Here is a 252,063-nt window from a genome sequence, read left to right as displayed (position 1 = left end):
ACGCGCATGCATCTTTAATTTCTTGGAAATCGATTTAAGATGTTGCCGGCTGTTGTCAGAAAAAACTTGGTGGCTTATATAGTTATATGTTTTAACCAGGAAGATTTAAACTCCGGCGTATTATGGATGCTTTATCCATCTTTATCCACGTGATAAAATAACTGTCACTTTTTAACACCGCGGGAAAGAAAGTGACGGACACCGTTTTATCACGCTGTCACGTAGACAAGAACGACCATCATATCCGCAGGTACAGCAGAAATAAAGAAGAAACTGCTCTGCGACTACGGCACACCTGACGTGCTATCAAGATCTACTTTGCCTTCCCAGGCCGCCATCAGCGTTGTATGAAAATCCATAGCCGGCGCGTTTTATTAAGACCCCAACAACATGATGTCTCGCAGCCGTTATCACGAACATAAGGACATATAAGCGTCTCAGTTTCAGCTTGTTCAAAAATACTTTTCTGTTTTTGTCACAAGTCGTATTTCTCTACTTTGTGAAATTTGGCGGACGCAATGAGGGGTACGTGATATCTACAGCTTACTGACCGAGCCACTTGCAAGTATTTATTTAGTTTTACAACTAGCCTAGAATAATAATTAGTAAATATTATTATAGTCAAACCATTTTTTCTACAAGTTTCGATCATAATCGATAACATTGATTATTACAAAAAAATAATTAGGTAAATAAAAATGTACCTTACGAGTATTTTGGTAGTATAGGTTGTCCCGTGATAAAATTTTGTTTTAACGTAAGGTTAGGCACGTGGCAAGACATGCCAAACCTTGATTAATTGCTCACTGCTCACGGATATGGTTCGGCTTTTCGATAAAAAAAAACAGTAAGTTCTAGAACCGGGAATTCTCTATTCTCATACAAAATGAGTACTGGGAGTATTTCCTATTCAAGCCACGCCACCCACGCCCCTGAAGTCACGTATAGGTAAGCAATATGTATTAGAGTCCATGCACACTTCGACAATTAAATCTCCAGCCACCAGGTAACTTAGTGATTCACTGGTGACTCAATGTTCCATTTTGTTAGCCAATTAAGTAATGTTTAAGTAACAATCCCTGTATTATATTTAGATGTATAACTATGTAGCACCTGACAATTGACAACATCTCATGTTTTCATCTTCCATATTGTTTGAATTGGTTAACGCGTAAATGAAATTTATGCAACGCATATTTATTATTTTGCAACTGGGGGCGTGGCCAACGTACCAATTGTTAATGCTCCGTAGCGTATTGTAGTCATCTCTCTATGTCACCCTTCCGTACTAGTGCAACAGTGGCAGTTGCGTTTGCACGTTGGCTACGCGCACAGGAACCCAGGGCTCGTAGCCAAAGTGCCAATCGTTACGCTGCTGCAAACTGTCAACGCTTGTTGATATTTACTTACTAGAAAAAGCTCGTATCTCGTAATGTCATGTCGTGTTATATCTGAATTAATTATTGAAAATTTACCGAGCAAAAATTTAATGCTCGTTAAAAAATTTACGAGGTAATAATTAGGTAAGTCTAAAAAAAATAATTTCTTAATCATGATTATACTAAAGTGAATTCTATGTCTGGTTTGATTGGAATAATAAAATATACCACGTGTCCCAAAATTCAACGATAAGCTGGCACCAGAAGTTGGACCTGCTCATGACTATTCGAAGAACTATAATAAACAAAATTGAAAAAAAAATGATAAATTGTAGACATGGTCGTTAAAGATACTCGTACCACTAGGGGTGTCGATTTTCATTTTTTTTGTATATACATATATAATAAATTGAGATATATTTTTTAATATTTTTTCCTCGAGTAGTCATGAGCAGGTCCATCTTCTGGTGCCAGCTTATCGTTGAATTTTGGGACACGTGGTAGAAATGACGATGATATCTAACATAACTTAATTAGGTTCGTTATATAAATTCTGAAAGGTGACTCATAAAAGTGGCCATATGGTAACGTTATATCGTCGCCACGTTGCCTTTTGTTACTTTCTCTGGCTGAGTTAAACAAATTATTACTTATTTAATATGGATTAATCTATCAACCCATCGATCACGTAGTTTAAATGTACCCATGTTATTAAGAGCCTCTTCATAATGTGTCAACTTGTTATTGTTGTTACTATTCGAGTTGAACTTAAGCTAGGATAAGGAAGGATGTAAAAGCGTATGCTATATTTACTTACGAGTACACAAACACGAAGTTTAAAACATTTATTTATTAATATCCTTTTATAATATTACTTGTTTAAAGACAATCGACCGCAACAAAATAATTAGGTACATTCTTTAAAGATACGTATGTGTAAAATAACAATATGTACATACTTACCTAGACGTAAACTAAGATACATTTTTCCTTATGAACTCTTATAATGTGACGCCATGCCAGCGTGACGGGAATAAGTAATGGGCTCATCACACGCCCAGAAAGGACAGTCATCGCAAGCGGCTCGGACTCATCTACTTGCCCAAAGGAAGGTCACTGAACAAGCTTAAGTCACGTACTCACTTATTATACCTAACCCTAACTCTAACATTAGGTACTTACTCGTAACTACATTAATTAACTTAAGATGTTAAGAGTGACATTCCATTTCCAACTGCAGCTGCAATACTGTTCATTTTACTATGGAAACGCGTCGCTGTCATTGTCAATTTCCATAGAAAATGAACAGTATTGCAGCTGCAGTTGGAAATGGAATGTCACTTTAAGACACGACTTAGCGTTCATACACTTCCTGAAAATGTTATACAGCAAAAAATTTTATTCGAAATGAAATATTATTTATTGATTGATATTAAGAACGTTTTACGTGACTTAATTTCATATTCCATCCGATTACGATACATTGTTATAAATTTACACCAATTATTATCGTATTTCTACGATACTGCGATTGACTGACTTCGTATTGTAGGTAGGACTACTCTAGAAAATTTGGTACCTGACTAGTTATGTTCCTTTTTCATTGTCGTTCATTAAGTACCACTTTTCTGTTTCAGCTAATTATTTTCCTCGAGGTTCTTCTTTGGCTGAGAAATATCGAAAATACTGGGTCCTCCCGTGAATTGTCCCAATTGTCGCCTCGTATATGTGGGCGTGAAGGTGTCTCTTGCTCCAGTTTGGCTCTGCTGGCGTCGAGCCATCCAATAATAATATGTTATTGGATCACGAGGACCCCAGTGTCTTGAGGGTTTGAAGGAGGACTTAATTTTCTGAAAATATATATTTCCACTTGAGCGTCTCGTTTTTACAGTTTAATTTATAAATAATAATCTTATATATCTACTAAACATATTTATTCAGGGGAGAGTGGAGCGGACGCATTATTTTAATTTTAGTTTTATATTTTAGCTTAGGTTTTAGTAATAATTAGGCGGTATTAAATTACACTTGAATCATATAAGGCTTTAATTACGATTGAATGCTTTTGATTTTCTGATCTAAAATGTGACTAAACGAGAAATTAAATATATGTAGGTAACTACTTAATTATACAGATTCAGTTTAGGACAACCGAGCTGAGATGAGTCATAAGACTCATAAATAGGTACTATATACCTAATATTTCCGAGGTCCTCAGGCCTATGCCACAAGATAGACAAGGTTTTATCCTCAACAAGACGGAACTTAGTTCAGGCAAAGTACGAGAATTTCGTGATAAGCATTGCCAAGCAGCTTGCAAATAACAGGAAATCAAAACATTAAAACTAATTTGATCGTTTTTCCAAGATTCGTTATCCTCATTGCACTTTGATGACTTACCCCTAATAAATCGAATTGAACTTGTTTAGCGACAGACGCCGCAGCTAATGCAAAGAAAACTGTAGCAGCCACTGATGCTGTAGCCAGGATAGTGATAGCATCCCACGGGGCTTCCGTCCATTGTTCGTCACCGAGGAATATGGTCACCAGCCACCACACGGTGACCGCCAACATGCCAACAGGCGTGGCGAACCAGCCAAACACCCACGGTTTCGCTAATGCCCGCCCTGTTAAAAACTCGACGTCCTCCACCAATAACTTCCAGCCTGTAGTTGAAATGCAATAATGATTATTATCTTAATTTCAGGTTATTTATTTATTTTACATTCTGATATTTCACATGTCTAGGTAGAATTTACAATTAGGCTTCGTGCTCGTGTTCGCTATGATTGTTTAACATTAAACATAGTTCTCGCTTTACAAAATCGGGTCTATGTTACTATGACACGAGTTGTTACTAAGACAAGTCGGATCCACATATAAGTATATGTAGTTAAAATCAGGGGTCTTATTTGTCTTGAGATTGTGACAGAGGGTGATGTCAAATATGAGGTCTTTAGATCCATTTGATAGTTCAACCAATTTGAAATGATCACCTAAATCCACCTACGGTCACTTTTCCGAGCCAAAGGGAAACAACCTATGGGTATTTACGGTAAACACACTAGGTACTATTTTACCTACTGAATGCTTTTTTATTATTTACAGTGGACGTTAACTTCCATTGCATGCCGTTACCGTCCATCAAAAGTTAAAAGCAACAGCATACAATTTTATACAAGTAAAACAAGCCGTCGCAGATGAAACTCACCGTAAATGAATATGAAAGCCAGAAACTCTAAAACAGTTGCTATGCAGATAAGAAGAGGGACCGCAGTATCTTCTAGCACTGACAAAGCGGGTAGCCCTCCGACCAGCACTCCCAGTGCTGCCGCCGCGCCGAAAAACGAGCCCGTGAACGATATCAACCGCCACCCTTGCCCGCCCACTCGCCGGCAGTTGTCGTACAGTGGAAATAATTGTACTAGCTAAAACAAGCAATGGATCAACCACACCGTAGCTAATTATATAATGTCGCACTGTTTATTGACCACATACACATTAGCATTTCACCGCGCGTTTAACTAGCAAAATTAATGTATCTAATAAAAACCGGCTGTTCACTTATGTAATTAGTATCTCTAATAATGCTTATGAATTTAACAACATAATTATATCCATGGGAGTAAATTTATACGTATATAGGTAAGTAAAGGTCAAAATACGAGAAACCCTAGGAATTTTAGATCATGGGAAGTTACAAAACACACACAGTTAGGTATACCTATGTAAGGGGCGGTATTCAAAAAGTAAATACAGTATTATTTATGCCTACTTACCATTGAAATGATTCCCGAAAAGAATAACAAGGCGTATACAAGTATTGGCCAAATGATGTGAAAGCTGTGATACTCCGCTGCTCTGTACATCTGCACGAGCACGGCCAGGGCGGTCTCGTCGCGGTCCTCGCCGCCGCCCGCTACGCTGAACCAGAACACTGCGCCGACCCAGCTACATACCACATTAGCTGCGACCATGAACCACGACGTTCTACGAAAACAAAAATCAGTGCGATTCAATGTTTACTTATAACTTATGCAGGGTACATTCGTAGAATACGAATTTGTATACATACATTTATAATTATTATAATTGAAATGGATCTTCTAAAACGAGTCACACTGTAAGTTAAAGATGGCCTGTGTTGCGGGTACTCAGACAACGATATAATATAAAATACATAAAAAAAACACAAAACGCCTCTATATATGCTCATCACACAAATAAATGCTTTTACCGGGATTCGAACCCGGGACCATCGGCTTCGACCATAAGCAGGCATAAAAATGCCTATTGTCATAAACTCAAAATACACATTGGGTAGGTTATTCCTCACCGCTGAACGTCGGCATTTGAATATATCGCGGTGCCGGACGATATAAGGAAGCCGCCAGCTGTCTGCGATGACAAAACCGCTTGAATAACGGCGCTATGCCATATTTTCGACTCCAAATAATGAAGCCAGTCATGTTGCCTTTGAAACATTGCCAAATTGCTCCTGCTCCCAATACAACTGGCAATCACAACCATTAGTATCAATACTAATGGTCCCAAAGCATATAATATCCGTTTCATCAATTTTATGGGATTGTAAAATCTGTAAATCAAAACAAGTATTGTAAATAGATTTTCTCGGTTTGTCGGTGATAGCATCAGGTATTAAACACTTATTAATTCAGTAACTTTATACATTTAGCGTTTGCGTCAAATCCGCTGAAAAATCGTCACTGAATAAAACAGAGACACTGCGTTAGCTAATACGCTTACTGACGTGGGGGTCTAGCAAAGATGACAATCGACACAATCGTACATCGACAAACGCCAAACGATAAGAAAAATGTATCGGGATAACAAATGCTACGAAAAGTCACGTGACTGTTTCCATTATACCAACGATTGTCATCTTGGCTAGGCCCCGAGATTTAATTTAGTAAACATCCCAACAAGACGAGGGGACGAGTGGTATAAGAGGTACATCACGCAAGAACTACGTGTTAAATAAATTTACTTACTTACATAAAAGGAAAAATAATCCATAAAACTATGGTCAACATAGACAAAGCCAAGTAATATTCAGGCTGCTCCGCTAGCGGCGCCAAAAACGTGGAACTGTAACAGAATAGTTAGTAAGGACTAAGGACACAGATCATATAGCTGTGTCCCTAGTGAAAAAAGGTATAAGTCTCGGGCAGCGCGGTTGTAAATGGGTATAAGTTCCAAGTAACACCTATGCCCTTTTACTCCTAAGCTGCGTGAGACTTGTACCCTTTTTCACTAGGGCCATAGGTAAGGATAACTACCAAATGGTATTCAAATAATACATGCCTACATTAGATAAAGTTTCGATACATTTACGAGTAGGCATGGTAAAAACAATGAGCTTACTTCAAGCATGTTATTTCACTGGATTCGTATTTGTCTTCTTCCTGTAGAGGAAAAAATAAACTGTTAAAATTATTCATGCTAAGTAGGTACCTACTTATTTGATTGTTTTTGTTGGATTGGAACTTACTGATATCACAATATTAGGCTCCGTGCATTCCCATATGGGAATAGATCTATTTGCGGTAAAGAGAAGATAGATCAGTATCGAAAAAGCAACATATATTATTGAGTATAAGCTTGCAATGTATGAAATGAGTAATCTTATGTAGCCAACACCTGAAACAAAAACCACAAATAAATCAAATAAATAGTAACATAAACTTAGATAAATAGTAACATTTTATTTATTTATTTTAAGCTTTATTGCACATCAAAAAAAGGTATAAATGGCGGACTTTATGACTCATGGCATTTTCTACAGCCAACTAACGGGTGAAATTAGAAAAATGTCGAGGTGGGTGCACTGTGCATTGAGAACCGTATAGAAGCTAACAAGTGCTACAGAATACATTTTAATATCGATAGGGATCTTTTTTAACCCTTATGGCCCTCCTCGATGTAACCGCCGCCATGTTATGTGAAAACAGAAATAATGGGTAGCAAGTAACCACTGTAACCTACCTATAGACAGTTACCGCAGAATTTAATAGCAGGTATAGTGCCATGATGCCATCGAACACCATTTACTTAAGCTGTTAAATTTGTGGGCACAATATGTTGTAATTCTTTATGAATCTGTGTAAGAATTTTCTGTTGTCTATGTTTAAAACAGCTCCAATGAATTTCAAAGTAAATGAATATTTGTTTTACTACGTTAAGCTAAGCCACAAAAAATATTTGGATAAAAGGGTGACATATACCTTTAAAGAAAGGCACAGCTCTCCAAACTCCAACTACGTCTTGTTGACTAAGTTGTCCTATAGTCAGCTGCATTAGCGTAGCCGGGAGAGCAAACAATACCATGGCAATGCTGAACGCCAATAAGTAAGACACCCCACCGTATCGGTACGCCTCGCGGGGAACCCTCCACGTACTGTTGAAGCTGACTGCCACTGCCAAAGTGCACAAGTGCGCTCGTATGGCCTCCCAATTCATCCGGCCCTACGAAAGATAACATCAGACAAACTATTCAAAATCGACATCTCATCACCACTAAAACAAAGCTAACTGGAAATTATTCGTTGGTGATAGGAGAGTTGTGAGAAGGAAGGGGGGGGGGCTAAGGTGTTTTATTACATTTTTTTTATGTGAATCAATTACAATTCATCAATACCCTTTTCAGGTTGCCATGTGTTTCTATAAATTAAATGTAACAACTGAGTGCCATACTTCGCAATAAACTATTACTGATTTTATGTTCTACTTACGTGATATAAACATCTTTATTGACAAACAATTACTTTGTCGTTTTGTATGTCATGTATGTATATCTATCACAGCACACATTCATCCAAAATGGGAGCACTAGAATAATATACACTTCAAATTATATATTTACCTTTAAATTTACAAAATTCATTGATTTCAATTTTACTCTACACTCTTTAAAATATTATACAAGACTCATAGTATACTGAAGCAGGTAAAATTGTAAGTGCAGCACAGAGCCGTTCGAGATTGGGCGTATTGAGAGTGTTGGGCAACATTTTGCAGATAAACTAGAGATAAAAAGATAATAATCAGTTACGTTTCTAAAATATATCGATCTTAGAATCGACGCATTGGGGACGTTCAAGTGGAGCTCTATTTGCCGTAGAGATATCGGCCCACCATCCAGTTCTGAGATATAGATGCGGCATATTTGACATAAATATGTGAGACTAAATAAGTGTACACGATCTTATTTGCATAATAATAAGGTCGGGTATCTATTTCATGCATGAGATGCCTTTGCCCAGAAGTGAGACTAATATAGGCTGAAACTACTAACAATTGGGCTTGACTGACCGCAAATACAGTCACAAAAGTATCAAGCATAATAAATAAATCATTTAAAGCATAATGTGCCATCAAATAAAAATATGTCTACAATGTTTTTATGATGATTTAATTGTGCTTTATTTAGTGCATATGACAGCGGCCAGGAAAGACGGATTTTACGTTTGAAAGCTTCGAGCAACACGGAAGGGAGGCGGCATTCGCACTATTTCCCCTCTGCCGAGGTACAAGATTCGCGCGTCAATCTAATCTACCGCGGGTAATAAAACTAGTTGCACTTGGATTTTTCATTAGACCGAGTCCAGACGCGCGCGTGAACACTGCTGCACAAAAATGCCTGTTTGCTCGGTTTTTTGCTATAAAAAGAGGTCGGGGACATCAAATTTACAAAAAGAAAGTGTTACATTCCACATGTAAATTTTTTTTTACATATCATACGTTTAATTACATTTAAATACAATTATTATATTTTAGTCTCAAGTATTTGTTGGATTTATCGATTTTGCTCGCTCAGTACAAATTGCGGATCGGTCGAGCGACAAATCCGACTTCTCATCTCTCAGAATACAATGACATACTTCAACGAAAATGTGTTAGTGTGCGTGTTGTGACACTAGTCACTCGTCCGTACACAAAAAGAGAACGAGGTTTGCAAGATTTGTCTTTGACGTGTGTCATTTTCTATGTATTTGTGTCGTCATTACAGAGGGCCTGCCTCGAACCACGTTTGACGTGTTGCCTCCCTGTCACACTTACGTATGAATTTACAAGTGCCATAGAGAGGCAACACGTCGAACGTGGTTCGCGGTAGGGTCTCTGATTGGATTTTGTATGGAAGTGTGTGAGAAGTGCGACTGTGTGCACCTTCCCCCCGCGAAAAATGGCAGAAAGATTTGTACGGTGAGATATCGCTTGGGCCCCTCCCTTCTGACGTGTCGGAAGCCGGTGTTGCTCGAAGTTTGAAAGCCATAGGTAAATAGCAAAGGTGACATCCGTATAAAGCCAAAATAGTAAGTCTCGCGAGTAACGCGGTATTGTATGAAGGTTGTCTATCTTTTATATTTACTAGTCTCGGCTATAGTATGCGTTCACATGAGTATTATATTCTTTGGTTCACATGCTATAATAATGAATAGTAACTAGACTTTTTGACACTGACTACTCGTACTTCACTGCAAATTAAATAAAAAATTGGTGCGTGATATTTTCAGTATGTCTCGTTAATTGGATTGAAATAAAATAAATATGATGAGTTTCACCGTAAGCTTTAATTTATATTGTAGATAAAATAGGTTTACAACTAATTTATATTCCACAATTTAATTACAGATATAGAGCCTAGGTGCATTGCGTTGCGTTATGATAAGTAAAATAAGACACAGTGTTATTTATAATGTTTACACTCCTTCGTTAGGATTATGTGTTCATGTTTTTAGTGTAAAAGGCTTATAAACGACAATAATTATATTTATCTATATCGTTTTACACAAAATAAATCACCATTTTGGTGTTTCAGTTATACATATATACGGTGCAATTAGTACAGCTAGAAGTAATGTCGTTAAAACATTGCGGATCCCCTTTATAAAAAGTTAATTTACGCTACAACTACATTAGGAGATTACCATAATTATTAAACAAAAAAAGACAAAAAGTGTAACAATATTTAACTAGATACAACTACCGTTTTAATTCAGTCAAAATGTCGCCATTATAAACAGTTATATGCACGTTTAGATCTTCACCGGAAAATATCTGTTAATTGATGAAGAGTTTATGCACTTATACGATTCCCGTCTGCTGACCATTATATGTATAGTATACATAAGTACTTGATTAATTAAACGATACCTCTGCAAGAGACGCTTGAATCATATAAGTGCATGCCAGCTCCTATACTAGTTTCAAACAAGTTATATGTAACATAAATGTTACCTCTCAACAGACTTGCCTAGTGGGTTATATTTTAACAACATTGATTTACACGATGTAAAGTAAAAGTAACATTTAATAGAAATATGCTCGTATTTTACAACTCCAATCTTCAATAATACATATTTAATCATTTATACATCTATAATGTAAAGAATTAAATTAATATTGTAGGGATTACTAACGAAATTAATATAAAAATTAACTATTTTTTTTATTACAATAGCTCCAATGCCCGCGGAGACCCATCCGTGAATTGATTCCAGCAGGCATTCTACAGGACATCAAACTTGTCTTAAAGGGCCTCTGCGATGTTGGTTTGGCCACACACACGCCTCCTAATGGTCCGGGACCCCGTGGTCCCGAGATATGGATAGACATACAAATAATAATAATAAAAAAAACATAACTAATGAAAATGTGATGTTTCAAATATCTAAACCTTAAGATTTTTTTAAATTTTTTATTAATTTATAGCCATGTGTAATAGGTGTGCTGATTCTACTTGTACTTATTTATAAGTGATTGTAGCCTCAGCACATCTGGGTGTAGTGATTACAATGGCATAAGCTACGAGCAAATTATAGAAGTAATCACGTAATGAAGTTTGGACATCGAGTTGCGGAAAATCGCCCGTACTACAACAATAACAACACGTAATGGAGAAAACATGACGATTACTGGGTATCAATGAGACGGAAGTATGTAGTTTACTTAAAATATGAAATTTAAAAGCTAATCAAGAAAAAAGACCTTTCATTAACTGACCACTTTCTAATATATTGGTATTCATTTTAATATTCAATTCCTAGTTGTCTCTATGCATTTAACGTCAATGACAGTAGAAAACGAATTATAAATGCAAATGTAAATAAAATACCGCAAGTTTTCGCTTGAACTTGTAATTTCTACTTATTTTCTTACTTTTCTATTGGTGTTACAAATTAACGACTTTTTGTGGCCCCAAGATGTTCTTGTATCCGTCAATGGTTACCTTAATAACACAAAACTTGTATTTAAACGTTGGAGGGTAGATCTCGTGACCCATATCGGGAACTTATACATTACGTTTTGTAAACGAAACTCAAAATAGTAAGTACTGAGGTGGTTGGGAAGTGTAATGCAGTAGTAGGGTGTGTGTGGTGGCGATGGGTACTAGAAGGCGTGCGCGTGGCGGCAGACGCCGCAGCCGAGCGCGAACTCCTCGCCGGTCGGCGGGTGCTGCACGTGCAGCGGACACTCCTCCGACGAGCCCGGTAGCTGCTCGCCTTTCGGACCTATACACAAAGTCAAATATGCTTTTCACATCACTTATTCGGAAAAGGGCTTTTTCTTCTGATATGATATACATATAGAACACTCATTTATACTTTACAGCTTGACACGATTCTACATTCGTATTTGGCCTTCAACATGCTGCGGATTTTCAGTGGTATTAATTTATTTTACTGGCGGGGAGTACTCATTAACAACAGACGTCGACTGTCATCAAATGTTAAATAGAAACAAGGAAAAAAAAACGGTCAAGATCATGTCGGGTTATGCTCAGTGTAGGGTTCGGGCATGTTACGGGTCAGAAGATTGTTAAGGTTAACTACTGTGGCTGTATATCTTTATACTAAGAATGAAGGGGAGACTTTTTGCGATAACTCAATAACTCAAAAACGGCTAAACTGATCATATTCTCTGTAGTTTACATTTAATAATATCTTTCTTAGCTCTATTTCCACGATTGTTGATATGTTTGGGCCTATGGTTCAAAAGTTGGGTCACAATTTTTGTTCTTTCTGAGCGATTATTTCCGGAAATATCTACTTTACCAAAAAATGGTTTGTTATGTTCAGTGCAAGTTCAGTGCCTGCCGCGCACTGGGATAGTCGTGGCTTTGATTTTTTCCGTACCTGCTGGGCACTGGGGCAATTGATGCTTCGGTATGTTGGTGACTCGTTGGAAATCATCATGGCAGGCGTTGCAGAAGTGCGATGTGCCGAAACAGAAGAAAACTGCCACCTGCAATTACACAACATTGTGGCATGTAGGCTATAGAAACAGTAAAAAATCTATCTTTGGAGGATCGTAAGGATGACAACTATGCAATTTTTTAGGTAACAATTTTGGTAAATTTGAAAGGTCGACCACCACAGTTTGAAGACGATGTCCAAAGAAGCGACTACTCACCCTACCAGATACCTAACCGCAGGCAGGGCAGGACAAGGTACAAGTACTATAAAGCAAGATATCCAACCGCATATAGTATGCTTGTTCGTATTCGTTCACACGAAAGGTGTCCTTTCGAAAAGTTTACTTGTGATGTGCCACTAGCCTTGATATGGTTTTGCCCTAACTCGTAATCTGCTCGTGGTTTATAGTTCTTTATAGCTTTATAAAGTGGGAAAGTGTTGATCAATATGAATGAGAGGTATTGTATACCGAGCAGCAGTAGCGGCACTTGTACTCGAGGAAGTCAGCGCCGTGCTTGGGGCAGGTGCGCGCGCCGGCCACGTCGCTGCACGCGCCGCACACCAGCTCCGCCGGCTCCCACCACCCGCTCGTCTCCGCCTCGCACCGCGCCAACCCTCCAAAGTACGCCTGTACCACGATTCCTTATTAGGCATTTATATTTAAAATGGTACTCCCGAATTGCATTTTAGATTTTGGAGTTTAACATTAATTCTACTAGAAGTCACGAGGTCTTTCGATCCTATTACGAGCAAAAAAAATCTTTAAAATGTAATATTGCTGTTTTTTGTTTGTCAGTTTTGTTACTTAACCACGTAACGTAAACAAATTTGGTATGGATAGAAAATTGGAAAGAGCTCGTGACTCTGAAAATACAGCGCTTTGTTTTGTGGTCACTGGATTATCAAGCGTCATCTTTTGATAGTTACCGAATAATGTACGGAGCTGTACAGAGTCATATACATCAGCTGTCATTCGAAGTAAAAACCAATTTATATTAGACTGAACCCATCTTATACAATCAATGACTCTAATAAAGATCACTAAGCATTACGGTCTTAATAATCGATATAGTTTAATAGAAATTTTGTTTTTTTAACAGAATTTTCCTAGTAGTGCTAGTGCTATCATACATATTGTATTGTTAACTCGTTCGTGTCTTTCCTGTAGACATCGCAAATTTAAAAGAATAAAAGGCTGCAGGCGAAATATTGTTTTTCTGTAGAGACACACTCAAATAACTAACTTTTATTGTATTGTCTATGCGTGGTATTTGTTCAAGGTACTATACCTTGCCACATTTGTGGCAGACGTAGTACGCGTATCGTTCCATAGCGTAGAGGGCGGGGTCTTGGGTGGTGCGCTGGCGGCCGCCGCCCGCGCTGCCGGCCGCCGTCGCCAGCCCTTCATACTCCAGCCGCATCAGCGCCTTGCGCCGCACCTCCTCGCGCAGCCGTCTGATCGGCGCTAGCAGCTCCTCCAGTGTCCAGTGGCACATATCCTCCTATTATATTTTAAAACTTATTTTTACTGTTTAATATAAATATTATAAATTATAATACACATACTATAATCAATACACATACTAAAACGAGCAAAACTAAAACAAGTTAATCACTGAACCAAATTAACGTGAATTTCCTCCAACTAGATGAGGGAAATACGTACTCGTGGAAATGTATGTAAACCTTATTCCATGGACTTTCTAATAATTGTACAATGCGAAGAGAAAAACCGTGACACGTAATTAAGAACAACAACTCTTAGGGTCGGTTGGACGACACCGTCTGTCACCGTTAGTTCCCTAAATTTGATTTTATGGGAAGTCTCATAGTTGGCTGTTGAGCGACGAATTGACGATAGTCAACTGTGGTTGGTGCAACTGACCCTTATATAGCTCACACGATAGAACTGTAAAATGATAATAAAAATAACATGACTTACCTTGCATATGGGGCACATGGAGAAGGAGAATGTGATCCTGGGCCCTATCCATTTATTGGCTAAAACTTTCTTGCAGCAGTGCAGGTGGAACACGTGCCCACATTTTAGCTGTTGACAATGGATACAGTTCATATTGTGATTTATACCAATAAACAGGTGAATAAAGGACTAAGTAATCAAAAATATATCATACATGTATGTAGGTAGTTAACATGGAGCTTCAGCAAGAACATTACATTACCAAACATTGTTTGTCCATAAAATATTTACAAGATAGAATGCAATCGACCAAATACTGCAATGTAACGAAAATTGCATGCAACTGTTCAAATGAAGCCCCAGTGACGTTGTATGTACCTGTATAGCGGGCGCAGCTTGCAGCGGGTCGGTGAAGCAGATCATGCACATGTCGTCGGCGTCCTGGCGCAGCGGCACCGGCGCGCCGGCCGCCGCGCCCGCGCCCGCTCCGCACCCGAACAGGCACGGCAGGCACGCGCGCTCGCCGCGCACGCCGCCGCACGCGTGCCCGCACGCTAGCACGCGCACGCAAGCCTCGCGCCCGTGCTCCTTATATGCAAATTGACACTTTTAACTTTACTCGTTACAAAATTACTGCAAATATGAATAGATCATTGCTTATTATATTGGAATTGCAGCAATTGAACGATATAAGTTATGAAGTCAACCGAGAAGCGCTGGTTACCTGGCACTGGTGATCTGCGCACACGTTGCCGATAGCGAGCAGGCCGGAGTTCCCTTGCGCGCCGCAGAAGCGACACGTCCCGGCCAGCGGAGGCGCGCCGCCCGCAGGCTCGGCGCGCGCGCACGCTTCCACGCCGCGAAACTCGGCCAATGCCTTCAGCGTTCGTCGGTCCACCAGCAACAACAGCCAGAACAACTTCGCGCGCCCGCACCCCTCGTGGATGTCAATACGGATTGCACTCTCTTCCTCTTTACAAATCTTGATAACAAAACATAAGGGTTATGGTGACTACAAAAATGGTACAAATTCAGGTGAATCTTACAGATTCTATTATCAGCAGACAAATATTTCAAGGGTGTTGTGTTAGTAGAATGCAGGTTGTATACCTGTCTGTGATGCGTGCGAGCGGCGCGGTTGAGATGCAGGAATCGGTCGCACTCAGCGCACAGCGGGCCGCAGACGCGGCACTCCACCACTGCGACGGTGGCGCCGTCGTCGTGGTTCGCGCAATACGGCCGCGTCTCCCCCGCCGACTCGCGCCCGCGGGACTCACGCGACTCCCCGCTGCTGAAAAATGAAAGATTAAAAATAATATTACCCCATGTTATATCTCACTAACCAGATACTAATATTTGAATAGATTTTTATCTAACAGCGACAGCGAAGTCGAAGCTACGGCCTAAATTAAGACTTAGAAATATTGTGTCTAAATAATTGTCACTCAAATAACACATAATTGACATATGTTAACACTTGCACCCGATATAATTAACGGCGTCTGGTAATTTAGTTAGATACAAGCATCGTAATTGGAAGAATAAGGCTTGTTCACGTAATAAAGTAGCCATATGCAAATGTAAATTAATCGTTTACTTCAAACGCTACAGATAACAAAAACAGGTAATTATATAAGAAAACATTTAAAAAATTAAATACAATGCATTTTTTTGCGGAATCCTTAAGAACTGGCGAATTTTTTTACTTTCTTTCGAACGCCTGCCATTAGTGTAGTTATTGACGTGTTAGTGAACTGACGAGCGGCTGCGCTCCATATTCTTTTGAAGTCAGCATCACTATCCGCTGCTGCACCTTTCTTGAGCAGGTATCGCTTGATGTTCGCCCAATACCTTTCTATCGGGCGAAGTTCTGGGCAATTTGGCGGGTTCATGTTTTTCGCCACATAAATAACATTCTGATTATCGAGCAAATTTAAGGTTGTTTGAGCGTAATGAGCTGAAGCTAAATCAGGCCAAAATATAGGGGGCCGTTCATGTTTCCTATATAAGGGCAAAATTCGCTTCATAATACACTCCTGTCGGTAGACATCTCCGTTGATTGTGCCAGTAGTAAAAAAGCTCGAACTCTTCAGCCCGCATGAGCAAATAGCTTGCCATACCAGGATTTTGGGGGCGAATTTTTCAAAAGCGATGGACTTATGCTCTTCCGATACATCCTGGCCAGCCACACACGTATAAAATTGAGGCCCCGGTAAAGTTCTCATGTCTTTTTTTACATATGTTTCGTCATCCATTAAAATGCATCGGTCGCGATTTTGATTGAGAAACTTGCTCAAAATTTTGGCACGACATTTTGCTCTTTCGATCTGAGCAGGGGTTTTTTTTGGGATTTTTTGTTTCTTTCTGGTCACAAGATTATTTCTCTTCTTAGCGTTTTGTACATTTCCAACCGATGTCTTTACCTTTTTGGCGATATCTCGAACAGAGGCCGATGGATTATGGCGGAACGAGGAAGCTATTGCGGCATCCAATTTAGGCTTCACGCAGCCTTTTTTTCGACCGCGACCTGGTAGATCATGTAGAATATGAAATTGCCCAAATTTATTGATCACTTTTCGCACACCATCCTTAGATATTTTATATCGTTTTGCTAATTGTCGTATCGAGACACCCTTTTCGCTGCAATAGGCGACAATAATTAATTTACGAATATTTTCATTTATTCTCGGCATTTTGATTCTATTTACTCAATGACATCTATTTTATACTTATTTTTAACTTTATTATATATTTTTTGGAATGTCACGTACCAGCATTGCAAAAAGTTTCTATATTCCTGTGAAGACTTAGTTCTAGGTGGCTACTTTATTACGTGAACAAGCCTTAGAAATAGCACATACAGGTCGAGATGTGACTGGTCGCAGACACAGAGCGCTGCGAGCGCCATCCAGAGCGTGGGCGCCTGCACGCAGCGTGACGGGTGGCGCTCGGGCTCCGTCACTTGCGCCACGGCGCCCGCCAGCGCCGCCAGCGCGCTGCGCGTCTCCGTGCCCCACGCCGCCGACAGCTTGCCCTGTACCAAGCAACGTACATCATTATAACACTACAAGTGTCCAGGGGCCCGTTTATAAAAACCTTATAACACAAGCGGATGTCACTTTTTGACAGCTTTTGTTAGAAAGGGACTTCCACTTGTATTACAAGTTAAAAGCTTTTGATAAACAGGGCACAGGTCTCGCTCGCCGAATGTTTTATAATCTAGTATTTAGAACAATGGCGGGACGTCGGTGTCGGTTCTATTCTTAGAATTAATATGTTTGATGCCCCATCACTAAAACGAAGCAATATACCTTTCTTAACTTAATTTAAGTGTGTCAGATGGCGGACTTAGTCGAGATCCTAAGACTGATTTAACTGCTTAAAAAGTTGCTTTTCAATTCAAAGTAAATTGAAATAAAACCCAACATGTAAAGTCACCTCTCTCTGACCCATCGTAATTAAGCAGGGTTGGGTGGCTCTAACGTATCCCATCACGCCATGAAAGACTTAAACCTTAAATAATATTAGTGCGTTTGAGTTTCTGCTTTATTAATGACTAAATATAGGTACTATGTCTCATTAATCATTGGTGTGTGTACTGAACATTGCAAGGGATAGGTCCAATCAGTAAAAGTATGAACCTCAGCCATATCAGTTAGCAGCTTAGCGACTAGGTGCGCGTGCTTCTTGGTGGTCCCGCCGCGCATGAACCACGGCACCTGCGGCGCGGGCGCCACGCTGCCGCCCAGCGTGGCCGCGCCCGCCGCCCCCGCCGCGCCCTTCACCTTCACCTGCAGCGTGATCGCCTTGCCCAGGTAGCACACCAGGTGCTCTACCAGTGTCACCCTACAACATAATCATTACATATAAATAAAATGTCTACATCTATAAATACACTACGAACGCTCATGTACAGACCTAAAATTAAAAAAATAAATCAGTACAAATTAACTCAATGAAAGCATTCTCAACTGGAACAAACTTGCGTTTATTTTGTTCCATTTGATAAAAAAAAATTTACTCCTATTTCAATTGTGATTCATACTACTCTGACATTTTATTTAGCATTGTGGGCCACTAAAGTACAAAACATCGGCACTACTTTGACAAAGCTACTCAAAGAAACGCAGTAAGTCTGTATGCATCCCATACATAGTTACAACTTGTCATCTTTTGATTGATAGAACAAGATAAGAGTTTTTTTCAAAGCATGTAATACCGATACCTATATTATACACCGTGTTTTTTTTTTATTTCCGTTAATTTCAAGGGTGCATTCCTGAACTTAAATCAAGTATTTTTCTCAAAGACACCGATATTGTAATTAACTCTATTTCGGAGATAATAATTTATTTTTTTCCTATAAGGCCTCTACAAGCGTGTGCACTTGCCTTTAGGGCCGGTTTACATATTGATTAGTGTTTAGAATGAGGTCATACATTTGCTACTAAACTTAAGTACAATCTCGGTCGATCGATGTTCGAAATGACATTGATATGTCACAGATTTCAATTGTTTGGTTGAGTTAAATGTAATGCCCGTGTTACAACAACGCTATATGCTACATTTAATTACTTAAAAAAAATATGTTTTAAAAAAAGCTAAAACATTTTTTTTTGTTAATTAACTATGCCATTTAGTTTTCTTAAACGTTCTTAATCATACCCCGAAGTTAACGGAATTCAATAAAAACACAGTGTATATGAGTGATATAAGTAGCTACACAGAGTATGTCTAGTCTAGTAGATACAGAAACTGAGAATATTAAATACCTTGCTGTTAAATCGTTGCCGTAGTTTACAGCTGCTAACATTTTCTGTGGCGGTATTTCTATAATAATTCTCCTTAATAAAGATATAACCTGAAACAGAGATGTACAGTTTATTATACGTCTCGAGAAAGATATTTATCTTTCTATGGATATTTGCATAGCTAATGTAAGTGCTTACTTGTCTTTGAACTCGTTCGCTGCCGGTGTGAAGAAGCGAAAGCAAGTCGGAAAGCAGCTCCGTTCGTTGAGCGAGATGAGCACGCCCAACGGCACTTCCACTCAAAGCCAAAAGCTGCAATCAAATAACACTGTTAATATTCTTTACTAACATCATTATTGTTGTTATTGATTGAGTCCGTGATTCAAGGCTAGATCCTCAAGCCGTATACACACGTCATACATACATAGATCCCAACAAATAAAGTCACTTAAGTACTTAGGCCAGTAAGCTCTTGAAGTAACTGTAATCAACATCCTCCTAGCACTGCATTTTGCCACGACTCACTTTGAGAACCTAGAGTGCGTTCGGCTCAGTGTTTTCAAGTAACAATTTGAAATTTAGTGCGCCTAAAAGTCCTGCGCTTATGACTGCCTTGTGCAAATAGTCAGACTCAGTCAGCGAAACTTCTCAAGCGCTAAACGTGTGTGAGCAACGTGTTGATGTCTCTTTCTGATGTTATAGCACACGCAATGTCATTCATGCAAAAATAGCGGATTATATGGAGCATTCCATGAAATTGTCTACCGTTTGTCCCGTACAAACGCGAAATTTCTGAAGATTTGCAGGTATAAGAATTTTCTTTTCTATGACAATTGATTAAAAATATGCACTGAAAAAGAATCGCCTGCTTTGAATGCCCAAAAAAAAGTCACAACACAGGAAATAAAATGCGTTTGTGCGGGACAGCCCGTGGAATGCTCCATAAGATATGAAGAGAGACCAGAGAGAGCATCTCGAAGCAGTAGTTGTCCTGGTGGTGGTGTGGGGCGGGCGCGTCGCCCGCGCTCTCCGCCTCGGCGCAAAGCAGCGCCGTCTCCCAGTCGTCGCGCGCGCGGGCCGCCTCGCACCCGATGGCGCACACTATGTGCGACATCACCTGCGTACACACAAGTCATTTATAGTTGATAGTTTCGGAGGTGATTTTTTGGAGTTAAACCTTAACCTGTAGACAATCCGTAGATAATATCATAAACTTTTATGTCTTCCTACTGAAATGTAGGTATACAGAATAATTAGTGTTATAGACGAAGTGTGCCGAGGATGGTAGGTGGGCATGGTTCACCTGACGCTGTAGTGAGGTGAGCTTGTGTCCGGCGAAGAGGATGCCGACGACGTGCTCGCGCAGGTCGCTGTCGTCCGCGAGCGCCTCCTCGGCCGCCGGCGCCTCGCCGCCCGCCTCGCTGCTGCTCTGCTCCCACTCCAGCAGTTTACCAAACACCTGTGCAAAACGGCACCATTGCATTTGCCACCGTTAAAACATTTACAAAATTTTATTGCATGGGATGTTCCCCATTTTCCAACCCTCCCATCTCCGTTCTGACACGGTGGGACTAGACGCGGACTTGCGTTTAACTCGTACGTCGTTACTCTGCCAGTGATTCGCACTAAACGCTATGCTGGAATCCAGCTATAGTTGCGATAAAAAAATCGTGATACCAATTATGACAGTCAAAGTAACTGGTATTTTTGTACCAAACGCCATTTTGTGATAACCAGAGTTATCGCACATGTAAGAAGCCGTTCAGCGCCATCAATATAAGCTGCCAAATTTGAGACATGAATTTACCTTATTCTGAATGAATCTGCTGCAAACGAGTCCCAAATAAATCATGATATGCAGTTGGATTGCGATAGGTATAGTGAACCTGTGAGGTGAGAAGTCGGAAGACGCGCAGCGTGTCGGCCTCTGCGAGCGCGTGCAGGACCGCGGCGGGCGAAGCGGGCGGCGCGGGCGCGGGGGCGGGCGCACCCAGCACGCGCAGCTGCCGCACGCGCACCGCCGCCTCCGGCCCGCGCAGCTCGCAGCGCACACGCACGCCGCCGCTGGACGCGCCTGACAACACGCATACTGCGTTAAAACTTGTAATTTAAAAAGCACGGCAAATATATAATAACGCCGCGCGATTTTAAACACTGTATATTTAAAAAAAAACATAGCCACTTTTGTTAAGTGAGTCTAGTGTTTAGGCTACTTAAATCGATATTACACAAGATAGTCTTATGATTATGTAAAGGAGTTGCTCTTTACTTACGCGGCAACGTATAACAAAGCCATGCAGCCGACTTGGAGTCCACTTCCATATCCTGCATGTGAAACAGTTCGCTGGATCCGCCGCTATACAGGAACGATACTAACAAGGTTTTGTTCTGCAAACAAAAATCCATAAAACTATTAACCAAATGTCAATTTCATTTTATTTAATTATATTTAGATGTAATCGAAGCTAAGCACTAGTGCTTACGTGCCATACCAAACGAAAAAGATTATAATATTCTTCCAAAGACTATATATTACTTCTAAAAATGTAAATATGTATAATGTGTCGTGCTACTCGTGATCATACCACGGTGTCCCTGGTATTGTCAACATGCAGGCATACGATGTAGGGGCGGTCGGGCGGCGCAGGCGCGGGCGCGGGCAGCGCCACCTGCACCCACTTGGCCTTGTTGCGATCCTCATCGCCCGACTCCCAGAAGGTCTCGGTGCTGCCGTCCGTGAGCGCGCCCGCCATGCCCTGCCGCGACGACACGCTCACGTCGCACCAGCCTGTCACGTCGCCGCAACTCCATACAAAGTTATCCTGAAAATATTATAGGGTGCACTATACTGTTATGCTTGTGTTTCATAAAAAAATATACCTTATGCAGTTGCCATAAAGTATATTTTAAGATGGAAAACAACCATTAATAATTTTTAAAAATCAACCTGCTTCTCTTAGCCGAGCCGACATATATTCAACCCACTTTCTCTCTAGAAATTTAAGGTTCTAATATTATACAAATATTTGACGCCAAAATTATTACACTTATTAGTATAGTCCTTTATTCAACTAGGGTCTTCGGTTAGGATTTTACAATGTGAGTATAAAGGTAAAATATAATAAAAACACAAATAGTATAGTCATTACACTTATTACATACATATTACATCGAATAGAGTGAATGGGAGTTTTCAAAAAATTGTGTACCTATCCAATTAGCGTGAGTAGTTAAGAAAAATTAATCGCTTGAGCGATTGAGAATACTTCATACCTTCTGAAGATAGCTGTGAAAGCTCTCGTGTAAAGCGCCGAGGACGCCTTCTTCGTAAACTCCGTCTTCGGAGTGCGACAATATCTTGCTGATCACACTAAACACTTGCGATCTGATTCCGAGCAGCATTAAGAGATCACAAGCAAAACATTTAACAGGTGTGCACATAAACAGGCCACATGATACTTTTATAAAAAAAATCTGCACACTACGTACATATAAAAAAAACTAACATAAAGCTAGTTACATTTTTTTCTTTATATTTTAAAATTAGTTTCGACTTTTTTATTACTAGTTGACGTATTAAATATGTTATTACAACAGGTCAGTTAAACATCAGAGTAGGTATAATATGTAGTAATTTCACCTGTGTAGGAACGCTCTGTCATGCGGCGAGTAGTGCAGCGCCCAGCACCGCACAGCCTGCAGAGAGGCGGCGCTGGCCGGCGGCAGCGCGGGCGCGAGCGCGCTCACCGAGCCCAAGAACCCGTGCAGCGCAGCGCGTGCGCCGCGCGCCGCCCTCCCGCCCGGGCACAGCGCGCACGCCGACGCCGTCGCCGCCGCCGCCGTGCGCGTTACCTCGGCGCCACCGGCCTGATGCAACCAACATTATAACTGATAATTCCATTCAGAGCCTTCGTTAAACCCCGGCCTGCCTCATAGATACCCAGTAAATAAACGAATATGTGTGTAAGACACCATAAAGCCAAATCAACCAAGCATGAATAGTTTAAGCTATAAATCATACATACATATAATATAAAGTATTTGTAAGCCTAATTTATTTAAGCGTGGAACTCACAATTTCAAATTAAATACGATAACTATCAGTTTCAATTATCTATATAAGAATTGATTAGTCGCTTGAAGCGAAAGTACTTACCTCTTTATTATCTTCTAACGCCAGTGGCGGGGGAACGATTCTAGCGTATTTATCGAGAGCAGTACAAAACCACCACATGACGTCGTGTACGCAGGTAGGCTGCGTCGAAGACCTCAGTAGCCAATTTAACGCCTGTAAAATTCGCAGTCCAATACAAATGAATTATACATATATCTGAAGAAAGATAAAAGTCCCAGGTTTTATTTTATGGAAGATACAACCTTGCAAAAAAGAAAAATAAATAATTCGGGATCAAAATTACCTTGAACATGCCGCGAATATTTTGTATGTTTTTTTTTATAACTTTTTTCTAAATATTACATAGAATTATGCAAAATTGAGCAATCAAATTTCGTTAAATTATATTGTAAGTAATTCAGCATTTAATAACCTTTTAACCCATATAAGTATATGAATAATAGTCTATAACTTTTTAATCAGTAAAAATCTTTGTGACACAACTTATGACCTGATTATAAGTTGACCTTGCTGAAATAAAAAAACAAATCAATTGATAATTATGTTTACCTCAAAAGCATATTGTCTAACGGTATTTATTCTAACGGCAGCATCCATTTTCTGCCTGTAGGAGTGCAGGTTGCGGTTGGCGAGCACAAACGACAGCACCGGGCTCCGCATGAGCGCTTCGGGGTCTATCCGAGGCGGTTCAAAAGCCGACACGCCGCAGCCCTCGCCAGTCCATTCGCCGCAACCGACTAACTTTTGGAGGGCAGCGCTCGGTTGGGCCAGGAGAGATGAACCCGCGCCTGGATGGGTTGTAAAAATGATAATCAAGATCATTAGTAAGTATACATATGAATACCAGTATTGCAGTATAAAGCTCGGCTCGGGACCGCTTGGAGCAATCATGAAATGCGCCTGATAATTAGACTCTAATTCTACTAAGTACAACAAAAAAACAAAAACAGAAACAATGTTATTCGTGATCTTTCGCTTTTTTGTTGGACAGTTAGAATTCTGTGCGTGGTACTACTATCTATAGGGTATTATACTGTAATAGAAATAAATTATTATAAGTACACCATGCATGAAATAAAGCACAAGATAACTATTAGAAAAACACAGATAGGATTTATTTTTTAACACAAGTTCTATTTAATAAATCGGATAGAAACATAAAAGTAGTTTGGCCAGTTCTAAAAAAGTAACTGATTGACTAATAGGAAAATATACTTTTCTCCAATATGCTCGGAAATGTTCACCTTACTGTAGCAAAAATAGTACGGGAAGTTCTTCGTTAATGTCAAACTCTAACTAAAAAACATCAAACTATCGCTGTCCTGTTCTAGCGGACGGGAAGTAAAAAAACACTACAGTAATAACTTATTACTGTATTGTTTTTTACTTTTTAATAATAAAAAACGCAAACAGCCAATTATTATTGCCGCGAGCCGCTTCTACACGATCCGATCAGCTATCATTTCACGTGTATGATCGTGCGAATACTGCTTAATAAAATCAAAGATTATTTTTATATTTTTTTTAAATCTCATCCGTGTTCATAAAGCTTACATAGTTTGTCAAAGGACTTTCTCATTTCAAACATAGACAAAGAGAATCATACTATCTTTGTCTTACACTAGTACTAGCACCCAAAAGAAAAGGATGGGTGTAGTTTTCCTGGTTCTTACTGACTGAAAAGTTGGTTTGACAAACTATATTGCGCAATTATATTGAATGAACGAATATTGAATGGTACTGAATGGCAGAATAAGTTTGTGCCTTTAACTTTTAAAAATTAATTAAAGAGGGAAATTGTTTTTGACATTTTGGATGTGAAGGTTTGATTTGAGTGATGCTTGATGCTTAAATAATAATTATTTTAGCTTATTTCCTCGCATGTTTGGAGAAAAGCACTATATATGCCTCGGCAGGAATAGCAATTCGTGGATTCGTCTTCTTTGTCGGACTCCGCTTCGCGTCGTCCGACAAAATCGAAACTCATCCACGAATTGCCCTTTCCCGGCCTCTGCAATAATGTACTATTTCTCAAAAATGGACGGCGAAGTCGACTTTGCCGTCTAAAAAATAGGTCGCGAAGCGCGTAGTTTATGGTCAGTCAAAAATTAAAAAGTTAAAAACATTGCAGTCTCGATTTTGGGACTACAATGTTGCATACAAATTCCATTATTTGTCGAGTTCCAAACTTTTTAAAAGTTGAAATGGCCATATGAAATGAAGGCACAGGCCCATTAAACAGCCAAACAGATGATTAGTACCGCGACTATTTAGCTGTCTCAAATAGGTTGGCGTATTTTCGGCAGAAAAATACACTTCTATTTTTTAGTAAAAAAAATAAAAAGGCGGCAAGGGCTTTTTTCTGTGAAAATATATACGTAAGGAAGTTGCTTTTGTATAATATTTCTGCGATATTTATATTTCTTGCACCATTTTTGAGAAAAGCACTATATATGACTCAGCTGGAAGGCTACTTGCTGGCTTCGGATTCAATTAAACGGACTCCCATGGTCGTCCGTTTAAAACGAATCCTCAGCCTGCAAGTAGCTACTTCCGAGCCCCGACAATAATGTACTAATTCTGTGTCAATGTGCCTTATTCAGCGTACTGAGAAAGCACATCATAGGTTTCAGGTTACCGGAGAGGCTGTCATGGTGCGTGGAGCGCTCGTGGCGGGCGAGCGGTGCGGCGTGCGCCAGGTCGCGGCCGCTGGCCTGCCCCATCGACACGGAGCGGTGCACGCGCGGCCACTGCCCGCCCGCCAGACCCTCGCCGCCGTATGGACCGTTCTGCAATTCCAAACATTACATTAATGAAGTTATGTGCGTGAAGTTTCTAGAACTCTACATAGGTATAATGATTGAGAAGTAGCTATGGTTAATCTCAAGAGACATGCAGTTAGTAAATATATTAGTATAACGAATTCAGTATATAAAATCATTTAAGGTGCCAATAAAAATAAAGGAAAATGAATAAAAAGAATATAATAAACTTTGATCATTCATATCTAATAAAACACTGAAACGGCGCAGTTTGAATGATTCTCTAGGTAAGTAATTCACGAATGTGAAGTCAAAAATGGCGTTGATAATCTTTTGCGAATAAGGGGTTAAGAGATTCTGCGCAGTACAGCCCACGTCTACTCGTGCCAAGATCGTGAGACTTGATGCAGTGAGTAATTAATTTAAGACTTGTACAAATATGTAGTATAAATCAGCTAACCGTTGGGGCGATTGTCGGCGGTGGAGGGCGTCCCAGGGAGTGATACTTGGCGGTGTCTACGGTGGCGTTGGTCTTGGGCGCGGCGCCCAGCGCGGCCAGGCACTGGAACGGGGGCGCCGGCTGCCACATGCTGCTGGGCGGCGTCGGGGGGCTGCGCCCCGCCGACTCGTGCCAGGGCGACGCCGAGAGGGACTCTAAAAACGATTTAATTCATACACACATTACGCAACCGATTTTAGTCCGTAATAAACAAATAATATCAGACTACATTACGTGTGTGACTATGATAATTATGTGTGTGTTGGTCAAAAATCGTTGGTTAAGTCAATAAAACCTAGGTTGTGCCGTATCATCATCATCATCATCATCATTTCAGCCTATATACGTCCCACTGCTGAGCACAGGCCTCCTCTGATGCGCGAGAGGGCTTGGGCTATAGTCCCCACGCTAGCCCAATGCGGATTGGGGACTTCACATACACCTTTGAATTTCTTCGCAGATGTATGCAGGTTTCCTCACGATGTTTTCCTTCACCGAAAAACTATATAGAGCTAAACTAAACGATAAACTATATATACTATAAATGACTATAATCGTGTCGCTTGTGCCGTATAGTACTGGAGTCAGTTATGTAACGCTGCCATACATGACCCAAAAAATTTTTATTAAGCTATGAGCTTCATCACATCTGATATTTGAGTAATTCTAAGCATTTCTAGCCTGAAGCGGGGGGGAGGGTGGGGTACAAAGACGGCCGCCATCCGTCATCTTTAAAAAAAATCTACTCTGATCCTGGTGGGTACTAGGGCAAGTTTGGTATCATTTTCGTATAAACCAAAGACGTAGAATTCATTGCTGATATTTGTTTTTTCAATTTCATAGTAATTTTACAAGAAAAACGTAAAAAGGTGAAAAATTTGGTTGGAGATTTTTGCTACGCGGAGCCGAAACTACAAAAGATAGAAAGTTGAAATTTGCACACTAGATTACATTTATAAAGTGTACAAGAGATAAGAAGCGATTTTGAGAAATTCAACCCCTAAGGGGGTTAAAAAGGGGATGAAAGTTAAATCAGCTGTATGGGGTTCAAGTTTTATTTTAAGCTAGGAATTTGAAACTTCGTAAAACGATATATTATTAAAATACAAGAAAACTAATTTCAGCGTTTTTGAAAATTCATCCCCTAAGGTGGTGAAAAAGGAGTTGAAAGTTTGTATGGATATCAAAAAAATTTTCGAACGCGGGACTTGAATCTTTGTATTTGGGGATATTATTAAAAGACAGGAAAAGTAATTTCAGCGTTTTGTAAAATTCATCCCCTAACAGGGTTAAAAAGGGGTTGAAAGTTTGAATCCATTACAAATCCGAGTAGACACACATTTCTTATTGCCTCCCAGGCTTGAAATGCTTAGAATTACTCAAGGAACATATGTGATGAAGCTCATAGCTTAATAAAAAATTTTTGGGTCAACTTTATAACTGCTTCCGCTATAGAGCAGAAAAAATCTTTCTCGAAATAAATGAAAGAAAATGGCTAAGAATTCGGTCAGGATCCTTATCATACAAAGACAAGAGATTAAACGTTTACAAGTACGTGTGAACATTTACGAGGAGTTTTACAATGACACTAAATACTAAAAATCTTGTTCAAATATCTTTCAAGTGACTCAAATATTTATCAGTTTTGTTTTTCGTTAATAAATACATACCCGAGTTAGTCAAGGGTGCTAAATCGAGCAGAAACATGGCGTTGTCCTTCATGATCTGGTGGTCCACCTCCGGCGCGTCACTGCCTCGCTCGTAGCACACGTCTGACACTGACTTGGTCTTCGACTGCTTCACCGACGAAACTGCTTTCAGCGCTTTGTCACGACATTTCTCGCAGTATATGTACCAAAGTTGGTAAGCTGTAATAACAAATTAAATAATTACCTGTTTTTATACACGGAACAGACGCACAGAGACGCTTTCGACACATTTTCGGTACACTGAACGGATAGATTAAAGGTAGAAATCAATTGTTTAATGAAAATGAGCTACTAACCCTTAATAATGTATCATTAGGAATTCAAGTTGCGTCAATATTGAGTACTGTATACCGCAACCGTAGAGTGCGTACCTTGTGCGAGCTGCCCGCAGAGCGCGGGCGGCGCGTCGTTGGGCGCGGGCGGGTCGGCGCGGCGGTAGACGCCGGCGCGGTCAAAGCCGCGCGCGCTGGCGGCGCGGCAGCCGGGGTGCGCGTGCCGCATGTGCGCGGCCAGCGGCGGCGGCACGCTCACCCCGCCGCACAACTCGCACTTCACTGCAAAAACACATTCGTCATTCGTCTATACAGGGTGATTCAGGAGACGTGAGCAGGACTAACACTGCGCATTTCGTAAATAATAAGCAACTGTTTCGTATCAGTATTAGTGAGGTTAACGTTAATTTTCTAGTCGTGATGAAAAAAAAAGTTATTAATTTATTTACGACATGCATGGACACCCTACAATTAGAATACTAAACTACCGATATTCTGTGTCAAATTGAATGTCATCACGGTCTGGTTACTTTTGAAAACTCGTATCTCACTCAAGTTTGACAGTTTATTATCTTCGTAATCATAATGCTGTCATTACGGTTAAAGAGGTTTTATGTTTATTAATTAGGTCTTGTAGGGTGACCATGATCGTAGAGAATTAAATTTGCCCTCGCCAAAAAGTTAAAAAAGGATAAAGTGTGGTTGTTTCATCTAAATACGACGGTGATCGATCAATTATCAGCTACTGAGTGTGCAGGATTAGTCCTGCTCACGTCTCATGAATCACCCTGTATATAATAAGGTTACAGTGGCTTCAGCGCGAGAGCGCCGCGACAATGTCTGGTATTTTTCCAAGGCCCACTTGCACCATCCCACTAACCCGGGGTTAAGCAGTTAAACCGTTAACCCAGTGTGAAATTGTACTGGTAACCATGGTAACTCCAGGTTTAATCGGTTAACTCCGGATTAGTGAATGGTGCAACTGGCCCTAACTGTATTAATTAAAAATGGATAGGTTAGTCTATGTTACGGGCGAGATACTGGCGCGATGACGTGCTAAGCCTACACTTAGCACGAGAGTGTTTCCTTTAAATACCTACTTAATCAAATTTATTTTTAACTTACCCTACACTAAGGTAGACGTCCGAATGCTCGAGACTGTCAAATTATGACATGTTGTCTATGAGAAGAGAGGCGCTAGCTATTGGGCAATAACAAGTCGAACACTGGGACGTTTACCTTAATATGTGAATGCTATTTGGAATTTACAATATGAACACACATACCTGAATAAGGAGTTTTATAAACAGGCGCCGACTTCCAATCCCTTTTTTTGCGAAGTGAAGTGAACGTTCTTGAAATCAGCTCGTTTTCATTCTTTTCAGCACTTTCTTTCTGATGTCTAAAACAAATAAAACATAGCTAATTATTTAGTTAAGCGTGCAGTCCCGTCTCATGTGCTAATGATACTAAATACCGCCTAAATACGTTACAACATGCATTGAATATACGTAATAAAATTCGGCAACGTATCGCTCAGGGGCCACATCAAATAACTATGTAATTTTGTTTGTATATCAAAACCAAAAGTAAATAAGTGAATGTTTTAATGTGCATGCGTTCAAGTTACTTGTCAGTGGCAGCAGAGAGTTGGTCGGCGTCGTAGAGCGCGTCCCACAACGCGACCAGCGCCCGCAGCGCCGGCGGCAGCACGTTTACTACGGACGGCGAGTTGCTGCTGTCTGTAATGCATTCACTGTTATCACAGCGTACAGCCAGGTAATTAATACTAAAGACGATAGGCTTGTCATCTACAGGAGCATACCACGGGCGGTCCCGAACAAACGCATTTTATTTCCCGTGTTGCGACTTTCTTTTCGGCATTTAAAGCAGGCGATTATTTTTCTGTGCATATTTTTGACCATTTGTTATAGAAAAAAACACTCTCATACCTGCAAATCTTCAGAAAACCTACAGCAACTTACGAAACATTGACATAGTAATGTTACATATACTAACTTGTATCGCCTTGAGCCTGCGAGTCCTCCTCGCGTATCGTGACGTCGACATCGCTCCGCCGAGCTCGGCTAGCGCTCGCCTCCACGCCGGACCGCGTTAGGGTTTCCAGCGTTGCGGGGTTCATTCGCAAATACTGGCCTGTAATATGCGATACATTTTAAATAACTAAACAGAAAATAATTCTAGATCTATTTTCGCCCGAGTGGAAGTTCAAAAAGCCCCTTTAATATTTTTTGACCTCGATTTATAAATCGATATTTATTTATTACTCCTTTAGGAGCCGATTAAAAATCAAGATCTGCTCAGTCGTTTAAGTCGCTAAGCAGCAAGCAAAGCCGCGGGTCAGCCAGCAGCAACTTTGAGAGGTATGTTGGTCTGAAGCCGGCCGTAAAGGTAAATTCTCCGTGCTTGCTCGCCGTACCTTTAGCACTAACTGTAAGGTTCTGTAAAATGTACCAGCGTTAGTGGAGACTTCAACGGAATGCCGTTGAGGGCGAGACACGGAGAGGTCGTGCGGCGCGCGGGTGACGACGCGCGCACCCTGCTTCGGCAGCTGCGGGTGGAACTTCAGGAACGCCGCGCACGCGATCGCGTCGTGCACTATGCCTGGTGAATATATTATGAATATTATATGTCAACATCATTACGATACGACTATACTTATATATCGTCACAGATAAATACATAGCCATGCTAGGATATTCTCTCGAAACACCTCTCTCTGGTCGAAACGCACCCTATTGGTTCCAAGTTCAACGGACTATACAACGGGCCATATATGTACTGTAAAATGTTGTACGATGCACGTGCAAATAAATATTGGAATCAACGTCTGTTGAGCTAGGGAAATACCACCACTCTTATATTTTAGTCACTTCCACAGATGCTATTGTTTCATCGAGTCGAGGATAAGGATGAGCCAGGTACCTTCATGCCACAGCAGTGCAGCGAATATCGCTCGCAGACACTCGGCCTGCGTAGGGCTGAGGGCGTGCTTGCGCGGCGGCGGCGGCGCGGGGGCGGCGCGCGCGGGGAGCGGCGGCGGCGACGAACTCCGCTTGTAGGCCCGCGACCGCGTCGCTATGCGTTCACGGGCTACACTTTTGGGACTTATGTTCTCGTCCTAAGATAAAACATACGTCAAATTATACGCACATAGTGTAATAATGAATAGGAAAAGATACGGGTAATTATCATTTAAGTATATCTCTGCGCCTCGTCTGCAAGCACGTCAATAGGCTGAAATAATCATACCGGCTTGGGCCCGATGTAGAGGTGCAATGTGGCGACGGTGTCGCCGACGCTCTCGGGCGACGTCTGCGTGCCCGTCTGCGCCAGCCGGCCGCCGCCAGCGCGAGTGTCCGGCTCCATTCCTATCTCCGTCTGCAATAATACAATACCGTCTCAGAAAAACGGAATTCGCTATCCATTCCACCCCACCACGTATAACAACCCTATGGTTGTTATACTACATCAAATAAGAAAACTAGTTCCAACTTGTACTTCATTGCAATTATTGCGCAAGAGTAATAAATTGCCATTGGTATACGGTTGTTGTAAGTGGTGATTAACTGGAGGACAAAATAATGTCATGGGAAAGAGTATAAAAAGATATTATAAATGGCAAAAAGCCCCTCCCTTTAATATTGAATGTCAATTTTAAATACATATTTATTTCAAACAGTTCTGCATACATACTATTCGTCGCCATTTCCGTCAATTACATAATCGATCTCTCGATATTATTAAGCTGTTTTATCTTGCCCAAGTATTTCATAATCCGAGGAATGACCATTCAGCAGTGACACAGTTTATTACACTGATTACCTAGGGAAAAGGAATTATAACTTAGTAAAGAACATGATATGACAACAAACGAATAACTCTATTTAAGTGCATTCATGGTGAATCATTGCAGACCTATTTACGGCGCTACCGCTGACTCAGATAGGCCGCCACATGGTGGCAATCTTCGCCGAATAGACCACAGATAACGTTGCAGGCAACATAACTGTAACTCCTAAATATTAGAACCTACCTTTCATACGCTTTGCGCCATGATAGATATCTAAAATTCAGATAAACTCTTAACTTGTCTACCTAACCAAAAACATGTAACGTTTTTACACAACATTCAAATAACATTTAAAGAGAAAACAAACCACGTTAAAGTATAATGTGCTAGTTGTGGTTTTCTGAGATTCGCCAAGTAATTATAAGTGTAGGTATAAAAGCCTAATTGGATGTTTAAAACTCATTACCTAACACAGAAGTTTAGATTGAGAGTAATTTTATCGATTTTGTTTTTACATACTATTACATAGCTTCGCCCCGTATATGCTTGTAGTGTAATGTACATTTATTTATTTGTAAATTTTGTAAGTTGAATTTATCCACTTATTATTCGTGTATATTAACATAAAGCTGATCAGAGGAGGCCATCAAAATGCGACCAAAGGAACATCTTGGCGAAAAAACGCCAAACCATAGCCTAGAGCAGCTTGCACCCCAATAGTAGAACTACCGAAGTGCAGGCAGAAATAATGGTATGGCAACCAACCTCCTGAATTGGGTTGACGTCCCGAATATTGTCGCTGGAGCGCTGTCTCACGGGCGACCACCACTCGTCGCTGTTACCATTGCTGCGCCGCTGCGTTCTTCTACCAACAAATGACGACACTTATTTCAATATTCATTATAAATAGTAGATTAAATCGAAAAAAGTTTATTGATTGTGATCGCATGCAACACTTACCCCCTTATTCATAAACGTTTACTAAAGTTGACAAGTCGATATTAATCGTTTGTGCCTTTCCGACGTATTGGCATGATGGAAAGAGACAAACGATTATTATCGGCTTGTCAACTTTAGTAAACGTTTATGAATAAGGGGGTTAGTGTTTAGCACTATGCAGCGGCATAGTTTACTTACCTTGGCGTTGGGATGGCGATGGATTCGTTTCGATAAATTCTGCCGCGTTTGCTGGGTTCCAGCCCAAATACAAAATGACTAGTACTGCTATCACTCTGCGAATAATAAACATTTACATTTGATTACTATGATCAATATGACAAGAAGTATGAAATAAACTATCAAGGGAAGTCGTACAGTAGTCACAGATGAATTGTATGATGAAAAATTTATTTACTTATGGTAATGATTGTAACAAGCTTCGCAATTAATATATTATGTGATACTCGTAGGTAATAAAATGAAGTAATGTATTTATGTGTCCCTAGGTATTGTTGTATTATAACAGCTATTAGAAAATGTATGCGGTATATAAAACTCAAATCCACTTACATCATTGGCCATATCACATTGGACGGAGAACGGAAACCTCCGCTCATCAATGCTATTAATATCTGCAAATATTAACATAATGAGTATTAGTAAGTAAATATTCGATGACATTTAAAAGTTGACTACCGAGTAGAGTCATAAAAGGGACATGCGAGTGAGCAACAGGTATTACCGTTAAGTCCAATGTCAATGTCGTCCTCGTGCGTCCACGATTGCATGTCGCCCTGAGCGTCGCCGTAGCCGCTCCATATGCCCGTGTACTCCGACTGAAAACAAACAGTTCACGTACACTTACAAGTACCCCGATTTTGTTATGATTCACTTTCATTTCAATCGAGGCAAATGGTTTCTTTGTTTAAATGTACGTTGAGCGAACATCTGATTTGTTTGTTTATATCGGGATCGACATTCTGAGGCTTAATCTCGCTGTAATTAATGTAATTTCCTATATCAGGCTATCAGTAATGCAGTTGCTCGTTGCGTAATGCCAAAATTATAATCTGCAATATAGTAGCCGCCGTGCAGTCAGGATCAAGACTACTCAAAAAAGAGGCTTTGATATATAGTTAACTGGTTTATTAGCCAAGCTCGACGGCTGTGTGTATTCGCTAGATATATATGAATAAATTTGTAGAATTTTAGTTATGATAATAACTTACTTAGACCTACCCAGCAATAAAATTATTACTTGTCTACATTATAAGTGGTACCTAATGAATCATACAAATTAGACAATAAGAATTAAAACGCATTTTCCGTCTATAAATGAACACACTAAAGGTGACGGATCCGTGTGACACCAGAGTTCCGAGAAATACTCGGAATTATTTTTAGAGGCTCATTAATTGTAAATACGCTTATGTGTGTATTTGATTTGATTCGTCTACGGAATCATACGGCTCCCAGTCATTTTGCTGTGTAGAGCAGTGGGCCGATTTTTTAAATTCGATCGCTCGATATCGTCTCTCGAAATTCGGCGGAAAACCGGCAAAATGCTAATTTTTGAAATCCGAGCGATCGAAATTTGGGATCTAGTGGTATTGCCCACTCGATATCAGTTCTAATAGTAGAATTTAAACGCCTAGTAGTGGAGATATCATTTAACGAAATACACGAAATTAGTGGTCGAATTTCAAAAATCGGCCCTCAGAGTTTATAGACGGCTCGATACCTGCGGCGGCGAGGTGGCGTCGACGGGCAGCAGCAGCGCGCGGTCGAGGTGGCGGTGGTGCTGCAGACACCACGCCACGCCGGCGCCGCCGTCCGCGTGCGCGCGCACCGACTCGGCCCCCAGCCGCACCCAGGTGCCGTCCTTGTTCACCACCTGCACCGACATTCTTCATTCACATTTCCTTACACGGATACAATCGTAACGTACGACTAGATAGTACATATACGCAATCTTATCGTACGCCTAGATAATCCATGTGTTTTATCGTATTTTGCCTCTAATCGAACTCATTTCTATTTACTACGTACTACGATTCAAGAAGTCTTCTCGGGACACATGCAACGTCTGGAACGTAATATTTAGAAGGAGAAAAACGACTTGACAAACCTGTTAGGAGTGCCATTCATATTATTTCCTACCATTTTGCATTTCTTAAAAATTACAATTTGGCCTGAGATCTACAATAGTTGTCGTGCAGGAGTTCCATACTGGTCGTCAGAGCAGTTCCAATTCCATTTTACCAAAGCGTACTACTTAAATGTAAATGCTTGGTTTTCAGATGAAAACAAAAATCGCTATAAAGATGCTTATAATAAGACTTCTGGAGTTCCCTCAATTCCTCATGGAAACCATCATCAGACCATGACCTTGATAAAAATGTTTCTTAAAAACATAACTTGCTGATCAATATCGCCAAACGTGAAACACGTGTCGTTAAGCATTTGTTGATAAATGGATCATGGAATGGATCTCATGGATCCCATCATCAGAACTAATTATGATGAAAATGGGAGCAATCTATCAAAATTATATTTATTAAATTAGAATAAGGGTTTAATAAATTACAGAACATAAAATTTAGCCTCAAAACAACTGCACTTCTAAAAGGAGGCAAGAAGTTTTTCCATTCTACAAGTAGGATTCAGAACTAGTGTAGCTTTTGATAAAAGTGAACGCCTGACCGCTAATAAGTCGTTTTTTTGTGATATGGTTAAAATTGAGCGTTGTGAACTCAGCCTGAAGATATGTTTGGAAGGTAAAAGTATGGACCTCTTCGACGCAGGCGACTGTGGTTCCAGGCGGTACGCGGCCCAGCTCCTCGGCCTGCAGGCTGGGGCTGGCGCGCACGCGCAGGCCCGCGCTGTACCGCGCCGCGAAACGACGCAGCCGCGCCGGGGGAGACGCAGCCTCGTCGCCCGCCCCGCGCTCGCCCCGCCCTTCCATGCTGCTCTCCACCACTTCTATGGTCAACTCCTGTTAAAAAATCTCATAAAAATTTGTGCCTGTGATATAGTTTTAACCCTTCATATGTCTAAGCATTGATCAGTGCGCATGAATAAAAAAATCCATTGTTTAATACAATAGTTTCAAATTTGTTAGCACTGATCAGTGCTAAGACATACGAAGGGTTAATTAAAACGGAGACAAAAAGCTACTTACTTAAACTTAGTTAAGGAGCCAAAAATAACGGACGAAAGGTGTAATGTAAGATAAGAGACAAGACCTAGGGTAATTCAGGTGGACTATCCAATAATATTTACACCAGCAGCTTATGTGTAAGGTCCACAGTTAGTGCATGAAGTAACCTGCGGTGCGGGTAGTTCGTCGAGGGTGCACCGTAGCTGGTAGGCCCCGGGCGCGCGCGGCGTCCAGGCGGCGGCGTACGAGCCGTCGGGCTGCGCGCGCACCGGCAGCCGCTCGGCCGGCACGCGCGCGCCGCCCGCCGAGCCCCACGCGCTCCAGCCGCCGCTGCCGTCGCCGCCGCCACCCCACGCTCCACTGGCTACGCGTAGCTCCTCAAAAGAGTAGTTCTGGTATGCCTGGGTGTTGACGTCAAAATATATAAATAAATTATATCTCACAAGCTATATGGATATAAGCATAAGCGTTATGCCGTCATGCTATTATTTTGTTTTCAAAATATAGATTGCAAGGGAGGATGAACCTTCATCATGGTGATGGCATGGAAGCACATGGTGTCGCGCACGGTGGGCAGATAGGGCACGTCAGGCACTCCCCGCCGACCCTCGCCGCCGACTGACGATGCGACCGCTCTACTCTGACGACCCCCCAAATCCTCTAGGCGTTGCACCACAACCTGATTAATCAATTGGGTAGGTAAAGTTTTTTGAAGATAGGCAAATTATATTTTTTCCCGATAGTATTCATTATAGCGATCACGGAAATGCAGCTCTTTTATTTTTATATCATTTTATTGATTAAATATAATTTTTTAAATGATCGATATGACGTTTGTGAGGTGAAATGGCAGATTCCAGTAATTAATTCCTTGGCGCGTAGTAAATGGGACGGGATAGAAAAAAAAACGATGTCAACTGTCAGTGTCACTTAGCTCTCATTCCCGAAAAATAACGGACAAGCCTCATGTTACCTTGCGATTTGCTATTAATGTTATCATTGAGATTTTCGGCGACCTCAACACGACCCACGGACTTCTGATTCCCCACGACATCTGCGCGTATTTGGACAAAGATTGAATTTACTTTCGATAACTTGGCACTGCATAAATTATTGGACAACGTTTTCTTCCCCACCCCTACACGACGGCCCCTACGCTGACCCTTGGACAGAGTTTTGCAAGAAAAATAAGCGAGTTCATACGAGATTGCGAGCAGATTCTACAAATTTGAAATTATTATCATAACAGTGATAGGCACAATGCCGTTGAATTAGAGGAGCAATGGCCGTACAGGAGTACGTATCCGTGAAATACATAGGTACATAAAACTTTCTTCACTTGTGTTTTGATTTTTATTATTAAATTGCCATGAGCTGTTAAGTTCGTAAACAAGAAATCGGTCTAATTTTTTCTAACAATTTCAACCATCTGTTAGTTTTGTGTGGTTATCCTCATGTTATGAATGTTGTTCTTATTTTCAGGTTGATGTAAACATTCATTGGCGGTATTATACTGATGGCTAATTAGAACCATTGAGCCATGACATACTTCCTTGCAGTGTTATTCGGCTAAGCCTCGAGCATCCTGTGAATCTGAAGGATATAATTATTTCCATAAAAAAGAGCAATCGAATTAGGACCAAGATATCCCAAGAATCTAAAGACATTTTATAAAAAATGCAATAAAATGAAAATGGGAGACTCTCTTATTTTAACTATGTTACAAGATCATGACAATGTTATGGTCTATACTTATTAAAATTTTAAAACCAACATGTCTTTATCTTTGACTTGAAAATGTACAAATGATTTGGGTTAAGTTTTATGAAATGCAACTTATGCTAAAAATCTATTATTATTATATGTCAAATTATCGTGAACTCGATGTTGCTTAAGGCGTATCCAGATTAGTCAATTTTTCGCCAATCTGATTAAATTGCCCGATCGAATCGGGACGTACGGGCGCAAACGCCAATTTGGCTCGCCGAATTCAACTGCCGATAATGACCGATAAAATGAGGTGCGGACACAAGAACACCAATTTGTGAGGCTAGTATTTTCGTTATGGGGCATTTTTTCAATTTAAATGGCTCTAATATCACCATAAATCTAAAATTGGAGATTGACGCCAATTTCATTTCTGATCAAATCGACCGATTTGATCAGTCCCGTCTGGATACCGCTTTAGCACCGCGAAAGGGCGCTGCGCGGTGCGCGCGGATTGACGCATGCGCGTACCGTGTGCTTAGTATCTATGGTAATATAATAAAAAAAAATATGCAGATAAAAGGCGGCAAAGTTTATTCGTTGTGCAATACTCAATAAGTTACCGCTTGTTATTTTAATACTCGTAATAAACAAAATGAGTTCAAGTGACGAAAACGACCTGGAATAGACGGCACACCGCCTCATTTGAAAGCAGAAGCAAACTTAATAATGAATAACTAGCTTCCTGCTAAGTCCAGGGACAAATACAACAGGACTTACGACATGCTCATGCTGTGGAAGGACACAAGAAGGACAGCCAAAACGCAAGAAACACCTACTCTGAAAGTGGTTTTTAGCGTATTTCTGTGACCAAGTGAAAACTAAAAAGCCATCTACATTTAATATAAACTAAGAATATGCGTTGTTTTTTTAATTGTATTCGCGTCACTTTACCCCTATTAAATACGCTTTACTAAATTGAATTTGTTTTATTTCCTCACATAATTTGAGAATAGTGCTTACTATGTATACCTCAATGGAAGCAAAAATATAGTATTTTTGCGAGTTGATACACTTGCTACTTGTGTATAGTGGCAAATGTATTAAACCCGCAATCAACACTAATCAATATGTAAACAGGCCCCAACGTGAAGCACATTTACCCTACAGACATACTTATCCATATTGACCATATTTGAACCTCTCAACTCTCTTCAAGGGCACGCCACACAGCGTGATTCTATACAGGGTGATCAATCCAAATGGGTCAGTATGGAGAAGTCAGAAACTATGAGAGATAGCAAAATCTGTTCTTAGGAACCATGGCTTCGATTTTAGATTTAATAATAATGGCATTCAATTTTTTTTTCAAATCTATCTTACATAACCGGGATTCGAACATGGTCAATATTCTTGTTGTTTGTTTGTATGGCAACTTTTAAACGATGCGTGATAGGTGGGGGGTGCTCGACCAAATATCACAGAGGGCCCCGAGACAAAACAAAGTACATAAAAAAAAATCAAAATGGCCGACTTTTTTTTTTAATTTTTTCAAGTTGGTCCGAGCGGGAAAAGTAAAATTTTCAAGAAGGTTAAGCGAGCCCGAAGGGCGATCTTCATGCCGGGAGGCCGAAGGCCGACCCCGGTGGAAGGCCGAATGCCCTGAGCTTCCACCCCTACTCCCAAAACGCGAAGCCGAAGGCCGAACTGCGTGAATTCGGTGCTTCCAAGCGTTCTACCAAGTCAACTGTCTTGATGACCGAAGCCGGCGGGCCGAATGCCCCACGGCGAAGCGTCGAGGCTTGCGAAGGCCGAAGGCCGAGCTCTGCGTAGGGCCGAAGGCCCGAAGCGTCACACGAGAGGGGGAAGTTGGAGCTTAAACACGACCCAACACTTTTCCTATTGGGAGTCGCTTTTTGGGCGTCGGGGTGGAGGCTTCGGGCCTTCGGCCCTCCACCGGGGTCGGCCTTCGGCCTCCCGGCCTGAAGCTCGCCCTTCAGGCTCGCTTAACCTACTTGGAAATTTGTCTTTGCCCGTGTCCGCCGCCATTTTGGATTTTTCCAAAAATATTTTTATGACATTGTAATCTTGGGCCTTCAGGCTCGCCGCATGCCAATTCTCAGCGCGCTCGGACCAACTTGAAAAAATTAAAAAAAAGTCGGCCATTTTGATTTTTTTTAATGTACTTTGTTTTGTCTCGGGGCCCTCTATGATATTTGGTCGAGCACCCCCCACCTATCACGCATCGTTTAAAAGTTTCCATACAAACAAACAACAAGAATATTGACCATGTTCGAATCCCGGTTATGTATGATAGATTTAAAAAAAAATTGAATGCCATTATTATTAAATCCAAAATTGGAGCCATGGTTCCTAAGAACAGATTTCGCTATCTCTTATAGTTTCTGACTTCTCCATACTGACCCATTTAGATTGATCACCCTGTATACTGTTGTAATGTTAATGCTTAAGGATAATAATTTGTGGATTTATAAAATAAAACGAAACGAAATTTACTGGATTTATATTATATTATTTTGGATTTATATTATAAGTTTTCTAAAGTACAGTCGCCATCAGATATATTGGTGCAGCTAGGATGCTCATAAATATCTGAACACGCCTCTATTATCAGGGCGTGCGTGTTCAGATATTGTGAACACCTTGCCGAGCCCATATATAATAGCCAATAACGACCTAGTTATAAGACTATTAATCATTATGTATGTATAATACAACAATCGCGTTTATATAGTCCTCACAAACGTATAAGTTACCATTTTGGCCAATATATCTTCAAAGCTTGGCACCGAATCGCTGTTAAAGACTTTGGTGTGCTCAAATACTCTGAATTTGGAAAGTAACGTCTGTACTGTCTTGTAGACGGTACGACGCACTTTGAGTTCATCTCTGTAATATTCTATTTCCATTCGAACGTTTCCGGGATCGTCTCCATCTATTGTGTTGATACTGAGATCCAAAATGACTCGTGTAGCAGTCCAAGAGTCGTTCGTGGTGAAGGCGTTAATGAAAATGTTCTCCAAGAAGCAGTGCCAAGTAGTCGAAAGCAATCGTTATCATTATCAAAATATCCGTGTTGAGCGTGCTAGGGACGTTAAAAATACTTATTCTAGAAATCACACCGACATCCAATTACAAGAAAACACAAATGTTTCGTCCGACCATTATTTTCCAATAATTTGCAAGTTATTTTCCAAGAATGACACTGACAGTTGACATCGATTTTTTTTCTATCTCGTCCCATTTACTACGGCAAAGGAATTAATTACTCGAATCTGCCATTTCACCTCACAAACGTCATATCGATCATTTAAAAAATTATATTTAATCAATAAAATAATATAAAAATAAAAGAGCTGCATTTTCGTGATCGCTATAATGAATACTATCGGGAAAAAATATAATTTGCCTATCTTCAAAAAACTTTACCTACCCAATTACACACATAAGTAGAACTCTACTTGATCATTAGATTGATAAGTTTTTGTTTTGTATCAAAGAAATTAAATTTGCCAAAACAGATAGCTTATCATTATCATATACCCAATTTTTACATTATACCTATATGTAGTTAGTTCCTTCGCCGCACCACGATTCAAGGATAGTTTGCTAGTAAACTTCGTAATATTCGTATGAACTGTTAACCACTAAATCATAACAATCGCATGTGACTTGGGTGATTTAACAAACAACGACGACGATTCTGGTTTGAACCTACATTGAACATTTGTCACTCAATTGAATAATAAGACTTAAACTTTGACTGACTGAAGGTCTGCTGCTAAATAAATTCCTATAGCGAAACCAACAGCAGCAATAGAATTTTACTATTAAGTATTTAGTACATTTTTATAGTATTTTATTATCTTCTATTCTGCTTATGTTTTACAAGCTTTTCATTTATTACTTAGTCAAATAAAAAATTCTTGACTACAGAAACGAGTAAGTAATCAAATAAAAATATGTACATAAAAGTATGCATAACGAAAAAGTGATAAATTTATTTGATGTGAAACATAAAAAAAAATGTTTGGACGACTTGTTCCTAATTGTATTACAAGTTTTTTACTTTTCCTAAACAAAATATGGTACCGATTATGCCCTTAAACGAATTATTGCTTACATATCAATCTAAAATATATATATATATATACACGTAAGAAATATAGTAGGTATAGATATAGGTTGATACTTATGCTTTTATTAAACTACGAAACTTGTAGTGTAGGAAACAAACCAGACACATGTGAATTTCGTGATAGATTGATTAAGAATCCGTAAGTAACAAGCACGTTAAATTGATTCGCACTGGTGAAGGTAATAAATGTGTGATCTCGATATTGCCAACAATCACTAATTTCGCACTAAAGTCCAATTATTATTGTTCCGTGTAAAATGATTTAGCGAAACATTACGTTCATTAACAAAATACTTAAACGGGTTTTGTTAACTATTCGATATATCATATAAGTACATATACCTAAAAAACAGGAGCTAGTCCCGCTGAAGGTCCGTAGCAAATATGCCAATCGTTTAACACTCCGTAGTGAACGAAACGCAACCGTCACTGTCGCACTAATATGGAACGCTACGAAGCGTTAACGATTGTCATGTTGGCTAAGCACCCAGGACTTGTACCGCGTAAAAGTTACAAACCCATTTCCTTGGGGTTGAATTTCTTTGCGGAGCTCCACAAGTTTCAAGAATATAAGTATGATCTCAACTTCCCCAATAATAGTTTCCAATCTGGTTTAAAAAAACTGAAGATTGTGAAACTGTCTTGCTAAAATGCCTGCATAGAACAAGGAAAATAATAACATAACGTGATATTAAAAAGGTACCTTCACATAAATGTAAGAATGTAATGTTACCAATTACACACCTCGACTTTTAAAGCCGGTGACGCCACACTTTCTCCGTACTGGTCTCGCACAAGTATGGGCAGCGTGATCCGAGCGGCGGGGCGCACCGGGGTCGCGGGTGCCCGCAGCTCGCACTTGGCGGGCTCCACCCGCGGGGTGGGCGCCAGCCAGCGCGCCAGGCGCCCGCCGGCCGTGCTCTCGGCTCCCGCCACGAAGTCAGAAAGGAATTGACGTTCAGTAGAGATGCATCTGTGGTAACAAATAGTAAACAAATACTTTAAAGGGCGTTCCTTCTATCTATAGGTAACATAATTAATATAGTTCTCACTTGGCTAGTATATAAATTAATAAAAATCTTAAATCTTAAGGTTATTGACTTTTAACATTGATAAACTGAAACTACATCGTAGAGAATAAATAAGGCTTTGCTTACAAACATAAGCTTAGCATACACTTAAACAAAAGCTTAAATAGCTATTGAACATTCAATCTTATAAACGTCCTTGAAATGAAGACAATAATCGAGTTGATGGAATAGATAGCAGTATAGACAGTGACCCCGTCTTCTGTTAAGTGCTAATTACGCAGCAGGCAGCAGGAGCAAAGTTTTAAAGTGCATCAGGGCTGCCAGTGTGAACGCAACACACGTCGACCTCTACTTTGTGTTTCAACTTCAACTAATGTGCTGTGAACGCAGTGGCTAGCTTTTTATCGATAAGCCATGATCTAATCTTTTGTATAACCTTCTATGATATTCTGTTACACTATGATGAGTCAGGAACTCCTTACAATAGGACCTTACGATTTATTTTTTTCAGTTTATTATGCTTTAGGGTCAATTCAGTACTAATAATGAATCCAATTAGCCTGGGCAGAACAAACGTTCTTACAAATGATAGGTACCTTTAACAAGGTCCCTATCACAACTTCGTCACTGTTTAATGTTTTACAATAACTACTACATACTAAAACAGTACCTGAGCCACTGTACCCACATATACAGTGGCTCAGCGGACCCAGTTATCAGGGAAAACTTTATTAGATTTAGTCCAATTCCAAAGTAAAGAGTAACAAACTTAAAAAAGTATATGCATTTAGTGCTTGATTGGGGTAGCTTATTTTTTCAAATTGCAAAAATGTCTACTTATATGCATTCGGCCCCCTTATATGCATTCGGCCCCCTTACTTCCCAGCCTCTGTAGTAATGTACTATTAATGCTTTTCAATGTGGTCCGTCGTAACGGCTGGGGTAGTATAATCTGTGCCCGTTCCATCACGCAAAAAATATTTACATTGCTTCATTTTTTTATCATACTAACAAAAAGTGTTTCCTATGTTAAAATGCGTCATCCAAATTAACAAATTAACACTTGTTCGCGATCACGTCGATTCGGCATAGCTTTCATTTAACGTGAGTTAGTGTATAATTAGTAATAGGTAAAATACATGATCGATGTCGATAAATGTGGGGTGTTGTTAACAAGTGGCATCACTAGAGCGGAGAGACAGCCAGCCGGTCGGCGGTGCGGATCACAGTCTGTGCATGTCGGTCGTCAAGCGCGGTCGGTCGCGCTCGCCGCGGCACCATGTCGCGACTATACGCGTTGTTGGTGCTCGTGGCTTTTGACTCACTCGTGTGTGCGGACACTTCACTCGGACTGTGTAACCGGTACAAAACTTTCTGCGAGTGTGTCCCAGCTGCTCACCCGTCATGGACTATTGTTAACTGCACAGTGCCCCGTGATCAGGTATATAGTATATCTCTTATGAATTAGTTATAAAACTAGTGATGAATGTTCCTATCAGTGAGTTTAATACTTATTAAAGAGCTCTTAATAAATTTCTTCCTGAGCACAGTGTGGACCCGTACTGAGGAATAGGAAGCTTTCGTCAATTACTTGGCAAAGCTTAATACTTAATCCCGTAATTTAAATATTACGAGTATCATCCGCTTCCATTAGGTATCTATTGGGAGGATATACATACATGTTTTCTCTTCACTGTACTGTGTTAAAAACCCAACATGTAAAAATAACTTAGCACGTAAACCGGTTGGTGATATTGATATACCATATATTTTGTAAGGAAAACTGTTTTTAAAAGGCAAAGGTATGTCTGAATAAAAGGTGGTACTATTTACAAGTAATCAATTTATAATTTGATGAAATGTATTGTGCAAATATGTACCAAACAAGGACATAAACACCAATCCATTCCAGTGAAGGCCACCAAACTAAACAAAAAAACCGTTGTAAACAATGGTGACTACCTGCCCTGACATGAGAGCAACCGTTTCTACGAGAATATCAACGTATGCATACTTCCATTGTGTAGGTTGACTGACATAATAATAAGATTCACCTAAACTAAATAGTAAATCTCGTAATGATTAGTATTATTATTCGTGTTTTGTCTTCCCTACGTCACAGCGGTCACGTTTTGACAAATTTAAAATAGACTATACTCATGGCATGTGCAGATAAGAGAAAGCAGAATGAATCGCACAACAAGCATCTACTCAACATACACAGCGTCCGATTTAGAATCGCAAACGTGCTATTTGTGGTGAGCCACGGAGACTATACTGTCTGTTTTGTCAATTTTGAAACATCGTTGTAAATACATTTTAGTAACCATTGTGGTCAATTATTATCGATCGACATTAGCTAATGAGGTTTAAATGAGTAAATTTAGTCGGCATTAGAGATAAATATATTATACGCGTGCCGTTCTAAATACCGTTGCACTTGGCACATTTTCCTGGAGTAGATATAGGGCACCGATAGTGCTATCAGTCACCGTGTTAACGTTAAGCCATCACCGACAATGAAACAAAAACAATGGCATTTATTTTATGCCGACTCAATATCTTACCATTCATTAATCAGGCCTATAAATACAATAAATATAATTAATAATTCATAGGTGTTGATTCCAGTAGCAAAGTGGAAAACAGAAATAGGTATACGTGACCTATTTTACCAAATGGCTAATAGCTACTGCCAGACAAAGTAGAATACTAAATTTAATGAAAATAGGTAAATTGTTAGGGACAACGGACAACTAATACTAATAACCTTTCATGATTTTATAAATTAAATTGACTTTTTGATAGCTTAAGCCATTTGTAAGTGTGCATAAGGATAAGAACTATTCAAACTTGACGAGTTGGTCAATACACGTTTCGGCCTTTTTAAAACAATAATCTGAAAGACATACGTATTTTTTTTTAATAGTTTAAATTAAACAGTACGACTGACTGTTTTGGTAATGTAAAGAACCTAAGTGTTACTAACATCTAGGCTCGACATTTTTAGAACCTAGAAGAAGAAGAAGATTTTAGACCCTAGCGACTACCTCAAATTATCCAATCTTACATTATTTGTGCATGTTTAGTATAGGTAGTTGGGTAGGTAATCAATAATCACAGTAAAGTTAAGCACGTTTGTTGGACACTCACTGCAGATAAGTCCCCCGATCACAAAGCCGGAAGTTAATTACTATCGTTATTATTGTCCTGGTCGAGTTACTGTGCGCTAGATATGCCATGGACCACACGGCCTACGTGTGCGACCTATTGAAGGGTAATTCAGTCTTGTACAAATTTCTACAATAATTATATAGGTATAATTAAGTTAGATATCGCTGCGAGTCAAGACAGCATTTAGACGCACCTCGTCGCTCGGACAAAACACCGGGGTGGGCGGGACGGAGTAAGGTTACTTGTTGTTTATACCGAGATCTGAGATGTTCAAAGAAAGAGGCAACTGACTCACATCATAGACGTAATAATAATGAGACCGCGTCTTTATGTACGCTAGTATCAAATTAAACAAAACAAAAGCTAAATTTGATGATTCATTTGACGGGGCTAAATCAAATCACAATTTATAGTTCTTAGAATCGCCATAATTACGAAATCAGACGCTCAAATGACGTAATGCGTTGAAAAATAACAGTATATAGCTTGAATAAAATCCCAATCATAAGAAATGATCAGTCTCGGCGCGTTTCGAGAAAGAACAACATGTAGGAGCCGAGCTGCGCGAGATCAACGAACACTCCATAAAAAAACGTAATGAGAGATCGCTTCCTGCGACGAGCGCACCCTCTACCACGATACTCCTAAAACTCTATCTCACTAGAACCGATGAACACATATCACGAAATTGTGTTTCGAGTTTCTATTGGTTAGGTAAACAAGTACTACGTATATGTATCTCTCTACGATATTTGTAGTTGTTGACTTTGCACCAATTTGTTACACTTACACATTTTTTTATAGTTTTACTGTTTTCATACTAAGACCAACTAAGTTTTGTACTTTAAAGGTATCAGGGTAAGAGGCTAGGACTAGGCCCTAAAGATAACAATGTATTGTTCGTTTACACTAGTTTAAGTAGTTTACTTACAGTATAAGTAATACAAATTTTAACAATTAGATATATTTCTATAGTTTTCGCAGCTACTTGTACATTAAACATAGTACTTTAACGACTTGCCCATATAGTTGAGTCCAGCACCGTGTAAGTAAGCACCGTGTTTACTGCGATACATGGAAAGCTAATATCATGTAACTATTATTTGATGGAAACCCTATTATAGGAAAAGCATATACTTAGAATAATTATTACGGTAATAACGACATAGTTATAGTTATATAGTTTGTGCATTCTATGGTGACTAGGTGTCTGCAACTGCACGTCGTAAATGTGTTTAGTCCAAAACGCTAATTAGTTAGTGGTCAAGTAGGCATTGCATAAATACCTATTAAGCCTATTGCTGGTTTATAGGTCTGTAGGTATATGGTTTATTTTACATATGATAACATAGTCACTGCCAGGCCCTAGAGGGCGTTCGTAACTTTTCCTCAGATGTCAAACATACAACCCACTAGGCGGGTTACTGCTGGTATGGATTTTGGTTTACAGAACGCACGTCATAATAATTTATTTTAATAAGTTTAGGTCGATATAATGTTCTATTACAGTTATTTCCTATAAGTAGCAACAGCAATTATCTCGTTCACATCAGACGAGTCGAGACGAACATTACTGCGGACATAATGGAAGTAGCACACCGGTTCTCGGTAGTTATAGGAATATGTTGTTGAAACAGTCTCGTTTCGTTTGCAGCCTTTATGACAGCGTAATACAGCCTACTACGGTCAGATGTTGAATAGATGTCACGTGTTTTACATACACCGGCCGTGGACAGGCCTCGTTCTTGTGTCTTATTATACAAACTTGTTGCTGATATCGTACTATAGTATAATAATACATTATGTCAATGACGAATCGCGGTGGTATGTAAAGTTGTTTTGTAATAATACATTTGGATATCCTAGGCCTTGATAATTAATACAGATTTTTTTTTTAAAGGTAAATTTTGACTATGGGGACTAACAACCCTGAAGAAGGAAAAAAGACTGTAGGTGACATTATTACCACTCTAATCTATGTATATTTAATTATGTATATCACCGACAAATCCATAAATTAGTTTGACTTGTAGTTTCATAGGCCAAACAAGTTACAAGCGGCACGCAGGGCTACCGTAGGGACCGAGATGGTGATTTACCGCATACGTCAACTCGGTCTCAGTGTCGCCCTGCATAAGACGGATGTCTTACTCTTTCATGGTCCACGCAGAGGGCCGCCCCGTGGTGCAACAATTGAAATCGACGGCGAAATCATGCTGGTTAAGGCCCAAATGCGCTACCTTGGCCTGGTACTGGACGGACGGTGGAGCTTTGGGGCACATTTCACTGCTCTCGCACCTAGGCTGGTGGCTGCTGCTGCCGCGTTAGGGCGATTGCTGCCCAACATTGGGGGGCCGGACAACCGATGCCGGCAGTTGTATTCTGGGGTACTGCGCAGCATGGCCATGTATGGGGCCCCTTTGTGGGTTGACGCACTCACCACGCAGAATAAAGTCCTCTTGAGAAGACCTCAGAGGGCTATTGCAATGAGGGCGGTGCGGGCTTACCGCACAGTTTCGTGGACGGCAGTGACGACATTGGCGGCGGACCCCCCATGGGAACTTCAAGCACAAATCCTAGCTGAAGTATATCGCTTCAAAACCCAACGGATGACGGATGGGCATGTCCCTTGCTGGCAGGAGTTAGAGCGTGTACGTGCCCTGGCACAGGATCACATGCTTCTCCAATGGGACGAAGACCTAGGGGCATCGCCTTACGGCCGGGCAACAACAGAAGCCATTCGTCCCCACTTGGACTATTGGGTAAAGCGGCGCCACGGGGCTCTTACCTTCAGGTTAGTGCAGGTACTCTCTGGCCATGGGTGCTTCGGAGCGTACCTGCACCGGATTGGACGAGAGGAGACTCCAGCGTGTTACGAGTGCGACGCACAAGTAGATTCAGTGCGCCACGTGCTTGAAGAATGCCCCGCCTGGGAACTCAGCCGAGCCGTATTACGCCAAGAAGTGAGAGCTGACCTCTCACTGCCAAGCATTGTATGGGCGATGCTTGACAGCGAGAGGAACTGGAGAGCGGTAGCCTCTTTCTGCGAGGGCATAATTTCGCAGAAGGAGGCTTCGGAACGAGAGCGAGAAAACGATCCGGAAGCTCACCCGCTCCGTCGACGCAGACCAGGAGGTCGGCGCAGACGTTATGCGCACTTGCTACCTCCGCCCTAGTAGACCCATGTGGGGATTGGGGAATCACCCACTATGGTAGTACCATTGAACGGGGGGCACTAAAGTACTTAATGCCCCATAGAGCCTGCAGCCCGCTTGCGGGCTGCCCGCTGGAACGTCGCAGTTGAATGCTCACCGCGATCCTGCGCCGCTCCGTTATAGGCGGAGGTGGCACTCGTTGGGTTTTTAGACGGTAGTAGGTCCACGCCCTTTAGTCCGTCATACCCGTCTTGCTCCCCTCGAGACGGGATGCGTAAAAGCATTTTCCCAACGTTAAAAAAAAAAAAAAAAAAGGCCAAACAAGTTATGCCTTAGCAGACCGAAAAAATAGTTCCGTCTAAGACAATTTATTTTATTAAATTTGTTATTCTGGTTCAGGTATAACTGCTTAAATTATATAATCGTCATTATTTCAGCTAAGTAAAACATACAAAATTCGAAGTAGGTATTTTATTTTACCAAGTAGTGGCTACTGCTGGAGATACTTATGTACAATTAATTTATTAAGTTAATTAAGTATCTGGACTGGATCATGTTTAAGTAGTTAACTATCTGATTTAACATATTAGTGTATATTATAGCTTACATTTACATACGTAATTTACATATGTAAAGGATAATAATAAACGTGTCCGTATAGATTGGATTCAGGTATGGATTGGAAAACAAAGTGCATATGTACAGTATGTACGAGTAGGTATCTTGTAAATATTTTGCAGTTAGCAATGTCTCGAACGCACCCAGCCATTGTTTCAATTGACTTATGCCCTATCAAAGCCAATCGAAATCACTGGGTATTGTGCTGTACATCCGCCTGGTACACCTAGTTTTCAAAATGTTCAACTACTAGGTACGTACGAAATAGATCACGACCCATTGTTTGCTGGTAGCTGTCATTAGTTTCGGTTAAAGAAATGTCTCGTTAAATACTTCCGTATAATTTGCAAAACTATTTGAACGACTTAACTTTGTATACTAATGTGCGCATAACACGTTAAAGTATTTATAATATTATTAGTTGGTAGTTTTCGTTTTGATCAGCCGAATTGAATTAAAGTAAAAGTTAGATGACGTGAAATATCAAATCGTTCTTCGTGATCAGGTGATACTTGTGTATTTTAAAACTAATTCGCCTAAAAGCCATTCGATTCGCCAGCCGCATCTGTATTTCGAAAAGCCGTGATTTTGTTGATAACTGTTTTAGTTCAAGATAATCTGTTTATTCGATCATAAAATCGATTAATGTTCAGTACCCGTACCATGAGTCACTTGTCAAAACTAAACATATACGATATAACGTCTACAAACATAATTTACTTCCTATACATCTCACTCGCACTACATAATATACTAATAGTTATGAACGAGATGCATAGAAAGTAAAGCAACGTTCTCGGATGGATCCACACTAAGTCCACACTAGTTCTCACTAGACTTATATCGACCGCAAATCATTAATAACTGTCACACTTGTTCTCTACTAGTTCCAAATACGATCAGTTTTTTTTTACATTTGTTTCAATATGTGCAGTTATGTTCCAAATTCAGCAATAAACGTTACAGCCTGTGTGTTGCATTCATCAACATCATGCCCTTCCGATACCGTAAAAGGGTAACACAACTCGGCTGGCCTATATTGCCAAAGCGTAAGTGCTCAAACCAGATTCTGAGTCAGTATTCGCCGAGTACCAAAAAGTTGGCAATCTGAAGTTAGTCGGCATTCTGTGAATGAAACTGTTGCATCATACTCACTAAGTTGTTATGTATCGGCATGTACCTTAAAAGTAAGTTATATCTTACATTACACCATGTTTTTGAATAGTTATTCGGATATCAATGATACCGACACATAAACGACGATAAATGAACTTGCATCACGAAAGTTAAATGATTAATTTTATTCTGTAGTTAGGCATTCACTAATATCAATTTTTGCGCTAATGAATGGGATCAAAATTATATAACATTTTACATTTTGAATGTTATGTTAATTTCTACAAAATATCTGCATCCGTATATAAGTAGGTATCCGCTGTGGTTTTGTTATCACTTCCACAAACGTGGTGAACTCAGACGACAACATATCAGCCATGCTGTAAGTACAATACAATACGGTATAAATTGTATAATTCATCAGTGGCAATGTCCTTTCTAGCAATTCACGTAACAAAATGAGCTCGTCTGTAATGTGCAAGGAACTATTGACCTTATATTATCCGATAACGATAACAGGATGTGAAACATCACGTTTCGGGCGAGGCAAGTCGATGCGCCGTCGAAGTAAAGGATGTTTTACGTATTTTTAATAATAGACTAATAATCTTTTATAACAATAGATCATTTTGTTTTCACCTCAGCAGCTCGAACACTTGCTTTGTTGCTTAAAAATTGGGTGGATGAGTGAATGGATCAATGGGTTATTGTATTTCTTACCTAAGTATATGATCTTGCGACTAAGGTGAAAAGTTAATTATATATGCCACACGAGACGCAAGTTTTTTTCGCACTTCGTGTCTTTGTTACCGTCGCTACGTTACGCTATATTATAGAATGTTTCACTTCCTCGAGACTCAAAATAAGCAGTCGCATCAGAAACTAACTTTGCTCTCGTGTTGCACAAATAATTATTGAATTGTGAAATGCTTTATTACAAAGCATTACTTTATTACAAGTCTATAGAACCTTACCTATCTATCTGTTCGTGAGTATGTACTACCTACTATTGTTCGCCTGTGAGTCTAAATTCTGTATTAAATCCACAAGAAACAGATTCCAAGAATGAACGAATACATATGCCGTACGGGAACGGAATTTTCTTTTGTATACTAATACGATTAAACACTTATTTAATAGAAAAAGTGTTTTAAAATATCAAACACACTCACAGTACATGCTAAGAGATATGCCTCCTAGGGGTATATCACCACATACTCATCAATTCAAAAAAATAATTCAACTAAAAATTTGTTATACCTATAGGTAATAACAAGTTGAATTGAAGAGTTTCCGTGTCTTTGGTTCGGTCGTATCCCCTCTAAGCGTGCTTATAGGAGTACCATTAATTCAATCACTTGCCCGTATCCGTTTGTAGCCCTTATTTACGACTAGCTCTCGCTGCGCTGCTATTAAATGTAGATTCCACCAAATACCCATGCTTTAAAATTATTTTGCTTTATTTAATAAGGTTTATTTAATGAAGAATCGTAATCATTTAAGTGTTCATACAGAAAGCTAATGGACTTTATAAACCTCTACATGTACCTACCTACTATATTTTTATTATCAACATCAGAACACAAAGGACCTTTTGTGAAGCAGACAGCGTTGGCTAACACCCTCTACATTCACAGGTTCATGCTAAACATAAACATGGCTATGGTTAGAATAGGCGTATGTAGTAGAATAGGCGTTATTATACATAAAGTTACTCATACTATAACGTGACTAAAGTGTTTTATAAACAAAATCTACATTTTACGATTTCATGACTGCACATTCGACGATGGACGGTGTATTCCCATTTTTCCCCGCCTCAAGTATGGCGGTGATCACGTGGGGCGGGGACAAATGGGAATATACTCGATGGATACTACATTATGTTCATAAGATTATAAACATTTGACGGAAATATTCAACATCCTCTTAACTCCTGACTAGAAGATAGCGCTAGTCGGGATGTAGTCGAGAGAAGGATATAATCATAGTGTCATATCGTTGATAAATTGATTAAATCACTTTAGAAGATCTCAAATGCACTTTATCAAATTCTATATATTTATGTACGACGCCAAAAATTCTGAAGTACGTAGGTAATGAATAACAGCATCTTTTTTTTTTCAGACAATAGATATTTTGGAAGGAGATTTGCCCGAATCCACGACTGACCTCATAGTGACGGGAGCAGAAAGTGTCCTTTTTGGCGCGAACTCCTTGGCAAAACTACAAGATGCGAGGCATATTTACCTATCTGGTAATAGAGTCGTGCTGATGAGGAAGTTCGCAGCCATTAACCTCAACGTTATCAGCGTGTACCTTGAAATTGAGAAGAGCGACATCCTGCGTATAGAGGAAAGCACCTTCAGTAACATCAAAGGTAACTAAAGTGGTTTACGTAACTAATATGCAAAGCGAAATTTATGTGATAATAATTATTTCACTATACAGTCACCATCATAAAATTTAACAATGTAATGTAATGTAATTTAACAATTAATCGAAGTACGTATATAAAAGCAGGTAGGTATAACACACAAAGTATTTATAATAATTTAGGAGCACACTATTCCTCTATAACCTGTCTTCCGTTTGACAAAAATGTGAATTGTTTACCTGGTCCGAAACACTTTGCAAACAATTAAAAATAAATATTAATGTCGGTAAAACTGGCCGAAAATATTGGCACACATCCTAATTTCCATGGTAAAAGTGTGTTACCTACGATATATTTGGCCAATGTGGCCGTCACTATCTATTTGATGCTAACTGTACCTATTTATAACAAAATTTAGTACTTATAGCGATACGTTTGCTAAAGCAAGTTTTGCTCTCGCGACCCCTTATCTGAATAATTGCCCAGCGAAGATATCTGCACATGTGCTATAGCTAAGTTCAAATGATACGCAGAGTTCTAGGGGTAAGGCTGTTTAGTATGCTAGCTACGCTATTGTGATTTGGGTGTGTGATATGGTATCCAAAAGGTTCCAATTGAAAGGTAGCCGCTACCAGGACGTTGGCTCTACAGCTGTGTAACAAGCGTATGCGTGACAGGATTGCACTATTAGACTACGTGTTTCCGTTTCTGATTCCTAATTAACTGCCTATTATTAATACATATATCGCATTTAGGTACTATATAATTTAAGATACACTGATGTAATGTGGCAATGACAAAATATCCGTGGATATATAAAGAAAAAACTCTAAAAGCATATGTTTTCACTTATCAAGCAACCGAAAATGCGATTTGTAACCTTTTCAACGCCAAACGGCGCATCCATTTGCCGTGACTCTGACGCCAAGGGGGTAAAACTTAGTTTTGTAAATAAATAATGCCAACCTAAAAGTAGAATGTTTTTCAGTAGATTTTCATCAAAAAACGATCGACGTCAAATGCCGTCTTTGGCGTCATTGTCATAATTTTGCGTTGACGTCAATTGCCGTCTGTGGCGTTCAAAAGGTTAATACTCCTATTATTTCTCAGGATGGAAAATATTTCTCAAATAAGTACCTAATAATGAGTTATTTTAACTATTTATAACCTACGACTAGTAATTGTGATCACAATAATGTGTTTTCATCCCCAGAAGTAAACACACTAAACCTTAGTTAGATTTAACCTAAGAGCAGCTGACAGGCGAATAACGTGTGAATTCCATTATTCCTCATAACGAGCGTAGTTTAGTCTGCGTAGGTATGCCTCTGGTCTATCTCTGACGATACGAAGAATGCATTACGTTTCACAAAGTGAATATTGTCGCCGATTCGGAGTCGACATGTGCGTTGTGATGGCAGATGCTAAGTTGTGACGCACTCCACATCCCGACAAACAAATAAAGCACAACACGGACTTTCCTTACAAGTTAAAACAATAAGATAACCATTACAATAGTCGATAATAAAGTTATTAAAATTATTATCTAACGTCCGTGGGTACATAAAGCTGTTCTATTGATCTAATTTTAAGAAAAGCCTTAACTAGAGTTAAGTACTTATCTATATATATAAATGCAAGTGTCCTGACTGACTGACTGACTGACTGACTGACTGACTGATTCATCAACGCAGAGCCGAAACTACAAAAGCCAGAAAGTTGAAATTTGCACACCAGATTGCATTTATTAAGTGTACAAGAGATAAGAAGCGATTTTGAGAAATTCAACCCCTAAGGGGGTTAAAAAGGGGATGAAAGTTTGTATGGGGTTAAAGTTTTCTTTTAAGCTAGGAATTTGAAACTTCGTAAAAAGATATATTATTAAAATACAAGAAAACTAATTTCAGCGTTTTAGAAAATTCATCCCCTAAGGTGGTGAAAAAGGGGTTGAAAGTTTGTATGCAAATCAAAAAAAATTTCGAGTGGTTGAGTTGAATCTTTGTATTTAGGGATATTATTAGAAGGCGAGAAAAGTAATTTCAGGGTTTTGTAAAACTCATCCCCTAACAGGGTTAAAAAGGGGTTGAAAATTTTAATCCATTATAAATGCTTTGAAACTTCTTAGAAAGGCATAATAGCCCATTACAAAAAAAGTGGTTGCAACGTTTTTGGAAATTCAACCCCTAAGAGGGTTAATAAGGGGATGAAAGTTCGTCTTCGGGTGCAAATTTTATTTTAAGCTAGGAACTTGAAACTTTGTAAAAAAGTATCAAATTCAAATACAAGAAAACTAATTTCAGCGTTTTAGAAAATTCATCCCCTAAGGTGGTGAAAAAGGGGTTGAAAGTTTGTATGGATATCAAACATTTTTTCGAGTGTAGGACTTGAATCTTTGTATTTAGGGATATTATTAGAAGACAGGAAAAGTGATTTCAGCGATTTGTAAAATTCATCCCCTAACAGGGTTAAAAGGGGTTGAAAGTTTGAATCCATTACAAATGGTTTTGAAACTTCTTAGAAAGGCATAATAGCCGATTATAAAAAAAAAATAATTGCAACGTTTTTGGAATTTCAACCCCTAAGAGGGTTAAAAAGGGGATGAAAATTCGTCTGCGGGTGCTAATTTTATTTTAAGCAAGGAACTTGAAACTTTGTAAAAACGTTTTAAATTAAAAAAACATGGAAACTAATTCAAGCATTTTTGAAAATCATGCCCCAAGGTGGTGAGAAAGGGGTTGCACGTTTGTATGGAGATCAGATATTTTGTGAGTGCGGAACTTGAATCTTTGTATAAGGGCATAGGTACCTATTATGAGAACACAAGAAAAGTAATTTCAGCAACCAACATCAAAATCCACTTGACTTCAAACTTCATACAACTTGCTAAAAAAGAAAAGTAGGTACTTATAATTTCAACATTGCTTGGATATGAAAATTATTGGTACTAAAGATGTAAAATGTTGAAGATAAGATTCCACGCGGACGAAGTCGCGGGCAACAGCTATTAATTCATAAAAATATATTAAATTTCTATTCTCTCGAAAAAAGTGACCATTAGGTAACTGACACTAATACTAATTACTTAATACGTTCGCGTCCTTCCTGTAAGCATAGCAAAGTTAAAGTAAATCTAAAGCTGACTCAAATAAGAAAACCGGGATAGATATGTACCAGAGTCGTTAACTTTTGTGATATAGTGCACAGAAGTGACCTTTTTCTAAAATGTGTATAACCCTAACATAGTTACTACTATAACAAGCAAGTCTGACATGGAGCTCTGTTGGAAATAGTAAATAGGTATGTATGTATGTTATTGCATGGACACATTATAAGTAACTCATTCGTAAGGTCGCCATGCACTTTTGCAGCTGGGTGTACCTATTCGTTTACTAATACAACCCCTTCTACAGCATACTCGTTCACGTACTTACATATAAAAATATTCGGCATGTGTCAATTTTCTAGTTCAAAATGGTATCTAAATATGGCAAGCTAAATGCCTATCGATTGGGCTGAGATGTCATCTAAATTGTTCTCCATGTCATGTTAAATTCATGAATGGCTTCCGGTTTTATTTTACTCTCTGATATTTCTCTCTGCTATCATTGGTGTAGAAAATTAGGACGCAGTCAATAGCCAATGACCTCGGTCAATCGAAGCTCTCAGCCAATGCCGATACGATAGTCTGCTCCGGTGTGCACGAAAACTGTTGTTAAAGCAAAGAATGCAATTGATGGTCGTTAATATAAAACAACTTATATTAAGAACAAATCTTGTATTGTACGAGTAAAATTAAAAAGGTAAAAGCCAAAAATCGCGTACATCGCTTCACGCTATCCAATGAAATTTACACTAGAGCAGGCGTGTCTCACTCCGCAATTTCGTCGCTTTGCTACAGGTAGCTACAAGTACATCCGTTCGAGCCCAATTTTGGGATTTGCCATAATCCGCGCGTGGCGATGTCGCCACCTAGCGGCCATATCTGTCCTGATCGTAACAGACGCCTTTTGTTAGAGAGTCAGTCTTCTGTACCTAGTACTATTATTTATTCTGTGACTAGGGTTAGTCAACGACCCTACATTGATTTTTCCGTACTGAGCAGCCTCTTAAATACAACTCAAAGGGCTCAAAAAAACGTATCGTAAGACAGCTCATTTATTAAAATCGCCTCTGCAGCTTTATGGCTACGGTGGAAAACACGACCTTACCCTACCCTTTACCTATAGTTCGTTTTAGCATTAGAAATAAGGTAAACAATCTTGATGTGTCTTTTAATTGAAAAACACATTTTAATAATAAGTTACGGCAAATATGTAAGAACTATGAACCAAATACGATCATTAAATTGTTCTGTTTTCATAAGTAATAGTTTTTGATTTTTAAAAAGCGTTTTTCAATCAAAAGACATGTCAAGATCTCTTACCTTCTTGCAACTTTTTTCTAATGCTAAAAAAACGAACTATAGGTTGCCTCCCACGCGTCGGTCTCTTTTTCATTTCTTATTATTTGTAATTTTAAATTAATTCTAAGTTAATTAATATATACGATATCTATAAATTATGTATTCTATCAACTTTACCCGCTCGATGTATTTTCTAGGTTTAGATCCAATTTCATTGATGAATTCCATTGTTCTATTGAAGTAATGTAATAGATCTGAGGCATACAGGCTGTTGATAAAATGCGTCTTTTGCGTTACCTAATTGTACTTATGTACAGTATTTCTATAAGTATTAAGTTTCATTCAGACATGAATGCTCCTATTGTTTCTTACCTTTGTCGCCGTTGTTGGCTCCTATAATGTCAATATATGTACAGATAGAGCTATCATTTGTTTTTGAAGCATGAAACATTATGCTACATACAACAAACGCTGACCTCAAACAGAAAATCTAAAGAAATGGCGATTATTGAGGCCAAGCAATCCTGGCGCGGTGCGTTTATTTAGAAAAAAATCATTCTGTTGGGCATCAATACTCGTATTATCATGATAGACTAACTCAACTATTATTATTTAAACTGTACAATGCAAGTTAGTGATTGTTATAGTACTTATAGTTAATTAGAACCCTTGTCTTATATTAGCGGCATAAGCATAAGTATCAAAAATAGAGATTTAGCATCTAGCGCAAACATACAAGTAGTCCAAGTACATATCAGTTGCCAAATCTTCAACGCAGAAAAGTAATACTTCACGTTTCAAGTAGTGATATGCAGCCGTGATCTGAATTTACTTTAATTCCAAATCGGGGACACGTTTGAGCGGCTAGGTAGCCAGCAGCGGCGTCCGTCCGCGGATTGCTGTCTAAAAATATACGTTTCCCCGACTCGGCATTCGTGTTTTACAGGATAATGACTCATAGGGCGAACGGAACCAAATACAAAAGTGAGAATGTGTCAAAGACAATAGAAACAATACATTGACATTTCTCAGCATTTAACCTATCATGTGACATTTATTCATATAAATCTACATTAGTATTTTTTTAACTACATAGATATATAGGTACTCATATCAATATGCTTTAAGAGCAATAAATAAACAAATAAAGTTAAATTCGAGTAGGTACCTACAAATCATGATTGTAGGAATGGAATAACTTTCTATTTTGCTTCGTCGAGACTATCGCGATTATTTCTGTCATCCACTTATACCCCACTTATACTTATAAAAGTATACCCCATAAAGAAACATTGGTCACGGATAATAAGGACTTAATTATATTGATTTTAATATGTAATTTTTCATTGCAGGGCCTCTTTCCGTATCCATCAGAGATTGCGACTACGTTAGAGTGGAAGGAGCAGCATTTTCCTGGCTACTGACCATGAGTATTTCCAACGTTCGACAGCTACAACTAGACTCGAGAGCATTTAAGCTCGACCGCTCAGCGGCCAACGTCGGAGAGCACGGGCCAGGAATGACGGTTAGTATGCTTATTAAACGTAATCAGTACCTATATAAGCGTCTTACTGCGAATGTTACACGCAAAGCGAGTTTAGCGAGTTGGTAGGTAATATTTACAATTATCTCTAGTGTTTATCTAGTACGCTTGAAACTCAAAATGTTACTGAGTCTTACTAAAACTCTTAGTAGGTAAATACACTATTCTATAAACTCCAATTTTCGTAAGGATCTCTTAAAATATGTAAAACGCTAGCATTTGTAGGTACCGATGCATGCAGTTCTAACCCAATAGAAAATGGCTTCTCTTGGGACTATTTTTTGCTGTTTTAATTGCACATCAACAAAGATGTACCTAATCCCTTAATCCAAATTTTCCCCTCTGTATATTAAAAAACTCAATTTCATATAATTGTATTACTTGTGGCTAATATTAGCCACAGCTATGCCCCTTCGTTTGACTTTGTTTTTATAATTGTCATTTATCATTATAATTTAAGAGTTAAATAGGTGTTTCCATAAATATGTTCGCATTTCTTTTCGTTCCTCTTATAATAATTAAAAATCGAAAGTCAAACGAGTCATAATAAAAAAAAAGAAAAAAAGAAGAAGATGCAAATATTTTCCATAATATCGCCATCCAGAGAGGAAAATGGGGACTACATTTGTATCAAGTAGTGGTGAAACTACTTTGCTCTTAGTGTTCATAGATTACATAGGTAGACATACATATATCATAATTTCTTTAAATAAATGATCTAAAAATAACAAAGACTTATACCGATAAGTCTTGGTTATTTTTCCATTAATGTGCAAATATCGCTGATTGCGACATTTACATTACACAATTATTTTTAAACTCTGTCAAATTCGGAGTATGGCTAAGTACATTGTAATAGGCGGAGCGCCGGAGTGGACGGGTTGATTCACCAAACAAGGATATTGAATGGCATAGTTACATTTTTTTTTCGTTAAAAGTAGTTGATAGCATTGTTGTTACATGGACATTATATTTAAATCAGATTTAAATCCACCAAACAATTGAAAATTATGACATATCAATGACATTTTGAATATCGATCGTTCAAGATAGTACTTGCGTTTAGTAGCAAATGTATAAACTCGTACTAAACATGTTACTTAAATTTAAAAATACACCGTGTAAACAGAGGTAGATATATAAGAATATCATTTTTCTGTTTTCCAGATCGAGTTAAAAAACCTGACAATACCAGAATTTCCTGAAGAGGCATTCGGGTCCTCTGCTGCTGGGATTACTATGGAGGGCATTGAAGTTCGTGCGTTGAAGACCAGATCATTTTCGGCAAACACTTATAACACAGTGTTGGCGGTCAATTGCTCATTTGCTCTTATAGAAAGCGATGCCTTTGCCCAAAACTCCCTTATCAACAACCTTCACTTCTACGGGTGCAAAGTACATCAAATAGCAACAAAAGCTCTCCTATCTGCTGTCGCTAGCCTAAATATTTCTCATACAAGGTAAGGCTTTGGGATCATTGTTCTAAAATAGATGCTATAACGGTTGTTCATGTACATAGTTGACCTATTCGCCAAAACATCCTCGATTTTATAAATGTTCAAAAGATGTGTAGAAATGCGGAAAAGAAACACGTGTGTATATGTAGCTTGAATTTTAATTTACGATTCTTACGATATGTTAGTAAATTTTATTTACAATATTTAACGATCTTACTTAAATTTGTCTTAAATGTGTCTCATTTATAACCTAGTCTGCTTATATTTCAGATTTGAAATTATCGACACGGGGGCTATCAACGCTACTATTGTTGCGGTCGTCATTCAGGACAGCAAGTTCAACAAATTCATGGAAAAAGGCTTCGTTATTTCTTCCTGGAACAAAATTCAAATGGAACGCAACAGTTTCGACGAACTACCCACACATGCTGTAGTGGCTACAAGCGCATCTGTAAAAGAACTGGTGTTTTCTGAAAATGAAATAGAGACAGCAAACGCCGAGAGTCTGATGTTTATCGGCCATGCTTACGCTAATTCTGCCCAAAATGTTGTCTATAAAGACAATTACTTCGGTACACCATGCCATTGTAACATAACTCCATGGCTTGTGAAAGTGTTGGATGTGAGCACGGAAGATGCGTTTATTTCGCAGAGTTACTGTACCGTCGATGAATTTTTTGCTCGATGTTTCAACGAGCCGGAACAAAATATGTTATTCAAGAAATTTTTGGATAGCGTTTGTAATAAAGACCCTAGCATTAAATGTGAGCAATATAGGAGTAAAAAAGAAGGAAATGCTGTTGAAATAAAAAATCCCAGATTCCCTCACAAAAGTAACAGTCAAAGTGGTTTGAGTGATAGAGATAAGAAAGTGATCGGCATAGTTATAGTTACCGCTTTGGGATGTGCAATAATTGCAATGTTTGTAAGCTTTATAAGGTGGATGAGGCGAAAAGGGTACTGTGTCACAGTGAAAAACTTTTTGATATCTTCAAACTCGTCATGTGGAACGTTTTGCGATAGATTCTGTGCCTGCGGTATGAACTCTGGACTTGACAACGCGGGTTCTATTTCTCAGTTATCAGTAAACGAATATTCCGAACGCCATCGACTCAACGAACCTCGAGCGCAAGACTTAATTCAGGAGACTACTCTTCCCGACATGTACACAGAACAAGTGGTTCCTGTAGAAGACAAGACCACGCAAACATTACCAGAAGAACTGACAAAGGAGCTTTTAGAAACTTTAAAAGAGAAATTAGAAGATCCTGAAAACTATGTTGAAGCTCGTGAAATGATAGAGCATTTATATGAATTAATCAAAGTGGAAGAGAGTTGCAATACTAACACGCCAACCTCGATGACTGTTGATGAAAACATATACGAACTGCCATTCCAAAATACTACACCAAGGATTGGCAAAAACAAGAAACAGATGATCAGTGTCGGTACAAGGACACCGTCACTAGATAAATTAACACCTCTTTCTCCATACAACAGGCAGACAGCCCTAGCTCACGAGTACTTCGAACCTAAAGATTTTGCGGTTCATTTATATGCCGAAATAGCCAATTGCGACAAGGATAAAAAGTCATTATTGGGTGTCATGCCTGATGTTGTCGGTGAGCAAGCAGTACCTCGCGGACCGTATCTACGAGCTGTTCGCGAAAAAATACATTCAACGACTCCCTCTGCTTCTCCGAGTAAATCCTTAAGCATCTCGGCAAGTAGTCCACAACACTCTTCCACTATAAAATCAAACAAGTCGACAGCATCCAACTCATCTGGAAAGATGATCAATCGACCACTGCCCGAAAAGCCCATAAGTTTAGACCCCGGCGAGGGTACGTCTTTCAAACATGGGTGAGGGTTGGGCGAGGAGCTGTCGATGCCGGTGAACACGGACGCGGCCCGCACAGAGCGCCGCTCTGTTGCGCTGCTGCAGCAGCTCCAATTTGCTCCCGAACATATGGACTTCTACTGGAGTCTAGACCCGTGCGTGACGAGTTAAGCGTGGAACACTTACGACTAAAAGTACGTGCGCGCCAAAGCTTATGCGATTCTTTGCCTGTGATATTAATTTTGTTTAATTGTAATTATTTCAAGGCCATGCAAACAAGTCGTGCCAGACATGGTCGTATGTTTATTTGTATATAATTATATTAAGACTAATCAAATACTTAGATAAGGCTGTCACGAATCTATGTTCTGAAGTTGATTATGCTAGAAGGATTTATTATAGCTACCATTACTGCATGGTGTGGATGCTACCCTGGCTATATTATGACTATGCTAATGTTTATAAGCCAAGGAAATAAGTGTTCAATGTAGCGGCCTTAATAGCGGCTCAGTGGGCTACTACGACTAACCACCATACCATATGTGACGTTTTCAAACAAGAGGTAACCTATTCTCAGTTACTGATAAGACATTACTGCCATAAGTAAAAATAGATATTCCCCTTGTCAATAATCGAAAATGGGTTACCTTTTTAAAGAAAACCCATAAAATACTTCCAATGCTTATAGGTAGATAATGTTAGCCATTGCCGAGTAATAGGGATCACTAAGTCAGCTGTAATAACCCTTTAAAAAGCTGTGAAAATATGTACATTGATACGTGTAGATACGTATTTTAAAATGTCTTAAGGCTCCGTCACACAGGCGCGTTTTGCGGGCGACGCGTGAGCGGGACGCGCCGCTTTTACATACATATAAAACGCTCACGCCCTGCCCGGAAGACGCGCCTGTGTGACGGAACCTTTTTTATTCTGGACCCCTACTCGGGTCTAAAACGAAGTGATAACATTGCTTGTAAATTTTATTTTAATAATATGTCAATTTATAACTCACAGTTAACTAAATATTGCTTACTATTTTAATTGTAGACGTGATACATATACACTGTTGCCATAAACAAAATATTTTATAAATTATTGAATTACGTTTAAGAGGCCTACTTGTTTCGTCCCTAAGGTTAGTGACTTGCTTTGATGTATGTAGACATACACCGAGGTGATTCCATAAGTGGTCCATTATACATGAAGCACCTACAATACCCTATGTAGGCTAAAGTGCATTTCCATGATTGTAACTTAAGTAAATGTAACAAGTAATTCATTATGTGAAAAGATATACTGAAAAGTCGATTAATATAATATCGATAGTCGAATTGTGTACATACGTAAATAAAAACCGTACATTCAGTTTATCAATAGTTTCAGAATTACACACCTTACTCCTTAGTAATAAGGCGAAAAATTTAAAGATATGTTTGGCGTCGACTGTACCTTCAATCATATTATCATGTTGAGGAGTCCCAATAAATTGGATGTAGACGGTCTGTTGTACCATATACAACGAGTATATACCGTCTATAAAATGTATATAATATTATAATTAGACCAAAATATATAAAATACAAATACAGTAGAACCCGCTTAAGACGATTCTGAGGGGACCTAGCAAAAAAAGCGTCTTAAACGGGAAATCGTATTAAACGTGAGTAGTATTATTTCATGTACAAACACCGCAGCGGTGTTAATGGGCGTATGATATCTAAGAGTAGGTAAGTTTATGTTCACACGCGGTTAAATAATCTATTAGGAACACTAACGATAGGCTCAACTAAAATGTCGTGGAGTAGCTAACTGCAAATAAAAATGTAAGAGCGGTAGCTTCTACTCCGTGGTCCGTAACTGTCAAGCAGATGGCATAGCATTCTCACCCCGATAAAGACCCGACAAAAAATGATAGACAAAACAAAAAACCTAAGGTAGGTAATAACACAGTAAAAACGGTGTATTGCATAACAATACGACTGTGCGACGGTTACCTATTTCAATAACACAAACGTCCAGATGGTGCGTAACGGGAATTTTAGATGGCGTAATAAGCGGGACGCGAGTCGTATTAACCGTGAAAAAATGTATGAAAACAGGCCTAAAGTTGCAGGGACCGGCGTAAAATGGCGTATTATGCGGGAAATCGTATTAAACGTGATCGTATTAAGCGGGTTCTACTGTATTACCTATTACTTATTACGACACACGTCATGTATATTCGATGTAATTTGGAAAACGCCAAACACACCTACTTCCCCATTATAATATTTAATCATTAGAATAATGACTGTGAAATTTGTGAAATATATGGAGCTTAAATAATATTATGGATGTTATTATGAAATAAATGTTGAATGTGCAGGTGTGATTATTATTTTATAAAAACCATTAAATTATGTTGATATCTAAAACGTTATATCCTGAACTAAACATGTAGGTAAAACCAACATAATACTTACACATAAAATGCGACATAATTTGACACGTGTGATATCACTATCGACTGCAATATGTGTTGCACGATAGAACTAAAAAAAAGTTTTCTGGAATATGAATATAAATATTTTCGTGTATGATATTTGGACTTAGGTATGTCCAAGAGACTTAGATGACTTTATAAGATGTAATTCCGTCTGTTTTGATAAATGTTGTTATGTACCACGTTATATATCATGTTTTAAACACGTAATGAAATAAATACCGCTGTTATAACTCTTACTGGTATGTACAGTCATCAGCAATAGTATCTTACACAACTAGGGCCGCAAAAATATATGACGCGCTCTTATTGCGCTCCAAATAAGAACGTGTCACATATTTTTGCGGCCCTAGTTGTGTAAGATACTATTGCTGATGACTGTACGACAAGCATTTGGAGAATAAAAAGGTCGCCTGTTGATTCTGTACGGCAAGGTAAGTATTATAGCTATCGGCTCAAACCTAGCTACATATACTCTACTAATAATAACAGCACTCCACTATTGTTTATTGATAACTCGGGCGTAAAGGGGACAAACATGCCCTATCGGCAGTAATGTCGGAATTCAAACGTCGTGCGTCGATTGTATCGAGAATCCTTTCAGCTTTTTTACAACCGGATTTTTTTTTAATCCTTCATATTTCATAACAATCATAACTTTTAGAAACTCACAAATGCATAAGGTACCTATACTAGAAATATCCAATTAGATCTGGTGCGAGCCAGAGTTCGAACCGGCGATCTTCAAAATAATGAAAATAGTACATTACTACAGAGGCCGGGACGAAAGGGGTTGCCGGCCGAAGACATATAGACGGCCGAGCGAAGCGAGGCCGGATAGGTCTGAGCGCGGGCAACCCCATTTCCCGCCGAGGTATATATAGTGTTTTTCTCAAACATGCAATGAAATAAATAAAATATAAAATCCACGAAACCCAAGTTTTATTTATAGAAAAAACTAAAAGTAAACTACACCCAAAATATAACCAACACGTACCTATATCATTATCACGCGTATGTTTTACACGAGTCGTGTATTTTTACTACCCGTATATTTTCATGTATCTTTGATTTTTTCGCCTTGTATCCGTCTCACTGTCGTTTTCGTCACATAAGTTTACATAGTCTTTCATGTTGATATCACGTTTCACATACATCGTTGCTTTATGCATGGAGTAAATAAGTATAATTTTCACAGTGTTGACGAATTTGTAGTTACATTCATTTAAAATATGCCACAAAACTGTTTCTAATAAACTGTAAGCCATTTTTCTTAGTTTCTCAAATAATAAAATTGCCATAAGCAACCATATACATACTTCGTCTTTGACTTGGCGGCAGAGGTAGCAAGTTATTTAAAATCAATTCTGCTTACGCTGCCAATTCCAACACCTACGATTACAATTAATATTAATTTCATTATTTCGTCGGAACTCATATTAAAGTCAAAAAATCAACAACGCACCATAAATCCAATAAAACAGAATGAATATCTTTCAACTTTACCTCCATAACAATTTAAAAAATATAACTACGCGTGTTTGAGTAGACCTTTTTACCGCTAACGTTTAGATGAAATATTTTAAATGTTTTTATTTGTGTAGTTAAATTTATAATTTAAAATTATAGAATGTATTATTTATTAAATTCATGTTGATTTTATACAAATAAAACTGCAAATTATAGCAAACATTGTTTTTTTGTTTTTTTTTATAGGCGTAGTGGCAGAGTGTCATTACGAACCATAAAGCAAATACTGCCTCTAGTTTTTTTTAATGGATGAATGCCACGATGCTGTGTCACAAATATCTGTGAAATGAAAATTAAAAAAGAGGACTTTGCCGGCCTAGGCCTGCAAGATGTGTATGAAATTCCATTAACGACTTTTTGTCCTAGCCGCACCTGAAACGTCATACTTCGCAGCCTATTATAAGGAACATAACATCAATATTTCATTGCATGTTTGAGAAAAGGATATTTATTTTAGTGACCTAGTAGATGTAAAATCATTGGTTGCGAATAAAAACGTCATTGGATTAAATGTCAATATTGTATGATTAAATAAACAATTGCGCAAACCTTGTACAAGTTGCCTCCAGAATCTCGCGAATTAAATTGACAGATCAATGTGCACAAATGATACCACAGTTTGGCCAGTGCTGTTCATATCGATAGTTTCAAAAAAGTTTGAATTAGAGAATATCGCGAGAATTCACCGCTAGCGGCGCTACTGTTGCGCGGTCAGTTAAAATGAATCTTTAAGTAATTTTGGTAAGTTATTTTATAAATGTTGTTTGGTATTTCGAAATTGTGCAATTTTATAGTAATAGAGACAAGGATAAATAAATATGTTATTTTGTTTTATTTGTTAGGAAAACTTATAGCTAGAATCGAAACTAACTTGGTGATAACATAGAAATAGTAATTTTGGCTTAAATACAAAAAAAGGCCGGCCCAGATCAGATGGGGAAATATTTCGTACAATGTGATTAATTTCTCATTTAATTTATGTCACCTACCGGCCACATGTATAAAATTAAATCAACAATTTTAGATTAATGGCGACAACTGAGTTGAAATAAACAACCCCCCCCCCCCCCCCCAAACCTGCATACTAACATAAAAATTTGTCAGATTCGCATCCACACCTCCTGATTTGATCGGTAACATCACTTCACAATCTTACAATGGAACCAACCACTTTTCTCGTCTCATTCATATAAATCGAAATCGGTTGTGACCCCTTTATAATTATGACTTGGGTAGTAAGTGCAATAACGTACCTACTTATCGATATCATTTTATCGACATATACCGTGACTATTTTTTCTTTGCCATTCCTGGTATCATTTTATTTGTCAAACTCATGTCAATTTAGTTCGCGAGTTTCTGGAGGCGGCCTTAGTTATTAGTTATGATTATGACAGAGCACATCATGATACAAACTTGGTGAAGGCTAAATACGTTTACACATTTACATAGGATCAAATATAGCTACAGAATTTGGATTCGCTCACTGAAGTGGCCAACCGCACCGTGGATAGAGCGAAGTCAAAAATACAACGTCCGGTGCACTCATAAACGCAACACAACTATGCACTCGGCGTCGATTGAGAATAAACTAGGACCGTCTGAGGATACGAATAATAAATATTTACGTATTTTAAGATCTGTAACTACGCACTCACCGTGACTGATACTTACCTGGGATGTTTGAAACGGTTTGTGATTTTAACATAAAACGTAGTAGGTACATATTTACTTTACCTGTAACTACTATGACTGAAATATCTGGAAGCTTATCTGATTCGGTCAAATTGTGTTTTTTGAAAAACTAATTATAGCCAGCATTCTATGAATATAGTATGATACCTTTGGGTATGGTGTTTTACGCACACTAGCGTCCCTCCCCCTCCCCCTGACGCAACCGCCCCTTTTAGCTTGAAATATGTCCCGGTTTACGGTTTATTTTTTATTTTTGAGAAAAGTATTAGATTTAGGAAAAAAGTGTCAAGGCAAGAAATGTTCCCTATTAAATTCTTAACAAAAAAGGTTATAGTATTTTTTTGATACGACGCACCATATTGATGTTTTTGCTAGATGAACTTCGACCGTCAAAAAACTTGTTGAAGTTCAATATAACATAGTACGTGACAGTACTGAAAGAAATCTTCACGAAGAATAAGCTTGCAAGCTTATTCTCCGTATTAGTTTTATTTCAGTACTATCACGTACTAACTTATATTATATTGAACTTCAACAAGTTAATACATGAATATGGTGAGTCTTACCAAAAAGTTGTATATAACCTTTTTTGTTTAAAATTTATTAAGGATTATTTCTTACCTTGACACTTTTTTCCTAACTCTAATACTTTTCTCAAAAATAAAAATAAACCGTAAACCGGGACATATTTCAAGCTAAAAGGGGGGGGTTGCGTCAGGGGGAGAGGGAGGGACGCTAGTGTGCGTAAAGCACCATACCCAAAGGTATCATACTACATTCATTGAATGCTGGCTATAATTTGTTTTTCTTGCCCATACATTAGAACATAATTTAACCGAATCAATCGACCTCATACAGTCTCTGAGAAAAACCCCAGATTTGCAAGACCGAACTGATTATTTAAGAGCTCCGACAACAAAGATTTATAGGGAGCTCTAAAAATTAAGAAGTTAAACGTACAAGCTTACGTCCAATTGTCACATTTACCCTAAACGGAACCCGAAAATAATGCCGATATTCGATAACATTTTGTTATCTTAAATCGTAAATAATTTATAGAGCTAAAAACGATAAACCGATTTAATTAGTTTTCATGAAAATATATCGTTATTTTAATGAACAAAGAAGTCACTAAAAGTTATCTACTCCTCAGATAACATTGATAATGATAACCTTTGGCATAACTTCCATTATTATGTCATGACAATAACAAAGGTAAAAAACAGAGGTCAGAGATAAGAATAACTGCATCCTAAGTTGTTTTTAAATAACTTATATTATAACATTTGGTCATCTAATCCATTAAAATCTGCAATAGCAATTGCACTTTGTAAAGATCGGCCAGACAAAAGAGAGTATCAAAGTGTAGCGTGCAATACAAATCATTAGCTACCCCTGATCTGGCAAGTAAAGCTCAGCTACTTTATGGCCAATATTTAATAGGTAGGTACTAGGTACATAATTAGTCTCTATAAGTAACCCTTAGTCTCTTACATGACTATCATGTACTAAGTATGCAATACATATTAACAATATTTTAAAATATTTTAGTTTGTGTGCATGAGCTCATGTCGTTTATGACGGTTTATGAGAGTTAAACATGAGGCCTTTAGCATCGTGATAGATGTTCACGCTATTAAAGGTGTGAGAATTCACTAAGCGCGAATTCACTGGTATAAGTCTAACTATGTATATGTTACACCATAACTAGTTTATAGTTTCTGCAACTATAATTTCTATATAGGATCGGCTAATGTCACGAAACCTTTACGCCGCGAACGGCGCCTTGTGTTAGCATAGTGAAGCGGTAGAGGTAGAGTCGGCGCGTTTGAAGGTCGCGCGCACCGAGCGCGGCGCGAGTCGCTGCCGGCCGCGCCAGTCGCATGCGCGGGAATCGAAACCACTCGACGTATGAATTGTTACCGTCCTTCCTCCGTATCATACATATTTACTACGTATTTACCGGCAAAACAATATTCTTGGCCAATCTAATAGTGCATCAAAGACGCAGTAAGGACACAACGTGAACGACTTGGCAAATCTAATAGTGCATCGTGACTTGCGCGGAAGTTTTATTGGCATATTTGAAGTTTATGTTCCAGGTGTAATATTGAGTTAACTGGGGAATTACATTTAATATGGTAAGTACTTTAAAATATATAAAATAAAATACCTTTAGTCTGAAACATAAAACAATATTTATTTATGAATGTCCGAAAGCTTTTGTTTAGGCTAGTATCAATAAAGTTGAAAGTAAACAATATCTGCAACACCGTATTAGTTCAAGGAATTAGGTGTACCTTTAATATTAGCATCACATTATACGAATTATATTTGATACAATTAGACATTACCTGTTGTGATTACCTGCCTAGATAATATTAATGCTATAAACGCGAAAGTAAATCTGTCTATTAGGTACCATTTCACTGCAAAATTACTGAACGGATTATGATGAAATATTCCATACCTAATACTTGAAGTTTTAAGCCCACAAAGGTTCTCTTTTATTCACCCCCAAAGGTGAGGGAGGTGAAATTGCACAGACAGAATCACACGCGGGCGGAGCCGCAAACTCAGCTAATAATAACAAATGTTGGTCACAGCTATTTAATAATTAACTAAATAAATATAGCATTCAGCATAGCAAGCACCTTTGACAAAGCAAAGTAGGTACTCCAACTAATAGTAGCCAAGTATATATAAACAACGAATTCGTTGAGTCCACTTTTAAGAACCGTCACTTAACCGCCTTTCAGCGTTGTAAATAAAATAATAATGACCAAATGCATGTACCTGTAATGAAGTGCTCTCGTTTTTTACTAATTTAACTATTTTGATTAGAGTACAATTGGCATTGATGGGCTAAATAGAATTGGTGCAGGGTATTTTACTAGTTTAATAATAGATAAGATCATATCATAATAGAAGACATTATATGTATGTTAGTAGACAAGAACATGATATACATACATGGGTAAAAATAAATATACAAATGAACATATACCAGAATAAAGAGAAAATAACTAAATATGCGTTTAAGTATACAATGAAGACTGAATCGGGAAGCCGACAGTTATGAGTTAATTCAATAACACGGCCCGGTACCACCGTCCACACAATTACATGGCCATTCGTAGACGTTATTGCAACGAGATTAGGTCTACTAGTTGTTCTTTATGTTGTTGCTGTCAGTAGTACACATACGTCATACGATCAAGAGCCAAAGTGCTGCTAATGTTCGAGATAACGGAGATTCGTGCATATCGTACAAAGATTTCTGGAAGGAGCAACACGCCATTTAGCCGAATTAATTATACTGCTACTAGTTTTTAGGGTTCCGTACCCAAAGGGTAAAACGGGACCCTATTACTAAGACTTCGCTGTCCGTCCGTCCGTCCGTCCGTCTGTCTGTCACCAGGCTGTATCTCACGAACCGTGATAGCTAGACAGTTGAAATTTTCACAGATGATGTATTTCTGTTGCCGCTATAACAACAAATACTAAAAACAGAATAAAATAAAGATTTAAGTGGGGCTCCCATACAGTAAACGTGATTTTTGACCAAAGTTAAGCAACGTCGGGCGTGGTCAGTACTTGGATGGGTGACCGTTTTCTTTTTGCATTTTTTTCCGTTTTTTTTTTTTTGCTTTATGGTACGGAACCCTTCGTGCGCGAGTCCGACTCGCACTTGCCCGGTTTTTATACTTTTCAAGGCTTTTTATTGTTGGTATAGCTGATGAACTGAGTCAAATGGTGGCAGAAATTAACTGACTGTAAGAAACTATGTTGAAAATAAAGTAGCAAGATTGATTTATTTTGTGGCGAGTTAAAGCTCTTCCTATATTACTCAGTGGTTATGTCATTCGTTACGGTACGTATGTGCTTAGCACATTTATATTGTCTGAGTCAGGTAAACGTGAAATCGTCCGCTAAGTGTCATTGAACGAACTCTTATAAAATAATAATATCTGGGAGATTTCAGCAAGCATAGGAATATGACCATGCTATTAGCATTATACCTGTGTCACTAATGCCTACTGTAAACGTTGTTAAATTGAAACTTACCTACAATCGTCGACTGTCGACTCCTAAACTAAACGATAGACGTCAACCAATAAAATTACGGTCAATGTTAAAATAATTTATTTATATCGATGATTCCACCGTTTAGTGATGAAACTTTAGCATCCACTCAATCAAACTGAGGTAAAAAGGTTATTCACAAGTAAGAAGGTGAAATTGTCTATTAAATTTAATTAGAGTAAGGATTCCTTATTCAACTCGCTCAGTGATGACCCTTTATCTAATTTGAAGTAGCACGTACTCTGATTGCGACAATAGGAACCGGTAATTTGCAACCTACACCAAAGATTAAATGAGTAACAAGAGGTCGACCTGCCACTGGACCCCTGTTTTAATGCAGAAACAAAGTTCAACATTTAACCTCTTGAATTACGGACATTTCAGTTGAGTTCATAAATATGTATACATTTTTTCACCTTACGTGCAATGGATTAAGGAAAAGAAATGTGTACATATTTATGAACTGAACTGTACATTCATCACGTTACATGCGTGTGCTCTGTTATAATACTTATAATTGTAAGTACCTTTAGGACGGGTAGGTATATGACAACTGTAAGTTTCAGATACCATTATTTTCTTCGCCGTTATTGCAATTACACATAGGAGGTAAATAGGTACGAATGGTACAATACATAAAGTACATCACTGAAAGGAGAGTTGGAGCAAAGGAGGGAGATCAGGGAGAGCGTACATGGATCAAGTAAAGGAAAAACTCAACGTCGTGTCGTACCAGGCTGTCAAGGTGAAGGCAGAGTACCGCGTACATAGAAATCGCTCCACCGACAAGAGACTAACGCTTAAAAATATAATGATGATGACATATAACACCGCCCACATCGATAAAGAATCATCCTCCCCACGGGTGTGTTAACAGTTTCCCATGGCAACTTTCCAGTGTTCTAACGTCCTTAGCGAAATTTGGTACATCTGGTATCCATTCCATTGCTCGGGCGGACAAAATTGTCCAGCTTCACTCGCACCGATCGATTGGTGAGTTAAATTGACGTGAACGCCACGCTCAAGAAAATTCAGTTTTTGATCTATCTCGGAGGGTTCAATTATTCTCCGAATCGCATCTCTGCGATTTCGAAGACCCGTATTCTCACAGGAAGCTTTTAAAACTTACTGAAGAATCATTACTTGCTTAAGCGTTCATAATAATATTATGTAATAATGAAGAATTTATTAGAAGGTACAAGAAAAACAAACCTTTCTCTCTTATTATTATTAGTGTTGGATAAAAAAGTAGTAATTGAAGAAAGATTTTCCGAGAAATAGAGGCAACTGGAACTGGAATCTTATGGAATTTCTGGACTTACCTGGAACCGGTCGCCTCAAACTACATTTGTTTACCTTAAAATAAAAACATATCATGGGATGACGTGCGAGTAACTCAAACTCTATGTTTATACTCATACTTATATTTTACTGAAATTACAGGCCTGGTATGTAACTTTGTCTCTAGGATTAGATCATATGTAATACAAATCAATGTAATTATGTATGTATGCATAAATAAGTTGTAAAAGGTGTAGTATCGGACGTATCAATGTAATGAAAACAATGTAGGTAAAAAAAGTACATATTATGTCAAGATCAAAACACAAGAATACCAGTTGAAACCAATCATGGTGGTCAAAGCCGTAATTGAATCCATATAATTCCTTAGGGACTTGTTATTCAGAGAGCAAAAATGAATAAGATTCGTTCCAGTTCACGGCAGTCCGCAAGATTTTACAAAGTTTACAAAGCCTGCCTCAGAACAATGGCTTTATTTTTATGGCCTTTTCTAACATTTATTTCTAATTCTATTGCGAATGGCTGCGGTTGAATTGCTTTGTATTTCACTAGAAAGATTTCCGACATTTTCAACTTCAGTTTTGTAATTGTTTATTTCATTTTCAAACCTGGAAATGCTTTTCTCAAAAATGGACGGCAAAGTCGACTATGCCGTCTAAAAAATAGGTCGCGAAGCGCGGAGTTTATGGTCAGTCAAAATTTAAAAAGTTAAAAACATTGCAGTCTCGATTTTGGGACTGCAATGTTGCATACAAATTCCATTATTTGTCGAGTTCCAAACTTTTTAAAAGTTCAAATGGCCATATCAAATGAAGGCACAGGCCCATTAAACAGCCAAACAGATGATTAGTACCGCGACTATTTAGTTGTCTCAAATAGGTTGGCGTATTTTCGGCAGAAAAATACACTTCTATTTTTTTATTAAAAAAATAAAAAGGCGGCAAGGGCTTTTCTCTGTGAAAATATATACGTAAGAACGTTGCTTTTGTAAAATGTTTCTATGATATTTATGTTTCTTGCACCATGTTTGAGAAAAGCACTATATATGACTCGGCTGGAAGGCTACTTGCTGGCTTCGGATTCAATTAAACGGACTCCCAAGGTCGTCCGTTTAAAACGAATCCTCAGCCTGCAAGTAGCTACTTCCGAGCCTCGACAATAATGTACTATTATCTACCTACGGGTGGTACCAGGATCGCCGGAATACGAACCTAACTAACCTAATTCCAGAATGAATACTGTATTATTTCGGGAACAATTTAGCAATATTTAAGCAGCTTATCTAAGAGTATTAAGAATGAACTCGACGTGCATATGAAGTAAACAAAAATCTATATAAAGTATCGGTACAGCAGCATACTATCTTAGTGCTTATCTCAAATTGCTAACTGTACACCTTGACTAGCCTTTGTGGCTCGATACCTATATGTATAAAAATCAGACCAGCGTGTAGGTGAGTGTGCATATCTGATAACGCCACTGCGATAACGATGCTATACGTGACTCAGTTCGACTTGAATCGCTCATGAAGTCATCTCTTTAATAACAAAAACTAACACATTTCTCGTAGTTTAGACAACGTGATACCTACCTACAAGTAACAAGTAACTATTGCAATAAAAGTGTAAGTTTTTAATATACTAGCTATTGATTATGCCAGATACTTATAATTGTAATATACATGTCGCAGTCGGATCGTATAATCCGCCGTATTACATTACGGCTAGCCGTTTTCAAAAACAGGGGCGTTTTGAAATGCGGCGGTTTAACGATTAGCCGTATTGAATGCGGCTGAATGAGAATCCGCCGGAATGTATTGGGCGCCATACGTTCTTCAACACGGCTAGCCGTAATGTAATACAGCGAGTCATTAGCCGCCGCTTTGACAGTTTTTAGTTCCCATTTTTAACACTCGTGGCGCTGCCTGACAAACGCTGGGGTGTCCATCAAATCTGGAGTTTGTCGGACTGTTTCTTTTCAAAAAAAAATTTCCTTCGCAACTTAACTAGACGGAGCCCCGCTTCGCGGGGCTCCTATTTCTGAGCGGTTTGCCCTTCGGGCATCTGAAGCTACCTAACGAACCTAACCTACCTACCTATTGATTAAGTGAGACGTCCGTGAAAACATTACACTTTGGGGAAAAAAGCGTAGGTAGGTAATTAGGTTAGGTTCGTTAGGTAACTTCAGAGGCCCGAAGGGCAAACCGCCCAGAAATAGGAGCCCCGCTTGCGGGGCTCCGTCTATTTAAGTTGTGAAGGAAATGTTTTGGAAAAGAAACACATGTAGTGCGGTGGGACTGGGACCATGGTAGAAATAAATTAAATTGCAAACATTGTCAAACTCCGGTTACGTAGGCGACCGAAAGAACTGGTCACTCTATAATGTACGATGCGGCTAAACGTGGGCCGCCTTATTGAAGAACGTATCGCAGTGACAATCCGGCTAATCGTCGAACCGCCGCATTTCAAAACGCCCCTGTTTTTGAAAACGGCTAGCCGTAATGTAATACGGCGGATTATACGATCTGACTACGACATACATATTTCGTGGTGATGTATCATCTTAAAAGTAAAACGCAATTCACTAGTCCTTTGTTAGGTATACTTTTACTGTCGAATTTTACGCGTTTATAATGGTCCTACCTAGAGTCTGCGCGGAAAGAGAAGAGTCGTGGAATGTAAGGGAGCCCATGGCCGATACATTCTACGACTCTTCTCTTTCCGCACAGACTCTATCTTAGGCTCGATTTTACCATATTGGGATAAGAAATTAAATGATGAACTTTGTTTGAACTGTAATCGGGATATCTATTTCCACTTTATGATGATAAAATAACAACAGGCGTATTGTGGTTTTCAGGGGATGGATGAGGTGTGAGATGGTGACGTGAAACAAGGAGCATGCGTTGGGCGACGTTGTGGTTAATCCTGGCGGTGCTGGCGGCGCGCAGCCTCGCTCAGGTCGCCACGCCCACCGCCTGCGAAGACGAGTCTTGCCGATGTGATGCCTTCACTAGAGTTATATGCAACTGTACCAGGGACTACGATGTAAGTTGCATATCACTACCTAACCGCTTGGCTTTCTTAAAAATGTTACACTTTTTAAAGGCTTTTTTTGTATACCAGGAGGTAACGTTGCGACCGGACGGAGCCTACAGGGTCCCGTCTACAACGACTGGAATCATCATCGACGGATGTGCCCGCGTTTACTTCCTGCCGGACATGGCTCGTAATCTCATCCAGCTTCGAAACATTGAGCTTCGAAACGTGCGTCATGTGTACATTCACGACAGAGCGTTAGCGTGGTCGCCATTTTCAAGTGAAAGTGATATGAACCCCGGAATCCGGATTTTTATACATAACAGTACCATTAACGAAATATCTTCGCATGCCATACAAGGAAGAGTGAATGATATCATAATTAGTAAGAGTAAAATAAATGTGATCAAGCCGTACGCGTTTTCTAGTCTCACCGGTGTAAAAAGTATTCAATTAATAGATAACTTATACGAAAATATTGAAACTCAAGCTTTCAAAAAATTCAGTACAGTCAATTTTCTACTTCGTGGAGGCTCTATTGGCACCTTACCGAGCAGATTTATGTCGGACGTAGAAGTGATCGATCTTTTTAGAATAGACGGCGTAAGCATAAGATATGTTTATAGTTTAACATTTATTGTAAATTCACCAAAGAAAGTAATTATAGAAAATAATATTATTGATACTTTAGAAGGGGATAGTTTTCATATGAATACCAGGGGACCCATCACTTTTAGAAATAATAGCGTAAGAACCCTCCGTAAGGGCGCTTTTTTTGGATTCACCGCTGACATAGACATCGTTTCAGTTATGGGTCTGCAAGAATTGCTTATTGATAACAATACGTTTACTGAGTTGACGCCGTCTTCGCTGATATACAATCAGACAACCCTGACCATGCGTATCGATGGCCTCAACTTGAATACAACTTGTAGCTGTGAATTACAAAAAGAATGGGGTGCCGTGCTGCGAGAACAAGGAGGCACGCTATTCTGCTGGTATTCCCTGGAAGAACATTTTGCCTCGATACCGACTTACGTAAACAGTCGGTGTGGAACATATAAGCAAATATACTGGATATTTATACTTGTGGGAGTCATTTTAGTTGTACTTCTAGCGGCGATTATTACGTTTTGTATAGTTAAAAAGGAAAATGAGAAAAAGAAGAAAATGCAAATGGTAATGCCAGACGGAAAAACATATCGAGAAACTGAGTTTCATATAGTAGTGGAACGAGCCGAACTTCTCACCACCGACTTGTGAACCGGAGCATGTATTGAGGTCAATTGATCTGCCGCTAGCTCCTCTACTCTAGTGAGTCTAGTGATTAATGATAAATGGACATTTCAACAAAACATTTGCATAGATAACATATTCTGACGACATTTATTTATTTACTTATTTAGCATGTTAACGCTCTACCTCAAAGCGTAAGGTAAACATTGTGCCAATTTAGGAGATATATCAATAGTTATAAGTATTATCCAACGAATTACATAATGTATTTTGATAAGTGGAATGCAATAAAAAGCTACTAGCACATGTGTATTTTTCTTTTTTCACAAAATAAATATGCGAAGAATATAATAATGCGAATATCATTTAGCGCCATTTTATGTCCAGTTTATCTTTTAATTAGTTTTTGTAGCATCATTTTCGAGTAAAATTTGCGATCAAGATATTTCGAAGACGCCACCTGATTTCCACGACAGAGCAACAATGCCGCATTGGCAGCCGTAACATGCGATTCCTGATCACATTGTAGAGTATTATAACATATAAAAACAGTGTCTATAACTGTACATAAATAGGCATTATGTGGCAGTCACGTAAACGACTATTATTATGAGTTTTCCAATAGCTGATCACCGGGGTAAGGCTAAGGTTGTAGTATGTAAATCCTTACCTTAAAAGCGGCTGGCCGTCTAGTACGTGGTGAATAGTGGGGGGCGAGGAGAGCTCCAGCCCGCGCGCCAAGAGCAGCGCTTCGCTTCCGTCCTGCGCCGACTCCGACTCCGCCCCCGTGGGACTCGCGCCCATCATGGCCAGTACTTGGACTTCCACTATTGTTGCTGCAGAATATTACCCTCATTAACATTCATGTACGGACGTGCTTACGATTCCGGATCAAGAATGAAGGCTATTTGCTATTATTAGATACATATTGCGTATATTTAATTTTACGACTCGATTGGGTTCGACTCTGTTCGTAGTGGCTTTCCTTAACAAAGCGGGCAAACGCTGGGATCGGCTACGACCGCAGGGTATGTTTTACACCGACACAAGTTAGTAATTAGGAAAGATTTTGGAAATATTTAAGGAAGGGCATTTTCTCAGCCGCATATTCGTAGCCCACACAGGGGCAGCGGTCTTCGCTACAGTATAGTAGGCAAGTACTCACAGAAGGTCAGCGGCGGTATGTCCAGATCCGGCGCCAGCAGCCGCGAGGCGCAAGACGCGCCCGAGTACACCAGCTCCATCTCCAGTGCGACCAGCCCTTGCCGCTGCGTCGTCAACGGCGCGTCCTCGTAGCCCACGCACGGGCGGCGGTCCTCGCTACAGTATAGTAGGCCGGTACTCACAGAAGGTCAGCGGCGGTATGTCCAGATCCGGCGCCAGCAGCCGCGAGGCGCAAGACGCGCCCGAGTACACCAGCTCCATCTCCAGTGCGACCAGCCCTTACCGCTGCGTCGTCAACGGTGCGTCCTCGTAGCCCACGCACGGGCGGCGGTCCTCGCTACAGTATAGTAGGCCGGTACTCACAGAAGGTCAGCGGCGGTATGTCCAGATCCGGCGCCAGCAGCCGCGAGGCGCAAGACGCGCCCGAGTACACCAGCTCCATCTCCAGTGCGACCAGCCCTTGCCGCTGCGTCGTCAACGGCGCGTCCTCGTAGCCCACGCACGGGCGGCGGTCCTCGCTACAGTATAGTAGGCCGGTACTCACAGAAGGTCAGCGGCGGTATGTCCAGATCCGGCGCCAGCAGCCGCGAGGCGCAAGACGCGCCCGAGTACACCAGCTCCATCTCCAGTGCGACCAGCCCTTGCCGCTGCGTCGTCAACGGCGCGTCCTCGTAGCCCACGCACGGGCGGCGGTCCTCGCTACAGTATAGTAGGCCGGTACTCACAGAAGGTCAGCGGCGGTATGTCCAGATCCGGCGCCAGCAGCCGCGAGGCGCAAGACGCGCCCGAGTACACCAGCTCAATCTCCAGTGCGACCAGCCCTTGCCGCTGCGTCGTCAACGGCGCGTCCTCGTAGCCCACGCACGGGCGGCGGTCCTCGCTACAGTATAGTAGGCCGGTACTCACAGAAGGTGAGCGGCGGTATGTCCAGATCCGGCGCCAGCAGCCGCGAGGCGCAAGACGCGCCCGAGTACACCAGCTCCATCTCCAGTGCGACCAGCCCTTGCCGCTGCGTCGTCAACGGCGCGTCCTCGTAGCCCACGCACAGGCAGCGGAACCCGAAGCGGTTATCCTCGCTACTAGATTAAACAACTCGGATGAATACGTAAAGATGCTAATGTCGAAATTTGTAAAGAGTGACCTTCAGGTTTTATAGTACGAGTATAGAAGCGGAAGTTTCTTGGAGCTTCATTACGATTTACGGCTCTAATAAAAGTCATAAATAATGAATAATCATCCTATATTTTATCTAAATTGAAAAATAAAACAATTCTAATTACTTACTGGTTGGTCTTGTTATATTCGGTGAGATAATCCGACGCTGTCTCCAAAGAGAATATTACTTCGTTTCCGGGCACTAGTAAAGCTTTTTGTGGCCATTCAGAGACACTGCAACAAACACAAAAATGTCACAGCAGGTAAGAAGAAGGGAGTAAGTTGCATCATATCACACTGGACTCACACTGTAGAAGTGAGCACTAATACCGGCTACACACAGAACTATCGTAGAGATTTCAGACTGTGCAGACAAATCAAGAGTTTAATATAACTTGAAACTGCCACCGATGAACGTTAATCTACAACGATTTGTCATATTCACGATCGATAAATTTGCGCAAATCGGTACGCACGGATTAATCGCTACGATATAAATAGCTACGTGTATAGACGGCATAACAAAAGCGAGCGGAGTAGTAAAGTGATGCGAGATTGCGTTCCTTTCGTCAGAATTTCCTTTTAGCGATACGTTAACGAACGCTGCTAAAAATATTTTTCAAACAATATCCTAGTAATAGGGCTTTATGGCAGCTTTTACTTGGTGTAATGATGACAGTGGGGGGACACTTACACGTTGGCAAGCTTCGGCGTGACGCTGACGTAGGTGCAGTTGTAGTGCATGCAGGGCGCGTCGTCCGCGTCGTCGCCGAGCTCCTCCGCCTCGCCCGACTCCGAGGTCAGCTGCACCAGGCGCTGCTAAATCAGATACACTATTAATCTATAATATCTGGGAGACCGAGCTTTGCTCGGAAAACATAAAAACTCAAAATTAAATATTTTCCCAGAGAAATGACCTGGGCAAATCGATTTTTCGCCCCCGAAACCCTCATATAGCATCATCGAAATCGTTAAAGCCGTTTCCGAGATCGCCGAAACATATATATAAATAAATAAATATGTATACAAGAATTGCTCGTTTAAAGGTGTAAGATTTAAATAAGAAGACTGAAATTGAAAAAAAAACCGGGCAAGTGCGAGTCGGACTCGCGCACGAAGGGTTCCGTACCATAATGCAAAAAACCAAAAAAAAGGAAAAAGAAAACGGTCACCCATCCAAGTACTGACCCCTCCCGACGTTGCTTAACTTTGGTCAAAAATCACGTTTGTTGTATGGGAGCCCCATTTAAATCTTTATTTTATTCTGTTTTTAGTATTTGTTGTTATAAGTAGTGGCAACAGAAATACATCATCTGTGAAAATTTCAACTGTCTAGCTATCACGGTTCGTGAGATACAGCCTGGTGACAGACGGACGGACGGACGGACTGACGGACGGACGGACGGACGGACGGACGGACGGACGGACGGACGGACAGCGAAGTCTTAGTAATAGGGTCCCGTTTTACCCTTTGGGTACGGAACCCTAAAAAAAACCCTTGCACTAATGTCAGAATAAAGTGTACTTACAATACTCTTCTTATTTTCTAAACAACATACTATAGATAAATAGTGAAATATCCTACTATTATATCGACGCATTTTAATCGGCGCATCAGTTGAATAGATGACAACTAAGTATATCAATTATGGCTAGCATATAAGGTCGCCTTACACCCACTTGCAAGTGCCTTACAAAGCAATGTCAATGTCAAATATGCTGAATGCGTTTGCCAATGCTGAAGCGATTTATAACCAAGGGTCCATTTAGACGATGCAAGAACTCGCATGCCAGTTTCATTACATTGCGGGTTTTATCGGTCGGTTGAATTGGACATAACCAACAGCCCGCAATGTAACTAACATCGCATGCGAGTTCGCGCGCCGTCTAAATCAGCCCTAAGAGAGAAAAAAGTGCAGTGAGCAAAGCAGTTTCGTCAGTATCAAAATGGAGTGAATGAATGAATGAACGATGCGCTACCTTATATACCTTACGGAACGGTGGGTCCTGGGCGCGCGTCTCGTGCGAGCAGTGGCAGCGGTTCTTGGGCGCGCCCGCCACGGCGTAGATGGTGAGCGTGTCCTCGGGCTGCGCCGTCACGCTGCGAGGGTCCATCTCCAGCACCACCCAGGACACGTTTGGGGGAAATAGCACCCTGTATAAATAAAACATTCAATCTGCTTTCTTGGTGTTCTATATAAATCAGAAACTTGATATGTACACTTTGCACCGATATGACATTTTTCATTGTATGAGTTTTGATTCGGGATACTTATATGACGGTAATGCTAACTAACTTGTAGTTTTGATGTGTTATTAGTGTGTTATTACCAGAGCAAGGGCGAAGTTTTCCATTTCGGCTAGTGCAAAATGCTTGCGTCCGGCTGTTCTCCTTTACAGATTTCAATTACAACCGATTCTCGTGAAAGGTGACCATGTCCGACAGTTAAATATGTACATTGTTTTTGTCAATTGTTTTTAACCGACTTCCAAATCCCAAAGGAGGAGGTTATCAATTCGGTTGTATGTTTTTTTTAACCGACTTCCAAATCCCAAAGGAGGAGGTTATCAATTCGGTTGTATGTTTTTTTTTATTTTATTTTTTTTTATTTTTTTTTTTTTTTTTATGTTTGTTACTCCATATCTCCGTCATTACTGGACCGATTTTGAAAATTCTTTTTTTGTTTGTATGTATATGCATACAGATTGGTCCCGTTTTTGTCAAAATCCAGTTCTGATGATGGGATCCATGAGGAATCGACGGAACTCCTCAAATCTTAAAGGCATACATATAGTGATTTTTGTGTTTTTATCAACAAATCAAGCATATACATTCAAAAACGTGACATTTGATGAAGTGGAACTGCTGATGATGATCAGAACGGAACTCTTCAACGACGCATAGTTCACGGTTGGCGATTTGTCCTCTTCGTTATGTTTGTTAAGCAAGTTAAATTTTTAGACCACATTTTTGTCAAACTCGTGTCTGATGATGGGATCCACGAGGAATCGAGGGAACTCCTCAAATTTTAAAGGCATACGTATAGAGATTTTTGTATTTTCATCAGAAAATCAAGCATTCTCATTAAAAACTGTCGCATTTGATGAAGTGGAACTGCTGATGATGATCAGAACGGAACTCATCAACGACGCATAGTTCACGTTAGGCGATTTGTCCTCTTCGTTATGTTTGTTAAGCAAGTTTAGTTTTTAAGCCACATTTCTGTCAAGCTCGAGTTCTGATGAGGGGATCCATAAGGAATCGAGGGAACTCCTCAAATCTTAAAGGTATACGTATAGAATTTTCTGTATTTTCATCATAAAATCAAGCATTTACATTAAAAACTGTCGCATTTGATGAAGTGGAACTGTTGATGATGATCAGAACAGAACTCTTCAACGACGCATAGTACACGTTTGGTGATTTCGAATTTAGATTTTGGCTTGGACTGGGACCCGGACTCGTATCCGGATCTGGTTCGGATCCGGACCTGGACTCGGACTCGGACCCGGACTCGGCCCCGAACTCGGACCCGGACTCAGACCCGAACTCGGACCCGGACTCGGACCGGGACTCGGACCCGTACCATAAAATGTAGGTATGATGATGCCAAACCCCTTCCGCTCAAACCCCCGTACACCGCACCGCATACGACGTTAAGTGGGTCAGGTTAGGTTTGAACTGCGATCCTCACAGAACCGAACAAAAGTGGGTTAGGTTTGGTTAGAACTGCGAGCCTTACAGAAACGAAATGCTACTAGAAAAGTGGGTTTGATTAGGTTCGAACTGCGATCCTCACAGAACCAAACTGCTATCAGAGAAGTGAGTTAGGTTAGGCTAGAACTACGACCCTTACGAAAGCGAAATGCTACTAGAAAGTACTGGTTTTACCTCCTTTTCTACATAGTGCACCATCTACCATAATCTTTCACCGGGCCCCATAGAAGTCGGTTTTTTTTTCTTAAAAATTATTTTATTTTATTTTATTTATTTTTTATGTTTGTTACTCCATATCTCCGTCATTACTGGACCGATTTTGAAAATTCTTTTTTTGATTGAATGTATATGCATACAGATTGGTCCCGTTTTGTATCAAAACCCAGTTCTGATGATGGGTTCCATGAGGAATCGAGGGAACTCCTCAAATCTTAAAGGCATACATATAGTGATTTTTGGGTTTTTTTCATCAAATCAAGCATATACATTCAAAAAAGCGACATTTGATGAAGTGGAACTGCTGATGATGATCAGAACGGAACTCCTCAACGACGCATAGTTCACGGTTGGCGATTAGTCCTCTTCGTTATGTTTGTTAAGCAAGTTCAGTTTTTAAGCTACATTTTTGTCAAGCTCGAGTTCTGATGATGGGATCCATGAGGAATCGAGAGAACTCCTCAAATCTTAAAAGCATGCGTATAGAGATTTTTGTAATTACATCAAAAAATCAAGCATTTTCATTAAAAACTGTCGCATTTGATGAAGTGGAACTGCTGATGATGATCAGAACAAAACTCTTCAACGACGCATAGTTCACGTTTGGCGATTTTTCCTCTTCGTTATGTTTGTTAAGCAAGTTAAGTTTTTAAGCCACATTTTTGTCAAGCCCGAGTTCTGATGATGGGATCCATAAGGAATCGAGGGAACTCCTCAAATATTAAAGGCATACGCATAGATTTTTTTGTATTTTCATCATAAAATCAAGCATTTACATTAAAAACTGTCGCATTTGATGAAATGGAACTGCTGATGATGACCAGAATAGAACTCTTCAATAACGCATAGTACACATTTGGTGATTACGAATTTAGATTTTGACTTGGACTGGGACCCGGACTCGGACCCAGAACCGGACTCATACCCGGATCCGGTTCGGACCCGGACCCGGACCTGGACTCGGACCCGGGCTCGGACCCGGACTCAGACCCGGACTCGGACCCGGACGTTGACCCGGAAAACCACTATGATACCTTAACTAAATAAACCACTATGATTATACCTACCATAAAATGTGTAAGTATATAAGTATGATGATGCCAATCTTACTAGCCCCTCCCGCTTAAACCCCCGTACACCGCACCGCATGCGCCGTTAAGTGGGTTAGGTTAGGTTTGAACTGCGATCCTCACAGAACCGAACTGCTATCAGAGAAGTGGGTTAGGTTAGGCTAGAACTACGACCCTTACAGAAGCGAAATGCTAGTAGAAAAGTGGGTGGTTTTACCTCCTTTTCTACATAGTAAACCATCTACAATAATCTTTCACCGGCCCCCATAGAAGTCGGTTTTTTTTCTTAAAAATTATTTGGTAAATTTTCAATATGGAGGATCCATTGGGGTTCGTGAGGCCTACAAATCAAAGAGCCACCAAACAAACAGATTTACCTCATATTAGTGACAGTGGCCTGCTTGTATGGGTGGTCGCTTTCTAACCACGTGTAATAATGCGTGGTGGTCGTAATGGGACCCTCCTCCGAAGACGGTACCAGTAGATTCATAGCTGCTACGTGGGGCAGCAGCTTGTGAATCATTTCTAACAATTGAATGACGCTCTGTAACAAAAAAGAATATATTATTAAAAAAACATATCATTAATCTTTTGACTGCCAAAGACGTCAACTGACGCGCACGGTTACATCCCAACATCAACCTTCGTGCATTCCGACAAGGTTCTCAATGAGGCGCCGCGTACGATAGGCGTGGCGTTCAAAGACTTCAAAGGGTTAAAAAGAAAAATAAAGAAATTATACACACTAAACCCCTTGTTTATAAGACTTTAAAAGCCTCAATTAGTTAATTTATCCCTTTCTTACCAGAGGGGCCAGTTGCACCAACCACATTTAGCGGACTGATCAACGTCACGCAGCAGTTACCTATGAAACTTCCCATATAATAAAATTTAGCGAACGCTTTAACGTTGACAGACGGTTTGGTGCAACCGACCTTAAGACAAACGATTACCAGCTAACTGAAGCTTGTAACGCGTTTATCAATAAGACCATGTAGCCATTACCCACCTTGGAGTCGTCCAGCCCCTCGAGGTGCGCCAACGTGTAGGGTATAAGCGTGTTGACGGCGGGCGAGTGTTGCAGCACGGCCGCGTTCCGGCGCAGGTCCTCGGCCGTCAGCTCGTTGCGCAGCGTGCTGAACAGCTCCGCGCCGCGGTCCATCACCACACCCGCCACGCGCAGGGTGATGGCGCGTAACGCCGATATCAGCGTGTCCGCGTTTTCCGAACTGTTCGCTACGGACTTTGACGTACTGAAAATAAACCATTACAGACAGTTTATTTCTGAACGTCATATCAGGCGTGGCTCACTCCGCGATTTCGTCGCTTTGCTACAGGTAAAAGTACATCCGTTCGACCCCAATTTTGGGGTTTGCCATAAGCCGCGCGTGTCGCTGTCGCCACCTAGCGGCCATATCTGTGCAGACGCGTTTTGTTAGAGAGTAAGTCTTCTGTACCTAGTACTATTATTTATTCTGTGGTCATATTTAGTTTTACTGTCCAAGGAGAGAAAGCGTACACACAATTTTTTACGTTACCATGGAATGTGCATATCTATAAAGGAAGCAAACGTAACGTTGAATATGCGCGGTGGTGCATGATGGGGCGTTCGTATCTTGACGTCACCATTTAACTTATGTTCATCGTCACCTTTCTTTCTTAATCATAAAATCAAATGGCAATTAATGTGAGAAATGTAGACTCTGTAGACACTAACTTTTTACAAACTTGGTAGTAAGTAATCATAAATAATATCACTACACCTTATAAAATAAAGTCCACATGTCTGCTTATGTGTGTTTATGTTCGCGATAAACTCGAAAACTACTGAACGGATTTTCATGCAGTTTTCATCTATTAATAGAGTGATTCTTGAGGAAGGTTTAGGTGTATAATTTGTTAAGGTTTTGTTTTGTGTAACCTGTGCGTAGCCGCGGCGGGTTGCTAGATTACCTTTCAGCTTCATACTTGGCCTAAAACATGATCTGACTCTAGTTTATGTCACGATTACGTAGACACGCGCGCTTTAAGCGTGCGGATTACAGAATACGCCTAACATACTTTGATGAGTAACGTATTCTTATGCGGCAATTAAGCCTTATAATAGAATGGATGGATAGACAATTACCTGTAATAGATAAGGCAAGGGATTTGTCCCCTGGCTAACGTCGTCCCATTGAAGCTCAGTGAGCAGGAGGCGAACCGGAAGGTGGTGCCGTCGGGGCCCTTGACCGAGGGCAAGCCGCAGTCACCGTTGGCTGTTCGCCCGCCGTGATTACAGAGTCTGACGGCATAGCGTAGATCCTCCTGCAATTATTGTACTTGTTAGCATGGGATTTATTTCTTGGTGAAATTGTTTTATGGACTATGGACAAAACTGACTAGCTAATCTGTCGTTACAATTTTATAACAGTACTCGTAATTGAGATTATAGTTGTTAGGTATTCATTAGGAGTGTTTGAGTCTTAGGGCTCATTTAGACGATGCGAGAACTCGCAGGCGAGGTTCATTACATTGCGGTTTTTAATCGGTCGGTCGATTTGGACGTAACCAACCGTCCGCAAAGTAACTCAATTCGCATGCGAGTTCGCGCGCCGTGTAAATCAGCCCTTTATTTATGGATCTCGGTTTGCACGATATGCGCGGCTGCTTTAGCCTCGCACGAAACCTCTTCAAGCAAAAGCTGCACCTTAGCGTGCGCCAACTTGGAAAATGCTGGGACGCGCCTCGCTCGGCGGACATCCGTTGTACAGTCACTGCCTTGTGAGCGAGGTCGCCATCAGATGTATCGGAGCGGCCAAGGTGTTCACAATATCTGAACACGCACTCTAACGCCTTGACAATAGAGGCGTGTTCAGATGATTGTGAGCACCTTGGCCGCGCCGATATATCTGATGGCGACTGTACACTCGCACCAACCTTGAGAGGCACGGGCCGGTCGAACTTGAGCTGCACCATGTCGTGCTGGCAGTCGGAGGCGGAGAAGGCCCCGTGCGCCACCTCCACGCTCACCCAGCAGTGCGCCGGGTTCGAGTCTTCGCCTGACGCCCGCAACTGCTGTAAATACGCCGCTAATAAACGTATGTCGGGGATTTCTGTTTTGGATTATTGTCTCTTCATAAAGAAAATATTAGAATGAATTTAATTAAGGATAAGCCATACCGCTGCGCAACAGATATTGAAGCACCGGTGTTGCAATACCACGTGTCCTTCAGGTCATTAGTCGGTTTTTTATCTGATTAAATTTCGGATGCTCAAAAAACTCCATACTTACAATATTTTTTTAGACTCGTACTCATATAAAACAATGGGAAGACTGACGTATCAAGTAAAGACTAGAATGACGCTGAAGCATAGCTACCCGAACATCGTGCAACAGCTCAATGGAGTACTCGTAGTTGCCGACGCCGCCGAAGACGCCGACGCCGACGAGCATGACGCCGGGCCGGTCCACGGTGAAGCAGATGGCGTCGGGGCTGCCGTTGCCCGTGTTCCACGCGCGCGACTGGTTCACGCGCATAAAGCGCGACGGGGTGGTCAGGTGCTTCACTGCATTCGTGTCTAGGTCCTCCTGAACCACAAAAGGGTATAAAGTCAGACCGAGAAGAGTCTGCAGCGATTTTGATAGCCCACGCAGTGCAAGTGTCATTACAAACGTCAAACTTAAATAAAATTATGACGTGTAAATAACACTTACACTGCGTGGGCTATCAAAATCGCTGCAGACTTTTCTTGGTGTAACTCTATTTCATTTGTGTTCTTATTTTAGGGTCATAATAGTTATTTGTAACGCGCCGGTTGTGACTGAACTTATCTATACAGTATATCATGTCGTGACAAATGAGTAAGGGTTACATTTCAGGTCAAACCTATCAACTATCAGGAGCGGGACTTTATCTCGTTAAAAGGTTTACGAATGGTCAGATAACTGAGTCGACGTGCTTAATTAATTATAAATATCTGCTGGTTAAAAAATCGAATACATTATCTGCAAAACACTATCTACTGTATAACTTTAAAGTGCACGATTTTCTTTGTTAGCAAGATTACACAATGTAATTCCCGCTCATTCTGTTTGATCTTCTCGTGCATTGGCGTGTTTTTTTCTGCTGCTTGATAGGGTTCGCCAATATATCCAGCAGGCGGGGCACTATTGTACGACCAGACCTGCTAGCATGAGTTGCGTCTGAATAACTACTTTTCACTGGTAACTTACCCTAATATTGGTGGCACTATGAGACAGCTCCGCGATGATTCTGGCGGCGAACTTGCAGCAGAAATCAGCCAATCGCTCGTTCTGCTTGATCTCGCCGTGGTCGTGCGGCTGGCCGCACTGGCGCGTCATCATCTGCTGCTTGATGGGGATCGTCACTATGTCCAGCAGGCGGGGCACTACGTCGAGGAGGTGCCATTCCGTGTGGTTAGTCTTGGCCTCGGTGGCGTCTGCTTGCTAAACAGGAATATTTAATAATTCAAATATTTAAAACTATATCTAACAATACGAAAAACACTTACGTCACGGCAAATATGCAACAATTATGAATCATATACGATTATTTACATTGTTTTGGTTTCATAAATAATAGTTACAGATTTTTAAAAAGAGTTTTTTAATTAAATGACACGTCAAGATAGCGTAGTCTTTTTCTAATGCTAAAAAAACTAATAAAGAAGAAAGGATTTTTTTCTATAATTGAAAGTTAAGGAAACAAACTAAATTAAATACTTACTTTGTTTGCGTGACTGTTATTTGCCCTAGGTGGGACGGGAGGCGGTTTCTGCGCATGAGACGATCGAGGGACCGTCGCTGACTTGGAGGGGACTTCCTTTACCACCTGTGCACCAAAGATTATTTATTAGAAATGAATGATACCTATTTCCGCATACTGTTTACTTTATAACACAAGTATTACAGTCCCAGACATTATCAATAATAAAGACATGAATGCTATTGTAATTTTTCGTACCATTCCTATCTTTGCCATAGTGTCTAGATTGCATAAGAACATTGTCAACGTTTATTCATCTTTAATCGTATGGCAGTTATATACATTGAGGGCAATCAGAGTGAGGTTGCCAAGCCAAGCAACCAGGTCAGGTGTCACGGTGTTCAGGTTCACAGTAGGCCCAGGACATGAGTGGAGTGGGCAGCGCTGGAAGATATATTCGGTGGTCTGCTCTTCCTCTCTGCATTCGCAAAGTGGAGTGATTTTCAACATTTATATAAATATTAACCATAATTAATTAACATTCAGTTTAGGTCAAAACATGGGGGAGATCTGAGATCAGACCCAGCATTCAATCCTAGTAACTAACCTTGGTCTCTGGCCGGCGGGGTTCATTCAGGCTGACGCAGCTCTGCGTCACGGGCACTATGTATTGCAGCACGTCACGCAAACTCCGAGAGCCACATAACGCCGCGCAAGTCGCCGTCAATTCTCGAATTTGGGCAGGGGGGACCACTCCTTCCTACAATGATACATTCAATAGATTGGAAGAAAGGTGCTTTGGGATATTTACGAGTACTATTAATTTCGATAATCGATATTTCAACGCAAAACGAGCCCATATTCGAAATTAAACCAAATAATCATATATGTATATAAATATAGGCTTACCTTCACATAAAATAAAAGTGAACAAAGATGATTCCATTTCAAACTAGGCGTCGGGAAGAAAGCATGGAAGCACGCAGTGATTGTCTCGTGGCACTCTTGTAGTATAGAATTAGTCATCTCTAGGGCAAATTGTACAAAGCATATTCTATGCGTCTTGTTCTTGCCAGGCTTGCGCGGCAGCATGGCACAGGTCGGGGTTTTATCGGTCATTATTGCTTGTATTAAATTTCTCACATCAGCGATCGCGTCAAAATATGACATGTACTCGTGTGAATTTCTCTTCTTATTGTTTTGTGGATAAATTTCATTTACGTAAGACCTAACTAATCTTAAACATGCGCGAATTATGTAGACTAGTCTCTTTTGATGTTTCATAACCGTTAGTTTTTGATAATTGATGGGTATTTGACCATTAGTTTCTAGAACAATTTCTTTAAAAGTATTCCAGCTCCACTGTAAAAGGGTTATAAGCGAACGGAAGCACGACACTGTAACTTTTCTTGATATGTTTTTGGTTAGAACTATGACTGGGTCTCCGGAGTCGACGTGCCTGACGGGCATGGAGTGGTCGAGGCTCACGGTGTTGTACAGCAGGCAGGGGATCTGGCCTGCGTTCACGTCAGTCCCGTTGTTAGACTTCTTAGATGTTTTAAAATGGAATCCGATCTCGTCGTTGATGACCATGGCTTGGCCGGACGAGCCGCAGTCGGAGGAAGGACCATTAATACACGCCCACGCAACGTACCACCTATTAGCCTGTAAAACAACAGAAAAAGTTTGAGCGTTCGTAACAGACACACATAGGATGCAAAGGATGAAACTACCCGGAAACACCTAAAAAAGGGTTGTGCAAGTATATCAATGACTAGACTAGGTACCACGATCGGCACGGGCGCGTCGAAGAGCACAGGGAAGCGGTCCCTCGGCGCGCACTCGTAGACGACCTCCTCGCTCTCGGCCGCCAGCTCGCCGTCGCCCTCCTGGTCGCCGCCCTCGGGCCCGATGTCGAACAGCTTGATCCGCGCCGTGTAGTCGCCCCGACCACCGAACAGGCCGAAACCGCCTGCAAGTAAATAACAACAGAAATAGAAGTCCGTCTATGTTTTATAGAGCAGACAAGAGCGAGGCCAGCCCATTTCAACGTGCTAGATAAGGAGTAAATAATATTGACATACGTACCTAAAAGAACGTCAGTATCACACATAAACCGTATCGCTTCGACTGAATGGCCCGAGTAGCCCCAGCCGCCGCCGTGGCTTTCGAAACGATTAACCGTTAAAAAGTCATCCTTCGCAGGGGCCACGGGAGAAGACTCGCTATCTCTTTTACATTCCACTATGCACGGTCTAAAAACAAGTAATTGTATTGTTACCTTTTACATTTTCAAGTACATATTACAAATTATTTAAGCACATGGTAACTCGGGTAGTTAAAAAAATCGCCTAACGCAAAGGTGTTGTTCGCCACTAATCTATTTTGAAGCTATGGACACAGCGAAAATAACGATAAATAATTGTTGTAAAACAAAATGAGTAAATTAATACAATACTTACTTAGAATCATGTGCATATGTTAAAGAATCCAAACAGCCCAACAGATGCAAAGCCGCGTGTATTCTGGTAACGGAGCAGGAGAGCGCGGAAGGGATCGCCAACTCCTGGTTCAGCACAGACATGTTCGACAACGCCACATTGTCCACCGGCCGGTCGTCGTTATTGCAAATCACTTCAAAGTTTTCCAAATTCTTAAAGTCTTCCAATCTTTTCATGCTGCCATGGTTGGGGTATTCAATATCCCCATCATTAGGATAAAGTTCAGAGTCATTGTTACAGCACCTTTGGAGTTTGTGGGAATCGAATGCCAATATGTTGTAGCACTTCATAACCCTCATTTGCGGTTGGTAACACCAGAGAACGTCGTACAGCGGATCCAGACAGGCCAGGGTGTTCACAAAGTCGACTTGCTCCGAGCCCGTCCACGCGTTGCACGAGCCGTCATTCTTGTTTATGGTTATACATTTGAATGTGTGCTCGGGTCTATTCGGCAGAATAACTAAAAAGTGCAATATCATTTAGTGATCATTTTCAAGGGCGTCACATTACTTATTAACGCGGTATTGACGAACTACATGAAAAATGAGCATTCTATTATGACGTTAAGTGTATGAAGTCGGGCAATAATAGGGCCATAACGCAGTTTATGCTATGTTCCTATGGATACATAGCTTATAGAGTCTGCGCGGAAAGAGAAGAGTCGTGGCAGAAACGGGAACTAACATTTTAAATTTTATATGGCAATCCAACCTTTGACAACTGTCTTGTAAAAAGTAAACAAACTTCTGTCATTGTATATTTTTATTAACAAAAAGCGCAAGTTTTATGTATAAAATATTTTCAAAACACGATGAAACCGTACATAAAACCACAAGAAAAATTATATTTATCATTGTTCGGTTTTGTCAGCGGAAAGAAAACGGCTAAAAGCCGACTATCGACTTACAAAAAGTCGCGGAACGTGTTTCCGCTATTCGCGGGTATTGATGTTGTATTTAATATTAAATAATTACCTATTTAATAAGCCCCCTAAGTAACTTGTCTCCGGTAAATAATCGGTAAGTATATTCATTCAAAATATATTAATTTTCATAAATATGCAGGTCATTCATGATCTTTAAAATAACTGACAAATAGTCTTGATACTTGCCATTTTATGCATATGTAATTTTTTTTTCAGGATTGTGTAAAAGTACCTACGGTATCTCGAATAAAGGACCGCTAAGTAGGTGATAGGCAAGAATTCGTAATCTACGTGCCGGATTCAAGCACATCCAGTTCCTTACATCAGTCCCTGGTTCTTCTGAAGCTAGCTCAAACATAAGTGACATTGAATATTTTAATTAAGACGTCGATTACAAAGAATAAAACCTTTTCATAAAAATATTTCTTTATTTGTAAGTTCGTTTACTAGGTTCTGTTAGTTACGAAATTATAAGTATTTCATATTTAGCAGACTTTTCGGCGAAGTAAAATATCGTGAGATGAGAGAACCGGACATATCCCAATAAGGCCTACCTACTTATGCACTATTTTTATTCATATTCATATTTATTATTAATAATGTACACATACATTACAAGTCAAGTTTACAATGGGTGAAATATATCCCAGATAGTAAAATTACAGTTCTAATGCCCAATTTCTACCCGATCTACCCGGTTTTGTATTAAAATAACTGTTGGACTGCACAGATTAGGTAGTACATAACTACATAAATGAGACTCTATCTTGTTTGGTACTAAAATTACAGTTGTATTGGGCAGATTCTTAACTAGTTTTAGCAGTTTTGTCAATCGCACTGTCACTTTTTAGTATCTGAAACATAAAAAAAAGTGTGTTTTAAAAAGAAAACTAGTGCCTGCGCTAAATCAGAGGATTGATTTGACGAGCCGACACCACCACCAGGCTCCGTTTAGTAAGCCATGGTAAAAAACCGGAACAAAAGGGGTACAAGTATCATGACCTTTAGTGTCGTACTATAATCACGTGACCAGTGTTGTCAGCATAGCAAAAACCATAAAATAGCACTGGCGCGCCCTCAAATCCCACGACTCTTCTCTTTCCGCACAGACTCTACTGTGTTATGGCTGGCCATTGGCCCTATTACACATTGAAGTCTAATCTAATATGTCGAATGAAATACGACAAGAGTTGCGATTTCACATTGATAAGAGTGATTCCGTAAACGACGTATTCTCACCTATGGTATTACTATTGGCTGTTATTGTTGAGCTGAAGAGCGTATCAGTTTTGATGAGAGCCTGCGACACTTGCACGAATGTCTGATCACCCGAAGCGCTGAGCCACACGGCCTTGCAAGAGTGCCTCGGTCCCAAGCGAGGGACGCGCCCGGGAGTGGCGTACCACACTGGGCACCGGTCCGTGCGCGCTGGCTCGTCGATGCGGGGTCGTCCGAGTGCGCCTTTCTGTTGGAACATATACAAAATCAGCATTGTTGAAGAATAATCAATACCTCCACCCCGTAAAATCTTTAGTTGATTCCATGAAGGTTCTCTTGACATCATACGGCAAAACTGCGAGCATGACAGCATGGTATACGGGTTCGTGGCATTTAAAGGGAAGTTCTTGAATCCAAACAATGTACAACTTAAAACGGCGCCGAGAACGCTCGCACAATACAAGGACCTCACTGTTTCGAACGGAACTTTTAGCAGTAGTTGTGATACCTGGTAGCTGCCGAAGGTGTAGAGCTCGCCGTCCCGGGTGAGCACGACGGTGTGGTTGCTGCCGGCCGCGACGGCGCTGGCGCGCGGCGCACGCACGCGCACCACGCGGTGGTGCGCCGACACGTCGCCCGCGCCCAGCTGCCCGTACTGGTTCGAGCCGAACGTTAGCACTTCGCCTGTTCGTCAGATTGCATTCAATGGCATATTTACATTATCATGAAACCACTCAACTATAATCCAATAGTGCGGTCCACAAGGCTCTTACGTACTTTCGTATCAATACCAACCAACCAAATGTCCATTTAAGATCAGCCTGATTTTTTTCCCCATTTATGAAAAATTTCCCCTTAGAGCTGTCATTAAACTAATATTTAGTCACACCTAAACAAAGACAATCGTGTCAGTCTTTTACCATAGTCGGGAAACTATATAGTTGGGTTTTACTGTAGCAAAAAGGAATTCTAACTTACTAATGTCAAGTGACTAGTGTAAACAAGTAAATAAAATAAAAAAATAAAATAAATAAAAATACAGCAAGCAAGGAAGATCGAGAAGAAATCTTATAATATAGGTACATGTAAAAAGAAAAATAAGTAATAAGATGAGAGAGTTACATGACTTCTGGCCTCGTAAGCTAAAGTAATTGAAGCCATAATTCTTGTTGTGAACCGCTTGCAACCTAGTTTTGTTCAGTACCAAAAATGAATGATATGTGATTGAAGAGTTATCGAATTTAAGCTGTTGTGAGACATACCAACTTTGAATAATTTTACGCGAGTACGCGATACACGGCCGTCGTGAACGCTGCTCGCGCTGTTAGTGCTTGAGAAAGGAGAACTAGGCTCTCCGAAACATGTCGCGCGAGTGACTAAAAACAAGTGAGTCTAAGCCGTAAAATTATTCAATGAAGAGTTATTTTGCCGCTCTACAAAATGATTACCATGTTCTGTGAGCAGCACGGAGTGGTGCAGGCCCGTGGCGACGGCGACGACGCGGTGGCCGCCCGGCACGGTGACGCGCGCCGGCGGCAGGCAGCTCACCTTCAGGCTGCCGTCGCGCTCCGCCTCCGACGCCGTGCTGTGCCCCTCGTACTGACCGTACCGCCCATTGTCTTTCTCTACAACCATATACACTATATCAATTCTATAAATTTATTACGTTGATCAATAAGAATTTAAAAATGTCAGTAAAACGAGAAATAAATGGAACTTATGCTCGACCCCATTTTCCAAATTTTCCTGCTTTACTATCGTTTTCTCGGACTTCTCGCAGGTGGCAAATCGTGGCTCGCGAGCTGAATTCGGCTCTTCAAGTCAACCAAAACATTCAACTTATTAACATAAGTTCAGTTCACTTAGGCCCACTTGTACCATCCCACTAACCCAACGTTAAGCGGTTAAACCGTTAACCCAGTGTCAAATGGTACTGGCAACTCTAGGTTTAATCGGTTAACTCTGGGTTAGTGGAATGGTGCAAGAGGCCCTTATTAACATAAGTGAAGTGAATGCACAAGATGTGAGACTGACCGCTTCTGGTGTCGGAGCGGGAGGCGTCCTCGTCGTCGTCGCCCGCCGGCCGCTCGGCGCACACGCTCTTGTACGCGTCCGCGCAGCGCCGACACACGCCGCACGAACTACAACCGCTGTCACCTTCACCGCACCCACATTTCCTTCGAACATCGAGTACACAATACATTCACATAATTTTTAGTCAGAAAAAATATTTAATAGCTTCTTAGGATGATTTTAGTGTCACGCGGACCGTGCGGATCACTCCGCATCGGACCAGTATGTACCTATTAAGTTCAGGGAGAGTTATAGAGGAAAGCTGACGGGTCTGCCCGGACGACCGTCCGCGCGGACAGCTTTCTCATACAACTTGGCGGTGCGGAGCGATCCGCACGGACGGTCCGCGTGATACTAAAACCAGCCTTATGATTGTGATGGTGTTACTAATTTCAGCAATTATAACCTGTATCAGCTGATCCAAAAGTAAAATTGTTGCTTTGTGTAACATGCGTGAAAATACTACGCAATGCAATTTAATCATAATCCCAAATCCCAGTCCCGGATGCTTTATCAGGGCAGCAATGACAAGCTTCAATTCTCAATATAAAATCTCAATGTATTTTTATTTCGCTAAGTGTGAACCTACCGAGTTATTCTTAAATTGTTAATCTGCCTACCGTAGTAACCGTAGCTATAGTACGAATATTCAGTAGTCAATGACTCACTCGCCAGGCACTCTGTTTGGAAGCCGAGCGCAATGGCACGCGCTCGAGAAGCCCGTGCATTCTCTGCAGAGGGGACACACTCTGCAGTAGTCCGTCGCGAACGTGTGCGTCGCGCACAACGGCGGCTCTTTACTCTGCCGTCGCATCGAGAACGTCTCTGGTGAATTAAAAAAAAACTATAGTACACAAGACAACTAACGTTATCACGTAATATTTAGCATAGAGAAATATAGTGAGAAATAGAGTGCTCTTTCCATACATCAGTTTTGGTACAAAAACTACTATTATTTTCGCAGTCAGTAGCGGAATTATCAGTACAGCTACAGTCGCCATCAGATATATTGGAGCGGCCAGGGTGCTCACAAATATCTGAACACGCCTCTGTTGTCAAGGCGTTAGAGTGCGTGTTCAGCTATTGTGAACACCTTGGCCGCTCCGATATATCTGATGGCGACTGTACTTGATACTGAAATTCTCTAGTGTCGCTACTCACGAAAGTTGTATTGAACAAAGATTTACAACTAATATTAAAAGCAAGAAGGAGTCGAAAATAGAGTTCCGGTTAATCCGGTCATAATATTAGCTGAAATTTTTTGTGCATTAGACTTTTCGGTCGTATTACAACAATAAATGTTGTACCAAGTAGCAGTACTAATAATTCCGCTACTCGATGCTGGATGTCGACTGCAAAAATAATAGTCGTTTTGGTACTAAAACTGATGTATGGAATGAGCTTTCTATGTATTTTTTTCTCTATGGTCATATAGTAATGATCAAATGTACTCACTTTCCTTAGTGAAACCAAATTCGCGTCCGCACTGGCCTTTGTTGTTGATACCAAACGTGTAAACTTGGCCGAAGGTAGTCAACGCTACAGCATGAGCTTTTCCTAGGGCGACCTACAAAAGCAAATAGTTATTTTCTATATATCACTAATAAACTAACACAACATAGGGTAAATCGTCAATAACTACCCACTGGTTAATAACGCCACCTTAAACTAAAATGAATTCTGTTAATAGGTGATAGTATTCATTTTTAGTATACGGTGGCCAGTTATTAAACAGGAGCCAGTTATTGACGAATTACCCTAATTTAACAATCAAAGCACACTAACTAATTGCAAAAATAAGAAATAAACATTATATTATTACGAGATCAAATTGCCAGAGAGTACACTTAACCCATTCCATTAGACAAATTTTGACAGTATTTATAGGATTGACAGGAAAAACCTATTCTGGTGCCATTTATCAAATACGACGACCGGCCAACCCCATTGAAAAAGCAAGCATTCACAAATAGTTAAGTATGCTTGTAGTTGTTTAAAACAACTAGCTGGCTGTCCATAAATTATGTCATCGATTTTTGACGATTTTTGACCCCCCTCTCCCCCCCTTATAATCATCCAAAAATCATGCTTCAAATGACCCCATTTCCTCCCACTTCATGCTACCGTCATCCGATGTCCAGACCCCCGCCCCTGCCCTAATTTTAAATGACACAATTTATGAATAGCCCCAATTTGTATAATTAGGAAATGATTCGCACATGTTTTGCAATGATTTACCTGGACGACCCTCTCGTTTTTCATTCCGGTGACGAGCCCTGTAGAGTCGCACTGCTGCGTGTCTTTGCCGAACATCAGTAGCAATCCTTGCCGAGTGACGAGCGCCGTCGACCCGTAGTTACACGCGGCGTACACTATGAAGTGACCTTCGGCCTGACGAGAAAAAGGAACATTTGTTAATATTAATTTACAGTACATATGGCCCTACTTTCCCGCACTAGTGCGAAAAAGAGCACTTTCCGTGCGTATGTCAAAAGTTTAAAGGGCCATATACCGTACCGTAAAACGTTATACGATACACGTGCGAATAGGTAATTCGGAATAAAGTTTAAATGATGTCAAGCTTCGATTAAATGGTTAGAATATATAGGTAGATTTAGGGTCGGTTGCACCAAACCGACTGTCACCGTTAAAGCGTTCGCTAAATTTTATGGTATGGGAAGTTTCATACTACACTCTTGATTGACGTGAATCAGTCCGTTCAATGTGGTTGGTGCAACTGGCCCTAAATCTAAGGTAAGACTCGACGACAAAGGTCCTTGAAGACCGAGTGAAGCTCCAAAGAGGATCCAGTGGCCAAACCTTGATAATTTTCTTAGGCCTCGTGGGTTTGGGCGTTCGGCGGTGTTTGCTAGCGTCGCCGTCCTCGCCGCGCCGCGCCACGCCCGTGAAAAGGGCAGTGCCATTGTCCAGAACGAGAATCGCGTGCACACCTTCGTGACCAACGGCAACCTAAAAGATACGATTTCTTTCATTAGCTTAGGCTGATTTAGACGAGTTTCATTACATTGCGGGTTTTGATCGGTCGGTTGAATTGAACGTAACCAACAGTCCGCAATGTAAATAGAATCGCATGTGAGTACACGCGCCGTCGAAATCAGCCCTAAGAGGGAGATCTCACGAAATTGTAGTTTTTATTTTGAATTTGTACAAGTTTTAATGAAGAGCAACTGCAATGCATAAATTCCTATGGAAACTAGACTATATTTCCGAGGGCAGACTGCAAGAAAAACCTGAGAAGGTTAAAATTGGCTACATAGAAAAAAAATCACGAAAACGTGTCTAATGTTAATTCATTCGCCGGACCGGTTCGGTCCGCCCACTGACAATGAAGCGAGTAGCGATTGACTCTCGTGCAAATAACTTATGCATAGATACAGATGCCAAGTAAATAAAAACCGGTCAAGTGCGAATCGGACACGCGTTCCAAGCGTTCCGTACATAAGTCCGACTCCCGCTTGACTGCACATTTCTAATAGGTTTTCCTGTAACCTACATAGGTAAAGTACTATCTTGTGTATTTTTTTTTCAAAATTTAAGGCCCAATAGTTTTAAAGAAGTCGAGTGATCCTATAAGGGAACCGTCTTTTGAGATACGGAACCCTAAAAGAGAGTACATTAATAGCTGTTCTCAATGACGGCGGGTAATTTTCCTAAGGGAAGAATCGCCCATCGTTAGTCATCGCCGCCAGTTTGAAATTTCCAAAGGTAAATTTCCGGCAAAAGTGTAATTAGTAATTGCCTTGTTTTATTGAATCATCTTTATTGAAGTATTGAACAAACCTGAACCACTTTACATTTCTTCACGTTAGGAGCGTCGTTCCTAGAGAACAAGGTCTCTTTCATTAACGTCCACCGTCCTATGTGCGGAGAGGCGGCTTTGTATCCCAAACTAGTGCTTTTGCCGGTGTAATATACCTGAAATTAATAATTGATTACAAACTTTTATATAACATGTTTAGTTTCTACTTATTTAAATTGTTACGTACGCAGTGACTCCTCAAAGTCCAATATCCTGTGGGTCCAGGTTCTTAGGCTGCGTTTCGACCAGAGATGTGCCCCGGATGCGTAGCGAGGGATGTGTTAAGTTAAGAACCAATGGAATCGCTTCATTTGTTTTCCTCGCTCAGCGTGCAGTGATTCTATTGGTTCTTATTAACAAAAACATCCTACGCTACGCATCCTCGTACATCTCTGGTCAAACGCAGCCGTAGAAACTCACCTTTCCCGAATTAGTAATCAGCAGCCCAAAGTCCTGTCCCGAGCATATTCCTACAAGAGGATCGTCATCATCGTCATCTAGTTGCATGGCGACGGGCGCGTCCAACTCCAGCGGCCTCCGCGACAGTCCATCTTCGAACGGAGCCCGGCCCAGGGCCAGCGTGCGACGCCGCAGCAGGGGCACGTTAAGCTCCTTGCGTGACGTCAGCACGACTGGCGCCGCGCCTTCTTCTCGGTCCGTTGGGGTGTTTACGTCGTACATTCTAATTGTTAGATTATCCTGTTGGTAAAAAATATAATTAGAATCTTTACAATAAAATTTAATATTGATCTAAAGGTAACAACCACTTACGAAATTTGTTAGTATAATCAATCCTAGTTGATTGCCGTCAGTAAAGACAGCCGATTTAGGTTCGACGGGAGCGGGTTGGCCGGGCTCTAATCTTATCACATTATTAACTTCAAAGGTATCTTTATCAATTTCAAAAACTTCAGTCTTTTTCCTTCCGATTCTTACATAGAGCTTATTCTGTAATAATAAATATTGATGTTAATCCTGTATGCAGAGCGCAAGGTCAATATCATGAACATTGAAGTGTACTTACTTTACAGTAACCTAGCCAGCCGTGTCTATCACTAGCGAAGAAATCTGGTTTGTACAAATACACATGTTGCCTTATGGAACTGCCATAGCCCGAGCCAATCTTTAGGAGTCCTTTGGAAGTAAAGACGTAAAGAAAACATCCGTCGGAAACGAGAGCGCGAACGACTAGCTCCCCTGATCCCGCTGTCAACTGAGGAGGGATGTCTACTGGGAAACTGGTGACTAGAGATTGGTGGGGAACACCATAGTTTAACCACTGGTTACGGGACGGAGGACCTAAGATTACAGAATGGACGCTGCGCTGAAGTGTTATCAAATTTGCTGGCACCTGCAAGTATAAATAGATGCTGTAGTGTTCAGGGAAGAAAAAAATATGAAATTACATTTTTGTACTTCACACCACACATAAGATAAGAGATCATGACATAAGAGAAAGTACAAAAGTGACAGACCAAAAAAAGAACCCCCACTCAACGTAATGCCACTGCAAGCCGCAGCGCTGACTTTCAGTGGGGACCTAACTTATAACTAACTATGGTTTTAGGTTTTCCATTTTTGAGTTACCTGTAGATATTGTTCCGAAAGTAAAGGAGATGACATTATAAGAGAAGCTACTGCATTCAATATTAATTCTGCTTCACCTCTAGCTACTGACAAGGCTATGAGACAGGAACTACTTAGGGCTGTCAGATTTGTTGGGGTATCTGTGCGTCCTAGAGGACCAGTATCACTCGAAACTTCGACTAGCATAGCATGTAAATTTGATATTATCTGTAACAAAATAAATGACAAATAAAATATTGAAACTGTCCACATATTATATTATAAAATAAAATCAGATTCAATGTTGTACCTCGGTAGGTTCTTGCGCCAGCTCTTCAGGTGCATGGCCTTGCAGAACATCAAGTAATGCCCGCAAGGCATGCTCACAAAAGTGCGCATCTGTAAATCGAGCCTGTGATATCAATGAAAACACTGTGCGCAAGCCGATACCTGTGATCTGTAACAATATTTGTAAAATGCATGTGGCATCAAGTAAACAACGGGAAAATAAACATTAATTTTCAATATAAGTTCATTGGATTTACTTTTTCTTTAATTAATAAACCTTTACAGAAATAAAACCGGCCAAGAACATGTCAGGCAATGCTCAGTTACAAAATGGCAGTGGGAATTAAAAGGATGCTATTTGGTAATAGTCATAACAAGCTAAAGGAAGTACCATTGCAACACTTAACTGTCCTTTTAGTAAGAACAGGTGAGTTTTTTTTGCAAAATATGAAGACCACTCCACTGATTATATTTGAAATAGTTTGCATGGAAAGTTATTTCATGTAATGCCTATAAAAGCAATATCAGCAGCCCTAGCAAAGTAACCTTTTCTTTCTAACTGTATGGGAAGGAAATGAGCATGTTATCTCATGTTATTTTTTAGAAAGACTGCATTTAAAAACCAACCTTTGGTAACTTGGCCATTGGAAGTTGGGATGAAAGGTCATCATTGTCACTGTCATCAGAAAAATCTGATACCAAACCATGAAGACTCTTCCAGCGAGTAAGCACCGACCTACGGACAGTTGCATATACTGCAAACTGAGAAGGGTTTCCCAACAGTGCAGGCGCAAAACAGACAGCAAGCGCATTCGCTGCCTTCAGTCTTTTTAACTTTTCTTTTTTTCCAAACTTTTTTTGGCCTTTCTTTTCTGGTTTCCTGTAAATAATAGAACAGTTTGTACAGCCATTAATGGGCGTTTTCAGAAATAAATATTGAAAAGCCGATTTTCACAGATCCTGGTGTTTTTGGGTTTTTTCAACTCAGAATCACTAACATATTCAATTCTGATGATAAAATAAAATGTCCCAATAATTTGTATGAAAATTGTACATTCCACTACGTCATCTTAAATACATCTTTACTAACCTAGTGCCACTCCAGCATAGTGTCCGGAAGTATTTTTTATAGTTTTCAGGTATCATACATGTGAGCTCTGGCACTTGGATCCGAGCAGCCATTGTGACTTATGTTGCCTATTTTGGCCACTACATGCTTCTGCTAAAGTATTGATGGCAGGAACTGAAAATACACCATTACATTAAATAAAACAGGTACTAAAACAGGCATTGCTCAAACTTGGCTATACTGTTTTCTATTAGCTAAATTTTTCTCTTAATGCCAGAATTTCATATACAAAATTACTTTTTCACATTACTTTATACTATTACAGGCTCTGAATGTTAAAGGCATTATAGATACTGTGGGAATATAATATTTTTTATGCAATTTGTCTCAGTTTATTAATATTTAGCATGCCACTTTGCTACAAACAGAAAAAGGAGGTCTTTAAACCATGATAGTTCCGTTAAAAAAAATAAAGTGATGTTAATTAATCAAATAATAAGAAACACAATGAGGCACCGACTACGTTTAATAAATCGCCGCAGCATTATGAAATAAACATATGAATTTTCTTTTATATGATTGAAAATACAGCAGTCGCAATCGCAAACGCAAAGCCTATATATTAAAAAGTGTAAACCTACGCCAAATCGCTTAAAGAAACATATTTTATAAAGTATTGTATTGGTCTTTCGACACGGCAATTTAACCTGCAGATATATAAAATGTGAATATAAATAAACTCGGTATCAGTCTCTAATATACCCAATTTAATTATTAAAGAATAATTGGTACCTGGTATTGCTTTAGCCGCATTATTTTTGTTTCATTATAGTTATCTTAGTATTTCAAACTCGGTGAGCTAAGTAAAGTTTGTAATAATGTCAAAAAATCAATAAACACACGGCGCTAGTGTAGAGAGACACATAAAAAAACCGGTAAATCTGGCAACTGACACTTTGGCCGGTTTTTTTTTATTTTATACCCCATTATACTAATTAGTATACGTTGGGAGGTGGGATTGAAAAATAAAATACTGGATTTCTGCTTATCACTATGCCTTTCTTATGGATGTCAAACGTGGATTTTCAAATCGTACACAAAAAATAAGATTTAGCCTAAGCGCGCACCACGATTTTAATTTTTGCGACACGATTTTAGAATCGCGCTGTAATTTATCGCAGAAAATTTACTACGCGCACTGCGATGAAAAGTCGACGATTTGTTCATTCTCGACATGGATTTCGTACCAGTCGCTTGTCGTGAAACAATATGCAATCGCTGTATGACTTTGAGTATTTATACCACAAAGGCGATCGCCTTCTATTTCTACAATTAAACGGTCAACATCTAGCGTGATCTAGCGTCTCATCTTGTAACTCCATTGGAGAAGCAGGTTCCGATATGTTGACGCTTGGAGAGCGAAATGCCGGCTGAGGTCCGGGGTGCAATTTTATTATCGCAGTGCGCGCGGGGCCATACAACTCCGTATGCTGCCATTCACTTTGCGACAATCGCGTCGCGAGCAGTCGCGGAAAAATGTGACAAATCACAATTTTAAAATCGCTGCGATTTTTTTGTCGCATATGCGCGCACTGCCATATAAACACATACGTTACATTTCTGCGACTAAATTATCGCGCGACAAAAAATCGTGGTGCGCGCTTGGCCTAACACATGTCAAAGAAGCATGGAGCGGAGTATTCTAAATTTAAAACTAACGGATAAGAGGAAAAACATCGAGATAAGCAGTGTTCGGCGAACTTGGTGCCGCACGGGGGTAGTGACCTCAATCATTATGCTAATACGGATTAGCTGTGGGAATACCGGGATTCGTGTTGTATTACTTCGTTCTACAACATTTCTAATTTTAATAACTTAATGAAATAAAATTATATTACATAGAACAGGGGTTAAGGTTTTATAATACCTAGGTAAACACTAAGCAAATAAACTTTAAATCATGTGAACTTAATGGTCCGAGGAATATAAATCAACATATTTTCTACTAGAACTAATAAAGGGACACTGTTTGCCGCCTCTTTCGTCCTAGTTTAGTTTAGACGTAAACAATAGAAAATCCAACTGTGACTTCGACAAGCCAGGTAGTCGGGTAAATGGTTGTTTATTACTTTAGATAAGTATATTTTAAACAATACTATATTTAACACAGGTGCAAAAAATAAGAAGTATGACTTTTAATTTATACGGAAAATTGAAACAATACTCGGTTAAAGTGTATCAATGTTTTTAAATAATAATGGTACAATTTATGCATTTATCAGGTGTTTAAACGTCTATTTATAAATAAATAACGCTTAATATTCTACTACTCAAATTACTTTTTCGACCAAAATCGCGGCGTTTGTGTCATGTCCATATTAAGATTTCTAGTAGGAATCCCGCAGCGTTGCACCAAGTTTGCCGAACACTGGAGATAAGACAAAAAAGAGGTAATTGATGCTCTGACATACTGCAAAAAATGTAAATGGTAATGGGCTGGTCATGCAATAAGTAAGAATGAATGACAACAAGTGGACAAAGACAATGACAATGAAGGAAAAGAAAAGGCAAGGAAAACCACTGGAAAGGTGGTCAATGAAATTATTAAATTAGCAGTTGTCACAATGGATGGAAAAAGGCAAAATAAGAGATAAATGGAAGGAGTTGGAGGAGACCCATACTCGAGAGAGGTCCTTAGTATCTTAGACATAATTTGTATTTATATCAAATTAACAGTTAAATTTTCTTAAGTTACTCAAATTATATTTCAATCAAATTAAGTTAAAATAAATGACATAAATGTAAAGTTTAAGAATTTAAATTATTTATGAAATAACGTTAAAATGTAAATAATGCATTCATTCCTATCCATTAATTGGGAATAAGGCAAAGCTCTGCTTAGGGGTCATCCATTAATTACGTCACACGTTTAGGGGTTGGGAGGGGGTCAAGAAAATGTGACATGTTGTGACATGGGGGAGGTGGGAGTCACAAACATTGTGACGCCATTTTAACGTAAAATTCTTCACTATTCATCAGTAACTGAAAATTAATTTATATTTTTTTATTCGCTGTACATTTAAATAATGAGGTTTTGAAAGTAGGCAATTTTCGTTCTTAATTGGTTTTGTGTTATAAAATTACTAATATTTCTTTTACCAAAAATATTTTTTTATTATTTAAAAAATAATGCCGAGTTAGTATTGCCGATTTCGTTGAAAACAAAATTGCCTAAAATGTGACGTCACACTAGGTGGAGAGGGGTTTGCAAAATGTAACCAAGTGTGACAAGGATGGGGGGAGGGGTCAAAAAAACCTAGAAATTCGTGTGACGTAATTAATGGATGATCCCTTAGGTGGCACCACTAGCACATACAGTACACAAACCTCATTGACATCATCAATGACACATCATGCGTCACTAGGCCAATCACATGGCCTATCGTGAAACACAACTGTAAAATCTTCGCTGGTCTCAGGTGTTGTAAAGGTGGTGAAATAATAAGTGGACTGTCGTTTAACGCTGGTTTACTCCCAAAATTACAAAAATACAAAAAGTGGCAAAGTGGATTGTCGTTGGGATTCAAGATGACAAAGTAAGTATTTTAAAGCTCTATAACAGTTTACTGTCTAACTGTCAAAGCTTTGAATACAAAAATTGCCATTGTTAAATTTGACACATAGAGACATTGACATGATAAAACAAGTTACTCTGTTAAATGTTTGAATATATTGACATGATTGAATTTATATATATATTTAATTGAATATTTTAATTGAAAAATATGCAATTTGAATTAAATTAATTATAAGAACATTGTGAAGTTGATTTTTATTACCGACATTAAAATTGTGCTTAAGAACAAGGATCAAAAATAATTAATCAATTTTTGAACGTTTCTGAACAACAACAGTAGAAAGTTCGGTTTCTGCCTCTCAACCACTCTTGCTTATTCCATCGAGCGGCAGATTAAGAAATTTCGCTTTTCGCGTTTCGTGGTAAAGTCGGACCAAGAAAAGTCTGCAGCGGATGCCTAGATGAAATAAAAATTTGTTTAAGGCATATGCCTAGGCCTAGTAACTTATACATGCTGGCATGTATAAGTTACTCTTTGGTTTACTAAAGAAATTGATGTTGCACGCGGCAGAACATTGCAGGAATACTCCGTATTCTCTTTTTATTGTGTAACGATATTATGGAAAAAATTGCTTTTTTATAATTTTTATTATATTTATGGTGGGATTGGTGGGCAACAAATAGACTCGACCAAGCCCTAGAGGGCCTATCGCGAAATCCGAAATTCGCAAATTGCGGGGATTTTTTTCTTTTACTTCAATGAAGACGTAATTAGAGTGACGGAGAAATGTGTCCGCAGTCTGTGAACTTGGATTTTTTAGCAAACTTTTGTATGGACTGACATGGCTATTTGTTCGTTACACATATATCATGTAGAAATAGCAATACATTTGACGTCCCCTTCCCATACCTCTTCCCAACAAAAATCGGCAGACTGTTTTTGTAGAGAAAAAGACAGCCAAGGCTTGGCCGAGGCGTCTCCAGTTACTAAATGCTCTAAGGACGATAATATTTCGCGCTTACATTTCTAAATTTGCTCATTTTTCTACTGTCGGAAGCAAAAAATATAATACTCACGTCGGAAATGGCTTGATCGAGACCGACTTGTATGAATCCGCACTTAATTGCACTTAATGCAAATCAATGTGTATATCAGGCTTAAGAGAGCAGCGTCCTCTAGTAGTAATAGACTGTAAACCTGAACTTGAAATCGGTTTTTTGCGGTAAATTCACCGGTTTTACATCCCTATCGCCGCGCCATTGTGGTGGTGGTTGGTGTTCATTCAGTTTGTCATTATGCCCTGCTTGTGTGTTTTTTAATAATTTTAAGGGTATTCATGAATATTTTTACTTCAAATGTTTTAGTGGAAAATAATAACAGTGACAATAATGCGTGCCGAACCTTTTATACCAGACTAATATACATCTTCGAGTCACCACGGTAAGTTGAAATTAATGGCTGAGGTTATTTGTTGTGACATAGAGGTAGTTATAACGTATATTATGTCTCATAATTTGTCATCAACGACGATAAAATTAACTTAAATTATAAAGATTATACCTATGTACTGCGAGTAGTATTTTCAATAGGCTTCAAATTCCATTATATTAATTGAATACGGTCCTGCCATAAACATCGTTTATTGCTTATACAAAATAGCCATAGCAATGTCGTTTTTTAGCGTTGATCGTGTATGACAAAGAAACTTGAGATTTTGAATATTATAAGTTGTGCCTAGAATATTTGAATTATCTTCTTTACATACATATATTTGGCTTACAACCATGATATAAATTATAGGGTACCTATATACTTCAGGTCCTTAAAAATCAACCCAGTATTGCATTCTAAATAATACATTCTAATTATAAAACCATCTAATCATAAAAGTAATAATAACAAAATTAATAATTTTCTTAAAATTATAACAGTCTAGATTTATGTGGACCTGTAACATTAAGACAAGGTATACTACTTATAACAAACTGTAATTAGTTCAAATCGAAAATCAATAATAATGGATATTTTATCCTAGTTGATTTGCTCTGCTAATTGATAAGTAGTGTGGTAGTAATTAGCCTAAAGTACTACCATAAATAAAATATTTCAATAAAATTAATTAAAGTCATACTTGTTTCCCAAGATTTCACATCTTTTCATTTTAGTTGCCATCATGGAAGCTTAAAAAATGTATGAATAAAGTTTAATATGTGGTGTTTATGTTATATAGCATTCTCTTTAAAAACAATACAGATTATAAGTGAAGATATAAGTATATGAAGGACTGAGACTAGAAATAATTTACATGCAATTTATGTTGCATTTCTAACTATTAAGGTAAACTGCATTCACAGGTTTGATCAGATACCACAATGTGATGAAAATAGCATGCAAGTTCTTGCATGTCTAAACCTCACACTATAACATAATTTATTTTGGTAGCATTAGCTCATTAAATTTGATCATTTGAGATTTTTCGAAAGAGTATGCCTTAATAGGGTCATAATAAGGCCTGTTTCCGTCCAAAATTTAAATTGTAAGCTCAGTGGAATGAAACTGCAGATGGTGCATTCCACAGGCTGTCCCATACAAATGCATTTTATTTCATGTAGTTTGCGACTTCTTTTCAGCGTTGAAATCAGGCTTTTTTCTGTGCATATTCTTGACCATTAGTCATAGAAAAGGAAACTTATACCTGCAAATCTTCAGAAAATTCATGTTTGTAGGAGACTAACGGTAGACAATGTCATAGAAAGCTCCAGATGTATATCATATCACAAAATATTGAATCAATTATTTTGCGAAGTCCATTATTTTTAGAGATGCAACAAATATTCGGCAACTATTCGGTATTCGGCATATTCGGCCACTTAGTCGAATATCCGGTATTCGGCCGAATGTTGCTTACTATTCGGCCGAATACCGAATATCTGTTGCACCTACCTAAAAAGAAAATAGACACAAAAAATAACCAAAAACTAGGTAGGTAAGTATATTTAATATTTAAAATGTATTCTTGGAAAGTAGTGAAATACGAAGGCACGTTTTTGAGCATTTGTTGATTACAAAATATTTTATTTTTATCATGGGTCTGATTGATTGACTCTACCTACATTCATTAATTCTGTTCTACATAAGAATATATCTTAGCAAACGTTGTGTTTTGTTGGCGAACAGTTTTCATAATAATTGTGAATCAAAATGTTCGCATGTCATGCCGAATATTCGGCCGAGAGAGGGGCTGAATATTCGGTATTCGGCCAAATTCACTATTCGGGGCATCCCTAATTATTTTTATGTTAAATATGATTTGTTATCTCAACTATAAATGAATTTTATTAATAAATAATATTTGATTAACATTCTTACACAAATTGACTAATTCAAGTACCAGTGTAACTATACAGGTATAAACAATAATATTGTTCTGATTCTGCAAGGCAATCAGTGAGGGGCAGAAATGGAGGCAGGTGCTCGTGCGCTCGACGTGCTGCCGCTCCTGCACGAGCGCGTGGCGGCGCTGTCCGGCGGGCGCGACCGCCGCGGGGGGCCCATCATATGGTTCCCGGCCAATCCGCGCCGCGACCGTATCGCGCCTGATGACTACCGCCGACTTTTGCATTACTTGATCAGCATACCTAGGTATCTTTTATTTTATTTATAACTAGATTAGTCACGCGTCGACGCCAGCAGTATGCCGTCTGTGTTATTGTTATTTCTCTTCTCTCATGGGTATATTTGAAAACTAAAGCTAAAAATTGGTCTGCTTTGTCCAAGATATCACGTAACTTCGATACGACCTTTGTAATCTTATGAACCATGATAATAAATATGACTTTAAATACAGGTCGTTATCCAACCTATAGCCAAAAAATGCTTTATAATCAGATTACAATATCACACAAAATACACAAGTTTTCCAGACCAGATGTTGATATTTTCTATGGGACAAAAATTTGTTTCGCCATTTCCGCGTTGCCGACATAGTAAAATATGGATCAGTATGAATTCTAATGTGCCGCAAGAAAGTTTTCACTTTTGAAATAGAAAATCTTCAGAACATTACGTAATTTTTTAGAAACTTTCTACAACCTCTTCTCGTCGCGAAATATCGCTATGGGTTGTGATTATAACAAAGCTATAACAACGCTACATAGTTAAAACTTAAAACTCATCTAAAAATCGTTTTCTGTGTATCACACATCTTTTTAATAAACCTGCAGCCATGATACCGATTTAACTTTGAATTGAGTATTCAAAACCTGTTTTGACTGGGCTTAAAATACATATGTATCAGCTTTTTCATACTGTCAATAGACTTAATTGTTTTAATGCTCACAGATGAATCCATACACATAGCCCCTATAAACGAAGTAGGTACTTTCAATAACAAGCTGATGTCTAATTGGTCATATCCTCAGCTACTGGCGTTGAACAATGGCTTGTTGCATTCTGAGACTGCTTTGCTCGTAATTCGATACTTCATTGTTAAAGGCTTTCCTGTAGAAAATGTTCGTTGCATCATGTGGAACAGCTTTAATAACTGACTTCTCTTTATACAAGGACTTGTCGAACGAAACGTATTACGAGATTAACGTATTTGTAATCAGATAAATTCTTAGATAAATTAATTAGTAGGAAAAGTAACAAAGCTCCTGTGATAAATTAGACTGCCTTTTAAAAATTATAAAATAAATGTTACAGTATCGTGAAACAAGAACTCCTTCATTGTGTAATCTATATATATAAATGCAATTAGTAATATGATATATGACTGTATTTAAAGAAAATTACTCCACACTATGCACGAAATAAAGCACCAGATTACTATTAGGTAAACATATACAGCAATTATTTTTAAACTTTAAAAAGTCTCTTTAATAAATCGGAAAACCCAGTGTTTGGTAACCATGGTAACTCCAGGTTTAACCGGTTAAACCCGGGTTAGTGAATGGGAACTCGCAAGTTATTCTTGTTAATATAAACCGTCATAACATAAACCTTGGTATGACCAAATATATAACAGTAAATGTTATTGTATGTGTATTTTTTTAGTGATGCAGTGCGGTCACATGGCTTCACGATCCTTATTGATATGAGAGGTTCTGCGTGGGCTGCAATCAAACCCATTCTAAAAGTTCTCCAAGAGCACTTCTCATCATCCGTCCATCAAGCACTAGTAGTTAAACCTGATAATTTTTGGCAAAAACAACGTACTACCATAGGAGCTCACAAGTATAAATTTGAGGTAAAGTGTCAGAATTTGTTAGTGTTTATAAATTTTTTAAATGTGATTTAATGTGTATTTAATATATGTTTTTATCTGTTTACAGGCAGCTGTTATTAGTTTAGAAGCACTTCCTAAAGTCGTAGATAGCTCACAATTAACACCTGATTTAGATGGTACACTTCAATACGACCACGCGCAGTGGATAGATCTGAGATTAGTAAGTGTAAACTTGATTATCTGTTCCAGGTGCATCTCAAATGAAAATTGAATGCATAATATGCAAACATATACCGTAAATTAATTATTTATGTGAAAATCCAACTTTCAACATCATATAAAGCTTAGTTAAGTAGTATATGTATTTAGTTGTAACATGCTTAATTTTGCTAAACTCTATTTGTAGGCATTAGAAGAGCTGATGTGGCAGGCGGGCGAGCTCCTGGACCGACTTGACGACTTGCAGGAGGATGTCGCTAGGGCAGACTTTGCGGATGACGTCACGGGCGCTCGCCGGGCCATAGACGCACATGCAGACATTAATAAACGGTTGGCCAAGGTTCCTGTGGACGAACTCGAAGCACAAGGTCAGTAATTCAGTGACAGACTAGATGGACAAATGATTTGTTTTTACAGCATTTATTTATGATAAGGATTTAAATATGCCCTGCCATGCATGATTCCTAAAGTAAAACACTGAAAACTGAAGCATAATGTTTGGTTGCGATCAGGGGCGTAGCTAGAGGATATGGCGCCCGGGGCAGACACCAAATTTGCGCCCCCCCCCCCCCCCCAAACGAAATGAACTACAAGTTGCCTCCAGAAACTCGCGAACTAAATTGACAGGTCAATGTGCACAAATGATACCACAGTTTGGCCAGTGTTGTTCATATCGATATTTTCAAAAAAGTTTGAATTAGAGAATGTCGGTATTTCCAAAATTGTGCAATTTTATAGTACCTAATAGAGACAAGGATATTGAATAAACATATTGTAATTAAATAAATATTTTATTATATTTATTTTGTTTTATTTGTTAGGAAAACTTACAGCTAGAGTAACAATTAAGTTGTAGGTGATAACATAGAAAAGGCCGGCCCAGACGGGGAAATATTTCGTATAATGTGATTAATTTCTCATTTAATTCGAGTGGTGTGGACGCAAAAATTAAATCGCCTCGGTATCCCTATGGCTTCGATTGTGAAGACCAGTTCCTAAACTGGACGTTTAAGTTGACAATTAGGTCAAGATTTATAGATGGTCAAGCAAATCTTGTCAGTAGACAAAGTCGCGAAATTCAAATTTACTTCGAGACGATATCCCTTCGCGCCTTCATTTTTCAAATTTGCCGCCTTTTTCTACTGATCTGCTTGACCAAGTATAAATAATTATGGATCAATCTCATCTACCGGCCACATGTATAAAATTAAATCACCAATTTTAGATTTATGGCGACAACCGAGCTCTTGAAATAAATAACGGCAAGTTGTTGCACAATAACATGACACTGAAATTTGTCAGTTTCTCATCCGCACCTCCTGATTTGATTGGTAACGACACAATCTTACAATCGAATTAACCACTTTTCTCGTCACATTCATATTAATCGAAATCGTTTGTGACCCCTTTATAATTATGACATGGGTAGGTAGTAAGTGCAATATTTTACTTATCGATATCATTTTATCGACATATACCCGTGACTATTTTTTCTTTGCTATTCCTGGTATCATTTTATTTGTCAAACTCATGTCAATTTAGTTCGCGAGTTTATGGAGGCGACCTTAGCGAAACGAAAGGGTTATTTTTTTGCTTATTAAAGTTTACTTTTAATTTAGACAGATACAGTGTACCTATGTTTATTAGTACGTCGGTGGCTAACAAGCTTACGACCCACCTGATGGTAAGCGGTCACCGCATCCTATGGACTTTACACTCCAGGGGTGTTACATGCGCGTTGCCGACCATTTTAAAACTTATAAACTTCTTTTTTGGAGATCTCCTTAGACTTAAAGGTTCAAAATCGCTTGTGAATTTGGGATCGTAGACTATTCATAGGTACAGCGCGCCTTTGGACTGATTTGAAGGGTCCAAGGTGGCATCCAGGTGCTCCTGTCCAGAGGTGACATCAGTACCAGTGGCGGATTTCCCATAAGGCACAGTAGGCCCGGGCCTAGGGCGGAGAAATATTAGGGGCGGCAAATTGTGACCATAAATTCGCTGATGATAACAAAAAATAACTCAAAATTAGGCCAGGCAACGAATTCTCAAAAAAAGGTACCTATAGAGGGAAATGCTTGAAACACAATTTTTGACTTTGTACCTAACTTTATTTGGACTATCTAGGAGGTGAACATATCAAAAGTCCCCGGCCGTAGACCTTGAGCAGGGGGAAGAGAGAGGTTCGAAGGTCACATTTTTCAGTTTTTCGCTTATATCTCGGAAACTATGCGTTCTAACGAACGACATGATCATTATACAAAATGAATGTTGGTTAAATTTGCTACAAGCTATTTTTATGATATCTGGAGGGCCCTCCACACTTGTGCGTGAATCGCGGCGCGAAGCCGCGAACACGAGTGTGGCGTCGATTTCGCATATTGTTGACCTTCGCGCCTTGTTCCCCATTTATGGGGTTCCGTACCCCAAAAGGAAAAAAAGGAACCCTTATATATACTCGTGCGTCTGGCTGTCCGTCTGTCACAGCCTAATATTTTCTCCGAAACTGCTGGACCAATTAAGCTCAAATTTGGCACACATACGTAAGTTTGTGACCCAAAGATGAATGTGTAACGTAAATAAATGAATTTTAAAATGGATGTCATTTTTGGGGGGTAAATGAGAAAATTTAAAAATAAAGTTTTTGAAGCTATATTGTGTTACATATCAAATCAAAGAGCTCATTGTAAGAATCTCAAATATATTTTTTTATAATTTTAGGATAAATAGTTTAGCAGTTATTCAAGAAAATAGGCAAAAAAAATGTTTTTCTTGTTTCTTTTTTAGATTTTTTGAATGTTTTGTAGGTACATAAAAAGTCAATGTTATTGGTAAAACTGTCATTTAAAATGAAAAAGTATTTGCTTATTTTTTTCCTATGCTCATGTCACAAGGACGTATAGTTTCTGAGATATAATAAGCGAAAATGTGACCTTCAAACCAAACCCCCGCTCAAGGGGACTTTTCATATGTTCACCTTCTAACGAGTCCAAAAAATTTACTAATTTTATTGTAAGTAAAAAATGTGTCCAAAGCATTTCCCTCTATAATATATATTTTCGTTGCCTGATCTAAATGTAGTCAATATGATGGGTGCTGATGCTGAGAAAGGGGCGGCTACCAGGCTTGGGGCCTAGGGCGGCAAAGACTGCAAATCCGCCACTGATCAGTACTCAATATATGGGATCAGTCTACCCCAGAGTAAAGTATCGCCTCCCTTTATTGAGCACACCGAATTTTTTGGATACGAGCGCAGCCTCCCCAGCAAGGTGGCTACGAAATTATTGGACGTCACTGATGGAGATGTCAACACCGATCGAGGCTCCCAATACTCCCTGACATGGGAAGGGTTGTGCCTTGAAAAATGAGGTTTTCTTAGCGGTAAACGCGCAAAGTTGAGTCTTGGTGGGATTGAATTGAACTAAATTGTCCCTATACCACACCGAAACTCTGGATAGAATGCTCTCGATACCTGACACAGGTTTTTCACGACATTCTAGTATCACAGACCGAGTGATGTTGGCACGGCATGTGTTATACAGGTTGGTCCAAACCTTGACGTTCAAAATTTTTTTTTACATTGCTCATGCTGTGGGCTATTAGAAGGTATGTATGTTAGCCGACTTTTCGTAGTTTTCGAGTTATGATTTTTATTACTTTTAACTTTTGTTAAGAAATTCCGGGGTGAAGCAATTCATTTATTTAAAAAACTATTGAACTTTTTTAAATGTTTCTTTTTGTAACATAATCCTTGACAAACGGCGCTTTTCAAGGACTTTTGGTTATTTTAGAAACTGCACATAATTTGTCAGAGACGCCGGTCAAAGGAACTGAGGTGAAAAGCTTCCAAATTAGTAATTCATTAAAAAATCCTCTTTTGTTATTTCTACCATTATTTAATGGGGTCACTTCCCCATCGCTATTTCATGTTATCAGTGCAAATACCACGAACAATTATTAGAAGGCATAAAAGCAAAGCAAAGCTTCACCCCGGAATTTCTTAACAAAAGTTAAAAGTCTCGAAAACTACGAAAAATCGGCTAACATACTCGTATATGGGGTATATTCTGATAACCCACGACGAGGATTCTAAAAAAAATTTTTGGGCGTCAAGGTTTGGACCAGCCTGTATACAGGGTGGCTAAAAAATAGCTGCGTTTCCGTTGCCAGGGAGGTTTTGGGATTATACTGAGCAAGTTTTACTATGAGTCCAACGGTACCCCTAACCAAAGTCGCGTAAAAAAAAATTTGGCTGTTTCCTACATTTTGGCTGGTCCATTTTCTATGGGAGGGTAACTTTTTTTCGCTATTTCGGGGTTGGTCCCGTAGTAAAAGTTGCTCAGTATAATCCCAAAACCTCCCTGGCAACGGGAATGTAGTTATTTTTTAGCTATCCCTGTATAGTACTGTCGTCCGCAATTATCAATGAATGTCGTCGATAGGCAACATGTCACAGATATGCAGCAGCAGTAGCTATTGGAGCAGCCGGCCTAGCCAAGGTTACAATCGCTATCGGTTCGACAGCGAAAAGCATTATGTCTCTCTATCACTCTTCCTTATTATTAGTGTGACAGTTACAGTTGCGTTTCGATCGCTACAGAGCGTAAGCGATTGGCTACGCGGCCAGGTTCCGTCTACTACGGCTCATATGCGCCTGCCGGACAAAGGGCTAGCGATCCATTTGCATAGGTAGTCTCTTGGACAGTCCATAACATGGTAACTTCGACAGGAGACCCCTAACGGAAAATATGCGCTAACATGGGACACAACTCTGAAGCACTCGGCCCGCTCGCCTTATAAAACGAAAGCATAGCAACTCCCGCCGAATATCCCTCTGCTTGATAGAAGTTTCTGGCATAGAGTATTCGTACTGCGGGATGGTGGGTAGTAGGGCGCTACCGCCGTCTTTCAAAGTCGTGTTCGAGGCAAAAAGAGTACCTAAAAGATCGGCTTTCTCTTTTGCGCTGTGGGCCAGAATACCATCCGCATTTCACACTTCACAGTGGTGGTAAATACGACTGACAAAAGTTTCCCTGCTGCCTTTTGGCAAGGCGGAGAGGTAGTCTTTTGCCCATTTTGGCGCCCCCCCCTTGGACGGCGCCCGGGGCACGTGCCCCCTCCAACCCCCCCCTAGTTACGCCACTGGTTGCGATAGAGATAGGTATTACTTATGATTTAGTTTTGAATACTATTCTAGGTAAACAGTTATTAATTATTCATAACACGAGATTGGTACTGGATTAGCTAAATGTTAAACATTACAATTGATTAAAATTTAATGTTCTTGCTTGTATATAGGTTGGCTTTAAATAGTCAATTTTTTTTCTGGTGTATCTGGAAATGGAAACACTACAGCAGAACTACAAACAAGGGTCTGCCTGCGTAATCAATTGTATGTAACGGTCGATTGCCTCAAAAACGAGTTGATTAAGTAGGCGAATAAATCGTGGTTGTTTATATAACTTGGGTTTCAGTTCGCGTACCATCGTCGGTCATTGTATTTCATTTCATAACTTCAGTAAGACATCGTATTTATCAGTGTAGTGTCGCGTGATGGCACCGAAAACATGTGTTTTGACTGTCTGTGGTTTTTAGAGGATGACGGTAGCAATGACGGTAAAACAATAATATAGTAGATTTTTCTTTGTGAAAGTGCAAGACAATTAATTGTGGATTTCAAGATGGCAAGTAATATTAATAAAATTGTATGTGTGATCGGATGGATAAAAGGCATTCACATAATTATACAAAAACTTGTGCCTAAAAGAAATGTGTTAATCCTCGCGATATTTTGAGAGGATTTCGGAGTACTTTGGGATGAAAAGGGGAAAGTTCCAAGAAAAAGAGACGTGGAGTTATCTCCAACCCATGGAAATCCATGTTTATCAGCATACTTGTAATTTTATATTTTACTGTAAGTTGGCTCTATAATTGAACAGGCGAACGAGTTCTGCAACGCCTGGAGGCAGCCGACGCGGCGTGCTCCGAGGCAAGCGGCAGCGGCGGCGAGGCGGCCGCCTTCCACTGCGGCTCCCCCGGCGCCGTGCGCGCGCAGCTCACTGCCGTGCGCTCCGCACACGCGCACGCGCACAAGCTGTGGCAGCATAAGAAAATGCAGCTCGATCAGTGCTTCCAATTGAGATTATTTGAACAAGATTGCGAAAAGATGCTCGAATGGATAGTCAACCACAGAACCGCTTTTCTCGCTACGTATGTTGAAATCGGTCGGTCATGCGCGGCCGCGAAAAGACTTCAAGAAGAACATGCCAGGTATTTAAAATCTTGCGCATCTGCTTTAATTGTACATGAAATCATAAAAAAAGTGTCTTAGATAAATAGAGCCAGTGAAAAAAGCGTGTGATTGATATTGATCGTGATTTGTTTAGATTCGCTGCGGCTTGCACGGGCGGCGGGCGGCCGAGCGTGGCGCGCGTCACGACGGCGGCGCGGCGGCTCGCGGACAAGCGCCATTACGCCGAGGCCCAAATCACGGGGCTGGCGCATCGTCTGGAGCGCGCCTACAAACAACTTTCAGCGGGTAACATCTAGATTCATTACTTGTATAAAAAGAAAATTATACCATCGAGGTATGAGGTTTAATGAAACAAGACGATCAGGAATTCACTGACGTTAAATGCACTAATAGTGTATCTACCCTTAATACATAACACACTAATAGAAATATAAATAGAAAATATTTATTTGGCGTAAAATAACATACATTTGGTAGGTACAACATAAAGATTATAAAAGAAACATACACCAAATAGGATACCGCTCAGCATATGCAGTGTCTGTAAGATACTGCGCTGGTTTTCAGGGCACCCAAAATTAAAAACTAAAACTTAAAACTAATAAACAGGAACAGAACACGTGTAAGAAAGAAAGAGAGCGAGAGAGAGAGAGAGTGATCACAGATATTTCTTATAGTTCACGAATATGCAAGTATATATCTCTTTTGGAATTTATGTCTGCTTAGTTAATAACTTTGTTGGGTTGCGAGTAAATACTTTTTTAGGTTTTGCTTAAAAGAGGTAACGGATTTGCAGTTTCTGATTGGTGGCGGTAAATCGTTCCAACACTTCGTTGCAGCATATCGGAAGCTGCCACGAAAAGCGGACGTACTATGTTGTGTAACGTTAAGTTTGAGAGCACCTCGTACATGACCTTTCGAAAACTTTAGTTTTTCAAATAGATAAGACGGCTGTTTATCGCAAATAACTCCAAAAAGCAATGAAGCTAAGTGCAAGGTACGTCTGGCAGTCATATTTAACAGATTATTACGGTTCAAAAATGGTGTGATGTGAGAACGACTAGGGACAGAGAAGCAAAAACGGGCACAAGCATTCTGAATGCGTTGAATTAATACCGAAGTCCGCGCCAGCATACACGCCCCAAAGACGGCATCAGCGTAACTCAATTTGGACAGAATAAGCGTGTCACAAAGGTTTATGCGTAAATCGACGTTAATAAAATCACGGGCGCGATATAATACTTTAAGCCTATAAAAACTGTTGCTGACGAGTTCTAGAGCATGTTTTTCAAATCGCATCTTACTATCCATAAGCAGACCTAGATTTCTAGCTATAGAAACGCACTCTAAAACATCGCCCGCGACTGAGACCTGCGGAGGCGCTAGGTTACGCAGCAGTTTATCAGATCCAAACAACATCAGCTTTGATTTACTAGAATTAAGAACAAGATTGTTTGCTTTACACCACTGCGCGATTTGATCCAAGTCCAATTTCAATTTACTCACTGCTGAGGACATTTCGTTGGGCTTAAATGGTATATAAATTTGTAAATCATCGGCATATTGATGATAGTTGCAATACTTTATATTGGTAATAATATCAGCGCTATACAAGATAAAAAGCAATGGGCCTAAAATTGATCCTTGTGGAACTCCACGTATAACGGGCAGCGGACTGGAGATCGATATTGAACCATTTTCATCTCGAAGTTCAACAGATTGTGTGCGTCCAGTGAGATAACTCGCAAACCAGTTCAGAGAACGTATATCGAATCCATAAAATGCCATTTTGGAAAGTAAGAGCGTAGTATTAATGGTATCAAATGCCCTAGAAAAATCTAACAGCACTAGCATGACATTTTTACCGCTGTCTCGATCCGCTAAGATGTTATCTACTACGTCTAGTAAAGCAGTGGTGGTACTACGAGACTTTCTGAACCCTGACTGTTTCTTCGGCAGAATTTCATTCGCCTCTAGATACTCTGTTAACTGAAAACTAACCGATTTTTCTACTATTTTTGATAAAAAGGGTAATATGCTAATTGGACGGAGATCTTTAAAACTTGCTGGATTGGATGTTTTTGGGATAGGTTTAATAATGGCTGATTTCCATGTGTCAGGAAAGACGCCTGTTTCTATGGAATTATTAACTATACTAGTAATTAGCGACAGCGTATGAGGCAAAGTTAATAGCACCATATTCATGGTTATACCATCAATGCCTTGAGCATTAGAAGAAATTGACTTTATTATATTGAACACTATAGTCTCCGTTACTGGTTTGAGAGAAAAAACCGAAGCACCAAATCTGTCAAACTCATATTTTGTTAGAAGGGAGATATCCACACGGTCTTCACCAGGAAGAGTCAGAAAGTGTTCATTAATTTTTTCTGGATTAAATAAATGTGTTGGTAACTCGGTATCTTTTGGTTTAAAGTTAGCGATGTCCTTTTTTATATTTTTCCATAGATCTTTTGGGTTTTTAAGGTTACTATTAATATGGTGGTTGAAGTATGCCTTTTTTTCATTGTAAATTGCTGAATTTACAATGTGCTTTAAATCTTTATAATATTGTATGTGGGAGTCTGTCTTGGTCAATTTGCAGCGAGCACTAGGTTATGATGCTACTGTTTCCAAATGTTTTGCGTACCTACAGTACTAATTTCTTCAATGTTTTGTTAGACTTAGATTGTTTTATTTAACATCACAAATATAGTATCTCTATTAATTATTCACAAATAGCTAAGAATAATACGGATTGTTTAACAATTATACATCTCTTTTAGTCGCCGTCACGTTTCTTTATATAGTCAAGCAAGATTGTATTTGTACAGGTCTGGAAGAGCGATCAGCAGTGTTGTCACTGTCGGTGGTGTTCCACCACAAGGCGGAGGCGTACGCGTCGGCGGTCGGCGGGTGGGGCGCGCAGTGCGCGGTGGCGCTGCAGCTGGCCACAGGGCAGGCGGGCGGCGCGCCCTGCGCCGACCCGCGAGCGCTCGAACAGCACGCCCAGCGGCATAGGCAGCTGTATGAGCACATGTGCCAGGCTTATACTGAGGTATTCTAGTACATACTCCTAAATACAGCTTTGACACATTCACTGCTAAGAACTTGCTGTACAGGTGAGGGGACCGCGTTGAATTAGAAATGGGGCGCTTGGTATTGAAAGTGTTAAAGTGGTCTTCATATTGTGCAAGCATAGCGATCTCTCGCTCACACCGGGGTGTCGTGCAAATCGCATTAGTGCGATAACCGCTTATAGGCCGGTAGTGCCAGTAGCATAATAGGGAGGCTTATATCTACTCGTAACTTTGTGTTTATTTTGGACTATATTCTTGTACTTATTTAAATATGATGTATGATCTAATTCTAACATATTAACAATTATTTTTATTTCCTACAGGTTCATTCAACAAGCAAGAAACTACTCTATCAGTTGGATCACTTAGTTCAAGTGTGCCATCAAACAGATCCCGCTGATATGGTAAACATACTTTTTGTTATGCTATAGATATATTAAGCCAGGATACTGTGATAACAATAAATACTTCTTATACATAAATGTATAGCTAGTCTAGACAGTTGTCAGTTTTTGAAGTGTCTCAGTTTAGTTCTATAGCCAATTTTTTCCTTTAATTAATTAAAAATGTTTTCTAGTTATTAATTAAGTTGTGTTTAACACAGAGCGACGGTACCGTGAGCACTGCGGGAAGTAGTAGCGGCGACCCGGCTGCCGACTACAGTTCGGGCGCCAACCACGTCCTAGCAGTCATACACCAGATCCTGGGCCACCACAGAGCCCTTGAAGCTAGATACCACCAGGCCAGGCTCAAGCTCCACCAGAGATTAGCTCTCTTGCTATACAAGGAAGACTGCCGACAAGTATTAGATTGGCTAGCGAATCATGGCGAAGTATTCTTACAGAAGAACACGGGTATAGGAAGGAATCTCCACAAAGCTAGAGTATATCAAAAATCACACGAACATTTCGAAAATGTTGCACAAGTAAGTAATCATTGCTTGAGTACTCTTACTATTAAAAATAAGATATAGATAAACTCATTAGACTTTCAATCTGCGGACTATCGAACTTTATCATTTATCAATCTTCGAGTGGTCACTTATTTTTAAAGTTATAATAATGCCGCTGTAATAAAGGAGATCAACTGAATTAACATGTAATCTGTACATGCAGAACACGTACACGAACGCGGACAAGCTCCTGGCAGCGGCGGAGGAGCTGGCGCGGTCCGGCGAGTGCGACCCCGAGGAGGTGCTGGGCGTGGCGCGCGAGCTGGAGGCGCACGTGGCCGCGTTCGCGGCGCGCGTCGACCGCCGCCGCCGCCGGCTCGACCTCGCCGTGCTGCTCTACACACACGAGAAGGAGGCATGTACACTGACCTGCTAATGCATGGACCCATTTGGAACTAATTTATTCATAAAGTGGCTAAACAATTTTGAGTCCGGAGCGGCTGAGGTGCTCAAAAATATCTGAACACGTACTCGAACACCTTGACAATAGAGACGTGTTCAGATATTTGTGAGCGCCTTGGTCGGTCCGATACATCTGATGGTGACTGTACACACACACACACAGCACGCCTTCGAGCAACACGGAAGGGAGGCGGCATTCGCACTATTTCCCCTCTGCCGAGGTACAAGATTAGCGCGTCAATCTAATCTAGCGCGGGTAATAAAACTAGTTGCACTTGGATTTTTCACTAGACCGAGTCCAGACGCGCGCGTGAACACTGCTGCACAAAAATGCCTGTTTGCTCGGTTTTTTTGTTATAAAAAGAGGTCGGGGACATCAAATTTACAAAAAGAAAGTGTTACATTTCACATGTAATATTTTTTTTTACATATCATACGTTTAATAATTACATTTAAATACAATTATTATATTTTAGTCTCGAGTAATTGTTGGATTTATCGATTTTGCTCGCTCAGTACAAATTGCGGATCGGTCGAGCGACAAATCCGACTTCTCATCTCTCAGAATACAATGACATACTTCAACGAAAATGTGTTAGTGTGCGTGTTGTGACACTAGTCACTCGTCCGTACACAAAAAGAGATCGAGGTTTGCAAGATTTGTCTTTGACGTGTGTCATTTTCTATGTATTTGTGTCGTCATTACAGATTGGATTTTGTATGTAAGTGTGTGAGAAGTGCGGCTGTGTGCACCTTTCCCCCCGCGAAAAATGGCAGAAAGATTTGTACGGTGAGATATCGCTTGGGCCCCTCCCTTCCGACGTGTCGGAAGCCGGTGTTGCTCGAAGCAGCACGCTGTGTCGTCCCGGAGAGAGGGTACTATGGTGTAAAAAAAAGCTTTGGGCATTGAACTGACTTAATCCGGCACTGATGGTACGTTGTTTTGTATTTATGTCTTTATGTCTTTATGTTAAACGCTGATTTTAATACAGCTCGTCCAATGGCTGGAGACGGTCCGAAGCGGCGGCGGCATGTGCGCGGCGGACGATAGCCCTGAGGCGGCGCGGCGCGCGCTCGAGCAGTGCGCGCAGCACCGCGCCGCCAGCCTCGACGCCTGCGCCGCCACCATCGCGCAGGGCGAGGCGTTGCTGCAGGATCTCAGGTAACATTTGTGCAAAATGTTGGAGACGGTCCGCAGTAGCTGCGGCATGTGCACGGTGGATGCCAGCCCTGACGTGGTGCGCACTTGAGCCGCCACCATCGCACAGGGCCAGGCGTTGCTACAGGATCTCAGGTAACAATCAATTAACCTCTGGAGTCCCAAGGATGAAATTTTGCCAGCCAAAACTAGACCTTGAGGATTTCAATTACGTTTGACATTTCGGACGCGATATCGCTTCCGTGGGACTCAGGGGGTTAATATTATATTCATGTGAATAGCTGCTCCCTGCGACTTAATATGCGTGGCATTGGGTGTCATTCTGAATCCCTAACAACGTTTGTCCTAAAGTCACTTGCCCTAACTGGTTTGTCCTAATGGGCGCATGCCCTAAAAGTCAATTGTCATAACGATTATTTTCCATAATGTAAGGTTCTGAAAAATGGTTAGATTTTATAATTTGCTGCTACAAAAGTAGGTTAGGCTAGGTTAGGTTAGAACTGCGACCCTGCCAAAAAAGAAAATATGCTTAATAACATTAAGATAAGTAATCAATAATAGGGAAAACAAAATTAGGGTTTTTAGTGTTAGGACAACTGATAATTATGACAAACAATATTAGGGAATGCATAGATAGGAGAAAAGACTTTAGATTTTGAAGATTTAGATTTAGAATAGATTTATTCGTAAGCACAAACAATCGGAACAGTACATTTTTTTTTTTTTTTTTATTATGAATGTGTTACTCATAGTATAAAAGAAAAACTTTAGGGATTCAGATATAGATCCGTGGCATTTTATTTCTACTGTTCAATTTCTACAGGTGCGTTGTTACTTAAATATTTTCGAAAGTTTTAAATCTCTCATTGAAAATATGATCATCTTCCATACTCATTTCTACTTCTTAAAACTAACTCTGCACGGCATTTATAATAACAAAGTGAGGCAATTTCGTCATTAATGTCAAATTTCTATGAAAATATGACGTTTATAATGACACACCACAATCTGTTATGTTCAATTCGGAGCAATGTCGGAGCTTATACGGACTCTAAAACGCCATTGACATTTATATATATTCTACTACGAGTATGAATAACTCCTTGATTTGGAGTAAAGGACGCAGGACAAGCAAAGCATTGTAAAGTTAAGTGCATACATATCTATAGAAAGAATCTCATCGTCATTGGGCCTCATCATTATCCGATCGACGAAGCCGCCTCGTAAAATGCCGAACTATGGAACTACATATTCTTAATACTACAAAATTTTTGTTCACCCTTTTTATACACGTTAATTCACTGGTCCGTATGCTAGAACAGAGAACGTTGAATGATGCGCCCCGTCTTTCGGTGTTTTAATGGACTTCAGGCTTCATTTCTCATTTTTCTATATTATAGAAAAGGTACGGAAAAAGAGATCCAGTCCGTTGAAATTGTATGCTTTTAATGAACCACAGAGTTATTGTTTGCAGCCAACGCCACCCGCCCGCATTCGTGCACCTTTTGTTTCGCAGTGGGAAAATAACTATGTTTCCCGATCTCATTCTGTTCTCGCCGTAACTAGCGCTGCGCAATTATTCGAAACCTATTTAAGATGCCCATACAGACTTATCGTGAATTACCTCTGGTAAAAAGCTTAGTAATTCGTTGGTAATAAACATGCATTCCGTGTCATAATTTGTAATTTAGATGAGCTTGTTTTCAATGCGTTTAGTGTGCATGATTAGTCCGCTTTAAATACATTCCTCTGTTATAAAACTTCATTTCCATGTCTGCAAAGTATTTAATGCAGCAGTTTCGAGTGAGATATAACAGAGTTAGTGCCGTCGGGCTATTGCCGCGTGTCCTACTTTCTCGGAGATACTGTAGACGGGGTAGTGCATGGACAGTGCGATTTTCCGCAGAAAACTATCACAATAGATCACTTCTCCGCAACGTTGCGCGTATTGTGCTAACAATCTCGCGTAGGAAAGCGGGGACTGCTGATAAGTTGTCTTACATTCGAGTGTCCTATTTAGTTCTGTTGTCAGCTTTCATACCGCATACCTACAATTTGTATTAATGTTACAAAAGAAGTCGAAGTTCTATATTCGTTTCGTGTATATGAAAAGGGTACTTATTGCAGATCGGGTGGTTGGCATACAACTTTTAATTTTTAAAGAGAATATAATGTTGTGGGAGATAAAGTAGCGCCCGTCGCTTTGACTAAGCCTTGAACCCATTCAACAAATGCTCGTGTCTCGTATCTGTTTAGTTGGATTTTAGTGTTGGCGGAGCCATATTAAACTGCATTTTCTTATATTCTGTTTTTAAAAAAAAAATTGTTAAATGTATTGTATGTGTTTTTTCCTAATATGTATCTGTTACGATGCTTAGCTCATTAAAATTTGAGAGAGAGAGAATAAAACATATTTGAAAGTTCAAGAGCTCCGGATTGCATAAATCCCTTTCATTCAAATAATGATTGATGAAATTGACGACCGGTCTGGCCTAGTGGGTAGTGACCCTGCCTGCGAAGCCGATGGTCCTGGGTTCGAATCCCAGCAAGGGCATTTATTTGTATGATGATACAGATATTTGTTCCTTAGTCATGGGTGTTTTCTATGTATTTAAGTATTTGTATATTATATATATCATTGTCTGAGTACCCACAACACAAGCCTTCTTGAGCTTACTGTGGGACTTAGTCAAACTGTGTAAGAATATCCTATAATATTTATTTATTTTATGATTGGAAAGGTATTAGTGACTTACTGAAATAAAATAAACCGTCGTGGCCCTTGTGACTCATGAGAGTGCATTTTTCCTTGAGTATTGCAGTTTCGTCTAAGCCTCAATTAATGTAAAAACGATTCCTTAAAAGGTCGGAGAACTCGTCAGGTTTCCGCCGCGTACTCGCTGTCGCAGTCTCTTGCTCAACGCGAGAAAAACTTGCCCTCGCGCTGGTCGAACTCGGCTCGGACCGCGAGCCGGGCGGCCTAGCAAAATTAGCAATATTTATGTGTGTATTAACGTTTAAGTGTAAATCTAACTGGGTCCTATTAGGATGGAATAGTTGAACAATGACAACTATTAACATTAAATACGTAAAAACCCTCATAAAGCAATTTTGACATTGACAGTCAGCTTGCTCAAAATGGTTTTATATTCCTGCAACTATTCACATTGTAGTCTTGTACTCCACCTTCACCACGGGGCTTCTAAATTATCCTAAAAGAATATTTTTAGCGAAGCAGGCTTTGTCACTCGAATTCGACTCACCCTTTAACTCAACTTAGACTACTTAGCCCTTCTTGTTATTAACAACCCTACGGGCTAGATTATTTTTGTACTAGTTCCATTTTTATGAAACGACGTCGATCTATAAGCGTCCTGTAATTAACCCGTTTGAACTTGTTCTCCGTAACAGGAAAAGAAGTCGACAAGTGAGCTCCTGCGAGAGCATCGTCTTGTTTGTGTATGGTCAGAATGTTTGGCTTTGGCTTGCACAAATTACTTGTATGTATGTATATATTTTATGTACTAGTAGTACTATTTATGTACAATATTCGGATTTAGATGAACTTTGGTAAGTGTGGAGATAATCCCACCAAAAACATAAATGTAAAAAAGGAGAGCCAAGTTCAATACAAAAATTATGCTTGGCTGTGGGGCTCGCCGCAAAAAGAATGGAGATCTAAATGAGTGCCACTGCCAAGTTCTATACAAAATCCAAATATGTATTTATAGGAACAAAATAACATTATAAACAAGTATTAAACTCTGTTTCTTTGCTTTATTGGATACCTACCTATAACAATTGCTGTTATTTAAAAAAATGTGAGATCTTAAAGTAGGTTAGATTTGACTTGGCCAGTTTTCATTATATCAATCATTTTATACATATTGTAATTCTGATAAAACCTGGCCAAGCCAAATCTAACCTACTTTAAGATCTCACATTTTTTTAAATAACAGCAATTGTTATAGGTATCCAATAAAGCAAAGAAATAGAGTTTAATACTTGTTTATAATGTTATTTTGTTCCTATAAATACATATTTGGATTTTGTATAGAACTTGGCAGTGGCACTCATTTAGATCTCCATTCTTTTTGCGGCGAGCCCCACAGCCAAGCATAATTTTTGTATTGAACTTGGCTCTCCTTTTTTACATTTATGTTTTTGGTGGGATATCAATACTTTTTGTAAAGAAAACTAGGCAGGTACTGAGATTTAATGTTTTTTCTTGTGTTTCCGCTGTATGGTTTTTACTTCTGTTCTTTGTATAATTATGTGGTGCCGCGCGCCGCCGACGACACACCGTTGGCCGGTTGTTTAGAGCGTATTACAAGTTTTTTGTATGAGGACACCACTTATTTTTTGACTAAACTTTATTTTAATAAAGCAAATATAATAATACATATATTGGGGTAGTTTCAAATATCTGCTTGTAACGGTTCCAACGCTACAATAAAAAAATATTTTTTTGTATGGGGACCCCCTATTTTTAAACTTTATTTTATTTTTAGATTTTTTCCTACGGTTACACACAATAACCGAGCTGGATTCCAAATTTCATCCTTCTAGGTCATCTGGAAGTAGGTTAGGTTTAGGTACTTATATGTCAGTCCCAATAAAAAGTGCTTTTTTTGTATGGGGACCCCCCCTATTTTTTAACTTTATTTTATTTTTAGATTTTTTCCTACGGTTACACACAATAACCAAGCTGGATTCCAAATTTCATCCTTCTAGGTCATCTGGAAGTAGGTTAGGTTTAGGTACTATAAGTCATAAGTCAGTCTTAAATTTTACGACTTTTTGACCTTCATACCTTTATAACCGTTTGAGCTAGCTTCATGAAATTTGGGCTTCTAGATATCCTTATGGATATAATTAAACACACGTAGTTTTATGTGTTTACGTCAAAGATGTTTTGAGTTATAGAAGGGTCAAAAGTGGCACCAAGTGGTTCGTGTAATATTACACTCGGCGCTGGCTATAGCCAGTTCCTTTGCTTGAACTTGGCTTGACACGCTGCCGCGTGTCTAGATTTGAGACCCGAAAAAGGACATATGATTTAAGAGGATTTTATCTAACATCATCATCATCATCCCAATCAGAAGAAGTCGCGGACAGATGCTAGTCTGTTCTATTATAAACCGTTTCCTGGTGGCAGTTCAGGTATAGATATGGTATTATGATCCATATTAATCGTGGTGTTATTAACTTTAGTGAATCATTTTAACTGCAATTGACTATTCCTAACCCCAACTACACTGCCACGAAAATGCTACAACTTCTGTGTATCTCTGCTGCAGGTGTTTTAATTCATCCAATGGCTTGTTTCCATTAATTAAACAAATAAACATGTTGTAAGTACAATTATGTATGTATTGCCTACTATTTATTATTATCTACTGTAAATGTGACTTTACAAAGTTAAAACGCTCCTAAATTATTGTTTTTTACAAGCTTTTTTTTTACTTTCACCTGACCGTTGTCTGCCTGTCTGTCTGTAATCAAATCTTGCAAGTTAAATTTGATCCACTTCCCGGTTTCCGATTGAGCTGAAATTTTGCATACATAGGTACCTACGTAAATCGAGTGACAATGCAATATTATGGTGTCATCGAGCTGATCTGATGATGGAGACCGGAGGTGGCCATAGGAACTCTGTGATAAAACAATGAAACCTAATTGTGTTTGGGGTTTTTAGAATTGTCTCGACCAGTATTAGTTGTCTGTCGTAAGAAAAGTACAGTCAGCGATAAAGGCTTGTACCAAAAATGAAATTTTGCCAAAAACTTATTTCACATTATTATATAGTTTTCCTTGCACGCATAAGATAGTGTTTCAGTTGAGTAGGTCCGAGCGTCGCGTTCCTGCCTCCCGAGTCGCTCTCAGTCCGCGCGCGGCGAACACCGCGGTGAGACGCGCATTCCGCGAACGCGAACCGGTCCAAGTGGCCGACTTATCATTCGTGATTTGGCGCCAAACCTAAATCGATCAAGTTAAGCTACACAATATAATACCTTAGTTGTTTTCGTGGGGTTTCACATGTAGTAGAAGTGCATTGCTGTCTACAATTTTATACACGAATGTGCTTTATATTACAACGATATAATGATTAAAAATAACAACATTGCACGGTGTATTTTTTATTGGCAGGATATGATATAACTTGTGTACTGTTACTCGTAGAATAAGGTGGATTATTATTTTTTTACGATCATATGTCCCGTTACATTTTACATCAATGTCATAAAAGTTTTACGTCTTCGGAAACTATATTTATATGTATTTTTAATATTGCGATAATTTTGCTACAACATTTATATTTTTAGTGCACATTATTTATAACGCACATTATTACCGTCTTTTTATGTAATAGGTATTTATTTTGAAATCAATCATTCGAGATGTAGCATAACATAACACAAACAGACATTTTTCGCTTTATTTACTTAAGAAAACTTCAAAACTTTTAAAATCAAGCAATCGAGATGTGGCATAACGTAACACAAATAGACATTTTTCGGTTTATTTTATTGAGAACAACAAAGGCACCAGCACAATTATTTATACATATTGAATGTATAAATAATTGTGCGGTTGAGTGGAGGAAGCGAGGGGAGGCCTTTGCCCAGCAGTGGGACACTTGACCAGGCTAACAAAATAAAATTATGCTTGGTGACTTTCGAGGTCATAATAATACTCTTTTAGGAGTCAACTAAAATAAAATTCAAATATTTTAACATTAACTATTGATAATATTTATTTTAACTCTTGTCACTTGTCAGCATTAACGGTGTTATCGTGAAATTTAACAGCAGGTGTTGCTAAAGGATAATTTTGTTCTTACATTCATCCTGTGCGCACGACGTCCACTTGCAACGTGACGTCAACACTTTCCTGGTATGTTGCTGTACTGTACCCAGAAAGAATTCCGGTGCTATATTTTTTCTGCTTGATTCAATTCAAAATAAATACATTCAATAAACGGTATTGTATTTTCATGTGAATCTAAAGCCGAGACGCTGTTTTTCTGCTTTTAAGTTGTTTTTATACGCGAAAGTGCCGCGACGCTGATCATACATTAATGCTCAATTGTTTTGCGTGGAGAACTGAGCAGGTTTGAAGAAAGGAAGTAAAAATATAAATTCATTCCTTAAACCAAATATGTAGGAATAAAAAGAATACCATAAGGGGAAAGGAGAAACTAGACTATTAAATTAAACTAAAATAAATAAGTTAATGATAAATGTGCATAGCTTCAGCCGGCTTGACAGCTTTGGTTTTTATATCTAAATAAATATGATAGCTCGTGATTTGAGGTCGGGAAGCTGCCAACAATGTCTGATGGGTCCGGTGAACGATTTAAATTGTCTCACAATCGGCGCTTCCGTTGTGCCCCGGCGACGGAGGACGCGAACAGAGCCCGGGTTCCGTTCTCGCCCCCACTCGGGTTGTTACAATCATAAGTATCCTCTTGGCCAACTCGATTGATATGCACTTGAGACAGTATATTCCCTTGTTCGTTACATTCTACACACATAGCATGGACTAAAAAGGGAGATATATTTCTACATTTATAGCATGTCTTTTTCTACTTAAGTGTAGTTTGTCCGTTATGATTTTTTATTTATTTATTTATAAATATAAATGGGATAAATTTATGAAGACATCAGTGTCTTCCATTAATTAACCTTTTGTTCAAATATTAGTGATGATTAGGCTAATATTTACGAAATAACAAACGAATTTTCGCGCACATTGTACATATCAGTACCTATGTGCCCTAGTCCAGTCCCTACCAAGTTAACGTGGACTTTATGCCCCAGCGTACTGAACACATATTTATTGCCATAGCAGGCAGTAAACGGACGATATTACCCTAGTGAACAAAAATGTGGATTTTATTGAAATTCACCTTATACTACCGCGTAAGGCTCCATGTAAATGCAGAGCATGCTTTATTTAATTGATGATTACCAATGCGGAACTATTGTCTCGTTCGTAATTATCGTATTTACCGGTTCTTAGCATGGAGAAAGCAAGCTTGATAATGTCTATTGTCATTGCTGGGGAAATCGGAGATGCAATATTTTCATTTTATCTGTATAATAGTTAAACTGATGATGTATTATTTTTTATTACGACCCGTCTGATTATTATATTGTGTGCATGTTTTGTATGTTGTGCGCTTGCAATTGCGAAGGTTAATATGTATGAAACCAGTAAAAAATATGAAAAGATAATAAAAAAAAAACGAATTAATAAATAAATATTATAAGGACATTCTTACACAAATTGACGAAGTCCCACGGTAAGCTCAAGAAGGCTTGTGTTGTGGCGATATAATTATATAATATACAAATTATTAAATACATACAAAACATCCATGACTCAGGAACAAATATCTGTGCTCATCACACAAATGAATGCCCTCACTGGGATTCTAACCCAGGACGATCGGCTTTATTAGGGTCCCTAAGTACCCACTAGGCCAGACCGGTCGTCATGTCAGTTTACTCTTCCTAATTCTGAATTATCAGTATAATACGATTTATTCACACTCAGCTTTTAAAATAATGACACAAACATATTGACACGACTTTAATGTCTTGACACTCTTGTCGCCTTGGCATTGGGTGCTTAATTATAATATTTTGAGTACTCTGTATAAGTACTGGGTATATTTTCAGGGCAAAACTGTCGTGTCAAAACTGTTCGGCAAAATGTTGCTTAAATACTACATTTACAACATGCTTCTGTCTGCCCCTATGTACTTCAGAAGAAATGATCGCATCGGCACATGCTGCGGTTGACAGTGAAATGGCTCATTTAGACGGTGCGAGAAGTCGCATGCGAGTTTCATTACATTGCGGTTTTTGATCGGTCGGTGGAATTGGACGTAACCAACAGTCCGCAATGTAACTAAAATCACATGCGAGTTCGCGCGCCGTCTAAATTAGCCCTAGTGTCGTGTACAACATATCTATTAAGGTTTTAATTAAATAAGATAGGGTGTAATGTAAATAATGCATTCGTTGTTTCGTAGAAAGTGGACAGTTCATCTGAGCTCGCAACGCTTCCACGCGTTGTACGTGAGCGGCGAGCGTCGTGCCTAATGTCAACGAATACCGTTCTCTTCGCACACTCACGTGTATTGTATAGTATAACGATAACTATCAGTCTCGTCTCCGACACTAATTAAACTACCTTGTCCGAAGGGCATAAAGTCCTGCTAACTTGCTTTTGGTAAAGTTAACCGGGACTTGTTCGTGACTGTGTGAGATGCCTGATCTCTAGTTAAAGTTATGACTTCTATTCTGTGCATGTCCGATTTAATCCTAGCTTCCCGACCAGCAAAAGGCACATGTTAATTGTGGTATACAGCACTAGTGTGCATAAGTATAATATCAGTTTATTATACTAGAGTAACTTGAGTAAATAATTTGTAAAAATAAATTATAGACAGTCGTGGTTTCTCGTGGGCGACACTACACTCTACGAGGAAGACCGTCTTATAAAAAAGTTTCATATTTTCTGAATGAGATGGGTATAAATCGATGTAGAGCATTGATTGAAATCTGTATTGCACACATACAATTACTGCATTTATTAACAGTGTTGGTTAGTCTTGTGATGGGGGTTGGTTAGTCTTGTCTTGGCATCTAGGGTTAAAAGCTAAAAAGGGCTAAACATAACATTCATCTCTAGAATTTAGCTTCGTGGTATTTTAGTACAACGTATTTTTGAAGTGAAAACTTCGTTAGCGGCGCTGAGCATTCTTTGAGGTGGAGAAAAAAAGATAAACTCGATTCAGCGTAAAGCGTAACGTAACGCTGACGTCACGTGTGCCGGACAATGTTATTCACCAAAGAACTTAGGTATAACGTATCATAATCAGGTCAATTATTTAAAACTGGACTTTTATATTAAGCAATAAAGCTCCATCTTGTACGGGCTGAAATACGAGGATCTTACAGTTACATTCTAACTTTATATCACTCAAATATAATTCAATAAAGCTACATCTTGATGAAATCGCTAATAAAATTGAACTCTAGTACTGGTGAATAAAACTCAAAATATCATGACCAAATATATTTAGATGCGAGGTCTGCAAGGTAACTTTACAATTTCTAATCGAATTTTAAACATTTAACGCTACAAATTTAAGCTCACTGGCCAGCAATTTCGGAACTAAAGTTTTTCAATAGAAAGGAGGATGGGTCAATTATATATAGTGCTGCAGACATTTTGGACTAGTCATTGAGTTTTCACTTCTGTCGGCACTCCCGGAGTGCAACCCGTTGTTTTTTTTATTACTAATTACTTTTTATAATTTCTGGTTTCTGAGTACTTATTAGCAAATCAAGCTGTCATTCCTCTTAAAATTGCTTTGGTCGTCTACTTAATCAGTTAGAGTATCAATCTCTTTTTTAGAGCACCGTACATAACTTTTCTCAAACATGCAATGAAATATTGACGTTATGTTCCTTATAATAGGCTGCGAAGTATGACGTTTCAGGTGCGGCTAAGACAAAAGGTCGTTAATGGAATTTCATACACATCTTGCAGGCCTAGGCCGGCAAAGTCCTCTTTTTTAATTTTCATTTCACAGATATTTGTGACACAGCATCGTGGCATTCATCCATTAAAAAAAACTAGAGGCAGTTATTGCTTTATGGTTCGTAATGACACTCTGCCACTACGCCTATAAAAAAAAAACAAAAAACAATGTTTGCTATAATTTGCAGTTTTATTTGTATAAAATCAACATGAACTTAATAAATAATACATTCTATAATTTTAAATTATAAATTTAACTACACAAATAAAAATATTTAAAATATTTCATCTAAACGTTAGCGGTAAAAAGGTCTACTCAAACACGCGTAGTGATTTTTTTAAATTGTTATGGAGGTAAAGTTGAAAAATATTCATTCTGTTTTATTGGATTTATGGTGCGTTGTTGATTTTTTGACTTTAATATGAGTTCCGACGAAATAATGAAATTAATATTAATTGTAATCGTATGTGTTGGAATTGGCAGCGTAAGCAGAATTGATTTTAAATAACTTGCTGCCTCTGCCGCCAAGTCAAAGACGAAGTATGTATATGGTTGCTTATGGCAATTTTATTATTTGAGAAACTAAGAAAAATGGCTTACAGTTTATTAGAAACAGTTTTGTGGCATATTTTAAATGAATGTAACTACAAATTCGTCAACACTGTGGAAATTATACTTATTTACTCCATGCATAAAGCAACGATGTATGTGAAACATGATATCAACATGAAAGACTATGTAAACCTTTGTGACGAAAACGACAGTCAGACGGATACAAGGCGAAAAAATCAAAGATACATGAAAATATACGGGTAGTAAAAATACACGACTCGTGTAAAACATACGCGTGATAATGATATAGGTACGTGTTGGTTATATTTTGGGTGTAGGATACTTTAAGTTTTTCCTATAAATAAAACTTGGGTTTCGTGGATTTTTTATTTTATTTATTTCATTGCATGTTTGAGAAAAGCACTATACATACCTCGGCGGGAAATGGGGTTGCCCGCGCTCAGACCTATCCGGCCTCGCTTCGCTCGGCCGTCTATATGTCTTCGGCCGGCAACCCCTTTTGTCCCGGCCTCTGTAGTAATGTACTATTGTTCACGGTGCTCTCATGCGATCACTTCGGTCTTGTTTAAACAGGAATTCATCTTTAGTAGGTATGCAACTGGAAAGTAGAATTTTGTGAGTATAAATATAATAGTACATTACTACAGAGGCCGGGACGAAAGGGGTTGCCGGCCGAAGACATATAGACGGCCGAGCGAAGCGAGGCCGGATAGGTCTGAGCGCGGGCAACCCCTATTTCCCGCCGAGGTATGTATAGTGCTTTTCTCAAACATGCAATGAAATAAATAAAATAAAAAATCCACGAAAACCAAGTTTTATTTATAGAAAAAACTAAAAGTAAACTACACCCAAAATATAATCAACACGTACCTATATCATTATCACGCATATGTTTTACACGAGTCGTGTATTTTTACTACCCGTATATTTTCATGTATCTTTGATTGTTTCGCCTTGTATCCGTCTGACTGTCGTTTTCGTCACATAAGTTTACATAGTCTTTCATGTTCATATCATGTTTCACATACATCGTTGCTTTATGCATGGAGTAAATAAGTATAATTTCCACAGTGTTGACGAATTTGTAGTTACATTCATTTAAAATATGCCACAAAACTGTTTCTAATAAACTGTAAGCCATTTTTCTTAGTTTCTCAAATAATAAAACTGCCATAAGCAACCATATACATACTTCGTCTTTGACTTGGCGGCAGATGCAGCAAGTTATTTAAAATCAATTCTGCTTACGCTGCCAATTCCAACACCTACGATTACAATTAATATTAATTTCATTATTTCGTCGGAACTCATATTAAAGTCAAAAAATCAACAACGCACCATAAATCCAATAAAACAGAATGAATATTTTTCAACTTTACCTCCATAACAATTTAAAAAATATAACTACGCGTGTTTGAGTAGACCTTTTTACCGCTAACGTTTAGATGAAATATTTTAAATGTTTTTTTTTTGTGTAGCTAAATTTATAATTTAAAATTATAAAATTATAGAATGTATTTATTAAGTTCATGTTGATTTAATAAAACTGCAAATTATAGCAAACATTGTTTTTTGTTTTTTTTTATGGGCGTAGTGGCAGAGTGTCATTACGAACCATAAAGCTAATACTTATGTAAGCCTCTAGTTTTTTTTAATGGATGAATGCCACGATGCTGTGTCACAAATATCTGTGAAATGAAAATTAAAAAAGAGGACTTTGCCGGCCTAGGCCTGCAAGATGTGTATGAAATTCCATTAACGACCTTTTGTCCTAGCCGCACCTGAAACGTCATACTTCGCAGCCTATTATAAGGAACATAACATAAATATTTCATTGCATGTTTGAGAAAAAACCTTTGTTATATTCCTGGTGTCTAAAACTATATAATAAGAAACCGGGCAAGTGCGAGTCGGACTCGCGCACCAAGGGTTCCGTATCATAATGCAAAAAAAAACGGAAAAAATGCAAAAAAAAACGGTCACCCATCCAAGTACTGACCCCGCCCGACGTTGCTTAACTTTGGTCAAAAATCACGTTTGTTGTATGGGAGCCCCACTTAAATCTTTATTTTATACTGTTTTTAATATTTGTTGTCATAGCGGCAACAGAAATACATCATCTGTGAAAATTTCAACTATCACGGTTCGTGAGATACAGCCTGGTGACAGACAGACGGACGGACGGACAGCGAAGTCTTAGTAATAGGGTCCCGTTTTACCCTTTGGGTACGGAACCCTAAAAACCATTGCAAAATGTTATCCAGTTTAACAAAATTTGCACTTAGTTCAATAATATACATATTGTTTGTTCCTTGTTCCTTAGATCCTCATGCTATTTTATTTCAAGTTACAAGTGTCTTTATTTGTAATGAATTTGGCACCGTGCCATTTTTAATTAATATCTGATGCCCTTGCGCGGCATTGACGTAACGGATAATGCATCTGGCATGCTAAACTACCTTCATACCGAATGTGTTTATAAAAAAGACAGGGATGGTAGTCCCGGCTGAATACAATGGAGACGCGTATATTGTGCGTCTACATAATATTTATAATATAAGCGTTCCTTTTAACAATTGCCCTTTGTAAATTGACTTTTGTTATGTGAACAATTTGTCTGCATAATAAATATCGTCAGACCGAACTGCAATAGTAGCATGAGGATGGGAATTTCTCATCTTATCTTTCTGTTAATTAGGTATTCACAATGAATAGTTACTAGTGATGTGTTATTTAAACACGATAATCAAAGTGCTTTGCTATGTTCACTGCACTGTTATGACAAAGAAAAAGAAAGAAGCCAATAACGTCTATAAAAGGCGCCACTGGTAAAATTTTTAAAGCTTCTGGGCTGCCCATATCCATAAAATCGGATATAAAATTGCCGGCGATGGATGAGCTTTAACTGCCAATAAAACTACCACTGAGCCCTAATTGTTAGACATGGACGGCTAGGCTATAGCGTTTAAGGGTTTCTGTTGGAGCCGTGAGCAGAATTTTATGTGTCGGTAATAAAGTTAACAGTTTAGTCTCTATCGCGTGTGTTGTTTTCTTATAATTATTGCCGGTTTATAATGGTCGTAACTTCATTTGCGAGAAATATCTAACTATGAAGTTACTAACTATAGTATTTGGATTTAGTAATAGTAAAACTTGTAAAGTTTAAAGTTTCTCAAGTTGTGTTCTGTCATGTTACGTAACAATAAGTAGTATATCCTCCGAAAACTGTTAAAAAAAAATTGTGACGCTGTTCCAATTAAAAAATGGTTTAGTTACATCGAATAATTCGATCAATTCGATTTATAATCGAAGGAATTATGTATTATAGATTATTGCGAGAGTGGATGGTTAAAACCGTTTTGTTCCGACTGGACGCTGACGTGCAAGGAATGCGCCTCGCTCCGGCGACAGTAGAAAACGACGCGTATTATGGAATGTTCGCATTTCCATCGGCGCTTCATGTACACGTTACATTAATTAGCCGATCACGATGCGCCGCAATCATATTCAATCTACATATTTACAAGTTTTACTGTTCTGATAGCGAGAAAGTTGATCTTTTTTCAAGCTTTTATTTAACTTGCCCTGTTAGTATGTATGTATGTATGTTATTTGGTTAGTGTGGGTCAAATATTGGAAGCTAAATTTTACCGACCCCTCCAACTTTCGATTGAGCTGAAAATATGGACACCTAAATATGTAAATTGGATGACAATGAGATGGTGTTGATCTGATGATGGAGACAGGTGGTGGCCATGGGTGACTAATGACAGTAAATAAAAAAAAGGTGGTATCACTGTAATAATCAAGTGATGATCATTTTATAGTCTCTTATTAAAGAATGAGATCTACTTGATGTAAACACAAATGAGCAGTGAGGGAAAATCAAAAAGTACAGGAACTAGTGCAATCGTTTTGTCCGCCAAAGAAAACCAGGCGCATATTACGACCCGGTGTAACCCTGGTTAAAATCTGCGCGCTAGCTCCATTTTATTATAGGGCATCTTAGTTTTATCCAAGTATTTTTTATTAACCAAATTGCGTTAGGTGCTTTGAAAGCGTATTAATTAATACAATTTTTTCCCGAGAATGAGAAAGATCAACCTCGGCTCAAGTTCCATAAGGTCCAATACAAGAGAGGCAGACACTCGTATTTTACTTGCTTACGCTCTACTTTTCGATTATTTAAGGCATAAGGTCTCCATTTAAAATCCAATACGTAGTTCTTCTTCTTCTCACTTCAACGAAACATTTGAAAGACAACATAATGGATAAAGACTGATGCCAAATTAATGCTTTATGCCCCACGGAAAAATATAAAATCGTCTAATCCAGTCTAATCCGTCCTTATGTTTCTGTTGTTCGGAAACTAAAATTAGCCACGTCAAATAAGCCGAATTTAAAAAATTTAATTGAGAATAAGCAAGCTAAATGACCTGCTGATAAAATATAAAAAAAACCGGCCAAGAGCATGTCGGGTCATGCTCAGTGTAGGGTTCCGTAGTTACCCGTCCGTCAAAATAAGACTATTTGCAAAAACTCAAAAACTGCTTAATCGATTAGGTTCGCTATATTTTTCTCTGAAAGTCTTTACTAAGCTTTACTTTCACGATTTTTTTCATATTTTTTGGACCCATGGTTCAATGTTAGGGGAACTAAAGTGGAAAACACAACTTTTTTTCTTTCAGATCGATTATTTCCGAAAATATTAAGCAGATCAAAAAATGGTTCTCGAAGACCCGTATTCGTTTTAAAAGACCTATCCAACGACACCCCACACTATAGGGTGGAAGCGAAAAAAAATTTCATCCCCTTTTTAATGTACGGCAGCCACCCTAAAAAAATTTTTTTTCTAATTTATATTTTACAACTGTGTCAGCGTAACTGATTTATATATTCGTGTCAAATTTAAACATGAAAACTAGAAAAAAAATTTTTTATGGTGGTTGCCCTACATTAAAGTGGGGATGAAATTTTTTTTCGCTTCCACCCTATAGTGTGGGGTGTCGTTGGATAGGTCTTTTAAAACGAATAAGGGTCTTCAAGAACCATTTTTTGATCAACTTAATATCTTCGGAAATAATCGATCTGAAAGAAAAAAAGTTGTGATTTACCCCTTAGTTCCCCTAACTTTTGAACCATGGGTCCAAAAAATATAAAAAAATCGTGAAAACATAACTTAGTAAATATTTTCAAGGAAAAATATAGCGAACCTAATCGGTACAGCTGTTTTTGAGTTATGGCAAATAGTCTATTTTGACAGACGGGTAACTACAGAACCCTACACTGAGCATGGCCCGACATGCATATGGCCTTATTTTTTATATTTTATCAGCAGGTTGCTTAGCTTGCTTACTCTAAGCTAATTTTTTTATTTGTGATGAACAATTACAAAAAAACGACGTTTTCTTAAACCGTCTATTTTTTATTACTTATTTAACTTTAACAGCCTGTAGCCCCTAAAGTATTGATCGCAGAGTAAAAATAAACATAACCAAATTTGTAGTAAATTTTATGTTAAAACTTTTGTCTTAAGTAATTATAATGCTATTCGGACAGATATTCGAGATATGAGCAAAAATATGAAAAAAAGTACCTTCAACCCTCCTCTACACCCCCAGCACACCCCCTACCCTCGAGGACTTTTAGTATGTTTATCTGGACACCACAAGGTATACCTGTACCAATTTTCAAAACTACACGAATTATTTCCGCAGATTTTTCTAATTTGCTTAGGCTAAATGATATAAATGCCAATGTTAGTATTGTTAGTACCTACATATTATTAGGAAGGCAATGCGTTGTTTATTACCGATACGTTAAAATGTCATTTTGGACGGATGTCCACATCCGACGTAATGGAATACGAGTCGACATACCATGTAACATTACTGGAAAGTAAATAAATCGGAATGTGGTGTTTATTTTATAACTTACAAAAGTCTAGCAATGTAAACAATTAAACAAGGCACGGTATTGACGGAACGACGGCGTAAATACAATGAAGAGAGGAAATTGGCGTAAGAGATTTACTATCCAACCGTAACATAACAGTGCGCGCCGTGCAATTGTAGGTCACTGTCGTGTGAAGTCAGTATCCCGAGATACTGCATTTACTTACTTAATTTATGCAATAAATTAGGTTTGGGTGGATAAGTGACGAACTTCAGTAGTTTACAATAAATTGCCGGTGAAATGGACATTTTTGTGTAAAATGCTCAAATATCACCGGCGGTCTCATAGACACAAGTCGCCGGTACGGTGTTTACGATGGAGGTGAGTTTATAGAGAACTGTGTTTACTATCATAACATTCTTTAGTATGTACATATATGACGAAAATTTGACAGTACTACTAAAGTACTAATAAATGTGGACGATATTACTGTAAGGTACCGCAAGAAGTTTTCGATCTAGCCACCGGCGGCCTTACTGCTCTAGCATGGTCTAGCACTATACCTTCAATAGCAACATATATACTAAAAAAAAAAAAAAAAATAGCCACAACCGAATACAGAACCTCCTCCTTCTATGAAATGGAAGTCGGTTAAAAAAATAGGATTCTTTGACTTATTCATCTGGAAATAACGGTAGGCTATACTCGTCTTTCATATATTGCTTGTTTGTGGCTATGGCTGCGCTTGGTCATTTCAATATTCTTACTAGACTGATCAGGTGGACAAATAAACTTATAAAGTCAGAAATAAAATTAGGCGTTTTCGGCTGTAACTAAATTCTGACCTATAGGCCTTGACAAGTTTGTTAACATAAAAATGTTTCTCCACTTCGACTCGCAATTTTATTACTAGTTAATCCAGATGAAGGAATTAATAAAGATATGATGTCAGGTCTTCGGGCGACTCGGACGCGGCGAGTACCACCGCTGTGGAGACGACGCTAGAGCGACTGCGCGGCACGCGGGGCGCGCTCGAGGAGCTCTGGTCAGACCGCGAGCGGCGGCTTGAGCTGACGCTGCAGCTCCGCCACTTCGAGCGGGACGCGCTAGAGGTTTGTACCTACATGAACTAGAGCAGCGGTCGGCAACCTTTTAGCAGCCAAGGGCCACATTGTAGTTAACGGAGGTGACGCGGGCCGTACTTTGTTAATATTTATGACTTTATGAGACATTGTCGTTTGTCACTATTACATACAAAATAGCCAAGGCGGCACTCGGGCCGCAAGTGACAGTTTCACGAGCCGCATGCGGCCCGCGGGCCGCAGGTTGCCGACCGCTGAACTAGAGGATCGAGGTTGACAGGCGACTTGAGCGTTACAAATGCTACCAGCGGCTGCGGGGCAACAGGGCGCGCTCTCAGTCTGGTCCGACCTCAAGCGGCGGCATTGAGCTCACGATGTCGCTACATCGTGAGCTTCATGCATGTGCAGTAAACGGTAAAAATATGGGTGTACAAATCATTTCAAAAATATGTCCCATAACTCTTATGTCAGTGAATTAAGAACTATGGGACATATTTTTGAGTAAGTCTACACCCATATTTTACCGTTGACTGTGCATCGCTATGCATCATATTATAATCTATATATGAATAGTACAGAACAAGAAGAAATACGAATAAATATGTACGAAATATCATTTGATATTTACCAGTCGCTTTTCGGTGAAGGAAAACATCGTGAGGAAACCGGACTAATCCCAATAAGGCCTAGTTTACCCTCTGGGTTGAAAGGTCAGAGGCTCTCATGAGCCGTGGCGAAATGCCGAAATAACGCGAGGAAGAAGAAGAACAAGAAGAAATACATTTCTTTTAACGCCATAACATAGTACTTGAAATAAAGAAAGGCATGCAGACATAAAAGACATTTTGACGCTAAAATAGGATCCCCACTCAGCATAATGCCGCCGCGAACAGTAGCGCTGGTTTTCTGTGGGGACCTGACTTAATCTAAAGTTGATGGCGACACGTACGCCAACGACACACAAATAAATTTATATTCATATAAAAAAAACACAAACATTATTATTAATACAGCAAGAAAACAGAAAATTTGAGAGGACAGGATTAGTATTGATGTTTGGTGTGGCCACACCAATTCCAAAATACTTGTGTTTGAAAGCACAACAGTTGCACAAAGTATAGCGTTAATCGATGGCGTTTTCCAGGTGTCTTCCCGGCTGGAACTGTGGGGCGACGAGTTGCAGCGCACGGAGCCCCCGCGGGACCCGCAGCAGGCCGAGCAGGCGCTGGCGGCGCACAACGAGAGCGTCGCGAGGATGCAACACGCCACCTTCCAGGTAATCTATATTATCAACGTCAATCTTATCGGTAACATCTCCTTCATTATATCCATACGTAAAGTACACTTTATTGCACTTGACTGTAGGTATGATCTCCGCCCGAATTCACTCGATACTCACGCTACTCTTTTGATATTTCTAGTAATATAGTAATAAAATTTCAGAAGTTGCTGATTAGCAAAGATGCAATTTGACACTATTTGTAATGTTCACAATTGTGTCCTTATTCAGACATTACTGTGTATGGACACTATTGCGCCGAATTAATGATACTTTCTACTAATACTGAGGACAATTGTTACCGTTTTAAAATTTAATTTTCTGAATAATCTACCATAATCTATTCTAATAGCTGATATTATGCTCGGAGAGGAAAAGAAACTTACAGTAACGGCAAATAATCTTATCATATTTTCTCAGATACATTCGCATTTTGCTACTTAATTGCTATAGGTGTTCTAATCCATAATAAGGTGTTTCCTTTTTTAAATCGATACTTACATTCGCCTAATTACAGCGATTCCTGTAATTTTCGCGGAACTATCTTGCTTTCCATAACTTGAAACTGTTTCCTGTCCTTTGACGGATACCGACGTGTTATTTCATTGACTTGGATCATGATGTTTCATTAAAGTATCTTTCTAGAGTAATTGGCCGTATTAAAAGTTTTTATTATCTTCATTACCTTTACATTGCGTTTAAAGAAATTTTATTCTTTTTCTATAGGTTGTGTACAGTGATAGATGGCATCACTGTTCTTATACTTGTATAATTCATAATTATGTATGGATATAAATAAACTTAAACTTAAACTTGAAAAGGACAATATTTGTATTATATATAAATTAACAATATTTTTAATCGTAAATCGGTTCTGCAAAAACGGCTCTAACGATGTTGATGACTTTTAACGATGATGATGAAATTTAGAGTGGCTTACGAATAGTAAACTTTTATTCCTGGATACTTACATTTTCTTTAAATATCTTAAACATGGATTGAGAACTGGATCTTGACTGAAGTGAATAAGAATTTGTAATTTTATCATTCACTCATATGTACGGTCTTCTATGTTCTTGGAACTAAACTTTAATTGCTGGCTTAAAACTATACCACTACCTTATTCCCCTGTTACCCGCTCGGTTATCATACAATATAAAATATATATATATATATATATATATTTTCTCAAACATGCAATGAAATATTGATGTTATGTTCCTTATAATAGGCTGCGAAGTATGACGTTTCAGGTTCGGCTAGGACAAGAGGTATTTAATGGAATTTCATACAAATCTTGCAGGCCTAGGCCGGCAAAGTCCTCTTTTTTAATTTCCATTTCACAGATATTTGTGACACAGCATCGTGGCATTCAGCCATTACAAAAAAACTAGAGGCAGTATTTGCTTTATGGTTCGTAATGACACTCTGCCACTACGCCTATAAAAAAAAAAACAAAAAACAATGTTTGCTACAATTTGCAGTTTTATTTGTATAAAATCAACATGAACTTAATAAATAATACATTATTAACCAAATTCTGTAATTTTAAATTATAAATTTAACTACACAAATAAATACATTTAAAATATTTCATCTAAACGTTAGCGGTAAAAAGGTCTACTCAAACACGCGTAGTTATTTTTTTAAATTGTTATGGAGGCAAAGTTGAAAAATTTTCATTCTGTATTTCTGTTTTATTGGATTTATGGTGCGTTATTGATTTTTTTACTTTAATATGAGTCCCGACAAAATAATGAAATTAATTTTAATTGTAATCGTAGGAGTTGGAATTGGCAGCGTAACCAGAATTGATTTTAAATAACTTGCTGCCTCTGCCGCCAAGTCAAAGACGAAGTATCTATATGGTTGCTTATGGCAATTTTATTATTTTAGAATCTAAGAAAAATAGCTTATAGTTTATTAGAAACAGTTTTGTGCCATATTTTAAAGAAATGAAAGTAACTACAAAATCGTGAACACTGTGGAAATTATACTTATTTTCTCCATGCATAAAGCAACGATGTATGTGAAACATGATATCAACATGAAAGACTATGTAAACTTATGTGACGAAAACGACAGTCAGACAGATACAAGGCGAAAAAATCAAAGATACATGAAAATATACGGGTAGTAAAAATACACGACTCGTGTAAAACATACGCGTGATAAAGATATAGGTACGTGTTTAGTTATATTTTGGGTGTAGTTTACTTTTAGTTTTTTCTATAAATAAAACTTGGGTTTCGTGGATTTTTTATTTTATTTATTTCATTGCATGTTTGAGAAAAGCACTATACATACCTCGGCGGGAAATGGGGTTGCCCGCGCTCAGACCTATCCGGCCTCGCTTCGCTCGGCCGTCTATATGTCTTCGGCCGGCAACCCCTTTTGTCCCGGCCTCTGTAGTAATGTACTAATATAGTCCTCCTCATCGTTTTCGATGACGGCGACCCTAAATAAATATCATAGACGTTGTCTGGCGTGAGCTCTTATGTGGCTGGCCAGGCAGGCTGGAATATAAAATATAGTTAATGTTTTAAGTAACATTCCAACTCCTTATAAATCCAACTATACATATGCGTGTGTTTATTAGGTGGTACAGCAAGGGCAGGAGTTGGCGGGCGGCATCGCGGAGGCGGCGGACGCGATGGCGGCGAGCGGCGCGGAAGGCTCGGAGCCGGCTCCGCTGGACGCGCAGGCGCGCGTGCAGCTGCTGCTGGAGTTCCTGCATGACCGCCAGCTCGACCTGGAGGAGCTCGCCGAGGAGCGCCGCGCGCGCTTCGAGCAGTGCGTCCAGCTGGGTCAGTCTTCCCTACCCTTTTCTTACTACCACTATTTTTTTATAAAACACGGTGCGGCACACAAAAGCCGGTCTTAATGCTACTATCACGCCATCGCAGAGCTGTAATGACATTAAACTATTTTGACGATGCCTCACAAAGATTCCGTTTGATTATTCTTTTAAAATAATGTTGAAGAGTAAGGTATGTGGAGATTGCATCTCATATAGTTTTTTTTTTTACTATAAAGTATTCCATACATTTGTTTGTTTCCAAAAATGACTGTTGCATACTATTTTCTATGAGCGGAAATTCATAGTTTAAAAAGAAACTATAGTGTCGGCTAAAGTGGCCACCTTTCTTACCAAAAAAAATATGTATGTGTTCCGATATATTTGGCCACTTTGGCTAGAAAAAGATTAAAGAATAATAGAAAATTTATATGAATGTAAACTGAAGAGGTATATTTCTCTTCGTGAAATTTTTAGAGGGTGGCAGATACTTTTGGGGCGTTGTTCTATTAGTAGGTATTATAAAATATGAATCATCTGAAAAATATTAGTCTCAGTGAAGGACAATCGTTAGTTCATCAATAAATGTAACATTATATGTCTACAATTTACTAGAATAGAACATACAAGGAAAATTCTTCCTAGCTACATTTCATTTGTAATGTTTTGTTTCATTTAAACGTTGTTGTTGCATAATAGCGGTAGTTTGTTTGTATACAGTTTATATCAATTAGTAATCACAACATCCCATCACACAGGTCAGTTCCAAAAAGATGCCACGCAGGTGGTGAGTTGGATCCGCAACGGGGAGGCGATGCTGGCGGCCTCGTTCTCGATCCCCGGCACGCTGGCGGAGGCCGAGCAGCTCAAGCGCGAGCACGACCAGTTCCAAGTGGCCGTGGAGAAGACGCACGCGAGCGCGGTGCAAGTTAAATACAGGGCTGACGCTTTGCGCGCCGCCAACCATTATGACCCACATACTATCAGGTAATATTATCTCACTTGTTTACTGTGCACCTTATTACATTAGAAACAGGTGCCGTTAAAATATGCTTTTGTTTAACTTAAAATTATAGTTTGTCAAAGGACTGTCGCATTTCAATCATAGACAGAGAGAATCATACTACATACCTTTGTCTTACACTAGTACTAGCACCCAAAAGGAAAGGATGAGTATAATTTTCCTGGTTTTTACTGACTGACAAATTGGTTTGACCAATTATACACACTCACTAGAAGCGGTTGCGACGCGGTACAGCGGCTTTATCGTTGCTGGAATTCCTATAAATTTGTTGGCATAAAGAACTGGGCGGAAATCGTGCTGTCTACATTCTTTGCCATAACAATTGAGACATTACAATGCTAGGCCAAAACATCGGATATGATTAATATTATGATAATATGTCCTTGTTATAGAGAGATTTCCGAAGAAGTAACTGAGCGGTGGCAGCGCCTGGTCACGTGTGCGGAGGAAAGACACAAGCTTGTTACGGCGTCGCTCAATTTCTACAAAACCGCTGAACAAGTGTGCTCGGTACTGGACTCGCTGGAACGAGAGTACCGCAGGGATGAAGACTGGTGCGGGTCGGCCGCCGCTCCGTCCACCGACGAGCTCACGCAGTCGCAGGCTGTCGACAAGGCGGCACAGGTTAGAACTAACGTTAGAAATCCGGGGAAAATTTTAAGCAACTTAAAAAGCTTTGTAGCACCCAAAATATAATAGTAAACACTATTGTTACGTACCTACTTTAACAATATTATACGTGAAAACGTTTATCCTAATACAATTTGAGCACTATGTAGACACTAATCTAGCAATTTTTAAAACTATTATATATCAACATTATTAAGATCTGTCTGAGTATTTACGATACTCCGAGTATTTGCAGGATAGTGTTATTGTGAACTTTTTATTTCAAGTTTTTGCTTAGAAGTTACGTATGTTAGAAATGGTCGAAATGTATATGCAGATATAAAATATAAACCCTTGATCATGATACTAATATTTATTGCATGTACTGTGATTATAACTCCACTAGTGTTTTGGAGTTCTAGCTTTAATTACAACTGTGTAATTTTGCATGTAGGTGGCAGCCCTAATAGTGAAGCACGGCGAGCAGAAGGAGGCGTTCCTAAAGGCGTGCACGCTGGCGCGGCGCACCGCCGAGACGTTCCTCAAGTACGCGGCGCGCTCCGCGCAGGTGCACGGCCAGACCGCCGCCGCCAGCAAGGCGCACCACGAGCAGACCAGGGCTATTCTCGACACGCTACTCTCGCAGGAGAACAAGGTACGACGTCTGTGCCAGATATTATTAGCGTTACTGTACTATACTTGTAGGCGGCAGCTTTATTAGTGAAGCACGGCGAGCAGAAGGAGGCGCCCCTGATGGCGTGCACGCTGGCGCGGCGCACCGCCGAGACGTTTCTCAAGGTTTGTAAACTTGTAAGTGGCAGCATTAGGGGCATTCCATGAAATCGTCTACCGTTTGTCCCGTACAAACGCGAATTTTCTGAAGATTTGCAGGTATAAGAGTTTCTTTTTTATCCCTAAACTTGGCAGTGTGCATTCTTATGCACGTTACACTTTTTTAAAATCTACGCAAAAAGTAAACAGCTTCATATTATTTTTAGACGCATATTTTTTCACTTGATACTATACTTAAGGCCGTTCCCGTACCCAAATGAAATCTACAATCGAGGCTCCCCTCACGCCACCCGTCCCGCCCCTAGATACAATGACGATACAACAGCGCCACGCAAGAAGTAGCGACTTGAAATGAACTAACAGGACACTGATTTGTAAAACGTATTACTTAATACTGAAAAAGCATGCTGCATCTCATAGATGGCGTTAAAAGTTAAAATGGAAAAATAAATGAAACATAGTGTAAATTAAATATTCATTTTAATGAAGTCAACTCTTATTTCAATAATATTTAATTATAAGGGTAAATACAGTTTATATTTAAACAAATTAATGACTGCAAGTTTTCTATAATATCATTATTTATTAGGTATACTGTGCAGGTATATCATCGATATTTATTAAAAAAAACCGGGCAGGTGCGAGTCGGACTCGCGCACGAAGGGTTCCGTACCATAATGCAAAAAAAAAAAACAAAAAAAAAAGCAAAAAAACGGTCACCCATCCAAGTACTGACCACTCCCGACATTGCTTAACTTTGGTCAAAAATCACGTTTGTTGTATGGGAGCCCCATTTAAATCTTTATTTTATTCTGTTTTTAGTATTTGTTGTTATAGCGGCAACAGAAATACATCATCTGTGAAAATTTCAACTGTCTAGCTATCACGGTTCGTGAGATACAGCCTGGTGACAGACGGACGGACGGACGGACAGCGAAGTCTTAGTAATAGGGTCCCGTTTTACCCTTTGGGTACGGAACCCTAAAAAGTTAGGGCATACCGATACAAGTGCGAAAAATAGGTAATTCGCACATGTATCGTACAACGTTTTACAGTACATAATATGGCCCTTTAAATTTTCGACATAGTTACGTAATGTGCTAATTATCGCACTAATGCGGTAAAGCAGCACCATATTGTAATAGTAAGGTGTATTCGGGTAATACCGAATGTCGGATAATTCCGAAATTCAGATGAAAATCACCCTTAATTCCATCATAATAAAAGTCTCTTTTCGGAACTATCCGACAGTTTTCGACATTCGGAATTACCCGAGTAAACCTTACCTACATTACGTTTACAAGTGCGGCAAATAGGAAATTCGAAACGAGTGGCGTTTTGAATCGACACGAGTTGCGAATTACCTATTCGCATATGTATCGTACAACGTTTTACAGTACCTACATACATATGGCCCCTTGAATTTTCGACATAGTCACGTAATTGCTAATTATCGCACTAGTGCTGTAAAATAGCACCATATGACTGTAAATCAAATTTATTCATTTTACAGAGTTCCATAGGTTCGTCGAATCACTCAAGAGGAACTTTTTTCTCGGGAACGTGTAGAGGTCTCAAATTGAAATTATATCAAATAGGTACTCGGATCTACTCTATTGTCAAATATATTAGCTTTTTTTCTCGTATATCGCAAAAATCCGAATTAATATCAAAATACCGGTATTAATATTGAAATCCCGGGATTGACATGCAATATCGGAAATCAATCCCGGGATTGAGAATGATCCGATATTGCATGCCCTAACCAAGTTTCAACCTATCAACGAATAATAAATCCCGGGATCCGGATATTTCGATATTGGTCCTTCTCAATACCGAAAATGGAATCTTGAGCTTTGCAAGGGTTTCAAGGCACGAGGGTTAAACAAACCACTTCACAACTTGAGATCAATTTTACCTACTCACATGCAATTTTGCACATTTATTCATAAATTAACGTTTAAAAACCGGCATTTTTGTGACTGACTGACTAATAGATCAAAAACCTAACCCACTTCCAGCTGACCTAGAAACTTGAAATTTGACACCAAGGTAGACTATTAGGAGTTTATAAAGGGAACAATCTAAAAACTGAAAATTATTGATAATTTGATGAAGAAAAACACATATATCGATAATAGGCTAGATGACTAATTTTCATTTATGGTATCAATCGATCAGGTATGTCTTTAGGATCAAAAGTCTATATGGTATCCATTGCATTAAAGGAATACAAAAGTTAGAAATGATAGTCAAAGTCCGACAGTCGTACTTCACTCGCGAAACGCCCCGAACAAAACGTCAAGGTCACAGAGAGTCCATCTTGAAGTATGAACAAAACAAGAAAATTGCGATTTTGTCTGTGAAATATTGCGTTTATGTATATAGTTTCCATACAATTTTTTATTGGATAAAATGTGAGGAATCGAATGGTATCCTTATTTTTGTAGTTTTTGGAAGTTGAAAAGAACTTTAATGTTGAAACTTTCAGGCGTTGTACTTTTGTATTATTTCCATATATTTTTTTAATATCCACAATATTGTGATAAATTGCTCATTTGCTATGTATTTTACTAGATTTTGTTGTAAAATTCAACATGTGTCATCATCCCTATTAATTTAGACTTATGGATCAAAAACCTAACCTTCTTGATATTTGGCAGGTAGACCATTAGGAGTATACTCGTATAGAGGAAAAAATCTGTAAACTGAAAATTATTGATAATTTGATGTAAAAAATCATATATTCATAATTATTCGATTAATTAAGTACCTAAGACTTACCAAAAACCTAACCCACTTTTAGATAACCTAGAAACTTGATATTTGGCATGAAGGTAGACTAAAAGGCGTATAAAAAAAGAAAATATTGAAAACTGAAATTTTTTGACAGTTGACCGCGCGTTAGCGAGGGTCTCGTTTTCAGCACAACTGCTTTTATGATTAACACTAGTAATTTCTTACTTTTTGTACAAAAGTAATGATTTCCCAACAAAAACATAAATGTGAAATGAGAGCCAAGTTCAATTATGCCCATGTTTTACTTCTCCAACCAACTGCATTTCTTGAATACCGCATCCTAAGGGTCCATGATTGCAAATCGATTGTAATTTTGTAAAAAAATTACTAATTGCAACAATTCTTCGACCGACGGTTTTGTCAGGAAGCTCTTCTTCCAAATCGAACGATATTTGTAACTGAAAATAAAATATATTGTAAGTGTTAGCATTTACAATTTGTCACATCATGTACAGTCGACGTCAAAGATTTATAATAAGGTGAAAAATGTATACATATATCATAATCACCTACCTCATGGGTATCTTCTTCCTCTAATAGACTAGGAACCCGATAAGTGTCATCCACCTGTGCAATGCGTGGGTTCAAAATGTTTGAGCTGGTCGCCTCACTGTCAAAACCAAAATTAAATAAATGTATGATGTTTTTTAATACAGTTGCTCAAAAAGTGCTACTTTACGTAGCTGTTTAGCGTGCGGAAAGTTGGTTATCTCGAACTAGTGCTTTTAACTTTTCCAATTTTTTTAAATTTATACTTGTTCCAATTCACGACTACTTATTGATGAGTGTTAATATTAGTTTCCTTTAAACGTCGTAATCAGCATAAAAACCTACCGTTAATGTAAGAATACGAAAAATATTACATATTTCATATTTAATTACTTACCTCTTCATCATTATAACACGTTTATTTTTTAATATTCAATATTGAAAATTCCGTTCTTAATAAGTTGACTGAATGGAACGGAATAGCTGCCAAACGCCCATAGATATAATATACTTAAAGACGACGTCTAACCGAGCTGTCACTGTTACCACTTTTGTTTAGTGTACGATTAACAATGTTTTTCTTATTTTTTCGCAACTGTATTAAAAAACGTCGTTCGATACACGTGCAGAAATGTCATTCTTCACTCGTCCCGAGTCTTGCCACTCGCCTGCGGCTCGTGGCAAGATATCTCGGTACTCGTGAAGTAATGACATACCTTCCGCACTAGCATCGAAATGTACTATTACAGCACATATGGACTTTACCGCACTAGTGCGATAATGCACACACACATTACGTATGTATGTCAAATATTTAAAGGGCTATATGTACTGTAAAACGTTGTACGATACATGTGAGAATAGGTAATACGCAACTATAATTTTCGGTGGAAGTTTGCATGGTAATATTGGTAATGTACATCATATTTTTTTTTTGTTTTATCATTCTCTTATTTTAGAAGTTAAGGGGGGGGGGACACATTTTACCACTTTGGAGATGTCTCTCGCGCAATAAAAAATCGGTCAACACGCTCAAGAAAAGTAAATCATTTACTATTGTGTAGGGTAGTATAATATAAAATAACTATCAGTTCATTAAAAAAAAACGTAAAAGAATAACGAAAGTACGGACAATCGGTAAATCCCGGGATTTTAATTTCCGGGACTTACTCATGCAACCCTATTACATTTTATCAGTGTACATTTTTAGGGTTCCGTACCCAAAGGGTAAAAACGGGACCCTAATACTAAGACTTCGCTGTCCGTCCGTCCGTCTGTCATCAGGCTGTATCTCATGAACCGTGGTAGCTAGACAGTTGAAATTTTCACAGATGATTGAATTTCAATCGCCGCTATAACAACAAATACTAAAAACAGAATAAAATAAATAGTTATACAACAAACGTGATTTTTGCCGTTCTTTGCGTAATGGTACGGAACCCTGCGTGTGCGAGTCCAACTTGCACTTGGCCGGTTTTTTTAAAATTAAGTACCTCTTGGGGAATATCAAATAACTGATGAGGGCAATGTATCTCGTACGATATTATTGATTGGCGACATTTTATTTAGTTTTCGGCGAACATTTGCTAAGTAGGTAGTACTAATAGCCATCTAGGAAAATAAGTACAAAATATGTCCAAATAATTGAGACTATCAATTCAAAGCATAAAAAGATATAAGCATCTGCACTGATAGGAAAACAGTAGGTATCCAACTAAGGTCTTTTCGTACGCCGCCGCTGTGAGTAGGTAGGTATTTATCGCAACGCACGAAGTTACGCGCGACACAGGTACCTACATATGTGACGTTATCTATGAAAAGGGACCTTATTGTCGATGGCGCTTCCGCCATTATTAACGATGCTCTGATATAAATACCACGCCGCGCGACGCAGTGCGTCGTAAGCGCCATAGACAATAAGGTCCCTTTTCATAGATAATGCCACAATTAGAATTCATAGATAATGCCACAATTAGAATTAGAACTTACTCGTTATTTTGACTGACTTTCAACTTTGATGAAATCGGAGATTCCATTTCCATATTTTGCAGTCTGTAAATAAAGATAAATTGTAGTATATAGTGAATTGTGTTACGTAGGTAGGGCTAAAAAGCACAAGTCAAATAATTATACTCACTCGATGTAGTCTAAAGATATAGTATCATCTTCGGCTGTGAAATTATCCAATTTTCTTCTTTTCCTAGAAAGACAAAAAAGCAAAAAGTTTAGACGCATGACAAATCACGAGCTGAGGTTCAAACCCTCGATAGGTGGATGGATTGCTAGAACGCTTTATGCGTGTAATTGTGTGCGTTACATGTATTACTGTGTGCTCGTATTTATAGGAAGGCCCACTACACCGCAACCGCGTAACTACGACTCACGGACACGCACACATAGACGGCAATGTTTTCTGCTTTGCCGTGGCGCTAGTGCCGCGTGGTTTAAACGTCGCGAATCGCAATATCCTTTTAAGCTATTTAGATGATGAATTGATGACAATGTTTAACCGGTAGATGGAGCGATTATTAAATTTTAGAATGTTTTAAGTTATATGGATTACTAATTAGTACGATCGAGTATATATTAAATTAAGTAATAATTACTTATTTCACTGTGTAATAAATATACATTTTTACTTACGTTAGTTCCATTGTTTGTTGGAATCTTCCGAGTTGTCTTTTTCGAGATGTCTTCTTTTTAATGAGTTGCTTGTTACCCATTATAGGTTTTGGTGCACACGGTATACACACAACACACACTAGCCACAACTAGCTAGCTAGCTAGGTGCTAGGACACACAACACAGAACAGTTTTTATAACTAAATCTTATATTTGTTTTGGGGACACGTAGTACAGGTCCGTCTGGCACGAGCGCTCAGCCATCACTGTCTCATTTCGAAAGACGGACGGAGATAGAGCATGCAGGCCGAAGTCAATATTTTGTTACGATAGAATTAGTTGATGTTTATTTATTTTAAAAATATTGCCTCTAATTATCGTTTTTCTAAAGCTGTCAAATTATTGTTATAGTTATGATTGATTTTTCTCCTTTTTTTGTTTCATAGTGTCACATAGTAAAGAAACAAGTAAAGTTGGAGTATAAATTCGAATTGGAGGTTACTTTGGGAATAAATTGTATCGAGCGAAGTGTTATGAATCGTGTATCGAAAGCTGTGTTATGAAAGATAATATAATCAAGAATTATATATATTTTTCCCACGTCTACAAATATCAACGTTTCTTAGAAAAATAGGATAACAATTGGGGTATTTTTACATTTCTGGCTCAGGGAACGGCCTTAATTGGTAAAAAAATGTTTTATGTCGCTGGCATATCTGATTTTGAGTGTAGCACGCAAAATATCAGGCCGCGGAGCTGCGTCTACGCATCGTATGGGAAAAGTGGTACTTTTTAGTGATTTCCTTTTAGATTTGGGTCTATTTATGATTGTTACATAAAAAGTGAATATATATTCTATACCATAACGTATTTTTATTAGTCATTGCATTGTTGTTATAGATAGCATGAACTCGTTCTATTGTATGTATCTACAAATGCACACCGCCAGCTTCTCTACTAACAACATGCTTGTTTAAATGTATCTTTAAAGATACATTGCCAGGTTAAGGTTCCAGAATGTTCATTGTCTTTCTAAGAAATTATTGGTATTTTAGGACAAATTACGACATTCAATTATTAAAAGTATTTAACTATATCCTTCAAGTGTCATAAATATTACAGATAAAGCTACAGCAACAAAATAGAGCTCGCTATCGGGTTCCTCTTATTCCTCAACTCGGAGTCAGATCAGAAATAGACAGCAGCAGTTGCCTCCATCTTTACCATCTTATCTAGAGAACCTAGACTTGTCATCAGACAGCGATCATGAAACAACAGATAACGACCTCATCCCAGCGACCACTGCTAGCCATGACCAGCATGCCACCACCACCATCGCCAAATCAGGTAACATTGCTAGTACATGCAGAATGAGTCTCCAACTACAAGACAAACAGCAAGCCTCTCTGAACAAGCAAATTCGAATGCTCCGACATCATCCCATAATCCTATACCATCGCTATTTTCAGGTTTATTAATCTTACATCCTACTCTTCAGCTTCAATGCTTGCAGTAGCTACTCGATAAAAAAAAAACTATAATTGTGACTAAAAAGAAGCCAGTCCAATCAAACCCTCTCACACTATATTGGAAATGTAGCGATTTACGGGAATTGGGCTAGTCAAAATTGAGTAGAAGTTTTCGAAAGGCCAGTAGTCACAGATAATGTGTAAAAAAATAAGCCAAATAATATGTAGGTAGCTGTTGCAGAGAAGGAGCACTGAAGCTGCAAAGTAGGATGATAAACCTGAAAATGGCGATGATATATGATTATGGGATGGTGTTGTGGTAGGTTCAGAGTTCAGACAGGCTTACTGATCGTCTCGTAGTTGGAGACTCACTCTGAAGATGTACTAGCAATGTTACCTGATTTGGCGATGGTGATGATGGCATGCTGGACATGGATAGCAGTGGTCGCTGGGCTGGGGTCGCTATCTGTTGTTCCATGATCGCTGTCTGATAACAGATGTAGGTGCTCTTGAGAAGATGGAGGCAACTACTAATCTATTTCTGACCTGACCCCGGGTTGAAGAACAAGAGCAATCAGATTGCGAGCTCTTTTTTGTTGTTGTAGCCTTATCTGTAATATCTGTGGCACTTGAATAATATAGTTAATAGATAGAATATCGTAATTTATCCTAAAATCCTAATAATTTCTTAGTAAGACAGTAAATATTCTGCAACCTCAACCTGGCAATGAATCTTTAAAGATACATAACTCACCTCACAGTGAACCTGGCAGTGTTTATCCTAGGATACATACCTAATTTAATGTTAATTTGTGAATCCTTGGCAGTGTGCATTTAAAGATACGTTGTATAAATAAAAAACTAAAATACTAAGATTTTTTTTATTATTTTTGTACCCTTAAGTCAACCCTTATTATCCCTTTTTTCAAGAAAAAAACACAAAATTCTAGCAAAAAAAATCCTGCCAAGTTTAGGGTTATGACAAATAGTCAAAAATATGCACAGACAAATAATCGATTGCTTTAAATGCCAAAAAAAAAGTCGCAACACAGGAAATAAAATGCGTTTGTACGGGACAGCCCGTGGAATGCTCCATTAATATTGAAGCACAGCGAGCAAAAAAATTCGTTCTTGTTTACATTGATGTCATAAAATTGTTATCAATGTTATAATTATGCAATAATAACATTTTCACAAATAAGAAATTTGTTCTAACAAAACAGTTCATCTATATATTGGCCGTAAATTGCGGTTTTTGAACGCATCATATGAAGTGTGCGGAGATGGAGGGAGTAATAACAACACGAAGCTGGAGTAGTTCCTGAATGTTTGTTGGAAAAACTTCTTATTTTTTATACTAGTGAACCTTTAATATCTAGGTGACATTTATAATAATAGGTAGGTAATTTAGCAAAATTATAGATTAAATACTCTATATCAGTTTTATAACCTTGTAAGTTGATACTTAGTTAAAAATCAACTATTGTACATTTGTTGTACAACTTTTATTGTATATTTTCATGTATACTTGTATACCTATAGCAAATAAATTATTTGACTTTGACTATAAATACTAAAAGGTGTTTCTGCTACTTAACAAGGTTGCTCCGCCACACACCACACATAGGATTTATGATATGTATGTGTGTAGTTAGACTACTATAACAGATGATATGTCATATGTCCACAATCCTATTGGACTATCGAAAGCCTGTTGAACGACAGTTGGGACGGATTATTTACAGAAACCAAATAAAAACATAAACATTGTTACTGAAATTGTCAATTACGTTGTTGTGACGGGTTACGTTGTTGTAAAGAAAATATAAATATCATTCCAAGAATGAAAATATTTATATCTAAATGTGACCGCTGTACAAGGTTTCCACTGGCAGTCGATGTTAGCTATTGTCATTGTCAGTGTCATCGGCGGGTCCTCACAGAGACAATAAAGCTTTTGTTCGGAGTTTGTGATGGTATCAGGCAGGCCGTTACAGTGCTCGCACATGTGTGGAACGTCGGAACTAACTTCATATTTATTCTGGAGCTCCGTGCGATGTGATGCTCAGGACTTATCTAATGTTGCTCGTTCAACCGGTAATAAACACTGATCAATTTAGCTTTCAGTTTGAAAATGCGTTTGTATTAAATAAAATGTGACGTTGATCCAGGTATTAGAACACTGGACGGTCCGGAAGAAGCGGCTCGAGCAATGCCAGCAATTTGCGCTGTTCGAGCGGTCAGCGCGCGCGGCGGTGGAATGGATCCGGGAGACGCAGGAGCGGTGCGGCGCGGCGGCGGCGGCGGCGGCGGCCGGAGTGGCGCGGGAGTCGCGCGAGCGGGTGCGCCTGCTGGCGCAGCTCGCTGACGGCCTCGTCGAGAAGGGCCACCCGCACGCCGTACAGATCAAAGAGTGGGTGGCCGCAGTCGATGCCAGGTATCCTATTTTCTTCATATCACTCAAATTCGTGAATTTAGTATTGCAATTACTCTCAGCATGTACATAAATTGATCGCACAGATTAGTATTCTTCTAAGTATATAAAAAAATGTTATAGTCGAAAAGTAATACGACTCTCATGCTACTCTATATTCTAACTAAAATACCAATTTGAAGTAATTACTATGTGCCATGCTCAGAAATATACCTAGTACGGAACTAATTCTAACACAATTTTTATATTGGTCGTAAGTGTCGTAACGTAAATAATATGAAGTTAAATCCTATTATGTTTAAAGGTTACGTAGCAGACTTTTTTTTTTGTTAGCCTGGCTAAGTGTCCCACTGCTGGGCAAAAGCCTCCCCTCGCTTTCTCCACTCAACCCTGTCTTTTGAAGTTTCCCGCCAATCCGGACAAAATACGTCCAAGTCGTCCCGCCATCTCCTTTTTGGTCTGCCTGCACTCCGACTAGCACCATCTATGGTGTTCCGTGGGTCCCACTCCGTAACCATTTTGGCCCACCTTTCAGGGTGCATGCGGCAGACATGTCCAGCCCAGTCCCACTTAAGCTTAGCGGTCTTGACACCTACATCTACAACTCTAGTTCTGGAGCGCAGTTCCGTGTTTCTGATTCTATCAGTCCTGCGAACACCCAGTATACTGCGCTCCATCGCTCGCTGGCAAACCTTGAGTTTGGACTTCAAAGCCTCAGTCAATGACCATGTCTGAGCACCATAGGTTAGGATAGGCAGGATACACATGTCGATGAGTTTGCGCTTGAGACACAGGGGAAGGTCACCCTTCAATAGCGCCTTCATGGACCAGAAGCTCTTCCAGGCGTTATCGATACGTCTATTGACTTCTATGGTTTGCCTGTTTTCGAAGGAAGCTACGTAGCAGACTATGCGGACAAAAATTTAGAATGACATAACTCTTTCCAGATATGCAGAATTTAGTGGAAGTATGGAGGGCGGCGAAAGCGAAGCGGAGAGCGACTCCGGCGTGGCGGCGTCGCTGGCGTCCTCGCAGTCGGCGGAGAGCGATGCGCGCGCCGCGCCGCCGCCCGCCAGCGCCGCCGACGACAAGCGCCGGAGCGCCCGCCGGAAAGAGTACGTGCACCTCCTACTACTCATGAGTCATGACATACAACATGGGGGCTATTCATAAATTACGTCATTTCAAATTAGGGGGGGGGGTCTGGACATCGGATGATAGTAGTACGTAGTTGTAGATGGTGGACGTAGGAGGAAACGGGGTCATTTGAAGAATGATTTTTGGATGATTTTAGGTGGGAGGGGGGTCAAAATCGATGACGTAATTTATGGACAGCACCATGCGACATATGCTAACGGGATGTTCGAGGATCATTTATTGTGTATTGTTAGCTACTTATACTGCGAACTGCACATATGAATTAGACATAGTTTATCCTTTACGCAATTGTCAATGGTTTCATCCGATTGACTTTACTGTATGAATACGATTGCTGGATTTTATTAATATTTGACATTCCTTAACGGTATTGTATGGGTCTATTGTATTGATATTACTCCACGTTTTAGATATGGCAATAAAATTGTGGTGTAAAAACTTCAATACATGATATAACATGACGATGGACGTAACTATCATACTTTTGCTTACAGGTTTATCATGGCCGAGCTACTCCAGACTGAACGGGCTTATGTCAAAGATTTGGAAACATGTATTACTTGCTACCTGCGCGAAATGCGCACCGACCCAAATTCTGTGCCTCAGGCTTTACAAGGAAAGGTAAATATAAACATAATTTTAATCAATACATTTATACGTAACATAAACATTACCATTAGTAATGAATGAATGAATGATGATGGTGTCATGCTAAAACGTGACGTTGGTCACATTAACTGAACTTAGCCATAAAAATCCTCCAGAAAATATCGTTTAACTTAAATCACTATCCAAGTAAATCAAGCCTTACAATTGCTCTACCTTTTAAACCGTAACAAATAATAAATTATCCAGACCGATTTCGATGAACCCGCTAGAATTTAATGTGTTGTGTATGGATAGTAATTAAGTTATAATTTTGCAGGAGGAAATAATATTTGGTAACATCGAGGAGATCCATCGTTTCCACGAGCGAGTGTTCCTGCGCGAGCTGGACAAGTACGAGACGATGCCGGAGGACGTGGGGCACTGCTTCGTGACGTGGGCGCGCGAGTTCGACATGTACGTCTCCTACTGCCGCAACAAGCCCGACAGCAACGCCGCCGTCGTGCAGCACGCCGGCGACTACTTCGAGAGGTACCTACTTACTTAACACTCTCTATATAACTACGTAACCGCGCACGAACCGTGAATCTACCTTGCGCGCCGCAGTTTTATGACCGAGCTGTGAGTGTCGGCACAGGGTTGAAACTTGACAAGTCTCTCTATATAATACTTTATAAACTAAAAAATTTGAGGCACGAATTTGTCTTAGGATGGTATTCCATCTGTCCAATATCTTGGTCCAATGCGTATTTACGTCTCACATTTTGCTTAAGAGAGCGAGGCGCAATGCACTTTGGACAAAGAAATTGGACAGGTGGAATACCACCCTTAGACAGACATCTTACACAATCAATGGATTTTCACTATAACTAATTATTTTGTAAATTGTGGATACACTGATTTCTACTATATGGTGTCATTGTTGGAAGGTTATTTGAAAAAAACCCCTTTTTTTCTTCATCAGGGTGCAGCGCAAGAGGAAATTAGAACATCCTTTGGCTGCGTACCTAATAAAACCAGTGCAAAGAATTACAAAATACCAACTGCTACTCAAGGATCTTCAGGCTTGTTGCGCGGAAGGACAAGGAGAAATTAAGGTAAATATTGTTTTATATAATTGCACTTATTTGCAACAAAGGTTTCTCTGAATCCTTTTGTCACTTCTTTAGTTTTATTTTAATGCACGTTCCACAAAGTCACTGATATATGTTTGGAATTCATTTATGATTCAATTACATATCAAGCGAGATTGATCGAGAAATAGAAGGTCCGGTTAGAAATGCCGCGGTACGACTTTTAACCCTTTAGTCCGTAGCGGCAACATACTTGCCATCATAATTAAAACAAAAACGCATCTACTACAAGAATTATGGTTCCAAATCGAATGACTACAAAGAAGTTAAAGAGTTAAAATAACGAGGGAAGTTAACGAGTTATCTTAAAATTATTATGAAATATTCTATCTATTGAGCAAAAAAATGAGAATTACCAGAGATAAGTAAATTAAAAACGAGTCTTAATCTCTTGGAATAAAAGCGTTTCCCGTAATTTACACGTAAATTTAATCCAAATGGCATTGTTTCTTAAAATTTATAACATTAACGAAGTACTTAATTAGGCTCACATTGTAAGTCAAATAGCCGAAATGTACCATCGAATGTTATAAATCGCACTAATCAACACCTTTGGGTCTCAATATTCATTAAAATGCAGGTCGCTGGGGACGATTTTGTACGGTGGTTGACACTCTGTATTCATTTACTACTCTCGGATCCTAAGGGCATAAGATAAAACGCAGGAAACAAATATTAGTGAAGTATGAAACTTTCCGTACAGTAAAATTTAGAGTACGCTAAACTATTCCTTATTCACTGATTCATTATCGTCACGTAATACCTCGCTTATCGCGACTTCAAAAAACCCCATCGTATCCGTTTAAAATATATGAAGTATGTTTTACCTGGACGTACTCGTATCGCTATTTCATACGCTGCGCTGCTAGGTATTTCCTTATCATTATCAGCACAAGACGCTCATTCTGCGATAAGATTAAGATTACTTTAGTTAGCATCTGACTTGACAGTGCCCTACAACGATGTTCTAATAAAGTTGTGTTACTACAACTAGATTAGCCTGTGTTGTTTTGAGTTGAGGTTACGTTATAAAAGGTTTGTTAATCTAGAAGTTATCTCGTGTTCTTCTAAGTGTTTGTATCCTAAAACCGTTGTAACTTACAAATAATTTAAATAAATGAACAATCTCAAACTAGGCACAGTAAATGAGTATCAACAAAGGCTTGTGTTAACATTTTTCATTTACAGAAAACTAATATTATATTACACAGATTACATCCAGACAAGATTTAATTTTGATCAATGTAGTTGTCAATATTAAAACTATTATTTTTCTTACTTGTATTTACTGATGTGCTACTTCTAATGAGCTCTTGAGTATCATAATGTCATAAACCCATTATACATTATCAGTCTGAGGTACTTGTTTTGTTTCTACTTAAATAGATGCCATAGCTAGTAAGTAGTTGAATCCGTGGCAGATTAAATAGCTGCTCCGAAGTCATTAACGGCGTAGACAAATTTGTGTTACATTTTTCCTCCTGACTCACACATACGTGGTATGAACATTTGCTGTGCAGTTGCTCAGGACTCGGGATGAGTAATGGTGTGTTCCGTCCGGACGGTCTTTATAAATAATATTGATTTGATGTAAATTATAATGTAATGCTGTTCATAAGTGTGGAACATATATATCTAATGATGTTAAAACACATAGTCCGCGGTGTGCGTATCGGGCCTATGCCGTTGAATAACAAGGAAAATGTACGTATTGTCTATTGAAAATTTAATACTGAGATGGGTGCATGCATGCATTATTTTATACAGCTGTGTTCAGCAATAAATCGAGTTTTTACTACTATTGTTAAATATAGTAAGTTCGATAGAAAAAGAAAGAACTCTAGGACAACATCATTGTGAAAATTTGAATTAGTCATAGCATAAGAACATTTTTATATTTAACCAATCCAGCAAAGTATTTTCCTGTTACCGTATGTATGGGTTATAGGGAGTAGGCGAGGGATTTACTAGTAAATACTATAAGAGATGACAATGACTGGCATTTGGCATTGTCCTTAGTCGGTAGAAAACCACTTTTAGGGTTACAAACTTGTTCCTTATTTTATACCTACAGTGTTTTTCTTCGAGTTCTGGCAGTGTTTTGCGAGTTTAATGTAATGAATATGGTTGTCATCTCAAACTATAGTTTCCAGGGGACCAAAATCGAGATTTACTAGCTCGTTGGCCCTTAGGCTTCTAAAATCAGGAATTTCATAAAATTGAAGGGGGTTTCTAAATCTTTCTTATTTTTACCGTTTAAAATGGGATGTGCAAGGTTGTTGGAGAATTCCAAGATGCTTAAGCTTTATCACACTGGCACTGCTACTGGATGCGGCCAGTATGTAGCCAACAACAGTGTATGCATGCAAGTCATGACAGAAATGTAAACCGTTAGTTGTGAGGTTTTTACACTTTTTACCCGACTACCTGCGGGTATTTTTTTCGAGCATATTATGTATGTATCTACATAGATACGCACATACATACATATGCATGTCTAATTATTTGGCACAGTTTGACTGATTACAATGAATTACGTGTTTAGATTAGTTTAATTTGTGGGAGAGTTATCTTAAGGTATATTAAATTAAAACTGTTTGTAAAGTTAATCATAGCCTAGTTTTGTTAAGTTTCTTAATTCTGTTTGTATCTTTTAATCTCAATCGAATATATATATCATTTTCACGAAATAATATGGCATGGTGAAATGGCAGTTCTAAGCACTTCAAACTGATTTGCCAACTTTTCAATATTCGCAATCCAATCCACAACTAAAATGCAACTATTCTGAGAGTAGGCCAAAGGCATTTGATGTATCTATAATGCCACAAAACATAAAACGTACAGTCGTACAGTTGTTCCTTGTAAATAAATTTTAATAAAGAGTCATTTCATTATAAAAACCTGAATTAATTGTGTGCAATAAAGTTTAATCAAATAAATTATTTAGCAGTTGCCACTTAAGACTTGTCTATATATTTTATAGACAGTTAAAAGATTAATTGGTGGTTCACATGATATTATTGTTCACAGGACGGTTTGGAAGTCATGCTGTCCGTGCCTAAAAAGGCTAATGATGCGATGCACCTTTCATTATTAGAAGGATGCGACGTGCCGACAGATAGCCTAGGCGAAGTTGTACTCCAGGACTCCTTCCATGTGTGGGATCTTCGCCAAATCATCAAAAAAGGTCGCGAGAGGAGGGTATTCCTCTTCGATCTTCATCTCCTTCTAGCTAAGGAAGTCAAGGACTCTCATGGCAAAGCCAAATATATTTATAAAACTAAATTTATGGTAAGTTATATTTGTTGAGAAACATTAATCCTTTTCCAGGCATAGTATTATGTATTGACCACACATATTGTGTCAGGGGAATATAAACCTTACTGTGTGCAACTTGGAAATGGGTTCAAGGTTGACATGGGAATATGTTCAATATTGCAGTGCATTTTCTTATTTTAGACGTCTGAACTGGGAGTGACGGAACACATTGAAGGCGACGAGTGCAAGTTCTCGGTATGGACCGGGCGGGAGCCCATGGCTAGCGACTGTCGCATTGTTCTCAAAGCTACTTCACTAGAAGTAAAGCAGACGTGGGTGCGCCGTCTTAGGGAGGTTATACAGGTAATGCTATTAATGACGAATAATCTATTTATTTATATTTTATATATGTATTCTTTTTACATGTTAGCCAATTGGTCCTTAAAATAAGTTTGCCAAAATGCATACAAACAAAATCTTGAACTTCCAATACAGAAAGCTAATTTTCGCAGGCATCATACAAAATAAATTAGTTCTTAAACTCTGTAACTATTTATGTATAAAAGATTGCATAATTATGCTCTTTACTCCGATATTGTACTAATGGTTCAACAAATATGTAAGTACAAAATTATCGAGTGACGCTTATGAGCATGCCAATTAACAGGTTTGTATAACTTATCTAAAGCACTTGTGTAAAGTATTGTTTCAATGTTGTATATTTTGTCCTTAATTAATAAACAAACGAGGTAATAGTTGGAAGATGTCACATTTCATTAGATATTTATAAAATCAAAAAATCATTTATTGTGTGTAAAGACTAAGACGAAATCGTGTTCCGATTTTGATTGATAGCTAATCTAGTCGAAGGTGTACGAATCTGTAGATTATGCGGTATCTGGTTGTCAAAAGTCGTGGTTGCATTATAAGAATGATTGGATGTTTGGTTAGTATGAAGACGTGGTGAGTTTGTTGCAGGAAACTTACTTCAGTGGAGTGCTGCAGCAGCCGCCCCGCAGTCCTGCGCGAGTGCGCCCCACCAGCTCGCAGCGATCTAGCAGGTCAGTTCACACACTATTTATTATCATTACATGTAATACATTACTTTATAACATGCTTCATCGTAATTATTAGTTCGTGTAATAGTACATAATACTAGTATTATTAGACGTAATCCACTTCCAACGCATTGTAATAAACTGCTTGAAACTATGTTGCGCATTCTGTAATCATTATATTATGTATATTAAATATGACATACCTAGCAGGGTATTGAATCTAAATGGAACAGTGAGAGAAAATCAGAACGGAAGCCCCATTTTACCTCCATTAATTAGACAGATTATAACGTTTCTCTTACAACCCTTACCAATTAACTCTATTTTTTCGTTTCCATCCAAGACTACACTACATTACACTCTACCTATAGTTGCATTTTCTGGAACTAGTTTCTTTGGATTTTTTTTTAAATGAGTGGTATTTTTTCAGAGACCTGGAAGACACATTACTGGATGAGACCTTAGACCGTAATTCTCTGGCATCATTTGGCAGTGGTAACACCACGGACTCTGACAAGGTAAGCAGTTCAAGTATTGTTGCACTCGCGGCTCTAAATCTTGATGCCATTTGATTGTTTGGTATTTGTAGGTACCTTCACTCCAGGAAATTTGCAATGATTTTTCTTATACATAAATCTACCTTTATATATGGAGTCTCGTTATCGAATGGAGCAATCCTATTGAAACCAAAGAGAAGTAAATAGAGGAGACGAGCATCCTCTCTACATTCAACCGAGAACCGATAACGTTTGCTTAACAGAGCTTAAGATGTCGCTACGCAACACTTAAATGGAAAGTAGTTACTGACTTCATATTTAAAGTACATATTTGTGAACTGTTAATAGAATATGTATAAGTGCCTCATCTACTATGCGGCTATGGCGACAAATTCGGGGTCATCAATAAATTACACCAGACGAATTTCCAAATTTTTTGACCCTTCCCTTCTCCTTATTACACTAGGTCACGTTTAGCAAATCCCTCTCCCCCTCGTGTGACGTCACATAGTTGGAAAATTTGTTTTCAATTTAATCAGCAATTAGAATTAGGTGTTATTGTTTTAACATAAAATATTTTTTATTTAAGCAATATTTTTTAACACGAGACTGATTAGGAATAAAAAATATTAATAAAAACGATTATCAGTGCAAAAATTAGTTATTTAACCTTGCAGCGAATAAAACAAAATCACAACTATTCGGTTACCTACAGTACAGATGAAGTAAAATTGACGTCACAAAATTTGTGACTCCCCCTTCCCCTTGTCACACCGTATCACATTCTCCCTCCCCCTAAATGTGTGACGTACTTAATTAATAAATGACTCCTTCGTGTTAAGAGCATAACCCTTATAAATCCAGTCAGGTTGCCAAGAACCTGGATACGGCAGCAGTTATAACCTAACCCAGCATTTTCCAAACTATGGATCGCGAGCGATTATTGAGTGGGCCCTGAAACCACTAGGAAATCTGAGGGTTACCAATATGAGGGTATAATGTTTTATGGGTTACCAATAGTGATACTACATACCGATCATTCTTCGAATACTCAATCTACGTAGGTATACGCTCAGTTCACTGCCTACTGACCACCTGTTTTAGTAAATTAGTACTTTAACTAATCAAATTAAAAGGAAAATTACCTGCGTTCTGAGTATCGACCATCGACGTAATTAATCTCTGCTATCTAAACAATAGGAAACCGTGCGGCGCATACATTAGAATTAACAAGTTTACAACATTAACAGTTTGCAATCATTAGGGTGTCCATGGGTCGCGACACAGAAAAACAAAAGTTGTCTCTTGAGATCCCGAATGATATCAGATCACATAATCATATCACGGAATATTAATATGTAATAGATAGATAAATAAAATACTAATTATTGCACATTTCAATAAAAGATAGTTTCAGTAAAGGATAAAAAATATTGTCTAAAAAATGTAAAACAAGTTAAATAATGAGAAAGTAAAAGTGATGGAATAGGGTATTTGACTACTAGTCAAATCAGTTTCTTTTTTCGAACTATCAATACGATTTTGCTACTATGCAATTGATAAGAAACACTAGCATGTGACGTCACGATTAAATAACCAACATAGTTTTATACGGGTTTTGAAATAGAAATTGTGTCAACGCATTTAACTGATTTGCAAGACCGAAGTGATCCTATAAGTCTACCGTGAGCTAAGTTTTGTACGGAACACTAATAATAGCAGCTTACGTTTCTCTATTAATCTTCTCGTACTTTATTTCATGTATTGAGTAAAATAATTTATTTTAAATACAGACAATACCCTATTAAAATCTTTCTCTCTGGAAGCCGCTCAAACGGAGCGTATGTTCCACGCACGAGCGTAACTAACATATGTTTACTAACGGAAATTGAACTCCTATTATTTTTTACTTAGGGTGGATTTTTCATTCGTTGGGGATAGCGAACATGTTTAGTAGATTGTTAACGAAGGGTGGAAACTTGGAAAGTGAACCATTTCACCCGAGATATTTTGGCGCTCGAACGAAGAGAGAGCGCCAATAGTTCAAGGGTGAGATGGTTACTTTTACCCGAGTTAAACACTTTACTTTTCATTTCGACTATGAGGAAAGTTAAACACGAGAAAAGTAGGTTTATTATTGGTAAGTATAATTCTTTAGAACAAATTATTAACAGATATATAGGTAAACCACATTACTATAAGTCACTCGAATCACTTGAAAATGTAAACGTCGCCTATTTCAGTCATGCGAAAGCTGATATGAGAGCTTATAATATGGCATATATTGCTGTTAGCCGTTGCTCGAAGTAAAAATTAAAAAAAAATACTTTCCACCCTAGGGTGGGAAATGCAATTTTCCACCCGGTTATCAGCTTATGAAAGGTAAACTTTCCGAACAGGAGAGATGAAAAATATATTTACTACAAGTAGCAACATTTATTTATCAGAGCGCCGCAATATTTGCGGTACGGTACAGGTTGGGGCGAAGATTATAAATAGATAGGGCCGAAGTTCTTAAATAAATACACAACCCTAATATTATTTTACGACAATAACGTCGTGTAAGGTGGGGTAAGGATTACTTTATTTTTCTCGGGACAAGAGAAACCGTATAAGTAAAGTCCTTCTACGTAAATATTTTTAAGTTAATTTTATTTAATGAATTAATTTATTTATGTATTAACATTTTATTTAGTTTTATTGTCTTTAAGTATCTCTGTTTATTCTCCTTACAAGTATCCACTTTTCCTTACCCATCCCCTACCCTACCATTTCTTTACCCCACCTGCCCATACTTTAAATAAGTGTACCTTTTTGGGCACGTGGTCGCATGGAAATCCTTGCCCCCTGATAATACAGTTTACCTATCCCACCCGTTTATACTGTTTCGCGAATGTCCTCTATCTTTGCCTACAGATATAGGTAAGGACTGTGTCGTTATTTTTGGATACAGGGGATACAGATAAAACCTGGTCTAACTGTTGACATGTGTATTATTTTGTATTGCTATGTTCTGAGGGTATTTTTAAGCCATATCTGATAATATAAGAAGCTTTTACATCATTAGGGTTCCGTAACCAAAGAGTAAAAACGGGACCCTATTGTCCGTCTGTCCATTCGTCCGTCTGTCTGTCACCATAGTATCTCATGAACCGTGAAAGCTATACAGTTGAATTTTTCACAGATGATGTATTTCTGTTGCCGCTATGACAGCAAATACTAAAAAGTACGGAACCCTTGGTGGGCGAGTCAGACTGGCACTTATTATGATTTTTATTTTAGGGAATTTATGATACTTTCAATATCGTCTAGCAAATTGAATTTAGACAATCCTATTGAGCTTAATTTGAGACTATTTCACAGACTCCTTGGTACGATTTAATGAAACAAAAGGTTAATATGTATGCTGCCAAAACATGTTATCTTATTTAGTGTCCACTCGACTTCATAATTGCTCAGTTGAGCGTCCGTAAAATAAATGTGGTGAATTTTTATTTTGACATAAAAAAAATAACTTTTTTCGCAACATTTTGTATTCCCGTCAGTATCTGACGCAAGCGGAATGAGGGAGACAGATAAAAGAATCAACCAAAGCCTACCTGTCAATTCATGGCGTTGAACTATCGATGGAAACTCTCCGTAATATGTAGTTGTTTTGGATACCAAAGTCTGAGTTCTCGTAAGTTACATACCATATTTTCTAAAAGGCCACCTGCACAGATACAAAACTGCTTTTTGATGTGCGTCCCGTCATACAAGTTTGTTCCTAGGCCACGCCCCCTGGCAGTGAATGCGTTAAACTTTTAAAACAAATGATTAGACTATGACAAGATGTTTCGCTTTACGAATCATGTGTAATTGGGGTTTAAGTATGGGAATTTTCGGGGGCAAAAAAATATCTAAATAGGCGTTATCTCTGGAAAACACGCATTTTTGGGTTTGATATGCTTTTCGAGCAAAGCTCGGTCTCCCAGGTACTCTTGTTAAAACGACGACGTAAGTACGACGAAGGTACGCCCTTTTGCTTATTTGGCTTTATGTACTTTGGTTTTTGGTTGGCGTAATATGAAGGTACGACCCCTCGATTATGCGTGACGAAGGAACCCTCCATTACGCGTGGTCTGACACGCACTATCCCGGATTTTTTACAATGTTTAAATTTTTCGTAAATTCGTCTTATGCTGCTGTCTAACATAAATTATGAACATAGATAGGTATATCACGATTCGAACTCGATTGGTATAAGTAATAGTTTCGGAGTAAATAGCCGACATAAACTAATGAACAGACTCGCGACTCATCCTGTAAGGGCTTAGTGTTTTTTTTTTTAACTTTCAATTTTCCATACATTAAGTACGCAAAACCCGAGCAAAACATATCTAAATAGAACTTCATTATAATTTGAAAGCTTAGGAATATATCAGCATAATTCCTTCTTGCTAACTAGATCGATCAAAAGCTAGTTGGTCGCCGGCTGATTATACACTGCAGTCTCAAGTGTTAATTAACGAGCGCCCGCAATCTCGTCCGCTCCGCGTTTGCAGAAAACTGCGCTCTTGTGCCGAGTTCGTTCCCTTGCTACTCAGAGAGTTGTTTCCTCTACTTATTTTTGTTTACATAGACATTATTAAATTAGAAAAACTTTTCAGAAATATTAGGCATTCTGAGCCTAACCTAAACCTTCCTCAAGAATCACTATTATAGGTGAAAACCGCATGAAAATCCGTACAGTAGTTTCTGAGTTTATTGCTAACAAACAAACACACAAACACTGTCTGTGAAGCACGCGGCGGGGGCCTTTGTTTTATAAGGTGTAGTGATAATGTAAATTAGCATTTATGACAATGTATGATTAATACAAAATATCCGGGAGACCGAGCTTTGCTCGAAAAACGTATAAATACTCAAAAATGCGCTTTTCCCAGAGATAAGATCTAGCTAGATCGATTTTTCGCCCCCGAAAGGCCTGAAAACTATATGGGATATAGCAAATATCATCGAAATAGTTTGAGCCGTATCTGTGATCCCCGAAATATATATATATAAATAAATATACCAAAATTGCTCGTTTAAATGTATAAGATAAAGAATATGATTATGCCAGCTTCTCTTTATTTTCTGTTAAGAATAAAAGTAGGTATGTAATCAAAGAAGGGATAATCCGACAGGGCAACAAATTAATTATTAAGTACATTTTTACAATTAGGTACAATTTTAGAATGCTAACAGACTTTAAAATTCTAAGAGAAGGAGGATGTCAATTTGGCTGTTTTTTTATTTTTTCTATGTATATTCAGAAGTCGGTCATATCTCAACCGATTTGGTTTTTATTATAGTTGACGTGGTAACGTAACTTTTCATCTAATACTGTACTACTGTACTACATTGGATTTAACTAGTTCAATTGAAACGCATAATATAACAGCATCGCACTTTCATGACCTCGTGTCCTTGAAAGTAATTTATTTCGTAACGGTCCGTGGCCGCCCGCCGCAACAGAGGCGTTAGCAAATGCGGCGTTAGCGTATTCCTGCAAGTTGATTGCGCGCGTCCTTCACACCACAGAGACTTCATCGCGAGCGTGAAACAAATTCGGGAAGTGTAGCTCGATACGGAGGCTGCGTAGTGAGCGAGCCCGCGGTGTTCAGCGAGTAAGGCGGGAGCGGGCGGCGCGCGGCGCCAGTGGCGAAAGCGCCGCGCACCGCATCGGACGGAGGCGGCGTCCCATCCGCTTTTAGCCCGCGCGCCCGCGGCCGGCCGTTCGCGCCGCCGCGCGCCGCGCACGTGACCCGCGATGGGAACCACCCCGCCACCGGCGGGGCTGGCACATTCTAAACAACATAAAAGTCGACGAAAGATATCTTTACCATGGTTTCGGCAAAGCTCGGTCAGCGTTCCCCATGCGGCTCTATCGCGACAGCATACTATCGACACGCCGGGGTCATTTCATGCGCGCCTACTCAAAGGCAACCGCCATCGACAGGTGAAAGCAAAGCGATGCGTGCACATTGCCGCCTGCACTCAAACGCCTGCGTCTGCGTCTGCACTTATTTACTTTCAGTGCATTGAAATCACACGTTCACTGAACGTTTCATGTAGAACGGTAGCTTCTTAGTAAGCCTAATCTCTTCGCAGCTGTTGCATTAACCATAATTTGTTGTCTTAATATTTTACTATACATTACAATTTGTTAAACCGCTGTTTGTCCGATTACATTTTGTTGTAACGCTCAATGTAATGATTAATTAAAGCGTACGGACGTTTTGTATTCATCATTATTGGTATATTTATTTGTATAAAATCACTGTTCATTCTCATTAAACATAATGCACATCATCTGCTTAATAAATACGTGACTACGAAAAATTGTGTCTTTATTTTATTAACGTACAATACGATTAATGTATTTCATTGTACCTAAGTGTAGGTTCTGACTTCGCTTTAGTGACCAAAATTAGTATTTCTTTTGTAAAACGAAGACTTATTCCTATATAATTGGCACAATTATTCGTATTTTTCTATCACTTCACTCTCACAAACAACCGACTAGCTACTAATGCTCTTTAGCGTTCACGTCGCAAGTGTATAAATTTGAGTGGAACCTACTGTTGTTCAATATGACTAGGTGACACACACAAGGAATATCCAAATTTCACTCTGGGCGAAAAAGAAAGAAAAACTATAAGAGTTGACATAAATGATTTTGAATACCTGTCATTTTGACAATAGCTTTTGTAAGTAAGAGATAAAATAAAAATTTACTAATTGAGCCTCCTTGTAAAGTTTTATGAATAAGGGGGAAAACTTGTTTATATGGCTGATTTTTAGGGTTCCGTTCCCAAAGGGTCCCGGCCCTATTACTAAATACTCCGCTGTTTGTCTGGCTACCACCAGGCTGTATCTCATGAACCGTGGCATACCAAGGCAGCTGAAATTTTCACAGATAATGTATTTCTGTTGCCGCTCTAACAACAAACACTATAAACAGAATATAATAAATATTTAAGTGGGGCTCCCGTACAACAAACGTTTTTGGCGGTTTTTTTGCGTAATGGTACGGAAGTTACAGAACCCTTCGTGCGGGAGTCCGACTCGCACTTGACCGATTTTTATTTGATTTTTTAGCGAACATTTTGTAAATATGCAATTTGGGTTAAAATTGACAATGCTATATCGCAAGAAATGTTAATGCCGTTCTAAATATTAATAAAAACCGGCCAAGTGCGTGTTCGTTCATTAACCGGCGGACTGTTAATCAGTGGGTAAAAATAGTACATTACTACAGAGGCCGGGACAAAAGGGGTTGCCGGCCGAAGACATATAGACGGCCGAGCGAAGCGAGGCCGGATAGGTCTGAGCGCGGGCAACCCCATTTCCCGCCGAGGTATGTATAGTGCTTTTCTCAAACATGCAATGAAATAAATAAAATAAAAAATCCACGAAACCCAAGTTTTATTTATAGAAAAAACTAAAAGTAAACTACACCCAAAATATAACTAACACGTACCTATATCTTTATCACGCGTATGTTTTACACGAGTCGTGTATTTTTACTACCCGTATATTTTCATGTATAGTTGATTTTTTCGCCTTGTATCCGTCTGACTGTCGTTTTCGTCACATAAGTTTACATAGTCTTTCATGTTGATCTCATGTTTCACATACATCGTTGCTTTATGCATGGAGAAAATAAGTATAATTTCCACAGTGTTCACGATTTTGTAGTTACTTTCATTTCTTTAAAATATGCCACAAAACTGTTTCTAATAAACTGTAAGCCATTTTTCTTAGATTCTAAAATAATAAAATTGCCATAAGCAACCATATAGATACTTCGTCTTTGACTTGGCGGCAGAGACAGCAAGTTATTTAAAATCAATTCTGGTTACGCTGCCAATTCCAACTCCTACGATTACAATTAAAATTAATTTCATTATTTTGTCGGGACTCATATTAAAGTAAAAACAATCAACAACGCACCATAAATCCAATAAAACAGAAATACAGAATGAAAATTTTTCAACTTTGCCTCCATAACAATTTAAAAAAATAACTACGCGTGTTTGAGTAGACCTTTTTACCGCTAACGTTTAGATGAAATATTTTAAATGTATTTATTTGTGTAGTTAAATTTATAATTTAAAATTACAGAATTTGGTTAATAATGTATTATTTATTAAGTTCATGTTGATTTTATACAAATAAAACTGCAAATTGTAGCAAACATTGTTTTTGTTTCTTTTTATAGGCGTAGTGGTAGAGTGTCATTACGAACCATAAAGCAAATACTGCCTCTAGTTTTTTTTAATGGCTGAATGCCACGATGCTGTGTCACAAATATCTGTGAAATGGAAATTAAAAAAGAGGACTTTGCCGGCCTAGGCCTGCAAGATTTGTATGAAATTCCATTAAATACCTCTTGTCCTAGCCGAACCTGAAACGTCATACTTCGCAGCCTATTATAAGGAACATAACATCAATATTGCATTGCATGTTTGAGAAAATAATGTTTTTGCACAATCGTATATGAACTCATTTCTCATGCAAAAATCGTGTATCTTTACTGGAGCAATTACATCCATAGAACCTATCTATAAAAGTCGGTCTATTGTGACGGACGGGTAACTATGGAATCCTGCTACATTGAGCATGGCCCGACTTGCTTTCCGCCAGTTTTTAATAATATTATATGTTTTTATACCACAGCAGCTCGAACAAAGGTACTTTGCTACTTAAGGACAGCGAGCAAAATGCGATTTTGCTTAGTGAGATAAAATGTCATTTCAACATTCGGGGCCTAATACAAGTTCGAAATACTTCGATTCTATTCTCTCTGTCCCTTTCACGTTGTTCCTGTCGTTAGCAAAAAGAAAAGAGACTAAAAAGTTCAAGCTACATTTAACGGTATATTGCCGGTTTATAATAGACCCCCGAAAAACGTCAGAACATATTGTTCCAAATCTCGTACGAGTATGAATTCTTAATAATTAATTAATGATAATAAACTTAAAATTTGATAAATACACAATATTTTATGTATTTTACGAAATTAAAATGATGAACTCAAAAAATAGACAGACTATCTCGTAAAACAATAATTTCTATGGTTGAGAAATAGTAGTAGGTATCCGCAATTCGGAGCTTGCAAAGCTTTTCTTAAATAACATATTAGTTGTCGATTGAAGTGTCATGATCATTATTTCCATATTATTTCGTATACTGAAATTTATTCCGTTTTGTTTTTTAGTTGAATGCGGTAGAATAGGTATCTTAAGATAACATGAGTGAATAAGTGATGAAGATGGATTTACCTACATTTTTCAGGTTCGGGTTGTCTAATAGTAGGTTCTCACTTTTGAGGTCAAAAGTTGTATGAACAACACGAAATCGAAGTTATTTCGAGTCGTGCGCTTCTGAGTCCCTTCCTACGCTCAAGATTCTAAATTAGATTCACGAGCGTAGCGAGTATAGAATCGTTCGCAAAACACGGGACTCAAAATAAGTACTCGAAGAAATATCAAACTTTGATCTCTTGTTGTACAAATAACTATTTCGGTATGAACATAGCAAAAAATAGTGTCACAGTTTAAAGTTGATCAGAATAACCTTGCCTTAACGTTGTGTGTGTTGTGTGTATAGATACGATACCTATTATCTGATACGCAAATGCAAATGGAAGGCGCGCCTCTAACGATCGATCACTTATTATTAAAATATTGCTTTATTGCTGTCATGAAAGTTCACCCTTGTGTTGTTTGATCTATTCTGGAATCGCTGCCTAGTCTAGTTGCTGTACCCTATACCTGTAGATTGTGTCACACCTTCTTGTGATTGTTTAAATGGGAGCAAAATTACATTAAATCCTGAATGAAGCGAAGGATTCTAAAATGGAATAAAATAGTATTTACGTTATACAGCTTGTCTTGTTATTTTCACATAATCTTATACAACAGTTAAAAACGAACTGTTTTATTGTAAATTCTTAGAAGAAAACAATGCACAACATGTACTTAGAGTACCAGCCATTAATATATCACATCCATGTTTTTACGTGTATGATTTCCACCTCCCTACTCTAGGTAATCTATTAGTAGTTAGAACTAGTAGTCCTTTGTGCGAGCGATGGGAAAATTTTATTTCCTGACTATTGTAAGACTTGTAAGGTACCGTGGACAATTAAGGGTTCCTACCTTTATAGTTTTATCAAAGAGTAAATTCAAGAAGTAAAATTATAGTTAAATGCGCTGTTCTAATCCAGTCTAATAGAGTTAGAGTCTAACTCTAACTGTTAGACCAAGACAAGGCTGATTTTGATAGCACACGCAGTGCAAATGTTATTAATACGTCATCATTTCATACAAGTTTGACGTTTAAAATAACACTTGTAACTGCGTGTGTTATTAAAATCGTTGCAAACTTGTTTTGGCCTAACTCTATTATGGAAGTTTTATGTACGCTTCTATACGAGTATCCATTATCTATGACTATCTATTGGCTGCAAATCTTATCTTTAATATTGACATATCTGTTTATCTATAAATGTATTGCCCCAATGCATCCACTACTATCGAGCTACCCTATATATTGTCAAGTAAACAGATATTAAGTCAATATAATACATAATTAGCTTTATTAATCTCTTTCATCTTTCTTCACTTCTGCAGGTAAAAAGAAAAAAGATTAAGACGGTTTATCGGAAATGTTTTGTTATAATAAAATGGTACTTCTTTATACACGGGATCCTTAATATGCATAAAAAGTAATACAAGTTTCCTTAGTTATTGTAGTTGAAAGAATTCGACTCAATATTGCCGAATAAAAAAAAAACGGACTCTTTAAATAGTTCTGAAAGGTCTTGAAGTTGGAATGCATCGTCTTCGATCTCGTAGTTATATTGCAAGGACGGCCGCAAAAAAAGGTAGCAGTATCAATAATATTGAGTTAGCGTAATTTATTCTAGAACATTATTGATGTATTGCTTAAAATTTCGTTGGAATTTCGGAAGATATTTAATGTTATTTCATTGAGTACTTGTCGAGGAGCGATAGTTATTACAATAGAAATAGTGACAAAATCAGCCCAATGCAGGCGTGGCTCACTCCGCGATTTCGTCGCTTTGCTGCAGGTAGCTAAAAGTCCATCCGTTCGAACCCAATTTTGGTGTTTACCATAAGCCGCGCGTGGCGCTGTCGCCACCTAGCGGCCATATTTGTGCTGATCGTGACAGACGCGTTTTGTTAGAGAGTGAGTCTTCTGCACAGATCATATAATAGTTCTCCAAAGGTCCAATATTGTCGCTTATGGATCTGTATCGTATGGATCTAAGATTTTTTTAATCGAGGCGAAATTGACGTATTTCCGTTTTACTCAGAAACAGTCTCTAGCTAGCTTAAAATAATAATGAATTCCTTAAAATCAAAATATTACTAAATACATAAGTACAAACTGGTAGATACATTTCTTTATTACTATAGGTACTTAGTGTACTTAAAAATAAAAACGTAAACTGTAGTATACAGTGCCAAAAGAATAAAAAACTAACTAAATAAAGAGAAGATATCGAACGTGTTGTGTACTTCGCGGTAGCTATGTTATTCAGTGTTATACATATCTATGATACAGTTAAGGTAACATCGATAACAGACATGTCGACATTTCATTTTGTCACTTTCTTTAGCCACAATGCCTTTTATGTCTGGACATAAAAAACATCCTTAACATGTTTGTAATTGTCTGTAGGCTGGGCCAGAGATGACATGGGTCGTCGCGGAGCATGTGGCAGGCGGCGCTGGCGAGATATCGGTGACGAAAGGCCAGCAAGTAGAAGTGGTGGAAAGCTGGCCTGCCCGCGCCGAGTGGTGGGTGGTGCGCGTGCCCGGCGAGCCGCCACAGGAGGGCGCGGTGCCGGCACACGTGCTCAAACCACAGCCTCAACACCATCCACAGCAGAAAACCTCGCCTTCGAGGCGTCCACTTAGCCAGCCATGTGAAGAAGTATTAGGTAAGTTATTTCTGAACCGTGTAATCTAACAATACAATTCCATACGGAATAACTCTATATTATACGAGATTTACGAATATAATTAAACATGTATACATGTATACATGTATACATGATGTTGGGCTAGCGTGGGGACTATAGCCCATGCCCTCTCGCGCATGAGAGGAGGCCTGTGCTCAGCAGTGGGACGTATATAGGCTGAAATGATGAATGATGACATGATGTTTTATCTGCTTTATAGTCTGCTGACTACGCATAGTATTTATAACATCGAATGTTAATTTGGTATATTTGCTATGCTTCAATAATATGCTATTAATCTATAGGTAGGATATAAGTTGAGCTGTCCTAGAGTTACCGTACGACGATGAGACAAGCGAGGAAGTTAGGGTAGGTTAGGTGAGGTAGATGCGACGCGGTCTTAACACTGCTACACCAGACCGTAATGAAGAATGAATAACAAGTATTACAATGGTACTTGCGATTTGGAATCCATTTATGATTTTGGCCAAATGTTTTTCAGTTTTCATTTTAATAATAAATAAATAAATAATAAATAAATATTGGGGACATCTTACACAGATCAACCTAGCCCCAAACTAAGCAAAGCTTGTACTATGGGTGCTAGGCGACGACATATATACTTATATAGATAAATACATACTTATATACATAGAAAACACCCATGACTCAGGAACAAATATTAGTGTTCATCACACAAATAAATGCCCTTACTGGGATTCGAACCCAGGACCATCGGCTCAGCAGGCAGGGTCACTACCCACTAGGCCAGACCGGTCGTCAATTAAGTGTAAGGGTTGTGTTTTTTGGAGGTCAGGGAGGTTTGGGTTAGTTGAATTACAGAAAATCTCTCATATGGGGTTGCTTTTCAAAACTTGTAACAGGTAGTCCGTTCAAAATTTCAGTTACTACTAAAGTAACAGGCTTTTGTGTTCTTATTATGTGACGGTAAGACGGTATTGCTCAGCCAGCCAAGGCAGCTTTTTGATTTTATTTTGTCATGTCAATGTGTACCTAGATGCCTACTTCCTTTATTTTTCTCGCCGTGTGACCGTGTTTGTCCAATGCGTTTTCATGCACGTCTAACAAAATTTATAACGGAATGCTCTACTGTTACGTTCACAAATGAATTCGTTCATCTTTGTGTACGCACGCCGAGTCCTATTAACTCGGTATAAGAGAAACGTTCAATAACGGTATTGTTACTTTAAATGACACTAACTTTTTGCTCTTCGGAGCTATCTTTTGAAGAAGCTATCTTTATTGAGGATCTCGTATTAATTTTGTGACAATGTCTGGCAGCAGCTTAGAGGATATGATCAAACGAAGACGCCATGTCTATAATTTTCGGTACAAAATAGTCTGCCGTTTTTTGCGGAAGAGGGGAACATCAAATGTATGTGTAACGTCACAATTGCCATGTCAGATAAAAGTCAGTCCATACATGTGGTTGACTTGTTGTTGACCATTGGCCGCCTATTTTCGACAGAGGGGAACGCCTGTTAATGACCACTCCGTTAGGTTCTATTCTCTAAGGGCGGCAGTGAAATTAATAGGTAAGAAGTGAGATTGTACGTGCATTTGTTAAAATTTTACATGAAATGTTAAAATATTTATTTTTAATCTTATGAAGAAAAGGCTTATGTTGTGCATTTTTTTAGGGTTAAATATAAATGTTTAGATTAAATTGATGGAAAGTAAAATGTTTGCAATGCGGACTAAGCTAGTATTAAATAAAAATGAAAAAGAAAATCCGCCTATAACGTAAATATTATGGAAAGTGCCACAAGGACGGCCGAGACAAATTAATTGACACTTCTAAACTACTACGAAACTCGTGAAGCTAAATACCATTGCAAGTAGAGCCTACGCAGGCTGTATACCACCTTGCATATTATGATACCTGGCTACATCGCAAGTAACTCTATACATATTTTACAATGTAACCAACCGCCCATTGTATAGGGTACTCCTAAACCTTAATACATATTTTGTCGATTCCTGACATGATAACAAACTATCGTAAGCTTGGGCGTATCTGATATGAGCTCCTGCGCTTTCATCCATCGGGTAAGCGCAAAGCAGATGAGGCCATACAGAAAGTAAGCGTATGAGGGAGTCTAAATAATTTGTACGTACAAGCTCTAACAATCAAGTAGTGCCCGAAAAAATCGAGAACGTAAAAAAACTCACGAGGCCTCATGAGTCGGGAGGGTATGTTTACTTTATGAGTGATGACTGATGACACAGTAAGCACTTCCCGCACATACCTGTAGCGAGCAGCAAAATCGCATGGGCATAAGGGCGGCTGGGTATACATTTTTGAGCTTCTGACCCCAGGATGTCAAAGTGGAGACGTAGTAGGGCGTTTTCTAAAATAAATATTGAAAACCTGATTCTTTCAAATCTGGACATTCTTGGGCTCATTCCTCGCAGAATCGACAGCACTCTCCATTCTACCATTAAAAACAATTTTAGTTAAGACACGTTTCAGTGCGCAATTTTTGTCACTTGTGCGTGACGTAGTGGAATGGAAAGTACAATTTTCATACATTTATGAGACATGTTGTTAGGAAGATCCCAAAAACACCAGGATCTGTAAGAATTAGGTTTTCACTAATTATTTTAGAAATCGCCCAGTAAACATCAGATTATGCATTACGTATGTCGCGACGTAGCGTGGCTAGGTCGGCGTCTCGTGAATTACGTGTCCCGCTTCGTTCCCATTATAAACAGTTCTAAAGACGTGTTCATATTAGTACGGTCGTAGTTGCTACTCTAACTCATAATTTTACCAGCAGGCTGCGGCCCCTTTTGAAGCGTATTTGTCTATGGGATATCTCTTTATTCCCTTAATTCGTCTGAACTACTGAACTAAGGATTAGGCTCGCTATGCTATATACAGTGAAACCTGGTTAATTGGAACCTGCATAAATGGAAAACCTCAATAATTGCAACCAAAAGTCCGGTCCCGGTCCCTTGAGACCAAAAGGCCTCTATAATTGAAATTTTGGAACCTCTATAATTGCAATTTAGATTTTAGTGCTTTTCGTAATTTTGCCTCTATAATTGACCACATCGCAACTTAAGACCTCTATAATTGACACTGTGCAAAAAAAAACCGCTATTTTTGCTCTTGTTTTTACCTCTATTATTGAAACGAGTCTTGCTTATTACCTCTATAATTGAAATAATGTAGTTGTAGACATCAGAAACAATATTTTAATAGCAATGATCATTTTATTTATATCTCCATCCAGAATTTAATTTAGTTATTGGGTATCTATCACAGCCTGTAGTAGGTGAAATAGTTTTGATCAATAAAAAACAAAGTATGCTTTCTACATTCTAATAAAACTTTCTTCTACAATTCAAGGGAATTTTTTTAAACCCAAATGATAAGAAAATAAAGTGGTAATTAATGTAGTGTAAAAGTGCAAGTATAGACAGAAGCAATATATAGACCAGAGACCCAGAACGTAAGCGTGCAAATCTACTTTAAATGGTTATTTGCACCTCCATAAAAGAAATTTGTCAGAACGCAACCTCTATTAATGAAAACCTCTATAATTGACACAACGATTTTTTGAACCTCGTTAATTGACACGACCTGCTTAAATGAAAAACCTGGTTAATTGACAAAAACTGGCCGGTCCCTTGAGATTGCAATTATCCAGGTTCCACTGTAGTACTCCTGTAAGGGATTCGAATAGGAGGTGCTCGTACTGTTCGCCTTTAAATTCAAGAAATTAGGACAGGTTCCGCCGTGGCGGGGTGGACTAGGGGTTCACGGCGTTAACCGCGATTGATAAAGACGCCGGAATCCGGCTTTCACCACTATGCGTATGACATCTCTTTCAGTTTAGTGTGATTAAAAACACAAAGCAAAATATTTGATAAAACACAAATCAAAAAGGATAAATTCTTTTTTTAAACTAAATATTTTTAGAAAAAGTAATGATGCTCTGATTTACGACAAGTCTAGTATAAAATGAGCGAATGTTACGTAGTCGTTGAAAATTTGTTGAGCATGTGCATGTAGCCTTAGTGAGGTGCGCGTTACGCGCTAGGCCTCTATCACGACGATAATGGGCGTGCTATTGGTGTGACCGGGCCTCGCGCTCGCCTCGTCGTGCGGTTTAGTCGGGCGGGCGGTCGAGACGCGCGCGCCCGCCCGCGGCTCGCTCCCGCTCCCGCTCATCCCGCTGTCGCGTTGCCCGCCTCTCGGCCTGACGCCGCACGCTGCACGCACCCCCCCGTGCAACAGTCTGCATCGCAGGCACGCCTCCCGGACCGCCCGGAAGCTGCTGAGACCTCGCGGATGCGTTCATTGCGACCTAACTTCCGGTGCGGACGCCTGCAATCGGTTTGCACGCTCGCTGTTACATGCGATTACCGTTTGGACTTAAATGACATTATTTTTAAAGACTAAGCAGAAAAAGTTGATGTTAAATAACGTTATTAATTATTTTAATTAATACAAATTAATTAGAACTATTAGTGAATTATAAAAATATGGCCACATGCTCGGATTCCGGTCATGGCAGTGACACTGATGGTGGTGATTCCTCTACTCCTTCCTCTAGTAATTGCAATAGTATAAAGACCATGTCCCTTCGAAGTGCTTATCACAAGATGTCAAAATATTTGTCCCACTCCACTGGAAATGGTACCTCTGGTGAGTATAATTTAAAATGTGTACATAACTCCGCGGTATGTAGATTATTAAAAAAAAGTAAAACTAAAGATAAGTCACTTATTTGCTTTAAGTACGCCTTGTTTTCTGAGTTTTAATACTCTTAATTTGAAAGAGCGTGAGTTTTAATGATTATGTATCTTTGATTTCTGAAATAAAAACAAAACAATACACAATACGAGGTACAAAAACTAACCAAATTTAATTAAATGTATTTATTTTATATTGATTGTTGAACAACTTTAAACCACTGAACCTAATTAAATAATTGCGACTGAAATAGCCCACTTTTTCCCACGCTTTGCGGTTGTGCATTTACTGTGTGTTACCGTCAATGTCAGTGTTAAATAATAGTCCGACCTAATTGACCATCGAAGGCTACATGCATGAAAATTGAAAATTCTTTTTTAATGTTCGTTCAATAAAAAAACATTCTACAACACAAACCAACACAATCCAGAAACATTTTAGAACGTTAAAAACGTAAAATTGAATAAAGGTATTGTCCTAATAAAAAACGCTATTTTATTTTATTAGATTTCTTATGTTAACTATATCGAGAAAGTAAAATATGACAACTTTACAGCATTTTTACGCCATAAATAACGAAAAACTTATGTTTATGATTCTATTGCTTACATTCTGCCGCAGGCGTCTGTGTTGTGTTGTGACGCCAAAAGGCGCGCGCTTTTTGTATGGGACATTTTTACAAGCGGTGCGCGCGCCACGTTTATTTCGCAATTTGTAAATTTGGGGTACATTCAAAGAAGTTAATTTCCTACCCATTTTCTGCGTTGTCACAGTGACAAAAGTATGAGGTCTCTTGCGCCTTTCTTACGAGTCTGAAATTAAATTCTTTGAATACCTATACAATAGATAGCCGGTTTATTAGAAACATTTGAAACTTACGGGAAGTAGAATCGATGGACATGTTCTAAAATTCGTGCATGTAGCTTTTATTGTGCTATTTTATTAATTTTATTATACTCCACTATACCTACGACCACTACGGTCAAATTGAATTAAATTGTGTTTTTGTCTATAATGAGTATGTCGAAGCAAAATAAATATAAAAAGGAAATACAAATGTATTTTTTGGCTTATGATTTTTAAGCTGAGCAAACCTGAATCTCTTTTAAACAAATATGTGCCTAAAGTGAACACAATTTATACCGCTCTACAAATTGGAGCAGCGGTGCGACCGGCGAATGTCAGTATCATTAACCATATTGGTTACTTAAATTGGCCACTAATCAGAACAGGTTGGGTTTATCACCGTAACCACCTCAATCACGAACAGTTTAAGGTGCAGTAGGTTCAGAAAACGGGGTTTTAATAAAGTCGTAACGCTTATTTGGATCACAATACGGCTGCCATAAATTTCACCAGCAATCTTGAGGGACTTAATCGATTGGAGTTGAGTTTTTGACTTTCGCTCTATAGAAAAAAAAAATACGAACATAGGTCAAAATGCACTTTAAAAAAATTTGTATCCGTTTTTGCACAAAAGCTAAAAATATGAAAACTGCTTCTAAAATCGGCAATGTCATGTTTGAAGGAACATGTCATCCGCGATCCTGTGCACGCACACCCATCCCCTCACGCTTACGCTCAGTGAGAGAAGAACACAGACTTACGGGGCCTTAAGAACAAATATGGTGTATTTTTATAACCGTACAGTTATATCTGCAATGGGCTGAAGCGAATAAATTGGTAATTTTATTTAAAGTTGTCCCCTAAACTTTTTTTATTTGTTAATGTATTTATGTTATTTCTACTCAGAATCAGGACGTTTTCTATCCTAATAGAAGAAAAAAAGTGTCCGAAGATTCAAGAGGACACAAGTAGGTAAAGTAAGGGTAGTAACCTCCAGTGTCAGTTTAACGTGCTCTTTTTGACAACCTGTATACTACCTATCTATTTTGTAGGAAACATTTTACAGATTATTTAGTTCTTGGCCTCTCCATAGTAATTGGCCACTTTTAATAATAAGACTTCTATTGCCTTGTTTATTTCTGTTTTTTTATAGTCGCCAATTACTATAGAGGGGCCAATAACTATAGCAGTCACCCTATGTAAGGTACATTAATAGTATCCTATTCCTTTCTCTCTTTATCAAACACTTATTTAATTTATAAGCATCCATTTTATTAACTCTTCCTGTACCTGACCTAAAACACCAACAATCAATTCGTTATGACTCAATATAATAATACTATAACTATAACTTATGAGTATTAACAAAACTGGATCATGCGGTTGATCTATTTAAAAATCACGAGTAACACAAAACAGATATACGTAGTCAACATAGTCTGTCTGTTACTCCGGCTCCGTTCATGTGAGTAAACACGTATTAACTAAATCCACTATATAACTAAAACCACTAATAAGTAGGTGTTGTGTGTGTGTTTAGTTTCCTCAATTTTATCTGTTCTATCTTGTTATGTAGTTTAAGGTTCTAATTTGGCTTATTTGCTCCCGAGGCTGAAGCTGTAGCAATTTAAATATGTACTACACCTAAGGCGTTTTGGCCAATATAATTTACAATCAGAATAAGGTTTCACTAATACATCGTGGTTTTAGTAATAGCAGAAGGTCTAAGGTCCCGTTTTCTAAGGGGACCTTGCATTTTGGAGACAAAGCAAACCGCTTGGAACAGGTGTTTCTGGGGGTGATCTGAGCCGATTAAGCCCGGTTGCCAAGAGGTTCCACCCAGCAGGTGGGCAGGGGTGGGGGGGGGGGGGGGGAAAGTGGCTCCGGCGCGCCTCACTCTAAGCTATATATCTGCATACATGTAGCAACTATATCAAGTTTGGTGTCTTTTTCGTGTAATTCGAGGATGAAGAATTCATTTCTGTGACTAAATTTTCACTCTTCCATAGAAAAAAATCGAGAAATTAAAAATTCACAAAAAATCTTTTCACTTTTTTTTTCGAAAATCCTCTACAAAATTAAAACTATGAGGATTTGCTCTAGAAAAAAAATACCTGTGAATAGCCCAGTTATCCTACTATATAGAATAGTAAACTTGTTAAACATTTTTTTTTCATAACTCTGATAAAAAATATGTTTTGTGTCGCGCGGCGTACCTGCATTGTAAGAGCGGTATGCAGCGTTTAGGATTTTTAAGTATGTTTCGATGGTTTCAGATAAGTTGTTATTCTTCTGGTTGTAGAAAATTACTTCTGGACGTGATATACAGTGTGTTTTTTTTAAGTGGGACAGTATGGGGAAATCCTAAAGTATAAGAGATACAGGGAAACTGTCTTAGGAAACATTAGGTACTTTTTTGTGAAAAAAAAATTGGTATAGTCAAAATTTTGGTCAAGTGTGAGTTGTCCCTAAAAATGATTAATTTTGATGAAATTTTTTTTTGACGCACATCTACTCAGTTTCATGAGGGGATCATTTTATTGTATGGGAAGAAAAAAATCGGGACAGCAGAAGTTAGGTAAATTTAATAAAATAATTTTACATTAAAGTAAATGTTCAAAGTGGCCTCCCTCTTGTCGAATGCAGGCACGAGCGCGTTTCAGAACACCTCTGGTAGCTTTAGACAAGGCGTTGTGATGTATGTTGTTCAAATGATAATGCACTGCGTCTTTTAACTCTTGTACCGAGTTGTAAGTATCTGCATAAATTCGACCTTTAAGGTACCCCCAAATGAAAAAATCCAACGGTGTTAAATCGGGTGAACGTGGTGGCCATTTAATAGGGCCATTTGTGCCCATCCAGCGATCAAGAAAATGTTCATTTAAAAACTGTTTCGTAGCGATACTATTGTGGGCAGGGGCGCCGTCTTGTTGGTAGATGATATTATTCAAATTATCTAATGGAATTGCCATATCTACTAAATCCACAGCCATGTTTAATATTTCCTGATATTTTTGACTATTCAATGTTCCATGGTAAATTTTAATGGCAAAGATTTTATTATCTAATATTGCACACCAACAATTAAAGGAAAAGCGGACCTGGTTATGGGTTGCCGTAGTTCGGAAGGGGTTTGTACGTGCCCAAAAATGATTATTTTTTCTATTGTACATGCCATTGTTTGAAAAATTGCATTCATCTGTCCAAATAATCCGGCTTGGAAAAGACGGGTTTCTAATCGAGCATGCTACAAACCACTGGCAAAATGCTAATCTCCGGTCAGTGTCTCCTGGAAGCAATGCTTGTACAAGATGACCTTCTATGTAACACTTGTACTTGTAAGCCTTCAATACCTTTCGTACTGTAGATTTATGCACACCGATGCATGCGATTTATGTAGATTTATGTAGATTTATGATTTATGATTTGTGTTAGCAGCTTCCCTCAATGAGGCTTTTGGGTAGGCTTCAAAATATCCTAAGATTGCGATAGTTGTAAATTCATTTATTACTGTGGCTCGTCTCTTCCGTTTTAATTTAAAACAGCCTCCCTTTCTTAAATTTTTCACCAGTTTGTCAAAAATTTTGCGGTCCGGTTGATCGCGGTCCGGATAACGTTCCCGATACCACTGTAACGCATTCACAGAGCTACGATAATTTAAAAAATACGCTTCAATTAAATCTACTTTATGCGAGTTTGGTAATTCCATGACGAAAACTTAACATAATGTTAACTTTAAACAATGAAATATCAAGTAAAATACTGTTTGTTTCAAGAAGTTCCAAATTTAAAATTTGTTTTTTTTTAAAATTAGATTTGTAAGGTAAGGCTCGCGTAAGAATATCTTAAAGTATTTTAATCCTTTTTAAACCAAATAAAGTGTTCCAAATTCAAATGTAAAACTGGAATAGGCAATATTTTTTAAATAAAAACCTTGCAGTGGGCAGTGGTTTTCAATTTACACGGGTTGTAAAAATGAAAACGATTTTCTTAAATTTGACTAACTTCTGCTGTCCCGATTTTTTTCTTCCCATACAATAAAATGATCCCCTCATGAAACTGAGTAGATGTGCGTCAAAAAAAAATTTCATCAAAATTAATCATTTTTAGGGACAACTCACACTTGACCAAAATTTTGACTATACCATTTTTTTTTTCACAAAAAAGTACCTAATGTTTCCTAAGACAGTTTCCCTGTATCTCTTATACTTTGGGATTTCCCCATACTGTCCCACTTAAAAAAAACACACTGTATATACAAATATAAATTAAATGTATAAATATAGATGTTGGGAAAACTTTCGCCAATAGAGTTATTATAAATGTGATAAAATTAACAAAGCAGATGTTTGATTAAAATGCGGGTTAAAATACGAGTAAGATATATATTGTTCGCAATTGCCACTACATGCCCATGGGTCCGTGCGTTTTAGTTTTTTCTTAACGCAGTTGCACCTCCCTGCGCATTTTGCTTTGCAGCGGCAACGAATAAGCTCTAAACAAGCAGCAGCCGCCGCAGGTAGGCTTGTACATATGGGCTCCCAATAACCATTTTGTTTGGACCAGCTCCAGTCAGCAGGACATGGAAGCTGTTGCTGAGGGGCTATAATCTGTCCCCAAACATAGCCCCCTTGGTAAACTGCACGGAGAAATATGTTTACGTGGGTAGGGCATCTTCCATTGGAGGCAGATTCTCTAACTGAAGATTTTTTTTTGTAAAAAGTACTTTTCGGCATTCTTTTGCACTCGTACTTGTGCCTGATCTACTCGTAAAATCAGTAACAAAATACTATGCATTTTGTTAAAATAACGTCTAGGGGCCAATTCACACCTCGTAATTCAAATCTGTCCATACTTACTATTGTAAGACTCTTACTTGCCATACAAGACAATAACAATTTTTATCAATATTGGCAATGCCTGCTCAATATTGCCTTGTTTGCCGTATTTAAACCCCTCCGTTACGGCAGGATATGCGCTCCAAGCTTGAAATACGCTTTTTTCCCTGTCCATACAAAAAAGAAACAGTGTCGCAACCTGAAAAGGTGTGGAAGAATGACAAGACTTCTGACCTTTCTGGTCCTGTAAAATAAATTATATATCTATGCGTTACAAATAAAATCATATATTTAAAGAAAGTTTGCAGCACTTGACCAATTGCCCTGGTGAGCTGTCTCGTATACTGAGGTGACATATTTATTTTATTTACAATTAATGGAGGATTGGCACAGGAAAGAATCACCTGTTCCTCTCGTGCCATGCTATTGCATTTTCTTAAGGTAACGTTTGTAGTTCTTCCATTAATTGTAAATAAAATAAATAAATATGTCACCGCAATAAGAGACAGGTCAACTGGGCTAGTGGTCACGTGCTGCAAACTTTCTTTAAATATATGATTTTATTTGTAACTCATAGATATATGATTTATTTTACAGGACCAGAAAGGATAGTAGTCTTGCCATTCTTCCACGCCTTTTCAGGTTACAACACAGTTTCTTTTGTGTGTGGAAAGGGAATAAAAGCGTATTTCAAGCTTAAAGCGCATATCCTGCTGTAACGGAGGGCCTTCTTCTTCGTTACACTCTTGATAGAGTGGTCGTGGCCATTATGAAAACTTTTGAGCGACTCATTTAACGACATGTCGCCATTCCTCCCGTAGAGCTGCTTTCCGTAAGCATTCGCTTACTGTGACCGACACACTGATTTGGTTTGTTCAGTCCATCTCATTAGAGATCTTCCTCTAGCCCTGTCACCTCCTACTCTTTCTTGCACAACTAGACGTTCTGTAGATGTTCCGTCTCGACGAGACACGTGTCGAAAGAAGTTGAGTACCGAGTTTTGCCCGTAGAAAGCAACCGCTCTTTAATGCCAAGCTCCTCAATAATTGATGCTCAGTCCATGATATGCCCAGCATTCGTCTCCAGCACCACATCTCTAGTGCATTGACTTTCTGTTTTTCGGATGCCCTTAGTGTCCATGTGAGACATACAGCATACAGAAAAGTGGGAAATATGAGGGATCTGACAATCCTGGTTTTAGTGGTCCTTGTAATGTTCCGGAGGGATTTAAATACGGTAAACAAAACAACATTGAGCAGCCAATTTTGGAAAAAATTGTTATTGTCTTGTATGACAAGTAAGAGTCTTACAATATTAAATCTGAACAGATTTGAATTACGAGATTTGAATTGGTCCTTAGACATTATTTTGATACTATGCATTGTGTTACAGTGTTCGGATCAGGTACAAGTACAAGTGTAAAAGAGTGCTGAAAAGTACTTTTTACAAAAAGAAATCTTCAGTTAGAGAATCTGCCTCCAATGGAAGATGCGCTACCTACGCATGTAGTGGCAATTGCGAACAATATATATCTTACTCGTATTTTAACCCGCATTTTAATCAAACATCTGCTTTGTTAATTTTATCACATTTATAATAACTCTATTGGCGAAAGTTTTCCCAACATCTATATTTATACATTTAATTTATACTTGTATATATATCACGTCCAGAAGTAATTTTCTACAGCCAGAAGAATAACAACTTATTAGAAACCATCGAAACATACTTAAAAATCCTAAACGCTGCATACCGCTCTTACAATGCAGGTACGCCGCGCGACACAAAACATTTTTTTTATCAGAGTTATGAAAAAAAAATGTTTAACAAGTTTACTATTTTATATAGTAGGATAACTGGGCTATTCACAGGTATTTTTTTTCTAGAGCAAATCCTCATAGTTTTAATTTTGTAGAGGATTTTCGAAAAAAAAGTGAAAAGATTTTTTTGGAATTTTTAATTTCTCGATTTTTTTTTATGGAAGAGTGAAAATTTAGTCACAGAAATGAATTCTTCATCCTCGAATTACACGAAAAAGACACCAAACTTGATATAGTTGCTAGATGTATGCAGATATATAGCTTAGAGTGAGGCGCGCCGGAGCCACTTTCCCCCCCTCCCCTGCCCACCTGCTGGGTGGAACCTCTTGGCAACCGGGCTTAATCGGCTCAGATCACTCCCAGGAACACCTGTTCCAAGCGGTTTGCTTTGTCTCCAAAATGCAAGGTGGTGGACCTTAGACCCCCAGCTATAAATTATTACATTGCACTTGTGTTCCACCACACGGCTTCTATGTTTATAACCGATTAAAAAAAATAGGAAGTTCTCAATTCGTCGGAGTCTTTTTTAGGGTTCCGTACCCAAAGGGTAAAACGGGACCCTATTACTAAGACTTCGCTGTCCGTCCGTCCGTCCGTCCGTCCGTCCGTCCGTCCGTCTGTCACCAGGCTGTATCTCACGAACCGTGATAGCTAGACAGTTGAAATTTTCACAGATGATGTATTTCTGTTGCCGCTATAACAACAAATACTAAAAACAGAATAAAATAAAGATTTAAATGGGGCTCCCATACAACAAACGTGATTTTTGACCAAAGTTAAGCAACGTCGGGAGGGGTCAGTACTTGGATGGGTGACCGTTTTCTTTTTGCATTTTTTTCGTTTTTTTTTTTGCTTTATGGTACAGAACCCTTCGTGCGCGAGTCCGACTCGCACTTGCCCGGTTTTTTTATGTATGTTCACCAATTACTCGAAGATGCCTGAACAGATTTGGTAAATAATGTTTTTGTTACAAAGGGTATACTTTCCTGGTGGTCCCGTTTAAATTTAATCGAAATCGGTCGAGCAGTTTTTGAAAAATCAACACATATATAGGAATTGAATTTATCGATGATATTTTCGTTTACTCTGAAACCAGAAAAACTAAAAACTGTCTCATTGGAGCAGTGTGTTTACTTGGCATTCCTACCCATATTATATATAACCAAAATACAATATACAACTTTACACTAAATAAAAAAAAATATTAAAAAAAGAAATTGAAGGTTTGCCAGCGAGCAATGGAGCGCTCGCATCCGAAACACTAGATTGCGCTCCAAAACACGCATCATAGCTGACGTAGGGGAGAAAACCGCCAGGGTGAAGTCGACGCCTAAATTCACTCAATGCCAGATGGTCATTGATGAAGCGATCTATTTTTTTTTTTCAATTAAACGATGTAGATAGGGTAAATACGTTCTTATTATCTCAACAACAAAGTTGTGTTTAGATAAATTTGAACACGTCGCCCGCTTAGGTACTTCTATTGTTGAGACCATATTATAAAGTAGTTCGGCAGCGTGGCTACGTCTTATCATTCCGTATTCACAATTAGATTTGCGAGTAGTTTATTCTCTTGTTGTAACTGTCCAAAGTAGCGTGCGTGCGCGACTGCTTCCATATATGAAATTGAATGGTGCTGGCACGGGTCTTGCACAATAATGTCGACCAGTGGACTCGCTGACCGCGCGGGGGCAGCCTAGTGTTGCTGCTGCCACAACACTTGTGTCCGCTCATTTTGGTGTATAAGTGATTTATATTCGTTTTTGGCTATTATAAATGACTAAGAACAAGGGTAAGATTTGATGTGTTGTGCAAATGAAGCTTAATCTGCTATATATTCGTCAAAATAATGGATGCTCGTACGAAGTGTGCAGGTATACTAGTTGTAAATATAACACGGTGGCGATCCCGAATATACGTTATATACGTTACAAATAAATTAATTTAGAAGAGTGTGTCTTATGATATAAGTTTCCTTATTTCTTAAGAATATATGTGATAATTAGCCAAATGTCATGCGGTTAAAGTGGTCTAAGAAGGAGTTTAATGGTCGGTAGGTATATGTCATATGTTTTTGCTTTTTAATCGAATAAACGAAAATGCATTGATGCACTGAATTTTAGTTCATAACCAAGCCAATCTTACGAATCACGCGTGAGTAGACAATTCTCGTTGTAATAAAAGCACCATAAGACTAAACTAGTTACTACATAGTTACCTACGATTAATTTACATAAGCTCCAAAACGTATTGCAATTACTAGATGTTTTAAGTAATTCGTGGCATTTGTATTTACTTTTTATTACAAGGTTTTTATTAACTTGTAATCCGCCTACATGTGTGTACGGGTCAAATCTTGCAAGTTAAATTTGACCTACTTCCCGGATTCCGATGAAGCTGAAAATTTGCATATATAGGTACACATGTAAGTCGAGTGACAATGCAATATTATGGTACCATCAGAAAAGTACAGTCAGCGATAAAAGATTCTAAACCAAAACTTTTTTATAATTTATTCGAATCGCCATAGGGGAATACCTGTATATTATATGCTCTGAGCTCTCCAGGGTACCTCAATTACTGAGACAGCGGTTACAATTGGTATAAGTACTTATGCATTGCTTTGATGGGCGCACATTTTTATGTTAGGTCATTAGATACGCACGCGCATTTTTGGAACAACCTGATGATCCACGTGATCGATTGCGAAATTTTAGCTCTTAGTTGCATGTGCACACCTGCAATGTGAATAAACAGAGACTCGTTTTCATTGAGCATGAATCTTTGTATTACTCTTTATTTTATTTCTTAATTTTTTAAAGTATATGTTATAATTTTTCAGATCTTTTAGTACTAATTTAATGGTATCTTCTCAATTGTGTGATCTAAGACGGCGCTCTAAATAAAATTGTGTAGACGTTATGAATGACTTCCTCTGTTCATAGTTGCATCACGTAGCACGACAATGTACATAATTAGAAAGGTACGGTTGGCTCACAAACCATGTTTCTTTTCAATATGAATGAACATCAAGTGCATGTGGTTACGTCTAATTAAGTCGCGTGCTTGTATCGGAATGTATCGGGAATGTATCAACGGACTGTGTTACAGTACATGCGTGCCTCCAGGATCACTTGATTTTACGGTTAAATAGCTTTTAGCTTAATACTAATACGCATAACATTATTACACATATCTCATGTTTCACCCCGCTTGTGTGTTATATGTACACTTGTACAGGAAGATTTTATTTGATTAATTTAACCTCGGGTTGTTAACAACTATATATTAAATACACTAAATTACAGATATTTTTATGATACATATATGGACCTCTCTATTCAGTTCACCATGGACTTGGCCCCTTAATCGATATTTGTACCTCCCGGCCCCAAATTAACACCTAAATAATTATGATCCATCCGTGGGAGCAACATGCGTAATGCGTAATTAATTACCAGTGGCCTGTATTCTCAACAATTTTAATTTTTTTTGTCTTCTTTATTTATTGGTTAATTGAAATAATGTAAAAAAATGTAAATCAGGCGCACGGTTAATTTAACAGCGTGCAGCGCCGCCGTGCTGTACCGCTATCGCCGCGCCGCCAGGCCGTTGCGTCGCCATTTGTTGCCACGGAGGTTTATTTTAGACTTGTATTATTTTAATCCAACCCGAAGTGTGTCATTTATTTGTATATATCACTGACAGTTTATTGTGATTTCGCTGTTTGTAAAACAAATAATATTTCGTAAACAAGAAAGTTTCGAGTTCATGTTTAACACTTACATATTTCAAGTATACTTGCCTACCGATAAAGCTAACTATAATATTAAACCTGTCAATGTTAAAAACTACGTGCAAGTTGATATGCTTCTACGTCCCCCATTGTCATATCATAACCTAATTCCTAAACCTATATGTATGAATATCGCCAATAAAGCTTACACCCGGCTTACCCGGCGATAAAATATCACATAATAACGTAGCCATTATTATGGTAATAAAAGTTCATTAGATGAAATAGTTATTTTTTAACAAGGAATCAAAGTTGTTGTTTACACGTCGTGCTAATACTGAGACCCGATAAAGAGATAATCCAAATTGTGTAATTTTGAGCGGTGCGAGGCTTTCTAGACACGAAGGGTGAACTAAGTTAAGGCTCCGTCACACAGGCGCGTTTTGCAGGGAGCGCTGCTTTTACATACAAATCGCTCGGCCCGGCCCGGCAAACGCGCCTGTGTCACGGAAAGCACAACGTTTTTCACTACGAAAATATGAAATCAATTCTATACATACATATTAATCCTCCAAAATCATTATTTAAATATCCGCCCTACAGATGTCTTGAGAAAACGAAAAAAACGTAGGAGTCAAGTGTCCCGCGAACGATTAGCCGGAGTACATTTATATGACGGAAACTATGGGTTTATAATTTTATTATGGTTTATTGGATGCAACAGTATTTTTTATCCGGACGATTCTTAGAGGATATAACCAAACGGAGTAGCCATTAACAGGCGTTCCCCTCTGTCGAAATTAGGCGGACTTTGGTCATACACATCGTATGGACTGACGTTTATCTGACGTGGCTATTTTTACGTTAAGTACACATTTGACGAACCCGTCTCCCGTAAAAATCGGCAGACTGTTTTGTACCGAAAGTTACAGACAAGGCGTCTCCGTTTGGTTATATCCTCTAAGGTTTGATTAGTCTCAATGTGAGATCTGATATCTATTTGAAACTCGTCAAGATTTGGTTATTCAAGCAAGGCGCACACAACATTCACTAGATACATTTCATAGAATGCATATGTTTTAGCAAAGGCATCCAATTTGGACCGATGTACTCTATATCCCTTACATGAATGAATAAAGAGCCTTATTATTGCATCATGTTGGGGTTTCAGCGTTTTGTCTCAACGGAAATGTGGTAGGTAATTACTTTGATAACTCTTTTGAAAACGAATTTAATACCAGGGGGTACGTACGGTGGTGCCCCCGTCAAGACGAGCCAAGCGAAGCGCTAGGGCACCTGTCTTATCTCGAAGCGATTCGTCGTTTTTTAAACCCTCTCATTGGGTTTGGATTTATGACAGATAAACTAAATATTATTGATATCTAAATAAACTTTTAAACTAGGGGATGGAAGTTTGTATGAGACTTACGCAAAAGTTGATAGAGGTCTGGAAATTGAAATAGGAGTCCGTATTTCAACTTCTTTCTAACAACCTGTTATAAATAGAGACATATTTCAGGACTTAACAGTGTGTTTGATAAGCATGAGCAGTGCATATGTATATTTTAAGAATGTGGCACAGAAAAAAGTAAAAAAATAGAATAATATTCTTTTGCATTAAATGATAAAAATCTTTTGACAGTTTACCACCTAAAGTTAATTAAAAATAAGAGTGGGTGCCCTGGTGGCCTAGCGGCAAGAGCGTGCGACTTTCAATCCGGAGGTCGCGGATTCAAACCCCGGCTCGTACCAATTAGTTTTTCGGAACTTATGTAAAAAGTACCTATCATTTGATTTGATATTTACCAGTCGTTACGACTTATCCCAACAAGGCCTAGGTTCCCTCTAGGTTAGACGGTCAGATGGCAGTCGCTTTCGTAAAAACTAGTGCCTACGCCAATTCTTGGGATTAGTTGTCCTATGAAATAATATCTTAATCATTATACTTAACGCAAAACACTTGTTATTTGATTGATGAGTAGTGGATATGACATCTTGCAACAGTTCTGCTTTTCGTTTTGAGGTAGGTACAGAATCTAAAAAAATAAAAGTCTGTAGTACATGATAGATCAAGTAGGGTCACGGATCTATTCTATTCGCTTGAAGCGTGACGTAAACGAATCGGAATTCAACCTTAACATTGCTGCAGATAAACGTAGTGGACGCACTGATTTAAATATAACTTTGCTTATGAGTAGATCGACCAGTGACGATGGCACGTGCGGAGAGCGATCTGCCGACCGCCGTCGCCATATTCGATTATATGTATTATGTTCCATAAGGGATGTCTGTTATACTTCCCACGGGCGGCAACCACCGTTAAAAAGGAATATGTTATTTGGTGCGCCGTTGGTTGGTTTGGTTTTGGTACAATACCTACAATTTACCTTTGGTGCAATTCAGAATTTAACACAACCACCTCTTTTGCATGGACACATCTGTACCTACTTACTTAATATCAAAGAAAATTTGAAATAGAGAGTTACTGTGATTTCTTTCGACAGACAAAACTGTTAGAACGCCTTTTATCTTTGATCATTTTTCTATCATTGATACCTATGTGTTTATTTACATGTTAAATATTAATATTAACACCATCTACTCGAGAGTAGGCTGTAGGTTAGGGCGCCATCGCTCGAAAAGACTGCACCATTCCTTTGGCCTATAGTCGAGTAGATGGCGTTAATATTAATATTTAATAAGTTAACACATATCAGTAAATTAATAAGGATCAAAGTCAAATGGCGTTCTAACAGTTTTATGTTCTGTCGAAAGATGGCAGTTTTACAGTGGCTAGGTAATTTACTTTGACAATCTATACACGCTCTATTCTCTTTGCTTATATTATAAGGCAAGAATAACAGATGGTCGTTAACTATCACTTTTTAATCGCCATGTGAAATGACAATTGGGCCGACCGCCAACCGGTCTTGCTCGTTTCATACAATATGTTGTCGATCATAATATGCATGCTAGCTGATGGGTATACAGGGAGAGCTTGAAGCTGGTCGGGTTAGTCGGGCCTGCCTGGATTTTGTATTTAATAATTTACTTAAGTACGATCTCTTATTTCGATATGTAAAACATTCGATGCTTGTTAAAAACCTTGCTTTTAAGCTAATTGCTCAAAACAATTTTAACAAAAATGCTGTATGGTTTCTGATACACTACGTCACTCACGGCGTACACCCAGGCTCAACCTATATTGAATGCTAACTAACCTAATTAGTACATGTTCTATGTACAGCGAGCTGCAAAATTGCTTGGAAACATGAACGGAATTCATTCATAAAGTGGCCATGTACTTTTACATCTGGGTGTACCTAATTAGCTTGTCCAACGCGGATGGACTTGCGGGATAAAGCTAGTATTGTAATTTGCAAAACAGGATGCTACCACATGTTGGTTTGATTTTCGACTGATCATGTTCATGTTGCTTCCTGAGGGAGCCACAGAGCACGTATGGAACATCTTTTCGATGAGTTTACAGTCCGATTTTGTAAACTTTTATATGATTTTATTTTATGTTATTTCCAGGACAGCTGGCACCAATAGATTGAACTTATGTAAAGTCACTTGTCAGCGCCTAATATTCTGTTAACAAACATTTACAAGCTTTCGTTTTTTGAGAGATTTAATACTTATATGATTAAGCAGGGCAAATTATTTCTTTATTGATTTCAAACTAATGGCCATCCTATCATAGCGGAAATCAAACGCCAGGACCTGGAAAATCATATTAATACGAGTACAACTAGTCGCTCTGTGAGCTGTAGACCCCGCGAGCATAGTTTAAAGCTGAATAAATGTATGGCTCCACAGATTAGGATAATTTAGAAAAATTCAATGACAAAAAAAGCAATTTTTAGCGCAAGTTAAATAAAAGCTTTTATTAGCCCGCGCTTGATCAATCGAATGTTTGTAAGCGGCGCCATAATAGCTCTTAGTTAACCCTTTATAAGGCATAAGGGTGTCAGGAATTATACAAAATTGAACTCTATCACTTTGCAATAAAGTTCAAAATCAGGTGGGAAATATATTCCCTCTGCCTTATAAAGTTTTAAGCTGGCGAAATTTGGCTACTCACTCTCGAGTGATAACTAAATATATAAATACCGCCTAAACCAGCTATAAAAAAAAAATCTGCATTTTTTACCATTTACTCTGTACACATATGTCTCAATAAGAAATACCTCTTATGATATCAATACGACTACATATTTGTTTAGGCACGAGTTATCACAAAAATAGAAAATGATTTGACTAGTGGGAGAATACCCTATTCTCAATTTTAATAACATTTTTTACATTGCGTTTGGGCGGTTATAAGGCTCAACTGTCTAAATACACGATGATTAGGTACTTATTGAATCAACCTGTATGTGTATTGTGTAACCATATTGTCATGCACACATAGATATTATCATTCACTCATTCGACCCGTTCGTGCTCGTTCTCCTGAAATCACATAAGCTTGCCATGTTCGTATGTAGGTAACTATGTACTTAAATAAGTTGGCTTCACAATATCCAAACCATTTTTTACCACTTCTTAGTATCAAATCAATCAGTGTTGAAATTTGGAATACTTATGAAGAATCGGTGGCATCGAGCTGATCTGACGATGGAGGCTAAATGTGGTCATTGGAACTGTGATACTATTTAGTATACTTACTGATAAATCAGAAACCGACATAATACAGTGGATGTTTTTTGAAATGGTTCGAGTAATAAGTAGACAATTGAAAAAAAGAGTACAGTCGGTGATAAAAAGATGCATTAACAATATTTTTATTACATAAAAGTTATTAAATTATATTTAATATGTAATATGTATACTTAACATGTGTATTTAACATACTCAAAGGCTAAGAGTTGAATGCAATACAGAGAGGAAATGTGGCGAGCGCTATAGAAACAGAGCCTCGGGCGGCCGTGGGATGAGGGGAACTGGCAATGAACAAATAAATATAAAAACTTTGTTGAATTTGTATTTTAAACCTGTTACTTTCATGTGGGTTAAATACTGTAATGGTAACATTCCATTTCTAACCGCAGCTGCATTACTGTCAATTTTACTATGGACATTGACAATGACAGCGACGCGTTCAGTACCGGTAGTGCAGCTGCGGTTAGAAATGGAATGTTACCATTATGATGAATGATGATGAGTGAAATGCATTGACATTTTACATGTTCTAGGAAGCGATTATTATGTTAGTTATTATGATTTTACCGTAGACAGGTAAAAAAGGGTAGGCTGTAGTGGGATTCAGCCACCAGCAAAAATTATTTTAGTTACAAACTACAATATTGATATAGTTTTCTAATATAGATTCTACCAATATGTTATCTAAATAGTGCAGATATGCAGCTAATTAAAGCCAAGTGTTTTTGCATTTTCTGTTTGTAATTCTAACCATTTACAAGTCATTTAGGCGAGAATATACAAAAGCTTGGGTCCCTACAATCAGTTAAACACCTAGGAGTAGAGTCCCAAATTTCAATCACACACTAAATATGCTGCTCTAATCTCCCCATCCCCATTATTGATATTTTAGTAAAGAGTCTACCTCTCGCTACGCTCGTGGTTCGAGAAATGGTATCTTGAGCGTTGCGAGGGTTTCAAGGCACGAGGGATAAGGAATACTAACTGTAAATATCAAACAAAATCAAAACAATTCGATTCAAAATGAATGTTATTAAATATTTCTCATTCAAAACCATCATTTAACTGACCATCATGTAAGCACACGAGTAAAACATTAGCTCTGCGCTCTTAAAATAAATAATCATTTTATTACTAAGCAAAATTTAAAAAAATGTATTCGGTTTAATTACATTGTATAACCTATCCTTTGTTGACTTCGATTGGATACTAAAATGTTTTGTTATTTTTAGTTTTTGTAAAAAATCTATTTAATTAAGTTGTTAACTAAGTTCAACCGGGCGGGCATCAATCAATACCCGGCCGCGTCTGAGGCCGCCGCCGCCCGATAGCCGAGCCGATCTTACGGAACACTGATTTTGGTAAACACTTTACCTCAGCGCTGCCACCAACATCCAGTTTATACTCGCACACATGACCAACCCATTCGAAGTCATTTTAATAAAATTATTTATTGCATTGTGTTAAATATTCTGGCCTGTTGATCGTATAGTATATGACTATATTTACTCTGATATTCTACGTATTACAGAAAACTATTGTTTGCAGGCGTTTCCCCTTAATGCAAAAAAATATATACGTCAGATATATTTTTTAATATTTATATAAGCGCACTGACCCATGATTCGACACATTTTGTTTGACACCACCTGTGACAGGCGACCAAGCCGCACAGAGACCCAGATTATTCCATTACGACTGTCAGTCTTTATTATGTCCAGTATTCACATTAAACCAAGCCTAAAAGTGCTCACTTTAACATACATAGTTAAAAGGAAACCGATTATTGATATACCTAGTGTAAAACTTAACATACGGCCCATTTCAATATTTTTAAAGTACTTATTAGACCAATATATGGAAATAATTGAAAAAAAAAACAATGTTAACGTTATAGGCATATTTTAATTATCAATAATAAAGTAGACGGTACTATTGTAGCCCTTCGAGTTGTACACAATGGTTTTAGTGTAGCCACATGAATATGTTTTTTCTCAAACATGCAATGAAATATTGATGTTATGTTCCTTATAATAGGCTGCGAAGTATGACGTTTCAGGTGCGGCTAGGACAAAAGGTCGTTAATGGAATTTCATACACATCTTGCAGGCCTAGGCCGGCAAAGTCCTCTTTTTTAATTTTCATTTCACAGATATTTGTGACACAGCATCGTGGCATTCATCCATTAAAAAAAACTAGAGGCAGTTATTGCTTTATGGTTCGTAATGACACTGCCACTACGCCTATAAAAAAAAAACCAAAAAACAATGTTTGCTATAATTTGCAGTTTTATTTGTATAAAATCAACATGAACTTAATAAATAATACATTCTATAATTTTAAATTATAAATTTAACTACACAAATTAAAATATTTAAAATATTTCATCTAAACGTTAGCGGTAAAAAGGTCTACTCAAACACGCGTAGTGATTTTTTTAAATTGTTATGGAGGTAAAGTTGAAAAATATTCATTCTGTTTTATTGGATTTATGGTGCGTTGTTGATTTTTTGACTTTAATATGAGTTCCGACGAAATAATGAAATTAATATTAATTGTAATCGTATGTGTTGGAATTGGCAGCGTAAGCAGAATTTAATTTAAATAACTTGCTGTCTCTGCCGCCAAGTCAAAGACGAAGTATGTATATGGTTGCTTATGGCAATTTTATTATTTGAGAAACTAAGAAAAATGGCTTACAGTTTTTTAGAAACAGTTTTGTGGCATATTTTAAATGAATGTAACTACAAATTCGTCAACACTGTGGAAATTATACTTATTTACTCCATGCATAAAGCAACGATGTATGTGAAACATGATATCAACATGAAAGACTATGTAAACCTTTGTGACGAAAACGACAGTCAGACGGATACAAGGCGAAAAAATCAAAGATACATGAAAATACACGGGTAGTAAAAATACACGACTCGTGTAAAACATACGCGTGACAATGATATAGGTACGTGTTGGTTATATTTTGGGTGTAGTTTACTTTTAGTTTTTTTCTATAAATAAAACTTGGGTTTCGTGGATTTTTTATTTTATTTATTTCATTGCATGTTTGAGAAAAGCACTATACATACCTCGGCGGGAAATGGGGTTGCCCGCGCTCAGACCTATCCGGCCTCGCTTCGCTCGGCCGTCTATATGTCTTCGGCCGGCAACCCCTTTTGTCCCGGCCTCTGTAGTAATGTACTATTATAGTAACGAAAATATTGTGTCGGAATAAAACGGTGGGCAACACTACTGCCAGCGGTTGGTTGAACGTCGCGCTTCTCACGACCAGTTCTAGTTTACCTCCAGCTCCAGATGTTCCTCTGTTCGTGGTGCTTCCGCGCTTTGCTGTTGCTGTCAGGTATCAATAATTTAAAATTAATAACATTCGCGCTTTTAATACAAGGTTTTCTTATATCTTTATTATTTTGGCCAGACCAAATGATTTATGGATGCAAGATGAAACTTTCTATATGGTCAACTATAATGGAGTGCTGACAGTGCTGTGGCCCAAGAATAGTTCCTTTTTAGCTGTAAATAAAATGGTTATATAAAATCTTAGTGGTCGTTTACACGCACCTTTTGCCGTCTTTGGTCTGCATTAGGTACTTAACAATGCACTGAAATGTGCAGGGTAGTGTGTAATATAGGCATGTAGCCACAGTTTCCGCTTAGGCACTCAAAGCATTTCGGTTATGTAATTAATGCACATCGGCCATATATGGAATGTGCGTCCGATTAACCATTAGGTACCTACGCTGCACTGTGAATTATTCAGGTGCAATTGCGAGATCCCTAATTAAATTTCTTACTAAATACTCGTACATCTTGATTTGTTAGGTTAGATTTCTAAGTTATGTTTATTTATATTTAAATACCCCGGCTTTCTTTGGAATTCGACATTTAGTCACATGTAATCCTATATTTGGTCATTCATGAACGTGTATGCATAAAACAACCAATTTATTAATATTTCGACGTAATCTGCTTTCATCTCCAAGCAATTCGCACACCGAATTACCAGCTTTCTTATTGCTTTTATCGTTCCTTTCCTTTATTCCCATTCTACAATACCTACGGTTGTCCGTACTTTCTTTAGAGACGACGTCACTTTTACATCCATATTGGGCGAATACAAATTCAAACTCTGAAAATGCTTCAAACATAAATTAAAATGTATTATTAGATTTAAGCTAGTTATTAATTTCGTTTACTAGTAGTAGTAGTATCACTGTATATCTTGTATGTAAATTTAGCTTTTAGCTTGTACGATACACAAGTAAAACGTATCTTTATACTATAAAAAAAAGATTAAAATTAAGAATTGTGTGTGTTATTAACAGCGACGGAATGTTATTAAAAATTATAACGTCAACTATCAGCCATGTTAAAAAATAATAGTACACAACAAACCATTCCTTTCTTAAAAATTGATATTTTTTGTTCACAGAAGCATCCAACTCGGACCCAGGTGGTAGTGTAACCGCCGCTAGCCCTGGAAAGCAGAGAAGAGGTTTTAGCGGGTGAGACTATCGTCTATTCTCTACTTATTGCATGCCAATATAAAATTATATAATACGTCCTCCTCTTAGAGCAGCGGTCGGCAACCAGCGGCCCGCGGGCCACATGCGGCCCGCGAACCTCTCACTTGCGGCCCGCGAGCCTCCCTGGCTATTTTGTGAGTAACATTGACAAATGACAATGTCTGATAAAGTCATGAATATTAACAAAGTGCGGCCCGTGTCCACTTCGTTAACTGCTATGTGGCCCTTGGCTGCTAAAAGGTTGCCGACCGCTGTCTTAGAGGATAAACTTTCAATGCAAGTGAACAATTTTAGGCTGATCTTTGTCCACTGCATATCATAGAGACCCCAGGTTTCCGACGTGTACTGTAGTAAGTTAGTATTTATACCATGAGGATTAAGTGTAGCGGTCGGTAGCAGTCAAAACTAAAATTTTAAGTTATGTTAATACTATCCCAATATGCGGTAACTCTTTAACCCCAATGTATATATATGCAGTTTAATCTAAAAGTTAAAACGAAGCTTGATTTTGTAACATTTTATATTTCGCTCTTAACTTTTATCGCTAATTGACTTTGATCGAATAACGTTTCGAGTGGCCTAGTTTCCAAAATAAAAAGTACGTGAGTATTTATATATTGACTGTCCGAGGCAAATCTATACAATGAGTAGTAAAGTTTTCCCTATATAATACTAGCGTTTAACAAATATGCACCTAAACTAAACCTTCCTCAAAAATCACTATTGATAGGTGAAACTGCATGAAAATCCATTGAGCAGTTTTTGAGTTTCACGCGAACATACCAACACACAGACAGACGCGGCGGGGGACTTTGTTTTATAAAATGTAGTGATGTTAAAACCGTAGAAAACATTAGCTTAACGAAGGTGAGTTTTCTGTGTAAAATTATCTTGTGAAGTAATTATCTTATTATGAATTGTGTTGTAGAGTACTAGTTGTTACTAGTCGTCTGTTATCGTTAGTCATCTTTTATCTTTGACATTCGTTATCTAATTCCTTGGAAACAATAGTGTGTTCAGTCGTTTGGTGGCGTGCAGGTGTTTGCACATGCCCGTCGAGGAATGGACAAAAGATATTGTTGCTCAAGTTGCTGTCGAGACATTTTCAGGTGCTTATAAAGTAGAAGCGTGTGCGGTAATAAACTATACACGTTTATGTTTTTTTTCTCCTATCTGATTTCAATGCCAGTCGGTATTGTCTAGTTACTGTTCATAAGAACACTAAGATTTTCGTGTAGTCATTGCTTTTAGTTATAAAGCGTCTAAAATAAACGTCATACTTTGTTTCACAAATCTTCCAAGTTATCTAAAGGAAAAGTCGAAGTTCTGTTCCTCTATAGCCGAATACATGTTCCTACTTACTCGGCTATCTACAAACAAAATTGTAATGCAGCAGGGTTATACACTTATAACGTCTAAGAAGAAATATTGCTTCGAATTTGACGACGCTGACGATATGACGACAATAAGTTCACGTTTTGTTAATCCAATTACCAAGACACGTACAGTCAGCCAAGAAAGTGGTCTACCACTTTTCGACTCTATCATCAACTGTTGCTGATTGATAGAGTCGAAAAGTGGTAGACCACTTTCTTGGCTGACCGTACAACGCCATCTACCTCCGTTGTCAAATTCAAGAGCATATTTTTCTTTTCTTTTTACATCTTTTCTACAATCAATACTCACGGGTTGGAAGCTTCGGCGTATGAAGTGACGTATATAACGTGACATATTGTTGTTAAGTGTCAATTATCGCAATTGTTTGCCGCGCGACCCGAATTGCCAACAATGGTGATGCCCACATCATCTGTTTCCCCCCTCTTTGTGGCGCTTCCCGTAGCTTCCGGTTCTCTGTTCATTGCAATTACTTACCTAGAAACCGGCGTCATACCAAATTCAAACCATTATCTCGTTCAATCATTCTTGCTTGTTAACTTGGACTTGCAAATTGTAAATTAATATATTAAATATCAAGAAAAGTTTAATTGCATTGAATTAACATGTTATAAATTATGATTTTGTTATAGTATGATATATCACAAAATCTTGCATACATATAGTTGTTTAAAATATATAACTCGTTAGAAAAATTGTAATACCTTTGGTAAAATTATATAATTTATTATAACGTAATACTTTATATTACAAAACCTTTCTTTTTTTACAGGGTTCTAACCTAACCCATTTTTCTGAAAAAAATTTAACTTTTAAATACATACTTCTTTGTCACACCTCATACTCGTGAGAGAACGGTAAAAAGGTCAACAATATAATTTTGTTCACTTTATATTTACACTTCAGTTATATATCTATTTAAATAGAATACGAGTCGAAATACATTAAGTATTCTATACCTGTAAAGTTATTACTACGTTATACCTTTATCTTATCGCCGGCATCCTCGCCTTGGCATCAGATTATTATAATTATTTAAATAGCCAAATTCAAGTAGGTACATTAACTAAATAAGGTAATTTTAAAACGGGGTGTGATTAAATGACGTTAAATACTTGCAGGTATAAGGTAAACTTGAAACGATTAAGTAGATGTCAGTTGGTTTAGAGTGTAACATTGAGAGCGGTTGTTTGATGTGGTCAATAGTCTGTTTGTAGGCAGTTCGTCCATGTTCCGCCAGTATTTAGATTTGCGCTTCCTGTCGCGTCTGCGGCGATACACTACAAACTTATCACGTAATCTACCATTGATATGAATGATTCTTGTCGATCGTTCCCCCACTTGATTGCTCCTTTGGATATCCATATATTGTACGATAGTGTTATTTGTGTAGTTCATAATCAGTATGCCGTGCAGTTGCCGTTGAAACGGAAAAAAAATTGTGAATTAGTGACTATTCGACCCTGAAAATAAGTTTTTGTGAAAGTGATGCATTCTGTGTGTTATCATGTGGACTCAGGTTGTCTATGCTAAGTAAGTACCAATATAATGTAGATATAGTCAGCATCAATAGTAGATGATAAAACAACCCGCCAAAAGCATCTGTGACAGTCCAATCGTTCCACATGTAGATCTCTCTTTGTTACGTTATTATAGAATTTTGACGCATAGTTAGTCTGATACGTTACTTTTTATGCTGAATGTACGTTACATTTTTGAGAGCTAATAAAAAAAGCGGCCAAGTGCGAGTCGGACTCGCCCATGAAGGGTTCCGTAGCAGGCAAGTAACATAATAAAATTGCGGTTTACGATTAATGACGTATTAAAAAAAACTACTTACTAGATCTCGTTCAAACCAATTTTCAGTGGAAGTTTGCATAGTAGTGTATGTCATATATTTTTTTTTAGTTTTATCATACTCTTATTTTAGAAGTTACAGGGGGGGGGGGACACATTTTACCACTTTGGAAGTGTCTCTCGCGCAAACTATTCAGTTTAGAAGAAAATGATAGAAACCTCAATATCATTTTTGAAGACCTATCCATAGATACCCCACACGTATGGGTATGATGAAAAAGAAATTTTTGTGTTCTAAGTATAGGGAAACCTAAAATTTTATTGTTTTTTTCTATTTTTGTGTGAAAATCTTAATGCAGTTCACAGAATACATCTACTTACCAAGTTTCAACAGTATAGTGCTTATAGTTTCGGAAAAAAGTGGCTGTGACATACGGACGGACGGACAGACAGACAGACATGACGAATCCATAAGGGTTCCGCTTTTTGCCATTTGGCTACTGAACCCTAAAAACAGGGAGCCGTAGTGAAAATTATTAACTATCGATGAAAAATAATATTAAACTAGAAATAAAATTAAACGATTGACTTTTCATGCTTTTGATTCATTTTATTTCCAATCTGACCAAAGGCTTTTTGTAAAGTTTATATGGCTAATATGAGTATTAGTTGGTGAACAAAATTTATAACTTATAAGATTTCTATTAGTTGGAGAACTCTCGATTTACACAGTATTAACAACATAATAGCGAGTACTAGCAACAGAAGAGTAGCGTAGATATAAAAGTAATATTTCTTAACATCTTGTGTACCTTCGCTTAAAACTACACTTCAATGATAAAATTTTAAATAAAAAATTGTGGACGAAATCAAAGTAGGTATGAAAATTGCGGGATTTTTATTTTTCATTCATGTTATTACTGCCATACCATATCCCATTATAGCCCAGTCTAGTTAAAAGCGGCCAATTACTATAGGGTGGCCAACAACTACAGCAAATCGGTCTACTTACACGTAATTGCGTAAAATTGATATATGGCATGCAAGGACTTCAAACAATTTAATTCCTTAAATTTCATTATAAACACAATGACAGGTTTTGGTGGTATGTTCTTAGATTGACATATATTTATCCCATCAAAAACATAAATTAGAAACGAGAGCCAACTTCAAAATGAAGAACGAGTATTCACGTATGAGTTATTGTTGAATTCGCCTACAAAAAAAATGATATCATGGGTGCCATGTTCTGTATAGAAAGTCATTTTTACAATGCATTTATTTCACTTGAGATGTAACCAAGTTCAAGATGAGACTTTGCTATTTTTTAAAACAAAGTTATGAAAAACAATATGAGCTAATATAATGAAACTTGTACCAAAAACTAGCCAAGTCAAATCTTGAATTTGAATTATTTTCCAAGTAAAATAAGTGCATTGTAAAAATTATAAGTTAATTTATCAATAACTGTTTGATCTACGTTTACGAAATTTTGTATTATAAACAAGCCAAAAGGCTTGAATAAATGTGTCATATTTCATATGTGCAGGCAGGCTAAATAGGTTTCAAGTTATGAAGGGCTCAAAAGTAGCTCGAAATGGTTCGTGTATTACACACTTGCTGCGTCGCCAGTTCCTTTTTCTTTGAACTTTACTGGACACGCTGCCGCGTGTCTTGTTTAAAGAGATAATAATCGACATACATCCTTCTGCTTAAAATACTTATTGTCTGTCTCTCTTCTCTCACAAAACATTAAATTTGTGTCCGTATTTTGCACAAGTTAATTAGTCTTAGCCAGCTTATAGCAGGTACATTTTGGACTTTGTTTGCGCTGATTTCAAAGAATAAAGATAGTCTTTTCAAACCGCTGATTTCAAAGCATAATCATAAAAAATATATTTTGTGAATACTTTGTCGTTAATAGCTTTATTCCTATGCAAATAGTATTTCAATACGTCCGACATTAGACATCGCTCTGTGCCAAATATATATGTATGTATGAATGTGACTTGCGTGGTTAGGAGTATCCAGTTACATACGAGTGTAACTGAAGTCTACTACGGCTCGTGGTCGGGCGGCGGCGGCTAGGCGATTGGCGTGGCCCCGACTACGAGTACGTAACGCTGCACATGTGCTTTGGATAAGATATTTCATGTTGTACCTGGGTGAATCAACTTTTTCTTGTCACTCGTTGCCACGTGGACGGTCTCCTGGGTCACTCTTAAAATCCTAGTTTCATAATTTTTTGTGGTCGATACAAAAAGCCTTTTCATAATGGGTCATTTACTAAGTACGTCATTAGAACGTGATTCGACAGTTCTTCTAATAAACTGTATTACTGTAGTCGTCAGGCTGATGGGACAGAATAACAACAATACATAGTTGATGTGAATCCGACTGAGTAAAGATGCAAATTCGAAGAAATACTTAATACAATTTAGAATTTAGATAAATACGAGTATAGGCACAATTACGCTATGAACGTGATCTCTAGGAATTTTTTTGATATGTTAAAGAAGGCGATGGCTGGGAGGGCTGCGCAAACCGTCACAGGGCAAGACGGAGAAGGCATCGAGCGGGGCGCAGTCCCCAGCGGATAAGCCTGCTCCGCTGAAGAAGGTTCCTTCCGAGAAAAAACTGAAGGTGCGTAATTACTGATCAATCTTTAGTATTTTCAGCTTTTTGAGTTTAACTGGCTTCACGTGTTCATGTTTACGTAGAACTTATACATGTCAAAACTTATTAAGTTCTGTTTGATCAGATTGAGAAACGGCTAAAGGAGCATTCCATGAAATTGTCTACCATTTGTCCCGTACAAACGCGATTTTCTGAATATTTGCAGGTGCAAGGCTTTCCTTTTCTATGACAAATGGTCAAAATTATGCACAGAAAAATAATTGGCTACTTTAAATGCACAGAAAAATAATTGGCTACTTTAAATGCCAAAAAAAAAGTCGCAACACAGGAAATAAAATCCGTTTGTACGGGACAGCCCGTGGAATGCTCCTAAAACGAGTTTTTATTTAAACTAAAACGAGCTTACGAAGGATGTGTTCAACAGCCTTCATATAGCTAACTGCATGACTTTTCGTAGATGCAAGTTTTATCAGAACAGGATTATGATTACAAGATTAGTAGCACCGCCCACAATCTCTCTGCTTTGCCTAAATATTGAGTGGTAGAGAATGCCTCATGGCATTAAGTCCGCCTTCATAATTGTACTTTAAGGTTTCCTTTTGTGCTATAAAGGTTAAATAAATAAATAAATACAAGTGGTTTAGGACAAACGACTCCAAAAAGGGTTTATTTTAACAGCAACTAATATAATACCCGTAATACAAAAAAACAATGGGTTGCACTCCGGGAGTGCCGGAGAGGATCACAAAAAGTGCACAGCGCCGCTAAAGAAGTTTTCACTTCAAAAAAATACCATATCCTTAGTTGTCGGTATCTGTAGCTGCACTAGGAAACTTAGCAGGTGATTAATAGTGAATATTGTATCAGCTACCGTACACGGGCGACAACGGGCGGCTGGAGGACGGCGAGGGCGCGCACGGCGCGGCCGGCGCGCTCGACGAGGCCGAGGACGACGCGCCCGACGTCGAGCTGCCGCCGCCCATGAAACCCATACAGGTGACCAACACACACACACATCTCCACTACTCACCATACCTGCATACCTACACGACATCGACTCCCTTGTACTATTACCGTTTTCGGATCTGTAAAATAAAATATGACCGTTTTAGAAAGAGAAAAAGGTATATGTAAAAGACAGCGTTTTAGCTGTTTTCGTTTGTTAGTTCGATGGAGAGTGCAGTTGAAACATTAAAGGGCAGGTGCTTTTATTGTTGCTTTACATTTTAAAAACTTACACTTTTGACTATGTTACTCCAGTTAAATTGCGTGGGAAATGTGTAAGCTAATGAATTGTTATGAATAAATATGCGCCGTCGCGGCCCACACACACCGTTAGATGGAACATTCATTAAAAGTTTGATGTGTACAGGACCCTCAGGCGGTACTGCAGCAGTCGCCCACCCCCACAGTGTCCACAGATGCACCAGCTCGCGTAAGTCAACTTTTACTATTTGCCTTCACCCAATAATATATGTTCTTTTAACCATAAAGTAACCTTCATTTCCAATTCTAACAACGTAACTAACTCTTAAGGGTCCGTGTAGGTTTTTAAGAGGTATCATGTTGGTAATATTTTCAGAATTCGTTGACCATGGAAGCTTTGGAAACTAACGGTGGTCCGGCAGACATTGCAGAAATTGAACAAATAGTCAAGGAAAAAATGGTTAGGTTACTTGTCATATGTTGCATGATGGTTTTGTTGGTGTTTGTTTAGTTTGACTGTTAGCGAGTGTGCTTTTTTAAATAGTAGTTGGTGTCACTAGGAAGCAAAATTATTTAGGTTTTTAAAGCTGGGGCGATATAATAGAAGTTCGAGTGGTAAGCGAAGGGACACTACATGGTAGATTACACAGAGTCTCCGTCACAGAGTTTCAATGCCATGCTTATCTTTTTCTTCGGGATTTCCCAACGATATATCCACCAATAAATTCTGTTTACTCATTATTTATATGCAGTTAATGTGGTTTCTCTAAATAGTTACCTATTAGTTTAAAGTGATCGGGAAATTCTGAATGCCAGCTAGATTTTTATAAAGTAGGTGTTTATAATCATTAACATCCTTAAGTTTGATATTGAAGGAAAGCCCATAATTGATTGACAATTATGTCACCATTTGCCACTAAAACTGTTAACGAGCATTGCGAATTATTCAAGTCGTCACTCCCAAAAGAGTTTGTTGACAGAACATCCCCGAATATACCATGAGGTATTTTATGTGTTTGCTTTTGGTGTATTAAGTAGTCATTTTGTCTTACATTTGCTTTGTAACCGTTATTAACTTAATTTATCTAAATAGCCTATATTCGCTTTATAAGGGTGCTCGCAAATTAGTCTATTTCCTATTTACGTACATATATTTTTGTTATATTGTCTTTAGATTTGGTCTTTATTTGTTGTCAGTGACGTTTTAATATTCCAGTATCATATGCATGTTGCACTTTAATTTGCCATTTTACCTTTGAAATTATATTATTTTTTACATTTTCACTTGCTCGTTTTCGATTCCGATTGATAAAATCTTCAAACAAATAACATGAACATTGTTTATCAAGTCGTGTTATGCTTTTTTATAGCATGTTGTTCTGTAGGTAGTGTTAAAATAAGTTTTTGCAAAAATTTCATTTTTGGTACAAGCTTTTATCGCTGACTGTACTTTTCTTACGACAGACAACTAATACTCATCGAGTCAAGTCTAAAAACCCCTAACACAATTAGGTTGCGTTGTTTCATCACAGAGTTCCTATGGCCACCTCCTGTCTCCATCATCAGATCAGCTCGATGACATAATATTGCATTGTCATCCGATCTATACATGCATGCAAAATTTCAGAACAATCGGAAAAGGAAGTGGATCAAATTCAACTTGCAAGATTTGATTACAGACAGACAGACAGACAACGGTCAGGTGAAACTAAATAAAAGCTTGTAAAAATATTGTTACACCTATCAATAATGTAACACATACCATAGACCGTAATAGCCCCTTCCTCGGTGCGTGACACACAGATATAACTATGTATGTTATAGTGTTGTCGCGTAATTTTTGAAAGTTTTAAATCTAATAAAAAAAAAACCTGAAAGGTAAGGTTCTCCGCTATTTGTGATCCAGGAACAAAAAGTGTGAGGTTACAAGTGTGTGGTAATGGTGCAGGAGCAGCACGGCGGCGCGGCGTGCGGCGGCGCGCGCGGCGACGAGGGCTCGGCGGAGGAGGAGGAGCCGCGCACGCCGGGGCCCGACTCCAGCGTGGCCGTGCTCAAGAAGCGCGAGTACGTGCTGCGCGAGCTCCTCGACACCGAGGAGATCTACGTGCAGGACCTGCGCCTCGTCTGCGAGGGCTACATCCGACACATGCAGGTCACCACACTACACATTAACACTCTCTACTCATGCCTATTATTATTATACACATTGGATTTTTTTAATGGCACACCGGCTACCAGATACCGTGCTGCTAATTATAAATGCGTTAGTAGACATATATCTTAACGTTTGTAAGGAAAAAATATTGACATTTACAGATTTTAGAAACATTTGATTCAACAAAATAGTTGATTTTGTAGCTGCCCGTGTATTTGATTTCGAAATGTGTATCGTACTTAAGTAATAGTACATTATTGTCGAGGCTCGGAAGTAGCTACTTGCAGGCTGAGGATTCGTTTTAAACGGACGACCTTGGGAGTCCGTTTAATTGAATCCGAAGCCAGCAAGTAGCCTTCCAGCCGAGTCATATATAGTGCTTTTCTCAAAAATGGTGCAAGAAACATAAATATCATAGAAACATTTTACAAAAGCAACGTTCTTACGTATATATTTTCACAGAGAAAAGCCCTTGCCGCCTTTTTATTTTTTAATAAAAAAAATAGAAGTGTATTTTTCTGCCGAAAATACGCCAACCTATTTGAGACAACTAAATAGTCGCGGTACTAATCATCTGTTTGGCTGTTTAATGGGCCTGTGCCTTCATTTGATATGGCCATTTGAACTTTTAAAAAGTTTGGAACTCTACAAATAATGGAATTTGTATGCAACATTGCAGTCCCAAAATCGAGACTGCAATGTTTTTAACTTTTTAATTTTTGACTGACCATAAACTCCGCGCTTCGCGACCAATTTTTTAGACGGCAAAGTCGACTTTGCCGTCCATTTTTGAGAAAAAATTTTTACTGTCTCCTAAGACCATTTCTGCGTATTGGCGCTGGTTTAGGAGATCCATACAAAAATTCTGTGCTGTATATCATGACTTTTTATTTTACTATAATGTATTTAGAAGGTTATCGTTTTTAAAATGTTTGTTACAATGTAGGAATATCTATTTATTGACAGAATTCATTTCAACATTCGAAGTGCCCTAGGATTAGGGCCATACATTTCCACAGTCCGTAGGTGTTTATCTGATAAATAAATAACATTAATATTGTAATACCTACTGTAGTGTTGTAAATAAGTTAAGTCCACTTATATAAAAAAGAAACATTGTTGAACGTTTTTCCAACCAGCTTTTTTATGAATGAGGGCCATGCATATGTATAATAAAACACTGAACCTCGCTCGCGTTTGCGGTTTAACCTACTTACAGACAGATGTGTGTGTCTAATAAATACCATCTGAGTAGGTATGCAGTATTGATTACTAAACTTACAGATCAAGCAAACCTTCCCTAATAGGTACATTTATTTGCAAAACCTAACTTAAATAATGGTTAGCCAATCGAACAATTTACGTTAAAATAAATTTACAAGGTGCTCACGACGAACCCGAAAAAAATTTACCAGGCATTTCTGACGCCAAAATATAGAATTAATGTAGGTAACGTCATCTCGACAATGTCGCCTAAAAAAAATTATAGTCTTTGTGTTATTGGTAAAACTGTCACTTTAAATGATTTGGTACTTTACGAATATTTTGTAAAACGTAGTTTTTGAAATGTGCGACTTGTCACTTTATGATAAGTATCTGTCAATAAGGATATTAAATTTAGCGGCACCATCGCCATCAAAAAGGCGTTTTGCACTAAGTAACGATAAAAATATGTTTGTTTTTTTTTAATTAGTATGACCTCTGAACTAGGCGAATTATAGAAAAAAAATAAAGGACATTTTAGTTTAGTAAATATGATCAAGAATACGCTGTAAACACGTTCCGGATTCCTCATGAGCACGTTGTGTTTTGGCGACGCGGCCAGACCACCGAGTGGTGGTCATGATGCGAAGCCACTGTACCTATAAAGAGTATCCACATGTTTCAAACAGGACCCCAACGCTGATCCGCCGCTACCCGAGGGCCTCAGAGACCGCAGACTCCGAATGATATTTGGCAACATTGAGGCTATCTACGACTGGCATAGAGAGTAAGTAACATTACTTGTTATGTACCAGTAATACGAACATGGTATAATACTGTTACGTTATTTATTTCGTAATGCTTGTTTATTTAATTAGTATCATACCTATTTAGTAAAAAACCAGTAATTGTACAGAATATTGGAGATCAGTAAAGTGAAATGGTATTTGAAGAAGTGACCAACAAAATGTATACACTGTGCATTATGGAATTCGTTCATAGAGTGGGATATGCGCTTTTGCAGCTTCATGTACATGTTGCCTGAATACTCATGCAACGGATATTTTAGAAATCGAGTATATTTGATAATGAACAATTGTTAATAAAAAAAGGCTCAGCTCATTACGTTGACGTTTTCTTATGCCTATGCGAATTTAGCATATTTATACTGCGTGCTCGGCGATTGTCATATAAGGATATCTGCTACTGTACTTTTGTTTTTTGTTTGATTTGTTTTGCCATGTTACATTTTGTTATTTGATTGTTTGTTTTATGTTGATTGCATTGCATTTGTTTGATGTAAAGATTGACCGCGTCAGCGAGCTTCAGTTAGTTTAGAGTGAGAGCGGCATGTATAAGACATGTGAACGGTTTGTGTACAGTAAGTTCGTGCGGGAGCTGCGCGAGTGCCTGGAGGAGCCCGAGCTGCTGGGCCCGCTGTTCCGCCGCTTCCTCGAGAAGCGCATGTTCCTCTACGAGACATACTGCCGCAACAAGCCCGTCTCCGAGTACATCGTCTCCGAACATGACCACTACTTTCAAGAACTGAGGCAAAAACTTGGACACAAATTACAGGTGAATATTTAATTTGTGACATTTAACAACATTACGGTCCTAACGTAAAACATAAGTTTAGTTCATAGTAGGTAAGACAAAGCCGGTCTAATATGAAATCTTTTCTATACGGAATTTTGATTTGGTAACTTATATAGACTCGTTAATCTGGTTCAATTTGTTTGCACAAGTAAACGTTGATCTTGAAGAAGTTGTTCTGTATATAACATTTGGCTTGCTATCAAACACTGTTTCTCATGTTCGTTTTACACACAACTTACCTACTTTATTTAGGGAAAAGCGGGCTCAGTCGTCCTGAACAAATGTAAATTATAATCATTTGGTATTTTGCTAGCAAGGATAAGTTATTTTAATTAATTAGTTACCCGTGATTTTTAGAGCATTAGCAATTAAACTAGTGTCCATTTGTAAATTAGAGAGATTAGTGCTATTATGGCCTTCGTTTAAAACCCAATTTTAGCATGGTGTCTTACAATGCGGTTTTTTTTTTAAGAAATTCTAACTGCCGAATATGGCCACAAACAACCAGTCACCTTTCTATCTACTCCTATAAATAAGATACACATTTCCAACGGGTAGAATTTATTTATAACTTTTAGGACCCTTAAAAATATAGGATCAGCCCATTTTTATGCTTGGATAACTTGTAACAGAATAAAAATGAGAGTGGTAAACATTTCAGCTTGGAGACCTGTTGATCAAGCCAATCCAGCGCATCCAGAAGTACCACCTACTGGTGAAGAAGGTGCTGGCGTACTCGGAGGCCGCGGGGGCCTCGCCCGCCGCCATCAAGTCGCTGCGGGACGCCGTGCTCTGCACCTCCATCATTCCCAAGAACGCCAACGACATGATGGATGTCGGCCGCCTGCAGGGCTTCACGGTAATCACACCTTACCTCTCTCTGATATACCTACCGCTTAGCGAATAAGGTTAATACCACGGCAAGTTTAATGCATTTTTAAAAAGCTAAGCAGAATAGAACGATTTAATATCGCATCGTTCTTTTCGGAACTTGATTCTTCCATTTAAATGGTGTAAAATCTGCTAACGGATATATTTTGTTATTTCTTAAATTTGTTTGTTTTTGTCTAAAATGCAAGGCGAGCATCTCTTTAGTCACCGCAACGCTACCTGAGGCTGAATTGAAATAAAAAAATAAATAGTCATTTGCTTATGCATAAATTTAATTTATCATTTGTATTATTTACAATAATTGCGAAGATTGATAGTAATTGAAGATAAATGAAGACCGACATCTATGACAGTAATATTAATAATGGAAACGAATGCTCTATAGTAAAGTACAGTCAGCAGCAGAAGTTGCTAAGCGGGCGAGGTGTTCATAATGATCTTGACGCGACTTTATTATTAAGAGAATAAGAGCGCGTCAAAGTAATTTTGAATGCCTCGCCCGCTTAGCAACTTTTGCTGCTGATTGTACACTCTAGTAAACAATATGCGGTAGACGTAATAAAATAGGTGAGACAAGTGAGTAGCTGACGTAGTGCGTGCGTGTTCGGTGCAGGGCAACATCACCGCGCAGGGCAAGCTGCTGCTGCAGGAGGAGCTGCTGGTGGCGGAGGGCGGCGACAAGGCCAAGGAGCTGCACGTGTTCCTGTTCGAGCAGTGCGTCATCTTCAGCGAGCCCGTCGGCAAGAAGACGCACTTCACCAGCCCCACCTACAACTACAAGGCTCATGTGCAGGTAACACACAATTCTCTCCAATTTATAATGTTGCCTGCTTTTTCTTGAGCTCCTGGTCGAAGTGGATTGTCTTGCTATTCAAGTTCTATAAATTCCATAAGATATTCTTCCTGAAGGCTAAAGGCAATTAGGGCTGAGACGGCACACGAACTCGCATGCGATTTTAGTTACATTGCGGACTGTTGGTTACGTTTAATTAAACCGACCGATCTAAACTCGCAATGTAATGAAACTCGCATGCGAGTTCTCGCATCGTCTAAATAAGCCCTTATTGACATGCCTATCTTTTTATGAAATTTTTAATGAAATATAAAACACCATTACACGTAGGTATAGAGTTGACTCGCGTTTTTTGTTGATAGGTGAATAAAATGGAACTGGAGGAATCTGAAGGAAACAACGGCTTCGTGATCCTCTCCGTGGACCCGAACAAACCTCGACAATCATTCGTGTGCCGTGCGCCGGAAGCTCGCCGGCAGCAGTGGATGGCGACACTGTCGCGCATCCTGCACTCGCAGCGCGAGTTCGGCGAGGCGCTGGAGAACCCCGGCGCGTACCTGCGCACGCGCGACCTGCACCGCGACGACGCGCGCGACCCCGCCGCGTAAGTACCGTTCGACAGACCGACCTACCGCCGCATCACTACCTCTTTTTGCCATCTGTCGCCAACAACCACTTCAAGTGCAGAGTTTAACGTGATAACGGATGATATAGTGTGACCGGCATGTAAACTACTATTGTGGGCGATGCTGCCATGGCAGGTGTCGGTCGTTGATTGCATTCATGGTAACTTTCAAAGTTAGAGTCTGCTTACACTTTGATTGAGATTTATGCAGGTGATTACTAAGAGTATTTTGTGCATACATTTAGTATAGACCATAGTACAAGTAGTTGCTAACACCTAAATGTTACGCTTAATGTTATTATAGGCATCGCAATAGGAGAGATGTGGCAAACGGCTATGTACCTACTACTAGCAGAAAAAACACGATAAATTAAAGTAATAATTGATCCACAGAAGTATTTTCGGCATATAAATAATATTGCACAAAGAAACATAACTTTGTTGTTCTCGGATCGAATATGATCATAAACTTCATCTCTTATTGCGACGCTTATACTGATTAATGGCAGATGGATTACGAGTCGAGGCTGCTTGGCTCGTAAGAAAATAGAACGCACATACACGGTGGCCAAAAAATAAGAGCTTTCCCGTTTTCGGGGAGGTTTTGAAAATTATACTGAACAACTTTTACTATGGGACCAACCCCGAAATCACGAAAAAAACATTTACCTTCCCATAGAAAATGAACAAGCCAAAATGTATGAAACAGCCAAATGTTATTTCGCGATTTCAGGGTTGCTCCCATAGTAAAAGTTCCTCAGTATAATCCCAAAAGCTCCCTGGGAAAGGGAATTCACTTATTTTTTGGCCACCCTGTATATCTTCTCACTTCGCTAATTGCTATAATTACTAATCAGTTGCGGTCCAAAGGTTTTAGTACTTATGTATAACTAATCACACGCGCTAATTAATATTAACACTGTACAGTGTTAACAGGCCTTACACTTGCCTGTTTGTTCTTGGTGGTGACGGTAACTAAAATATACCCGCATGAAGTACCTACATGCATAAACATTTGTGTATATACTTATACATATAAACGTTATCGAACTGAATATGCGTTTCAGTAAATAACCGTTGCTTTGGCGTTGATTCGAGCATTATATGAATTTCAAATGCCTCATAATGCCCATAAAAGTTCACTGATATATTTATATATTCCCTTATATAATTATATCAATTATATCTATGCCAGACAATGGTTGTACCCTGCCAGCAGAAACATTTAATGTAAATATAACTATATATCATGTTAGCTGGCAGGTTTTAATATTTTTTATAATTCCTTTTGCACCAATAAAACGAAATTAAGCAAAGATATTGTACAGATGTAGCGCATAATTGTTTTCCATCGTATTTTGTCGGAAACGTTAGTATTTGTCATGCTATTTCACTCAGTACTCTTTGTAGCGAGACTGACTGAAATAGCAAGACACGTTCGTACGTTTCCGTGAAAATACGACAGAAAATTATTATGCATTACATTTGTATTGCAATATTAAAAATTTGGAATGTTTTGGTCAAAAACATAACAGTAGTTTACCAAGCATAAAATGTTCATGATTTAGGCAAAGCGTGTTACATAGGCTTAGCACAATATCTTCCAAGTACGCAATTGACTAATGATTGTTAACTGAAATATCGACATGGTTGGTTTAACACATAGTTACACATCGTTAGAATAATATTAATTAATAATAAATAACTGTCCACATTAGGTTAATTACCACATTGGAATTGATATTTAGATGTGTATTATTTGTAATTTTAAGGTTTGCATAGAATCTCTCCTATGTCATATAATATACCGTTTGTTATTTCTTATAAAAAAATAACACTATTTCTTCCAAGCGTTATAATAGTGTCTGATCAGATAATACTAAAAATTTAAAGGCGTGTGATAGACGCGGAATCGACCACGGGAAAACGTGTTCGCCTACTTGTATCGACCGGTGTTGTAAAGTGACTTTTACTCTATCCTCGTGCCGCCCAATGTACATTAGGACTTAGGACACTCAGTTTCGTTGAAATGTCAACCTTAATTTAAAAAAAAGTAGGTAGCATTTCATTTGTCTCGTAAAATTTTCGAACAAATGAAAATGAACCCAATTGAAAATACAACAAGATTCTAATTTCCTTAGCTATAATTTTGTATGGTGGGCGGCACGAGGCTATACTGCCAACACGTCGATAACCGCCTCCATCACACGCCCGCTGTGTCATATTTTTATTTTTTATACTTATGCTGTCGTGTCATTGTTAGTTGTTAATTGCCAGTTTGGTGAAGTAGGTGGTAAATTGGTTTACCCTACCGTTCATAATTACTTTGAAAATATTGAGCGATTCAATTTGTGAACTTGCAAACGTGGCTTTTATCCACATTTAGTTTTATTAGACATTGATTACAGATAACTGCTACATAGAGTATTAGTAAATAGAGTCATTTAGTCAAAGGGTCGATCGACTATTTCATGTCTTTATTCTGTACCTTTCAGCATGGAAACAACAGTAACACGGTTTATCGTGTATCGTATTAGTGACAAGAAAAAGTTGATTAACCAAAGACGAACACTTAGAAATACTTACAACTCAGTTATATTTAAAATATTGTCTACCAAAGAAATCATGCTATGATCTATGATACTAGTTGTTTGGAAGCAACTCTAGTGTACACTGCCAAGAACAGGAGTACCGAATAAATGCTTACTGTAAATACATTCCTATAGCTCATGTCTATAAAACGAACATTTGTGTCCACATTCAGATTCAAAATCTTTTAGTCATTGCAACTGATATTATTGTACATCTTTACACGTAAGTTCTTATATAATTTATAAAATAATTAGCAATACAATTTTGGCTTGTTTTCGTGTCGTAATGATAAATAGGTATTTGAAAGTATTTCGAAAGTACTGCCACTGACGAACAACAAACACCAGGCGTTGCTGCCTATGTATTTATTTAAAATATTCGTTAACTTAGGAGTTAAGTATAGGTACCTAGTATTAAATATCACGGCGCCAGTTGGCGCATTTGGAATTGATTTGAAAATAAGTAATAATACAGACAGCTTTAGTTAAATATTTTAGTGCTATGTTGATAATTAAACCTTAACTCGGCGTTTGCTTAGTCGAACTATACAATATTAATTAGGTAGTAGCTACGGGCTAGATGACGTTTAAATACTTGACGCGCCATCAAGATGCGCGTTTTAGTTAAATAAAGAAAGAATAAATAGAAAACAAAATGAAGCCGTGCCATTCAGACCTTTAATCTTTTTTTTTTCAGATCATAACATAACATAAAGATAATTTCAAAATGTGCAGCCTAGGTAAAGATATATCTGATGTGCAACACGGCTCGATTGTAAAGTTATAGCCCCGCACACCGATTTAGAACTTTTCAAAGATTGGTATAATACTATACCTAATTAATTGGTCATTTTACGCAGAAATTTGAGCTATTTGAGCCACAGGCGGGGGTCGATGTTTAGTTGATTTTAAAATGGGTTTAATTTTCTGACTTGTATACGTAAATACAGTATTTTATTTCAATTATGTGTAAAAAAAATTGCAAGAGCAATGCATTTTTTTTTAATTTTTATGCAAATTTCACTAAGCGTTGGTACAAACGATATTTCGAATCACTGTACAACCGAGACGTTTTGATAACCAGATTAACTAATTAAATCAAAACTTAGTCCTAATTAATGGAAAGCAATACACACGTTTAAATGGTATTTCCTATCGCCTTTATAATTACTAATGACAACGTCGCAGGTAGGTTAGTTTTACGAAATTAGGTTTTACTTAATAAGCGTGTATTTTTATAAGCGGTACCTGTAAACCGAGCACACCATCCGTTAGTGGGTCTGTAATCTGCTACACACTACATACACTAGCCACAGACAAAATAACCAACGTAACTGATTTTGACATTGTCTTAGATACGAAATGGATATTCAAGTTGTGATCAATATATTTAAATATGATTAAATTAAAGCCTTTTAATTGATAACAAAAGCAATAATTTCATTATCATTAAGCACTTTTACCAATTTTGTCAGAATAACTAAATATAAAATAAAAAAGGCAACAGACTTCCATTTTTTTGATCCGGTTGGATATAAAGCGTTCAAAGAAGCAGGGTACGAGAACTCAATGGCTTGGCACGTGGGTAGAGCTGGTAATTAATCTTATTCTTTCTCATCGGAATAGTTTTAGTTTAACAGTCAAGCTCGATCTTCTATCATGTGTTCAATGACTTCTTTAGAAACAGTCTTATTATTTTGCTGCTAATCATTGTATAACACAATGTCAAAATCTGTTATTATTTATTTCTGTACCTAAAATACTTTATCACATAAAGTGGTAACATGGTAATAGTGTTATACAGTGTGCAAAAAATGAATGGGTCCTGGAGGGAAAGTGCCTTAAAATCTTAAGTTTGTTGTTTTATATTCGCTTAGTCTCGCCCGGGAATCGAACCGACTGAAAAAAAGAACATTCGATATTTTATTCCACTAGTCGATACTGTTTAACATAAACAACATTAGAAACATTATGTATTACACTCCCCTTTCGTACAAAATGTCCATAAAATGGAATATTTAGTATTTTTTGAATTGTTATAATTATATACAAGTATTGCTCGAGCCCTACACCCCAGGCAGTGGGTAATAGGATAGAAAGAATTGCTCGTTTAAAGGTATAAGATGAGCTAACTTAAGGTTTTAAAATATACTTTGCCTCCAGGGCCCATATTTTTTTTCCACACTGTATACTTCATAAAAATCAAGATGTAGGTACAAAATATATAGTGTATAATAAGTTACAACAAATACGGTGAGTTTTAGGCAGTTTTAAAGTAAATAGAGTTGTGATTTTGTAATGATACCTTGCGGTATCGCGTGTACTTAATGCAATAATAAATTATGTTCAAGTATCGAAAATGCAGCATGTAACATACTTGATTTTTAACTTAAGTAGGGATTGAAGAAGACTGGAAATAAGGGCGTGGACGTGGACGTACGGAATGATACATATTTAATAAATATATGAGGGAATGGGACTAACGGTAGTCTAGAATAACATTTTACTTAATTAATACTCCCATAGTGCGTCTTAGGTCTAGTGGTAGCTAATTATTCATTAATAAAGTTCATCACTATAACAGAAGGTTGCAATCGCATAACTGCATGATTGATGCATTTTAATATTCATTTATACTGATTTTAACTAACATAAATCCGCGTGACTTGGTCATTCGGCCGATGAGTTCATATCATTTTGTATTTATGGAACCACGTCATTGGCAAAACGGCTAAGTTAAGTGGTGTTTTGATAAAATTGTTATCTATATATAATAGACTATGGAGGGTATTAATATTAATTGTCTGTCCATTTTCTACCAAATGTTCGTAGAACAGCGATACTCAGTCCGCCTGGCTTTTTTAGGTGACCCGCCAGGTGATCTCGGTGTAGAATGTATGTGCCATCCGAAAAATAATCTTGCGGCCCGGGACTACAATGCAAAACTGTATTTTGTCGTTGAGAATGCCAAATCCGTTATGTCCTCGATTTTTGATTAACAAACTGTTACCTAGACACAAAATTCATAAAGTATTACAATTAATATTAATACCTTAAAATTTGATAAAATAGCGCATATGTCGAATTTGGTATTCTCAACGGCGATTTGTGGCCGTCATAGAAAAATTTTGAGTATGGCTAGCGTAGAATGAGTTTGGCGTGTTAGGGACGAATTTCGCCGTCACATGTTGCTTGGGTCATGAATCCAGTTTGAGCGAACAATTAATATTTTTTTTAACCTTTTTTTAACCAACAATGGGATCTAAATGTGCTGCAGTTAACAGTTCATAACAAACTAATAGCGGGTCCTTACTACTGATACTCCGACATCTTACATATTACTATAAACATATCCATAGATTATATGAAATCTTCATATTGTTGTATTTTCAAAAGTAAAGGTGACCTGTATTGTCATTATTGCTTGCTTTTATTGCTAAGACCAGTAAGGCCCCATGTTGCTGAAGGCTCTTTCACCGTTATGATTTTTTAATTTATTATTTAGATATGAACATAGTTAAAAATTAATCATTTATTGTATTGGCTGGATAAATTACACTTTTGTCCGGTTTAGGGGCCAAATTAGTTTGCGTTATCTCCTACAATAGATAGGTTTCATACGATTAATCTAAATTAATTACTTCTGCAAGAGGGCTACTCTTGTCGAATGAGCTGCAGTTAATATAAGGTATAATGTATATTGTTATCGTTTAAGTACTTAATCAAATCATGAAATGCTAATGGACCTCAGCTTTTGATGTTAATAGTTATTCAATAACAATATGTAACCAAAGAACATGTAAACTAAACGATATTTACTAGCAATTTAAGTAACAGTGTGATATGTTTTTAACGTCAAAGATATCGTGCTGTTGTGCTTTGCAATTGCTTTCAATTAGTTACAATTTTAATCGTTTTGTTTGAAATAAAAATGCTTTACACTAGCGAGTGAATATAGTGGGTGTAGAGAGAGCGCGCGGGCACCGGAGACGGCCGCCGCCGTCGCCGCTCTCCGGCGAACGCTGCAGCTTTGAGTCCGCATTCCTGGCGGTATACAATTCCTTTATCTTCTACATAATGTTTAAGGAAGAGTCAGTACGATACCTATTTAATAACAATTCCATTGAAGTACGCTAAGATTTACGTGAAATTGTGCTAGTATTATTATACATATATTTTGATTACCAATCGATCGATGGAAGTGTATAGTTTAGTTAATTAAAGACGTACATCACGACCAAAATATATGGTTTTTCATAAAATCGTCATGTGACACTTGTCTCATAATATAGTTTTGTAACAGTCGTATGTATATATTTGCCTATTACATCCTAGTGTATGTATATATCACTAACAACCGTCATTGTATTACCTACTGAAGTTTAAATGTTACTGGAGTAACGAATAAATGTGAATAAAAAGTGCTTGTGGTTTACTGCTTTTAGTCCCGCATGCTTCTTTAATTTGGTTTTATTTTTAGTTTGGCGGCCAGCTTACTGCTAACTGCTTTAAAGGGAACTCATTGGCCATCAGAGAGAGAAAAACAAAAGTTTTGTTTAAGGGTAGCCATTTGATTATTTGAACGGTTCAGAGCTTCAATAGTGACATTACAAAAATGTTAAGCGTTTTGATAAAGAACGTTTCATGGGAAATGGAATTGAAAATACTACAAAATTGCCTTAGTTGTTTAAAATGGTCTTGTTCAAAACATTATCTCCGCGTTTACGCCTATCATAAATGAATAGGTACAGTCAGCAATACTATTTGCTTAGCACCTTCGCATACAAACTTCTATGCGAGGGGATACCTTGTCTTTGCAGCTGACTGTACATTAATAATATTTACAGTCTTGTACTTAATATTGGCCTTTAATTTATATTTCATCTTTACTAACTAGTTGAGTTGAAATAGAGAGCTAAAGTCAAGGTATCTAGACGAGTGACATCGGACTGTCCATAGTATTTTCGAATAGACTGTCCATAGATTGCTCAGGAATGGAAAGCCTTTTAGTAAATTGGCTATCCTTACAGCACGAATTTTTAACTTTAGCGCTTTATCCAAACATATACTTTCAGACTACTAATTACACATAGGCCGTTTATAGCTAGAGATACCTTTTATTGTTTTCCCGATTATAGTTGTAGAGACAAAGCTGGTACGCCCGATTGATTTATTTGTTACTTTTCGTTTAATTGTACCTATTCCCGTCCCGATAGCGCGGGTGAGGGTCGGTGCGGCCTGCGTAAAACGGAGAGCGTGCCGCCGTCGATGGGCTCGCGGTTTGAGGTGCGCGGGCGCACGCAGCGCGCGCACGCCAAGGCGAACACCATCAACCTGCCGCCCAGCGCCGCCTCCGCGCGCTCCTCGCCCGCCAGCCCCACCTCGCCCACGCAGCCCAACGTGAGTACCTACCGTACCGCCGCTCGGTCACCACCAAACCTGTGCTGGTCACCGTTACAAAGGGACCCACAAACATCATATACTAACACTTGTAGATTTGATAAGTACTAGACTTCATTCTACGAGACTACGCTTGAAATATCTGAAACTTTTAGAGGCGTGAGCTTTTTTGTATTGTTTATGAAGACAGCGCATGCTAAAACTTGTTGATAACAAACTGAGTCTTATTTAGGTAAACGTATCAGTAAAGAGGACTCAGGGTTGTAACAAACTCAAACTCTTAAATCGAGTTCTAGATACGAGGACTTCTAAGACTAGTCTGTCTTGCTTTCTGGAACCCCTTTACGGCAAAAAGAAACACTTTTTTTGTAAAAAAATACCACTACACCCTAATAAACTTTAAATGAAATAACAATAAGTCTTACATAATTAACTAACTAAATTAACCCTTTTCCATAAATCGTCGGGTGACAAGCCAAAGTCACTAACTAACACCTTTGAAGTTATTTGACAATAAACCGTGTTACAAGTGTAATAAAGTGCATTGTTACTTAATTTTTTTGATAGTACTTAGTGACGTTTGCTTGTCACCCGACGAAATTATGTCACAAACGTTTTTACTGATAAAAAAAGTTATAGGTAGGTACAGATCCTCTATTATTCATGCTTCTTGTGTATAATACATTACGACGTAATTTGCTGTCGCACTTCTGCAGAATTCGGTGTAATTATTAGGAAAAGTCATAAAAACGTCAAAAATCACGCTGCTTGTAATTAGTGATTTTAATCCTATTTATTTAATTGCTCATGTTAAATGCTTGAATCTTGAATAGTGCAAAAGCTGACGAATTATATCACGTTTTGATGAGTATTAAAGAATCTTTCAAACCATGACTACGTTTTTTTTTATTAAAAGCTTTGTCGTACATTTTATTAGACCTTTGTGACAGAACTTATGGACCGACTTAACACATACTTGTTAATAGAATTCCAACCTCAGAGTTCCGATTTAAGTTTAAAAAAAATTAAATTGGATTTTCGCAAAATGTGACATCGTCAAATTTATCATCACCAAAACTTAACTACCTGATTAAATTTTCTTTAGGAAAATCTTATAATTTCCGCGACCTAGAAAAGAATTAATACTGTTTATTCATAATCTATGTCGTAAGTAGGGTTACGTGAAATTCGTAAGAATAAGTTGCCTACAGGTCAATCGTATTGACGAAACATTGACAGGCGACCGATCTTTCCAAGCTTTTCTTTCACCTGTCTGAGGCCTGTCTTTCTGTGTCCTAATCTTGCATGTTCCATTTGATCTACTTCACGTCTTCCGATTGAGCTGAAAATGACTATGTTACTTCTCTGACAATACTCTTCTTCTTCTTTCTTTTCATCCGGTTACGCCCTGCTGGGGTGTAAGGCCTAACAATTTTCTTATGCTTAATAATCTTACAACCCCATCAAGTTTGGCCTCTTTATAATCGTCTTCATAAGTAGGTATGTAGTAGATGACTAAAGTAAAGTAGGTAACAGTAAGTCATTGATAAAGTTGATATCTGATTTTAGAACAAACATTTTATTGCTGAAATGCTAAAATATTCATAAAAACTTATTGAATGTGCTAGTTTCATTGAGGCTTATTTTATTTTGCGAGTGTTTTCTATATTTCTTATAATTCCTAGGCCAAACCAAAAGATTAAAAAAAAATGTTACTTTAGTAGTCCATAGTTGCTTTTTGCACTGGCAGACAATGCAAATGCCGAAGCCCAAAAGTCGTTTTTACCCCTCACGTCGGATACAAAAATATATTATAATAGTTATACATATAACTACTGTATGAATATTCATACACTACGGTTAGCTAATAATGTATATATGTTCTCGTATAAAAGCATAACAGGAGTACGTGTTAACTATCTGCATTTCAATTAAATTGTTACATTGAGGTTAATCTTAAGGCGCCGTAGGTTCGTGTTCTTCTCTCACTCTCACTGAGCGTAAGCGTGAACTAGATGGATGCGCGTGCTCGGGAACGCGGATATCTTTGGAAGTTTTAACTAAAATAATCCTACCAGTACCTAATCGATAACTTCCCTCAAATAATATTCTTTTTAAAGCAATTTTCATAGTTTTAGCTTTAGTGTTATTTGTATATTATAAAGTTACGTAGTTTTAGATTTATACACTATTTCCAAATGGAGGAGCAGGGTGATAGTCATAAAATCAGGATTCGAATAGATGAGGTCACTAGAGAAAGTACTCAAAAATACTAGTTACATTTTTGGCAATCGTTTTGTGATCTAAAAGGGATAGGATTTATTTAAAACTCCGCCCATGAACTTACGGCGCCTTCAGGTATGACAATCCTTACAAGTTACGAGAACTATCAGACAGGGCCTATGCTTCCAACAGCTTGAGCCCTTGTGTGCTGTAATCAGGGCATGAGAGTTGCTGTCCGATAGCCGTTGGCTTCAGCCGAGAAATTCAAATTTTACAAACTAAATACCACCTTCATTTTAACATATGTTTTGCACTTTTCTTCTTTATGCATGACTTCTTTATAACGCTTTTATGTATTTTTTTGTTATAGGTATGATATACCAGGGAATGCATTTTATATATAGACTGTGATAGCGGGCCAATTGATCAACACGAAAGACTGCATTAAAAGTGATTTTAAATTATCTACCCGCCAAAGACTATTTATAAGTTATGTATTATTGATTGTAAATAAATAGCATAGAAATCATAAATATCATAAGTACAGTGATTAAGAATCGACGCTTAAACCACCGGTGTTGGAGAAGAGGGTGAGCATGCATGTGTCGCTTGTGATGTAGATTTTCGCATGCTCGGAGATATAAAATGACCGTGTGCGTCATAACAGGGCCTGTCGAAAAGGGCGTGGGGCCTGAAGCTGCGGCGCGGCGGCGCCGGCGGTAGCGCAAGCACCGAGCCAGGCGCCGAGGGCGTCGTCACAGAACTGCGCGCGCCCGAGCTCGCCGAGCCCGCCGCCGATGTGACCGTGCCGCCCGGCGCCTCCGCCACCATCTCATGCCGCGCGTCGGCCACGCGCGCCCAGGCCTCCTGGCGCAAGACCGCGCCGGAAACTCGCGCGCTGCGACACGGCGGCCGGTTTGCCATTACTTTCGCTCCCGATGGGTTGGCCACTCTGACTATTCACGCGTGTCGGGCGTCCGATGCGGGCGTTTACTGCTGTTTGGTCAGTAACGAATTGGGCGGCGTTCAGAGCTCGGCGAGGCTGACCGTGGGATCAGGTGGCGCGCCCGGCGTGCCCGCCGTGCGAGCGCATCCCGGTGGCGGCCTAGTCGTTCAGTGGGACGAGTCTGCGCCCGCACATCTCGAATACTGCAGAGTTGGCGAAGGGGAATGGCGACGCGCAACCGAAACGCCCGCGGCGGTACATACATTGGCACTAGAAGAACTACCGGCGGGGCAATATAGTTTCCGGCTGGTGTGCGCGCGAAGCGGAGCACCGGGCGGTGTATCGCCGCCGGCGGCCTGCGGTGGCGGCAGCACGTGGCAGCGCGAACAGTTTGCTCGTCGGTTCGCAGTCGAAGAAGAAATCGGCCGCGGCCGCACGGCGCGCGTTCTGGCGGCGAGAGACACAGGGACGGGACAACGAGTTGCCCTTAAACAGGTAATTACTCCTCTTATCTCAACACCATGATTGATTTTGTTCCTACTGGTGGATCATCATTTTCCTGACTTCTTCTTAGGTTTTCCGCTATACAACCCCAAGGAGCTGAGCTCGCTTGGCAACTTAGTTCATAAAACAGGAATTGTAAAAATTCAACCCACGCGAAGCGATGAAATGATTTTATGTAACCCCACTAAATCGTAGACTCCTGTTGAAATAAAAGGAAATAAATTGCCTCGCAACCCCATTTAATGGAACAATAGGTCCAATTATATGTCGTTAAAATACATTTGTTTTCGACTTTTTGTAACCAAAAACAATAAAAAAAGAGAACAAATGTCGTACATTTTTACCGGAAATATACATTGATGTTATGAACGGTACGGTTGTAGGTGGTGGTAGGGCGCGGATGCGACGCGCGGCGCGAGTACCGGCTGTTGTCCCGCGGCGCGCACGGCGCGGTGGTGCGCGCGCTGGCGCTGTTCGCCGACGTGCCGGCGCCGGGCGCGCACACGCTGGTGCTGGAGCTCGTGGGCGGCGGCGCGCTGCTCGAGTGGGCGGCGGCCACGCCCGCGCTCTACACGCAGCGCCTCGTCGCCGACCACACGCGCCAGCTGCTCTCCGCGCTCGACTGGCTGCACACCAACAACGTCGCACATCTTGACATTAGGGTTAGTTCTCTCGGTTCATTATATTTTCAAGGGAAACGAACTTAAATTTAGAAAAAAAAAATTACGGAAAGTGTAGTATCCCTTTAGTAGTACACTATTAGACTGCTCATAGATTATGTATATATACCATATATTTGTATTGGGGTCGACGCAGCATGTCGCGGAAAGAGAAGAGTCGTGGATTGAATGGGGCTCATTACATTCCACGACGCTTTTTCCGAACAAACTAATGAATATAACCGAACAAAACTAATGATATGTATGTAATATGTAGCCGGAGAACATTCTGGTGGAGTTGTCGGGTGCGCACCCGCAGCTGAAGCTGGTGGACCTGGGGTCAGCGGTGGAGCTGACGGACGGCGAGTCCAGCGCGCCGGCGGGCCGCGAGGTGCTGCCGCCCGCGCCCGCGCAGCTCGAGTTCGCGCCGCCCGAGTGCGTGCTGGGCCGCCCGCCCGCGCCCGCCTGGGACGCCTGGGCGGCCGGAGTATTCCTATACGTTTTCTTGACTGGGGTACGTGGCTGTTATACAACATTATATACACCGTATCCAATAAGTTCGAATACAAACTTTTAGCACTTGCTGTATAGACATACGGATCGCTGGCTATAAAATTCTTATTTTAATTTAAAAAGTATATTGACATAAACATAGTACTATAATTTCATGAGTCACGTATTTTTAGTTTGGCTTGAATACACGATGAAGTACGTTCGTGAAGAAATTATTAGAAAATTCCTTAAAGGCGACAGGCCATGTGCTATATTCAAGGCGTTACAACCGCATGGAATTAAACGGAATCTGGTTTATACTACTATACAAAGGTATAAAGAGATCTCTTCTACAGAGGACAGGAAAAGATCCGGTCGGCCCCGCTCAGCTAGAACTGAAAAAGTGGTAAAGGCTATAAGAGAGCGAATTCGGCGGAAAAAACACCGATCTATTAGAAAATTAGCTGCTGATCTGAAAATTTCCAGGGGATCTGTACATAATATATTGAAAAAAGATCTAGGATGTCATGCTTATAAAAAACGAAAAGTACATGGCATTTCAGATGCAACCAAGAAAAAGAGAGTAGAAAGATGTAGCACCATACTTTCTTGGCACGCAGGTGACGAATTTGTTTTCTCAGACGAGAAACTCTTTGTGTTAGAGCAGCCTCATAACGCCCAGAACGACCGGTTGTGGGCAGCACGGATAGAAGACATTCCAGAGTATGAAAAGAATGTGCCTAGGTTCCAGAGCTCACCATCAGTGATGGTTTGGGGTGCTCTTTGTAAGAGGGGCAAACTGCCTCTAGTTTTTATTGATAAAGGCGTCAAAATCAATGCGGCATACTATAAATCGGAGGTTTTGGAGAAAAATGTTGCCCCAAATTTAAAAAATATGTTTGGAGACGATTATTATGTTTTCCAACAAGACGGAGCTCCGTCGCATACGGCAAACGCTGTTCAAGCTTGGTGCAAGGCTAATTTGACCGATTTTTTGCCGAAAACTGAATGGCCACCAAGTTCTCCAGATTTAAACGTACTAGATTATTTCGTATGGTCATACATGCTCTCGAAACTAAATAATTATAAAGTCGCAAACCTGAGCCATTTTAAAAAGGTTATCATGCAAATATGGGACGATATGCCGATGGATGCGGTGCGTGCCGCTTGTGACTCTTTTGAGAAACGTTTGAAACTTGTAAAAAAAGTTAAAGGTGGAGTTATTCCAAAACATTTGTTGTAAATATTGTATATAAATGTGGCTTTCATTTAATATAATTTTCATAACATAAACTACGCGTAAATTTATTTTATTAAGGATCATAACTGTATTCGAACTTATTGGACACGGTGTAGTGATGCTTTCATGTGATTGCTTCCGGTAAAATAACAGAAAAAGCAATTATTTTCAAAATATGCACTTAATCATAAGACTTTTTTGAAAATCCAACAAGAGTAACGTCAGAATATGTGGTAACGTTGTGACTGCGTTTATTTCAGCTGTCGCCGTTCCTGGATGAATCGATAGAGGAGACGACGGCGAACATAATCAAATGTGACTACTGTTTCCCGCCGGAGCACTGGGCTAACATTGCGGAGGGCGCGCAGCGGCTCATCCGGGGCCTGCTCGACGCCGCGCCCGCGCGCCGCCTGCAGCCGCGCGCCGCTCTCGCCGATCCCTGGTTCGATGAGGTATAACCTATTCATTAATTTCCGACTTTTCAACAATTCACTACGGTCAATGATTTTTTTTTGGGATGTCATTGGATTAGAATGTTGATAGTACATGAACCACATAAGTGCATGGATAGTTTGTGGAGTAAAATGTGCAAGCGGAGTATAATAAAGAGTTATCGTGTACCAGGCGCCTGGGCTGGCGCTGTCGGCCAGCCAGCTGAAGACGTTCCTGGAGCGGCGGCGGCCGGCGGGGCTGGCGCCCGCGCTGCACGCGCTGCGGTCGCCCGACACCTGACACGCCCGCCGACACTCGCCCGACGGAAACGACAACGAAGCAAACATTTGTTAGGTTTCGACACTATCATTATATTCGCGGAACATCACCATAGATATTATCCGAAAAATGATCGTTACATAAACGCGCCAATGTTATTATTCATTTGAATAATGCGTGCGTCTTGTATTTCGGAAGTAAATGTTTGTGAGTTTTAAAAGATAAATTGTCGGCTTGAGAGTAGTGTGCACCAGGCTGTAACCAAAAGAGCTGCGCTCGGCGCAGGCTGCGTGCTCGAGAAGACTGTTAACGTTCTGTAGTCAATGTGCCCACCTGTCGTCTTTGCTATTATAATTACTTGACTTATTTGCAACGAGATTTCTCTTATTGTCACTAATTAAGTTAACGAGTTATAAGTTCATCTATAACGAGATTATGGTTGAATATTCCTCGTGTAACTCGTAGTATACAACAATATATAACGTCTTGTTTATAGTATTATTTTCGTATCTATTTAGTTTGTGTGGTTTACGTAAGTGGCCGATTGTAAGGAAGTGACTGTGATTTATGCTTAATATAAATGATGCTTATTTCTAACATGTACTTTTAAACTTTTTTCCAATTGTATATAGACTTTAAGATTTAGACTTATGATATTAAAAATTGTCCTGTTGATGTGACCAAATGCAATTTATATTATGTATGTATAAAGTATATTATTGAAGTGGTGTATTTATCACTTATAATCCAAAATGTAGCGCATTGCCATTTAAAAACTGAATGGATATAATTGGTGAGTGCATTGTGAATACACATAACTGTCCTAGAACTAAGCCTAATTATTTCACTAGGATACTGTTAGATACGCAAGATAGAAAGCCCACTCATTTAATTATTAGATATATTCATACTTATATGTATACCGTCAAGGTCATAAATGTGTATACGTTTCTTCATCAGAGTTCATACAAATAAAACCAAGGCATAAAATATCCAGATTCCAGGAGCACTACAATGATGTGAATGTACCAGTTATGGCCACTATGCTTGTGAGGTGTGTAATTTTTAATATTTGTTTTGAAAATTATATTATTGAAAGTAACATAGTAAGCATACATCTACTGTAATAATAAATTCAAATATAGTCAAAGACATTATTTAATTATATTATAAATTTTATAATATTTTCATCACACTTGCTCTAAAAAGATCTTATTTCATGCAGGTGTACTGAAGAACAAAGGCCTATATTCCCGCGGCAGTTATGGCGAAAAAAGCTATAAGTAACTCTCTTAAGTTACTAATTCATACGAACCAAGTAGGTTTTAAATGCATAAATGAGTTTTGGTTTTAAAATACTGACGTTTATAATTATTATTTTTTGTTTTTTATGTTAATAATATTTTATTTGATTAATGTATTAGCTGTTTAAAATATTTTACTCAATTTTCAATCTGGATGACTGAATGCCGGAAGGGTATGTGCCTTTCATGTCTAAAAATTACAATATGGCGGACAATTAAATGTTTCAAATGTCACCGTATTCAGTTTTTTCATCGCAAGTGTGATGAAAAACATTGTTTATAACTCCAGGGGTAAGAATATTGCAAACTCTAGTTTTTAATTCACTCCTGCGGATGTTGTGAATCTACAGACCTCGTTTCCAATATTTCACTTACCCCCCTCGTTGCAGAATGTACTATTACTGTTCTAGGACTGAAAACTCCGCCTTAGCATGTTTAATAGTGTGGCAATGCATCACCATAACGAAACAATAGTATTCACCCGTTCTCGGACCGAGAATACTTTGTTCTCAGATTCATAGTCATCTAAATGTATTGACACACTTGCGCAAAGAAATATTCCGTAAAGTTCTGAAATGTATTTTGGTTAGGACTCGAAAAAACATTTGTGAAAAGCCTCCATTTGTAAAGGCTTACGTTATATTACGCGAATAGTTATTATTGATCGCCGGAGGGTAGGTACTCGGCGATTCTGCGTTGTTAACGGCTGATTTCCTGCATAGCAGTGCCGCAATCGGTTATTTTTTTACCGCGCTAATAGGATAACTTTGTCAAACTATGAGTAGGTAACCAAGATAATATTCTTTCTACTGAGAATGCTTAGGTACTTACCTACTAAGATACCATTAAATACGTATATTTAAAACTTCAAAATCCAACATCACCTCTAGGTATCGAGTTGTATTTGTACCTATTGTACATTTTATAAAGCTCATAATACAATAATATGACAATGGAAATGTGTTTTATTGGGTATACAGACTTACAGACCCGCCTCTAAGTGACCCACTATGTTACATACACTGTGTATTTTCTACTACTTTTACGTATTTGATAACTAGTTAAATCAGTTTCTTTTTAACAAGCTTTTATTAGGTCCACCTGTATGTAACTAACTATGTAATGGAATCTAAGGTAACTAATTTAACCATCTTCCTAGGATCGTAGCGTCATGAAAATTGGCAGCTGTATGTAGTTTTGATGACATTACAATAATATGGTACTGTGGAACTGATCTGATGATGGAGACAGGAGGTGGCGATGAACTTTCGACCTGTATGTAACTAACTATTAATGGAATCTAAGGTAGCTAATTTAACCATCTTCCAAGGATCGAAGCGTCATGAAAATTGGCAGCTGTATGTAGTTCTGGTGACAATACAATAATATGGTACTGTCGAACTGATCTGATGATGGAGACAGGAGGTGGCCATAGGAACTCTGTGATGAAACAACGCAACCTAATTGTGTTAGGGGTTTTTAGAATTGTCTCGATGAGTATTAGTTGTCTGTCGTAAGAAAAGTACAGTCAGCGATAAAAACTTGTACCAAAAATGAAATTTTTGCCATAAACTTATTTAGAACTGTCAAATCGATTTGCCACAATGGAATTTATGAAATAAGTACTAGCAAATGACGTCACGATCTTATTACATACCCTTTATTAAAGCTCTAAGTATATGCGATTTATTGGATTTATAAAATAATAATTGTGTTTAAACCCTTTAACCATTTGACATTAATTTGTAGTCATTCGATTTCGAACCGTAATTCTTGTAGTAGAGATGCGTTTTTGATTTAATTAATTTAATTATGATGGCAAGTGTGTTGTCGCTACGGACTAAAGGGTTAAAAATAACTTCTGTCTACGTTTCGGTGCTTTATTTCATGCATGGTGTAAAATAATTTATTTTAAACACAGTCGGCATCCCTATATTCCTATACTATTATTTAAGCTGGCGAATGAAGATACGTTCAAATGTTGGGTAAACCGCATGTGCTTCCTAGATCCATAATGTGCCTAGGGACTATACATATAATGGACAAATTTTATTAATTTTAGGAGGATAGGCATAGTTTTGTCCAAAATTGCGTTAGCGTTTGATCGATGTAAATGTAGGATACACTGCGCAGGTAAAATAAAATGTTATTTAAGATTTACATTTATTAAATGCCTTGGACAGATTCGGAACTTAAAATTATAATACAAACTTAATGATATAAGGATGCTGATACGCAATAATGTGTCAACCCACATAAATTTTTCAATAAGATGTCAACTCAAAATATTGACGCTTAAATTTGACATTTTATTGCAAAATGGATGTGGGATGACTCATTTTTGCTAAACACCATCCATAAATACTGCAATCAATACACTTTTTTCACACTTGTCATCTTGACTAGGTTTTACCAAACTTTCTAGTAACTCTTTGAAAAATGTACAAAAATACTGATAAAATAATAGATCATGATTATAGTATCAGTTATTAGCATAGCATTAGTAGCTAGTTTTAATTAAACTGGACATCAACTTGTGGCAAAAAATATTTACTGTAAATACATGGTTAGTATCTATGATAAAAAAACAGACGATCTAATTCACGTATTTAAATTGTGAAATAAAAGCCTGTAAAAAATATATAAGTAAGTACCTACTTGCGTAGGTATATTTTTATAATCCAAAGGATTAGGTATTGTAACAATTTCATAGCGATTTCTGTATAGGTACTTACGGATTGTGTGTTAACGATCTGGTTATTATAGGTTTTATCGGTAACAATTGACTATTTATTAATCTTATTATAATATAGGTAATATACAAAAAAATATCTTCACTTTGTTCATACATCTGATCTTACAACATATTTAATATACATTTAGGAATTTAGAGAGCCATTACTAGTTTATAAATCGGTTGATACTTAACAAACCCTGCCCATGAAAACCCCATGAAAAGCATGTAAGTATATGAAAAAAAAAAATTTAATCGTTTGATCGCCACGACATTTTCTTTAAGACACTAGTAAACATTATTATAAGTGTATTACGGTTCATTGTAAGTACATATACTTACTGTAACCTTTGTCTACCATTGGCTGACTGTGGCGATCAAAAAGTAAAATATGTTCCTACTTACAATTTTGACAAACAATGACGCGACAATAGAAGCTCGATTTTCCGGTAGTAGCAATCTTAGTAATCTACAGGTTGAATAACATAACCTGCTAAGATAATTTATTATGCCACCACTTTATAATACTGATCAAATTAAAATGTACCTGTACCACTAAATAAAAATAATTAATTTAAAATATGCTTATTAAAAATAAAGCACAATAAGATCACTTTCGATTAAATAAATACCTACGCATGGTAAAATTTTTAAATTTTTTAAAATTAAAAAAAAAATTAAATAAATACCTACGCATGGTAAAATAGGTATATGTATAGAAATTTTGTGTTATCATTTTCATCGCCCTTTAGCTCTCAGTTACACATTACTACAGTTAGTTATCCCCGTGATAACAACTGGCTGGGAATGTTACCTTCCCAGTTGTCCCCATTTCCCAGATGGGACTTTGTCTCCCAATAGGCGCTAAAGGATGCGTCCTCCATGCCTCAACTAATACCTGTGCCTGGTGTTAAGTTCTGACTGTACCAAAATAAACAAAATACCTCCAATAGGTATGTATTACAAAACCCCATACGTTTGAGAATATCTTTGGTTTCCATTTTTAGATTCCCTGTCCACTTATAAGAGTAGTCCAAAAATATATCTGTAGAATACCTAATGTAATGCTGTCGAATGTAAATTTTTACTATATTCTACCTAACTAGACATTTATTTCGCTTGCAGCAGTTTGGCAATACGTTTAGTACATAATTAGGTGTCTTAGCGCCTTCTAATCTATCTAGAACCTAACCGTCTCAGCCAGCAGTGCAATTAATTCGAACTAGGCATAGAATACATACACTTATAATGCATTAGTAAGACAAGTATGGATACGTAAAAAAGTAGTAGGTAGGACATTGTTCAAGTCTAGTTTATAAAGTGCGTTAGTCCGCACTGAAGATAGTTGGCAGTAAGTCTAGAAGTTGATGCCGGCCTGGACCTTGGCCATGAGCGCGGCGGAGTTGCGCAGCTCGGCCGCCTCCTCGTCGGTGAGCGGCTGGCGGACCACGTCGCACACGCCGCCGCTGCCCAGCACGCACGGCAGCGACAGGAACACCTCCTCCTCCACACCGTGCTCGCCCTAAACTCAACAAAATTTGGCTTGTTAAAAAACGGTGTCAATATATCTCGTTTTTATTGCGAGGATCAAAGTATATGCGGGACAAAATACATTCAAACAATACAAAAGTTATACCTCGTTTAACGCAAGCAACGCAGCCAAGAAGCCAATTTGGACAGATATGAATTGACCCTTATGTATATGACACTAAGGCTATACACGAAATAAAAGTTCTTTTATAAAAAGTATTTTAATTAGTTCTTGGAGTAGTACCGTAAAGCTATCAACATTCATCCTATCATCATCATCAGTTCATAATTGTCAAAATTGACTTTTCAACTTACAGCGACTATAGAAAGTTAAACGAATGTAGGAACCATTGAACTGAATATAATGGTAGACTAACGGTAAGACCCAACAATTTTTTTATTTTTTTATTATTAATTTCAATACCTATTTATTTTTTCACTTATTGTGAGCAACACAACACTTAACGCAACTGTTGCTAACATACTTAACGTAACTGGATCTCAAACGATGTAGAGACAATGAAGAAAAGCAACTAAGTAGGTATAGCCTTCCCAGAATAAACATTGTAAACTTGGCATTTTTATCGTTGTTTTAGGTAGTTGAAGCGCGAATCGCAGTGTGCAAGTCGAAGCGCGTACGCGTAGTGTGTGGGTAGGTAGGTATATACGCATACTTTGATCACAGAATAGGATGGGCTGCGTCAATGTCAACAATTTTATTGCTCTTTTCACGAAAATACTTTGCCAAGATTATATTAATAGAAACGGAGGTTATTGTACTTACTCGTGCTTTAAAATAGGCTCTGCTAGTGGATTAGAAAGATACTAGTACGGTCAAGGAATTTAATTTCAGTAGGTACCTACCATTTTGTACCTTATCACAGTGACAATAGTATGAGATCCCCAAATTGTCACTGGGACAAAGTACGAAATTATATGGAAATTAAATTCTTTGACTGTTATTAAAGAATTTACCTTGATGTAAGTAGATACGGCGTGGATGCTCATGGCATTGTTGAGGATAGCGCGAGCCAGCTGCGAGAGCGACAGGCCGATGGCCCACGACGTGTAGCCCTTCAGCTTGATGACCTCGTAGGCGCTCTTCACCACCGCGCCGTGCGTGTCCTTCCAGTGCTCGGGGTCGGCGTCGGTACCGATCTTCGGGTTCAGGTCGCTGAGCCGGACGCCGGCGATGTTCACGCCGGACCATACCGGAACTGTAAATAAGTCCGGTTCACAACTTAATTGCTTGGGTTTGTATATTGTATACTAGATTTAGGAAACATTTTTAGTGCTACGTGATATCGTTTTAAAATGACAAAAAAATTACAATGTATGCTTATAACTTTTACATAGAGCATATATTTTAAAATTCTAACCGCTGGAATCCCCGTGTTCGCCGATGATGTACCCGTGGCAGGAGGTGGTGGCGACGCCAAGTTTCTCGGAGAGCAGGTAGCGGAAGCGCGCCGAGTCCAGGTTGGTGCCGGAGCCGATGACGCGGTGCTTGGGCAGCCCGCTCAGCTTCCAAGTCACGTACGTCAGGATGTCCACCGGGTTACTGGCGATCAGGAAGATCGCGTCCGGGCTGTACTTCACTAGCTGCATCACAAGTAAACAGGTCATTGGATAGGAACTACCTAAACGTAATTTAAAATAACTGATTCATTAACACTAAATATATGGTAGATAAATGTGTATCGAACCGGAGGGATGATGTGCTTGAGTACGTCGGTGTTGCGCTGCACCAGGTCGAGGCGCGTCTCGCCCTCGCGCTGCCGCACGCCTGCCGTCACGATGCAGATCTTCGAGCCCGCCGATATCGAATAATCTGTATCGTAAATCATAATAATGTCCTTGTCCTTATACACACGTATGACTATCTACAGTTAAATTACAAACGATATTAAGTTAAGTTACGCATTACCTATTATATTAAGTGATGTTCGCCCACGTCAGCAATAATAAACTTAGTCACCAACTAAGAACCTAGTTGCCAACATATTTATTAGGTATCATCAGCGTCACAGTCACAAGTCTAAATTCACTTTTATGGATCAGGCAATTGGTTAAATTGACCTAATTTGGACCAACCCAAATCGGATCAAGTCAGAAGCACGCAGTTAAATGGAACATGAGCTAGTGTGTATCTCACCCTTGCTGGCTTGTATCTTGGCGTTCCTCATGAAGGCGGAGCCGTGCTGCAAGTCCATCATCTCCCCCTTCAGCTTGTCTTCCATAACGTCTACGAGCGCCACATTGTTGGTCACGCCCTGTACAGTCATCAATCCACTATTTATTTTAATAACACATCCGATTTCAAAGTAAACATGGAACGTTTCCAGGAAACAGCTAATATAACCATTAACAGTTTTGAATGATTCACGGTTAGTTTCGGTAGACTTAAGTATATATTGGTCGGGATATGGATGCAGTTATATAGATGCATGTTACATAGGGGCTGTTCATAAATTACGTCATCTATTTTTGACGATTATTGCCACCATAATTGACGAGCGTTAGCGAAGGTCTATGATTCAGTTTGGTCAAAAATGCTTTCGTATGTCCGGATGTTCTCTTCTACAAATCGCAATTCTCATCTCAACCGATTCTCTCATGAAATTTTGTGGGCACTGAGCAGGTTTAGTATTTGGACATTATTATTTTTTCAAAATGGCGGAGCCATGCATTACTCGCGAGGTCTACAACGCACAGATTCTTTAGTTAGGTAGGTATAGGTAGTGTTTTGAAAAACTGTTATTTTTTATGTTAAAATTAAGTTTTAACCGCCTTCATTACATGTTATATTATTTTCTAGATACTTAACATATACATCGCAATAAGAGAGTGAAGAAATAAAAGAAGCGTTAGCCCGAGATTCCCAGACGTCGCATAAAATAGACAGCCTGCAGGGAGCGAGCGGGCGCGAGAGCTTGCGATACTTCGGAGAGCTCCGTTTACTGTGTCGTTGACTCGTTGAACGTGAAGAGGTATGGCTCCTCTACACGATGGGCCAACGCCGGCCACTCCCAGGGACGCAGCCATGCGGTAGAATGAGATAGCAATATCACTTGCTCCCTCTAACGTATAAATGCATCCCTTAGAGTGGCCGGCGTTGGCCCATCGCGTAGAGGAGCTTTAACAGACAAACTGAGTTACTTTCGTATTATTATATTGTATAATATAACTTGTAAGTGGGGTTACGGGTAAAGTGTAGTAAATAAAAATAAGAAAATTGAAAGGTAATGTTGCGTCAGATAGCGTCGTGTAAAATAACAGGAAAATCCATTACAAATAACTGAATGTACACGGTATATTATACACCTATTACCACCCTATGCGGTAGAATGAGAGATGGATAAACAATACGAGTACATGTTAAGTAATACCTATACTAAAACAAGTAAAGTGTAGGTAAATAAAAATATGAAAATTAAAAGGTAATCTTGCGTTAGATTGCGTCGTGTAAAGTATCAGGAAAATCCGTTAGGTACATATAACTGAACACAGGACGCACACGGTATATTATACACCTATGCCCTCCTATGCGGTAGAATGAGATGGATAAAACAATACATGTAGGTACTCTGTACTCTCCGTAAGTACTAACCAGACATTTTTTTATTTTCATAAAAACTAGGTGTAACTAAGTATTGCACATATTTTTGCGCGAGATCTCATGCAGTTTAAGGAAACTGCTAGTATAAAATGTATCTTAGGTAATTCCTCATTACTCACGCAAATAAAATAGGTACAATATAGGTATATAATGTATACCCCATTTCATTTACCATGGCGGGATTCCACTAGAAACTGCACAAAGAGAACCACAATGTTGATCTATTGTTTATAACAATTGTTTTACGAGCTCTGCTAATCAAAATCAGCATACGGTGGCAAAAAAACAAGTATGTCGGGTATCTTTTGTTGTCACTACACGTATTGTTTACGCCTTAATGACCGTCTCAAGTGGAATCCCGCCATGGTAAATGAGAAGGGGTACACACATGCACAATTCTCGGTACGGACGGACGAGTAGGTAAGGTACCCAAGCAGGTAGCTGGTCGTTAGTTAGGTATAGTAGGATTAGTGGGCAAAAACTTAAGCGAGCCGTTTGGTCATACAACTTTATCTTTACGAATACAAAAGGACAAAAAGAGGTGCGAAGTGCTTTGCCGGACGTCTCGTCCGTATAGTAGGAACTAGTTAACTTATTATTATACTTTTTGGGATAATATCGACACGTTATTAAGTACATAAATGAAACTTTTTTTCGACACAAATAGTCATTACTTAGCAATTAATGTTTCTTTACAATTACATACCTAAATGTTTTATTTTTTTAATCAACAGTCTTCAAATTGATTAAGTTGAAATACTAGTAAAACATAGAAATTAAAATTTAGAAAAGTGGGATCTAGATTGTTTAGTCCAAGTATGGGTCAGTAAGATCATTTAGCATGCACTTTAGTCTCAGGCAATGCCGCTTGGCACGATTGTTCCTTAGGTCAAACAAAGTTGATCTGGCCCGGTAGACAGGAGATCGTACCATGCAGACCCCCCAAAAAGGGGGGGTAAAGGGTCGGCTCCCCAGGTCCAATCTATGCTATATTCCTTCCTAGTCTTAGCAACTAGGTCAAGTTATATATCATTTTCGTATAAATTAGGGACGACGAATTCATTTTTGAAAGAATTATTATGCCTTTCCATACAAAAAAATGATTGTCCCTAATTTATACGAAAATGATATATAACTTGCCCTAGTTGCTAAGACTAGGAAGGAATATAGCATAGATTGGACCTGGGAGCCGACCCTTTCACCCCCCCCCCCCACTTTTGGGGGGTCTGCATGGTACGATCTCCTGGCTACAGGGCCAGATCAACTTTGTTTGACCTAAGGAACAATCGAGCCAAGCGGCATGGCCTGAGTGCATGCACTTCCATACATTTGTGTTCCTTACTAACCCTACTAAGTAGATACGTAAGCAATACAGTTGATTGTTTTATTGCTCTAGCCATTAGAGGTAATATTCACTGGCTCATTTCTTTTTTCACCTTCCCTTATTCGTTTTGAAATACCTATCCAACGATATCCAACGATATCTATAGGAAGAAAGCAAAAAATAATTTAAAAAAATACATTTTATTTTTTTACTTTTTTAACTTACTATGTCATTCATTGCATGACATGTATCCATGCCAAATTGCAGCATTCTAGCGCTAACTATCACGGAGCAAAGCCTCGGGCAGACAGACAGACAGACAGACAGACAGCGAAAATATAAAAAGGAATAACTTGACAATTTTGTAAGAACCGTCACAAAACTGACTCCCAAATTTTATTTCAAAAAACCGGACAAACAAGTGCCAATCGAACTCGCCCACCGAGGGTTCCGTTCAAAATTAACTTATTTTTACTGTCCTCATGATTGTGACTAGAAATAACCCAACAGTTTTTCGAAAAAAAGTAAATACCTAAGTAGATACTTACAAATTAGATACCTACGTGTTTTTTTGAAACTCCCCATAGGTACGCCTAGAGAGAAACTTTTAGCACCATGAAAGCCTTCTCATGTCTGAAGGCTTCAAGGGTCGTCATATTCTCATATTGTCATATTGAGTGCATTGGTAATATAAGTACGAGTATATAGTCTATCTATAGTTTTTAAACTGCACTGCTCCGAAGAACCTTTGCAGTAGGTATTGTTTTTAAAGCCACAAACCGGAGGTTAAGTAGGTACTTATACACCGCCCACATGGATGAGAGCATTTAAACGTGCTAGATACTACAATACCAGGTATAAGTACCTAGTATTGTTTCCCGACAAGGCTAATGGATTGTAGAAAATAATAACAAAATAGTATTTAAATGAAAGATTTATATTTATATAGTATCATTCGAAATATCTATTTTATAATTTCAAAGTTACCTAATGGATTACCTACTCCATATTAAGTCATTCACCTTTGACATTGAAGCTTGAAGGTCATGCACGACAACATTGATTTCAGTGGGGAGTCTGGGAGCGTACAGAACGTCACGTTAGGGTAGCAACACAACTTGACCTCTGAGTGTTTTAGGGGTCGCTTCATTGCTTACTTACTGTAGGGTCAAAAAATTCAACTCTGTTATTTTGCAATGCAAATCTCTGACCTCTCTGGCGGGTTAGCTCAGAGACTGAATAGGAAACATTTTTTACTCGATACCTAGTCTCGATACCGCTCATTCTAGTTAAAAAAGTAAGGAAGCATTTACGCCTCGCCTGGTGGACTGTGACATTAAGCACTTAAGAAGTTTGATTAAACGCTGTATTCTTAGTAGGTAAGTACTTAATAAACAAAATCTATTAAGTACTAAATGTTATGATTAACTATAGGTACATATAAAAATGTACAGCGTTTTTTCTATAGGTAGAGGTAAGTACCTTCATATACTTATTATTCGATTAAAATGTATATGTTATTAAAGAGCCTTTTTTTCCATCCATTCCATCCTATACCTTCTAACTAGATCTTATCTCTGAACGCGCATTTTTGAGTTTTTATGCTTTCCTAGCAAAGTTCGGTTTTCCAGATAATAAGTATTATTCGACCAAAACGTTCCCGTGCTTCAACGTGAACTTTTCGTAGGCAGTATAGGTAGCGCACATTTAAAAAGTATATTTTTTCTAAATAGTGTAGTGTAAAATTTAACTGAATACATCCGTAATAGGTACTTGTTATTTTATGTTGTGTGGTCTCTGTTGGTAGGTAGAAGTTCACATGAATATACCTGTAGCAGTAGTAGTGTACTTATACCGACACCACGTAATGCGTGAGACAGCACATACCTGCGTGAGCATGGAGAAGACGGCCGCCATGCCCACCTGGCCCACGCCCACCACCGTCACCTTGTTGCCGGTGTCCTCGCTCTTCGGCTGCACCGTCGTGAACAGCTTGTCGATCGTGGCCATCTTACCTGGACAAACAAAACATCATTATATAGGGCATTTTCACTTAATTGAACACCTCTAACGGCCGGTTAGTAATCGTTACAAAACTGACGGTCAATGGCCAATCCCATACATTTTGTCAGGAATATAACGGTTAGACGTTATACTGAAACACGACTTAAGTCGCGCTTAACTTGTACAAGTTAAATGAAAATGCCCATTAACTCCTTCAATACCTACCTATACGGCTCTTATAGACTGCGTGTCTTAGGGCCTGGCCTCTTTCTCATCTTTCTCTTTTACTCCAATTATACTTTACTTCAAGTTAAAGAGAGAAATGCCCGTAATTGAATTTCGGCACTAAACTGGAACTGGTGGAACTATGTTGCTAACCACACTTGACAGACGGATCAACGTCACTGAACAATTACACAACTATGAAACTTTACACACGAAAATAATTTAAATAACGATTTAACGGTACTAAACCGATAGGGGCAACCAGCCCTTACTATATAGGTAAGTAGAATTGCATGGTTGAACATTCTTTGAAAAAATCATAATATGTATTAAAACCAGTTAACGCACTCTTCATTTTAGGGTAGTGCCCCTTGACGAGTCTTAAGCCAATTGGCAAAGTAAGTAATCCGGTCAAATATCGACCTTATACTGATTAGGAATGAGAGTTTAATTGTAATGCCAATTTCTATAAACTATAAACCACCTTCATACATTATAAAATAATATTAACAATAGTCTTAACGATTTTCCTATTCGTCGGACCTTAACCCATCGCTATTAGAGGGCTACTATGAAAATAGTTTTCGCAAAGCATGAAATTAGAAATAGAAAGTGCGACTTAAGACATTATTTTAATAACGCTTGATTTTAATGAAAAATTACTTTCGAAGGGAGTTAGAAATTACATGCAGGGGTAGAGGGTGCCTGTCCGTCGTAGAGTTTGTTAAACAATAATTTATGCAAAATTGTAAAGTCCACAATATTAAACGTTAGAGACCCGCCCCGGCTTCGCACGGGTTAACAAATTATACACCTAAACCCTCCTCGAGAATCACTCTATCGATTGGTGAAAACCTCATGAAAATCCGTTCAGTAGTTTTTGAGTTTATCGCGAACATACAGTAAACAAACACAAACAGACTGACGGGGGACTTTTGTATTACAAGGTGTAGTGAAGACTCTAGGTACTTACATCTTCCTGTGCCGTTGGTGGTGTGATTGTTGTGTGACATTTTTTGTCCCCGAATTGAAATAATTTAAATTAGCTCTAGCAGAAACGATGTTTCGATTCGATCACTCTGAAGGCGTCGCGATATATTCAAGTTACGAATGCCCCGGCGACGTGTACACGAACCGACCGAATGTCTGAGAATGAACGGACGGACGGATACTTCGCTGAGCGGCTAGCGGTGCTCGTGCTTGTACACGGAGGCGTGCCTGTGTCTGCGCGGTTAACGGTGACGACTCTGAGGGGATGACGTGCGACCTCTCATACATGGTGTAATCTAACATTTCACATTTTCCGTGAAACGTTGCAACATCCGAGGACGCAGCATCCTTTTTTTAGTATAAGTAAGAAGATACATTTGAAAAAAAAAAGAATATACCTAAACATCTAGAAGATATACCTACATACATTGTGTAACATTTGGCGTAAGTTAAATATTGCAAACGAGAGTAAGTTAATTCGCGACGACTTGCCAGAGCGATTTATAGATTCGAGTTTGCAATATTATTACGCCCCGACTACACTTAATGTTTTTCATCACACTTGCGATACAAAAATGAAGTATAAAGAGTCAAAAACTGTTAGTAGTAGATAGGTACTAGAAATTTCATTAATCCCTAAGGGAAAACGGTTTTTCTATTACACCCGCTGCGTGCAATTCCACATTTACTAAGCGAGTGCGGTAAAAATATTATAAATGCGAAAGTGTGTCTGTCTCTCTGTTATCACAGAGATGAACTGATTTAGTTGAAATTCGGTATAGACATAGTTTTTATCTAGGAAATCATCCCTTAAGAGGGTGAAATGCAAGTAGAATTTATCTCAGTTACCCTGATAGTTATTGATGTAAGCATTATGCTCAAATTAAATGATTGCCTTTACACTTTATCTAGGCGCTATCTAGTTACATATGTCCATCAAATAAGGAAGGGTATGGAGAACCAATAAAAACAGATTGGATAAAAATAAGCTAGCTAAATTACAAACTACGAAGACGAAGTCCCGGGCAAAAGCTAGAATGCGAAAGTAACTCTGTCTGTAGTTTTTATTAACACATTCATTGCCCCCAACGCACATGTGCGTTCACCTTCATACAAGTTTGTTCCTAGGCCACGCCCCCTGGCAGTGAATGCGTTAATCATCATCATCATAATTACACACATACGAAGCCGCGGGCAGAAGCTAGTAGAAACAAATATAGAAGTGATTGAATTTAGAAAATACTTGAAGAGTAGGTGTCTATAAATTAAACAGTATACAGTGTTTAATTCTGGATAGCATTTCAACGTATTTTAGGAACACTTAGCATCAATAGCAGTAGAGGACTCTACACGTCATGTTAGATAATTAGAACGTGCCAGATAATTTTGACTGTAAACTGTCTCTACAGTCTCTATTTGTAAAACTATTAGAGAATGGCAAACACTTTTGGATTTATTGGACGACTTGTGTCGTTGTGTGATTCATTGTTAGAACAAGTCAAGTTGTCAGGACAAAATAACAATTTACTTAGTCCATGAATATGATTTATACTGTATTAACTTTTTGACATAAAATGTTTCCAAGAACGGCAATTTTATGCCATGTTCTCCGCTGAATGCGATACCTACGCTACGCGTCACGCTCTATTGAAAGTATTCAAAACGCTGTAAGTAATCTTCCCATACCTACATATGACCCTGCAAGCATCGCACCTATTACGGTACCAACGGAAAACCAACACCAAAAGGCTCCTCTTCACGTTGGGCCAACGCCAACGCCAACGAGAGACCCAGCCATGCGGTAGAATGAGATAGCAATATCACTTGCTCCCTCTAACGCATAAATGCGTCCCTCGTTGGCGTTGGCGTTGGCCCAACGTGAAGAGGAGCCTTAAACAAAATTTGGTCACTATAAAGTCCGTTTTTTTTAGCATTAGAAAGAACTTCGCAGAAGTAAGCTTGTGGTTCCAAATCCGGCACTTTTAGCGGTAATAATTTGAAGTAAATTATATGTATTGACCATGCTACATTAGATAATTCAATAATTATTAACAATTAAAGAGCCTGATAAAAACTGCACGCTTGCTTCTGTGGAGTTCTTTCTAATGCTAAAAAAAACGAACTATAGTGCCGATATTTTGTTGCGGTCGCTTTATAATTGCACACTTTGTTGTTATTGCGCCCACTGTAGGCCTAGCACAGGAGGGGCGCGACAGTATCTCGCCCGCGCGACGGACTAGGTACCTACCCGCCTTTTTCTAATTGTATTAATTAAAGTGGAACGGGTAGTCTATCTCGCGGGCGAAGTACTGTCGCGCCGCTCCTGTGCTAGCCCGGCTGAATTGTTTTGATAAGGTTGTGAAGGACAAGGAAACTGCTATATCTAACCTTAAATGTATACTTACTTATAGGTAATTTTATTGGCATGGGTGACGCTGTATTCGCGCTACAAATGACGCCATCATTTCAAATTTCCCATTGGGTGCTGTGTTTATTTAATGATAATAATAACTCAGCAATAAGTAGGTAGGTACAATGGACTGGGGAAAATAATAAGCGTGAACCATAAAATTATACAAATTGTCGAGTCTACAATACTCGTTTATAGATAGGTGACGAAAAACTACATTATTTTGCAAAAAAATAGGTAGGTACTTTTGCTTTGTTTCTACGATTGCGGCGCCATAGGGTGCAAAACGTTGGTAATTGAGCTCTCCCTCGTTGTAATATTCGGAGACTTAATTTCATAATTTTTATAGTTATATTCTTGCATTCTCATTTATCAAGCCCTTAAGTACTGCACAAGATATAACTTCATAATCTTTTAAGGAAGACTCACGCAGCACGCTCGACCGAGCCGAGGCCGGGCCGTAATAGCTTCCGGCGCTTCGTTTTCTATGGAAAGGACCACTACGAGATCAGTTGATATGCGATCAGCTGTTATAGAAAATGACTTGTCGGACGCCTCGGACGGGCCCGGCCCGGCCTGAGATGATTAATTGCGATGATCCATTGATAACTCTAACTCTGCAGCTGCACGGACTTTGCAATAACAAAGAATGGAAATGTCATAACTACAAATGTCTATTATTTATCAAAATATGTTATTTTTAAAGACACTCAAAGTGTGGTTGTTGTACGAAATTCGGTGTAGAGTTAACTTGCTTATTTAGACAGACTCTACGTACACTCTCACCCTTTGGCCCCTAACACACTGAAAAACAATAGAATGTCGCTTTTGTTTATAAAAGTTAAGGATAGTGGTACCCACCACCTACATGCCTGCCTAACATGGCACCTGCGTGCCTAATTTTTGCTTTCAGTCAAAAATGTAATTTTGCCATGTATTAAAACCGTTTCGCCAATGTTTTAATAAATCAGAACTTAAATCAGTCTATGGAATATATTCTTTCGAACAAGTCAACTTTGTGTCCGATGGTAGATTTATACTTTTGAAAGAAGTTTGAAAGTTGCCGAAGTTGCAACACGATGTAGGGAAGTGCATAAAATATGTGTTAAGGTAAACTTACCGGTCGGCAGATTTGTTGTGGCTCGTGGAAAGAGTCACGTAGCGTGCGTGTTGGCGGCGGTCTGGGAGCCCCGTCCGTGGCGGCCGGCTCGCGTCTCGAAACTCAAGGTGACCTTCAACATTCAGTTTGGAAGCCCCGCCATTGCGCATGCCCAAATTAAACCTGGCAATTTTCGAAAATAACTCGTATCTCCGATGCATGCAGTACATAATAGAATGTATGGTTAATCTGATACAGGACTCATTCAATTTACTAGCGGCTTCGCTACGCACTCGTCGCGCCCATAGGTACGGAGCGTCATTGTACCAATACTTATTTTGTCACGAGGATTCAACATACCTATCGCCGGCCTGTAGGGCGCTAATGACGATAGATACACATTATTGCTTTAAATATCAGGATGTTACATAGAGTAAACTCATTAAACAGATAACTACTGACGACTAGATGTGTCTCCATAGAGGTGTTTATTGTAGGGGAGGGGGGCCCAAAGCGAGCACCTTAAGAGGAACTGCGAAAAAAGTATGAAGAAAATATCAGTACCACTTAACTTTGGATTTTATCGTAGTTTAATTATACATAGGGTACATCGCCAATTACTAGCCACCCCCCAATTACTGGCCACTTAATTTGATTTCTATTTATAGGTGAACAAAGTTCATTTTAGTATATAAGGTACGAAAATCCAATTATTAGCCAGTTTTCAATTACTGGCCACCTATTCCAAAAATGAATTCTATTTACAGATAAATAAAACTCATTTTCAGTATAAGGAAAATGGCCAGTAACTGAAATTTATCCACAACCCACTCGTTCAATAACTGGCCGCCTCTTACAAAAATGAGTTCTATTCACCTATACACAGAATTCATTTTAGTATAGGTGGCCAGTAATTGAAAACTGGCTAATAATTGGCGATGTACCCTACATACTTCAATATACTGCAAAGTTTAGGAAAACTAATAAAAATAACGAATTACGAAAACTTTGTTTTTGCTCGCTTAACCCGAGGCGGGGCCTAAAGCGGGCACAGGTTTTGGGCAAAGCGAGCACAAAGGGGGCAAAATGAGCACACTTCGTTCATGCAATAACCATACAATATTTATTTTGAGATAAGAACAGAAACTACGTCGATCACATCAATAAAACAAATCATAATTTTGGTCACTATGACGCGCACAGTGACTAACAGTGGCGGTGGCCAATTGAAACAGACAGAGCGTGGCGGGGCGGATCTTTTCACGCAGTCACACCGCTATTGCTGTTATAATTTTCAAGGTGAGCACCAGTGTTCGCTTTGAGCAGTATGCTCGCTTTGGGCCTTCCTCCCCTACCTACAAAATAATCGGTGCAATACCTATGAAATACGGCGTACAAACAGACGGACAAGACTTTAAGAGTGCTATTACATTTCGGGGTTGAGCGAGTTTAGGTATTTTACGCGCTGCGGCAGGCCGTGCGAGCTCAGTATTCCGATCCCTTCTACCACACTCGCACTACAATGATGGATTAAACATTCTTGATCCTTCGCGAAGCA

The 252,063-nt window shown here is 38.7% G+C and overlaps 7 protein-coding genes across 9 annotated transcripts; 3 read left to right on the top strand and 4 right to left on the bottom strand.

Moving 5' to 3' along the window:
* Positions 1-2,943: 2,943 nt before the first annotated feature.
* LOC134679382 (sodium-dependent nutrient amino acid transporter 1-like) lies at positions 2,944-7,880 on the bottom strand. Its single transcript, XM_063538279.1, has 9 exons — positions 7,625-7,880; positions 6,892-7,040; positions 6,765-6,805; positions 6,396-6,488; positions 5,716-5,976; positions 5,159-5,369; positions 4,591-4,807; positions 3,780-4,045; positions 2,944-3,229 (listed from the first exon to the last, which is right to left on the bottom strand). Exons 1-9 carry the CDS (start codon positions 7,857-7,859, stop codon positions 3,017-3,019), a joined length of 1,686 nt encoding a protein of 561 aa, XP_063394349.1. The 5' UTR covers positions 7,860-7,880; the 3' UTR covers positions 2,944-3,016.
* Positions 7,881-9,951: 2,071 nt separating this feature from the next.
* Positions 9,952-104,887, bottom strand: LOC134678949 (E3 ubiquitin-protein ligase MYCBP2). Its single transcript, XM_063537705.1, has 74 exons — positions 104,760-104,887; positions 104,019-104,171; positions 103,556-103,808; positions 102,951-103,097; positions 102,662-102,868; positions 102,099-102,425; positions 101,846-102,022; positions 101,495-101,773; positions 101,056-101,190; positions 100,075-100,224; positions 99,493-99,645; positions 98,710-98,821; positions 97,923-98,079; positions 97,216-97,358; positions 96,630-96,806; positions 95,690-95,865; positions 95,203-95,428; positions 93,000-93,498; positions 92,626-92,792; positions 92,325-92,509; positions 91,447-92,202; positions 91,145-91,297; positions 90,559-90,663; positions 90,045-90,278; positions 89,190-89,399; positions 88,748-88,885; positions 87,957-88,135; positions 86,838-87,081; positions 86,206-86,372; positions 82,814-82,979; positions 81,519-81,640; positions 80,954-81,058; positions 80,576-80,745; positions 79,176-79,341; positions 43,168-43,396; positions 37,084-37,236; positions 36,725-36,958; positions 36,189-36,392; positions 35,139-35,291; positions 34,140-34,233; positions 33,968-34,029; positions 33,596-33,690; positions 33,224-33,323; positions 31,918-32,046; positions 31,591-31,786; positions 31,120-31,269; positions 30,664-30,801; positions 30,275-30,386; positions 29,931-30,046; positions 28,744-28,926; positions 28,334-28,531; positions 26,625-26,818; positions 26,041-26,191; positions 23,952-24,190; positions 23,424-23,555; positions 22,908-23,134; positions 22,541-22,652; positions 21,853-22,089; positions 21,541-21,655; positions 21,154-21,341; positions 20,571-20,726; positions 20,229-20,384; positions 19,466-19,579; positions 19,289-19,377; positions 18,158-18,362; positions 17,378-17,550; positions 15,627-15,807; positions 15,241-15,498; positions 14,895-15,104; positions 14,538-14,645; positions 13,885-14,097; positions 13,065-13,223; positions 12,536-12,644; positions 9,952-11,911 (listed from the first exon to the last, which is right to left on the bottom strand). Exons 2-74 carry the CDS (start codon positions 104,108-104,110, stop codon positions 11,790-11,792), a joined length of 13,071 nt encoding a protein of 4,356 aa, XP_063393775.1. The 5' UTR covers positions 104,111-104,171; positions 104,760-104,887; the 3' UTR covers positions 9,952-11,789.
* On the top strand, positions 44,668-65,500 carry LOC134678942 (uncharacterized). The gene is made up of 5 exons (XM_063537697.1): positions 44,668-44,895; positions 53,645-53,897; positions 59,649-59,821; positions 61,007-61,299; positions 61,567-65,500. The coding sequence occupies exons 1-5, from the start codon at positions 44,734-44,736 to the stop codon at positions 63,161-63,163; spliced, it is 2,478 nt and encodes an 825-aa protein (XP_063393767.1). The 5' UTR covers positions 44,668-44,733; the 3' UTR covers positions 63,164-65,500.
* Positions 70,647-152,070, top strand: LOC134678944 (uncharacterized). 2 transcript variants are annotated; one of them, XR_010100267.1, is made up of 4 exons: positions 70,647-70,984; positions 77,091-77,278; positions 77,357-78,770; positions 152,057-152,070. XR_010100267.1 is itself a non-coding variant. In XM_063537699.1 (3 exons), the coding sequence occupies exons 2-3, from the start codon at positions 77,132-77,134 to the stop codon at positions 78,530-78,532; spliced, it is 1,323 nt and encodes a 440-aa protein (XP_063393769.1). In that variant the 5' UTR covers positions 70,647-70,984; positions 77,091-77,131; the 3' UTR covers positions 78,533-78,782. The 2 variants fall into 2 exon arrangements, 1 of the variants encoding a protein (XP_063393769.1); XM_063537699.1 differs by lacking the exon at positions 152,057-152,070 and having other exon boundaries at positions 77,357-78,782.
* LOC134678950 (triple functional domain protein) lies at positions 108,833-233,913 on the top strand. Its single transcript, XM_063537706.1, has 45 exons — positions 108,833-109,015; positions 111,016-111,217; positions 112,631-112,823; positions 112,909-113,022; positions 113,209-113,389; positions 118,961-119,291; positions 119,408-119,559; positions 122,109-122,332; positions 122,678-122,758; positions 122,959-123,279; positions 123,470-123,661; positions 124,701-124,870; positions 142,849-143,008; positions 144,123-144,254; positions 146,857-147,064; positions 147,813-148,041; positions 148,471-148,702; positions 149,142-149,342; positions 159,030-159,295; positions 160,240-160,407; positions 160,945-161,071; positions 161,376-161,587; positions 162,021-162,153; positions 165,223-165,483; positions 165,652-165,813; positions 166,429-166,511; positions 166,939-167,026; positions 178,745-179,006; positions 204,109-204,181; positions 209,911-210,037; positions 210,899-211,027; positions 211,404-211,466; positions 211,614-211,697; positions 213,186-213,389; positions 215,285-215,382; positions 215,978-216,170; positions 216,853-217,050; positions 217,696-217,875; positions 218,238-218,479; positions 226,308-226,491; positions 229,382-230,155; positions 230,548-230,826; positions 231,101-231,337; positions 232,816-233,007; positions 233,180-233,913. The coding sequence occupies exons 2-45, from the start codon at positions 111,036-111,038 to the stop codon at positions 233,285-233,287; spliced, it is 8,430 nt and encodes a 2,809-aa protein (XP_063393776.1). The 5' UTR covers positions 108,833-109,015; positions 111,016-111,035; the 3' UTR covers positions 233,288-233,913.
* LOC134678869 (uncharacterized) lies at positions 152,259-155,116 on the bottom strand. The gene is made up of 4 exons (XM_063537589.1): positions 154,905-155,116; positions 154,757-154,819; positions 152,792-152,888; positions 152,259-152,676 (listed from the first exon to the last, which is right to left on the bottom strand). Exons 1-4 carry the CDS (start codon positions 155,000-155,002, stop codon positions 152,503-152,505), a joined length of 432 nt encoding a protein of 143 aa, XP_063393659.1. The 5' UTR covers positions 155,003-155,116; the 3' UTR covers positions 152,259-152,502.
* A 2,803-nt stretch (positions 233,914-236,716) lies between the features above and the next one.
* On the bottom strand, positions 236,717-250,802 carry LOC134678947 (L-lactate dehydrogenase). Of its 2 annotated transcripts, none has more exons than XM_063537702.1 (7): positions 250,527-250,802; positions 245,665-245,792; positions 240,990-241,107; positions 240,541-240,665; positions 240,214-240,436; positions 239,810-240,051; positions 236,717-238,826 (listed from the first exon to the last, which is right to left on the bottom strand). In XM_063537702.1, exons 2-7 carry the CDS (start codon positions 245,785-245,787, stop codon positions 238,662-238,664), a joined length of 996 nt encoding a protein of 331 aa, XP_063393772.1. In that variant the 5' UTR covers positions 245,788-245,792; positions 250,527-250,802; the 3' UTR covers positions 236,717-238,661. The 2 variants fall into 2 exon arrangements, with proteins under 2 accessions (XP_063393772.1, XP_063393771.1); XM_063537701.1 differs by lacking the exon at positions 250,527-250,802 and adding an exon at positions 246,980-247,117.
* Positions 250,803-252,063: the final 1,261 nt, after the last annotated feature.

This window comes from Cydia fagiglandana, chromosome Z, assembly GCF_963556715.1.
Source record: "Cydia fagiglandana chromosome Z, ilCydFagi1.1, whole genome shotgun sequence".
NCBI lineage: Eukaryota > Metazoa > Arthropoda > Insecta > Lepidoptera > Tortricidae > Cydia > Cydia fagiglandana.
This window is presented reverse-complemented; position numbering and strand designations above follow the sequence as displayed.

What these genes read in the sequence shown, in the direction of transcription:
- LOC134678869 (XM_063537589.1), bottom strand. Translation starts at nt 155,002, where the DNA reads ATGCGTCTAAACTTTTTGCTTTTTTGTCTTTCTAGGAAAAGAAGAAAA. An exon ending in ATATCTTTAGACTACATCGA is followed by an intron (nt 154,820 to 154,904) that starts GTGAGTATAATT and finishes CTTTATTTACAG; the next exon opens with ACTGCAAAATATGGAAATGG. An exon ending in AAAGTCAGTCAAAATAACGA is followed by an intron (nt 152,889 to 154,756) that starts GTAAGTTCTAAT and finishes TGGTTTTGACAG; the next exon opens with TGAGGCGACCAGCTCAAACA.
- LOC134678947 (XM_063537701.1), bottom strand. Translation starts at nt 247,019, where the DNA reads ATGTCACACAACAATCACACCACCAACGGCACAGGAAGAT. An exon ending in CAAGATACAAGCCAGCAAGG is followed by an intron (nt 240,666 to 240,989) that starts GTGAGATACACA and finishes TTTACGATACAG; the next exon opens with ATTATTCGATATCGGCGGGC. An exon ending in TCAAGCACATCATCCCTCCG is followed by an intron (nt 240,437 to 240,540) that starts GTTCGATACACA and finishes CTTGTGATGCAG; the next exon opens with CTAGTGAAGTACAGCCCGGA.
- LOC134679382 (XM_063538279.1), bottom strand. Translation starts at nt 7,859, where the DNA reads ATGAATTGGGAGGCCATACGAGCGCACTTGTGCACTTTGGCAGTGGCA. An exon ending in AGTGAAATAACATGCTTGAA is followed by an intron (nt 6,489 to 6,764) that starts GTAAGCTCATTG and finishes ATTCTGTTACAG; the next exon opens with TTCCACGTTTTTGGCGCCGC. An exon ending in TGGATTATTTTTCCTTTTAT is followed by an intron (nt 5,977 to 6,395) that starts GTAAGTAAGTAA and finishes TTTGATTTACAG; the next exon opens with ATTTTACAATCCCATAAAAT.
- LOC134678950 (XM_063537706.1), top strand. Translation starts at nt 111,036, where the DNA reads ATGGAGGCAGGTGCTCGTGCGCTCGACGTGCTGCCGCTCCTGCACGAG. An exon ending in CTTCAAGAAGAACATGCCAG is followed by an intron (nt 119,292 to 119,407) that starts GTATTTAAAATC and finishes TGATTTGTTTAG; the next exon opens with ATTCGCTGCGGCTTGCACGG. An exon ending in ACACCACGGACTCTGACAAG is followed by an intron (nt 167,027 to 178,744) that starts GTAAGCAGTTCA and finishes AATTGTCTGTAG; the next exon opens with GCTGGGCCAGAGATGACATG.
- LOC134678942 (XM_063537697.1), top strand. Translation starts at nt 44,734, where the DNA reads ATGTCGCGACTATACGCGTTGTTGGTGCTCGTGGCTTTTGACTCACTC. An exon ending in CACCTTCAGTAACATCAAAG is followed by an intron (nt 53,898 to 59,648) that starts GTAACTAAAGTG and finishes TTTTCATTGCAG; the next exon opens with GGCCTCTTTCCGTATCCATC. An exon ending in AGCACGGGCCAGGAATGACG is followed by an intron (nt 59,822 to 61,006) that starts GTTAGTATGCTT and finishes TCTGTTTTCCAG; the next exon opens with ATCGAGTTAAAAAACCTGAC.
- LOC134678944 (XM_063537699.1), top strand. Translation starts at nt 77,132, where the DNA reads ATGCGTTGGGCGACGTTGTGGTTAATCCTGGCGGTGCTGGCGGCGCGC. An exon ending in ACTGTACCAGGGACTACGAT is followed by an intron (nt 77,279 to 77,356) that starts GTAAGTTGCATA and finishes TTTGTATACCAG; the next exon opens with GAGGTAACGTTGCGACCGGA.
- LOC134678949 (XM_063537705.1), bottom strand. Translation starts at nt 104,110, where the DNA reads ATGGCTGCTCGGATCCAAGTGCCAGAGCTCACATGTATGATACCTGAA. An exon ending in ACGTCAACCCAATTCAGGAG is followed by an intron (nt 32,047 to 33,223) that starts GTTGGTTGCCAT and finishes GTATTATTGCAG; the next exon opens with ACGGAGATAGGAATGGAGCC. An exon ending in TCTGCCACAAATGTGGCAAG is followed by an intron (nt 13,224 to 13,884) that starts GTATAGTACCTT and finishes ATCGTGGTACAG; the next exon opens with GCGTACTTTGGAGGGTTGGC.